The sequence below is a fragment of the Hyperoodon ampullatus genome (genome assembly GCF_949752795.1).
Source record: "Hyperoodon ampullatus genome assembly, chromosome: 3".
In the NCBI taxonomy this organism is placed as follows: domain Eukaryota; kingdom Metazoa; phylum Chordata; class Mammalia; order Artiodactyla; family Ziphiidae; genus Hyperoodon; species Hyperoodon ampullatus.
This window is the reverse complement of record NC_136916.1, coordinates 174,708,307-174,915,442: the sequence shown is the minus strand read 5'-3', so window position 1 is coordinate 174,915,442 and position 207,136 is coordinate 174,708,307. Positions and strand designations below refer to the sequence as shown.

General features: G+C 44.7%; 1 protein-coding gene across 1 annotated transcript; it reads right to left on the bottom strand.

The window, feature by feature from the left end:
- Positions 1–25,440: 25,440 nt before the first annotated feature.
- EML1 (EMAP like 1) lies at positions 25,441–166,444 on the bottom strand (the record flags this gene model as incomplete). Its single annotated transcript, XM_079700288.1, has 25 exons — positions 25,441–25,647; positions 26,801–26,964; positions 27,529–27,659; positions 28,900–28,995; positions 30,344–30,431; positions 30,543–30,640; positions 46,948–47,036; positions 49,819–49,886; positions 52,759–52,890; positions 53,147–53,272; positions 55,272–55,426; positions 56,961–57,060; positions 57,788–57,922; positions 59,430–59,525; positions 60,380–60,490; positions 62,368–62,437; positions 63,209–63,358; positions 63,940–64,069; positions 66,409–66,465; positions 67,380–67,408; positions 79,621–79,755; positions 82,735–82,791; positions 91,639–91,774; positions 105,121–105,303; positions 166,378–166,444. 24 exons carry the CDS (start codon positions 166,442–166,444, stop codon positions 26,839–26,841), a joined length of 2,565 nt encoding a protein of 854 aa, XP_079556414.1. The 3' UTR covers positions 25,441–25,647; positions 26,801–26,838.
- Positions 166,445–207,136: the final 40,692 nt, after the last annotated feature.

The window sequence follows — 207,136 nt, the reverse complement described above, 5'->3', positions numbered from 1 at the left end:
CTGAGCCTGCGTGTCCGGAGCCTGTTCTCTGCAACGGGAGAGGCCACAACAGTGAGAGGCCCGCGTATCGCAAAAAAAAAAAAAAAAAAAAAAAAAAAAAAGATCGGTCTCTTTGCTACAGAAGAGACTTGTTAGACCCTAAAAATTACTAAAATGGACAAGCCCCAGGTCACTTGGAGATGTCCCAATGTGCTCTGCAGAGGCAGGGTCACCCCTGGTTCATGCATATCAAAGTTCTGTGAGAAGACCCTCCCAGGATATTGGCCTGTTTGTTCCCAGCCTGATTTATTGAAGCATGTGGCGCACTCTAACCTCTAGATCAAGCACTTTCCCTGCTGTCTTGGACTCTGCAACTGGAAGAAGATTTGCTGGGAGATGTTCATGGCAGACTTCCTATAGAACATTAGCACCAAAGGTGAGGGGGATTTGCCTCCGTCAACCTTTCCTGCTAACTACTAATCTCCTGGAACCATAAACACATTCAAGTTCCTTTAAGGAGCATCAGAGAATGGATGCTGTAGGGGACCTGCAAATCCTGCTCTTAGTAAAGGGTTTGGCGCACAGAACACTGAGAAAGGTTTAAGTGGCCCAACATCACTCAGTGAAATCACGAAATCAGCTGTGTCAGCCTCCTTGGTAGGTTTCTTCCATGTGATGTTTGTTCGTTAGAGCGCCTCTTGAGCTGCAGAAAGGGCCGGGTGGGCAGGTAGGGACCACTTGTGCCCTAAGCTGAACCCCACTTCCCCATGAACGGGCATGGGTCTTTGTCCAACCAGCCCGAAGATGCCTGGGGAGACAGAGCCCTGCGTTTTACTCAGCAGCTCAGACCTCTCTGAGCCTCCATTTCTTACTGACAGATGGGCCTCCTAACGCTGTGTTGCAGGCACTGCTGAGGATCAGCACGAAGTCAGCTCCCCAAAGATCCTTCCTGCGCTCCTCCAGTGCCTCACTCTCACAGCTCCTTCCCTTTTCCCTTGACTGTGCAGCACTTAAACCCATCGTCTATTTAGCATCTTTCCCGTTTGCTGAATGAAGTCTTTATTTCTTAAAAGTACATGAATTCATGTTTTCCATTCTTCTGCTAAAAACAAAATTAACGTTTTGGGGGGACACATGGCCCCTGAACGATGTGAATCTGGAAGTCACCAGTTCTTGGATTTGAAAAGATTGCCCACCAAAGTCAGTGACTTTGTACTGGGGTTCGGGACAAGTGGCCAGGCTATCTGTGGGTCAGCTCCGAGGCACCCCTGGACTGGATTTCTCATTCATGGGGGAGGCAGGGAAGATGGGGTTTCTGCTGTGTGTTAAGCCCAGGCTAGTCATAGAGCCACAGATACATAATAGAGCTAAAAAGTCCCTAAGGAGTATCTTATCCAACCTCCTTGTCCAGAGGGTGGAGGTGAGGCCCTGAGAGGGTGCACGGGTGAGTGGATGAAGAGCCTAACAGACACATTTCTGCAAACACCAAGCCCCAGGACTGCCCACGTTATCCCATGCTCCCTCCCTGTTTCTAGAAGTTTTTCCAGCCTGGAGTCACTGGTGAGGACCCAACTCCATGGGTCATCTCCTCCATTACTTGGGGTTTTGCCAAAACAAAGTAATTGCCTCACTCACCACTAACAATAAAAAGCAACACAGTTGCTTTTGATGACTCACCAAGGAGACCATGTCTGGTTTATATGAATGAGCCGAGGTAAATTACAAATTCGTGTCAGACACCGAAGTGTCTTCTTCAAAGGGAAGACCACAGAGGTCTCAGGGAACTTGGGATCACCTGTGACCCTGCAGCCCTTTTTTTGAAAATACCCACTCACACCGTTAATCTCCTTGACCAATTCAGTTATTACCAACAGTTGTTTTCCTTAAATACAGCACCATTTGTTTTCATTCATTCATTCATTGTTTATTGAGCACCTACACACGTCCGCCTCCTCTCATGCCCAGCCCACTGACTCTCTACCTGGCCAATTATCTTCAACTCCACCCACATGTCACCTCCCCTCCCCGCCCCCCAAACACTCGGCATCCTCTCCCACAGGGCTGTAGGCACCAATCTCCCAAAGGCTTCAGGGCTTTGGGCTCCACCTCATCACACCCTTGCCATCCCATTCTGGAATGGTCTTTTACTTGCTGGCCCCCGCACTGGACTGTGAACTTCATGAGAGCAGCAGGCATGTCTTCCGTGCTTATTCCTCTTTGTTCCCCCCCAAGTTTCGTCCCCCCTGCCGCCCCGCCCCCGAGCTTCTTACAGCACAGAACTGACATGTCATCCTCATCCAAACCGTGCTTGTGCGGGGCGGGGACGAGCCTGCAGGCATTATATTTTGGAAACCAAAGCTCTCGCTTGTGTTCTGGTTGCATCTGGTGGGAAATATAAGTTGTTCCTGGCCCACCTTGCCTTCCACACACTGAGGTTGGTGTGGGGCGCACAGCTGGAGCTTCTCTTTGACTCCATCTCTCAGGCGCCTCAGCTCAGAAAGCAATGAAGATTATGTTTCACCCACTTTGAAGGCTCAGGAGGGGGCGACTCTTGGGAGAGGAGCCGGCAGTGGTCCTACCGGGGATGACTCCAGCTTTCTGCTGGGGTAACTCAAAGACCTGGACCAATCTAGGGGAAGCTGGGCCAGATGTGTGCATGTTGGGGGCAGGGGGAGGACCTTGGGTACCCATCCAGCAGAGGGCAACTTCTTAGAGCCTCTTTGCACTGGGAGAGGAGCGTCGAGGACCCAGGCTGGATCAGGCCTGCCTTTCTGGAGGAGCCTGGCGCCAAGTCCTGCCATCCTGGGCTGCCTGAGGCTTCCCACTTAACAGGATCTTAATGTTTCTGCTTCATTAAATTAAGAAAACTTAGCCAAGTGCAGCCCTCAGGCCAGCCTAGCCTGCCATCCTAGCTGCTGGTCCCTGGGAAGCCTTTACCCAGGAGCCTCCAGACCTTTGGGAAAGGATGCCCCAGCCAGCTCCTACCCAGGAGGCCCAACCTCCTTGGCATTCCCAGCCCCAGCCATCAGGTCCCAGTGTGGGCGGCTGTTCACCAGTAGACTGCAGAAGAAACATCCTGGTTACTTCTCGCCCTGTCGGCTGTCTCACACCTGCCTTGGAGACCCTGACAGCCAGGCCTCTGTAGGGAACTCATTTCTGCAACAGAGCCGGGAGGCCTGGGCCTCCGAAACCGTGAGCTTGGGAAGTTTAAAGACTGCCATCCCCCCACAAAATGCTCTACCACGCTGAGCAGTCAGAAGGTGGCATGTCCAGAGGAGGCAATGACAGAGAAGTTATCAGGAGAGCCAGGAAGACCTTGCAGAGGAACAATCTCAGAACAAAAGACAATTCTTGAGAACAAAAACCATTACTTCATAATTTAAAAGATTAATTAGAGGCAGGGGAAAACAGAAAAGACACTGATCTAGAACTAGGGTTGGCACACTTTTCTGCAAAGGGCCAGATAGTAAATATGTTTGGCTTTTTGCAGACCATTCGGTCTCTGTCACAACTACTCCTCTCGGCCATCACAGCGTGAAGGCAGCCACAGACAATCCCTAAACCAATGGATGTGAGTGTGTTCCAATAAAACTTTATTGACAAAAACAGGTGGCAGGCAGGATTGGGCCTGCAATCCAGGGACCTAAAAGATCAGATGAAAAAATTACTTTGTGAAGCAGAGTAAAAAAAGAAAGAAATGGAAATTATCATTGACAAGATAAAGCACGTAAATGATGGATTCAAGAGAGCTAACTTCTAGATAAGAGGAGTTCCAAATGGGGGGGAAGGAGGAAAAGCCATAATTGAGGAAAAAATAAGAGTTTTTAAATCAAAAGAGCCCGTCAGAAGGCTGGAGGCTTTCCCCTAAGATCAAACAAGACAGGGTTACCGACTCTCACCACTGCTTTTCAAGATTGTACTGGAGGTAATTAGGCAAGGAAAAAAAGGCATTCGATTGGAAAGGAAGAAGTGAAACGATCTCTATCTGCAGATCACATGATATTACGTTTAGCAAATCCTAAGTAATCGACTGAAAAACTATTAAAACTAATACACGAGCTCACTAAGGTTGCAGGATGCAAGAGCGATATTCAAAAAATCAATTGTATTTCTATATACTTGCTCTGAACAATCTGAAAATTAAATTAAGAAAATAGTTCTATTTACAATAACATCAAAAAGAATAAAATACTTAGGAATAAATTTAACAAAAGAAGTGTTAAGACATACACTGAAAACTACAAAATGTCATTGGAAGAAATGAAAGAAGGCCTAAATAAAAGTAAAGACATCCATTCGTGGATTGGAAGACTTAATATTGTTACAAAGTTACAACAGTCCGCAGATTGATTGCAAACTCAATGCAATCCCCGTCAAAATCTCTTTTTCAGAAATGAGCAAGCTGATCCTAAAATTCATTTGGAAATGCAAAGGACCCAGAACAGCCAAAACAATCTTGAAAGAACAAAGTTGGAGGTCTTATATTTCCTGATTTCAAATTTTATTGAAAAGCTTCAGTAATCAAGACAGTGTGGTACTGGCGTAGATAATATAGATCAATGGAATTGAATTGAGAGTTCAGAAGTAAACCCTTATACTTATGTTCAATTGATTTTTGACAAGGGCTCCAAGATAAGTCAGTGCAGGAAAGAACAGTCTTCAATAAATGGTGCTGGAACAACTAGACATCCACATACAAATGAATGAAGTTTGGACCCTTTACATCATACACAGAAATTACCTTAAAATAAATCATAGTCCTAAACGTAAGAGCTAAAACAATAAAACCCTTAGAAGGAAACATGTTTAAATCTTCATAACCTTGGGTTAGGCAAAAGCTTCCTAGATATGATTCCAAAGGCACAAGCAACGGAAGAAAAAATAGATGAATTGGACTTCATCAGCATTAAAAAATTTTGTTGCAAGTAATACCATTAGAGTGAAAAAACAACCCACAGAATGGGGGAAAATATTTGCAAACATATATGTGAAAAGAGCCTCGTATCCAGACTATATAATGAACTCTTACAACTCAATAATAAAAATACAAATAAGTCAATTAAAAAGTGGGCAAAGGGGGCTTCCCTGGTGGCGCAGTGGTTGAGAGTCCGCCTGCCGATGCAGGGGACACGGGTTCGTGCCCCGGTCCGGGAGGATCCCACATGCCGCGGAGCGGCTGGGCCCGTGAGCCATGGCCGCTGGGCCTGTGCGTCCGGAGCCTGTGCTCCGCAACGGGAGAGGCCACAACAGTGAGAGGCCCGCGTACCGCCAAAAAAAAAAAAAAAAAAAAAAAAAATTGGGCAAAGGATCTGAATACATATTTCTCCAAAGAAGATATAGAAATGGCCAACAGGCAATGAAAAGATGCTCAACCTCATTAGCTATCAGGGAAATGCAAGTCAAAACTGCAATGAGATACGACTTCACACCTACTGAGATGGCTATAAATTAAAATTTTTTTAATTTTTTTTTTTTTTTTTTTTTGCGGTACGCGGGCCTCTCACTGTTGTGGCCTCTCCCGTTGTGGAGCACAGGCTCCGGACGCTCAGGCCCAGCAGCCATGGCTCACGGGCCCAGCCGCTCTGCGGCATGTGGGATCTTCCCGGACCAGGGCACAAACCCGTGTCCCCTGCATCGGCAGGCGGACTCTCAACCACTGCGCCACCAGGGAAGCCCATATACTGGAATGTTAGTTGGCAATAAAGAGCAATGAAGTACTGACGCACGCTACAACATTGATGAACCTTGAAAATATTATGCTAAGTGAAAGAAACCAGTCACAAAGACTACATATTGTATGATTCCCCTTATAGGAAATGTCCAGAAAAGGTAAATCCATAGAGACATAAAGTAGTTTAGTGGTTGTCAAGGGCTGGGGGCGGGAGGAGCAGGAAGGGAATAGGGAATAACTATCTATCTGTATGAACTGAATGGTGTTCCCTCAAAATCCATTTGTTGAAGCACTATTCCTGGTACCCCAGAATGTATCTGGAGATAGGACCTTTTAAACAGTTAAGTTAAAATGAGGCCATTAGTATGAGCCCTAATCCAATCGGACTGGTGTCCTTATAAGCAGAGATTAGAACACACAGAGAGATTCTTGGAACAGAGGAAAGACCGCCTTGAGAAGGTGGCTGTCTGCAAGCCCCCAAGAAGAGGGCTCAGAAGGGACCAAACCTGCTGTGCCTGGATCTTGGACTTCCAGCCCCCAGAACAGTGAGGAAATAAATGTCTGTGGTTTAAGCCCCCAGTCCGTGATATTTTGTTATGGCAGCCCTAGTAAACAAATACAATGCCAATGGGCATGGAGTTTCTTTGGGGGTGATGAAAATGTTATAAAATTACACTGTAGTGATGGTTGCACAACTGTGAATATATTAAAAACCATTGAGTGGTATTCCTTAAATGGGTGGATTTTAAGGAATGTGAGTGATATCTCAATAAAGCCGTTTGAAAAGAGAGAGCTCACCAGGCATGTGGGAGGACTGGTGGAGAAAGACACTCACGTAGCCACAGTCTGGGAGGAACGGCCTTGTTTATTCTCCCATGTGGATGATACCCCTGGACAGGACAGGAGTTTAGGCCTGCACTTCTCTGTTCTCAGAGATCTGAAAACTTCGAGTTTCAAATGCAGGTAAGAAGCTGAATAACACATCTGTTTTTCCCTTTTACCCAGTGTCTTAGTTTCCTGTTGCTGCCATGCAAATTACCCTAAAGTTGCTGGCTTAAAACAACACATAGGGGGACTTCCCTGGTAGCGCAATGGTTAAGAATCTGCCTACCAATGCAGAGGACACGGGTTTGATCCCTGGCCCGGGAAGATCCCACATGCCAAGGAGCAACTAAGCCCTCGTGCCACAACTACTGAAGCCCACGCGCCTAGAGCCCGTGCTCCACAGCAAGAGAAGCCACTGCAATGAGAAGCCTGAGCACCAAAACGAAGAGTAGCCCCCGTTCACCGCATCTAGAGAAAGCCTGCGCGCAAAAACGAAGACCCAACGCAGCCAGAAATAAATAAATAAATTAAAAAAAAAAAAGCAACACTCATGTATTCTCTTACGGTTCTGGAGGTCAGAAGTCTGACCTCACTGGGCTAAAATCACGGTGCTCCTTCTGGAGGCTCCAGGAGAGCGTCTGTTCCTTCCCTTTTCTAGCTTCTAGAGGTCACCTAACATTCCTCGGCTCATGTTGCCTTAGGAAGGGGCCATCTTCAAAGCCAGCAACTAAGGTCAGGTCTTTCTCACGGGGCATCACTCTGACCTTGCTGTGTAGTCACATGTCCCTCACCTCTTTTCCCTCCTTCTCCCATAATTAGGGACCCTTGTGATTACACTGGGCCCACCTGAATAATCCATGATAATCTATTTCAAGGTCAGCTGATCAGCAACCTTAATTCTACCTGCAGCCTTCATTCCCCTTTGCCGTGGAACCTACATACTCATGGTTCCTGGGATTAGGACTGGACATTTTAGGGAGGGGTGGAGGGTACATTCTGCACATAGGAAATCTGTTTTTTCTCCCAGGAGCCTGAAAGATTCCTGGAATTACCCTTGTTATCCTAGAGTTCAGAAGTTTCACCAGAGTGCAATGAAACCCTAAATAACCATAAAAAATATGGTAAAAATTTAGCTTGGAAATGTAAAAATACTCTTCTAGATAACTTTGAGCTGAAAGAGGAGATCAATATTAAAACTACAAATTAATGAGAAATAAATGAAAATGAGAAAATGTCAGGGTAACACCTATGGGATACACCAACAGCAAACCTTACACATTTTTATCATATAACAAAGAATATGTATAAAGGAATGAAGCATTCAACTTAAAACACAACAAAATAAATTAAAAAATTATGAGAAGGAAATTATTTAGGATAAAAAGCTGAAAAGAATGAACTAGAAAACAAGAAACACCCAAAAAACCGAAATTAAAATATGCTTCTTCCAGAAGAAATAAAATGGAAAACCCACAAAGCCCAAGAAATAAAAGACCAGAAAAGAAAAGTACGCTAGGAATGAAAAAGGACTTATAACTGCATGGGGTAAATGAGAACAAAATAATTACATGAGGATACTATTGCAGTTTGATTTCAATAAATTTGAGGATCTACATGAAATGGATGATTTTCTTAAAAGGCAGATAGAAAGGCTGGTAATAAGAGAACTTAAATTGGACTGAACCCTAAAACCAAATTGATAGCGGGGGTGCCTAGATGGTAAGCACTGGGGGGAAGCCAGCCACCTCCAGGACCTCCTAGGGGACACGTCAGACACTGTGTCTGTGAGTGGCCGAGTGGCTCCTGGCAAGACAGCAGGTGGAGAGTCAGCCCCAGACAGGGAGGCCACTATTCACTATGGGGCCCTGGGCAGGCCTCTGCCCTTGCTGGGCCTGGGTGTCCTCCTGCGTTGGATCCTGGACGGGAGACTTTGGACCCCCAAGTGGAGGTGGGATGGAGGGTGGGGAGGTGGGGGAGGGAGCGAGCACAGGATGAGAGCGTTTCTGGTCACCTTCGCCCCCTGAAGCCACAGCAGCTGCATTCTCAACCATATTATAGTGCAGATTTTCCTGTAAGATTTTTTCTTTTTCTCTTTGATTTATTCTCGTCTGTTCACTTTAATGAAATCATTTCTGATTTTATTCAGTTCAGAGTGATACAAGGTAGACTTTATTATACAACAGCATATACTTGTTTCTCTACTGGCCTCTTTTATTGTTATTTATTTATTATTATTATTTTTTAACATCTTTATTGGAGTATAATTGCTTTACAATGGTGTGTTAGTTTCTGCTGTATAACAAAGCTATACATATACATATATTCCCGTTTCTCCTCCCCCTGCGGCTCCCTCCCTTCCTGTAAGATATTATCTGCAGAAAGCTGTTGCTAAAACGAACCTTGGAAGTCAGATGATTCCCCAGCCCCCAAAGTGCTTTCAGCTTTGATCTCTTCATAGCATTCACCTGCCAAAGTTCATGGGTTATGCTTTGACAACTTGTTTGTCCCTTAGGATTTTAAAGATGTTTATAAGTCCCCAAATGGAGATGGATGTGTGTGTGTGTGTGTATCTGTGTCTGTGTGTTTCCTTCTTTTACAGAAGTGCTGCTTAATTTGGAACATAACTGAAATTTGCTTTCCCCAAATGACCTAGAACTAGATAGCATGCAGGGGCTGATGGGCTGATGAGGCGGGCACACTGTCTATCCACACACACGCCCAACTTTCTCCCCTGAGAATGACGAGCTTTACAGCCTTTAGGTAAAAATAGCTTTGTGCGGCTTCCACCAGGAAGACACATAGAAAAGGAAAGAGGATTTATGTGCTACAAAAGAAAAAGCCTCCCAGATTGTTACCATAATTTTGGAACTCACTTTTTGCAAAACCTATCAGGGGACATATAGATATTCTTGCCCTCTAATTCAGTAATTCTACTTCTGGGCGTTTGTCTTGAAGTAAATCTAAAAGAAAGACGCAGGGGACAAAGCTGTTCTCAGCAGTGTGGTTTGCAATAGTAAAACACTGGAAGCAGGAAAAGGTATTCGGGGATAAGGGCAAAGGTTTAGGAATTGAATACAAGTCCGAATGCTCACCTTGCCTGTAGCTCCAATCATTCGTGTATCCCCCTAACTTACTGATAGGCTGTCCTCACCAGGCACTGTGCTAAGTGCTGGAGAAAGAAGAATGAACAAGATGCAGAGTGTTTATGCTTTAGGCAGCTTATGGACAGAAGGGCTACAGGCAAGTAGACTAAGGAAACCCATGCTAACAATTCACTGTGATAAGGGAAGTACAATGGAGGGGGAGGGGAACACATAAGAGGGACCAGAAATCAGACTAGGCACTCCAGGAAGTCTTCCTGGAGGAGGTGGCTTCTTTTTTCTTTTTTGTTATGCCTTGTGGCTTGCAGGATCTTAGTTCCCCAGCCAGGGATTAAACTCATGCTCCCTGCAGTAGAAGCGTGGAGTCCTAACCACAGGACCGCCAGGGAAGTCCCCAGGAGGTGGCTTTTTAGCTGAGTTATGAAAGTTACGGTGGTTGGCCAGGAAAAATGGGAGGAAGAGTGTTGGGGCAGAGAGCACGTGTAAACACTGGTGAAGGCTGGGTGGTGACAGGGAGTGTGCCGGGGTGTGGGGACAGAGAGTGGTAGCAGAGAGAGGTGGTGTGGGAGAGGAGCCCGGAGCCCCCTGAGCAGGCCCCGTGCACAGCGTGAAGGAGCTTTTCCCTAAGAGCTGCTAAAGGGGTTTAAGCAAGAGAATGGGGGTATTTAGAAAGCTCACTCGGCTGCCACGTGGCGCAAGGCCAGTGGGGTTGCAGCTGGGCCAGGGCAGACGCAACACAGATGAGGAGACGACGTGGACGCAGGTGATGGCCCCTTCAGTGCTGGAGACGCAGGACTGCTGAGCGTGAACTCTGAAACCTGACTACGTGGGTTCAAATCCCAGCTCACTCACTGTGCAGCCCTAGAAAGTTACCTGACCTCTCCGAGTTTTAGTTTCCTCATTGTCAATAAAAGGAGGACCATCATAAAGAGAAGCCCCCTCCTCGAGTGGTGAGAGTGTTGAAGGAGTCGCTCTGTGTGGGGCATGGCTAAGGGCTCTCTAAGGGATGCTGTGGAGTCATGACTATTATTGGTGGCTTGTTGATACGGGCAGTGAGTCCAAAAGAGAGGTGGAGAGGGATGCCCACTGCTGGCTTGGGCAGTTGTGAGGATGGAGCACAGGGTTTGGGGAGAAAAGTGGATGAACTGATTTGAGACATGAAATTGAGGTCCCAGTGGGCAAGCAGATGGAAATCCAGGTGTGGTGCTAAGGAAGATGAGTCAAAGATACTGATCTGGGGGCTTATCAGAGCTGAAGAGGTGACTGAGACCCCAGGAGCTGAGGACACAGCCCCGGGAGGGGCGGAGAAGGAAAGGAAGCAGGCAGAGGACCGAGAGTTGAGGAACAGACCAGGGAGGTTTTCTTCTGATGGGAAAGATTGGAGCCTCTTTAAATGTTGATGGAAGGAGACTTCAGAGAATGCATTGTGGACAAATGCCCTCTGTACGTGTGGCCTTTATTGCTTTTTCTTATCATCATCATCACCATCACCATAGGGGTGAGAGGACTGAGCTAAGAGAGTGATATCAGTCACAGCAGCCTGTTTATCTGCAGCTGATCGGAGTTCTTTATAATGAAGTTATAATGATAGGGGAAAATACTTATAAAGTTACATGAAAAAAGCAATACAAAGCATTGTCTATGCAATATGTTAACTACAGAAACACATCTAAAAATGTGCTCCCAGAAATAAAACGCAGGAAGGAAATGCACTAAGAAATATCAGTGCTATTTCTGGGTGGTGGGGTTATGGGAGGGCTTCCTGCTGAATTTGCTGTGATGAGTATGTATTAGTTTTATCATGAAAAAGTACAGTCAACTTTATTTTATTAAGAAACAAACAAACTAAGGTGGCTGGGGGGCTGTCCCTGCCAAGGTCACAGTGACCTAGAGCAAATCCTTGTCTTCCCAGTACTCTGGTTTCTACATCTACAGAAAGACAGGGCTGAACAAAATCGCATCCTCCCCACCGTGTGCTCCAGAGACTCTGCCTTGCAGACACATCCCAAGAAGGAAAGGCGGTGAGTGTGGTCACACAGCCCTGGGGACCCTGCGTGCTTAGCACCCAGGAGGCCCCCCCAGATGGCCGCATGCTTCGGCCCCTCACTCTGCCACTCCACTCTCTGCTCAAAGGCCACCTGCCTGAGTCCCCAGGCTTAAGGGGTCTCCATCTCTGCTGACCGTCCGCTGCCTGTCGCCAGCTGTCTGGCTCCACAAGAGCAAGAACTGTGGTGTCCTTTGGTGTCCCTGGTTCTAGTGTGGTGTCTGGTGCAGAAAGGAGATGGTACTTATTGGATGGATGGAGGGACACAATGGCCCCCTGGACAATGCACATCGATGTATTAAAACTCTGAGAAGGGGCTTCCCTGGTAGCGCAGTGGTTGAGAGTCCACCTGCCAATGCAGGGGACACGGGTTCGTGCCCTGGTCCGGGAAGATCCCACGTGCCGCGGAGCGGCTTGGCCCGTGAGCCATGGCCGCTGGGCCTGCGCGTCCGGAGCCTGTGCTCCGCAACGGGAGAGGCCACAGCAGTGAGAGGCCCGCGTACCGCAAAAAAAAAAAAAAAAAAAAAAAAAAAAACTCTGAGAAGATCCACACTAAAAGCATACTCAAACCTGTTTAACTCATTGACTCACAAACCCAGGGTCTATTTACACCTTGTGGAATTGATGTTCCACAGAACACACTTGGGGAAATACTCCCCCAAGATGACCCCCACCCCGAGCCCTCCTGCAGCCCCACCATTCTACAAATAAAACAGCCCTACTGTGGGGGTCGGCCAGAGTACCTCGGGGGAGGTAAGGGCGCAGTAGCTGCGTGGCTGTCCTCCTGGACTCCAGATCTCCCCATCTGGCTGTCCTGAGCCTGCTGGGTCCTCACCTTCCTCTGAACCCTGCTGATGTCTGAGCCCGAGAGCTGCCTCAGCCTGGGAAGGAGACACACAGGAGTGAACATGCCAGAACAAGGGAAAAGCCTTTCCCACAGCATCTGAAAGTGCTTTCACAGCAGCCCGATGGCAAGGATGACTGAAGGTGAGGATGGGGCAACCTCAGGTGCTCCCGAAACAAGAAGCACAGGGGTGCTGTCTGGCTTCTCCCACGGCTGGCTTCAAATCCAGATGATGAGCTGATGCCGTGGTTTCTAAACCTGTCACTTCTGCCACGTGCCACTTCTGTGTGAATCAGAGTAAAACAAACCCAAATAAACCACATGAGAACAGAACACTGTGCAGTGCCATGGGTGTAAGTGAGGGGTGGGCAGCGTGCTGGATTGTGACTATCACAGCTCACTCTCCTTTTGGGCAGTCATGGCTGTAAGGGTTCTGGGGGTAACCTAAAAGATACAGAAGCCCATTTAGGGGACTTCCCTGGTGGCGCAGTGGTTAAGAATCCACCTGCCAATGCAGAGGACATGGGTCTGAGCCCTGGTCCGGGAAGATCCCACATGCCGTGGAGCAACTAAGCCCGTACGCCACAACTACTGAGCCTGCGCTTTAGAGCCCGTGAGCCACAACTACTGAGCCCGGGCGCCTAGAGCCCGTGCACTGCAACGAAGAGTAGCTCCCGCTCGCTGCAACTAGAGAAAGCCCACGTGCAGCAACGAAGACCCAACGCAGCCAAAAATAAATAAATAAATAATAATAATAAAAAAGAAGCCCATTTGGCCAAGGGAATCTCAGAAATGCCACAGACCGTGTCACACAGCACGGAGTCAGGCAATTTCTTAGTTCAGGCCTGGTACGGAGGGAGAGATTGCCCCCAAATGTTATAAGCTGAAACGTTCTAAGCAAATTCGTCCCCAGTGCCTGCCATTCTGGTTCCCCCCCCAGCCCCGCCCCATCGCCATGGCAACTGGCTTAATAAAAGGGGCGAGGGAGGCGAGGGTCGGTGTTCTCCGCTGTCTAGGGGCTTGTTGCATTGCACCCTAGGGTCTCCAGTTACAGATTCTGTGCATCAGTGAGGCTGGTTGCTCTAGAGGAAAGCAGGACATAGTCTAATCTAAAGGAGTCGGCTGGGAACACAGGAAAGCAGAAGCGCCCTCATGCCCCTTGTCCTGCTGTTCAGAATGCGGCCTTGAAGCCCTTCTTAGCAGAAACTGGGGATGGAGGAGGGGAGGGAGAATCATGTGGCCTCTGAGTCCCCTTTCTTTGCTACATTCAGCTCCTGGATGATGAACTTTCTCTCACAGCATTTCCTGAGATGGAAGGTTCATGGCTGATAATCAGTGTCTTGAGAGCACAGGTTCCCAACGCTCACGTTTGGGAAATGCTGGTGTAAACAGGTCTCTCTCTCTTTTTTTTTTAATATTTATTTTTTTTGGCTGTGCCGGGTCTTAATTGCGGCACGTGGGATCTTCGTTGTGGCATGCGGGATCTTTTTTAGGTGTGGCACGCAGGATCTTTAGTTGCAGCATGCGAACTCTTAGTTGCGGCATGTGGGATCGAGTTCCTGATCAGGGATTGAACCCCGGTCCCCTGTATTGGGAGTGTGGAGTCTTAGCCACTGGACCACCAGGGAAGTCCCAACAGGTTTCTTTATGACAGAGCTTCCCAATGCCTTTCATTGAGTCCCCATAGACCACACACTGTACGTAGCACGTGGTATTTCTCAAGTTATTTGGAAATCCTCTATTGCTGTGCCTTGAATGGCGCTCTGTGGAGCACGGGTCCGAGAACGTAGCTTGGGAGAACTGGGGGGGTCTCCCTTGGCTCTGCCGCCATCTCACTGAGCGACATGGGCAAGCACCTCTATCTTTCTGACCCCAGGTCTCTTCCTCATAGAAGATGGGAAAGTGATCCTACCTCTCAGGCCGGTCGTGCAGAGAGGAAGTGGAAGGATGGGAACTGGAGAAAGGCTGGGCGAGATCCAGTGAAGCTGAGCCCGTGCAAGCCTGCGTGCGTGTGCGCACACGTGTGTGTGTGGGCATGAGTACTTGTGTGTGTGCATGCGTGCATGCATGCCAGCCAAGTCTTGGGGGAGGAGCTGAGACCCAGTAGACCTGCATTCCAAAGGTGCTGCTGGACCACGGGCAGAGTTTACAGAGGAGGTCCCCAAGAGACCTCCCAGCCCCTCACATCCACATTAAGGGTATAAAAGGGTCAGGAATTCAAATTCTTAAAAAGTATTTGTAAGGAGAATTTCTTCTGGGGAAAGTTGAGCTGTTGATTCCAACCCCCTTTTCCCAAGAAGGAGGGGTGGGCGTTGCTTCCCTCTCACCCCAATTTCTTGAGAGCTAGAGCGTGTCCCCTGGAATTTGTGGACTTAGTGGCTGAAATATCTACAGGCGACTGGGTGGCTCTCAGCAGATGCCCGAGGAAGCTGTGTGGGAGGGCATAACTGCCCACCCATCGGTGTCGGGGGTGGGACAAGATGCAAGCCAGGGGAGGAATCAACTTAGATCCCGTCCACAGGGCCACAGGCAGGGGCTGTCAGACTTCCACAGAAAGAGGACAAGAGGTGGACTGCCCTGTGCTCAGGGGCTGCAGGAGAAAGCAGCCGCCTAACGGAAAGAACACCTTTCCCCAGGTCAAGGGGACTACACTATGGGTGAGAGAACATTGGCAACGTAGGGGCTCCCCAAGAACCTCTGGAATCTCCCTGGGAAGGGTCGGCTGAAACAGCTGCCCAGAGAGTGAGAACAATCATTGTCTGATAAGAATTTCCTTTCTCGTGGAAATATATCCCATGCTCTTGGATTGGAAGAATCAATATTGTTAAAATCGCCATACTATCCAAAGCAATCTACAGATTTAATGTGTTCCCTATCAAATTACCCATGACATTTTTCACGAACTAGAACAAATAATCCTAAAATTTATATGGAACCACAAAAGACCCAGAATTGCCAAAGCCATCCTGAGGAAAAAGAACAAAGCTGGAGGCATAACCCTCCCAGACTTCAGACAATACTATGAAGCTACAGTAATCAAAATAGCATGGTATTAGCGCAAAAACAGACGTTTAAGTCAATGGAATGGAATAGAGAGCCTAGAAATAAACACACACCTATGGTCAATTAATCTTCGACAAAGGAGGCAAGAATATACAATGGAGAAAAAAGTCTTTTCAGCAAGTGGTGCTAGGAAAGATGGATAGCTGCGTGTAAATCAAAGAAGTTAGAATACTTCCTTACACTATACACAAAAATAAGCTCAAAATGGCTTAAAGACTTAAACATAAGACACGACACCGTAAAACCCCTAGAAGAGAACATAGGCATAACATTCTCCGGTATAAATCATAGCAATGTTTTCTTAGGTCAGTCTCTCAAGGCAAAAGAAGTTAAAGCAAAAACAAACAAATGGGACCTAATCAAATTTACAAGCTTTTGAGCAGCAAAGGAAACCATAAACAAAATGAAAAGACAACCGACGGACTGGGAGAAAATATTTGCAAATGATGAGACCAATAAGGGCTTAATTTCCAAGATATACAAACAGCTCATATAACTCAATATTAAAACAACAAACAACCCTATAAAAAATGGGCAGAAGACCTAAATAGATATTTCTCCAAATAAGACATACAGATGGCCAACAGACACATGAAAAGATGCTCAACATTGCTAATTATTAGAGAAATGTAAATCAAAACTACAATGAGGTATCATCTCACACCGGTCAAAATGGCCATCATCAAAAAGTCTACAAATAATAAATGCTGGAGAGGGTGTGGAGAAAAGGGAATGCTCCTACCCTGTTGGTGGGAATGTAAGTTGGTGCAGCCAGTATGGAGAACAGTATGCAGGTTCCTTAAGAAACTAAAATTAGAGTTACTATATGATTCAACAATCCCACTCCTGGGCATATATCTGGAAAAGATGAAAACTCTAATTGGAAAAGATACATGCACCCCAATGTTCACTGCAGCACTATTTACAATAGCCAAGACATTGAAGCCACCTAAGTGTCCATTAACAGATGAATGGGTAAAGAAGATGTGATATATATATATATATATATATATATATATATATATATATAATATATATATATAATGGAATATTACTCAGCCATAAAAAAGAACATAATAATGCCACTTGCAACAACATGGATGGACCTAGAGATGATCATACTAAATGCAGTAAGTCAGACAGAGAAAGACAAATATCATATGATGTCACTTATGTGTGGAGTCTAAAAAAATGATACAAATGAACTTATTTACAAACAGAAACAGACTCAGGGACATAGAAAACAATCCTATGGTTACCAAAGGGGAAGGGGGGAGGGGTAAATTAGGAGTTTGGGATTAGAAGATAGAAACTATTGTACTACATATAAAATAGATAAACAAAAAGGTCCTACTGTATAGCACAGGGAACTATATTCAATATCTTGTAATAACTTGTAATGGAAAAGAATCTGAATCTATATATCTATATATAACTGAATCACTTTGCTGTATACCTGAAACTAACACATTGTAAATTAACTATAATTCAAAAAAAATTAAAGAATTTCCTTTCTCTCTCCCCACACTCCTAGTCTAAGGAGGTCAGACAGGAATTGGCAAGTTGGGGAAGAGAAGGTGAGCTTTGCTTTCTGCCACTAGGTGGCGCACCTGTAGCCAGAAGGGTAGACGAGGGAAGGTTTACACGTAAATCTATTTCCAAGTTTTGATGATTACCTTTTCAGTTTTCATCTTATGGGTGGAACCTACTTTGGTTCTAAGCTGAAACAACCAAATTTGTTCTTAGCTCATCCTCATTTTGAGCTCAGACAAAATCTGTGTCCACAAGCACACCCCTTCCTTAGGCGTCCCAAGTGCAGGGTTGCCTCCACTCCCTTCCCACGTCCGGCCCCAGGGTGGTCTGAGCTTGCGTCCGGTTTTTGTTGAAGCATGTGGAAGAGCGTGGAGGAGGCAAGTTGGAACAGCTGGGACCCCCTGGGAGGGACTGAACCCCTGCCAGAAAAGCTCACCTTGAACAGGGCTCCACCTTCAAGAGGGAGCGGAGGTTTCTCAACAGGCACTTGGGTCTCGTCCCACCCGCCAGCCAAGGTGGGAAGGATCCAGCTGGGTGGCCTAGGAGGGGAGTGTCCCGAGGGGGCCTGAGGCAGGGTGAGGGGAAGGGACAGCTGAGCATACTGCCCAGGGGTGGAGGGAGTGGGAGGGGAAGGGTACAATGCGGCAGTGAGCCACAGGGTCAGAGAACGGTCCGGAACTAAGGGCACATGCAGGCTTGAGCCCCTATCTGCACTTTCAGGGGAGGGCGCACACCTGGCAGCTGTATGCCCAAGGCTTTATATGGCTGTATCGTACACCCAGGCAGTGCTAGGCATTGAGACATGAGGCTGGTTTGACACCTGGAGAAATCTGCATATGGACTGAGCATTAGACAGTAGCGAGGAATCGCTGTTAAGTCTGTCCGCTGTGATGAGGTCATGGTGGTTACATAAAATAAACTGTCCTCATCAGAGCAGCAGACTGAAGTATTTCTAGGTGAAATGACATGGTGGCTTGGACTTTTTTTTTTTTTTTAACATCTTTATTGGAGTATAATTGCTTTACAGTGTTGTGTTAGTTTCTGCTGTAAAACAAAATGAATCAGCTATATGCATACGTATATCCCCATATCCCTTCCCCCTTGCATCTCCCTCTCACCCTCCTTATTCCACCCCTCTAGGTGGTCGCAAAACACTGAGCTGATCTCCCTGTGCCATGCAGCCACTTCCCACTAGCTATCTATTTGACATTTGGTAGTGTATATATATCAATGCTATTCTCTCACTTCGTCCCAGCTTACCCTTCCCCCTCCCCATGTCCTCAAGTCCATTCTCTACGTCTGCATCTTTATTCCTGTCCTGCCCCTAGATTCATCAGAACCATTTTTTTTTTAGATTCCATATATATGTGTTAGTATATGGTATTTGTTTTTCTCTTTCTGAATTACTTCACTCTGTATGACAGTCTCTAGGTCCTACCACCTCACTACAAATAACTGTTTCATTTCTTTTTATGGCTGAGTAATATTCCATTGTATATATCTGCCACATCTTCTTTATCCACTCATCTGTTGATGGACACTTAGGTTGCTTCCATGTCCTGGCTATTGTAAATAGTGCTACAATGAACATTGTGGTACATGACTCTTTTTGAATTATGGTTTTCTCAGGGAATATGCCCAGTAGTGGGATTGCTGGGTCGTATGGTAGTTCTATTTTTAGTTTTTAAGGAACTTCCACACTGTTCTCCATAGTGGCTGTATCAATTTACATTCCCACCAACAGTGCAAGAGGGTTCCCTTTTCTCAACACCCTCTCCAGCATTTACTGTTTGTAGATTTTTTGATGATGGCCATACTGACTGGTGTGAGGTGATATACCTCATTGTAGTTTTGATTGGCATTTCTCTAATTATTGGTGATGTTGAGCATCTTTTCACGTGTTTGTTGGCAATCTGTATACCTTCTTTGGAGAAATGTCTTTTTAGGTCTTCTGCCCATTTTTGGATTGGGTTGTTTGTTTTTTTGATATTGAGCTGCATGAGCTGCTTATATATTTTGGGGATTAATCCTTTGTCAGTTGCTTCGCTTGCTAATATTTTCTCCCATTCTGAGGGTTGTCTTTTTGTCTTGTTTATGGTTTTGTTTGCTGTGCAAAAGCTTTTAAGTTTCATTAGGTCCCATTTGTTTATTTTTGTTTTTATTTCCATTTCTCTAGGAGGCGGGTCAAAAAGGAGCTTCCTGTGATCTATGTCACAGAGTGTTCTGCCTTTGTTTTCCTCTAAGAATTTTATTGTGTTTGGCCTTACATTTAGGTCTTTAATCCATTTTGAGTTTATTTTTGTGTATGGTGTCAGGGAGTGTTCTAATTTCATTCTTTTACGTGTAGCTGTCCAGTTTTCCCAGCACCACTTATTGAAGAGGCTGTCTTTTCTCCATTGTATATTCATTCGAGCCTCCTTTATCAAAGATAAGCTGACCATAGGTGCGTGGGTTTATCTCCGGGCTTTCTATCCTGTTCCACTGATATATATTTGTTTATGTGCCAGTACCATACTGTCTTGATTACTGTAGCTTTGTAGTATAGTCTGAAGTCAGCAAGCCTGTTTCCTCCAGCTCCGTTTTTCTTCCTCAAGACTGTTTTGGCTATTGGGGGTCTTTTGTGTTTCCATACAAATTGTGCAATTTTTTGTTCTAGTTCTGTGAAAAATGCCATTGGTAGTTTGATAGGGATTGCATTGAGTCTGTAGATTGCTTTGGGTAGTAATTTTCACAATGTTGATTCTTCCTATGCAAGAACATAGTATATCTCTCCATATGTTTGTATAATTTTTCATTTATCAGTGTCTGATAGTTTTCTGCATACAGGTCTTTTGTTTCCTTAGGTAGGTTTATTCCTAGGTATTTTATTCTTTTTGTTGCAATGGTAAATGGGAGTGTTTTCTTAATTTCTCTTTCAGATTTTTCATCATTAGTGTATAGGAATGAAATGGATTTCTGTGCATTAATTTTGTATCCTGCTACTCTACCAAATTCATTGATTAGCTCTAGTAGTTTTTCTGGTGACATCTTTAGGGTTCTCTATGTATAGTATCATGTCATCAGCAAACAGTGACAGTTTTACGTCTTCCTTTCTGATTTGGATTCCTTTTATTTCTTTTTCTTCCCTGATTGCTGTAGCTAAAACTTCCAAACTATGTTGAATAATAGTGGTTAGAGTGGGCAACCTTTTCTTGTTCCTGATCTTAGAGGAAATGGTTTCAGTTTTTCACCATTGAGAATGATATTGGCTGTGGGTTTGTCATATATGGCCTTTATTATGTTGAGGTAAGTTCTCTATCTGCCTACTTTCTGGAGAATTTTTATCAGAAATGGGTGTTGAATTTTGTCAAAAGCTTTTCTGGCATCTATTGAGATGATCATAGGGTTTTTCTCCTTCAATTTGTTAACATGGTGTATCACATGGATTGATTTGCATATATTGAAGAATCCTTGCATTCCTGGGACAAACCCCACTTGATCATGGGGTATGATCCTTTTAATGTGCTGTTGGATTCTTTTTTTAATTAATTAATTAATTAATTTTTGGCCGCATTGGGTCTTTGTTGCTGCGAACAGGCTTTCTCTAGTTGAGGCGAGTGGGGTCTACTCTTCGTTGTGGTGCACAGGCTTCTCATTATGGTGGCTTCTCTTGTTGCAGGCTCTAGGTGAGCGGGCTTCAGTAGTTGTGGCACATGGACTCAGTAGCTGTGGCTCGTAGGGTCTAGAGTGCAGGCTCAGTAGTTGTGGTGCACACGCTTAGTTGCTCCACGGCACGTGGGATCTTCACAGACCAGGGCTTGAACCCATGTCTCCTGCATGGGCAGGTGGGTTCTTTTTTTTTTTTTTTTTTTTTTTGTGGTATGTGGGCCTCTCACTGTTGCGGCTTCTCCCGTTGCGGAGCACAGGCTCCAGACGTGCAGGCTCAGCGGCCATGGCTCGTGGGCCCAGCTGCTCTGCGGCATGTGGGATCTTCCCGGACCGGGGCACGAACCCATGTCCCCTGCATCGGCAGGCGGACTCTCAACCACTGCGCCACCAGGGAAGCCCTGTATTTAATTTTTGATAGTTTGATTAGTATGTGTCTCGGCGTGCTTCTCCTTGGGTTTATCCTGTATCGTACTCTCTGTGCTTCCTGGAGTTGATTGACTACTTCCTTTCCCATGTTAGGGAAGTTTTTGACTATAGTCTCTTCAAATATCTTCTCAGACCCTTTCTTTTTCTCTTCTTCTGGGACCCCTATAATTCGAATGTTAGTGCGTTTAATGTTGTCCCAGAGATCTCTGAGACTGTCCTCAATTCTTTTCATTCTTTTTTCTTTATTCTGCTCCCTGGCAGTTATTTCCACCATTTTATCTTCCAGCTCACTTATCCGTTCTTCTGCCTCAGTTATTCTGTTATTGATTCCTTCTAGACTACTTTTAATTTCAGTAATTGTGCTGTTCATCACTGTTTGTTTGCTCTTTAGTTCTTCTGGATCCTTGTTAAATGTTTCTTGTATTTTGTCCATTCTGTTTCTGAGATTTTGGATCATCTTTACTATCATTACTGTGAATTCTTTTTCAGGTAGGTTGCCTATTTCATCTTCATTTATTTGGTCTCGTAGGTTTTTACCTTGCTCCTTCATCTGTAACGTATTTTTTTGTCGTTTCATTTTATTTTCTTTGATGGGTGGTGTTGTATTCCTGTCTTACTGGTTGTTTGGCCTGAGAAGTCCAGCACTGGAGTTTGCAGGCAGTTGGATAGAGCCGGGGCTTGGTGCTGAGATGAGGACCTCTGGGAGACCTCACTCCGATTGATATTCCCTGGGGTCTGAGGTTCTGTGTTAGTCTAGTGGTTTGGACTCGAAGCTCCCACCACAGGAGCTCAGGCCCTACCTCTGGCCTGGGAATCAAGATCCCGCAAGCTTCGTGGTACGGTTAAAAAAGAAAAAAAAGGAAGAAAGAAAGAAAAAAAGGAGTCGTACAATATCAAAAATAAAAAATAAAATTAGAAAGATAAAAAGTATATTAGGAAAAATAAAACTATAATTGAAACAACTGCAACAAGGTAAAACAAAACCACAACAGAAAAAGGAAAAAAAAAAGGGGGGTGGTAGGGAACAAGCCAAAAGGAGAGATCACTAGCAAAGTATAAAGAATAAAATAAAATTAGAAAAATAAAAGATTAGGAAAAATAAAAATATTAAAGAATCAACAACGAATCAACAACGTAAAACAGAACCCCAATCTAAAAGAGGAAAAAAGGAAAAGAAAAGAAAAAAAAGCTTTGGCTATGGGGGCGGAGTTTAGGTGGGGGGTGGAACTTAGGCAGGGACGGCTTTTAGGGTGGGGCGGGACCTAGGTGGGTGGGGGGGGTGACGTTTGAGCGTGGGGCGGGGCCTAGGCGGGGTGACGTTCAAGCATGGGCGGGGCCTCTGCTTAGGACCTGGCAGAAGGGGAGAGGCTGCACGTTGGAAGTAGGGCCTCTGGAGTGTGGAGTTCCGGAGTTTGGAGCTAGGGCCCTGCATGCGGGTGTGTGGGTGGGGCTTAGGCCCGGTGCCTTGGAGGGGGTCTTGAAGGGGGTCTTCGAGTGTAGAGGTGGGGCCCTGGCTGGGGGTGCAGGGGCGGGGCTTGGGCTCTGCACGGCAGGAGGGAGGCTCTGAGGGCAGAGCATTAGGCCCGGGAGCCCAGCAGGCTCCCCAGTGCCTGAGTGGACAGGGAGAGCACTGGCCCCGTCCCCTTCCGTTCCTTCGTGCCCTCCCCCACCATCTCCCCCAGGGTCTCCCCTGTCTCCGCTGGACCCCTAACCGTGGGTGGGTCCCGCTGGGTGTAGGAACTCCTCCCCTCCCCCAGCCGCCCCTCAGGGGTGCCCGTCCCAGAGGTCCGGCCTTTACTTGTGCTCCCCCTTCCCTCCCTCCCGCGCCCTCAGGATCCGCCCGGCTGGAGGGGGCCTCGGTGGGCAGAGGATCAGGCCCGGGATCTCAGCAGCTTCCCGGGGGCCCAAGTGGTCAAGGGAAGCCCGGCCACGCTCCCTTTTGATCCTCTGCCCTGCCAGTGGTTCCCCAATTTCCCCCTTCGGGCATGGGATCCCTTCCCCTCCCCCAGCCGCCCCTCAGGGGCGCCAGTCCCGTCCCGCCTACACTTGTCCTCCCCCCTCACTCCCCGCAAGCCCCATGTCCTACCCGGTCGCTGGGGGTTCCACCCATCCCCTTAGGTGTCCGCAGTCCCCCACCGGGGCCTGGTAGGTGCCCTGGTTGTGAGGAGACACGAATTCCGCATCCTCCTGGTCCGCCACCTGCTGGGCTGACTGTGAAAGTACTCCAGTCCCCCTCCCCACCCACAGTTAGGAGAGAGAGTAGAAACGAGGCTTTCAGGATGTCAATAAGTTGTGAAGCTGGGTGAGAGGCTTTCTCTACTTCTGTGCATGTTTGAAATTTTCTATTAAAAAAATTGAGAACCAGTACGAAGAGTAGCCTGGAATCAGTTTCTACCTCGTAAGAAGTACACACTTATCAGCTTGCTTCCCGGTTGTGTATTAGATTGACCCCCTTTGAGGAAGCCAGAGGGTCTCCAACGTTACTTCTTCTGTGCGCTCTTCTGCCTCAAAGATTAGATGATGGTAGCCTGTTCCCAAATCAGAGAAAAAAACGACCAATGAGTGCCGTGTGCAACCTCTGGGCAGTGGAAGCAATCCCTCAAAAAAAACTGGAGGGGTTGGGAAGATGTCTGAGTGGGCTTTCCAGTGAACCACGGACAGCCCCTCCGGCCCACTGCCAGGGTGCACCTCATGCAGTGGAAACCGCAGATGTAAGTCCACGGATGCCAGGATCCACTGAACTTTCCCCCCATGCAGCTCCAGCTGGCTCTGAAGGCCTCCCACCCCATGCCTTCACCCCTGACCTTGTGCCCTCTCTCCTCCACTTGCCCAGGCTCTCCCACCACGCCTGGATCCCCTGCCCAGCATCACTTTGTACAAAGATGCTGGAAAACCATTTGCTAAACAAGTAAAGAGCCCACAGTGGCTCCACAGCGAGCACCAAATCAAGCCACCCGGCTGCCAGGTCCTCCACAGCCCGCGTGTGGGTCTCTTTTCTGCCCCACCCAGCCCTCTGCTGGCTTTTCTCCTTCCTTGCTGACAGCTCATGCTCTACCTGCCCTTGAAGTCCATCGGAGTCCCCCTGGCTGGGTCAGAGGCCCTCTCCTCGCCCTGCTTGCCCAGGACCCGCAGACTCGGCACACCCTGGCTTCAGTGTCAGCCTCCTGCGGAGAGCATCACTCACGGTGGTACCTCCAGCCTGATTTCTGTTCTGTGCCTGCTAGCCAAACGCTTGCTTTGCACTTAACACTTGGATGTCTCAGCGGCCCCTCACCTCACTCCAGCCTGTCCCAGGCCTGACTCATTATCCTCTTTCAAACTTGCAGTGCCCCCCATCTTAGCCGACGGCACCAACATCTGCCCAGAGAACAGTCGGGGACCTGGGCCTCACCCACCGCCCCCATCCCATCCATCGCCAGGCCCTGCTGACGTCACCCCAGAAACCTCTCTCAGACACTCCATTCACCTCTCCCCTGTCCACTGCTTGCACCTTAGTCCACGTCATCACTTCACCGAGATTAGGGTAACAGTCCCTCATCTGTCACTCTCCGCATTAGGGCTAAGAGCTGATGTGGCCATAGGCCACTGGGAGGAACAGTCCTGGCTCTGCTTCTGGGGTCTCTCATTCCAGCAGAATCCTGGGGTTCTAGGCCTAGTTTGCCTGAGAGATGGTAAGTGGTGGTACGTGGCCACTGCTTGCTATGTTAATGAATACCTGCAAGGTTAATACTGAGAATTTCATTTAAAGTGTAGGCAAGTGTGAAGGTAGCAATAATGATTTATATACACACCCCTTTTCCATTATTGAGCTTGGAAAATACTGAAAGTGTACAGAAATAAAAGTAGATCTTATAATTTTTGAGTCAATAATGGGTTTCCTTCCCTTCTCTGATCTGGTTATTCCTTAATTATTAATTTTAAAATGATTATTTTTGCCAGTATTTACATAACCAAGTAAACTAACAACTGGGTATGGTAATTAAGCTAAATTCTTGGGAGTTCCCTGGTGGCCTAGTGGTTAGGCTTCTGGCCTTTCACTGCTGTGCCCTGGGTTCAATCCCTGGTCAGGGAACTGAGATCCCACAAGCTATGTGGGGCGGCCAACAACAACAACAACAAAAAGCTGAATTCTTTATAGTTATCTAATCTGATGAATGCTTACACACCATATGCAAACTGCTGTTTTATTTGCAAATGACCCAGGTGAGAAAAAAAAATCTGGATATGAAACAGAATATAGTGTGAATCATATCTAATTTTAAATATTTTAATTTATATACTTTCATGATTATAGGTCAATAAGAAATCCACTTTTCAGATTTTATTTCATTATAGAATATATTTGATAAGGATACATACAAACAGAATCATCTTTAATACATATTGTTTACTGGTGCCCGGCATTTCCGCAGCAGGCTGGAGATGTAATAAAAAATGCTTCCCAATGTTCAGCTTCATCGGCCACTCTAAACAACCAGTGCTGTAGAGTTGATGGTTCAGTTCATTTACTTGCCTAGAACAAGTAAAAATCTTAACATTCATCTTTAAGTCTGTTTATTACTCTTCTATTTTAAAATCTGAGATACATTCCCCAATGTAAACAATAAACTTCAATCTGCCACACAATTGAAACGGATAAGGCCTTCTCTGTTTTACTCATCAGAGCGCAATCTTTTTTCATAGCATAATAAGCCGTCCATGCACAAAAGACAGGAAAAGAAGCTGCCCTTAGTACCTGGTGGAGCCTTCCAGACTTCTCCCCGCTGCAGGTGTATGGTACACTAGAGAGATATCTTTTTGACTTGGTCTACTTGGTCTTAAAATACAAATATACAATGTCCGTAAGCATTAAAATAGTAAAGCCTAGCCTTACGTATTCATTATGAATTGCTAAAATCCTATACAAGTACAATACCGTATCATGCCAATTAATATACAGAGGAAGGTGGCTAGTTGTCTCCACCATTCACCAAGGGCCTGTGAACGGGGAAGAGGGGATGTGATTCGTGTAGGCGTTAAGTGGCTGACTGCACATGGTTAGGCAGACAGTCTAGCCGGAACTCCGAAATGCCTGGGTACCCTACTGCAATAGTTAAGTTAACCTGGAGTAGAATCTGCTTAACACAAGAAGAATCTGACCCCTTTCTCACCAGCCTCCCAGAGGGAGAACTGAATGAAACCTTAGAAAATGTTAACCAAATAAAGTCTTATTTGCATTTCCTGATTCAGTTGTGCAAATCAGTTATCCATTCTCTTCTCCAACGACTTATCCTTTTAGGACCAGTTAATCAACAGCAATCATGATTCAGTACCTCGTTATCATAAATAAGTGACTTAGCAACCTCCGTGGTGAAATAGTAAAGCCTATATACAATCTTTGAAAAGGCATTCTGTGACTGTTTTTGAAGAGTTCATAGAAAAGTTATGAAGGATACACCAGTCACTTCTCGATGTCACCGTAATGTAAACCTTGGCATTTTTTTTATATTAAGTGTTTTATATATTGTACAACAAAAGAGAGACCTGAATGGCTGACCTGCTGTGATGCTCACCGATCCACTAAGCTAAGGTAACCAGTAAAGGGCGTAATTTTCCTGAGGTTTGTGAGAACTCTTCAAACAAAGCAGAAATCACAGTGACCGAGCGAGCGAGACTCGAGTCTGTACCTCCTGGCCCGTTCTGCTCCCCCGGGGTCTTGCTGGGACTAAATGACCCGCCACTGCATGATGCTCGTGTCTTTGCCGCCAGTGGAGATGAGGTGGCTGTCGTCATAGAGGAAATCGACGTTGGTGACGTGACTGCTGTGCCCGCTGTACACGTGGCTGGGAGCCTGGGGAAGAATGACATGGAGGGAGCCGAACGCAAAGCCATCGAGGCGGGGCTGGAAGTGCTGGACGTCTACATTCGTGCCAAACCACATGGAGCCCCTGTACATTGAGAATCTGGTCTGCAGGGGACGGATGTGGGCAGGGAGAGGTTCAACCCCAGAGGCTGCACCAGGCACAGGCCGGCCCAAAGGAGGGAGGACCGGATGCAGGGGTGGAGGGGAGGGTTTTCTAGGAGGAGGGTCAGGTCTGGGAAAAACGAAGAGGGGTGTTCCAGGCACTGGTGTGGGCTCGGCTCAGCAGGGCTGGAGCAGAGGGAGCCGTGGTGGACAGCAGAGGGGAGGCCCACGAAGTGCAGAGGCGGACAAGCCAGCACCACGTGGGGGGGCGGGGTTCTCCCCGGAGGGCAGTGGAGGGGGGCCTGAAGTGCTCTGGGGCAGCCGAATGACGGTCACCCCTGCATTTGTGACTGGTGGCATCACTCATAGCACCTTTCTATTCAATTACCAACAGGCCAGGCGGTAAGTGTGCCCCGTGGGGTAAGGCTAGAGAAGAAGATGCGCCTTTACCCTGAACTGTGAGCAGGGGTAGGAGAAGAGGTGCACTTTGCCAAAGTCATCACCGGTTGACAGGAGTTTTTTCTCGTGGGCCCGACAGGCGGCATTGATGTCGGTTCCGTCCGAGCCTTCTGGCCACACTCCTAAAACAAAGACCCCAGACAGAGCACTGGAAATACCAGGACACAGGGCCACGCTGTGTGGGGACTGGCCATCGAACTCCCACGAAAATAGAAATGTCCCAGATTTAGAAACCCAAGGAACGCTTCGTCTCAGATCATCTCCCTGCAGGCTGTTCTGGGAAACCCTCACTGCGTATACTGTTCTGCTGCATGAGAGTCGCAGGGACAGCCCTTCAGGGCTTCCACCTCTTTCAGGCCCCTTCTTGACGCTACAGCAGAAAGCAGACCAGAATCCCTGGTTCTGGACACGATGGCTTTCTTTATCCCCAAAGCATCTAATGGGAAGCTGACTAGTCCTGGGCCTGCAGTTTCCTAACTTTTCTTTTTTGGGGGTAACTCTTTACATATGAGAGGCCCTCCAAAGGGCTTTTTAACTCTGGGACTGCCTGTGTGTTTCAGGTGTTCCTTGGCTGCTGTCTGCCTGGTGGCACTGGGCAGGTGGAGTGTCTGCTCACTGTGGGCCGGGTGATGCAGCAGCTCTGACTCCACAGCCCTGTGCCCAGGTGGGCCTGGGGTGTGGTCTGGGGGATGGGATCTCCTGACCATTGCTTCAGGAAACCCTGTTGGTCCCAATAACTTTGGATATGAGAGAGCTGCATGCACATCAGTTTCTTAACAGGCAGATCTAGAGTAAACCCAGGGCGTCCTAGCATTCAACACCAGAAGATGGTAAAACGCCAGCCCTAAGGAGACCTGTGAACTTCTGACCAACTTACTGACATACGGTCATACATAAAGAGATTGTAAGTACTGCCTTTTCTTTTTTATTCTACTAAATTGTGGCAATTTATTTGAGACCATTTATAAACATATTCCTAATCTAAACTTTGAAGGAGGTGAAAAATTTAGTTTAAGGGCCAAAAAGATACAATCACTCTAACGAATGGTAAATAAATTGATCGTGTGCCATCTGGTCCATTTATCGAGGACGCTTGGCACTACCTCACATAAGCGTTCTAGAGAATTATCTCAGGACCCACTTCATACGAGAGAAGAGGGTTCTGGTTCCTCTCGCCTGGCCATAGCTGGGCAAGCCCTGGCCCCTCCCCAGGGCTGCGGGGAGTGTGTCCTGTGTCCTGTGGGGCCCACAGGGTAGCAGAGCAGTTTGAAGCCGACCAAGAGATTTCATTACTATTAGAAAGTCATTCTAAAAGTAGATACAGCCTACGTTTGAACAGAATGAAAGGTGCAGAAACCTTACCAAAGACGTGGAACCCCAAAGTGCAGGTGTATGTGGCCCATTCGATGTCTCTCGTAGTTTCCACACTTACGACTTGCTTACAAGCAGAGGGAATCCCTGGAAAGGCAAATGCAGGTGTGGTGACATCAGTGCCAAAGCCCCCTCTCCTTCTTGGGCAAGGCTGGGCCCTCGGAGCCAGGCCCCATCGGCTACAGAGCCCTCTGGGAGGGGGACACCGTCCACCTCCCAGCTCCGCGGGGACCGTGCTCACTGCCCAAGGCCCAGGGCCTCGGTGGGGACCCCTCTTCTTCCGTTTCTTCTCATCTCCTTCTCTGGGTCTGTTCCCCCAGTCTGGCTTCTTTTCTTTGACCACCTCTGGTTCTGAGACCCCTGTCTGCTCACTGTTCCCCTGGATACAACTCCACCCTCTGCTGTCAGGCTCCCTAGCCCTCTCCCAACATACACTTGGGCACATGCGCGTGTGCGCGCGCGCGCACACACACACACACACACACCCCCCACCCCTTCAGCTCCGAGTTAGGAATGGAAGCTTATGGAAACCAGTCATACCAAGTACCTGTGGCGTTGCAGGTGGTTTGTTTGTTCCCCAGTTAAACTCTCACTAGTGGAGTATGAGACCATGTCTGAGAAGATTCTAGACCCATGGCCTGTCCCTGAAAACCATCCCCCACTTCTGCCCCACATCAGGCAGGGCCTCCTGCCCCGCCCGAGGGAGGCCCCTTTCCTCCACCGCCAGCAGCCCTGCCCAGGCCTGCTCCTCAACAAGGAGGGGCCCACCTCTCCACCCACGGCTCTTGATGCCTGTGGCCTTGTATCTGAGATGATATTTCCTCTTCCTTAAAATGGGACAAGCCAGAAAGTGCTGTGGGTCACCTGAGAGCCTGTGGGTGAAGCACACTGCACTTGCAGGTACCTTCTGCCGGGGCAGAGACCGGGCCCTCCTCTGCCCTGGGACCCTGCACTTGGCACGTGGCAGGTGCTTGCCAGATGCTGGAGGAAGCAGCGCACGGCACGTAGCACGCGCTCGGCAAGTGCAGCCTTCATCATTCACGCCTCCACTGCGCGGCCCTGCCGGGGCTCAGACCTGGCCGGGAGGGGCTGAGGGAGGAGGAGGGGCCCAGGGGGCTCCTGGGTCACTGCCCATGAGGGTGATGCCTTCACGAGGGGCCATCCTTCTCGCCGGGACAGCTCTGACCCACTCTCTCCGCCTCTCCCTGCAGGGCCCTGCCTTCTCCTCCTGGGGGTCCGAACCCCAAGTATCTCAGTGCCAAGGCGGGGGTGTCCAGCCCAACTCCTGTACTGTGCAGAGAAGGGGCCCAGGCCCAGAGACGCCATCATGTGCCCAAGTTGTATGGGGCGTGGGTTTTTGCAGGAGGCCCCATTTGGTCTCAGAGTGAAGGTTCTACGTGATCTGTACCCAGACCACTCCTGGGGAGCCACTCACAGTAAAGGATTTCATAGTCTCCGGAATTCGACACGAGGAATTGTGAGTTTACAGACCAGTCCAGGTGAGTGATGAAGCTGGAATGACCCTGGGAGAGAACACACTAGGTGAGTTTCACTTGCCTTATAGATTCCCACCCATACTGTCGTGACGTGACAAACAACTGCACAGACCCATGAGGAGTGACCAGCACGCTCACCGAGCACTTGCCGACCCGTGCGTACTTCCTCCCGTTGTCACTGACTCCGTATATGTAGATGCAGTTGTCATGGGAGCCTATTGCTAAGAAATTCCCATCTGCAAAAACACGTGGGATTACGTTTCAGTGGTTAAGAATAAACATTTTATCAATTACAAGCGATAATGCTAGTGGCCATTACAGAGTTAGAAAAAACAGCCATGAATTATTTCAAAGAGACAAAATTTGCTTTTAAATCAATCCTATACCACTTCCAAAGCTATCTTTTGAAAATCCACATCTGATCAGATTCTGCCCCTTAAAAAACCTTCCCTGGCTGTCCCCACTGCTGAAGGATCAAGACTCAGGTCCTCAGTGGGGCCCCCAAGGCCCTCCAGGATGCGGCCGCATCGTTCCTCACTGAACTAGACCGGGTTCTCTCAGGCCTGTGGCACACTTCCTCCTGCGCCCCCCCACCTGGAATGCCCTCCCCTCACCTCTGTGCACACTGCCCCCTCCTCCCCCCATGCCTGGAGGGCCCTCCCCCTCCCCCCTGTGTACACAGCGCCCCCCATCCCCCACCCCGCCCGGAAGGCCCTTCCTGCTGCTCTTCCAATGGGCCATCAGTTAGCATCTCCTTTACCCAGGTTTCTGGCACCAGGAAAGCTTAAGGAATCAGGCCGTGATGCTCGTGTAGAAACACAAGGGGAGGAGCTCACTGTAATGTAAAAGCAGAGCAGTCCCTGTCGCTGGCAGATGAACCTGCCAAGTGTGAAGCCAAAGTGGGGAGGCCCAGGATGTACTGGGCAGGAAGCGGGGCCTGAGAGACTAGTCTGGAGGAGGTCAGACCTTCCTGGGGCCAAGAACCAGAAGGAAGGAGAAAGGAACCACGTGGGGGGCGGACAACCGGCACCCAGAATGGAGCCTAGAGAAGGGGGGGTCTCCGCCCACGAGCTTGGGGACAGCAAATGCGTCCCTCCCCTCACTGAGCGCCAGTTCCTCCATCCACGAAGCATGGCACCTTCTCATCGAAATTCAGAGGATTCCCTTGGACAATGTCTGTAAAGGTCCTAGCGGTCACTGGCACATCATGAGGTCAGTAGGGGTTCTCCCCTCACCTCTTCCCCCTGGTTTTCCTTCTCTCAAGGTAGGAATAGCATGGCCTGGCGCCATCAGGAAATGGTATTTTCAGAAGTCTTGGCCAATGCCTGGTCAAAATCAAGGTGTTGGCAAGTCAGAGTTAGCCTGTCCAAAGCAGGACTCGTGAGGGGGTGGGGTAAATGGGCCGAGGACTGCTGAAGCTGGGGGCGGGCCACCTTCTGCTGCTGAGGGTTCTAGAGAAGGCCAGGGAGCTGCCCGGCAGACCACCTGCACTTGATCCTCCAACTGATCAAGCCCTGACAATAATCATGATGATGACAGCAAACAGTAAATGCTAACAAGAATTACTATCAAATAATTATGAGTCGACATTTGTTGAGTAACTACTATGTACCAGTACAATTCTAAACTCTTCCTGTATTAACTTACTTAATCCTCATAGACCCCTGTGAGGTAGATATTATCTCCACTTTTCAGGAGAGGAAACTGAGGCATGGATGGTAAAGTAACTTGCACAAGGTCACACAGTTTATAGAAGCTGGGATTCGAACCCAGCAGTCTGACCAGAGCCTGAGCATTTCTTTGCTAAATGCTTTGCTAAATGCCCCGTGACAAAGAATAAGGGTAAAGAACAGCTGAAAATCTGATAAATGATGTACGCATCCTGGCTTGTACACTCTTTTTTTAAACATCTTTATTGGAGTATAATTGTTTTACAATGGTGTGTTAGTTTCTGCTGTATAACAAAGTGAATCAGCTATACATATACATATATCCCCATATCTCCTCCCTCTTGCGTCTCCCTCCCACCCTCCCTATCCCACCCCTCTAGGCGGTCACAAAGCACCCAGCTGATCTCCCTGGGCTATGCGGCTGAGTTATCTACTGGCTTGTACACTCTTAAGCACAACGATCTATAGATAAGAACGACCTTATCATTTGTTAACTCTAAAATAATGAGCTCTCCTTCATCATGGAGCCATTTGTTATGATTTTGCCTCCTCCATCTTTTATGATTTTGACTACTCTAAGTACCTCATAAGTGAAATCATACAATATTTGTCTTTTGGTGACTGGCTTATTTCACTTAGCATGATGTCAAGGTTCTTCCATGTTGTAGCATGTGTTAGGATTTCCTTCCTTTTTAAGGCTGAGTAATATTCCACTGTATATCACATTTTACTTATCCATTCATCTGTTGATGGACACCTGGAATGCCTCCATGGTTTAGTTATTGTCAATCATGATGCTATGAACATGGGTGTACACATACCTCTTTGAGACTCTGCTTTCAATTCTTCTGGGTATGTATCCAGAAGTGGAATTGCTGGACCATATGCTAATTCTACTTTTAATTTTTTTAGGAACCGCTGTACTGTTTTTTGCAATGGCTGTACCATTTTACATTCCCACCAACAGTGCACACTTCTCCGCATCTTCACCAACACTTGTTGTTTTCTTTTTTTTTTTTTTTTTTGGCGGTACGCAGGCCTCTCACTGTTGTGGCCTCTCCCGTTGCGGAGCACAGGCTCCAGACACGCAGGCTCAGCGGCCATGGCTCACGGGCCCAGCCGCTCCGCGGCATGTGGGATCCTCCCGGACCGGGGCACAAACCTGTGTCCCCTGCATTGGCAGGTGGACTCCCAACCACTGCGCCACCAGGGAAGCCCTGTTTTCTGTTTTTTTTTGATAGTAGCCATCTTAATGGGTGTGAGATGGCGTCTCATTGTAGTTTTGATTTGCTTTTCCCTAATGAGTAGTGATGTTGAGCACCTTCTCACGTGCTTACTGGCCATTTGTATGTCTTCTCTGAAGAAACGCCCATTCGAGCCTTTTGCCCATTTTTGAGTGGGTTGCTAGTTTTTTTGTTGTTGCTCCAGGAACACATGCACAGTTGCCTGTCAGGGGACTGGAGGTGAGGGGTGGGTAGCTGCCACTGTGCTAAGAGCTGAAACTGACTGAAATTAGCTGCAACTCACCATCCAAGTCTTTCTCTGGAAGTTGCAAGCCTTCAATAGACTCTGGCTTTCCAAAACAGTTCTATCAGACAGATTCTGCCAGTTGCTGTCTAGGTGGGGAGACAGATTCCTGCTGGCTCCTACTCACCATCTTCCCAGAATCTTCTCTCAAACCCCCCACTTAAAAGTCAACTTTGAGGTATAATCTACACACAATAAAATGCACATATTCTAAGAGTTTTGACAAAAATACCTGTATAACTACCGTCTCCATATCTGGGTTTTTTTTTTTTTTTTTTTGCGGTACGCAGGCCTCTCACTGCTGTGGCCTCTCCCGTTGCGGAGCACAGGCTCCGGATGCGCAGGCTCAGCGGCCATGGCTCACGGGCCCAGCCGCTCCGCGGCATGTGGGATCTTCCCGGACCCGGGCATGAACCCGTGTCCCCTGCATCGGCAGGCGGACCCTCAACCACTGCGCCACCAGGGAAGCCCTAGCGTTTTAGATTTTTAATCCAAGTTTCAACAGGTTGAAACTAGACCAGGCAGGCTAAGTATTTGCAGTTGGGCTTAACGAACATGAAATTATCTTCTTCCAATCACCATTCTTCTTTTACAAAATTTACAAATTTAATCCAATCCAAACTCCATTGGTCCACTGACAAAGTGCCCTGTAAGGTTCCTGATGTGCATGTCAAGTTTGAGAACTGTCCCTACTACAGTTCTATATTTAATGAACCTACGAGGGGCCTGGCAATCGTAGTTGACTATGGTTTCAGTAAAAACTCACAGAACATTAGCTTATTAGCATTAGGCCATCTTATGTAAGATATTTCATAAATGAAAACATGTAATAGAATGTGACTGAAATGGTTACCAGATGATCCATAGAAACGCTCTAGGTCTGTGGTTCTCAGGATGCCAAAGAACCCCTCCACAAGCCCACGCACTCTGGGCGACTCTAATGCACGCCAAAGGCTCGGCTTCACTGGTTCCCAGTGTGCACCTGTGTCTGGGACTATCGCTCTGAACCTCCCACTTCAACCAAAGGCCACATACAGATTTTCAGCCACTGAAACCAGGACCTCTCACTAGTGCCTGCAGAATTGAGAAATTATCTGAAAGATTCAGTTCTCAGCCCATACAGTTAACTCCAGGAAGCAACTGCTCACCTCTCATCCTCCCTGCACAACATAACACCAACCTTAAAGAGGATTTACAAAGCAGTCTCACTTCCACCTGAGCTCATCCTACACACCCCATCTGCGGCAGCAGGTAGGTGTCTGCTAGCAAAGAAATGGGATCATGCTGAAGTCTGGGGAAGGCATTCTGGCTTATTCATGATTTAACTTGAATTTTAGGCTAGCTAAAACAGCCTATTTGTGGCCTATCAAACATACACTGTACATCTGCTTTACTCACTAAAGAAAAGGGTGCATTGACCAGAAGTAAAGAGTATCCACGTTAAAAATAAAGATTAGGGCTTCCCTGGTGGCGCAGTGGTTGAGAGTCCGCCTGCCAATGCAGGGGACGTGGGTTCGTGCCCCGGTCCGGGAAGACCCCACATGCTGTGGAGCGGCTGGGCCCGTGAGCCATGGCTGATGAGCCTGCGCGTCCAGAGCCTGTGCTCCGCAACGGGAGAGGCCACAGCAGTGAGAGGCCCGCGTACCACAAATAAATAAATAAATAAATAAAAAATAAAGATTAAATGTTTCTCTTCCTCGGATGCCAGTGCTGGTACTCCCTCAATGATAAGATTCCTTTTCCAGGCACCAGGTGCCGTCCTGACTTGCTGTGTATGTGCTGTTCTGTTTTTTTTTTTTTAACCTTGAAGAAATGTATCCCTGACTTGTTTGAAGTTCTTTGTTCTGACGTGATATAAAACTGCTGAAACCATGCTTCTCTGGAGCAGTGCCTCAGAATTATCTGAGGGGCTGTCTCCTGGGCTATGATCCTCACTTTGGCTCAGTTCTATGCCTATTAGAGATTGGCTTATTGATTATTTCCATCTACATTGCTTGGCGTAGTTGGCAGGATATCAGAAAAACCCACGTGGGGTCACCTGGAGTCTACTTTTCTCCCCCCAGCCATTGATATTTATTTATTTATTTATTTATTTTTGGCTGCATCGGGTTTTAGTTGAGGCACATGGGATCTTTCGTTGTGGCGCACTGGATTCTCTCTAGTTATGGCGTGTGAGCTCCAAGGCGCATGGGCTCTGTAGTTGCAGCACGTGGGCTCTCTAGATGAGGCGTGCAAGCTCAGTAGTTGTGGCGCATGGGCTTAGTTGCCCCACGGCATGTGGGATCTTGGTTCCCTGACCAGGGATCGAACCTGCGTCTCCTGCACTGGAAGGCGGATTCTTTACCACTGGACCACCAGGGAAGTCGCTGGAGTCTACTTTGGATGGATGCTGGGTAGCAAGCATGGACCCTTTGAGCCCCAGCCCCAGCCCCCCAGCTTCACAGAACTCTTGAGGTTGGTTGGTTTGCTGAGTTTTTCCTGATGTCTGGATCTTCTTGTATGAAGTGGCAGTCCATGACTTTTATTTGAGCTGTTACTTTAAGACCTGGACTCTTAAGGGGGTACCAGTACATTTCCTAGGTGGAAGGAACCTAGGAAAGTTCCTAGCAAGCGGGAAGTTCCAGGCAAGGGATCTAGATGGAGTGTCCAGGTAAGAAACCTAGAAGGAATTTCCAGGCAGGAAAGGCCTAGAAGGAACTTTGGGGTAAACTGAGTTGGTTGACTTTTTAAAAAATGTGGCTTAAAATTGGAAGGATTTGTACTGTATAATAAAATGAAACTAAAATAAATCAGGAAATTGCGCTTCTAACGCCTAACGGCTCCAAGACAGGCCAGCCACTCACTGGAACTCCGGCTGGCTTCTACAATTGTAGAAATGATCTAGCTCTAAAATGGCCAGAACGGGACTCTTTTGACATTCTAAAACTGAGTTTTGCATGTGCAATTAAAGAAAGCTGGCTCAGGATTCCCTGGTGGCGCAGTGGTTGAGAGTCCACCTGCCGATGCAGGGGACGCGGGTTTGTGTCCCGGTCCGGGAGGATCCCACATGCCGCAGAGCGGCTGGGCCCGTGAGCCATGGCTGCTGAGCCTGCGCATCCGGAGCCTGTGCTCCGCAACGGGAGAGGCCACAGCAGTGAGAGGCCCGCGTACCGCAAAAAAAAAAAAAGAAAGCTGGCTTGATAAAACATTTTTTTTTCAAAATTCTGACGTGAGAGAATAAAAGTACTCCTTTTTATGCTTGAATAAAAGTATTCAAGCAAACTTGAAGGTATAACTCTTATCACGTCCTTGAAATGCAAGCACAGCCCACACTGCCTGAGACCACAGCCTTGGCTCAACTAGTAGAACCTAAAACTGCAAAAAAGGGGAAATGAGACCTTTAAAAACTCAAGCAGGAAAACTCTGAGATCTCTGTCTGTCTATCTGGATGTGTGTATGTCTGTATGTACATTATAAATATAACATGTTTCTACCTCCAAATGATATTATCAAAATTAATTTGAAAAAGAGCTCTATTTAATTGACTTCGAAGTAAGTGCTTACCGATGAAATATTTCTAACTATAACAAGAAACTAACCCCTCACATTTTTTAAGTATCATATGACCCAGGATTAACCTTTAATAAATGAAAATAAGTTTAAGTTGTTGGCTTGGTTAATACAGACACGTCTTTAAGTCATCAACATTAAGTGTAATACTTTTATTATACCTAGGTTTATTGAAAATCAATTCAGGGACTTCCCTGGTGGTGCAGTGGTAAAGAATCCGCCTTCCAATGCAGGGGACGCGGGTTCGATCCCTGGTCAGGGAACCAAGACCCCACATGCCGCGGTGCAGCTAAGCCTGTGCACCACAACTACTGAGCTCGTGTACCTCAACTGGAGCCCGTGTGCTGCAAACTACAGAGTCCATGAGCCTTGGAGCCTGCGCGCCACTAGAGAAGAGAAAAAAACCCCCGCACACCACAACTAGAGAGAAGCCTGCGCACCACAGCGAAGAGCTGGTGCGCCACAACAAAAGATCCCGAATGCCTCAACGAAGATCCTGCGTGCCGCAACTAAGACCCGACGCAGCCAAAAAAAACCCCCAAAAAATCTTAAAAAAGAAGTCAATAAGCTCATGTTATCTCTGTTCCAAAACTCGTCAACAAGAAAATTAACTTGGTATGATGATGTTTTCATAAGTAGGGAAATAGAGATACATGAGATAAGAGTTTTTAGGTAAACTCTTTAAGAATAATTATGTTTTATATATAGTACGTTTACTTAAAAATAGTTCCTCCAGATTTTGGTAACTTGGAACTTTAGAGTTTTGCTAAGTTAATATAAATTATGGAAATTCATTAAATATACAGATCATTTCCAAATAAGATAAAATACTAAAACATTAATTGCTAAGCAAATCTAAGTTTACCTCTTTGTCTTACTAGAGAAAAACTAAAGATGTTTGGGTTTATTGGACACACATCTTATACCACATTGAGAAAAGAAATTACGCTATAAGAAGATGTATGTTTCTAGACGTTATAGAAAATTTTCATAAGTTTGCCAATCGGGAAATGTTAATATGAGAAACAGTTCACAATTGTTTGCTTCTTGGTTTTTGCTAGAGATTAATGTTTTTTAAGGGTTAAAAATTATATATGTAATTCGTGCTACTAGAAATATTAAGGGAAATATTTTAGTATACAAGGAAAATAAGATGTGTGTTTTCAGTAAAAGAAGATATGGAATGGAAATGCATTTTGTTAAGGGAAAAGAAAGTGATTTTGTCCTGAAGCATCTCAAAGAGAGATATTAAACTAATTAGGTTTATTTGGTATGTTAAATAACATGGGAAGCGTGGTCAAATAAAAGATAACATTAAGCCTTTTTTATGTTCTGTCTATATAAGTATATATTATAGGTGTTCCAGAAATTCTATGAAATTCTTGGAAATCTTATATGTCCCGACATAAAATGCTATTTGTCATCAAAATTGAGGCTCACACTAAAGGGACTGAACCCAAGTATTAGGGAAATACTCCAGCCGACTTTCAGGCAAAGGCAACGACAAAATCTGTACAGATTATGTAACGATGTAGATACAAAAAATTTTCTGCTTCTACAAAAGTTAACCCCCCATTGTTAGACTTTTGCCATCCTGACGCTTGTGACATGGCAACAGTCTGCTCCTAAATCAGATAATTAAGATGGGTAGACAGTAGCTGTGAGTTAAAACAGCCCGGGCTATGGGAAACCCATGACGGTTGCTTGGCTCTCCCTGCTCCCTGGAAAACCCCATTTTTGTTTGATGGGTTAAAGCCTTCTCTTGCTGCAAGGCTAATGTCCTCACAATGACAAAGAAACTGTTAGAAATTGTGTTTTCCACTTGGGATATACTTTCCACAATCTCCAGTGATCAAAGGCACCCATGTCACTGGGCAAATCATATAAGCCTTAACAAAAACCTTACAAATTTCTTGAAATTATCACTGTCACTATCACCCTCAATCGTCAGGCAAGGTCAACAGAACTGATGGAAAAACTGGACTCACGTGGAACAAAAAATTAATTAATGGGATTGAATGAACTGATAAATATGATTATAATTTTTGTGACTTTCATCTGAAATATTACTGGCTTTTAATCTTTGTTTTCCAGATAAGGGAACCTTTCCCCTTAAGCTAATTATGACTTACAGCAATTTAGTAAATTATACCTTTGTAAACAGAATTGAAGCATTTATCTTTTCTCTCTACCTGACCTCTCCAGAATGTGGAAACTCTTAGGTTCCCAGCAGCCTTTCCAGGTGAATAAGGAAGGCCCCTTCCTGGCAGGTGCAGTAACCTTAAGATATTTTGGACCTTGAGAAAAGAGGAATTCACCTAAGTCTGTAGGTATTGCAGGTAGAATCTAATGGCAAGTCTTTGGTGTGGCTTTCCTGGCTTTGAGAGGGCTTTTGAAAGTTCAATTTGAGATTCCCTATGAAAAGTTCCAGCAAAGCCAAATTTAAAAGAGTCTATATGATCAATTACATTTATGTAAGTAATCAGGCCAAGTTTACTGAAACCAGACGTATTTTGCAAACAATTTAGTCTTAATTTGACTATATTTGGTAAAAATGAGGATTATCTATTTATTTAATACAAAATTGTATATATTTATTTAAAAGCCTGCATTTTCTTTCCCGGACTTAAAACAAAGCACAGCATGTTGAATCCTGGCCATATGACTTAATACGAAATTTCTCTTTACTCACACGTGAATTTGGGGTGGGGATGGGCATCAGATTAATCCTTAGATTTCATCCTTAAGATTATTTCAAGGTCAAGTTATTTGCTTTGTTAGTTTTCCAAATATTTATTAGCTAAAATGAGGATAATTTAGAAAGAAAAATTATGTTTCAATAATATACCTTTGTGGATATTGAGGTTTTATATATATTGAGGTTTCTGTATTTACTACCTACATCCAAGATGCTTCTTTGTTGCTATGTTACATTAAAGTTTAACTGAATTATTAACAGGATATTCTAAGCTTGTTTCTGAAGCTGATTACAGTTATTTATCTTTGGATGAAGATCAGATGCACCATGACCTGCACCCAGGAGATTCTGAATACTATAAAAGACATTTTTAAAAAAACTCTCTCTCCAACCTAGATGGAAGGACCCTTATCAGGTACTCTGCACAGTGAAAGTGAAGGGAATTGACTCCTGAATTCACATTCCCCACTTAAAAAGGGCCTCCGCACCAGACTGCTCTATAGAGAGGACTGCTAACCTCAAACTCACCTTAAAACAACCATCAAGCCAGGTAGAGAAGATGACAACAACAGTAGACAGGTGGCCCACAAATCCAGACTAGGTCTGGAAGACGCATCCTACTAGTTCAGTTGAACTGTTTACTAAATGTTTGTCTCCCTATCAAAATTGAAGGTTACTGTTTTACTTTTAGCTATATTTTTGCCCCAATGTTCAGGATGGAAAAAAATTTCTTTAGTAAAGGTATCACAGAGTATAGCTACTGGGGGAAAATCTAACCAATTGGTGGATCTGTCGTCAAATTCCTTGGTCAATACAAGACCGATATAAGCCCCTCATAATACATATCACTGACTGTTCAGCTTTTCCTAATGTGACCACACACCCAGACTAACCTCTCTCTGGCATAATCCTTCAGGTTCAAACTTTTCAACATATTAATATGTCCATCCCTTGTCTGATACTATCCTCAGTCCTTAGAGACCGAGCACAACTTACCCTAGGGCCCCTTGATCTGTCCCTTACTTAACTGAAAAATGTCTTGAAGAGAAAAATGCAAGTAAATTATGCCAACAACTACTGTATATTAAATACCATGCAAATGACTTTTGGAAAGTCTACAAGAGAAGTGATCCATAGTTTAATATTGTGTTGACAGGCTTCTCTGGTGGCGCAATGGTTAAGAATCCATCTGCCAATGCAGGGGACACAGGTTCAAGCCCTGGTCCAGGAAGATCCCACACGCTGCGGAGCAACTAAGCCTATATGCCACAACTACTGAGCCTGCTCTCTAGAGCCTGCAAGCCACAACTACTGAGCCCACATGCCACAACTACTGAAGCCCACGCGCCTAGAGCCTGTGCTCCACAACAAGAGAAGCCACCGCGATGAGAAGCCTGCGCACCACAACGAAGAGTAGCCCCCACTCACGGCAACTAGAGAAAAGCCCGTGCGGAGCAACGAAGACCCAATGCAGCCAAAAATAAATAAATTAAATAAATTAATTAAAAAAAATTGTGTTGACAAAACTCCCAATTCATGAGGCTATCAATGAGAGCACTCTGGGAGCAATCGATCACCTGTGCTCCCACAGGTTTTGTCTTCATAGGTGGTATTGGAATTGACCCACCTTCCCAAGGATGGGCACACAAATTTCTTAAAAGCTGACAAATAGAAGGTTTACTCTTATTGGGACATTATGTTACTCCATTGTCTGTACATCAGGAAATAGATGAACCTCCTTTGTCTCTTCATTACAGAGTCAAGAGAACCATGTTAGCAAGATACTAAGATACCTGGTGGCAAAATCTTTGGGGAATCTTAATTCCTAGTGCAGGAATATATGGTTTACATATTGTCACAAAAAAGATGATCAGAAATCTATCAGCCACCATTGGTTAAATAGCCAAAGAGACGGCAAAAAGCATTGCAGCACAACAGACATCCCTAAATTCCTTAGCCCAAGTAACATTAGATAACAGGGCTGCCTTAGATTTTCTACTGGCTAAACAAGGGGGTGTTTGTGCTATTATTGCTCATACTGTTTGTTGCACTTATATCAGTACCTCTGGAGAAACTGAGATGCACCTAGAAAGAATGTCCCAAAAGGCAAAACGGTTATAAGATATAAGAAAAACTGACCCTTTAAATGATCTGTTTAGTTGGCTCCCCTCAGAAATAGGCAATTTTTTTGCTCTGCTTTACAGATGATTATCATTTTCATAATGTGTATTATTGTTCTTTTCCTAGCCATCAAGTTACTCATGACATATATCACTGCTTGCTTTAAGCCTACTGCTAAAAGCACATGTACAATGTTTGCATGACAATTTGATACAACTGAAAAAATATATAGCCTATAAAATATTTCCCAATTAGCATACCTCTGTACTTGTTCACTGTGTCTGCTTAGTTTCCCCCTAATGTGGATAACTAGGCAAATCTCTATACATATATAAACAACAAAAAAGAGGCCAAGCACCAAGGGACATCATGGACACAGGGCAGGCAGATGTCCCTGACATCAAGAGACAAATATTTTGATCGTCAATGCTTTCTATTGAAAGATTTATGATCAAAAGAGGCAATTAATGCAAAGTTTTTCACATACTGAGATATGGAGAAGTCATTCTGGCTTATACATGATTTAACTTGAATTTTACAGTAACTAAAACAGTCTGTTTGTGGCTTATCAAACATACATCAAACATACATCTGCTTTAATCATTAAAGAAAAAGGTGCACTGACCAGAAGTAAAGAATGTCCATGTTAATTTACATTCCCACCAACAGTGCAAAAGGGTTCCCTTTTCTCCACACACTCTCCAGCATTTATTGTTTCTGGATTTTTTGATGATGGCCATTCTGACTGGTGTGAGGTGATACCTCACTGTAGTTTTGATTTGCATTTCTCTAATGATTAGTGATGTTGAGCATCCTTTCATGTGTTTGTTGGCAATCTGTATATCTTCGAACCTAGGGCCAGGACAGGAATAAAGACGCAGATGTAGAGAATGGACTTGAGGACACGGGGAGGGAGAAGGGTAAGCTGAGACAAAGTGAGAGAGTGGCATGGACATATATACACTACCAAATGTAAATAGCTAGCTAGTGGGAAGCAGCCGCATAGCACAGGGAGGCCAGCTCCGTGCTTTGTGACCACCTAGAGGGTGGGATAGGGAGGGTGGGAGGGAGTGCAAGAGGGGGTGGAAATGGGGATATGGGGACATATGTATATGTATAGCTGATCCACTTTGTTATAAAGCAGAAACTAACACACCACTGTAAAGCAATTATACTCCAAGAAAGATGTTAAAAAAAAAAAAAGAATGTCCATGTTAAAAATAAGGATCAAATGCCTCCTTTCCTAGCATGCCAAAGCTGTTACTCCTTCAAATGATAAGACTCCCTTCCTAGGCACCAGGTGCCATACTGACTCGCTGTGTACATGTTGATCTGTTTTTTTTTAACCTTGCAGAAATCTACCCTTGACTTGTTTGATGTTCTTTGTTCTGACAAGACATAAAACTCCTGAAAACCACACTTCTCTGGGGCAGTTCCTCAGTTATCTAAGAGGCCGTCTCCTGGGCAACAGTTTGACTCCAAGAAAGCTCTTTTCTACCCCTATTATAGACTGGTTTGTTGATTATTTCCCTCGACACTGCCTATGTCACTGACTGCAAAGGCAGCATTTATCACGGTCAAGCCTGGCAGCTGGAGTGTATTGGTCCTTCCCAGCATCCTGGGGGTCAGCTCCACCCATAAAGCTTAAGAATCGTTTGCTTTTCCTCTAGCTGCTAGCACAACATCCAGAACTTGCATGAGACTGAAGGAATGAGAAAAAAGCCCTCATAGTTTGATGTCTTCTCTTCTTAGCAAAGCACAGCTCAGGGAGCCACTGGGAGATGGCTGCAAATGCAGGCTGGGATTTGGCAGCAGTTTCCTGTGTGGCAGCCTGTGTTTGGGCATCTAATTGTGCGTGTGTGTGTGTGTGTGTGTGTGTGTGTGTGTGTGTGTCTGTAAAAAATCTGTAAATACCTGAATCTGAAAAGGAGCCAGCCGGTAATCTACAATAGTATAGCCCACGTGCCTGAAAAATCTCGTGTGCAACCAGAAAACTCATAATGATGATCACAGCGTGCTTTGCATCTAGTCAGATGCACTGTAGTTAGTTTGTCTGCATTCATGCATAACTGCTATTCACTGAGCATCTATTCTGTCTATGTATATATTACCTCCTCTTTGTACTCTGTTGCATCTCCTCTCAGCTCGGTGCTGGGTATACAGTGCTGAACAAAACACTATGGGACTGGGGGCCACAGCCTGAGGATCCGGGGCCACCACCACTGCCATTGCTGCTGATGACATCACATCACCCATGCCATCTGCACAATGCTCTGCTCTTCAGAGAACACGTTCACACCTCCTCTTCTGGTTGAGCCCCACAATAACTTGTCTGATTTGACAAGGGACAGCTGGCTAATGAAGAGAGGGCACTGGATCCACATGCAGGTTGCCCTGATTTGGCCCAGGCTCATCACCTCTGCCCCACACAGCCTCCAGTCAATGACTCTAAAGCCTGAGAGGCAGGGTTGCTGGCAGTGAGGGCTCTCTGGTCTCCAGGGGACAGTCATTAGTATAACTGACAAGAGATAGAAATGGACTCCCGAAAGGACCCTGCTATGTTAGCAGGAGCTAATAGATATCTGAGGGCTTTCTAGAAAAGCAGCTGTAGATGAGGCCCTCCTGCACTCAGCAGAGGTTCAAAATAACTAAGAAAATGATGAGAAGCACATAGGAGGATGCAAACTATTGCCCAGGATGAACAGAACGTAATACGACACTTAAAATGTCGAGTCAAGTAAGGTACTTCTCAACATGGAGAAAAGGTTCCCAAGGCGGCTGTGCAGTTGTCTGTTTAGGATGAGAGGTTATAAGTCTTTGGGTGCAAGGGTCTAAAAAGGGTATTCTTTCTATAAGGTTACCTCTAGAGAACAAGAACATAGCCCACCATGAGATAGGTACGACCGTCTATCAGCTTATAAAATAGAAGACTCCTACAGAGGGATGGCAATTCAGTCTTGGCCAAGTATTTCCAAGGACTAAAACTGCTATTTCCAGGAGTGTTCACATAGCTGAAGGTCCTACATATCACAGAGAAAGGGTGCTTCCTAAACCAAACGCATAAATGATGAGGCTTAGAAACAATGACCCACCCAGTAGCCACGAGCATCCCAGGAACCCAAGCTGTCAAAAGGACTCAGGAGCCAAACTGAAGTGGCCAATAAAGGATACATTGTTCCACGTACCATAACTATCACAGACTGGAACACACCAAATACACTTAAATTCATAACGGCACCCAAACCACCACCACCAGCAACTGATGGTTGTTCAAGGGAGCAGAGAACAAACTCACTATCTTGGAAACCGGTAAATAAAGGGAAAGAAACTAAGCATTTATCTTGGTTAACTCTACCATATGACTGGGTAACAAAATAGTATACTATTTGGGTAACAAAAAGTAGATGAAGGGAAGTTTCTCTTTATAGAAGTACTATATCTGATAAATGAAGAAAGGCTAAAATAGAAAAACCAGTCCCCTTATGGATCTAAGTGTTGGGCAGTGACGGCTCTAATGGCATAGACAGCGAGACAAGCAGACCTCATGTGTCTCTTGTAGGAAGAGGAGACCAATACACATAGAGCTGGAAGAGGATCTAGATCCCAAGTTACATTACAGGAAATACGGGGGACAGAGGGACATGTTAAGCAACACCACAGAGATGCACTCACAAAAAGCCAGAGTGTGGAAGATGCTCTGGGAAAAATGAAGCAGCTTGTTCAACAAATGAACTGCAAGCGAGGGTGGCGTGTGTTTGCCTGTGTGTGTGTGGAGGGAGAGAGAGAGAGAGGGAGAGAGAGGTGGGGGGCGCCTATGGAGTAAAAGAGACTTATGAGTACAAAATGTACATATGGGGACTTCCCTGGCAGTCCAGTGGTTAGAACTCCGAGCTTTCACTGCTGAGGGTGTGAGTTCGATCCCTGAGCGGGGAACTAAGATCCTGCAAGCCATGAGGCGCGGCCAAAAAAAAAGAAACCAACCAAAATGGACATATGATCAATGTTCCTAGCAGCATTATTCATAACAGCCAAAACACAGAAACAATCCAAATATCCCCCAACTGATGAATGGATGAACCAAACATGACATATCCATAAAATGGGGTACTATCTAGCAGTTAAAAAGGAATAAACTACTGATACACATACAATGACATGAATAACCTCACAAACATTATTTTCACTAAAAGAAGTCAGATGCAACAGGTGACGTGTTGTACGACTCCACCGATACGAGATGTTCAGAAAAGGCCATTTACGTTGCCTAGGGCTGGGGGTGGGAGTAGAGATTAGTGACTAATAGGCAGGGAGGGAACTTTTGGGGGTGATGGGAAGGTTCTAGAACTGGATGGTGGTGATGGTCACACAACTCTACAAATTTACTAAGAATCACTGAATTGTACATTTCATAAAGAGTAAAATACTGTATGTAAATTACACCTCAATAAAGCTGTTAAAAAAGGGTCCTCATCTTTTTTACATCTCTCTATTTATTAACATTAACAGATGAAAGGATAAGACATCTGGGAAGGGCTTCAGAAACAACATGGGAGGGGGCAGTGGGTGGGGCTGTGGGTGAACAAAATGGCTAAGAGTCGATAATTATTGAAGCTGGGTGATGGGTACATGGGGGTTCATTACGCTATTCTGTCCAATTTTGTCCCTGTTTGAAATTTTCCGTAATAAAGAGTTAAAAACACACAAGTAAACTGCTCCAAAGGCACCTGGCAAAAAAGCATGAGTGCATGAGAGGCTATTATAAATATAATAAAGGTTCTTTTTGACATGCTGAAACAAACAAACAAACAAACCCACACAAGCATAGGGGCCCGAAGAAGGGAGGTTGAGAACGCCCAAGTGCCACAATTATGTGCAGATATAGTTTAAATTTCCCTCTTGAGTGGGCTTGTGAATGTTTTTCTTTAAAGACATCTACAGAGAACTTCAATCTGTCAGAGTGAACGGACCGTATTCTAACCTGGTGAGTAACGCATTACAGACAGCTGTTCATTTCCATCCGTGTGGACGGTGACCAAGTCTTTCGTTTCTGTGTCAAACACGAACCACCTGTTGTAAACATGGGGAAGAGTACAAATCAATTGTTTAGTGAGAAAATGAAGTAAGACTATTACAGTCACAGCAAGGCTATTAAAAAAAATTAACCTAAGAGCTTAAAAATGCTCTGTATTTGCTTAATAAGAATTCTTATTCCCAGCTTTCATTTAAAGAAAATTTCCTACATATGAGCATTTCCTAAAGATAGGAACAGTAAACTGAGTACTATGGGAAATGATTCAGTTACTGATGCTATGGCAGGGTTCCCTGGTGTTTCAGTTTTGTCACTTACACATTAAAGGAGAGAAAGCCCTGGGCAGGGAAGATGAACCAACACCTACCCCCAGCCTGTGGCCAGAGGAAGCAGCAAAGGGGCCACTGCACAAGCTCACCCAGAGATCCGGCCCAGGGCAAGGCAGGATGGGTATAGGAGGATGGGGCTGGGACAACCTCCAGTGCTGCTGCAAGCAGAGCTGGGCCAGCATCTGACCTTCTGTGATGCTGGTGTGCAACCAGCTGGGTGAAAGAAATGACCCAGAGAATGGCAGAAGGGTGAGTAGAGGACTGGCCTTTGAATTTAGCCTCTCTGGGCTCAGTTTCCCCAACTGTAAAATGGGAATAAAGGCCCAGAATGACTTTGCAGGCCCAGCGTCCAATCAGTCAAGTTATAATGGACACGGAAGTGCTCCGAATCCTCTAATCAGGACACAGTACTCGGTCAATGTTTGTTAAATGGCGGGAAGATTGAACTCTCCTGCCCACATGTTCTCAAGTAGTGGCAGTGAGTGGGACCCCAGTGTTTTCAGGGATGAAAAAGAATGTGGACTCCCTGCTGCTGCTGTTTCAAACCTTGATGACACACATCCACTGGCGTGTCCATCGAGCCAGTCACTATCCACTCAGGGCCCTAATCAGCACCACTCAAGGGGACTGGCTGACCCCTGACGTCTGGATTTGGCGTCTCAGCTTTGCTTCCTTGCATCTTTAACAACCATTTACCTTTAATGTGTGCTATTTAACTTTTTTTTTTAAATATAAATTTATTTATTTATTTTTGGCTGCCTTGGGTCTTCGCTGCTGCACGTGGGCTTTCTCTAGTTGCGGTGAGCGGGGGCTTCTCTTCATTGCAGTGCGCAGGCTTCTCATTGTGGTGGCTTCTCTTGTTGCAGAGCACAGGCTCTAGGCATGCGGGCTTCAGTAGTTGTGGTGCGCGGGCTCAGTAGCTGTGGCGCATGGGCTTAGTTGCTCCGCCACACGTGGGATCCTCCCGGACCAGGGCTCGAACCCGTGTCCCCTGCATTGGCAGGCAGATTCTTAACCACTGCACCACCAGGGAAGTCCCTGTGCTATTTTTAACAGAGGTCAGAATAGAAGAAGCAAAGAGACCGGGCTGTCTGGGCTGTGCCTTTGAAACATCGTCTTAAACTGCCCCATCGAGAGCTAAGCCTGACCAGGACCAGGGGTGGGGAAGGCATAAACGGAGGGGAAGGATTAGGTTGCATGTTCCATCTCTCTTCCTCCTACAGGGCACTGTCTGCGATTCTGAGCAGCTGGCACTGTCCCATACCCTGTCCTGCCACACTGACTCAGCACGTAGCTGACGGCAGTAACTGGCTGGCAGCCGTTCATCAGAGCCTGCTGAGTTGGAAGCTTCAGATGTCTCTAAGAGAGGTCAAAGGAGTGTGTGTGAGTGTGTGTGTGTGTGCAAACATTTTCACGAAGGATTCTGTTGGATACAAGGGACCCAACTCTTAAGATGTTGCCACCTATGACTTATACATGGTTATTCTTTCTTTATACATACTCTAAGTTCCTAGCAACAGGATCTAAGTGGTATCTTTTTGAAGCATAGTTGCTGTACAATATTTTATAAGTTACAAGCATACAATGTAGTGATTCACAATTTTTAAAGCTTACACTCCATTTATAGTTATAAAATATTGGCTATATTCCCCATGGTGTGCAATATATCCTTGTAGCTTACTGCATACCTAATAGTTTGTACCTCTTACTCCCCTACCCCTGTGTTGCCCCTCCCCACTTCCCTCTCCGTAAGTCGTACGCTCTTTAGAGAGGAGGGGATCGCCAATGGTATATGAATTAAGCTATAATACGTGTAGATACTATGACAAACAATATAAAAGTATAATCAAATCTTATGAAGCAATGATATAATAATAACCACCGAAATCGCCTGCCAGGCAACCCCAGGAGCTGCTTCATCCATTGTCTCCCTCAGTCATCAGCGTACGGCCAGGCAGATATATCGTCACAATTTACAGAGGAAGAAACAAACTCAGAGAGGTTACGTAACTGGCTCAAAGACACACTGCGGCTAAGTGGTGAAGTTGGGATTCAAGCACAGAGCTAGTGCCTGGCATATCAGAGGCGCTTTGGCAAATAAGTGTTGGCTGAATCAAACATGAGGCTCAGGATCTGGGCAGTTTCTATAAGTCTGACAGGGCAGCAAGAAAAAGCATTTAAAATTCGCAGTGCTTTGAAATGCTTTGTTGCCCCATTCCAAAGTTGAGAAGCCCCACGATCCTGTGTGCGTGGAGCTGGGGCCTCTTCTGGGAAAGGGGTCCACAGCTTCCCTCGGGTTTTCCCAAAGTCCAAAACGTGAAGGGCCACTGCCTCAGGTTTCACTTTTGAGTTTGGACTTAATTCCCGGCAAGTCATTAGGAGCTGAGAGGGGCAGCCAAGAGCTACCCTGTGCCTGTCGCTGGGGAAACACAGACAACAAGCCTCTTTCCCATGAACTGTGAAAGCACAAGCCATGCTGACATGCACTTACCTCCCAGTCAGTGTTCCGACTGCAACCACAGACCCTGAAGGATGAAAACCAGAAGACTGAGCTGGATCCTAAAACATTGTAAAGGAAGTGTAAATTGATGGCCAGACACAGTGCGATCACATAAAACACACACAAGCACAGCTGTAATCCCTTAGGGCTACGTGGCCCCATTTAAAAAATCTCTTTTCTCTCCAGAGAGGAAAACATTTTCCTACTTTAAGGAAGGTCATGTCTCAATAATACTAAATTTTTATCCTCTTATAATTTTTCTGTCTTATATCCTTTCACAGCTACAGTAATCAGATGACAGATCAACAAAGACACGCTCTTCCTCCAAGTCTTGGAAGCTCCTTCAGTTGACCCCCATGCTGAATGGGAAGCTTGTGCTCGATCTGTCTGGAATGACGACCCCTGCACCCAATGCCATGAGGTTGATACTGGGTAAACGCCCCTCACTGGGTGCAAGACACCACGGTAGCCCTAGACGGATCTCGAGACGAGCAGAGCACATTCCAGGTTTGGCTCTAATGGGACATGTACGTGTTTGTTCCTGACAAGGTGGAACAAGACTGATGAGAGAGGTAAAAGGAGCTGGAGAGGGAGCATTAGGTGAAGTCAGGCGGGGAAGCTGGGCCGAGGCATCCCGGTGCTGGAAGCCTTTGACTCGGGCCTTCCGGTATAGGTGAAGGCGGATGTGGACACACCAATATTTTTTTTGGATCGAGTGTTAAGGGGCCAACAATATGGCCAAGGAGGTAGAAGCAACACAGTTTGGGGCATATTTGAGGAATGGCAGGTAGAGTCAGCGGGTTTACAGGGTGGGGAACGGGAAAGCGTACGGAGGATGCTAGTAATGTGGGCTGCACTGCCATGTCAAGGGCTGTGATCACTAGGAAAAACACAGTGAGAATAACTGTTTCCTTTCACTAAAAAGAACGACGTGATCGAGTCTATGTCTTAGATCACTTGGTAGGAGGGCTCAGGACAAACTGAAGTGAGAAGAGATTAATCACAGGAAGACCAAGAAAACAGGGGCACTGGAAATGGAAATGGAAGGAGGCACTGCGATACCACTGGAGAAACCGAAAAAAAAGAGAGAGACCAGAGAGAAACTCTTCAGGGGCTGAGGACCTTACTGCGATGCTTTTCCAAAGCGGGAGCTGTGATTAAGCTCAGGGCCTCCACGGACACACAGAGAGAAATCATGTGCACTTGAAGCTTTACTGCCTAGTTGATTTGAGGCTCATAACATTTTTGAGATGAAGACACTTGAGTGTTTCTGTCTAGTGGCCAGTGGGTAAAGAAGCTACGGAACTGCAGATCTTTTTGGGCTCCGGTTTGGCGCCCATGCCCTGATGCCAGGCTGGTCATGGAGTAACTGGCATTGCTTTCGGCCAGACTGCCGTGCAGACCGAGGCCACAGGGAAGGCTGCTCTCCTGGACCATCACTGTCCCTGCTGCATCAGTGGCTGCCAGCTCTGCACCAGCCCTTCATGTATTCGCCATTCCATCTGGTCCTCCAAGCCCCCGCCAGGGGACAGTCACGACATGGGATGCCACTTCCTGTAGCTATGCCCTGCCACTTGGGCCACTCCCGCTCTGCTCTCTGGTGGCGGTGTCACCCCCAGGTCTGTCATCTCAGTGATCAGCTCCCCCAGTGACCAGCCAGCTCCAGTCTCACACAGACCTTCTCCAAAAGCGAAGAGCAGGGGTTTCCCTGGTGGTGCAGTGGTTAAGAATCTGCCTGCCAATGCAGGGGACATGGGTTCAAGCCCTGGTCCGGGAAGATCCCACATGTCGCAGAACAACTAAGCCCGTGTGCCACAACTACTGAGCCTGTGAGCCACAACTACTGAGCCCATGTGCCACAACTATTGAAGCCCGTGCACCTAGAGCCCGTGCTCCGCAACAAGAGAAGCCACCACAATGAGAAACCCATGCACCGCAACGAAGAGTAGCCCCCGCTCGCCGCAACTAGAGAAAGCCCACGTGCAGCAACGAAGAGCCAACGCAGCCAAAATTAAATAAATAAATAAATTTATTTATTTAAAAAAGCGAAGGGCAGGAGGGCTGAAACATGGACCCAGCACGTCAGGAAATGCTGGCAACTCTGCGGGGGCTGAAAGGAGGACATGTGGGGTCTACAGAGGGGCAACCCCTTGCCTGGGGCTGGATGTGTCATTAAGGGTGCAAGCAAGATGGAAGGTGTATTTCACTCACTAAAGTATGATGTGGCAGAAGACCCTGACTCTGGGAGTCAGGCTGAGCTGGGGGTGAACACTGGCTCCATCATGGATTCAGGGACCTTGGTGAGCTATTGACTTACCTAAGCTTCAATTTCCTAATGAATAAAATCAGGGTAAAAAACTTCAACCTGCAAGGCTGCCGCAAGGATTAAGGATAATACATGTACAATGCTTGGTATGCAAACAGTGCTCGATAAATGCAGACACTGCTGTGTGGTATGTAGGGAAAGGATACTTCAGCACTCTGATGTACAATTGGAGTTCCTTTTGCAAAGGTCACAGACATGCCGACTTTAAACTTTACCTTTACCATCAGACTCAAGGTGCAGAGATAAATTAAACTGTACGCTGTTAGAATAGTTAATAAATTCTCATTCAAAAGGTACTCTGTAAATAGAATGCAGGCTCATAACGAGGGTTTTTCAGCCTTTAAGCCAGAAGAGATTGCACTTGGGAAACCCAGCAACCAACTCGGAAAGGCTCACTTGCTGTCCAAAAATGCAACAGCAAACTTCCGAATTACACGGATGAGACCACTTGAGGTAATGTTCAAAGCAGTGCAATTTGAAGGAGATAAAGTAAGTGACATTTGCTTTGGGACGAATTTATATCACTATTAATCTCATGCAAAAAAAAATCAACATGTTCCAGATGAATTTTTATAAGAAAGATGGAATATAACATGCATGTCTACCTCTATTATTTTGTCCCAGACAGGCCGGTGACCAACAGCGTCCCACAGGGTGGCGTGCCTGTCATGCCCACAGGTCAAGAACTGAGGTTTTGAGGCATGGATGGCCAGTCCCCAGAGCTCATCAGTGTGACCCTACAAAGAACCAAGACAAACAGAAGCTCTCTGAAATATTACAGCCAACACCCAGGAGCCCCCTGCAGGACCATGAACCATGGCTTACTGCACACTCTGGAATTTCTCCCATCTGTTTTTCTTCCTCGCTGACTGAAGCCGAGGAAGGTGATGTTAGTATAAAACACAGGAAAAATCTCCTCTTTGTAACTCTGTCTTATGTTCTACTATTGCACAGAATGGACGTGTTTGGTGGGCTTGCTGAGCTGGCGCGTACCTGAGTGATGGGTGTGAAGTCTCCGGACAGTGTGCCCTGTAGAACAAAGTTTCTGGTCGTGCCTATCAAGATCACGTCGCCTTTCCCCTCAGCCACTGTCCGTATGGGACCAAACTGTTCTGGAATCTGCATTGAAAAGATTTCAAATGTCATTAAATTCTTAGCTCCATCATTCAAAATACTTGTTTATTTATCACGATGACAGCTCCTATCACAATGACACACACACACGCATGTGCTATGGAGAGAGAGAAAGTACTTGAGCGAATGATCCCAAAGCTTACATTTAAACTCCAAACATTTAATATACCTAAAAAAAAAAATCAGCAATAGTAAGGTTTTTTTCCTTTTTTATAAATTTATTTATTTATTTATTTTTGGTTGCATTGGGCCTTCCTTGCTGCGCACGGGCTTTCCCTAGTTGAGGTGAGCGAGGGCTACTCTTCGTTGCGGTGCGCGGCCTTCTCATTGTAGTGGCTTCTCTTGCTGTGGAGCAAGGGCTCTAGTCGTGTGGGCTTCACTAGTTGTGGCTCACGGGCTCAGCAGTTGTGGCATGTGGGCTCAGTAGTTGTGGCGCACGGGCTTAGTTGCTCTGCAGCATGTGGGATCTTCCTGGACCAGGGCTTGAACCCACGTCCCCTGCGTTGGCAGGTGGATTCTTAACCACTGCGCCACCAGGGAAGCCGAGTAAGGTTGTTTAAAAAACAAAGACTAAAACATTTTTTTCTTGACAAAATATAAAAATAAGAAACACAACTGAGTAGTTTACTCTTTACTTGTTATGACTTCTGATAGCAGAACCAGGTAAAATTTGGAAAGTAAAGAATATGTAACCTGCTGTAATAAGAGTTCCTAAACATTTTTTATAACTTAAAAGGATAAATTCTTTGGCAACTTCATTTAGTTTTGAGATCCACTGCTCATGTTGGCAAACATATATGATTATCTAAGTGTTAATAAAAATAATTTCAAAATACACCAGCCAAGAACAATTTACTATGATAAAATAAACAGAGGTTCTTGCACTTTATAAAAAGAACAAAAAATCGCAGTGAAAGCCTGCGGTGGACTCCAGGCACTGCGGTTCTGGGACGGTGAGGCGCAGCCTGTTCTCATACAAACTGTCTACTTCCAGCACACTTTGTTAGCACAGACTGGAGAAAAGTTGATAACAATCCATGCTAATGAAGAGGAGTTATAGGTACTTAAAAATGATGAGTATCTTCTATAAAACTAGGTGAGACTTTGGAGTATTTGTTATGATTATAATGTAACTTGGGTTCATCAAATGCTGGTCAAATCTTATTATAAAAAATGCTACCGCAACTAAAGTCTCCATGAAAGGAAGGTGATTTCCAAGACTCAGATGAAGGCCTTCCTTTATGAAGAGCAGGAATCAACAAAACCAAATTCTCATACTGTCAGAGCACCATGCCACGCTGCTCTCTGATGTAACTGTGCTGTGTGCATCTGACTTAGAAGTTGGAAAAGTTCTACAAGGTGTCCATGCTATGCTAGAGAGGAAGAAACTCAACCTTCGGATTGATGCCGACCTTGATATCTGTCTGCTCATAATTTCCCAGGGCCTGGGGGAGAGAAAATTCAGTGAGTGTGTAGAAGGAATATTGAATTTCTTGCCTCTGGCCCCTGTTGGAGTCCAGGTCTGCTCACCAGGTAATAAGGAGGTGAAAGAGATGCCAAAAGGGGTCAGAGCTCTAGAGATGGTGTTGGCACTCAGCCACGCACAACGTAAATACTCAGTAAACACTAGTTCAAAGTGAAAATGTCTCCAAAGTAACACGATGGAAATTAAAGTGAAAAGAGAAGAAACGTTTTAACGATTAATCAAAATGTGGATAAATGTTCCCTTGGAAAAGTGAGATTGGGTCTTTGATAAAAATATTCTAGATGTGAAACGCAACCACCTCACATTTTATAAACCTAATTCCCTTTTAGTACTTAAACTGCCTTTGTGATTTTAGTAAAATACTACCCCGTTTAGGAAAATTTTATCTAAACAATTCTCAAAACGGTAAGCTGAAGATTTCAAACTAACAAGGAAATTGGTCAGTATTAACAGTTTAACGTTCAAAACGAATGTCAACAGCATGACTTGCTGTCTTACCTCGGTTTTATGAAGTTTCTGGTAGTTTCCATCCCAAGAAATGAGCTTCCGGTCCTTCCCTCCTCCCGACACCAGCGTGCCGTCCCTCAACATACAAAGTGCAAAAATACCGCCCTCGTGGGCCCCTTGAACTGCGTAGCTTATTCGATTCGTACCTAAACACAGCAAGACCAAGCTGAGGACATCGTCAAAGGCTCACCTCTGCCCATCTCATTTCAATTTTGTTTTAAAATGCGATACTGTCAGTTAGAACATCATTGCAGTGTGAATCTATCAAGGATCCACTTCCTAGAAGTTCCCAGAGCACCAGACAAGCACGAACTGAATTACTTTATGATTAAGGAAAACAGGGGGAGGGGTTTGGGGGGAGGGACAGACTGGGAGTTTGGGATGAGCAGATGCAAACTATTATACAGAGGATGGGTAAACAACACGGTCCTACTGTAGAGCACAGGGAACTGTAGTCAATATCCTGCGATAAACCAGAACGGAAAAGAACATGAAGAAGGATATATATGTATATGTATAACTGAATCTCGTTGCCGTACAGCAGAAATTAACACATTGTAAATCAACTATACTTCAATAAAATAAACTAAGAAAAAAATAATTAAGGAAAACATGCTAACACGAAGCACAGTGTGTGAAGAGTACAGCCAGACTACATGTGGCTGAGAAATGAGCTGTGTGTCTCTGGACGAGTGACTTAACTGCTCTGTCTCAGTTTCCCCCTTGGTGTGATGGGGCTACTGCTTATCCCACTGGATTGTTCTAGGGGTGGAATGAACTGATGTATACATAGAGTCCATGGCACCCAGAGTAGCAGGGATACTACAAAGGTCACCATATTAATCTGAAATTACACTGATGGGTCTGTTTTCACCTTCACCCCCAACTCAAATACTAAGATCCTTGAGGACAGGGATGGTGCATTTCCCCTTTTTTCCTGGCACATGGTAAGCACTCATAAGTGCTCACTGAAGAACTTCCCTGGTGGTCCAGTGGGTTAAGACACCGAGCTCCCAATGCAGGGGGCCCGGGTGCGATCCCTGGTCGGGGAACTAGATCCTGCATGCCGCAACTAAGAAGTCCGCATGCCGCATCTAAGACCCAGTGCAGCCAAAATAAATAATAAGTAAGTAAATAAATAAATATTTTAAAGTAAATAAATAAATGCTCATTGAACTTGACCAAATAAATGTTTCCGAGTAAGGAGACCTCCTCACCACACTGTTTGCCCACTGACAGCGGGGATGCCCACCTGACTCATACGTATGCTCAGCATCTAGCATGCTGCCTCAGATACAGTACTCAACCAACGTCTGCCAAGCACTATGTGGACCAGAGAAGTTAAATACTGTAGAGCTAAATAAACAGTCTTTGATGACTTCATCATTATAAGTTGTTATCAGATCTCTTAAATAAGCTATTAATTCCATTAGAATATCTTGGGCTTAAGGCGCCTTTTAGAGCGACAGAAGTCCACAGCTTACTAGTCTCATTTTCCTCAGTCCCAGTGTTTTGGTTCCAAGTTACACCCGCACACATGCATGTATGTACCTATGTACCCTGGAATCGAATAGTAAACCTGGAAATGAGATTAACAGACAATTCTTACAGGAGCCACGTTCGGCTTCATACTTATAACATCATCCAGAAATGTCTGCTTTGGGAGGAATCACTTGTTACCTTTTCCCCATACCAGGATGTTGCCACTTGAATCTCCGGTGATGGTGTCACCATTTTCAGAAAAAGTCACACAGAGGACAAACTTTGGCTTTTCTTGCTTCTGCAGAATATTGTAAAAGAATACGTGTATACAATCAAGACATCCTTTTGTTCGTATTAATACCATCTAGAAGCACAGTCACCCCAAGCCGGAGAGTGTCAGCTTCTGCTACCACACTGTGTGCCTTTCATTCTTATCCACCATTACGTAACTTATGCCCTGAGATTCTCTGGTCTAAAATAAAGAGATTTCTGGTACTTATCAGGTTGAAGGCAGCTCGAGCAGAGGAGGGTGTTGGAGAGGCTAAGGGGCCGTGTTGCCGTGACTACAGCCTGAAGGATGGGCCTGGCATCCTCTAACTCAGCCTCTGGGCCCACAGGGCAGCAGGTGCCCTCCCGGTGCTCTCACAAGGCCTGCAGACGCTGGACTAAATGGCACAGAGACTGCCCATCGCTCTCTGCAGAGCCCCACTGGGGTCTCCTGGGCGCCTTCTTCCTTGCTCTTTGCAGCCAGCAGGCCTCGGCGAGGGCCTGGCCCCTGGGCATCCTTTCCTGGTGCTTCTGCCTGCGTGGATCCTTCCTTCTCAGCATCACCAGTGTTATCCATGAGACACGAGGGGCTCCCCCACTCTGCCGGGGATGTCCAGGAACAGTCTTTATCATGACACCCCCGCATTTGCCAATTAAAACAAATTCTAGCGCTGGGATGCCTCAAACCTTCCTTAAAAGCTAGGTGACCGCAAGTACCATCGGTGAAAAATAAAACGACAGATGCAATTTCACTTTACCTCGAATAATCCTTGCTTCTTAATAAGGGAGCTTCCTTCTAGTGTCCAAAAGTAGAGATGGGATTTTCCACAGGTAACAATTATATTCGTGTCCGTGGGGTGGAAATCCGCAGCAAACACAGCTTCATTAGAACACTTTGTGCAAAACAGGAGAATCAAATGTCTCAAGTCTCTTAAGACACTTAAGAAAATAAATACAATCTGAACCACAAATAAATAATTCATCAAGGTAAGCACTAGGCCTCTTGGTATTTTCTCCCACTGAATTCATCTTTTGTAATCACTGAACTTGTGTCTGTGCGTGCCGACCCCTCTCCTCGTCTGTCTCCCCCACTGCACTGAGCCCTGAGGATGGGGCCACGAAGTCATCCTTCTGTATGGGGACTCACAGGAACTGGGACACAGCAGGCACACAGTGAGCTCTGGCTGAAGGGGCGGCCGGGGAATTAAGAAGCGCAGGTTCATCGCCATCTAGTGATCGGAAGCGCCCCCGAGTCTGGATCTTATTCGGCTCCATCGCTCCTGGCCCACCTTGGCTGCCCTGTCTGTCTGGGGAGTCCCTCCCGATTCTGATCCCCAGAACTCTGCCGGTGGTTTGGCGACCAAGCCTGGAATCCAGTAGGGGATCTGGCTCTTTGGGGGCCACGTCACCACCCTCACCCTGCTATCTTGATTTCCACGACTTGTACCCTGGTCCCATGAATCTGACCCTGATGGCTCTTCTGCTTGGTAATTCAGTTATACATTCTTAAGCCTGGACAATAACTTGCTCTGATTGCTTCCAACCCAGCGACATGGCAAGAACTTAAAATACTTGAGCAGACTATCAGAAGGCACAGATATAGCATAAAAAGTTATTTAATGCCTTATTAGAATACAGGGTCTGCATCCCACACACAAACAAGAGAGAAAGTTATGTAAGTGAGGGGATCCAATGGTGCTCCTAATCTTAGGTAAGTCAGGTGGCCCAGTGGTGATGCTAATCTTAGGTAAGTCAGGTGATCTAAGGTTAATGGATGCCAGGGTGAGAAACGTGAAGTCAGTCCTATAAAAATAGATCCAGTCATGGTTTTAACAGGAGGAAAGCATAAGAAAGCTCAAGGAAAGTACACTGACATAAGGAAAGTCCAGTGGGTCCCACTGCAGGAAGAGCCCTGCTGGGAGGACCCCATTTCCGAGTCCGCTCAGCTCGGGACAAGCCCCGTGCTGGCTGTGCTGCCCTCCCCGTCCCCCTGCTCCCTGCCTGGCCCTCCCGCTGGGCAGCAGGCACATCTCACTTGTCACCATTGCGCCCGTGTCTCCTCGACACGTCTGTGCAAAGGGGACACTCGGCATTTGTGGATGACGGAGAGAACGTGAGCAAATGAGCGATGGAGCAAATTAAAAGGGTGATGACTGTAAAACGAGGAAGGAAAACCCTTATAGACGCTGTGATGAGAAGAAGAAACCCTACCGGGCCTTGGGAATTGGGAGCGGGGGCCGGGGGCCCGAGGGCTTCTTGGTGAAGGGGTCCTGCCTGGGGGCCGTGGCGGGGACGGAGCCCACAGCCCACCGAGACACAGAAAGCTGGCCAGGAGCCAGCAGGGGAAGGCTCCACATGGGAAAAGGACAGCACAGCCTGACATGAAGCTCGGAAAGAGACCTTGACATCCGCCAGCCTCTCTTCCTTTTGCCAGTCCCACACGGACAGCACGTGGTCATTGGAGTCATCCACGGCACAGAGGTTGCTTCCTCCATTCTGGAAAAAAAAAAGGTATTCACAGGAAGACTACATTTCAGAATAAACTAGGTTGAGAGTGATTAAAAAGGAACATAATTTTATTTTTAATAAAGAGTCCACTACATCTTCATTAAAGAATATTTACCCACCACCGTCGAGACCTGCTTATGACTTGGGCACACAGACAGTGGGAGCAGGGGAGTGTGGGGTGACAAGGGACAAGAGCGGGAGGGAGGGGTCGGGGGGCGAGCTTCACCACTGGTTCTGTTAGAACCAGCCTCCTAGGGGCTGCAGAGCCCCCGCCCAGGAGGAGGAGGCATCTGTGGCTCCAGGACACAGGTCTGCGCTGAGCGAGGACCAGGTTACCGCAAGGCCGTACAAGGGGAGGGGGCGCTGGGGGTGAGGCGCACGGTGTACTGATGTGAACGTATGCATGTTTCTGAACTGGCTGAACAAGTGCTTTAAAGGGTGGCTCTGTTGAATGGGCACATCCTGAGGAAGCCTGGGAGACCACGAGGTCTATCCAGCCCCTGCTTACGGCCAGGCAGCGAGCCAGGCTGGCTGGGGACCGCACAGACAGGCAGGGGACACTCAAGCCCAGAGCAGGCAAGACTGCTCCAGGAGCCTGAAGACAGTGTGGCTGCAGGGCCTCTTCTCATCACCGTGGAAATGTCTGACTGGGAGCGTGTGTCACCGAGGGGGAGCATGCGACCTCTGAATGAGGGGACCTGGGATGCGGGAGGTTTCAGAGTCCAAATCTGTACATACACCTGGGCAGTTACGGGCGTGTTAACTCTCTCCCCCTTCAACCTTGAGCTGATTCTCTCCTCCCTGTGGACAAAGGCTGCGATACCCACAGGGCTCATACTTACGGATTTTGAGAACGCGATACAGGTGACGGCTCGGTCAAAAAACCCGATTCCCATGACGTGCAGCGTATTCAGCGTCACGGAATCCCAGATGCGCACGTTTGGGGGCAACTGCTGCTTAGAAAACAATGCAGAGTCAGCCACTGTCTACAAATTGATCTTTACCTTGAAATTATGAGATTACCTTAATGTTGTCAAAAAAAAATTTTTTTTAATGCATTTGAGGACTCTGCCTTTTAATATAAATAAAACATTCCCCATCTCTCCCAGAGGTCGTGGCTCCTGGGGCCAATTTAACTTTAGGAGAGGTCTACCGAGATTTAACTTGCACAGGCTCTGGACGCACAGGCTCACGGGCCCAGCTGCTCCACGGCATGTGGGATCCTCCCGGACCGGGGCACGATCCCGTGTCCCCTGCATCGGCAGGCAGACTCTCAACCACTGTGCCACCAGGGAAGCCCCCGAGCTTTAACTTTTGAAGAGCCCGTTATTGCTAACTATACCAAAGGAAGTGATATTCTCATTTGTATATCGAATGCGTCTGAGTTTTAAAAATGAAAAATGACGAAGAAAATGGAGTCTCATTTAAGGGTTGTTCTTGCACAGTCTGTATCATTACTAAGGATCAAGCGTGGTTCAATTCATCACGATGGTCGCCACCAACGGTATTAAGAGCTTAACATCCTTGGGCCCACAGGAAATTGATTGTACGCAAACGAAAATTTAGAATTGTTATGATTAGTTCAAAACCCTCTCAACTGTGTTAATGTTTCTCTTCCTTAATAGAAGAAAGCATCACAGAATAATCAGCAGGTTTATCAAGAAAAGGACTAGCATTGTACCCCGTAGACGGGTGAACTAGGTTCTAGGCTGGACTTGTCTCTAAGTAGCTGGGCGTCCGCAGACAGTCCCTCGGCCTCTCCAGACTTCTCCACTTGTAAATGCAAAGGGATGGTTCAGAGAGCGATGACATTTTCTCTGGCTCTAAGGTTCTGATTCAATTTCAAGGCCAGAAACTGAAATACACAGTTAATCCACTAGAGGGGAGGAACAAATGATTTACTACTAATTTCAAATAACTTTTAAAGATCATTTAACAGTAAAAAAAAAAAAAAAAAAAAAAAAAGAAGATGAAGACGCTGTTCCCTCTGTGTTTACGGAATAGTAGTCTGATTTCCACTGTTCCTGCTACCTCCTTTCAAGTATAGGGTTTTAATGGAAAATAGCATAAATATTTAAAATTTGATGTTATTAAAATATTTTCTGAAAAATGGTAGCACTCATGATAAAAATGGAAGAACTTAATGTAATTAGTTTCAGATCATACATTGTGCATGGATACACAATGCTATACAAAAATAGACATCAGAAAAGTTACAAGAAGTTTTGGATAAGACATGACAATGACCACAGATTGTGGTAAATAAGTACGCGGAAGCCAGTTTTGAGTTGTTCTATTTGTCAAATTCTACTAGCTCCTTCTCTGATTCCTTAAAATACAAACTGAAGTCTTGCTGAAGTGCTTACAAAGTTCGTGCTAAAATCCTTCCAGCAGCCCTTATAGGTTACACCCAGATACAAATTCCATGGGTTGAAGACATGATTACAGGGAATTCATGGCAAAGGGCGTCTGAAATTCACTGAAGAGGCAACGTGCCCCAAATTCAAATGATTATTTATTATGATTTTAACTTTGCTTATTAAATGTGTACTTAACATTTTAATGTTTATCATGTGCATAAATAAGTATCTTAAGAGTTAATGGATTCTTAGGCAAGAACAATGCTATTTAAAAATTAGCTGAAACTAAGGTGAGCTCAAGGCGTTTTTAAAGTCAGTGTAAGAACTTTAATTTGCAATAAAAAATTCAAAATGAGGGATTAAGAAGTACTCAGGCATTTTATATCTAAGCAGGCTCATTCGTCAGCAAAATTTTCAGAAAATTATTTTGTGTTACCAGTTCATTACAAAAATATTAAAATATAACTCACTTTTCCATCCTTAGATGTGCCTGCAACTTGTCCTGTGGCTATCGTGATCCTATCAGGATGTACTGCAAGGCTAAAAAGAGATATTTAAAAAACATCTACTCTTTAAAGGTAAGCTTCACTCTTCCCTTGATCAAATATAATCCGGTCAAAAATTTAAAAGTAAGATATACACAGTGCCTAACTTCTTACAGACTCATGATAAATTCTCTAAGCACCTCATTTCACTTCATCTTAATTCCTTTATCTATAGAGAATTTTCAAATTCAAAGAAGAAGCACCCTCTGCTTGGGAAATACCATTTCAATCTCAGAACCACTTCATTAGTACACAATCTTTATTAAGAAGTCATTTGAGTATATCAAATAGCAAAAGCATCATCTTTTTCCAACAGCATTTTAATAACTGACCAGGGAGTCAGGATAAATAGAAATACATAAATCTATCTATTCATCCATCATCTTTCCCAGATACATAAAATCGCTACCAAAGGTATAAATGAATTATAGGAATGGCAGACCCAGACATACACATGAGGCAAAACATTTTTATTAAAAAATAAAGACCCAAATTAGAAGCCGTTAGCATGAGAAGGCCTCCAGATAGGGGTCTGTTAGAGCTATTTGTTTAGGTAACATGGTTGGTTAAGATGATGTGTTATAAGGATAGAAAACTAAAAAGGTGTCTTAGAGAGTAGGCTACCCAGAACACAAAGAAGAGTTTTCCCCAAAGATCCTATTTTCTCAGATCCCTTTCTTTCTCTTTAGTTATATCCCATCACTGAACCCTTTCTGCCAATGCTCTTCCCACAGGTGTCAGAGGAATCCCAGTTTTGAGGACTCACCACTTCACGTCATCATTATGGCCCGTGTAATGCCTCTGAAGCTGTTCTTCCACATCGTACAGCACCACCACGGATGCGATGAAATACACCGTCTCGCCCGTTGGAAGCAAGTACAGGTTGTTACGACAGTCTCGACCCCTGTACCCATAGCTTCGTGTACGTCAAGACAAAATAAAAAATATGTTTTTTTAAAAGTAAAAAATAAAGTAAAATAAAATAAAAACCCAACTCTTTCACATGCTTTATTTTCCTGTCTTTCATTTCTTTCTTCTTGGAAGCTCATTCACGTTCCCAAATCTCATACCATGAAGGCTCCAGCAGCTTTATTTCAAGAATGCTAGTCATACGGCTGACTCAGATTTTTGTGGCTTAGATTTTGTGGGAGCTTTTTCGTTTTCTTTTTTGTAAAGGGTATTATACCTGTGCTACATGTCCATTTAATATAAGCCATATACTGTATTTCCTTCATTTAGTACTGGGTTCATCCTCATGTTCCTTCTTTAATTAGTCGGTGTTAACTTGAAGTTAGGCTCCCAAGGTTGGCCAAGTCCCTACTTGGCTGAGGGGGGGAATGATAGTCCTTCCTTCCAGGGTATCCCTCTTTCTTTCTTTGGGTTTAAAAACTTTTTGCCAGCACAGATTAGTTACATGATTTTCTACAGCTGAATTTCGATAAAAGCATTCATCGACTGATTACTTCGTGTAAGACTTAATCAACGAATAAAGGATACACCCATTCCAGCTTAAGTCTCTTCGTTGGTAGTTCTACTTTTGCTTCCAAACTGTAAGAATCCACTTGATCTTTGGGCATGTGCATGGTAACAGGGCGTCCACGAAGAAACATTTTTACATATCCTTCTTCTATGAAAAGAAAAAAGAGGTCAGTAAGATACCTCAGTGCCCAGCGTACCTGAAAAAAGGTTCTGTTTTCTCTAGCCTTTCAATGGGAAAGCCGAAACTCTGCCCTTTATGTCATTTCTGGTTAAAGTCCTAGGGAAAACTACCTAAAACACAAACGGTTTGAAACAAAATTTTTCATCTTGTTTGCCTTTGACATTCTGCTTACTTAAGTAATGTAAGAAATTGTAAAAGGCAGGGAAGAACGGGATTCCAACAATTATTTTCCATGAGAGATTTTAGTGATTACGTTTCATCATCAGGAGGGGGAAAAATGCCACCCCCCCCAAAAAATTACAACTAACACAAGAAATCCACTTAAATTCTTTATTGAGTTCAATGTATATACAATTTCAGTATCAAAATTCATAAAATATCTTTCAATATTTAAATTGGTGTGTTATAGCGCAATGTAAAAATGTGTCTTTATGTATCTTTTACACTGGACAATTCTTTCAAGTGTAAAGAACACAAAATCAGCAGACGTACATGCTAGGATGCATGCAAAAGGAAAATGCTCAAAGAAAAGCTAGAAATAGAAAACCAAAGAACAAAAGACCCATTAGAGAGAGAAACTGGGAAATAAACCTTTCTTAAACAAACATTTTTAATAACAAAATAACTTATGATGTTTTGATAAATTATAGGGATGAAAGTAAAACCCAGTAATATATTGACAAGGGGCAACTCTTGGACTTTTAAAAAGAAACGACTTCGGGTTTTCTGGCTACAGTTTTCAGGATATAATAAGAAAATGTCTTGTGAGCTCTTGATGAATTCTGTTCTGATTCAGAACTCACTGCATCTGATGCTTCACTGCAGATCAAAGGACTGGGTCTTAATGGCATTTAAATTGGGTAGTTGGGACCACGGATATCTGTACATCACTCAACAGAAAAATCCTCCGCAGAGAGGAAATTGCTGAGGAAGTCATAAAGTAATTATAGTGTCGTAAGTACCATATTTACAAATTAGTTTTGTAAGTCTTATTCCTAAGGATCTGCAAACAATGCCATATGCAACATTGCCTAAAAGTTGAGAGGCCATCCCACTTTTATGTTATGGTGTGCGTGCAATTCAGGTCATAAATGCATGCATGTGATACACTCTTCACTCCTGCATACAGCGTGCCAGTTGCTGTGTTCTGTGATCCTCCTCCCCAGCTCTGCCGGGACTAGCCCATCTGAGGCCCACAGCACTGCAGGCTTTCTTATCACCCCCCCACCCCACCCCAGGTCACCTCAGATACTGCTGCCAAACCTGTCAAGGCCCACAGTGGATTCAGAATCCTTCTCCCACTCTCTTACCTGCTGGACCCAAAGCTCTAACTGCCCTGCCCCGCTCTTCCCGTACGTGACCTCATTGGCCACAGCTACCCCCCACCCCGTGGACCCTTCTCTCTCTCTGCCACCTACACACCACTCCGTGCCTCTACCCATGCTCGCCTCAGCTGACCTCTTCCTTCCTTAATCCCTCACCCAAGTCTCAGCTCATCAGACAGTGTGGCTACCTCAACTGAAGACCCTAAAAGCACCCAGCAGACCGACAAAAGGGGGACAAAGAGGGGCGGGTGTGACAGCTTAAATGACAAGCGATTCCGTTAATTCTCTTTGTAAGGGGAATCATGGAATGCAGATTCAGAATAAAGGGAATATAATGCTATCCCACAGCACACACAAGAAGCCTAGTATGGGTGTATATAATCAACGTAAGTGAAACATCTACTTGAGTATATCGTTGTTATGTGCTGGTAAAGTCCTTATGATGGAGGTTTGCTCACTGGGCAGTTCTACAACACTGGACTGGGCAAAAAAGCGCTGGAGTTAGCCTTGGCACTGTTTTGTACTGGTAAGTCAGACATTCTACATCTAAAATAAAAAACGCAGCAAGGGAAAGCAATGTTTTTTTTTGTTTTTTGGGGTTTTTTTTTTCAGGCATATTAGAATAACAGCACACACCCACCAAACCCAAAGGTGCTAGAGGGAGCGGCCAGCAGCAGTGCAGGTTTCAAACAGTGGGGCATCCAGGGGTTGCCCTATAGCTCTCTTAAGGTTCATACAGATTTTAAAAAGAGTTCCTATAATCAGCCAATAATCAATCAAGATCCAATTTATAGCTACTCATTAAAACCCACCCAAGTAAATGCTCAGGAATGCTTTTAACTTCCAACGAATCAAAGTGGTTTGCATCACAAAAACATTTTCATACAAGGAGACTATCTGTTGGCCTGTATGAAAAGAGTTTCTGCAGCCTGGGTCACAGCTTTGCTCAGAGAGCTATGAGGTTTCAGAAATGCCGCCTACCTTTGCAGTGTGTCACCCGGCGTTTCCCTTGTGATTTCGGAGACAGAGACAGAAGTGCTGGGTAAAGAGACGATGGGGCACTGCAAGAGTGACTGGCCTGCCGGGGAGCACTCCCGAGCCCTCAGGCCGAGAGGCTCCCGGCCCCCTGCTAGAAAAACCTGGACACATTTCGGGGATTCTGACAAGTGCGCTCCAGACCTAGCTCTGCAGGCTTAGGGCAATTACATTTTCAGTGAGTAATTTCATGCTTCTTGAAAACGAAATGAATACTGAAGCACATGCGGATAAATAGGAAAGTCCGACTTTCATGTTTCAATTGTGCACTTAAGGGGGAAAAAGAACTTGGAAAATTAAAGGAATTTACTTAACCCGTTGCACACTTGTCAATGATTTTGCGTTTTTAAACACACTTTCAAATAAGGTTACTATTCTCAAAATAGCAGCTCCCTTATTATAAAATGTGTTAGAAAAGACATATAGAAAGATATATATGAACTATTAGTTTGCAGTTTAGGAAATCAAAGGCAGAAAAGGAAAAAAACGTTGCTTTTAGACAAAGTTATAACTGGATGCATCAGAAACTTTCCCCTTCAGAGAAATGCAAATGTTGATGATGGGGGGGAGCCCCATTAGTAAGGAAGGGGTAACAAAGGCAACAGGAGTCTTTTAACCTAGAACTTTTGTTTCAGTATAATGGCATCTCAGTCCTCCTCCTTATGGATGTATCTTGAATCGGTTTAAAGGGGGTGAGTAAAGGGTTTAGTCTTTATGACCATCTTCTGGGTGGTCTGTGTATGACGTGAGCCATCAGACCCCCAGGTACAGGCTGACAGTGAGCGCTCGGCCCCCAGTCCTGCCACATGGACCCCCATGTTCTCCCGTCCCAGCTGCCCCTGGATAACTACTTCTTATGGCCCCTCGAGTTCTGAGGTGAGTGAGGGGCGCCCGCACCAACATTCAATCAGCCTTACCTGCGCTGAAGACCGGCTCCTTGGGTTTGCTGTGGAGATAAAACCAAACCAGTTTGTGAAGGGAGGCTGGGGGTGGTGGTTAGTCCCATTCACAGAAGACCCCACACCCCACTAGCTGCCGCAGTTTGTCACACGGATGCTGTTAAAAAGAAAAACAAAACCACGTAACTGCAAAGAGGAAGAACGTAAAACAAAAATGTCCAAAACCAGGTGCCAGAGACGACAATCCCGACTTTATTGCCAAAGCTGTGCTTTTTATGAGAGCAAATAAAGGTTTGGAGACGGAAAACATGTGGTTCATCACGACGGGAACAGCCCTGCCTAAACATGTAGAAAGGTTTGTTTTCCTTCCCCACGCTCTTCTGGCAGATCATTTGAAGAACTTACTTAAAACTAGCAAACTCCTGTCACAGGGGCTTTGGGGAGAGAATGTTAGCGCCCAGCTCCCAGCAGGGATGGGTACGGGGTGGGCGGGGCGGGGGGAGATGAAGGGGTGGGAGAAAGAATAAGGAATGTCAGGGTGTGGCCACATCCTGGGACGTGCGGGGATCCCCACTGTGGGCCCTGGCCAGGCCGAGAGCCCCCATGACTGCACCTGGGAGACCAGAACCCCAGGGACTGAGGTCATCCCTAGGGGCAATCCTCCCACAGGACGAGCCTGCATGGGGAGTCCCCCCAAGTGCAGGAGCGCACAGCCCTCCCTGTGACAACCCGACAGCCGCCTGTGGGAAGACTGTCACCTCGCGCCAGACAAGGGAAGGGACTCCCAAGCACGGCAGGAAGTGCGTCCTGTTCAAACACAGAGCCAGTGCTTGAAGCCAAGCCTGTGAGACTCTGATGTCCACGCCGTCTTCCAAGGTACCCCTACCCCACCAGAGTACCTCCCGCTTTAAGATGTGGAACAAGACACAGTAAATAAATGAAACCCGTCCCAAAGAGAGCTGGGAGAACTGTGAGCCCGCAGAGGCACCTACATTTTTTGTGCGTACATGTTGAAAAACACATACTGGAGCAGATACAGTCCTTATGTTACCTTTCTCCTTCATTTTAAACTTGAAATACATTGAGAAACACCACCAGTAAAAACTACCCCTAATCCCACGATGTAATAAATGATATTATTTATTAATGGCCTTGATTTTCAGATAATTTTATGAGTACATGGCGGGAAACTCTTTACTGATGCTTTAAAAGTGGTTTACTGTGTTTCAAGTAGGTGGATCTGCTACGGGCTGAGATTTCTGAACGCGAACCACTGGTCACTGAAAATAGTACTCTGCAGGGCCCGCACACCTTTTAACACAAAAGTCTAACTTCCATCAGCCCTGAAGGCCCAAAACAACCTCGGCGGACCCCGATATTTTTCCGATCTCATCTTCCTGTCTCTCCCCTCAGTCACGGACTTCCAGACGCTCTGTCCTTGCTGTCCCGAGACTGAGCCAGCAGCTCCCAAGCCCGGTGTGGACCCCAGCTTCCCATCCCCCTGGAGAGCGCACGGCCCGGCGAGTGCTCGGAGCCGCCCCGAGAGGCCTTCTTCGATGCTCCAGTCTGCAGCCTCCTCGGTCCTGCTTGCCACGCCCCGCCTGGCTTTATCTTTATTAATCTGTCTCTCCCCATCAGGAGTAAAGCGCAGGAGGGCAGAGATCTTTGTTCACGACCGTGTCCCGGGGCCTGTAACAGTCTTCAGCAGCTGCCTGGAAGCTGGTAAGGTCTGGAGCCATCCCTGCCTCTGATCCCAGCTGGCCCCGTGGGTGTGCGTCTGGCCAGGTGGGCTGGAGGCTGTCCCAACGGCCCTGCTGCCCCCCACCTCCCCGGAGGTAGCCAGTACTTCCTGGTGCCTGGCGCTTCTCGCTGCCCTCCTGGTCAGTCCTCAGCCTTTACTGCGCCTTCGCTGCATGCAGCCCCTCCAGGGCCCCCTCTCAGCATCTTCATTCCTCCTTCGGGGTGGTACCCACACAAGGCCCAGTGTGGAGCATCCCTCCCGGTCCTCCTGCTGGGCCCTCGGCAGGTGCCATGTCTGGGCTCAGAAAGGGTGGCTTCAGGACTCCTGTCCTGCTCCCAGGCTTTGTCACAAGCTCACCGAAGGTCTGTGGAAAAGGGGTGCGTGTGTGCGAAGGTTTCCCTTGTGCCTGGGGCTCCCAAGACCTCTACACCACTCGGCCTCTCAGGATTCTACAAGCTTTCAGCTCCTGTCTTCGTACAACCATTCCTCTTCTTCCTGCAGCTCTGCCAAAGATCACGGCAGCCAGGGCAGTCCCTCCTGAGAGGGGCTGGTTACTTTTGGGGCTGGAGTGCGTCATATGACTCGGTGACCCTGGCTCCACGGTGGGCTCACCTGACTTGTTCTCGTCGTTGGGGGGAGTGACCCTCTTGTGATTTTCTAAGCAGAAGCATAAGTCTTAACTGCAACTTTTATATCTTATTAGATTCACAGGCAGGACAAGGACACAAGAGGAAAAGCTGAAACAGAAGACTACAAAGCAAACCTGCTGGTTAGGTAAGCCAAGCAGGGAATTAAAAGACAGGAATGTCATTTTTCCATCATGACTTTGATCACAAAAGCAGAAAGATGCCAAGTCCATGAAACAGACATAAGCAATCTGGAACCCTGACTAGAGACAGAAAAGAGCAATTACATATTATGTCCCTCTTAGAAAGAGCACATCCATAGGGGAATTTGAACTTCAAATATAGGGAAGCCAGTGGAATTCTGATGTTGAAGCACCATAAGAAGATGAATGAAAGATCTGTTCAAAGATCAGAAAAAGGCAGCCTAAGTGTTAACAGCTAAAGGTCACTGAGAGGTACCAGGTACTGAAGTTCTCATAGTTCTTTACACCTTGCTCTAAACTATGCATTGCCTTTTGGGTATACAGGTATCGTATTTAGAAAACATACTATCGCTAGGCTTCGTTATTTTAGAAAGTTCAATTTTTATAGAAAAATATACTATATTTACTTTAGAACCCACGATTCCTGCCCACATACCACCCTCCTGAGAGGCAAGAAGCCTGGGAAAAGGTACTATTCCACTCACACATGCACGTCTTATAAATGCAAACCTATAAAATGACAATAAATCTTCCCAACTATTGATAGAAGGGCAAACCCACAGAACACGTGATGACGATGATCCAAAGTTAAAGATGCTGTGGCCCCAGGTCAAAATCAGCTAATAGGAGCCGCGCACCAATCACCTGTCCGATCTTGAACTTACCATCAATAGAGCTGAGAGTGGGCCCTTCAGACCCAGCCCACTGGAAACACGCTCGGGCTGTGAACTCACTTGGAACGGGAGATGACTGCCTCTCAAGGTGTGGTGTACCTTGTCCCTGGGCACCCATTCCTTAACGTGAGCTAAATGGAAAACTGAAGTGGGTGACTTCGCACTGCCTCTGCCGCCAGGGTGTGGTTCCTGGGGGCAGGGGGGAGAGTGAATAAACTCTGGCACCAGAATGAGGCTCCATCCATCCCTATCCGAGTCTGGAGTCAGTGCAGATGTTCCCCACCCCGAAGCCCAGGACTGAAGTAAGCCCAGAGGAGAGAAAGGATTTCCCTTCTGGCAAGCAAACCTTCGTCTCTTGGCTATTCCGGCCTCAGGCTGCTGGGCCCAGTATCTCCAAAATGAACCATGATACAATCCGGTGCGGGTCTTTTTACGGCTCTGTTTTTGGCAGGAAGGAGATTTGCTGAAAGAGCTTGGCTGTACACTCCCTAAAGCTGGAAGGTTCGGGAGACTCTCCTAAGGACTCTTCTAACTAGAAGCAGTCCCTGGGGGTCACGGAGGACGCGAGGAAGCCTGGAGCCTCCACCAGACCAGTAGCTGGATCTAGAGGCAGTAGGAGCAAACCAGACGGTTGGCCCAAAGAAAAACTCCCACCCGGAGCTGTGAGCTCACACCACGAAGCAGCTATAATCACCTAAGTCACATGTTATCCCCGAAAACGTTCACTGTGGACTCTGGTTGCCGGGACTGTCAAAAGTGGCTGTTTCCCCTTCATCTGATATCACTCAGATGACTCACTGTGGGCTGGGTGTTTGTAAGCGGGGGAGTCCAGCCAAGAACTCGTCCAGACTCAGATGCAACGAGTATTCCCTGCACTGCTCCTGGGCGGTGGGATCCGCGCTCAGCACGTTCGTATCTGTTACTAATTTATCCCAAGGTCCTGAGAGCCGGTCTCCGACACACGGGTGACGCGTGTAACAGGGAGCTCTGGAGACGGGAATTAGTGCAGACTGACAGAGGCCAAATGCTTCCGAGCAGAGATACTTGCTTTACAGAATGATTAATAAGGCCTGATCGAGGAGGAGACCGTTCCAAAGTCAAACATGTTTTTTCCCTGCAACGTATTCATCTACAAAAACGGTACCTCTCAGCAAACATACCATGACTCCTTCTGAAAACGACTTCGCTTGATGAAATGTGATCCCTGCTGGGAGTCAAGATACTCTGCTATGTAAATAATGATTCTTTTTATAAATTGCCCTTAAGTAAGCAGCTGTTAACTACAAGTAGGGTCATTCAGGAACCATCTATTTAAAATATCTAGAAGTTTTTACTGGGGACAAAAACTACTGCTTCATAGACATTTCCAACCAATACTTCCAGTTTAACGTGGCAGAAGGAGCATAGGTTTTTTTTTTTTTTTTGGTTGCACTGGGTCTTAGTTGAGGCTCGCGGACTCCTTCATTGCAGCACGTGGGCTCCTTAGTTGCAGCAGGCGGGCTCCTTAGTTGTGGCATGTGAACTCTTAGTTGCAGCATGTGGGATCTAGTTCCCTGACCAGGGATCGAACCCAGGCCCCCTGCATTGGAAGAGCGGAGCCTTACCCACTGCACCACCAGGGAAGTCCCAGGAGCACAGATTTTGAAGGCAGTTGGATTCGTGTTTTATTTGGGCAAATCATTTTACCTCCATAAACTTTAGATTCTTTCATCTACAAAAATGGGACTAAAACCACTGTGAGGCATAGGGTACCGGCAGGATCATATATAACATGTAACAAAGTATCTAACACACGGTTATTAATTAATATTACTTCCCTCTTCCTCCTAATTTCACTGACAATAACCTATCAATACATGTATGTATTTTGAGCTCTTCACCTAACAGCCTCAAAACTAAAACAAAATAAAGAATACCATACCAGCACTTATTATTTTAACATTTGTTAAAAACTAAATGACCCCTTGGGTTAAAGAGTGAAACAATCTTTTCATTTGAAAAAAAAAAAAAGATGATTCATTTAAATCACCTAATTTCCAATGTTTCGGAATCCAAAATGCAGTGTTAAAATCATCTACCAATAGGTGGTGCTGTTTGCATAGTTCTTAAATGACTATGGTTTTTAAATCTCAGTATATAGGTAACATCCTTTCATTCATTCAGCGAATGTTTATTGAGCACTTACTGTGTGCCAGAACTGTGCAAAGTGCTAGGAATATAAAGAAGAAAAAATGACACAGCTCTGCCCTCCCAAAGCTTAAGGGGGCGGGGGTGGGAGGGTGGAATGTTTGGGAAGCCCCTGGAGGGTGGGGAGGGAGTTACAGTTACAGATAAAGTTAATGGGCAGGAACAAAGCAATCTGGAAGGCAGCTAACTCAGACCAGGGCGCTAAGGCAGGCTTCCCAGAGAAAGGGGCATCCTGAGCTGGGTCTTGAAGGATTAGCTGGAGTTCTCCTCCTACCAAGTTTCCAGACACTTACATATGCCACTTAGGACAAGGGACAAACCTCCACTTACTAAGTGTTAAAAAGTGTAATTCATCAAGCTGTGCATTTGTTTGGTTTTGGTATCTGTTTGATTTTCTAATACTACAATAAAAAGATTTTTCTAGGGGCTTCCCTGGTGGCGCAGTGGTTGAGAGTCCGCCTGCCGATGCGGGGGACACGGGCTCGTGCCCCGGTCCAGGAAGATCCCACATGCCGCGGAGCAGCTGGGCCCGTGAGCCATGGCCGCTGAGCCTGTGCGTCCAGAGCCTGTGCTCCGCAACGGGAGAGGCCACAGCAGTGAGAGGCCTGCGTACCTCAAAAAAAAAAAAAAAAAAAGAAAAGAAAAAAGATTTTTCTACATATGCTATCTTCTTACTTTCATTTGGGTTTCTTTAATGAAGACTGAGTTTGAATATCTTTTCCTTAGTTAATTGGCTACGCATATTTCTTTCTCAGTGAACTGTCTCTGTTCAAACCTTTTACCCACTTTCCGATTGAGTTAACTGTCTTTTCCCTCACTGGTGTGTGTTGTGACCTTTGGAAATGAAGGACATTGACCCTTTTCAGTTGTGGGTGTCATTCGTATTTGTTGAGAGGATGAGTCTTCATGGGCTTTTCCTTCCCACTTCCGGCCAAGCCTTACGCTCTGTCCTGCACATGGTAGGTGCTCAGTGAGTCAAGCAGTGCTGGGAAAGGGTATGAGTAAGGTGAGAGAAATGTTCAGAATTTCTGATTCCTCCCTTTTCAGGTTGGGGTGAGATCAGAAATGGGAGTTGGAGAATTCTGGAATGTCCCAAAAAAGAGAGGCACTCAAGATTGGGGAGTGGGGTGAGCAAAGGTGTGCAAGCATCAGCTCCAACTCTGGATGGAGAAGGCAAATAACAGGAGTCATACCATCTATGGAGCACCAATGTCGGCAAGCCCCATGCTACGTACGCCATCTTGTTTAATCCGCACAACAGCCCTGAGAGGTAGGTATTAGTTTTTACTGGTGCTGAGGGAAACCCCAAAGAGGTTAAGTAACTAGTTCACAGTCACATAACAAAAGTGGCAGAGCTGGGATTAAAATTTGGTTATGGCTATAATGCCCCATCCGTCTACACTCTTTTTGTTATATTGATTGGGGTAAAAAGATTCATTCAACAAATGTTTATTGGGTACCCACTGTATGCCGGGCATTGTTCTAGATGTTGGGCTGGTCTGACTGGACTAGAAAAGACTTGTTGGTATCCAAACGTCCAACAAAAGTGCATTTGCCTAGATAAATGATTCACATCTGGAATAACATTGTAAGAGTATATTTCCTGACACAAAGACATACTCATACAGCAAATGAAAAAGAGGGTTACAAAATGTATGCAGAAGAATATCCTTTATGTAAAAATTATACACTACACACATGCAACACCCTAGAAGTAAAGTCTGGATGTAAACACAATAAAATGGTCACTGTGAGTTCTCTGAGTGCTGAGATTAGAGAGGATTTTCCTTTCCTCTGTTTTGTACATTTGGATATCCTAAAACACATGTTTATTTGTGTAATAAATAGGTTACTTCAAAAAGGAAAATAAATCCTGCTGGGGGAAGGTGAGAGGTAGTGCTGGAAGCCGTGGATATCAGGGTTCAAGACAGGGGGAGGAGCCAGCAGATGCAGGACCTTGAACCCAGGCTGAAGATTAAGGTTTAGATTCCACCATCAGTGATGCGAAAGGAAAAGAAGAGCAATGCTGAGCCTTGAGGACCTTGAGGTGTCGCTCAAAAGACTGCCTCGTTGGTGTGCAGAAAAGGGAACCCTCCTGCATTGTTGGTGGGAATGTAAGTTGGTGCAGCCACTATGGAGAACAGTACGGAGGTTCCTCAAAAAACTAAAAATAGAGTTGCCATATGATCCAGCCATCCCACTGCTGGGTATATCTGGACAAAACTGTAATTCGAAAAGATACATGCACCCGCTATGTTCACAGCAGCACTGTTTACAATAGCCAAGATGTGGAAGCAACCTAAATGTCCATCGACAGATGAATGGATAAAAAAGATGTGTGTGTGTGTGTGTGTGTGTGTGTGTGTGTGTGTGTGTGTGTAATGGAATATTACTCAGCATAAAAAAGAATGAAATAATGCCATCTGCAGCAATAGGGATGGACCTGGAGATCATCATACTGAGTGAAGTCAGACAGAGAAAGACAAATACCATATGATATCACTTATATGTGGAATCTAAAATATGACATAAATGAACTTATCCATGAAACAGAAACAGACTCACAGACTAGAGAACAGACTTGTGGTTGCCAAGTGGTGGGGGGGGCAGGTAGGGATGGACTGGGAGTTTGGGATTAGCAGATATAAACTATTGTATATAGAATGGATAACCAACAAGGACCTACTGTACAGCACATGGAACTATATTTAATACCCTGTGATAAACCATAATAGAAAAGAATATACATATATTATTATAATTATATATATTATATATAACTGAATCACTTTGCTGTACAGCAGAAACTAACACAACATTGTAAATCAACTCTACTTAAATAAAATAAATTAAAAAAAAAAAAAGACTTTCTCATTGAACGCTAGAGCTTAAAGAAGGGTGGAGCTGAGAGCTCCGCTCAGGGTTCTGAACTTCACAGCCTGGATAAAGCAGCCAGTTGCACAACACAAAAGGGGATCTAAGGGAACACTTTTATGTGGTAGACATCTTCATAATTTTGAAGCTTTTTTCATGTTTGTTTACTCCAAAGATGGGCAGTTTATTTGTGTGTTACAACAAGGTTTCCAGCAGATGGCTGAAACATTTCTTGTTCTAACAAAATCAGCTCATATTGCAACAACTTTTTGATGGAAACAAAATGTCTTGCTTACAAAGTTGATATATCTTATTCCCGTCAGAACTACAAAGGGGGAACCAGTTGGATAACTGAAACATTTTATCAGTCTACCAACATCTAACATAAACTATGCATTATAAAACAGTAGTTGTTTTTCTGTCTGATATAAAAGATTTAAAAAAAAAATTTTTTTTAAAACCTCTCTTGGATTAGTCTACTGGCGACATTAGATAGTACGGGTTGTTTATCAGAATGTTATTGGCGTTCCCTATTCAAATTTAATAAGTACTTCATTATGACACAAATCACTGTATAACTGTTAATATTCACTTACAATCAATAATATATAAGGTGAATATTACATTGCCATATATTGCTTTTGTTCTTATGAAAGTTTTGTCAGTACAAAGATTAATAAGGGCTGTTAAAATTCTGTGGCTCATTACAAGCAAAATATTTTAAAATGTTAACTATTCTAAGATAAAAGTGTACAATGTCACAAGAAAAACTTGACTCTCATGACCATTTCCAAAGAAAATGAGATACAGGAGCAAGAAAAGTGAAACTCTCAGGAATAATAGTTTCTATGAACGCAAAACACATAATTATTATTAAATAAATTAATGTATCTTGGAAAACGTGAATGTTTAGGACATCAAAAACACTATTATTTTATGTTCGACAGTAAGATCTGTACAGTTTATAGGGAGTGTCATTGTTATTACTGAGAAATATAAACGTTGAAAGGAGCCTCTTTCTAATTTTCACAAAAGTGCCAGATGCACGGAAGACAGCTTTGTATATGGTGTGTGGTAACTGTGAGCTTTTATAGCAAATAGTCTGTGACTGATATAAGTTATAGCACTGCTCTGTGTGAATGACTTGCTTCTGCAAATCAGGACAGACCCAAAGTTACAGCTCACTCACTCACATTCTGATGAGCTTTCCTGTGAATCTCCGGGCCTGCACACCAGCTCATTCTGATGTGACATTGACAACCATGAGAATATATGGTCGGTCCTCTGTATCCGCAGGTTCTGCATCCGTGGAATGAAACACCCACAACCATAAAGATCCACGGCTGGTTGAATCTGTGGATGCAGAACCCACTGACTAAAGGACTTGAGCGTCTGGCCTTGGTGTGGCGGTGGGATCCTGGAACCAATCCCCCTCGGACAACCTGGGATGACTGGATAATACTTTATTTCTCCCCAACCAGTTTTACATTTTGCCAAAATCCAGGTTGCACTCATAGGACTGTGTCCTGTGAATGTAAGTTAATATGCGTTAGACCAAAAATAGACTAATAATTTCAGATGTCATCCACCACCTTCATCTTACCAATGAGGAAATGAAGTTCAGAATTCTGGAAAGCCTCATGAATTATTTTCTTCTACCCTGCACAGGTCTCGATTTATAACAGCTGCCGTTACCGAGTGCCAAGTGCTACGATAGGTGTTTTCCTACCCCGTTAGCTCTTTGACAAGATTCAAGGGAATTAGGTATAAAATCCCTAATTCACAGAGGGGAAAAACTGAGGCTCAGAGAAGTTAACAGGCCAAATTCACTTACAAACCCAGATCTCCCTTTTACTCCAGAGCCTGTGCCCTTTCCATTACATCTTGCTGTTTATAGTAACCAAACATGGACAATGTGTCCAAATGCAAGCCAGCATTCTGGAACCATGAACAGTGTAAGACAGCATCCTGGCACCATGGACAAATACTTGTGTGTGATGCAGAAGAGGTCCCGCTGTCTTAGACCACCGAGGATCATGTTTAAAAGGGGAACTGCATCGAGGCCACCTCTCTATCCCTTTCTTTGCCTGCTTTAAGCCATGGGGACTGGGCATTGGTCCATTAGACTCCAGCTCTGATTTGCTACAAGGTCAAGGTAGCCCAAGAGTGGGGCTCTGCATATGGGAATGGAAAGGAAAGATGAAGGGAAATGGACAGGCAGCAACAGAAGCACCAGCCTGACCTTCACCTCTACGGCTTCTCAGCTACTTCTTCCTTCTGTCTGAGTTCCTGCCGCCTTCATTCCCATGGGCCCCTAAAGGTGTCTGTCGGTACCAGCAGTGACCTAAGAGAAGGCAGGAACTGTCTCTCTGAAGCTCCTTAGGTGCAACTCGACCAGTTCAGTGCTACGTGGGCCTCAACTACTATTCCTGGGCTCTAATGAGACAAAGAATTTATGTTTAAATGGACATGTTTAGTTGCCTGAATTATTTTTATAAAATGATTAGTAAATTTTCCCAGTCCCTCATTTCCAAATCAAAAGTTCCTACGGTAGCATTAAAAAACAAAAACAAAAAAACCCTTTGTAAATATCTTTCATGGAAATATTTACCCAGCACACTTAGCAAAGCCATAGGATTTAAAAGATACAACAGATCTGGAGTTTGCACAATGCAGATTCTTTTTGCAAATTCTTAATACAAATCAGATGTGCAGGGAAGGAGCCAAGTTTTTAAGAATTGCCAAGATCTAGACATCTCAGGTCAACTTCCAAGCTTACGCTGAATTCAGAGAAGCCTAAAGGCCACCCTGCATCTCCCACTTACGCTCCACTACCATTGTAACTACTTGGCCTTATTTCCAAGGTATTATCACCCAATTAGCATAATCTTCTGATAAGAAGTCCTATTAATAGCCTAAATTAGAAGACAACCTCATGTTAGTGGTTTTCAGATTGTTAATGGACTGTGGACTTGACCTGCTAGAGATATGAGAGGCCCCTGGATCTCTTTCTACAAAACCTATCTTTTAGGAATAAAACTGAAAAAGGGTTTATTTAAGCTTCCTTTACAGGACTGAATCAGAATGGACTTACAAGCTTGGAATTTTTTCAGCCTGTGGGCTGGAGTCCACTGCTTTATGACTAAGCCTTCTCCTTACACGAACATTTGGAAAAAACCAAAACAAAACATGGTTAGCCTGTGAAGCTGAAATTCCTTCCTAAGCCTTGCTCAATAGAGAGAACAGAATTAAAGCACAATGTTTAAAAAGAGAGAATAAAGTACATTGAGTAGATATATACAGAGACAGAGAAACTGATCTCATATACACAATACATTCTTAAACATAAAACAAGCTCTTAAAATGCCCCAAATTAGCTTTCACTAATAAAATGTCACTATTAGTTTAACAGTGAGATATCATAATCCACTCTAAACCAACCTCAGAGAAAAAACTCAAAGCACGTTTCATGAAACCAGAAAGAAAATGGTTCCTAGTTCTGGTGTTAGCTCAATATTAAAAATAGTTTCTGACAAATCATAAAATTACAACTTTTCACCCAGTCTGTCGTAGAAAATACTGTTCACAAACAAGCCATTAAAATTAATTTTAAAATGGCAGCAGAGAGTATGAGAAATATAAAGTGCTCAGTATGGAAATTCAGAACAGGTTCTCAAATTCCATCGAGTTGGTACTAAGCAAATTCTCAGAAATGACTTCTGTCTGAATAGGAGCCCTGAGAGTTCAAGTTGTAATTTTCTACTTGGATGATAACTGGTGTGAGCTGTGACCGGCAGCTGTTTGATTAGCGCCCACAGTGATGTCAGGAGAAGGAGTATGTGGCGTGGAGGGCTCACAGCTTGTGTGCGTATTAGGGGGTCTTCTGATCCACCTCTGGGAAAAGAGGCCACACGATATCTGAACCGCAGGAACCAGAAGTAAGACGCCCCTTACCTTTCACTGTTCTTTTTGCCACTAGAAGAACTGCTGGTGGATCCCGTGCGATTCCGGTTTCCTTTGGAATCCCCATAGCTTTCCCTTCGACCACCAGGAGATACCCGTTCAGAAGAGCTGGTCCTCTTGATGGTACTAAAAGTACAAAGTAAATGACAATGAAATCCTTCACGGAGTGATTTTATTTTATTGCTGAGTGTGACAATATATACATAGAACATTCTATTTCCATGTGGAGATTTAAAAGATAGACTGGTTTGAAATTCCTAATTATAGAGATCAAAAAACTTTTCAGAATGTCACTTGAGATCAATGCCTCTACTCACTGCCTTTGTAACTGGGGCAATTAGTGTAGTTCAAGGTCATAGAGGAAGTTGAAAGGTAAGATTCCCAACAATACCGTGAGAACTCTCCAGGGGCTTAGTGGGAGGTGACCCCACCCTTGTGCAGGTTTCAGTCTAGACCAGTGGTGCTCAACCAGGGGAGACTCTGCCCCCCAGGGACATCTGACAATGTCTGGAGACACTTTTGCTTGTCACAACTGGGGCAGGGGGAGGGCTGCTACATCTAATGCATAGAGGCCAGGGACGCTGCTAAACACCCTATAATGCCCAGGACAGCCCCGTGACAAAGAATGATCCAGCCCCAAATGTCAATAGTGCTGATATGGAAGAACTCTGGTCTAAAGGCATACGTGGGACAAAGACATTCCACTCTCTATAGGATGCCTCTGTTTAGAGGTGGTACCCATGCAAGTGCTTACTTCCTTCTGAATAACCAGAGGGACTAGAGTGGTTGGAAGCCTGGTGAGGGATGTCTGGGGAAGACTTCCTGAAGATTGTGAATTTCTGGGAGACAGAAAATGAACAGCTTGAACGTGTTATAATGACACAGTAGGGAAGAGCGTGTCCTAAGAAGAGGCATACCCCACGCACAGGTAATCCACAGGCGTGAGGGGTCAGTTAGCCAGGGCAGGGGCTGTAGGTTGATGGTTTGCTCTTGGAGCCCGGAAGTGTATTACAGGCATCCCTGTAAAGTTTCTTTGTTTGTTTTTTTTATCTTCATCATTAGGCCATATGTTTCCTGAGATCCCGTCTCATTTATCATTCTTATATTCTTTGCAGAGCCTAGTAGAGAAGCTTGATAAATATTAATTAAATGAAAGGGTGAAATAAATGAAACGATCAATGGTAGTGTCACACTGACCCTGTCACAGGTAGAGGCATGTGATGCTGTAATTCAGCACCTGCTCCGTGAGGAAGAAAGAAGGACACGAGTGTATGGTGGTGCTGCTCCCGGGTGGGGCTGCGGGGGGAGGTCTGGGCTGGATGCACAGAGTCAAGGTGCAGGTGGGCGATAACGCAAGTCTGCAACCCAGGAGGTGGCTCAGAACTGGCACTGTCAACTGGGTGGGTCACTGAACCATGGATGCGGAGGAAATCTCCACGCCGGGAAGGAGAGAAGGTGAGAACGAAGAGAACCTCCCCGGGAAAGAGTGACTTTATAAGACGTGGGTTGAGGAACTGCCACAGGAATCTCAGGTAGCAGGTAAACCCCGAGGGACTGGGGAGGAAGAACCGCCGGAGGACAGTTAAGGTGCTGGGGTTGTGGAGGCAGGAGGGGGACCTCGATGATGAAGCCTCAGGGGTTCCAGTCAGGGGAGGGTGGAGACGGACCTGAACTTTAATCCGGAGGACACAGGAGCTGAGAAGCTTGAGACAGTGAGACTACTGCCCCTGGGCTGGATTCCAAAGCCCTCCTTTCTCACAATTAAATAACACAGAATGTGCAAGAGCCTTGCACATGGGATGCTCTGCTGTCTTCCCTTCATTCTCTTTTCCTCCTCATCTCTGCCTTCCTTTGGGCCAACTTTAAGTTCTTTTTCCTCTGTAACTTCCAATCGGTCAGTAAATAATCTCTTAGCACATTTTCAAAAACTGCACAGTGTAACGGCTTTTGAAAAACCATCTCGCTCCCTGAGTGAACGAACATAAATAAAATGACCATAATCATGATGATCTGAAGACACATTCTGCGTAGTCTTTTTGGTCACTGAGGAAACCTCTGAATTGACAGCCCCAGGATCTCACAGCTGGGATCTGCACGGGTGTGCCTTAAGGTCAAAATGTGAATTTTTAGAACTCTGAATTTGAGGACAAGGGAATTATAGATCTTAGGAGAGCATTACATTTCTGAAATTTAGGACTGAAGTCTAAAAATTACAGAAACCTTTATGTTTAAAGTTCAAGATCTTCCAGTGACGAAAAACACCAAGCTAATTTCACGTTGTGGGAGCTCTCTCGGCTAAGCATCTGGCCCGCCGAGGCTCTCAGGCACACTGCCCCAGCAGCTGGCAGCCCTGAGCAGCACCTCCATAGTGTCCTTGTGGGAGTTCAGGGTAAGTTCACGGCAATTTAAAGGCTTGTATAAAACACCCTTAAAGAGCTGAAAAGCCATGACTATTAATCAATGATAGCAAACGTTAACCGATTTTCTAATAATCAACACTCAACCTGGTGGCTGGAAGAGTTAAGAGGGGAGATCAATGATGGAACCATGGGCAGCAACGGTTCACGTGTATTAAGAGCTTTGCGCTTTATATGAATCGTTTAATTTCAACCTCAAATCCCCTGCAAAAGTGTCATTATCCGTATTCTACAGATGAGGGGACAGCTTCAGGGATACAAAGCAACACGTCTGAGGTTACTTGACCCCTTGCTCTCTACTGGGCCTCCTAGTTAAGGCCACCTAGGGAATTCCCTGGTGGGCCAGTGGTTAGGACTCCTCGCTTTCACTGCAGAGGGCCCGCGTCTGATCCCTGCTCAGGGAACTAAGATCCCACAAGCTGTGCGGCATGGCCAAAAAATAAATAAATAAAATAAAGACCACCTGCAAGTTATGAAACACTGAAGTCCATTAGTTTTGAGGACCTGTTGAACAGAGATGTTGAACGTCTAAAAATCCAATAAAGGTCAGTAATTAATACAGTTATATGATTTAAGACTTGATCAACGGCAGGCATTGGATAAGGCCCTCTAAGCTACTGCACTAAAAGGGTGGTAAAACTACCAAAGCAGCAGTGAGGGTTACAAAGTAAATCTAAGTACTCCTCACCTGGGTGTGGAACTGTTCAGTGTGCATGCACTGAGAAGACTCACAGACCTGTTTAATCTATGTACGAGAGGCACGGAAACAAAGCAGAATAGACATGAGTACAATAATCAAAGCGTGGAAAAATATTTTGGTAAACGTCAATAAGTTACAGAATACACTGCACGTTAAAATGGGAAAACATTTTGGTTTGCATATATAGACTTGGATATAATCCATCGCGGCTCCTTCAAGATATTTGGCATTCACGCATTTGCATTAAAATGTTAAGCTTTTAAAAAAATCTACTATTGTTGCATACGTAGAAAAAACGAGAAATTTCCTTTTGAGAGCCAAGAGCTCTCATGAATTAAAGAGGATTTACTAGGACTCAGAGTGAAGGACAGAAAATAGAGCTTGAAGACAAGACATCTGCAGGAACACGGGCGGCCAGAAGAAGTGACACTGTACACTCACTGAGAGAAGCCTCTCCAACAACCAGCAGGGAATATCAAAGAAGTTACTCTCCCTCGGGACAGCAAGTGAGAAATCATGTTCTTTATTTTGAAAGTGGCAGAAGTCCTAGCTTGTGAAAGACTGTATAATAACACAGCACATTTTTTATTGCTTAAGGCAAGCATTTTTGGTGTAGAAATGCAGATACCATCATTTCTCTTTTCCCTTCTGCTCTCAACCTCCACCCTCAAACCCAAAGTTCTGAAAATACAATGGTTCTCTACCTTACACTACAGCTGCATTCAATGGTTTTTGCCAATTTAAACTAAATTTTAGACATAATAAAGTCTCTGCAAAGGGAGAACAGAGGAAAAATGGTCATCTTTCTTCTTATGGTTAGATAATAACTCTAAATGTAATAAGCTACCACAGCATCTTTCTTTCATTATGTGATTTAAAACCAAGAATTGGTTTTCCAAAATTTTGCAAAAAAGATCCCAAACTTCTACAACTGAAAAAAAATACTGGGTCTTCCCTAGTGGTCCGGTGGAAGCCTCTGCGCTCCCAATGCAGGGGGCCCAGGTTCAATCTCTGGTCAGGGAACTAGATCCCGCGTGCCGCAACTAAAAGATCCCGCGTGCCGCATCGAAGACCCGGCACAGCCGGGTCCTATTTATAAAGAAATAAATGAATAAATAAATAAAAAGGAAAGAAAGAAAGAAAATACTAATCTGAGGGGAAGCTTGTACTCGTGACCCGAGATTTTCTGATGAGGTCATTTGCCGTGGCAGCCGGAGAGATTAACGCTAGATTAAAACGATTATCTACTCAACAAATACTCATTTGGAATCAATTTATACTGGGCTCTACGCTGAGCACTGGCAAATCAACATGGGACCAGGACTAACCTGGTTTTTGTCCTGCGAGGGGTGAGGTCATCGTGACAGATTGAGGTCACGCAACTTCAGGAATTAGGAAATGCTCTCATCTTGGTCTAAAGCCATCTTTGCAGCAAAACCCAAGGCATTTCCTAAGAAGGCTGGGGGCCTTAGAGAATTTGACAGACCAAAATAAGTTTTTTTTCTATCATATGAAGCCAACTACCTGAGCCCAGAGGGGGGAATTGAAACACTTCTGATAAGAGAATAAGTACCAATTCATCTTCCTCTGCTCAACAGCATCAACTCCCATTTCTAGCTTGTTACAGAGATCACACTCAAAACCTGACTTTAACACATACATTTCAATGGATCTCAGTGATAAAGAATATAGTAGAAAAAAAAAAAAAAACCCCAAAGCAGATGTAAATCATGTAAGTACCTGGCACTGACTTTGGTGCTTTTACAAATGCTGTATTTCTAAGGAGTGCAACTATTTTTCTAAAGGACTATCAGCTGTTTGTTTGAAAGCCACAGATATTCACCATCCTACCTTCCAACTGGAGCAGCGCATTTTAAAAATAATGCTCTCTTTTTGTACCAGTTTTGTTCTTTTGATCTCTCTTCTCACAGCTTTGCCCTATTGTAAAGCTCTGCTTAGGAGTGGGAAGAATGATGGATTGTTTTGAGCCAGTGGAAATGTTATTCTATTGTCAGCTCCAGCATCCCCACCGAGGAAGGTATGACCCTACAATGTCTTCCCCGGATTTTCTGCCTTTTCTCCTTTCACTAATGGAAACAAAGCTTTTCCCAAGGATTCCAAATCACGCCCCCAATCGAAGTCTTAATTGGCAACACAAAGCACAACCCCTGGGTGCTGGACAGTTTCCAAAGGGGATTTTGTTCTTTAGTACTAGGCTGAAAAAACCTCAGAGAAAAGAAAACAAACATATACCCATCCACACACCAGAGATGCCCCAGCTTGGTTAATTTGGAACTCTGATTACAGAAAAATTCCTACGTGATTATAAATGTATTTGAAATGGCTCGGAGGTTGTTTTAATCCTCACAGGCAGAATGCCCAGCTTGCTTCTGTTTTCAAAATTCTCTCCTAAGGAGAGATCTATAGGAACTTCGTCACAGAGTAATTATTATATGCCACTGTTTGGGTTTCCAACTTCCAGACAGATGGGAATTCACATCCACGGAAGCCCACAAAAGGCAGAGAAACAAAATAAATGAACCACTATGCTCTACACCGAAACACCAAGAGTCTCAGACACTCAATCTAGAAAACCATGTATTTCTAGTTGGCTGCTGGACAATAGCTTATCAAATGAATAAAACGGATTATTTTGTAAATTAAAAAGAAAAGTCTACAGAGGCCTAAGAACATTCCTAGAAGGAAGGTTACTGTTTAAATGCTAATACACACACACACACGCACATACACATATATATAAAATATGATGGCTACTGATTATCCTCCCCCGCCACCATCCTTTCCTTCTAAGATAATATTGCCGAGGGCAAGCACTGTCCATGAGCTCCTTCATACATGGCTGAAACGACCCAGGCTTCTGCTCACAGCAAGGGGCCTGGTCCTGTAATGGGAGTTCAGGCCCTGCAGCCCCATATGAATGGGCAGTTCTGTCTCTCAGAGTTGCAACTTGCCGCCAACCTCTGCTCAGTCACCCTCGCCCCTGCCTTCCACTCCTGTCAGCACCCTCAGGGGCATCTCAGAACATCACTGTTTCTAAAAAGCATCATCCAGACAGGATGGGGCACACAAAAGGGATGGTTTCCAACGAGTAATTATATCAAGAATTTTTTTATGAGTAGATGTAAGCGCTGACCTGGAAATCTTTGCAAGAAGCAGCCTATCCCAGTGAAAGGAGTGTGAGCTCTAGATCCAGACAGACCTGGGTTTGAGTCCAGGTTCTCTACTCACTTGATCCCGGGCAAGTTACTTCACTTCTTTGAGCGTCAGTTTACCCACTGGCAAAACAGGGATAATAATATCTACCTTGGAAGGTTGTTTTGAGGATCAGTGATAATGGTATTAAAAGCTCGATGCTTAGTACGCTTTTATTATCAAAAGATAATTTCTATCATCATCACTGATTTAAAGAGGGGCTGAAGCACCATTAGGGCTCTTTGTCTTTTTCACATCCTGTGGGAAAATATCAATTAGATTCTTCAGCAGAGCCTCACTCCTGTAGTCATCTGCATAAATCTCATCCCCCAGTCTTATCCTACCCTGAATCAATATTTCAAATACTAGAACTCAAAACCCAATTTGCCAGGGATTCTAACAGTTGTGCCAATTAATCCGGCAAGGTCTAAGAAAACCATAAACAGTCTATTAAGTGAAGGACATTATTGTACTACATCAAAGTTACTTTGGATCAAACACAGAGCCTTCTACAAAATCAAAGTGCAAGAATGCTTGACATATGCTCTCATGAAAGGAACTGAAAGCTAGAAATTATATCTACATTTCAAATTTTACTTTTATGATTTTTTGCTCTGAAAAAAAATTTTCCTTCTACTTAAATGCCAAATATATAAAGAGATATAAATTTTAAAAGTTTATTTTCTTTAAGAATAAAGAAAAAGAATCTCATTTTTTCATTAACTACTTGCTACTTTAAAAAGTCAATCTTGAAGTTCAACAACTCACTCTTAAACAGCCAATGAGTTAAAGAAGAAATCGCAAGAGAATTTTGAAAATATCTAGAGACAAATGAAAACAAAAACAAAACATTCTAAAACTTGTAGGATGCAGAGAAAGCAGTGCTAAGAGGGAAGTTTATAGCTGTGAAAACACTTACATTAAAAAGACGAAAGATCTGAAATCAACAACTTAACTTTATACCTCAAGGAAACAGAAAAAAACAAGAACAAATAAAGCTAAAAGTTAGCAGAGGGCAGGTAATAATAAAGATTACAGTAGAGATAAACAAAATGGAGAAAAGAAAAACAGTAGAAAAAAATCAATGAAACCAAGAGTTGATTTTTGAAAAGATCAATAAAATTGCCAAATCCTCCATTAAACTGAGAAAAAGAGAGAAGACTCAAATAACTAAAATTAGAAACTAAAGAGGGACTATTACAACTGATGTCACAGAAATAAAAAGGATTATAAGAGACTACAGTGAATAAATGCATGCCAACAAATTGAATAAACTAGAAGAAATGAATAAATTCCTAGAAACATACAACCTATCAAGACTGAATGATGAAGTATTGAAAACTCTGAATAGACCTATAACTAGTAAGGAGATTGAAGCAGTAATCAAAACTCTCCCGGGCTTCCCTGGTGGCGCAGTGGTTGAGAGTCCGCCTGCCGATGCAGGGGACACGGGTTCGTGCCCCGGTCTGGGAAGATCCCACATGCCGCGGAGCGGCTGGGCCCGTGAGCCATGGCCACTGAGCCTGTGCTCCGGAGCCTGTGCTCCGCAAGGGGAGAGGCCACAACAGTGAGAGGCCCGCCTACCGCAAAAAAAAAAAAAAAAAAAAAAAAAAAAACTCTCCCAACAAAGCAAAGCCCAGGACCAGATGGCATGACTCTAGAATTCTACCAAACATTTAAAGAACTAATACCAATGCTCCTCAAACTCTTCTAAAGACTAAAGGGGCAGTGGGGGCACATCCAATCTCATTCTAGGAGGCCAGCATTATTCTGATACCAAAAAAAAAAAAAAAAAAAAGACACAACAAGAAAAAATACATGCCAATAACTCTGATAAATAATGATGCAAAAATCAACAAAATACTACCAAACTGAATTTAACAGCACATTAAAAGGATTATACACCATGACCAAGTGGGATTTATACCTGTACTGCAAGGATGGTTCAACATAAGAAAATCAATATAATATTGTACATCACATTAAGAGAATGAAAGAAAAAAACCACATGATCATCTAAATTGATGCAGAAAAAGCACTTGACAAAACTCAACACCCTTCATGATAAAAGCACTCAAACTAGGAATAGAAGAAAACTACCTCAACATAGTTAAAAACCATATATGAAAAGCCCACAGTGAACTCATACTCAGTGGTGAAACACTCAATGGTGAAAGCTTTTCTCCTAAGGTCAGGAACAAGGCAAGGATACTCACTCTCATCACTATTGAACACAGTACTGGAAGTCCTAGCCAGAGCAATAAGACATGTAAAAAAATAAAAGGCATCCACATTGGAAAGGAAGAAGTAAAAACTATCTCTGTTTGCAGATGACATGATCTTAGGGAAGACCCTAAAGATTCCACAAAAAAACTGTTAAAACTAATAATTTCACCAAAGTTGCAGGATACAAAAACCAAAACACAGAAATCAGTTGTAGTTCTATTCACTAACAATGACCAATCTGAAAAGGAAATTCAGAAAATAACCCCATTTATGATAGCATCAAAAAGGAAAAACTACTTAGGAATAAACTTAACCAAGGAGGTGAAAGACTTGTAGACAGAAAACTACAAAACACTGCTGAAAGAAATCAAAGAAGATACAAATAAATGGAAAGTCATCCTATTTTTGTGGGATTGGAAGACTTAATATGTTAAAATGTCTACACTACCCAAAGTGATTTACAGATCCAATGCAATCCCTATCAAAATACCAATGGCATTTTTTGTAGAAATAGAAAAAAAAATCCTAAAATTCATATGGAATCTAAAGGGACCCCAAATAGCCAAAACAATCTTGAAAAAGAAGAACAAAATTGGAGGACTCACATTTCCTGATTTCAAAACATACTACAAAGTAACAGTAATCAAGACAGTGCGGTACTGGAATAAAGACAGATAATATAGACCAATGGAACAGAATAGAGAGCCCAGAAATAATCCCTTGCATGTACGGGCAAATGATTTTCAGCAAGGGTGCCAATACTACACAAGGGGGAAAGTCAGTTTCATCAACAAATGGTGTAGGGAAAACCAGACATCCACATGCAAAAGAATGAAGTTGGACCCTTACCTTATGCTACATACAAAAATTAACTTGAAATGTGTTAAAGACCTAGAACTACGAAACTCCTAGAAGAAAACATAGGGGGAAAGCTTTAGGATGTTGGATTCAGCAATTATTTCTTGGATATGACACCAAATGTAAAAATAAACAAATGGGACTGCATCAAACTTAAAAACCTCTGTGCAAAGGAAACTATCAATAGAGTGAGAAAGCAATGTATGGAATAGGAGAAAGTATTTGTGAATCATGTATCTGGTAAGGGATTAATATCCAGAATATATAAGGAACTCCTACAATTCAACAACAAAAAAATGAATAACCCAATTAAAAATGGGAAAAGGACTTGAATAGAAAATTTTCCAAAAGATATATACAAATGGCCAACAAGCATATGAAAAAGATGCTCAACATCACTAATAATAAGAGAAGTACAAAAGAAAACCATAATGAGATATCACCTCACACCCATTAGAATGGCCACTATCAAGAACAGAAAATAACAAATGTGGGCAAGGATGAGGAGAAATTGGAACCCTTGTGCACTGTTAGTGGGAATGTAAAATGGTGCAGTCATTATGGAAAACATTATGGAGGTTCCTCAAAAAATTAAAAATAGAATTACCATATGACTCAGCAATCCCACTTCTGAGTATATATCCAAAAGAATTCAAAGCAGGTTCTCAAAGAGATATCTGCACACCTATGTTGATTGCAGCATTATTCACAATAGCTAAGAGGTGGAAGAAACCCTAACGTCCATCAACATGAATGGATAAAGAAAAGGTGGTATATACGCACAACGGAATGTTATACAGACTTAAAAAAGAAGGAAATCCTGGGACTTCCCTGGTGGTCCAGTGGGTAAGACTCCATGTTCCCTGTGCAGGGGGCCCGGGTTCGATCCCTGGTGGGGGAACTAGATCTTGCATGCATGCTGCAACTAAGAGTCGGCATGCCGCAGCTAAAGATCCCGCATGCTGCAACTAAAAGATCACGCATGCCGCAGTGAAGATCCCGCGAGCTGCAACTAAGACCCAGCACAGCCTAAATAAATAAATAAAATACAAAGGCACTTTAAAAAAAAAAAAGGGAAATACTGTCACATGCTACAATATGAATGAACCTTGATGATATATGTTAAGTGAAATAAGTCAGCCACGAAAGGACAAATACTGCATGATTCCACTCATATGAAGTATCTAATGTAGTCAAATCATAGAAACAGAAAGGAAAAAGGTGGTCACCAAGGGCTCTGGGAGGATTTACTGTTGAAGAGATATATTGGGTTGGCCAAAAAGTTCGTTCGGGTTTTTCCTTCCCATCTTAAGGAAAAATCCAAACGAACTTTTTGGCCAATAAATAGTTTCAGTTCTGCAAGATGAAAAGGTTCTGGAGATCTGCTGTACCACAATGAGAATATACTTGACACTACTGAACTGTACACTTAAAAATGGTTAAGATGGTAAATTTAATGTGATGTGGGTTTTACCACAGTTAAAAAAAAAAAGAAGAAAGAAATGGTAACAAATGGCAACCTGAAACTTAAAAAGTCAGTCTGTCAATCTTATAACGTCTAGATGAATAAAAGACAGTCCATACCTACTGCTGCCAATTAGAATCCAGAAGGTCATTTCATGTTGATTATAAATGAATGATTCAAAGAAGTATTAAAAAGGTATGAAATGAGGCTGAGAATTTCATTTTAAAGTTCTAAAAAGCCCTGCAAAACCAATTTTCTTAAAATTCACAAACAATAAGTACATGAAACTCTATCTGATGAAACACAATGCAAATTTGCTTGATGAAGGATAAGCCTTTATGTATAAACGCTATATATTTAAAAGATAAGACGGGATTGTTACATTTTCATTCTGAGTCACAATGCAGCACCAAATCTACTCTCACCAGCCCAATGGGTACCCCAGCACACCGCAGAGCATACTCACACCCAGAATCCCCAGTGCACATAAAGCAAGTTAGCATTTTAATGAACTTTACAAGTTCTTCTAACAAGCCCATGAGGTAGCATTGCAGAAAGAATTTCTTTAAGGTTTTCTATGCTATATTACTACCAGATATTTCATTTTTTTAGGGCATACAAATTTAGAAAACTGGCCTGGCATATAAAATACACAATTTTAATATGACAACTATGAAATTATAGAAAATTAAGAGCAACCTATGCTCTATCTGACAAACATCTGAAGCTCCACTGTTAGGCCTCATTTAAAAGTACGAGATTATCCAAATTTTACTGATAAAAATTTAAGCTCAGTACAGCAATCTGAATTTTGCAATATTCCAAGCCTATTCATTTTTTATATAGGTTATGCTCCCACTTGTTTTTTCAAAAGAGAAGTTTAAGTAAAAACACAAAATGGCGCACTGCGGCTTTAGTGAATGAGATTTTAAAGACTATATGACTACAACTAAAAAAACGCAGAATAATAAATCGACATGGTTCCTGTTTTGGCAACACACCAAATATTGTGCTTTTATAAGCTTTAACTCAAAGGAGAAATTTTAAAGTGTCGTATAAAAGAGTAATACTTATTTTAGCATCTGAGCCAGAACTGCTTTGAGAGTTCATGTAAGGCGCTTCTTGCCTACCTTTTGGCTGTGGCAGGTACAGCGGTTTCTTTCCTGGCCCCCGAGGGGGCTGGCAGGGAGCCACTGGCTTTCTTTGGTACCACAGTGCCGTTGTTGACGGTGGTTCTTAAAGGCAAGGTCTGCACCAGTGGTCTTGCTGTAAGACAAGCAGAAAAGGCAATCAGAACTTTCGCCTTTTCAAGGGAACTCCTTACAGGACTTAAGATAATGTAGAAAGAAAAAGGACGTCCATTTCAAATGCCAGCAGAATCGACAAAGGTGCAAAGACAATGGAGCTTTTCAACAATGGTGCTGAAACAATGAACCCAGACACCAACCTCAGGCCTTACACAAAAATTAACTCAGAAGGGACCACGGGCCTATGTGTGAAGTGCAAAACTATAAAACTTCTAGATGAAAATATAGGAGAAAAATCTGTGTGACCTTGGGTTTGGTGATGGGTTTTTAGATACAATACCAAAAGCACATCCATGAAAGGAAAAATTGATAGCTTGGACCTCATTAAAATTAAAACAACAAAAACAACAAAAACACTTTTGCTCTGTAAAAGACATCATTAGGAGGATGAAAAGACAATTTATAGACTGGGGGAAATATTTGCAAATCACATATCTGATAAAGGACTTGTATACAGAATATAAAAAGAACTCTTAAAATTCAACAATAAGAAAATGAATAGCCCAATTAAAAACATGGGCAAAAGATCTGAACAGAAACCTCACCAAAGGATATATACAGATGGCAAATAAGCATATGAAAAGATGCTCAACATCTTTTATCATTAGGGAAATGCAAATTAAAACAATAATGAGATATCTCTATTACACCTATTAGGATGGCTAAAATCCAAAACACAGAAAACATACCAACTGCTGGCCAGGATGCAGAGCAATAGGAACTCTCCTTCATTGTTGGTGGGAATGCAAAATGGTACAGCCACTTTGGAAGACAGTTTGGCAGTTTCTTACAAAGTTGAGGCTTATAAATTTTATCATAGGATCCAGTAATTGTGCTTACACTAAGTATTAACCCAAATGATTTGAAAACTTATGTCTACACAAAACTTTCATTTAATATTTATAGCAGCCTTATTTATAACTGTGAAAACTGGAAGCAACCACGATGTCCTTCAATTGGTGATGGATAAACAAACTGTGGTCCATCCAGACCATGGAATAGGATTCAGGGATAACAGGAATGAACCAATCCACACAACCATGGTTGAGTCTTAAATCCATATTGCCAAGTGAAAGGAGCCAGTCTGAGAGGCTATATACTGCAAGATTCCATTTAAAATGACATTCTAGGGGCTTCCCTGGTGGCGCAGTGGTTGAGAGTCCGCCTGCCGATGCAGGGGACGCGGGTTTGTGCTCCGGTCCGGGAGGATCCCACATGCCGCAGAGCGGCTGGGCCCGTGAGCCATGGCCGCTGAGCCTGCGCATCCGGAGTCTGTGCTCCGCAATGGGAGAGGCCACAACAGTGAGAGGCCCGCGTACCGCAAAAAAAATTTTTAAAAAATAAAATAAAAATAAGTAAATAAATAAATAAATAAAATGACATTCTACAAAAGGTTAAACTATAGAGACAGAAAGTGGATCAGTGGTTGCCAGAGACTGGGGGTGGTGTCACTAGGTGAAGCACAGAGATTCTTCAGGGTGGTAAAGCTATTCTGTGTGATATCGTAGTGGTGGATGTGTGATGCTATGCATTTGTCAAAACCCACAGACCCTTACAGCACAAAAAGTGAACCTTAATACATGCAAATACAATAATAGTCAATAAGGAGATGGGGGAATCCCATGGCGGAATGCAGACTGTGACAAAAGAATCTAACCGCATTACAAACATGCAACATAACCTCACGGAAGGGGGTGGAGCGGAAAGGTGCAGACAAAGTAATTCTGGTAATGAGCAGAGACCGGGAGACTACAAAAGGAACTGCACATAAGCACTGTATTCTAGTTGGTAAAGTTGTTTTCCACAGGGACGTATGGTAGGAGCCAGGCTTCTCAATGTTGGAGAGGGAGGTTACAGACCAGCAAGGGGGGAAGGCTAGAATGAACCAGGTGGAATGGAGAAGAGGCGACATCAGTGTGAACTCATGTCTAGCTTAACAGAGACAGAGACACACAGAGACGTAATTATAGGTAAGTCTGTGTACACGGGTTGTATAAACACATCTATGTCCCAGCTCTGTCTGCTGAGAGACCCGGGGCCCAAACCTGGGTTTCTAATACCATTCTACAGCAAAAGGAACCAGGGCTCCTTGGGGAAGCACCTGAATCCAGGGCTGAGACAGGGCATATCCAACATGAGCCTGGAGCATCTTATGGCGCCAGAAAGTAAGGAAGTGCTCACAGAACCCACACTGACGGGGGTGTGGCTAAGGGACCCAGGAGCCAATGGGAAGAGCCAAAGCCGCAACAATGTAAGCAACAGAATAAGTAAAGCAGTACTGGATTATACCCCCAACTATCAACTAAATATCCACAGGTCCACATTGATATAAGTACATGATGGAATAAATACATGAGGACAAATCCCCAGGCAGAAGAATTCTGAATAATTTATGTAGACACTTTGTCCTTGAAATGGTGGAGCATATTCTCCACTCCTTCCATGTGGGCTGTGCGTAGTGACTTCCTTCTAAACCATGCAGTGCGGAGGTGTGGTGAGAAGGAGAAACCTGACAAACACGTCTCAGGCGATCAAGGTCAACGTCACCAGTGGCAAGTCATGTTCACAGTGCACACCCTTGGTAGATGTGATGAGAAGGGCACCTTACCTCTGTGGTCTTCCTCCCTAAACCCACCCCTAGTCTGATCATGAGAAAAACGTCAGACAAACCCAAATTGAAGGACAGTCAATGGATTACCTAAGCAGTACTCCTCCTCAGAACTGTCAAGGTCATCAAGAGCAAGGAAAATCTGAGACACTGGCAGTTCAGAGGAGCCTAAGGAGGCCCCATGACTAAATGTAATCACAAATGGGATCCTGGGACCAAAAAAGGACATAAGGGATAAACTAAGGAAATCTGAATAAAGTACGCCCCTTGACTGATAATAATGTATCAATATCGTCCCATTAGTGTGACAAACGCGCCATGCTAATATAAGATGTTAACAGTAGGGGAAACCGGGTGCAGGAGATACGGGAACCGTCTGTGTTCTGCCTGCAACGTTTCTGTAAATCTAAAACTACTCTAAAATTAAAAGTTTATTTTAAAATGCTAGCAGAATTTATTTTGTTCATCCCAGAATTAAATCTACCTCAGTGCAGGCTCTTAAAAACACGACCAGTGACAAAACTACCTAGAATGTCAAAAGTTTAATATACCGAAACTTTTCAGTCCCTAAAGCTGAGGGCCAGACTACCTTTTTTTTTAAATTGTGAAAGAGAGTTTAAAAAGCCACAGTCAGGCCCCTCCAGCCAGAGCAGAACACCCTTCTCCACTCTCCCCAAGCTCTCTCTTTCCTCTTCCCGTGAACACCTGCTCCAGCCAAGGGCCTAGACCAGGGCTCAGAGCTAATATTCCACAGTGAAAATACCACAGTTTCAAAACAGAGATCCTGAATCTTTCCTAACACACACGATCTGCTCCCCGTGCTGAGGTCCACTCTCTGCCGGGACAGAACCCTTCCCAAGTAGGAAGAAATGCCATCCTCACCTCACCTCTATCTCCTCTTTCTACTTCACTTACCACTTCAGTCTCCATTCTGTCTTTTTTTTTTTTAAATACATGTACTGTGTTAGTGTCCTCCCCGAAATTCACGTCCACCCAGAACCTCAGAATGTGACCTTTTTAGGAAACAGTGTCTTTGAAGACGTAATTGGTTAAGACGAGGTCATACTGGATTTGGGTGGGCCCTGAATCCAATGGCTCGTGTCCTTTTAAGAAGCCCATGTGTATATATGTACATATAATGGAATACTACTCAGCCATACAAAAGAATGAAATAATGCCATTTGCAGCAACATGGATGGAACTAGAGATGATCATACTAAGTGAAGTAATCAGACAGAGAAAGACAAACACCATATGATGACACTTATATGAGGAATCTAAAATAGGACACAAATAAACTTTCCATATCTAAACATGATTAGCCACTCAAGGAAAAAATGTTGCCACCATAAAGAAAAGTTTTGGAAGAAAACAGTATCTCCTAATGTCCAATCAGAACAGGTACTAGCTTGGATCATGAGGACAGCAGGACACAAGAACTGCCATAATGAGTCATTTTTCAGACAAGCGATCTCAGAAACTGCAGAAGAGAAACAGCACCAGGGAAGGTTCAAACACAATTTCCTGCTCATCAGGTGCTAAGATAAATGGATCCCTGGCTTTGAGATGACACCAAGATATGAGACATTCTTCCAGTTCATAAAAGGTTTTTAAAAAGTAATTATTTTAATTGTTCTTAGGGGCAAAACATAGATACATAGCACTGAAAGGAGAATTTCTCAAAATAAAAGGAGAATGAGTGATACATGATATGTGTTTAGAATGCATTCATTGGCAGGGATATCAGGATGGCTGGAGGAGCACAGAGGAATAAAGGGCAAAGAGTCTTGAGTTAGGACGTACCCATTCTCAACTCGGCTTTATTACGTAGCCTTGGGCAAGTCACCTTTCCAAGCCTCGGCTTCTTTGTAAAATAGGATAACAGTGCCCACCTTGCAGGGCTGCCGTGAGGGCTTGGAATGAAGAGTGGCAAGCCGCATAGTGCCCTGCATGTAGCAGCTTGTAAAAGGTGGTAGCTATTACCCCACGGCCACGCCCAGATGATGAAATGCTCTGTTTTGGACACCGGGATGCAATCTCGTATCTTGAATATAATGTGAGAAGAATTAAATGCAGGATTTCAGTTATGAGCAAAGGTGCCTGCGGCAGAATCAGGTCCACTGAGTGTCCCCACTGCATCCTGCACACACACGGAGGGGTCGAGGAAGACCCCAGACAGTTCTCATGCCCCAAACGGTTGTTTTCCTCCTCGTGCCCAGGCGAAGTGAGAGGGGGGAGAAGAGTGCAGAAGGAGTTCAGGTCTAGGAGTCGGGGGCCAGGGCGCGAATTCCAGTGTGTCCTCGACTGGCAGTGCGACTGCAGGCAAGGCCCTCTGGGCCCCATCTCCCTAACCCATAAAGGAAAGACTTCAGTCTATAAATGCTCTAAGGGTGGCTCTTCCTGCTCTGAAATCTATGATCCTAATTCATGTGAGAAGAGCGTTCAGGAGAGAAACACCCGAGTTTCTGTGGGACTTTTCACACTGCCTAAGTTCCCTTAGACCCACCAACCCACCAGAAGTGAAGGAGAGGAGCCACCGAAGTGGACAGGCCTCGTCAGAGGGACAGATGCGGTCACATGCACAGTGTTCGTGGCCCCCAGTTTCCTGTTACCGTGCGTACTATTTAGTATAAGGTCCCCATAAACTACCTCGAGTTAACCTCCCTGAAAAATGACTCCAGGGCTTCCCTTGTGGCGCAGTGGTTGAGAGTCCGCCTGCTGATGCAGGGGACACGGGTTCTTGCCCCGGTCCGGGAAGATACCACGTGCCACGGAGCGGCTGGGCCCGTGAGCCATGGCCGCTGGGCCTGCGCGTCCGGAGCCTGTGCTCCGCAACGGGAGAGGCCACAACAGTGAGAGGCCCGCGTACTGCCAAAAAAAAAAAAAAAAAAAAAAGACTCCAGAGTGTGGGAACTGAAAATCTCTAACATGGGACATCCCCGGCAGTCTAGTGGTTAAGACTTCACCTTCCAGTGCAGGGGGTGTGGATTCAGTCCCTGGTCAGGGAGTTGAGGTCCCACCTGCCTCGTGGCCAAAAAAACCCAAAAAACATAAAGCGGAAGCAATATTGTAACAAATTCAATAAAGACTTTAAAAATGGTCCACATCAAAAAAATCTTTAAAAAAAAATCTCTAACAAAGGTATTCAGAATCTCAGGTCTAAAGCATTCACAAGTATGCCTGAAATTAAAAGGTTTCATATTTCTAAACGGGAGGTTTGGAATACTCAGACTTCCATGAAGTACTACCTGTGGCAATATATTCCCAAAACTACAGTTGATGTAAATATAGAAATTCAAGTACACATAGTCAAATCTACTAATGCTTATTATTATGATACTGCAATAATCTAAAGATGAAGAAATCCTTTTAACTTACATCACAACAATAACTCAGTGTGCAATATTTGATAAGTAAAACTTTCCATTAGGTTTCACAATAAATTTAATTATGCAAAGCATGACCATGTATGTGATTATGTGTAGAAATTCAAAGTTTAACTTTAACACACCTGACCATTATGAACCCAGAATTCCTAATTATCTACTTCAAAATTGAAAAGATGTCTATATTTGGAATTGGAGAAGGCAACTTGCTTTTGCTAAATTGTCAGACAAAGTAGATAATTACTTATGTGCTGGGGAAGGTTCCCGTCACTAATACCTAGCAATATTACAGATGCATTTAACCTTGGATCCAGCAATCCCACTTCCAGGAACCTATCCTAAAGATATACTGGCAAATAAAAAGAAACGAAATTGAGATATCTGTAGTGAGGTGGATGGACCTAGAGTCTGTCATACAGAGTGAAGTAAGTCAGAAAGAGAAAAACAAATACCGTATGCTAACACATATATATGGAATGTAAGAAAAAAAAGAAAAGGTCATGAAGAACCTAGGGGTAAGATGGGAATAAAGACACAGACCTACTAGAGAATGGACTTGAAGATATGGGGAGGGGGAAGGGTAAGCTGGGACAAAGTGAGAGAGTGGCATGGACATATGTACACTACCAAACGTAAAACAGATAGCTAGTGGGAAGCAGCCGCATAGCACAGGGAGATCAGCTCGGTGCTTTGTGACCACCTAGAGGGGTGGGATAGGGAGGGTGGGAGGGAGGGAGACGCAAGAGGGAAGAGATATGGGAACATACGTGTATGTATAACTGATTCACTTTGTTATAAAGCAGAAACTAACACACCATTGTAAAGCAATTATACTCCAATAAAGATGTTAAAAAAAAAAAGATATACTGGCAAAAATAAAAAATGCCATATACATAAGGCCAATTATTTGTAAAACAGAAGACCACCCATAGGGAGTGGGACATGCCCACTTTTTTCTACTTTTATATGCATTTCAACATTTTCATAATACAAAGTTTAAAAACAATCTTTCTCAGTCTCTGAAAAACTGAATATATCTACCAAGCCTTTTTTATAAATCACTAACGAACACCTATTTAAACTGGGGAAGGCAGTTAAAGAGGAAAATGGAAGAAACTATAGCATGTTCTGTCTAAAAGAAAGCACAAGTTATTTTCTGTAATTAACTAATTTGTAAGGAGAAAGATAAGGAGAAAGCACAGTAGACGAGAGAGAGGGAAAAATTGCTAATTTGGTTAACCAGGATAAAGAACTAAGTTAAATATTCATTAATCTCATTTACTGCAAAGAACTTAAAATTTTTTCATTTCACCTAGCTAATAAAATTTGTGCAAGGACTATGATACAATATTTTACACAATTATATGCTGAATATGATTTGTTGTATTTGGGACACTTTGCAAATCAAATTAAACCTTGAAAAAAAACTCATTTCAAGTCATATACTTACTCATTTCTTAAATATTTGGTTTGATTTGAATAATGCTAATTTAAATAATACTGCTAAAAGGCATAGGCACAGCCAAGCAACACAGATGGCAGAAAGAACGTATGTTCAGCCAGGCCTTAGGGTCTAGTCCCAGACTTTCCCTAACCAACTGTGTAACCTGGGGCAAATTATTCCATCTCCTAGAGGCTGCTTTCTCATCTGTAAAATGGGCACAATAATACCTACCTCAAAGGGTTGTGGAGAGGTGAAATGAGCTAATACATACAAAATATCTATTGCAAAGGCCTGTACCCACCCAATTAATAAATGGTAGCTACAAGAATTATTATGACTATCAGGGTTAAGTGTTGATGTAGCAGAGGCTATTTAAAGACAACCTGGGGCTTCCCTGGTGGCGCAGCGGTTGAGAGTCCGCCTGCCGATGCAGGGGACACGGGTTCGTGCCCCGGTCCGGGAAGATCCCACATGCCGCGGAGCGGCTGGGCCCGTGAGCCATGGCCGCTGAGCCTGCGTGTCCGGAGCCTGTGCTCCGCAACGGGAGAGGCCACAACAGTGAGGCCCGCGTACCGCAAAAAAAAAAAAAAAAAAAAAAAAAAAAAAAAAAAAAAAAAAAAAAAAAAAAAAAAAAAAAGACAACCTGCAGTCAGCTTTCAACACCAGTTGCAGAGACTAAATTCTGAGACCAGATTTTGATATCCTGGAACAACAGGACTGTCTTGCTTGTCAGCATCTCCAGCTGAAGGTTTTTGCTTATATTTATTCACTCTCTGATCTGTTAATTAATGGGGCTATTAATATAAAGAACATAAAAGTTTGCAAAAGGTGCATTCAAGTTTTTTAAAAGGCAAGCTGCCAAAGACAGTCTGAACTCCCAAGCAAAATCTAAAATGAGAAACAGGAACTCTTGCTGGTTACTGCATAGTGAAGCAGACCATCCCCACATACATGGGACAATGACTGTATTTTAAACTACATTTTACACTGAAATCCTGTAACACTCCCCTAGCACTGAAATGGAAATTAGCTGTGCATGTCTACAATGGATCTATTATGAATTTAACTCCACACCATGATTCCTTCTCTTCTTTTTTTAAAAAAATTTATTTATTTTATTTATTTTTGGCTGCATTGGGTCTTCATTGCTGTGCGCAGGCTTTCTCTAGCTGTGGCGAGTGGGGGCTGCTCTTCATTGCGGTGCACGGGCTTCTCACTGCAGGGGCTTCTCTTGTTGTGGAGCATGGGCTCTTCAGTAGTTGTGGCATGCGGGCTCAGTAGTTGTGGCTTGTGGGCTCTAGAGCGCAGGCTCAGTAGTTGTGGCGCACAGGCTTAGTTGATCCGCGGCGTGTGGGATCTTCCAAGACCAGGGATCGAACCCGTGCCCTCTGCATTGGCAGGCAGATTCTTAACCCCTGCGCCACCAGGGAAGGCCCTCCTTGTCTTCTTGAGAACACACGTGAGCACGCTCCAGCCTCCGGACATTTGCTCTGAGCTCTGCTATTGACCTTGGTGCAGTGAAGATCAGCTCCGGTGGTAAGAAAGGAGTCATTTTTAAAACACAAATTCCTTCTGCTTATTAAAGAATACACACCAAAGAACATTTAGAAATGAAGTAAAAGTATAAAAAAGAAAAAAAATGATCATCCTCCCACTCAGAAAAAAAGAAAGATAACTCTTGGTATACTTCTCTCCATTCTTCTTTGCATAGATTTTGTCTATTTAGTTGAAAAATACAACATATCCAATTTTATATCCTGATTCTGCCTTTTCATATGATATACAAGCATCTTTCCTGTTGTTACCGGGAACACAAACATTTTTAAAGATTACGTGGCTTTCCATCATACGAGGATCCAGTTTTCTGGCCACGCCCCTACTGCTTGCTTTTGCTCAATTGTTTCCTACACAATTTTTCTCCAATATACGTAATTCTGCAAGGAACTCCCTTGTTCATCACACGTTTTTCTGTATTTACACTCAGAATAGCAAAATAATGGTGTCTGTTCACTGCACTCTGTGCCCCCAGTCCAACCACAATACTGAAAAACTTTAATATCAGCAAGAATTTTAAGAGTACAGGCCTCCAGAAACGATTTGATTCGCTTTTCTCCACTGTATGGTAGCCCAAGCTCAGTATAGTTAGAACATCACGAATCTTCCTATCTGAAAGTAAATCCCACCTGAACAAAGCAAACTTTGCAGGCTGAGCTTCTCTACAGTCGAGATGCATGACAAGGCAACAAGTTCTTCATATGTCTTTTTTTAAAATAACAAAAGCAAAGGAAAAGGAGAATAGCAATCCTAGAACCCAGGGCAGTATCACTGGGTTAAAAAGAGGCGGAAAATTAGCACAAAAAGCCAATCCCGGGGACAGAAAAAGGTTACCAAGAAAAGGTAGAGTCTGAGACATAACTCTGTCTCTATAAACTGTGTGTCCACAGGCCTCGCATTTTACAGGGTTGGCCACAATCTTTCCTCTGTTTCAGGAGGCCTTGAACTTGATCTGTTAGTGAATTATCTTCATGAGACTGCAGTTCTCATTGGTGTACTAGTTAAGTCACATGAAGAATGATGATAAAGTAAGTCAAAGTTTAGATGTCAGAACGCCTTTCTTCAAATAAGTGAAGTACCGTCGTGAAAAGGATAAGAGTTATTATCCGTGGTCTCCCAGGCAATTACTAAGGCCAGTGAGTGGACACTGCAGTCTAACGGTTCAGGATGGCTACAGAGGGGATGCTGTGCTCACCATGCACTTCCTTTAAGCTGACCCCCACGGATGCTCACTGCCTTCCAAGGCAGCCTGTTTCTCTGTGGCACAGCCGTCCCTGTCACTGGGCAAACAGCACAAAGATGTGCACCAGAAGCTCAAAACACTGAGCCCTAAGCTTCTGACAATTAACCTTGGGGGAAAAAAATCACTTAATATCTAAAAATTAGAATGCCATGTGTCCAGGCTACTTCAAGCCTGTATTAGTATGGCAATCCCAAAGAATGACAAATGATAATAATAATGTGGCCTTCTAAGAACCAAAGGAGGTTTGTCTCAAAGCCGTCTTGTCTAAATATCCCCTAACTAAGCCACAGCTATGGAGTGCCAGCTGTCCAGATAGAGGTGTACATACCGTGCCAACATGGCACTCTCTGAAAGAGAAGCAGTGACCCAGGGCTTCTTATGGAATCACTCCCCCTTCTCCCCTCTGCTCTCACCACCCTCTAACTGCATATGAAATAGGGAGACCCACAGCCCACTGAATTCGGGGCATGCCGCTCACCAGTTTTCTTACAATCTTTTTTCTGTTTCTTGGTGTGACTTTGGCTCTCGTGCTTTGGTTTATTTTCACTTTTGAAAATAATGTTATAAAGAAACATCAGATCTAACTATGAAAAAAAGTTACAAGTTTCCAAAATTCAAACTTTATTCTCAATCAAGAAAATAAAACTCCTGGGCAGTCCCCTTGTATTATTTTCCCCCCTCCTTTTTCTAAAAATAGAAATTTTAGAAGCCTGAAGTTGTATGTAAAGCAACGACTTCAAATGTACCCTTTAGGATAGGTAGTCATCAGATTTATTTTTGGAAAGCCGAGTAGGTCAAGAATACCTAGAATAACCTGGTTTCTATTTAAAACACCCTAATTGCTTTGTAACTTGGGAGAAAAAGATTATTTAAAAAGATTATTCAAAATGTAGACATCACCCAGTGTGTATATCTCACATGGAGCTGGTGATAATTATCCTGAAGGACAAGGAAATAGATTTCTTTCCATAAACGTGTGAAAATGTATCCAAGACCAGAGAAAAAACTAACATATGCAACATCAAGACAGTACCCTCTCTTGACTCCAAGGAAAAGATGGTAACTGTGAAATAATTTGTTAAATCCGAGCAAAATAAGAAAGTTAATTTTAAGGGGACATTTACATGCCGCAGACTCAAAATGTTTTAACTAAAGGAATTTTACAGCCAAGATGAATTCTGTTTTCTAGAGTTAGCCATGAGGAAAAGCCGTTCTGGCAAAAGATGAGCAATGCATATTGGTTGAAAGCAGATGTCAGGGCACTAACTAGGAGGAGAGAAGCTTTTACGAGGTGTTTTATTTCCAAAATTGTAAGAAGAGGGCCACTACAAAGTTATTTAAAGCACAAATATTGCTTTCTGTTTTGTTCCCAGGCACCACTGGGAAATGAAATGGTGATTTAAATGTGCCAGAAATCCACTATTTATAGGTATAGAATTCTGTTGTAGGCTATGATCTTCTGGACAAAAGAAAAAGGGATTTTAAAAAAACAGGAGGCTTTGCCCCAAATGAGCTTACTTGCTAGAAGGTGGAGGGAAAGTTGGTGATGAGCTTCAGGGTTCTGAGCAAATCAGGGAGGGGCCTGCACGCCTCTGGGTCCCAGTCCTCAACTCAGAGCTTCACATGTGGCATGTGATCAAGTAAGTGTTTGCTGTGCTGAACTGGACAACAGTGTAAACTGAGGACAGGCTTCCCTGGTGGCACAGTGGTTAAGAATCCGCCTGTCAATGCAGGGGACACAGGTTCGAGCCCTGGTCTGGGAAGATCCCACATGCCGCGGAGCAACTAAGCCTGTGCGCCACAACTACTGAGCCTGTGCTCTAGAGCCTGCAAGCCACAACTACTGAGCCCGAGTGCCACAACTACTGAAGCCTACACGCCTCCAGCCCATGCTCCACAACAAGAGAAGCCACCGCAATGAGAAGCCCATGCACCGCAATGAAGACCCAACGCAAGAATAAATAAAATAAAAATCTTTAAACTGAGGACAGAGAAAGAGATGAGAGTCGCCAAAAGTTTCTAGGTGAAACAGCCTCCACAGGGGCCCAAAGAATCGTGTTTGCTTTGGTTTTCGGTTTTGTTTTGCAAGCTCTCTCTATCCCAGAGAGTCTGGATAAATGACTGTTCTCTGGTCCACTGTGGACATTCCTTCCTTGACTCAACCAGCATTTACTGGTCTCCTACAACTGTGCACCACTGGGCTACAATTCACCAACGTCCAGCCAAAAAATACTGTCACACTTTGTGTGATGATTTCAAAAATCCTAAGACTGCTTCACTGTTTTTCTAAGCTTGGGTTCTCTGTCAATATTAAGACAGCAACATATTTGCTGGAGCAAGAATCTGCAGTGAGCTACCATATGATCCATCAATTCCACTCCTGGGCATATATCCAGAGAAAACCTTAATTCGAAAAGATATGTGCACCCCTATATTCACTGCAGCACTATTTACAATAGCTAAGACGTGCAAGCAACCTAAGTGCCCATCGACAGAGGAGTGGATAAAGAAGATGTGGTATATATATAAATGGAATACTACTCAGTCATTAAAAAGGAATGAAATAATGCCATTTTCAGCAATATGGACGGACCTAGAGATTATCATACTAAGTGAAGTAAGCCAAACAAGGATGAATATCATATGATATCACTGCTATGTGGAATCTAAAAAAAATGATACAAATGAACTTATTTACAAAATAGAAATAGACCCACAGACATAGAAAACAAACTTATGGTTACCTAAGGGGGAAGGAGGGGGAGGGATAAATTAGGAGGTTGGGATTAACACAGACTCACTACTGTATATAAAATAGAGAACCAACAAGGACCTACTGTATAGCACAGGGAACTGTATTCAATATTCTATAATAACCTGTAAGGGGAAAGAATCTGAAAGAAATAGATATACAGGTATGTACAACTGAATCACTTTGCTGTACACCTGAAACTAACACAACACTAAGTCAACTATACTTCAATCAAATTAACAAATAAGGATACTCAGAATGAAAGAAAAAAAAAAGAATGTGCCACGAGCCCGGTTCCCGTGAGTCGCGGATGCCCACCTTTGGTAGGTCCCTTCCTGTTGAGCATGGCCTGCTGTTCCTCGGTGATGTTCAGCCGCCGAACCACATCGGCCAGAGCCGACTTGAGCAGCTGGATGTCGTCTTCCTGCATCTGGACTTTCTGCTCCAGGGAGGCGATGCGGTCTGTCACCTCCATGCTACTGGCGGCAGAAGCGCTGTCATCTAGACCGAGGGAAAGGGGCAAATGAGTCTCAGCTGCTCCCCAGAGAAACCAGACTAAGAAACACACACCGACATGTTGCTATTATGTAACACAACAATATTTAAAAGCTGGAGACCACTGCTTGTAGGCAGAACTCATGCGAAATCTTTTTTTTTAATTAATTAATTTATTTATATCTTGGCTGCGTTGGGTCTTCATTGCTGTGCGCAGGCTTTCTCTAGTTGTGGCGAGTGGGGGCTGCTCTTCATTGCTGTGCGCGGGCTTCTCATTGAGGTGGCTTCTCTTGTTTTGGAACATGGGCTCTAGGCGCGCAGGCTTCAGTAGTTGTGGCACGCGGGCTCAGTAGTTGTGGCTCGCGGGCTCTAGAGCGCAGGCTCAGTAGTTGTGGCGCACGGGCTTCGTTGCTCCGTGGCATGTGGGATCTTCCTGGATCAGGGCTCGAACCTGTGTCCCCTGCACTGGCAGGCAGATTCTTAACCACTGCGCCACTAGGGAAGTCCCCGTGTGAAATCTTTTAACATTACAAAGAACTGCACTGCTTCATTCTGCTACCGTCTTTTCATTCTCTAGTTTTGTGCTTTTCATTTTTTTTAAAACTGTGGTTTTAATTGTCATGATATTTTTCTAGATTCAGGCCATTTTCTTTTCTGTGATATCAGAGAACCTCAGAACTAGAGTGGATATTAGAATACATCTACTACAACTTCCCACACATGGCAGAAATTGACTGCATGGTCTTCTAGCTTTTGTTCCAGTGATGCTGACAGGTTGTGCAGATAATCACAGGGCCATACTATCTTCCAGTCAAGACTCTTAAGGATTGGCTATTCTGACAAAGCAATAGGAGTGGTCATATCTGTTTGGTAAGCACACCCTTACAGCTAGAGTGATCATGGTTTCTTATCTAGAGGCACTAACTCCCAGTTCCTTACCAAGGTCTACCAAGGCCCTTCATGATCTTCCTTACCTCTCCAACCTCATTTTACATCCTTCTTCCCTGCTCTTCCCATGCTCCAGCCACACTGCCCATTCTCTCCTACTTTAGGGATTTGGTATCTGCTGTTGCCTTTGCCAGAAGCATTTCTCAACCAGATTTTTTTCATGACCAAGTTCTGTTCCTTCGGTCTCAATTCAAATGGGAGTTTTTCAGAGAACCTTGCTAATAACCTTTCTTTAAGCTATTCCTTTCAGTCATGTCCACCTTATTTCTTTCTTTCATAGCATCACTATGATCTAGAATCATCTTGCTTGTTTGCTTCCTGTCTATGTCTCCCAACTAACATGTAAGCATCATGGAGTCTCTTCTGCTTCCGGGTATGAGAAACCCCTATTGGACAGCACCCCCTGCAGAAAGTAATTGTTAAGCCTGGAAATTATACAAATAACAGCAGAAGTACTGGGGCGTGGACACAAGCATATAGACTCTGGTGGGAGTTTGCACTCACTTGGTAGAAGGCAGATGGGGAACTATACAAGTAAACTCCCTTCTTCACAGCTTTGAGCCCAGGGCTAAGTGTTGTATACAATGGGGGTGAGGACACACTCAGCAAACCCTGTTGCCTTTTTGTCCTTAAAAAATAAAAAAGTGAAGTCTGAAAACCATGAACACTAAAAAGAGTGGGGAAATCCCAGAAGGAAAAAAAAAAAAAAACTAGAGAGAGGATCCCCAAACTCTACCTCTTTATATCTCTGACTGACCTGTGAATCACACATGCATGGAATAGACTCGAAGCAGAGCCTGCAGTTCAAGACCAACCAATTAAAGTACCCACTGAAACAAACAATACTTGTCAGAGAAAAAATAATAGAATACAGAATCTCCATAACTTAACATTCATAATGTCCAGGATATAATCCAAAATTAGTAACATACTAAGAATCAAGAAATAGAACACATTCTCAAGAGAAGAGAAAATAAATTGAGTCCAACTCCAACTCCAAAATGAACAAAACATTGGAACTAACAGATAAGGAATTTAAAATGGCTATCAAGACTATCCTCTATATGTAAAATGAGTATTTTTATCAATGAATGAAAATTTCAGAGAGAAGTGGGAAGTATCGGCAGAAAGATAGAAATGAAAAATGAACTGAATGGAAATTCAAGAACTGAAAAATATAATTTATGACAATAAAAAATTCACTGGATGGAATTAACAGACGAAAAACCAAGCAAATCTGAAGACAGATCAATTGGAAGTATCCAAGGTGAAGAACACAGAGGGAAAAAATTAACAGAGCCCTGGGGACTTGTTAAGACAATCTCAAACAGTCCAACATACATTTAATTGGAATATAAAAAGAGAAAGAGCAGGACAGAAAAAAATATCTGAAAAATAATGGCCCCAAACATCCCAAGTTCAATAAAGGAAAGAAATGTAAAATTACAAAATGCTAAGCAAAAACCAAGCAAAATAAACACAAAAAAGACCACCTCAAGGTCTATCATAATCATACTGTTGAAAACCAAAGATAAAGTACGAGAAAAACAACATATATAACTATACAGGGAACAATAATCTGATTAATAGCTGGTTGTCATAAACCATGGAGACTAGAAGAGAGTGAAGCAACATCTTTAAAGTACTGGATGAAAAAAAATTCAATCAAGAATTCTATATCCTGCAAAAATATCCTCTAAGAATGAAGGCAGATCAAGGCATTTTCAGATAAATGAAAACTGAAAGAATTTATTGCCAGTAGACCTGCATTACAAGAAGTTAAAGGAAGTTCTTCAGAGTAAAGGGAAATTACATAAAATGGAAACTCAGACCCTCAGAAAAGAAAGAAGAACACTGGAAATGATAAATATTTGAAGGAGCTCAAGACTATTTTTCTTTTTGCATTTTCCTTTTTTTTTTTTCCTTTGAGAATTTCAAGGGGGGGGAAAGAAAGCAAGACTCAACTATATGCTGACCACAAGACACACACAAGACACACTTTAAATGCAAAGACACAGATAGACTGAAAGTAAATGAATGGAGAAAAAGATATAGCATGCAAACAGTAAGCATAAGAAGGCTGGAGTAGCAATATTAATATCAGGTAAAATAGATGTCAAATAAAATGTATTACCAGCTATAAAGAAGGACATTTCGTAATGAAAAAAGTATTAGCTTATCAGAAAGGCAATCAAAAATATGCCCAATAACAGAGCTTTAAAATACATGAAACTCCATTTGCAGCAACATAGATGGACATAGTTTATCATACTAAGTGAAGTAAGTCAGATAAATATCATATATCACTTACATGTGGAATCTAAAAAAAGTAATACAAATGAACTTATTTACAAAACAGACTCACAGATGTCGAAAATAAACTTATGGTTACCAAAGGGGAAATGTAGGGGGGGGGATAAATTAGGAGTTTGGGATTAACATATATACACTACTATGTATAATGAATAAAACAGATAATCAGCAAGGACCTACTGCATAGCACAAGGAACTCTACTCAATATTCTACAATAACTGACTATTAAAAAGAATCTGAAAAAAAGAATGGATATATGTATATGTATAACTGAATCACTTTGCTGTATACCTGAAACTAACACAACACTGTAAATCAACTATACTCCAATATAAAATTTAAAAATTGAATTAAAAAAATTAGTAAGTAAAATACATGAAACAAAAATTGACAGAATTAAAGTGAGAAATAGACAATTCCACAGTTACTCCTCAAGATTTTAACACCCCTTTCTCAGCAACTGATGGAACAACTAATTTAAGAAATCAGTAAAGACAGAAGATCTGAACAACATTATAAACCACTTGGACTAAATTGATATGTATAAGAAACTACAGCCAATGATAGCAGTGTACATGGTACATTTACCAAGACACATCATATTCTGGGCCATGAAACAGACCTGAATAAACCTAAAGATTGAAAGAGTATGTTCTCTGACCACAGTGACAATAAATTAGAAATCAAAAACAATAAGAGAACAAGGAAACACCCCCAAATTTTGGAAATTAAATACACTTCTATATAATCATTAGGTAAAAGAAGACATCACAGGAGAAAATAGAAAATATTTTAAGTTGAATGATAATGAAAATATAACATATCAAAATGTATGGGTTGCAGGTAAAGCAGGTCTTCGAGGAAAATTAATAGCTTTAAAATCTCTATTAGAAAAGGAGAGTATTCTCAAATCAATGATTCTCAGCTATCACATTAAGTAAATAGAAAAAGAAGAGCAAATTTAACCCAAATCAAGCAAAAGAAAGGGAAAGAGCAAAGAGCAGAAATCAATGGAATAAAACATGAACAAGTAATGAAGAAAATCAATGAACTCAAAGGCTGGTTCTCTAAAACATCAATAAAGTGTAAGCTCCATGAAAGCGGGGATCTTTTTTGTTGGTTCACTGCTCTATGTTTCCAATATGTAACACAGAGTAAGAACTCCATAAATATTTGGTAAATGAATGAATAAATGTGTAAATGGGTATCTTTTATGAAGCATACATCAAATTAGTTTCTGGGGATGTAAAGATGACTGATTCACAGTCCTTTAGAAGCTCTCTCTGTGGTGGAGAAGACAAATGTCCCTAAATTCCTAAAACAATGTGATAAGTTATATAATTGAGAAATTTACAGAGTGATAAATGAACACAGAGAAGAAATATTAATGGTATTTGGAAAAACAGAAGAAAGTAGGGGGTTGGCCACGAAAGATAAAAACATTTACAAGGTGGAAAAGCAAGAAGAATCCTTTGTCCTTTTGGACCCACCCCCTAGAGAACTGGAAATAAAAACAAAACAAATGGGACCTAATGAAATGCTTTGCACAGCAAAGGAAACCATAAATAAGACGAAAAGACAACCCTCAGAATGGGAGGAAATATTTGCAAATGCAGCAACTGACAAAGGATTAATCTCCAAAATATACAAGCAGCTCATGCAGCTCAATATCAAAAATACAAACAACCTGGGGAGGGTGGGAGGGAGGGAGATGCATGAGGGAAGGGATGTGGGAACAGATGTATATGTATGACTGATTCACTTTGTTATAAAGCAGAAACTAATAAAAGAAAAAATACAAACAACCCAATCCAAAAATGGGCAGAAGACCTAAATAGACATTTCTCCAAAGAAGATATACAGATTGCCAACAAACACATGAAAGGATGCTCAACATCACTAATCATTAGAGAAATGCAAATCAAAACTACAATGAGGTATCACCTCACACCAGTCAGAATGGCCACCATCAAAAAATCTACAAACAATAACTGCTGGAGAGGGTGTGGAGAAAAGAGAACCCTCTTGCACTGTTGGTGGGAATGTAAACTGATACAGCCACTATGCAGAACAGCATGGAGGTTCCTTGAAAAACTAAAAAGAGAACTTCCATATGACCCAGCAATCCCACTACTGGGCATGCATATACCCTGAGAAAACCATAATTCAAAAAGAGTCATGTACCACTATGTTCACTGCAGCACTATTTACAATAGCCAGGACATGGAAGCAACCTAACTGTCCACAGACAGATGAATGGATAAAGAAGATGTGGCACATATATACAGTGGAATATTACTCAGCCATTAAAAGAAATGAAATCGAGTTATTTGTAGTGAGGTGGATGGATCTAGAGTCTGTCATACAGAGTGAAGTAAGTCAGAAAGAGAAAAACAAATACCGTATGCTAACACATATATGTGGAATCTAAAAAAAACCAAAAATTGGTTCTGATGAACCTAGGGACAGGACAGGAATAAAGACGCAGACATAGAGAATGGATTTGAGGACATGGGGAGGGGGAAGGGTAAGCTGGGACAAAGTAAGAGAGTAACACTGACATATATACACTACAAAATGTAAAACAGATAGCTAGTGGGAAGCAGCTGCATAGCACAGGGAGATCAGCTCGGTGCTTTGTGACCACCTAGAGGGGTGGGATAGGGAGGGTGGGAGGGAGATGCAAGAGGGAGGGGATATGGGGATATATGTATACATATAGCTGATTCACTTCGTTATACAGCAGAAACTAACACAACATTGTAAAGCAACTATACTCCAATAAAGATGTTAAAACAAACAAACAAACAAACAAATAAATAAAAGAGCAAGATGGAAGCACATGTACTAACATGGATAAATTTCTAAGACATCTTGTGAGAAAAAAATCATGTTTCAAAAAGACAAAATAATATATGTATTGTACAATATTCATTTATATGTATGTAAATGTATAGAAAAAGTTCCAGAAGGATATGCACAAATTGTCATCTCTGGAGAATGCAGCAAGTATGGGATTAGAGGTGGTAGTCAAAGAGAAATTTAGACTTGCCTGTAATATTACAATGTTTTAGAAAGATTATATATATGTGTGTGTGTATTACTCGTGCAGTTTGAAATTAAGTTTAAACGAAGTGTAAGACAGATCCACAAATAGCAATATGGAAAATATCCTAAATAAATTGTCAAGTGAAAACAAAAAAACAAAACAAAACAACCAAAAAAAGAAGAATCCTTTGCATTCCAGGCAAAGGAAACAGTTTAAACAAAACATGGGAACATGAAAGCATAAGGAATATTCAGATAATCATGGCCTTTGAAATTGAAATCTACCATCTTGTAACTTCTACTTACTGGATATAATTCTGTCTTGCCCTGAAATTCAAGCTCTGCCAACTTTCTAAGTAATATAATTGTTTCATACATAGAAATGTTTTTTAAGTCAATGTCAAGTCAAGTGTCAATGGCACTTCTGAGGGAGAATAACAGGTATTAAATATCTGATAACCCAGAGAACTTATTAAGCACTCACACAAATCTAAAATTGTTACCCTCTTATGAAGAGACATTATATAACTCTTTAAAAAAATGTATCAAGACAGGGCTTCCCTTGTGGCACAGTGGTTGGGAGTCTGCCTGCCAATGCAGGGAACACAGGTTCGTGCCCCGGTCTGGGAAGATCCCACATGCCATGGAGCGGCTGGGCCTGTGAGCCATGGCCACTGAGCCTGCGCGTCCGGAGCCTGTGCTCTGCAACGGGAGAGGCCACAACAGTGAGAGGCCCGCGTACCACAAAAAAAAAAAAAAAAAAAAAAAAAATGTATCAAGACATATTTCTTTAAAGAAATCAAACTGTGAGGTAAGAACTTACAAACAATCCTCTTCTCACACTCCTCCCCTTCCTAGAACTGCGTACTCCATGCTTTACACTAATAATATAGAATTCACACTGTTTCAGCTAGGAACCTGGGGGTAACCTTTTTCTCTGTCTCTTCCTGTTGATTGAGATGCATAAAGAACTTTAAAAACCCAACAGTGAGAAAAGAAATAACCTGATTAAAAAAGAGAGAAAAGAAAAAAATAGGCAAAAGTCTCAAGGAGACGCTTCGCCAAAGAGGATATACAGATGACAGACACGTGAAAAGATGTCACTGTCACTAGCCATTAGGGAAATGCAAATTAAAACCACAATGAGATATTGCTGCATACCTATCAGAATGGTTAAAACACAAAATATTAAGAAAACAAAATGCAATGGGGATATGGAGCAAATGAAACTCTCCTTCGTTGCTGGTGAGCACATAAAATGGTATGGTCACTCTGGAAAACAGTTTTGCAGTTTCTTATAAAGATAAACATACAATTACCATGTGATCTAGCAATCCTAAGCACTTACTCTTAGTCTAGAGAAATGCACATTCGCATTCATACAAAGCCTGTACATCAGTGTTTATAGTGGCTCAATTCATACTTGGTAAAAACTGGAAACTACTCAAATGTGTATACACTGTGGTATATCCAACATAGTGGAATACCACTCAGCAATAAAAAGGAACAAACTACTGATACACGCCAACGATTTGGATGGATGTCAAGGGCATTATGCTGAATGAAGACAGCCAGTCTCAGAAGGTTACACATTGCATGGTTCCATTTATCTGATATTCTCTAAAAGACAAAACCATAGTGAAGGAGTATAGATCAGTGGTTGCCAAGGGTTAGGGTAGGGATAGAGCACAGGGGAGTTTTGGGGGGTGGTGATGGAAATGTTCTGTCCTGATGGTGGTGGTAGTTACATGAATCTATACTGTGTTAGAATACATAGAATTCTCTCAAAAAAAGAAGTTTTGTTGAATGTTAACATAAATAGAACAACTTTCTGAGAGTTCAAGTGAGATAAAGTCTTAAAGTCTTCTTCAAGTGAGATAAAGGCTTTGTCAATGAGAGGTTATTATTTTTGCCTGTTGAAGTTGGTTGCCTTTTTTTTTTTTTTTTTTTTTTGCGGTACGTGGGCCTCTCACTGCTGTGGCCTCTCCCGTTGCGGAGCACAGCCTCCAGACGCGCAGGCTCAGCGGCCATGGCTCACGGGCCCAGCCGCTCCGCGGCATGTGGGGTCTTCCCGGACCGAGGCACGAACCCGTGTCCCCTGCATCAGCAGGTGGACTCTCAACCACTGCGCCACCAGGGAAACCCTGAAGTTGGTTGCTTTTATACCATGAGATCTCAGCAAAGAAATATTTCAATGAAAACTGAATACTGGTTGCTCATTAGAAAGAGACCATCCTTTAAGTTCTAGATAACTTCTTGTGAATGGACAGTAGTTCTGTTAAATTTCTCCATTTGTCCTTTGACCTGGATGGGAAAGCGGGAAAGCCCCACTTCATAATGTCAAGCTGATTGGAAGGGAGAAGCGGGGAGGATAAGATAGTATTTTATATCTGTCTTCCCTCTGGGAGCAACTACAGAGCTGACTAAAACCTTCAGTCACGTGCAAGCCTGGGCCACTGCAGACCTAACTGGGAAGGTCTCGGCCTCAGGAAGCAGGCGGTGGGGGGATGGGGGACGGTTCTGGAGCTAAGTTAGTGTGGGAGAGTACTTGCAGGACCAGCACATACTTCAGTCATTAAAAGCATGAACTCTGACCTCAAGCTTCCTGGGTTCAAACCGCAGCCCTACTACCTACTAGCTACGTGACATAGGGCAAATTATTTAATCACGACGTGCCTCAGTTTCTCCATTTGGGGAGCAATGGCAGTTATCTACCTCAGAGGGTTGTCGTAATAGTAAATGAGTTAATATAGAGAGAGCACTTGGGATCTGTTTTTGCATATAGTAAATGTTCTAAAAATGTAAGCTATTGTCATTACTATTACTGATAAAGACGACCAAAGCAAATTCAAGTTTAACATTTTTCCGTCAAGACTTCTATGGGTTGTCTGAACACTGTGATGCAAAAGAGCCCTGAAAAATTAATTAGAAATTAGTGTTTGGTTAACAAAATGTTTTCTAAGTCATAAAAGAATCTGGCATATAGAGTCATGTATTCCTCTGATCTTTTTGGGTTGTCTGCCTAGACAGCTGCTTTGAAGAGGGTGCTACACCCATCAATGGGACCTGAGCACACGGACGGTGGTGGCCAGCAGTCCTGGAGGTCAATAAGTTGGTCTCTATCATCCAACGTTGCATTTTCTAATCACTATCATATGACCTACCAAGTAAGGCAAGGCAGGCCTGCTCTACGTTATCAAAATTTATGATGCAAAACAGCATCCCTGTGGCCTCAGTTTGCACTATAGAAGGCTTTAATAAACTGCATAAATCAGACTCTATTTTAAGTAGATTGCCAAGTTTGCACAGGAAAACGTCTAATTTTAATATTTTACCCAAAAAAACCCTTCAAAACCCAAAACCCAAAACCCTAACCACCTGAATATCTGCCTTCAAATACAAGCGATTAAAAACTGAAATGTCTGATCTGCTTAAGAGACCTTCCATTTGTGAGATGGGCTGAAATTTTCCCCAGGCCGTAATCCTAGTGCTTATCAAATCCTGCCAGCACCACTGCTATAACCTGTCAGGGACTGACTTCTGCTCCTGCAGGTAACGGACTCTCCAGACTGGAGGCTTCTTGACAGCAGTGGCAGCTGCCTGAGGTTCTCAGCCTTCTTGTGCACAGAAAAGGCCAGTATTGTTCAAATGACTTTACATTCCAATTCAGCTGGGGCCAAAGTGATTAGCATAATGAAAAACAAAACCCAAAGCTTGGTTTAACCAATGCAAACCGTTTCCGACCTCTGTACATTGCACAGGAGTCTGGAGCACAGAATGGGAGAGTTTATCTGAATTCCATCAAAGAAAACCTCACTAGATTGGGAATCCAGCCCAAATAAAACCTTCACAGGTTATTTATTTAAGTAATTTTCATTTCAGTGCCTCTAAAATTTATCTACGGTGGTCATTAAAACAGTGTTAACATGAGAGCGGCTTTATCTTTTTTCAAAGTTTTCTCATTCTTTCAAGCACCACTGCACTTTGTGGTGCTAGGGAAGGTTTGAAAAAGATGATATTAGTCTATATTTTCACTTGTTGACTTTTGAGCTAGAACCACTGGCTGGGGCTGGGGTACCTTCTCATTTACTCAGGAAGGCACGGGGATCTATTTACACACGGAAGGTAGGGTGTCCCTTTATCTCGGTATTGGGTAACCATCTCTCAGATGGTGATCATGCTATGGACAAGGGGGTAGACAGGATTTAATCTGAGATAGAACCAGACCCACAGTGGTGCAAGGACCTTAATGTAGATGTCTCAGCTGGCCAACTTCTCTAGAAGATGCTCTACCAGCAGCAGACCTGGGGGGCTACAATTTCCAACCTCCTGGCATTTTGTCAAGGTCCAAATGTGGTTCAGTAAACTGGCTCTTGGAAAGGCTACTAATCAGTGTTACCTGTACTGGATGGTCTGGGTCCTGGGGCTTTAGAGAGGACACTGACCTGGGATTCAAATCGGGCAGCGTTCCATTCCTGGGTCTGAGACTTATGAGCTATGTAACCTTGGCAAACGACTTGACCACTCCAGGAATAATACCATAACCTGTCTTCTGAAGTTCTTGTGAGGATAAACATTAATGTATATGAAACATCTAATAGGATGGTGGCAAATAGGTGCTCAACACAAATCGTAGTTTATTATTTCCATAGTTGATTGTTGTTAATATTGTTTATCATAGACCATCAGTGAAATCAACATTAACAATAGTTACTGAACAAATTCTGTGAGGATGTGCAGTGCTTGCCCCACGAGACAGGTCAAGGCTAGACTAAAAGGTACCATTCCTGGTCTGCAGCACCTCAGGTCAAGTTGAGGAAACATGATATTAAGCTTAAGGTGAAGAATAGTTCCATAAAAGCCCTCTCCCATGACAGAACCTGATTAGTAGCCAAAGGATGGACCGAGCATTACACCAACGGCTCCATCCTGACTTGCCTCTTGTGAGAACCTAGCCAAATGCCGGCTTCTTTCTGAGTTTCAAGTGATGTCATGGACCCAGGTAGGTCCTACATCACCCCTGGTTCCACAGGTAAAAAGATGACCTTGAGCTCTGCCTTTTCCCTAGATCTTCGTGTAGTTATTTGTGGTGATGACTTTCAAGTTTAATTACCGCTTTACAGTAAAAAGTGGCACAAAAAGATCTTCAGCTAACTTGTCTGCTTTACTCTATTTAAAAGGCAAGGAAAGTATACTTTTTCCTCCGTTCATATGATCATCTCATTACCTGGAGATAAAAACAGGCTCCTGCCTCTAAATCTTCTGGTGACATGAAGGTACTGCTATTATCTGAGTAATAATGTTCCAAGAGCTCAAAGGGGGCCTATTCATTTTAAAAGGTTAACTTAGAATCTGTCCCCTTTATGTTGAGATGGTCTCTCTTTTCCCTAACTATTTAAAACAATAAGGATAGCACCAAAACAATAATAGCTACCCTTATTCCCCACCCACTATGTGTCAGGCCCTATGTCTTGCAGTGTATTATCTCCAACCCATACAGCTTCCTCCATCTGGGTGCTGTCCCCATTTCAGAGATGAGGTTGAAGAAGTTAGGTTTCTCATCCACCTCATGTGAAGTCATGCAGTGAAAGTGGCAAGCCAAGGGCCAGCCTTTACACTGTTTCCTGTGGTCCATCCAAATGACAAGCTTTAATTCCAGTGGGACTTGTGTGGTACTAAGTAAAATATACATACAACTTTTGCATTATTTTACCTTTCCAAAATATTAGACAAATGCTATTTAGAAATCTTATTATAAGGTTTTAGTATTTTAGGAACCAATCATATAAGCAATAAGGACTAACAGCCTTTCACTCAATAACCTGTAGGTAGACATCTACGTTAAAGCCGGCTTTCCATACTATGCACTATTTGCAGGAAAGTTGTATTTCGTTGTCATAGTCTGAACCACTATAGTATCCACTAGCAAAAGAAAAATGGAAACAGGTGGCGTAGAGAAACAACATATCCTCTGTCATTTTAAGGTCTGGATTTCAGCCCTACTGTCAGGTCTGCAGCCCTGTACACCACCCCTGGCCGAAGGGCTCCAGCTTTATTTCACGTCTGAGACTGGCTTCTTCTTTGATCATCTGGGTCAGTCAGGAGCTCTGAGTCTTGCTCATCCCTGGGCTGGACCCGTCACTTGAGCTCTCGCTCTGAGACTCATCACTTCATAGATAATTACAAGAACTGACCCTATCCATCAGTAAACCCGTCTCAAATGATGCTGAGCAAATGTTCGTATACTCCATTGTGAGAGGATTCTACAACAGCCCTTAACTGCTATAAAAATGCTGGCATTGCCTACTGATTAAAGGAACTTCAGCAGAGCCTCTTGAACCTGGAAGGAAGTGTATCAAGATATTTTATGAGGCTTGGGTTGTAAAACAGTGGTGATGGAGACCAGAAAAAAATGCATAAGAATCACCCTAAGAAGCAATATGTGACTCAGCTGCATTTAGGTGACACAGAGTTTAAAGCTAACTAACTTTCCATTCAGTTCAATGCAACGTTACCAAGCGTCTTCTGGACCAGACCTGCAATCGACACTGCGACCTTCCGTCTGGCAGAGGAGAGACTGGCCAACAAATAACTCTCCAGGAAATACAGGGACATAGATAAGAGGGCAATTAAACTGTCCCCACCCCGCCCCCATCACAAGCTGGGCAAAAAGCTGGCTGGAAATGCAATATGAGGACTAGTCAAACCTAGAACAAAACACAGGTGAAGGAGGAAGAGCGGGATTTCAGGTGAGCTACTGGGTTTCAATTAATGCATAACGGGTGAGGCAAAAGAGGAAGAACAAGAACAATCACTTATAGGAAGAACAGCCCTGAAATTCTCTAGTTGTGTATTTAGGAAATGTGTTAATTACTTTATCTTAAAATATGCTCTAATTTCATTTTGCCTAAACCGTAGTTACCAAGCCAGCAAAGACTTCCCATGGAGCCCTGAGATTCTTTGAAATCCTTAGAATGCTTATTTAACAACTAACACTTTAATATTTAATACTTGAATATTATTTATTTATTTATTTATTTATTTATTTATTTATTTTTGCTGTATGCGGGCCTCTCACTGTCGTGGCATCTCCCCTTGTGGAGCACAGGCTCTGGACGCCCAGGCTCAGCGGCCATGGCTCACGGGCCCAGCCGCTCCGTGGCATGTGGGATCTTCCCGGACCGAGGCACGAACCCGTGTCCCCTGCATTGGCAGGCGGACTCTCTTCCCACCAGGGAAGCCCTTGAATATTTATTTTTAACACTATACACGCACTCCCACACATACACACATGCACACGCAGACACACACATGCATGCACACACACCCCTACCTTTGCAGATGTAATTGTTTCTTGTTTCTGTTAGATACTAAAACACCTAGGAACTGTAAAGTCATTAATACCTTTCCACCACCCACTTTACAGCTTTAAAGCAAACAAGAGATGCTGCAATTGAGCAGAAGAGAAACCCCCAACAGTGTGTGAAGTGATCTGCCCTAAAACTCGGCCTTTGCTCTGAAGCTCAGAAGCCCAGGAGCGCTGAGGCAGACATGGCATATCCAGTCTCTGGGACAGCTGGGATGAGAGGGGGCGGGGAAAGGGGCAGAGGGGAGGGGAGGAGGGGGGGAGGGGAGGAGAGGGAGAAGAAAAAAAGCTAAAGCTTTGTAATAAAGCTCCTAGCACGTCATGCAGGATCACCAAATCCTTACCATAAAAGGAAAGAGTAAAGTTATGCAGGTGGGGAAGGGGAGAGCAGACGGAATGACAAGCCTAAGGGTGGAACTTGATAAAGATCTAAAACCATAGTCTAAAGTTTTATTTTACGTGGAGACTATGCAATATTCGCTCGTTACATTTGTTGTACACTTCTCCATAAGACGGCCTCAGTTCGTAAACTGACCTAATAAAAAGTATCTAAAAATGTAGCTTTAACAAGTTTTTATTTGATACAATGGTTTTAAAACCTTTCAGCAGAAGGAATAAAAGAAAAGCTATTCTTATCTTCTATTAATTTCCATTAGTACAAAAATATTTCTATTTAAAGTACTCTACGAGGGAGTTCCCTGGTGGCCTAGTGGTTAGGATCCAGGGCTTTCACTGCTGTGGCCCAGGTTCAATCCCTGGTCAGGGAAGGGACGGGACGTTCCCACAAGCTGCACAGTGCAGCCAATAAATAAATAAATAAATAAAATCCACAGAATTCCCCGGCCGTCCAGTTGTTAAGACTCGGCGCTTTCACTGCTGTGGCCTGGGTTCAATCCCTGGTCAGGGAACTAAGATCCCACACGCTGCATGGCATGGCCAAAAGAATAAATAAATAAAAAATAAACAAAAAGTTAAAAAATAGAGTACTCTACGGTTACATTACCCTTAACACTGACTGTCTTCTAGACCGAATTGTTTTGATTAGCTTTAGATAATATTCCCTCATGTGAGAGCCTGTGCTTTAATAGTTGAGATGAAGGTCAGAAAAGCACAGTTTAAATGGTCTGAAATCCACCACTGGGGCTAAAGCCAGACCACTGGTCTTCAAGTTCTAAAACACACTGAAACTAGTGGTCCATCTTCAGGCTAATACGGTAGATACGACTGGTTCATAGAAGGCATTACAAGTGAAAATACCTAGGTCCTCCTTGTAGCACTTATCTTTTAGGTTCCTTTCAAAAAAGTGGAGCTATAACATTCTAAGGTTAGAATCTAAAGGGAGGTTTGAAATCTAACCTCTTCCACCCACATTCTTTTTTGTGATTATTGTTCTCCCTGTAAAGCTTTTTCTTTGCCCTTTCTTATTGACACTGTGTAACTACTTTTTTTTTCAAGTGCCATTAACTTCTGCTTCCAGCCAAGATGGAGCAACAGGGACTGGATTTGCCATCCTATCTAAAAACAGCTAAAAAGAACAGACAAAATATATTACACAATGGTTTTTAAGATATTGGACATCGGACAATGAGGGACAGTGATTGCTCAGTGATGACAAGCAAGAGGTGAACCCTATGACTGCCCCAGGATACAGCCTGAAGACTTTCCAGGAAGTGATGCCAGGAGGGGAACCAGGTGGAACCTGGAGGTCTCCCTTGGTGGAGGAGACCATGCTGGAAGTCCAGGAAAGCTGGGGGCAGAGTACCAAAGAGGAGAGACTTGCAAAGGGAGGAAACTTCAGAAATATGCAGAGAATACCCCCCATATCTTCAGCTGAGTATTGATCAGCATTTACATATAAGGAAATTACCCAGGTCTGGGGAAGGAACCATCCAATACGAACGGAGAGAGCAATCACCAGAGCTCACACAGGGCTGGGAATAGTTCCTGTCACCCTTCGCTAGAGTGGAAAACCACAAAATCCACAGGGCACTGGGTAGAGAACACAGAAAATTTTACCCTAGACTAAATGCTACTCTGGTTTCCCCTAATAAAGTTTAAGAGCAAGACATGAAAGGACCAAGCTGTTTCCAAGTAACTTAACTACATCCCAGAACAAAGCTCAAAAATTTTTATGGGAATATAAAAATATCCATTTCCCAACAAGGTAAAATTCATAATGTCTGACATTCAACAAAAAAACCACCAGGCATTCAAAGAAGCAGGAAAATATATGACCCATAATAAGGAAAAGAACCAACGGAGCAAAACTAACCTGGAAATGATAGAATTACTCAGCAAAGAAAATTAAAGTTATTATAACTGTATTGCCTATGTTCAAGAAGCTAAAAGAAAAAACTGAATGTGTTAGGTAGAGGCAGGGAAGGTATATACTTAAAAAATAAGGCAAACTTCTAGAGAGGAAAACTACAATATACTAGATGAGAGTAAATGAAAAGATTAGTGAACATGAAGAAACAACAATAGAAACTACCCAAAATGAAATTTAGAGAAAAAAAAGACTCAAGATAAGGAGGGAGGGAGGGAGAGAGAGAGAGAAAATGAATAAGAATGAAGCATCAGGGGGGCTGTAAGACAACTTCAAGTGTACTAATATCTGTGTAGCTCAAGTCTCTAAAGTGGCGGGGGGAACAAAAAATAATTAGAGAAATAATGGCTGAAATTTTTCCAAATTTGATGAAAATTATAGTCACAGATCAAGAAGCTCAATGAATCCCAGGCACAGAAAACATGAAGAAAATTACACCAAGGCAGATCAAAATCAAATTGCTTAAGACCAGAGTTAAAGAGAAAATCAGGCAAACTAGGAATCCAGGTGAACTTCCTCAACTTGATAAAGAACATCTACAAAAAGCCTACAGCTGACACCACCCTTAATGGTGAGAAACAGGATGCTTCCCCCTAAGACTGGGAACAAAGCAAAGATGTCCCCTCTCACCACTCCTATTCGACATCATACTGGAAGTCCTGGCTACTGCAAGAAGACCAAAAACAGAAGTGAACGGTATACAAATTGGGAAGGAAGAAATAAAACTGTCTGTTTGCAGATGACATGATTGTTTATGTAGAAAACTCCAAAGAATTGATCAAAAAACCCTCCTAAAACGTGACTAGAACACTGTTGCATGAAGCAAGATTAATATACAAAAGTCAACCACTTTCCCATGTACTATTGATGGACAATTGCAATTTGAAATTAAAAACATAATACCATTTACAATAGCACCAAAAAAAAAGAAATAGTTATAAATCTAACAAAATATGTTCAGAATCTATATGCAGAAAACTATAAAATTATGATCAAAGAAATAATAAAAGAACTAAAGAAAAGGAAAGATATTCCGTGTTCATGTTTTAGAAATCCCGATATTTTATGATGTTGATTCTTCCCAACTTGATCTATAGATTCCACACAGTCCCAGTCATAATCCCAGCAGGCTACTTTGTGAATATTGACAAACTGATTTATATGGAAAGGCAAAGGACCCAGAATAGCCAACACAATACTGAGGAAGGGCAACAAAGTTGGAGAACTGATATTACCTTTAAGACATCATGCTATTGGTGAAACAAGGGACATATAGATAAATGGAACAGAACAGAGAGCCCAGAAACAGACCTACTCAAATGCACTCAATCTTTGACAAAGGAGCAAAGGCAATTCAATGGAGAAAGGACAGTATTTTCACCATAAATAAATAAATACATATAAATAAATAAAATCTAGACACAGACCTTACAACCTGCAGAAAAATTAACCCAAACTTTATAGAAAGGAAAATTAGAAAATATTTTGAACTGAATGAACATGAAAACACAGCATATCAAAATCTGTGGGATGCTGCTAAAATAGTTCTTAAAGAGAGTTTTATAGCTCTAAACACCTACATTAGAAAAGAAGAAGGAAGAGGAGGAGGTGAAGGAAAATGACCTCAGCATCTGACTTAAGAAACCTAAAGTAAGCAGAAGAAAGTAAGTAATACGCAGCAGAGCAGAAATCAATTAAATAGGGAAAATCAATGAAACCAAAAGCTAGTTCTTTGAGGAAATAAATTTGAAAAACCTATAGTCAAATTATTCAGAAAAGAAAGAGAAAAAGAGAAAGGACACAAAATAACAATATGAGGAACCAGAGGTGACATTACTACAGAGCTACAGATTAGAAGGATAATAGGAAATATTAAGAATAACTTTATACCAATAAATTCAATAACTTAGATGAAATACAAAAATTCTTTGAGAGACAAAACTACCAAAGCTCCTGCAAGAATAAATAGGCAATCTAATTGGTACTACTAAAGAAATGAAATTTTTAGTTAAAAACTTTTCAAAACAAACAAACCAACCCAGACTCAGATAACTTCACCAGTAGATTCTACCAAACATTTCAGGAAGAAATAACACCAATTACACCAGCGTTACTCTATTAGACCAGCATTACTCTAATGTTCAAATCAGACCAATATAAGACAAAAAAGTGCTGGCTAGCACATGGAGCAACGGAGTCTCTGACATGCTGCTGTGGGTATGTAAAATGGTGCAGCCACTCTGGGAAACCGTTAAACCCACACCCACTACCTGATCCCATCATTCCACTCACAGGTGTTTACCCAAGAGAAATAAAAACATATGCACATACAAAGACTGGAAACAGCCCAAACGTCCATCAAGTGGATGCATAAACATACTGTGGTATGTCCACACAGCGGATACAATAGTCAGGAATAAAAATATACTAACACTGAACAAGCAACAACATGGAGGAATCTCAAAATAATTATGCTGAGTAAAAGAAGCCAGAAAATAGAGTATGTGCTGTATGATTCCACTTATATAAAATTACACAAGATGCAAACTAATCTATAGTGACTGAAGATCAGTGGTTGGAAGGGTGGGTGAGGCAGAGGGAAGATGATTATCTTCATTATCTTGATTGTGGTTAAGGTTTCATGGATACATGCATATGTCAAAAGTTATCAAATTGTTCCTTTAAATATGTTCAGATTATTGTGTGTCAATGATACTTCCAGAAAGCTTTTTTTTTTTTTAAAGGGGAGGAAAGAAGCAGCAAAAAAAAAGGGAAGAAAAGAAAAAAAAGTATATATATATTTTAATGATTCCAAAAAATCAAAGTGTTACACGATACCAAAAATCCTTTGTAGAATGAGGCAAGATACAAAAAATAAGAAAATATTTGGCTTGGATAAAGAAAGGAAAAGGATAAATTGACCTGTTTCTGGACCTAAAGTTATAGCAGATGTTTGTCTTAATGGACTTAAAAAAGAAAGGAAAAATATTTTTGATTAAGGCCAGTGCTATATATGCCAGCAGTCATAGCAAAACTATATTTCCCCCATCTTCCACCCTCCCAATTTTACTCTCTTAGAATAGCTTTTAAAATCCCACTGGAGGCACAGTGGTTAAGAATCCTCCTGCCAATGCAGGGGACACGGATTCAAGCCCTGGTCCGGGAAGATCCCACATGCCGCGGAGCAACTAAGTCCATGTGCCACAACTACTGAGCCTGCACTCTAGAGCCCATGTGCCACAACTACTGAGCCCACATGCCACAACTACTGAAGCCCACGCGCCTAGAGCCTGTGCTCCGCAACAAGAGAAGCCAAAGCAGTGAGAAGCCCATGCACCGCAACAAAGAGTAGCCCCCGCTCGCCACAACTAGAGAAAGCTCACGCACAGCAACGAAGACCCAACGCAGCCAAAAATAAATAAATAAAATAAATAAATTTATTAAAAAAAAAACCCACTGGAAATTCCTCATTCCAAATTCTATAAAAGATACAAACTCCCTGGCTCACAGCTGCTAATGGTCCAGTGGGAGCAGTGCCACAGAGCCAAGGGCTCAGGTCCAAGGCCCTGCCAGATGCACTTCCATGGTACCTGTCCTAAGGGCTGCTGTCCTCCCCACCTGGTTCTCTTTCCACTGAGAGTTTAGAGTGAGACTGAGATTAAACAACCAACGGAACCATTCAGCTGAACATTCAGATCTATCCACAAAGACATTTGCCTCTCCACATTCGAAACCCTGCTTCCAACCCCCATACCCTGCTCAGAGTACACTTCTATAATGTTATCACCTTCAAACAGCATTCAAATAACACAAATTGACCATCTAGTTCTCTAATTTCTTTAATGCACTTGAAAAGGGTATTGGCGCATTTGAGCATTTTCCAAAGCAAAATTTTGCAGTTTGATTTTTCTTTTTATATATTTTATTATCATTATTATTTTTTTTAATTTTAATTTATTTTTGGCTGCGTTGGGTCTTCGCTGCTGTGTGGGTGCTTTCTCTAGTTGTGGTGAGCTGTGGCTACTCTTCGTTGCGATGTGTGGGCTTCTCACTGCAGTGGCTTCTCTTGTTGTGGAGCATGGGCTCTAGGAGGTCAGGCTTCAGTAGTTGCAGCACACGGGCTCAGTAGCTGCAGTGCGCAGGCTTTCGTAGTTGTGGCACACAGGCTCAGTAGTTGTGGCATGTGGGCTCTAGGGCGCAGGCTCAGTAGTTGTGGCACACGGGCTTAGTTGCTCCGTGGCATGTGGGATCCTCCCAGACCAGGGATTGAACCCGTGTCCCCTGCATTGGCAGGCGACTTCTCAACCACTGCACCGCCAGGGAAGTCCCAGTTTGATTCTTTATTTGAGTACCATTTTAAGTTTAATCTGAAAGATGAATGCTAGAAAAAATGGTGGGGGGGAGAGCCAAGAGACTGGGAGGGGGGAGGGAGAGGAGATGATTAAAATAACCTTGTCAATCTAGAACCCTCGGAGAATAAGCTTCCTAGAAAGCCAAGTATTAGGAGGTGTCATCCTTTCAAGGAGCACATTTCTTTAAAGTTTCAAACATTTTGTTCAATAACAGAAAGATAAATCGCCCAATTAAAAAATGGTCAAAGGACTTGAATAGACATTTCTCCAAAGAAAATGCACAAATGTCCACTAAGCACATGAAAAAATGTTCAACATCATTAGGGAATTGTAAATCAAAACTACAACGAGACACCCCTTCACATATACTAAAATGGGTATAATCAACAAAATCGAAAATAACAAGTGTTGGAGAGGGTGTGGAGAAATTGAACCTTGTACATTGCTGGTGGGAATGTAAAGTGGTGCAGCCTCTGTGGAAAACAGTCCAGTGGTTCCTCAAAAAGGTAAACATAGAACTATCACAGAATTACTACTCTACCTCTAGGGTATACATAGAAAAAGAACTGAAAACAGGGACTCCAAAGGGTATCTGTACACTCATGTGATAGCAGCATTAGTCACAGCAGCCAAAAGGTAGAAATAACCCAGGTGTCCGTTAGCTGATGAGTGAATAAACAAAATGTGGTCTTTCCACAAACTTGACTCTTACTCAGGCATAAAAAGAAATGAAGTTCTGATACATGCTACAATATGGATGGAACTTGAAAACATGATGCCAAGTGAAATGAGCCAGTTGTAAAAAGCCAAATACTGTACGATTCCACTTATGAGAAATGCCTAGAATAGGCAAATTCATAGAGGCAGAAAGTAGATTAGTGGTTACCTGGGCCTGGGGGAATGGTGGAGAAAGAATGGGGAGTTACTGCCTAATGGGTACAGTTTTTGCTTGGGGTGATGAAAACTTCTTGGAAATAGATGGTGGTGATAGCTGCACAATGCTGTGAATGCAATTAATGTCACTGAATTTGTACACGTAACAATGGTTAAAATCTCAAATTTCATTATATGTTTTTTACCACAATAAAAAAGTACCCAAAAAACTTCAACCATTTTGAATGACTGGCTCTCAAGGGAATCATATGTCCATTCTTTCGTTCATCTGCTCACTCTGCAGCAGGGGCTGTCGGCACAGATGACAGCACCGAACAGTGCAGTGGCAGAAAAACAGCATGGACAGGGGCCCTCAGACAAGACTGGAGGGTCTGGAAGGCTTCTTGGTCTCGGTAACAGTGGTGGCTGAGTTTTAAAGGACTAAAGGAGCAAGCCAAACAGAAAAGAAAAAAAAAAAAAGGCATCCCAAGGAGTGCCAGTCTGTATAAGAACAGCTAACAGAGTGTTCCAAACAAGAGCTAATGCATCTGGTATTTTAAAGTAAAGAAAATGAAGGATGTGAAGAAAAAGGAACATTTGTACACTGTTGGTGGGAATGTAAATTGGTACAGCCACTGTGGAAAACAGTATGGAGATTTCCCCGAAAACTAAAAAGAGAACTACCATATGACCCAGCAATTCCACTGCTGGATATATATCTGAAAAAAACCAAAACCACTAATTTGAAAAGATACATGCACCCCAGTGTTCACAGCAGCATTATTTACAATAGCCAAGATATGGAAGCAACCTAAATGTCCATCAACAGATGAATGGACAAAGAAGATTGGTGTATATATACAATGGAATACTACTCAGCCATAAAAAGAATTAAATTTTGCCATCTGCAGCAACATGGATGGACTTGGAGGGTAGTATGCTAAGTGAAAAGAGCCAGGCAGAAAAAGACATATACTCTATGGTATCACTTATATGTGGAATCTAAAACATACAACAAACTAGTGAATATAACAACAAAGAAGCAGACTCACAGATACAGAGAACAAACTAGTGTTTACCAGTGGGGGTGGGAAGGGGGGAGGGGTAGGGGATTAAGAGGTACAAACTATTAGGTATAAAATAAGCTACAAGGATATATTGTACAACATGGGGAATATAGCCAATATTTTATAATAACTATAAATGGAAGATAACCTTTAAAAATTGTGAATCACTATATTATATACCTGTAACTTATATAACATTGTACATCAATTATACTTCAACTTTTAAATTTTAATTAAAAAAAAAAGAAAATGAAATGCCAGTGGATAATAAACATAAATGATTTGGAACCATCAAGAGAAAGAACTGTAACTATCAAACATCTTTGAAATGAACCTAGAGATCAATACACAGGCTGCAGGCACACCGACAACTTCAATTCCTTCACGGGTGAAGACTCTGCAGAGGAAAAGCCATTTGTCTTCCTACACCGCATGTGCACTGCAAGCCTCCTGGGTCCAGATGCTCTGCTGGGGTATTTCCAGCACTCATGTCAACTAAGTCCAAAAACTCTACGAGGGATGCTGGGGCTGCCGTAACCAAGAAGCACAGACCAGGGGCCTCAAACAACCAAATTCACTTCCTCGCAGTTCTGGAGGCTGGAAGTCCGAGATCAAGGTCTTGGCAGGGTTGGGTTCTCCCAAGACCTCTCTCTCTAGCTTGTAGATGGCCGTCTCCTCCGTGTGTCCTCACGTGGTCTTCCCCATGTGCATGTCTGTGCCCTCATCTCCTCTTCTCATAAGGACACCAGGCAGACTGGATTAGGGTCCACCCTAATGACTTCATTTTAACCTAATTACCTGTCAAGACCCTATCTCCAAATAAGGTCACATGCTGAGGTTCTGGGGGGTTAGAGCTTCAACATATGAATTTCGGAGTGGACACGATTCAGCCCATAACAGACAGTATGTGCAACACCCATGCCTTCTAGGTCTGCAGGCGCTTCGAGGGTATTGACACAGTGCTAGGACAGACCAGGTCCGGCTGCTCTGCCAGGGTGTTTGCCGGCTGCTAAATGGCTCTCTGTGGGGCTGGACTGTGACTGCCATCACCACCGTGGTCTTTACTTTGCACCTAGCGTGTGCACAATGCCTGGCTCTGAATGAATGAAAAATAAATGGATGGATTTACTGACACTCAAACTCGCTGAAATCAGCATCTGGAACCACCTTGAACAGTCTTCTTCACTGTTCTGAACCACAGTCGTGTTCTGTCCCCAGTCCATACAGAAGTCTTTGTTTTGTACAACACTCCTGGTCACAACAAAGTCCTAAACGCTCTCTGCTCCTGACTCATTTCTCCTCCTTGGCATTGATGTGACTTCAGCTTTCCTTCCTTTAAAATGGAATCACGTTTGTAACGCTCAGAATTCTTGAACAGTCCAAACAGTCATGCTTTGCCCTAAGATGTTTTTCAAGAAGCAGGGCAATAGTAAAACTGGACACTACCACTGTCTCACAGGGTGGTGCTGTCAGTGAACAGAACAACGTGTCCATCCGTGATGGCACATGAGCCACAGTTCATTTTCACAAGACCCAAGGGAGCTGTGGAAGGCTGTGGCATGTGCCTCAAAGTCACGATGCTCTGAGCGGCTGGACTGCAGTCCCCTGGAGAAGGGAGCGGTCAGGACTGGAATGCTAGCCCTCCTGGACAGTTGCTCAGTGCATCCACAGAACTTGATTGTATCCTTTTCCTGCTCCAAAGCAATGCACGGAAGCACACTTTAAACACTACAGACTTTCCAGATGTCAAACGTCACCCCTCCCAAGAACGACCACTCGTGATAAGCCAACTGCCTGTTATGTGCAACTGTGCACCAAGGCTCTTCAGCTGTCATAGGTACAGATCTCTACCTGCTGACGGTAAAGTTGAGTGGCAAGACTTTCAAACAAGTCATCGCTCCTGTGAACGGAGATGCTTAATGTCTAAAACAATTTTTTAACATGAAAGAACCTTCCTTTTCCCTTATCTTCTCTCCAAACATATCCAGCTTGACCATTCCCTGCAGTCTATAGAGCAGAATTCTGGGAACCCGTAAGTGGAAATCCACGGCATCCGTACACATGGCCAGGGCCTGTTGTGGCTAGAGCTGGTTATGGATTTAGTGAACTTGGGATAAGCTCCCGGGAACCACCAGGCACTGCTCCGGGTGCTATGGGTAACAGTTCCCATCCTTCAGGAACTCGGAGGCTCACAGGGGAAAAACACAGGAAAACATCAATGTCCATAGGCTATGGTGAGTGTTGGATGAACATATGGTCCTGAGGGAACAGGGAGGATAGGAGGTGTGGTAGAAAGGGTAGAGACTGCAGTCAGACATTCACTTCTGCTGCTTTCTAGCTCTGAGATATCGGGCAAGTGCTGATCTCTCTGAGCCTGGGTCTCCTTATTAAAAACTGTTATATATACTATAAGTGCTAGAGAGGAGAGTGAAGATTAGAAATAACGCATAGGAAAGTCCTTGGCTCCTAAAAGTTACTCAAAAAAACCACAGATATTCTTGTTTCATCTGGACAATCAGGGAGAGCTTCCTGGAGGAAATGGTACTTAACCCCCAGTGATACTAAGTGATACCCAGACAACTCAATCGACGTCATTTCAGTCACTGGTTCATTTTCTTCAGAGGACTTAATACTCTAGGAAATGACCTTGTTACTTACCTGCTTACTAACTGTCCCTCTCCCCCTAGGATGTAATGCCCTTTTGGGGTTTGTTTTCTTCACTGCTCTTTCCCCAGAGCCTAGAAGTGGGCTTGGCAAGCTGGAGGCACGCAATAAACACATGTTGGAAGATTAAGCAGGCCAACCCTCCTCTAGTGCTTGTATAGTCCACAGTCTTTGCACACATGCTGTTTCATCTGTCTCTACGATGAACAAGCCATTGGGATAGATCTTATTTGGTCACTTAATCCAATTTCATAGATGACAGAAATTCAGCCTCAGAGAGGAGGTATCACATGTGGACCCTAGGTCTCCTGTGGCTCTCGTGATGCCAGGCCACGTGACCCTCTGCCACACCACACTCCACCAGAAGGGGCTCTGGCTCTGATGCCTAGGCTGGGACACAGCTCCGCCAGGCCAGGACAAGAGCAACATCCACTTGGAGCCAACAAGGCCCACATACGGTCAGATGCTGCTGGAGCTGGGAGCCAGCACCAGCCTAAGAAAAGAAGCTACTCTGCTGGCAGCGGGATCTCCTAAGTGACAAATTTTACACGAAGAAATGGAGTCAGTATAAAAAGATGCTGGGTACACATCCTAAGGCAGCCTCCCCACCATCCCCTGGAACTGATGGGCATGGCAGGATGGTGAGTTCTCAGAGACAGGGGGATGTGTGGGGCAGGGGGACTTGGTCCTCTTCCTGGAGGAGGTGGCTGCTGGAGGGCCTGGGCCTTCGATGCACAGGGACCCAGCTTTTCAAGGCTTTGGCACTTGCGTGAATCCAGAAAACACAGATGGATTGGACTGGTGACAAGCAGCATGTCTGGTAGGGCAAAGTAGGCCAAAAAGAGGGTGTGTTAAAATATGAAAAGGCTCGAGAGAGGTTCCAGCAGCCTGAAACGGGGACCAAAAGAACGGAAATAAAGAAACAATTGGAGAAAGGAGCCGGTGAGGTGCTGGCCAGCAGATCCGCTCCAAGGGGGTGTCCTCGACTGCTAACCTGTGCGGGCAAATTCAAGTCCAAGGGCCTTTCACTTGGGGCACACGTGATAACAAAGGGAAAATTAACGGCATTTTAAAACAAACCTAACAAAGGTGCCCACCACAGTCACCGGTTCTGGGCGACCCAGCCCCAGAGGTGTTTTATAATAGAGGCTGAGAAGGGAACCGGGGAGGAGGCTGGGGGTGGAAAAATGATATCAATGTGAATAAAGGAAATCAAAGCCAGAGAGGGAAGGGATGGGGGGCATAGCTCTGCTTCCCCACCCTCACCCCCCAGCTGGAGGCTCAACCTACTCAGAGCATTGGTGGGAACAGTAAAGATCTGGAACTCTAACTGAATTATCATTCAAATGATATCTGGGCAAGCACTTTGGAAATGTTAATGTACCTTATAAATATAAGGGATTATTACTAGTGTTATTCAAACAATTGAATGTTGTTAAATGATTATTCATCAGCCACCAGGGTCCCCTCCACACACACACACACACACACACACACACACACACACACACACACACATCCCCTCCCCCCCACATAGATTCTCATACATAGCTCCTGTATTTGATATTCAAAAACACCATTTGTGACAGTGTTATGGTTTAAAAAGGTGGAATTTTTTTTTTTTAAAAGAACCTTAGAATGACAAGCAGTCCTAGCCATACTGAAAATATACATGGTCTGCCCTCTGGTTAGATGCCAGAGCTTCTATTCACAATCATTTCCCTCCACCCCACAGGCTGCAAAATGCCTTTGTTCAGAAAAGAGCAACCCAATCCCTCATTTCTGCACACCAGGCTGTCTGTCTGCTCCTATTACTCAGTGTTCCACAGCGACGTGCCATCACTGAAGCTGCGCTTCAACCTGCTTTCCTGCCCTCCTGATAGGGAGGGAATATTCTAGTTTTCTAACCACAGATACACTTACCGTTAATGGTCTGTGGTTAGCCACAGAGGTACATTATAGAGACGAAACACAACTGTAGATCCTAATCTAAATGCTTTTTAGACCTGCTCCTATTCCGTGTCATCATTTGCTGTCTCATGGTGTAAAACCTCTAGGATTGAAGAGATGAATGTCCCCTTCCTCCTGGTGCAGAAGGCACCAGTGCAATAACCAGAGCCCTTGAAAGACCCAGGTTAGGGGTATGTTACCCCAAACACATCCTTTAACCCTCGATTCAATTTTCTCATCTGTACCATAGGGATGACGACCCTATTTCACAAGGTCATATTACTGAGATGCTCAAATTTCAAGAGCTCTATATAAAAGCAGGAAAAATTGTAAAGTTAGTCCAAGAATCCCTTCTGTAATAACCATGTTAGTTATCAGCCTCTGTTTCCACCTGCAAATGATGTCAGAGGAGGCTACTTTCTAAAGCACAGCTGGGAAGTGTGTAGATTTTTAAAAAAAATCTTAGCCGGGGTCTTCCCTGGTGGCGCAGTGGTTGAGAGTCCGCCTGCCGATGCAGGGGACACGGGTTCGTGCCCCGGTCCGGGAACATCCCACATGCCGCAGAGCGGCTGGGCCCGTGAGCCATGGCCGCTGAGCCTGTGCGTCCGGAGCCTGTGCCCCGCAACGGGAGAGGCCACAGCAGTGAGAGGCCCGCGTACAGCAAAAAAAAAAAAAAAAAAAAAAAAAAAAAAAAAAAATCTTAGCCGGAATCTGCTACTGAGCCTCTGCGGGCTTCCCCACTCAGCTGCTTCCTCCTGCGCTTTGCCCCATCTCCTCGCAACCAATGCACTTCAGTTCACTTCACAGCAACTACTTTAACACAGCTGTAAATGCAGGAGATGAACTAAAGCAAACGCAGCTTCGGTTGTGAACCTACTGCTGGATCCTTACATGGTGTCAGGACATGGTAGGAATTGGTTTGCTCAGAGAAAGTGCAATAGGTTAATGGAAAAACAATGATTCTGTGTCTTTGGTCTGATGTTTTGCCTATTACCAGAACTAGGCATAGGACTTTCCTAAGAATTGGCTTCACACCAAAACTCTGATGCAGAAACCAGATTGGGAAGGTGCTGGGATATCAAGATTCTCCCTCTTCAACCTCGATAGCCTTCTCCCTGCAAGCTGCCACGTGCGGAGCCTCAAAGGTGTGACGTTTCCGTCTGAAGGCCTCCTCCACACCAGGCAACGGGGCTAAGTCTGGGTTTCTCGGGACACACCAACACTCACTGCGAGTAAGACCAACTCGCCATGCGATTCACTTTCAGAAAAACACAAAACTAAGAACATACTGAAAAAAATACCCCCACCCCCCAAAAAGACACAGTGTATACGCAGGGCTAAAAAGCTTCAAATACAAATATTTAAAGATAGATCAACTTTCACAACCACCTAGCAGGTTGATAAAGCCTCGAAAACCCTTGCTGGCAAGCTGCCTGCTTATGAGATGGTACCATCCTCTGCGTGTATGCACAGTCCTTCCATCATAACTAACCCTCCTGGATCCTGAGTTATGGGGGAGTTCCTTTAATAGATACTCTGGGTTATAAGCAAATTGTCTGAGTGTCCCAAGTGTAGGGTTAGAAGACATTTTAACTGGTTATTCTTTTTTTTTTTTTTTTGCGGTACGCGGTCCTCTCACTGTCGTGGCCTCTCCCGTTGTGGAGCACAGGCTCTGGACGCGCAGGCTCAGCAGCCATGGCTCACGGGCCCAGCCGCTCTGCGGCACGTGGGATCCTCCCGGACCGGGGCATGAACCCGTGTCCCCTGCATCGGCAGGCGGACTCTCAACCACTGTGCCACCAGGGAAGCCCTATTTTGATTTTTAAAGTACAGAAACATATTAGAAAAGATTTTAAAATGTAAAGAGAAATGGAAAGTAATCATCAGCCTTTCCCCCTCCCAAGTGAGGCTGCCAGTGCCAAGCCATGGCTCAGGCCCAACCTAGGCATTATCAGGGATGCTGGGGGGCGGTGGAGGGAGGGAGAACGGCTGAACTGCCAGTCCAGACTCTCCCATCTTCCCACCCACGTCTGCTTCACACCTGCCACCATGGGGGAAACCACTAGAAAATGCTCCTGATACTACTTAGTTCTAAGATGCTACTTTAGTTCTAAGATGGGAACAAATCCCCCTACTTCCCTCTTCCTGCCACGGCAATGCCAAAGCCCAGTGCTCATCCAAACCTCACGTGACAGATGGCACTTCTGATGTTATTGTTCCCATCTTTGGTCATCCGACAGAATGAAAATCATAACTTCGAAAATTACCAGTATATCTTATTAGTATAAAGGAAGAAGGGTAAGAATTCTGCGAACTGGAAAACCATAGATGGGGGAAAAGCCACCCTATTTTTTTTTTTTTTTTTTTTTTTTGCGGTATGTGGGCCTCTCACCGCTGTGGCCTCTCCCGTTGCGGAGCACAGGCTCCGGACGTGCAGGCTCAGCGGCCATGGCTCACAGGCCCAGCCGCTCCGCGGCATGTGGGATCTTCTCGGACCGGGGCACGAACCCGTGTCCCCTGCATCAGCAGGTGGACTCTCAACCACTGCGCCACCAGGGAAGCCCCCACCCTATGTTTAAAAATATTCAAAGGTGTGGGTAAGGAAATATAAATCATAATTGGTATTTTCACCATCCTTTACAGATTTAAAGTCTGTGTTAGTTCGGGAACAAAAATATGTGTTACAGGGGCCGTACTGCTCATAAAGCATCGTGTTTAGTGTGAAACATTGAAAAGCATGCTCGGACCGTAACTAAACGTTTAGTTGAAGAGTTACGACTTAAACTCTTTTCTCTACTCTTTTCTGCACGTGACAGGGACTAGAAGACCCAGGTCTGGGTTTCCTTCCTCCCAGACCCACTTCCCTCCTGGCGTGAGTCCCCCTCCTCCTGGGTGACCTCACCAACCCTCCCGGCTGCAGCCGTGACCTCTGCCGCTGACTCCCCAACTGACATCTCTGACCAGAGTCGTCTCGAGCTCCAGATCTGACCCCATCAGCCCACGGACATCTTCACCCGGAGACACGGGCATGTGTAGACACGTACACACACGTGTGTGTGTAGGAACATGACACATGAAGTTCAACTGGCCGTCCTGCCTGGAACCACCTCCTCCGCTCCCTCCCCTCTCTGCATGCAGCACCGTGCAGCCTACTGTTGATCTACAAATCTCGGAGCATCCTTGGCTGCTTCCGTATTTCTTACCCTCAGCATCAAATCAATCCTCAAATCCTGCTGACTCTAAGTACCTAAGTAGTCAGAATATTAAATACCGTCTCAGTATCTACAGATCTCATCTCCACTATCACACCCTGGTCTGGCCCTGGTCACATGCTCTCTGGACTCCATCCAGCCTCCACTGGCTCACCTGTCGACAGTCTTACCTGTTCCCTTCCCACTCTTTTTCATACGGCAGTGTGATCTTTCTAAAATACAAATTGGATCACATCTCTGCCTAAATCCACTGTCTTTGGGATAAAATACTCAGTGCTTGGGATCAATCTGCCCTGTATATGTCTTTAGTCCATGTGACACCCCAGCTCCTGTGCTCCAGCTCTAGCTGGACTCTTGTAGCTTCTCAAATACAGTAAGTCCCCTACATATGAACGAGCTCCATTCTGAGACCGCGTTCCTAAGTCCAATTTGTTCATAAGTCCAACAAAGTAGCCTAGGCACCCAAATAACACAATCAGCTATGTAATACTGTACTGTAGTAGGTTTATAATACTTGTTGCACAAATAATACATAAAAAACAAACAAACACAAAAAATAAAGAAAACATTTTTAACCTACAGTACAGTACCCTGAAAAGTACACTAGTACAGTACAACAGCTGGCATACGGGGGCTGGCATCGAGTGAACAGGCAAGAAGAGTTACTGACTGGAGGAGGGAGAGGAGGTGGGAGATGGTGGAGCTGAAGAATCGTCAGCAATAGGAGATGGAGGGCCAGCTGCAATTTCACTCACGCCTGACATTGACGGCACAGGTTCTGGTTCCTTGCTGGAGTCAGATGCACATCCACAACTTGAAGGTTCATACGTAGGGCTCTTACTGTATTTCAAGCTCTCTCCTGCTTCCAAGCCTTCTCCCAAGCCACTCAATCTTCGTGGGACTCTCCCCCTCTTCTTCACCTGGATTACTTCTCCTCTCGAAGCTCATCAGCTCAGGGCTATTCCCTCCAAGACACACCCCTCACCACCTACTGCTAGAAGAGCAAGCTGGGCTGAGGGGTCCTCCTGCGTATTTCCAGAGCATCCCCTTGGCTGACCATAATCACTGCACTTACTAGGATGTTTTGAAGGCATCCACTTACTTGAGCCCTTCTCCACTAGCCTGCGAGCTCCTTGAAAACAGGGACGGGCCATTCACACTGGGCATCCTCAGCCCCTAGCACACTGCCTGGCACAAAGCGATCCTCACAATAACACCCAGATAGTACTGCCTCTATTACTGTGCTGACACATGTGCTGATAGCGTGGAAGCTGCCAGGGGGGTAGGGGCAATGCTGCTGTGCCTTAGCCCAGACCCTTGCTGCCACTGAGGGCGAAAAGCTAAGTTCACGCAAGATGTCTTTAGTGAAGCTGCACGATATCCTAACGTTATTCAAACAAACCCTCGAGAATGTGCCTCTTTCCTCTGTGAGAGGCACGGAAAGCACAGGAGGCCCTTGGCTGCCCGAGGCGCACAGGCCGTCTCAGCCGCCGTGGGCTCTGATTCGGGGAGCATCATTTTCACCTGAAAGAATGACAGAGCAGCAAACTGCGGTTATTCAGACGGGAGTGCTGTGCAGTCATTTTCTCAACAGTGAATGAAGTGAGCCTGTCCTGTCAAGAAAAGCAATTGACAGTGTTTGCTGCCAATGATAAAATCTGAGCTTTCAAGAAAAAAACAGAACATTGGAAAATTTGTATCAGCCCCCCTGAGCTGGACAGCATCCCATACTTTAAGACTTTTCTGATGACTTGGTGGTGATATTAACCCATATGATTCTTCTAAATTGTATAATGAAATGTGTCAACATTTGGAAGATCTGCATAACCAGCGAATCAATACTTTTCACGTGACTGAAGTGTGACATCAGAAAATCATGCATGATCCAAAGAGATGTTCAAAAGGAAACATGGACCAAAAGGTTTGAGAACCTCCAACCGCCAGGGTCAAACTGAAGGACTCAGAGTAGAAAGACAGGCCGACAAATTTCCAGCAAAATGGACTCCTCCCCCCTCTCAGGAATTGGCCGTGTGCTCTAGCAGTTAGAGGTATGACTTGTACTTGCATCTGACAATGGTACCATTTCAAGTTAAGCTTTCCTCACTTCAAAGGAAACATGCACCTTTCAAAGTTGGGGAAAACTGAGAGGTGATGTGACTCAGGAGGAAGCCTGTGGACCAGGGGCCACAAGAACTGCCCTCCAGTTGTCAGCGGGGGCCCCAGGTGCCACCGGCTAAGCTGAGCAAAGCATCCACCTTGCAAGACGGCAGTGCCTTCACCTGCAGCAGGAGGAGCCCCTGTGTGCCTGCAGAGCACCTGTCTGAGGGGAAGACCTGCAGCTCAGCTCCTTGACCACAGGGGTCCCCAGGCCACGTGTCAGGTGTCACCCGACAGCATTTGGTATCAGTACTAATCCTCCAAAAGGAAGGTGTGTCAAAAGTCAATGGTTGGGGCTTCCCTGGTGGCGCAGTGGTTGAGAGTCCGCCTGCCAATGCAGGGGACACAGGTTCGTGCCCCGGTCCAGGAAGATCCCACATGCTGTGGAGCGGCTGGGCCCATGAGCCATGGCCGCTGAGCCTGCGTGTCCGGAGGCTGTGCTCCGCAATGGGAGAGGCCACAACAGTGAGAGGCCCGCGTACCGCAAAAAAAAAAAAAAAAAAGTCAATGGTTACAGGGACTTTCCAGGTGGTCTGGTGGTTAAGACTCTGTGCTTCCACTGGAGGGGGCACGGGTTTGATCACTGGTCCGGGAACTAAGATCCCACATGCCGCATGGCGTGGCACAGACAAAAGAAAAAAAAAAAAAACAGTCAGTGGTTACAGTCAGGAGAGGGAAGGGGGAAGGGGCAGTATAGGGGTAGGGAACTAAGAGGTACAAACTATTAGGTATAAAATAAGCTACAAGGATATATTGTACAGGGAACATAGCCAATATTTTACAATAACTATCCAGGGAGTATAACCTTTAAAAATTGTGACTCACTATATTGTACACCTGTACATTATATAACATTGTACAGCAGCTATACTTCAATTAAAAAAATTTTTTTAAGTCAATGGGACAAATATGGTATGGAGAAATAAAGTGGAAAAGGCTAGAACGAAGGAAGAGTACAACAGTGTTTAAACATCTGTGCTCTGAAGTCAGCAGGCACCTCAGGAAGTACCTGCTTCACAGGAACCCCCACATTCCTAATCCTGCCAGATTCCTATCTCACAGGAGCCACCTTTTCCCTGTGAGCAAACACAAAATGCTGATACGCATCTCCACCACTGAAGTAATGCCAGTGTCACCGACGTGGTTTATCTTTCAAATCACAAAGAAGATAAAGAAGAGATATCACCCACACCCTAAAGGTCCTCTCAGTTTACACAACCCGGCAAAAAGCCACTCTGAGCTATGCTACCGGCTCCAATTCTGCTGCTCCTTCAAAATCGTTCTCCCCAACGGCAGGAAGTATTACACAGAGCTGCTGTATTTGGCTACTGAAAATAAATACTGATTCCTCCCCATTTTAACAAAGACAAACAAGAAGAAACCATTGTTTGTAGGAAAAAAAAAAAACAGATCATTTTAGATTTTGCCTCAAATACATCAATGTTAATCGTGACGCAACAAGGGGGTGTATCATTACTTTATTAGAAGGCGTACAGTTTGTTTTTCAAATGAAGCCTCACAGATCTCAGTTGAAGCACCACGGAAAATGCGAGCACACAGATATCAAAGTGACAGGCAATGCCTGAACCATGAAATGCGGGTCGTACAATAATCAAACAGACCCGAGTCTGAATACGGGTTCTGTCCCTCCCTAGCTGTGTGCCCTCAAGCAAGTTACTCTGTCCCTCTGTGGCTCCGTTACACCATCTCTGAACCTGGAGTAACCTGCCTACCACCGATGGCTGTGAAGAGTAAACAGCATATAGACATAGCACAGTGTGTGGCACAAAGTCATGCACTCAGGGGCTGTCTTTGCTAGAATAACGACCACCGAGACACGTCTGCATGACAGCTGCCCTGCACTAGCCGTGCAGTTGTGGCCTGGGAAAGTGGGAAAGGGTAGGGCATCTCTTGGCTCCGAGATAACTGGTCCTCGGGTTGGGATTCACCGAGGGGGGAGGGGGGAGGGGAGAGGGCAGTGGGATGAGAGCCTCTGCGTTCTGTAAAACAGAACCCACTTATATAACCCATTCGTTCCTTCAGTTTTATGACCTATTAATTTAAAAGACGTTTTATAATGAAATTGGTCCAGGGACCTCCCTGGCAGTCCAGTGGTTAAGACTCTGCGCTTCCACTGCAGGGGGCCTGGGTTCGATCCCTGGTTGGGGAACTAAGATCCTGCGTGCTGCGCATCGTGGCCAAAAGAAGAAAGAAAGAAAAAAGAAAGGAAGGAAGAAAATTGGTTCATTTGACCTTCTTTTGGGACTCTTTTTTTAAAAGATGAACTTTCACCCTGAATCCTTTTAGGTCCTTTCCATCTCCAGGTTTCCATGACAACAACAGCTCTACATCATCAGCGTTTGGGGAAAAGAACAGTGTCAACTCTTAGAAGTGGCAGTAACACAAAACACGGTTGAAGACTACGGTGTGTCAAGCACACGGACCTTCACCGTCTGGTGTTGACCTTGGATGTGCAGTCTGCGGGGCCTCGAAGCCTTGGTCAGCTGAGAAAGATCTTGGCGGCCGGCTCCAGTGCCCGGGCGGCCAACTCAGGCATCAGCAACCTTCCAGTAGGGAGGAAAGGGATTCTGGGGTCAGAGCTTCCAGAGCATAAGCAGAAGTATTCAAATCACCTAAATTTTCATTAATTTTAGTTGATAACTAGTTTTTCATTTGAATTAGCATGATTACATGCAAAGTTTACAGTCTTCATACATCTCTGTATTTTTTTAACAGGTAAAGACAGTTATTTTTGTTGGCCTTGATAATCTACCAGATTATTTCTTCTGAAAACAACAACAACAACATCATATAAATGTATAGGCTAGGGCATCTGAATGTTTGCCTTGAAGACTAGAAAGAAAAAAAAAAAAGTAAGCAAGATTTGTTTCCCCTTAAATCAAAAGCCAGTATTTTTCTTGCATGAGACTGACATTTGCTGTCCCTGATTGAAAAACACAAAATTGACAAGGTTGGAATTTCAAAGCATACAAAACTGTTTGCTCAGTATAATGAGATTAATCATCTTTCCTCCAGAAAGGTAGCTAATGAAGATTCCTTGGCCAAACGAGGCGCTTTTTTCCTAAGGGCGGCAACTAATTTATTCAGCCTTAAGGGGCAAGATGCGGAGCCGAGCGAGCAAGGAACGGAGTTCTCAGCAGAGCAAATTAGAGATCCTTTGGGTTACGGCCCCTCTGCCTGCTCTCAGGCTTGTTAGCCATGGATCAGAAGAGAGAATTATTACACTCAGAAACACTTTATCCGTTCACTTGCTTTAAAAACCGTGTAAGAACGTGTAGCTAAAGAGAAGCGAATTGTAACAAAGCAGTTGGTAACTGAGATGCTAGTCACTGGGAACTCCAAACAAACTATTCAGGGGCCTCTATTCAAAGGTTTGTATTATTTCCTTGACCCCTGAAACATTCCACAAGCCTGCAGAGAGGGCTGCATCCCCCTCCCACCCCCTCCCACCTCAAACCAGCCCTAAATCTTGACTCTAGGAGTCTCTTTGGTATGGAGGAAACCTCTGAGCCAGACAAATTGTAGCAGCCATTGTACACGGAGGGAGAGCAGAATGCAGGGAGAAAGGGTCACCCAGAGGTTCCTGGCAGGGGAGACATTCCCACAAACACCTGAATGCTGATGGTTCCTCCAAAGGCCTAATGGTGTGTAGACCCATCTGTCAGCCTCCCAGTTCCTGTTTCTAGTTACAGTGTATTAAAGAAGAACTGTCATCTGGATATTGCCTGCAATCTACACTATTAGATTTAGGTTAGAAAAGACTCCTTGATTGACTTCCTTCTCAGTCTATACCCAGCTGTTTTGGGGTCATAAGGACAGAGCTTTGCTAATGCCCCCAGGCACACCTGACTGAGGTGGCCGGGCTGCCACCCCTGCCAAGGTGATGTTGACAATGTCACCAAGCCCAAGCCACCCTAATGACAAGCGGACATTCCTCTGGTATATAAACTCCAACAACCATTTATGGTTCAGTAGTGAGCAAGGCAACACACGTTCTCAAAGACAATAGAGGCTTTGCCCCTGAGGATGTCAGGAAACAGAGCATGGAAAGAAGGAGAGGAGGTGAACCCCAAAAGACCTGGGAGGAAGCACCATGGGGAGACCCCAGACAGACATATCTGGATGTCGGGGTGGAGAAGAATTGGGAAATACTGTGCCATGTGGTCAGGGGCTCTGCAGCTCACAAGGCGCAGTCTCATAGACTGTTTCGCTTGTAAGGATTATGAAGCCCACTTTAGGGCATGGAAAACGGAGGTTAAATGATTCATCCCGGGAATCTGAAAAAGAGCCACCACTCCACTTGGATTGGGTTTTGAGTCCTAGAAGGGAGAAACTTGGCTTGGATCAACAAATAATTTCAGGGTCTCTGAAGGCATCAGAAAAGGAAAAGCCTGAGGCCAGGCTCTGGAGATTGAGAGCTGTGTGTTCTGGGGAGGTGACATAACCCTCAGTTCCTCAGCTGTGAAGACAGAGGCCAAGCCCAGTCTTGCCAGGAACTGCTGGCGGACGGGATGAGAAAAGACAACAAATTATAAGCTGTGGATACTAAGCAGATGCGAAGTATCACTGCTCCTCTTCACAAGCCAAGAGCCAGGCCTTGTTACTAGTAGACACAGATTCCTGTGGAAGGAGGGGCGGGGGGGGATGAGCTTTGTAGAGTCAGTAGACCGTCCCTGAACTTTGCTTTCCTGGGACAAACCTCGGCACATCTGGCTGCCTGGCTCTGTAGGCAGCTGGCTGGCCCTAGTGGCACTGTGACAGATGACTGTGCTACAAGGGCCTCACGGCTCCCCCCAGGGCACCACCCACCTACAAGCCAGGCTCTCCCCTGAATGTCAGTCAAGTGTCGGGCCAGGGTCCACGGATACGATCTCAGCAGGAACTGCTCTGGGCACGGGCCAGCCTGGCCATCGGGTCCCACTGGTCCACAAACCCTTTCCCAATCCCCTGGGGCCTGACAGCCTTCTGAATCCAGGTTCTGACCTCAGAACAAAAGCAGGGGGCATATAGCATGTAATACCCAACGCCCCCAGAAGGGGCTGGGGCAGCACTCCCAATCACATTCAAAAATAGCTCTAGATGGCAGAGGAGTAAGACGTGGAGATCACCTTCCTCCCCACAAATACATCAGAAATCCATCTACATGTGGAACAACTCCTACAGGACACCTACTGAACGCTGGCAGAAGACCTCAGACTTCCCAAAAGATATATCTATATTTTTCCTTTTTCTCTTTTTGTGAATGTGTACGTGTATGCTTCTTTGTTTCTTTGTGCGATTCTGTCTGTAAACCTTTGCTTCTACCGTTGGTCCTAGGGTTCTGTCTGTCCGTTTTTTGTTTTGTTTTGTTCTTTTCGTATAGTTTTTAGCGCTGGTTATCATTGGTGGATTTGTTTTTTGGTTCGGTTGCTCTCTTCTCTCTTTCTTTTTTATTACTTTTTAATTTTTTTATTTTTAATCCTTTTTAATTTTAATAACTTTTATTTCCTTCCTCCCTCCCTCCCTTCCTTCCTTCATTTCTTTTTTTCTCCCTTTTGTTCTGAGCCATGTGGCTGATAGGGTCTTGGTGCTCCAGCCGAGTGTCAGGCCTGAGCCTCTGAGGTGGGAGAGCCAAGTTCAGGACGCTGGTCCACCAGAGACCTCCTGGCTCCACGTAATATCAAACGGCGAAAGCTCTCCCAGAGACCTCCATCTCAACGCTAAGATCCAGCTCCATTCAATGACCAGCAGGCTACAGTACTGAATGCCCCATGCCAAACAACTAGCAAAACAGGAATACAACCCCACCCATTAGCAGAGAGGCTGCCTAAAATCATAAAAAGGTCATAGACACCCCAAAACACACCACCGGACGCAGTCCTGCTCACCAGAAAGACAAGATCCAGCCTCATCCACCAGAACACAGGCACCAGTCCCCTCCACCAGGAAGCCAACACAACCAACTGAGCCAACCTTACCCACTGGGGGCAGACACCATAAACAACGGCAACTACGAACATGTAGCCTGTGAAAAGGAGACCCCAAATAGAGTATCTTAAGCAAAATGAGAATACAGAGAAACACACAGCGATGAAGGAGCATGGTAAAAACCCACCAGACCAAAAATGAAGAGGAAATAGGCAGTCTACCTGAAAAAGAATTCAGAGTAGTGATAGTAAAGATGATCCAAAATTGTGGAAATAGAATGGAGAAAATACAAGAAAGGATCTAGAAGAACTAAAGAGCAAACAAACAATGATGAACAACACAATAAATGAAATTAAAAATTCTCTAGAAGGAATCAATAGCAGAATAACTGAGGCAGAAGAACGGATAAGTGACCTGGAAGATGAAAGAGTGGAAATAACTGCCGCAGAGCAGAATAAAGAATGAAGAGAATTGAGGACAGTCTCAGAGACCTCTGGGACAACATTAAATGCACCAACACACCATTACACCACTTATAGGGGTCCCATAAGAAGAAGAGAAAAAGAAACGGACTAAGAAAATATTTCAAGAGATTATAGTTGAAAACTTCACTAATATGGGAAAGGAAATAGTCAATGAAGTCCAGGAAGCGCAGAGAGCCCCATACAGGATAAATCCAAGGAGAAACACACCAAGACACATATTAATCAAACTATCAAAAATTAAATACAAAGAAAAAATATTAAAAGCAATAAGGGAAAATCAACAAATAACATACAAGGGAATCCCCATAAGGTTAGCAGCTGATCTTTCAGCAGAAACTCTGCAAGCCAGAAGGGAGTGGCAGGACATATTTAAAGTGATGAAAGGGAAAAACCTACAACCAAGATTACTCTACCCAGCAAGGATCTCATTCAGATTCGATGGAGAAATTAAAACCTTTACAGACAAGCAAAAGCTAAGAGAATTCAGCACCACCAAATCAGCTTTACAACAAATGCAAAAGGAACTTCTCTAGGCAGGAAACACAAGAGAAGGAAAAGACGTACAATAACAAACCCAAAACAATTAAGAAAATGGTAATAGGAACATACGTATCGATAACTATGTTAAATGTAAATGGATTAAATGTTCCAACCAAAAGACATAGACTAGCTGAATGGATACAAAAACAAGACCCGTATATATGCTGCCTACAAGAGACCCACTTCAGACCTAGGGACACATACAGACTGAAAGACTGAAAGTGAGGGGATGGAAAAAGATATTCCATGCAAATGGAAATCAAAAGAAAGCTGGAGTAGCAATTCTCATATCAGACAAAATAGACTCTAAAATAAAGACTATTACAAGAGACAAAGAAGGACACTACATAATGATCAAGGGATCAAAAGAAGATATAACAATTGTAAATATTTATGCACCCAACATAGGAGCACCTCAATACATAAGGCAAATGCTAACAGCCATAAAAAGGGAAATCAACAGTAACACAATCAAAGTAGGGGACTTTAACACCCCACTTTCACCAATGGACAGATCATCCAAAATGAAAATAAATAAGGAAACACAAGCTTTAAATGATACATTAAACAAGATTGACTTAATTGATATTTACAGGACAGTCCATCCAAAAACAACAAAATACACTTTCTTCTCAAGTGCTCATGGAACATCCTCCAGGATAGATCATATCTTGGGTCACAAATCAAGCCTTGGTAAATTTAAGAAAATTGAAATCATATCAAGTATCTTTTCCAACCACAACGCTATGAGACTAGATACCACTTACAGGAAAAAAATCTGTAAAAAATACAAACACATGGAGGCTAAACAATACACTACTAAATAACCAAGAGATCACTGAAGAAATCAAAGAAGAAATCAAAAAATACCTAGAAACAAATGACAATGAAAACACGACAACCCAAAACCTATGGGATGCAGCAAAAGCAGTTCTAAGAGGGAAGTTTATAGCAATACAATCCTACCTCAAGAAACAAGAAACATCTCAAATAAACAACCTAACTTTACACCTAAAGCAATTAGAGAAAGAAGAACAAAAAAACCCCTAAAGTGAGCAGAAGGAAAGAAATCATAAAGATCAGATCAGAAATAAATGAAAAAGAAATGAAGGAAAACAATAGCAAAGATCAACAAAACTAAAAGCTGGTTCTTTGAGAAGATAAACAAAACTGATAAACCACTAGCCAGACTCATCAAGAAAAAAAGGGAGAAGACTCAAATCAACAGAATTAGAAATGAAAAAGGAGAAGTAACAACTGACACTGCAGAAATACAAGGGATCATGAGAGATGACTACAAGCAACTCTATGCCAATAAAATGGACAACCTGGAAGAAATGGACAAATTCTTAGAAAAGCACAACCTTCTGAGACTGAATCAGGAAGAAATAGAAAGTATAAACAGACCAATCACAAGCACTGAAATTGAGACTGTGATTAAAAATCATCCAACAAACAAAAGCCCAGGACCAGATGGCTTCACAGGCGAATTCTATCACACATTTACAGAAGAGCTAACATCTATCCATCTCAAACTCTTCCAAATTATAGCAGAGGGAGAACACTCCTAAACTCATTCTACAAGTCCACCATCACCCTGATACCAAAACCAGACAAAGATGTCACAAAGAAAGAAAACTACAGGCCAATATCACTGATGAACATAGATGCAAAAATCCTCAACAAAATACTAGCAAACAGAATCCAACAGCACATTAAAAGGATCATACACCACGATCAAGTGGGGTTTATCCCAGGAATGCAAGGATTCTTCAATATACGCAAGTCAATCAAGGTGATCAACCATACTAACAAATTGAAGGAGAAAAACCATATGATTATCTCAATAGATGCAGAAAAAACTACTGACAAAAATCAACACCCATTTATGATAAAAACCCTCCAGAAAGTAGGCATAGAGGGAACTTACCTCAACATAATAAAGGCCATATATGACAAACCCACAGCCAGCATTGTTCTCAATGGTGAAAAAATGAAACCATTTCCTCTAAGATCAGGAACAAGACAAGGTTGTCCACTCTCACCACTATTATTCAGCATAGTTTTGGACGTTTTAGCCATGTCCAAAGGAATCCAAATTGGAAAAGAAGAAGTAAAGCTGTCACTGTTTGTAGATGACATGATACTATACATAGAGAATCCAAAAGATGCTACCAGAAAACTACTAGAGCTAATCAATGAATGTGGTAAAGTAGCAAGATACAAAATTAATGCACAGAAATCTCCTGCATCCCTATACACTAAGGATGAAAAATATGAAGGAGAAATTAAGGAAACACTCCCATTTACCACTGCAACAAAAAGAATAAAATACCTCGGAATAAACCTACCTAAGGAGACAAAAGACCTGTATGCAGAAAACTATAAGACACTGATGAAAGAAATGAAAGATGATACAAACAGATGGAGAGATATACCATGTGCTTGGATTGGAAGAATCAACATTGTGAAAATGACTATACTACCCAAAGCAATCTACAGATTCAATGCAATCCCTATCAAAATACCAATGCCATTTTTCACAGAACTAGAACAAAAAATTTCACAATTTGTATGGAAACACAAAAGACCCCCAATAGCCAAAGCAATCTTGAGAAAGAAAAACCCAGCTGGAGGAATCAGGCTTGCTGACTTCAGACTATACTACAAAGCTACAGTAATCAAGACAGTACAGTACAGGCACAAAAACAGAAATACAGAGCGATGGAACAGGATAGAAAACCCAGAGATAAACCCACACACATATGGTCACCTTATTTTTGATAAAGGAGGCAAGAATATACAATGGAGAAAAGACAGCCTCTTCAATAAGTGGTGCTGGGAAAACTGGGCAGCTACATGTAAAAGAATGAAATTAGAACACTCCCTAATACCATATACAAAAATAAACTCAAAACGGATTAAAGACCTAAATGTAAGGCCAGACACTATAAAACTCTTAGAGGAAAACATAGGCAGAACACCCTATGACATAAATCACAGCAAGATCCTTTTTGACCCATCTCCTAGAGAACTGGAAATAAAAACAAAACTAAACAAATGGGACCTAATGAAACTTAAAAAATCTTTTGCACAGCAAAGGAAACCATAAACAAGACGAAAAGACAACCCTCAGAATGGGAGAAAATATTAGCAAATGAAGAAACCGACAAAGGATTAATCTCCATAATTTAAAAGCAGCTCATGCAGCTCAATAGCAAAGAAACAAACAACCCAATCCAAAAATGGTTGGAAGACCTAAATAGACATTTCTCCAAAGAAGATATACAGATTGCCCACAAACACATGAAAGGATGCTCAACATCACTAATCATTAGAGAAATGCAAATCAAAACTACAATGAGGTATCACCTCACACCAGTCAGAATGGCCATCATCAAAACATCTACAAACAGTAAATGCTGGAGAGGGTGTGGCGAAACGGGAACCCTCTTGCACTGTTGGTGGGAATGTAAATTGAGACAGCAACTATGGAGAACAGTATGGAGTTCCTTAAAAAACTAAAAAGAGAACTACCATACGACCCAGCGATCCCACTACTTATCATACACCCTGAGAAAACCATAATTCAAAAAGAGTCATGTACCACAATGTTCACTGCAGTTCTATTTACAATAGTCAGGACATGGAAGCAACCTAAGTGTCCATTGACAGATGAATGGATAAAGAAGATGTGGTACCTATATACAATGGAATATTACTCAGCCATAAAAAGGAACGAAACTGGGTCATTTGTAGAGACGTGGATGCATCTAGAGACTGTCATACAGAGTGAAGGAAGTCAGAGAGAGAAAAGCAAATATCGTATATTAATGCATACATGTGGAATCTAGAAAAATGGTACAGATGAACTGGTTTGCAGGGCAGAAATAGAGATACAGATGTAGAGAACAAACTTATGGACACCAAGGGGGGAAAACGGTGGGGGGTGGGGGTGGGGGAATGAATTGGGAGATTGGGATTGACATGTATACACTAATATGTATAAAACAGATAACTAATAAGAACCTGCTGTATTAAAAAAAATAAAATTAAAAGAAAAAAAAGAGTCATGTACCACAATGTTCATTGCAGTTCTATTTACAATAACCAGGACATGGAAGCAACCTAAGTGTCCATCACTGGATGAATGGATAAAGAAGATGTGGCACATATATACAATGGGATATTACTTAGCCATAAAAAGAAACGAAACTGAGTTATTTGTAGTGAGGTGGATGGACCTAGAGAGTTTGTCATACAGAGTGAAGTAAGTCAGAAAGAGAAAAACAAATACCGTATGCTAGCACATATATATGGAATCTAAAAAAAAAAGGTTCTGAAAAACCTAGGGGCAGGACAGGAATAAAGATGCAGACGTAGAGAATGGACTTGAGGACACGGGGAGGGGGAAGGGTAAGCTGGGACAAAGTGAGAGAGTGGCATGGACATGTATACACTACCAAATGTAAAACAGATAGCTAGTGGGGGCTTTGCTACATATGATTGTGAGTTATTTCGCTACTGTAAACAATGAAGAAGTGTTTCTGGTAATACTGGAAAGCTTTTCAGGATCAGGAAGTTCTCCCTTTGCGTTTCATGATGATTTAAAGATAGCATGGCCCTTTGTCTAATTTTAGGATTTGATTTTTCTTTTTTTTTTTTTTTAAGCAAGATAGCACAGGGAGATCAGCTCTGTGCTTTGTGACCACCTAGAGGGGTGGGAGGGAGACGCAAGAGGGAGGAGATACGGGGATATATGCATATGTATAGCTGATTCACTTTGTTATACAGCAGAAACTAACACACCATTGTAAAGCAATTATACTCCAATAAAGATGCTAAAAAAAAAAAAGTTCTACAGAAGAGCAGAAGAACTTTCACATGACAAGGGAGAAACAGAAACCATTAAAAGCCACATGTTTCAATTCAGGGGAGGTTTTTCCACCCTTCCATCCCCCCAATCCCCACGAAATGATGTCCAGTCAGGATGAGTCTAAATAATAATTGAGTTACCAAAAAACATTTGGTGTTCAGAGCCTTCTGGATTTTGAAATCACAGATAAGGGATAATGGGCTGATTTAGAAGCTAGTTCTCCCTCAGGCCATTGGATCTTAAGGCATCTGAGATAAATATGTGAGAGAGAAACCAAGCAAACAGGCAGAGCCCAGCCTAGGTTACAGGGCACCTGTTGGAACACTGGATACGACTTCTGGGCATGTTTCCACCCACACTTCAGCCACAATGGAAAACTGCACAAGTAAGAGGTACTGCTGCAAAGCCAGCAGTTTCCCCCACTCTTTAGGGTGATTTGAGAGAAAACAGGAATTAAAAAAAAAAAAAAAAAAAAAAGCAAGGCACTTTACCCAGGATGTGGCCCTGAAGAACAAGATCAACATTTGTCAAATATGATGTTTAAGTAGATAAGGAAATTTACAGTTTTAAGAAGATGCTATGGAACCCTGTAAATAATCTTGTAACAGCTTATGCTGCATCCAGATTTTTGAATGTCAGGCTTTTCCAAAAGCAAAGCGTTATCTATAAATCATTTTTTTCAAGGTCCAGGAAAACAACCACCACCACAACAAAATTTGCAGCATAGAAGGTGCAATTATCTATATCATATTTTCTTGTTAAATCAAGTGCTTTTTTCAAGGTCGATTACCCAATCAGTGTAGATACTAACGTATAGAAGGCAACATGGCACCGTTCAAAGGACGCTGGGTTTTGTCAGGAGACCTGTGTCTGGGGGTCTGTCACTTCCTGAACTGACTGGCCTTGGTGAAGTTACTTAACATCCATCAGTCACCTGATGGATCTCATCGTCCGTAAAATGAACGTGATAAAAGAGTATTTATCTAACTTATTTTAGAGTTTGGTTGTGAGAATTAAGTGAGAAACAGATCTGAAGGTGCTTTGAAAACTATAAAATACTAGAGTGGAGATAGCGTCTCTCAATAACTCCCTCCAATGTTGGAGCAAATTACAGTGGTTGGCCTGTGTTTAGAGGCCATGTCAACAACAACAAAAGGTAAATAAACAGAATAAAATTGTGTGTGTCTGTATATATATATATTGTTTTTTTTACCAAGTATGTACACAAATATATATAATCCATGAATGCTGAAAGCTCCTACACTGACTCCACTCTACAATAACTAAGAGGCTTTGCTACATGTGATTGTGAGCTATTTCACTACTGTAAACAATGAAGAAGTGTTTCTGGTAATACTGGAAAGCTTTTCAGGATCAGGAAGTTCTCCCTTTGCGTTTCATGATGATTTAAAGATAGCATGGTCCTTTGTCTAATTTTGTATTTGATTTCTTTTAAGCAAGTTAATTACAGCATCACCAGGTATCTTTCTGTAATGCAACTCTCTAATCCTGAATAGTATTTGATTTTGCATTCAACAAGCATTTATTAGACACACACCATAACCAAGGCCCTGTGCAGAGCAACGGAAGGAAGCAAAATAAAAAAGACAATACAGGGTCCCCACCCTGAAGTGTGGGGTGTGGAAACAAAGATCAGGAACAAGACAAGTGTGGAGTGTGCTAGCTGGTGGTGGAAACAAAGGTTGAACAGATAACCATAAGGCAGGATGGAATGAACCAAGTGCCAATTAGAGGGGTATGTACCAAAATTTGGAAATGCAGAGGAAAGACCAAGTGACCCTGAAATCAGGGAAGATTTCACCCAGGAGACAATGTGTAGGCTGGGTGCCTAGGATAAACCGAGTTTCAATATGGAAACAGGAGGGGATAAGGACTGATAAAGCATGACTACAGAACCACAGAAATTCTTGGCATACTGCAAAAGCAATGCACAGTTGACAGAGGGATGAATCCAACATTTATGGGATGCCTACATGACATCAGGAACTAGGCTAGATCAATGTAGTTGCAACCATCAAGTATTTATTAATGTGTTACAAAGGTAACACATTAATAAATATTTACATCTTGATTCAAGACACCACCACTGGACCCCTTGTGATTGCCCTCAGACCCTTCCCTGTCCTCTGTGCTGGGAGGCTAACTCTGGCAGGGGTAGGGGATTGCAACACAGCCCCTTGTTCCCTGGCTCCCCTCTCCGTTTGCCCAATGGGGCACAGAGCAGCAGATGGGCGGGAGGGAGGAGAATGGGGTCAGGGTGCTTTTTCTTCATATTGGCAGAATCATGATTTGGACCCAGACCTATCTGTCTCCAAAGCCCATGCTTTGAACCTCGGGAATGTAATCTGGTGATAGATTATAGAAGGTCTTGAAGGAAATGCACACAATCTTTTGTGCTAATTCTCAAGAGTTAATGACTCATTCTGGACGTGTATAGCCTACGCCTGCTCATCTTTTTAAACAGTCCTGTGAGTGTGATGCTCCAATCAGACACTCATGTCAGTAGATCGTGCCAAATGTGCAACAGCAATCTTTTAAAAAAAAAAAGAACAAAAAAGAGATATTCCAAGACTCCAGTCCAGATCCTTCCTAGAGCACAGGCCTCACATCTGTTGTTTCCTTTCTTAGATTCTTAGCTAGTTGAGAGAGAATGTACGCTATTGGTGATCAGAAGGCATATGTCCTGGAATTTCTTTAGCAAACATATGCCCCTCATCATCTTTCTAAACTGCCCTAAAATTTCCCCCCCACCCCCCCATTCCTAAGAGAGCTTAGACACTTGTTACCATTCTCTGCTTGTCAAAGTGGCCTCTGTTGCTGTTTGATGGTGTACAGGGCAGTTTGGAGTCTGAGCCCTGTTTCCAGGACTCTGCACCACCCTTCTTGAGTCCGGCTTTGCCCTGATGTTAGCTCTGGGGGAAGAGCACACTTTTTACTGCAGGGATTCCAGAGATAAGATGCTTAGACTTTACACAGGCTGAGCAGAGCTGCTGGTAACGCACGTGGGTGTGATCTGGTGACACCCCAGCAGGGACTCTGACAGCCTCGAACTTTGAGGTAATTACCCCCCTCCCCTGGCACCCAGCTTTGAACCCTTAGTCAGACATTGTTCGGTTTGGGATCCTGTAAATCATGAAACTACAGTTTCACAAAAGGTTGTGCAAGGGAAATAAGCCAGTTACAAAAGGACAAATACTGTAGGATTCTACTTATATGAGGTCCCTAGAGTAATCAAATTCTTAGAGACAGAAAGTGAATGGAGGGTGCCAGGGCCAGAGGAGGGAAGAATGGGATTTATTGTTTAATGGGGACAAAGTTTCAGTTTTGCAAAACGAGAAGAGTTCTGTGGACGGATGCTCGTGATGGTTGCACAACCATGTGAATGTACTTCATGCTGGTGAACTGTACACTTGAAAATGGTTAACAGGGTCAATTTCATGTTGTGTATTTTACCACAATTAAAAACTAAAAAAGCGTTCTAAGAAGAGGAAGAGAGTAATAAATGGGATGAGGCTGCTGGAGAAAAATGGAAAGAACCAGAACTACCGACAGAAAGACTGAACAGTTTCCTTAATGCTTGGTCACCGCAGGGGAGGGGGCTATGTAGAGAGCGTGTTAAAACTTTCAAAGTGGGCAATTACCAGACCAAATGACCGCTTCATATTTCCACTCTGAAATGACTCACTCTTTGGTTCAGCACACAGGGGCTGAGGGTCCACGATGTGCTCCTCTGGGAACTGTTGGTCTGGAGGGAAATCAAGGTTTGCGGCGCACCGAGACACAGCACTGGGCTCGGGGCACCAAGAGAACCTCGCCTAAATTCAGTATGCACCAGGGAGGCCTCCAGGGCATGGAGCCAGGCTCTAAAGGTAAAGGAGGATTGGGGAAGGGTCCCTGCAGGGAGGGCAGGGGCACAGCATGTGAGGACGCACGTCAACCAGCCCTGCGCCTCCAGACACTACCCGGAGCCCAGGGGGCAGCCTCCAAGGCACCTGGGAGGAGACGCCGCCCTGCGTCAGGGAAGCAGGCGGGAGGCTGTTCACGGACTCAGCCCTGCATCCTCAGAGCCATGGGTAGCTTCCACGGGACTTTGGGTAACTCAGAGATAAACGAGACTCCTGCTTTAGAAAGTGCGTTAGTGGTGTGACTTGAAGGGAAACGTGGGTGAAGACGAGGAACTAGTTCGGAGACCCTCTCAGCACTCCAGTGGAAGGAACTCAGATCTGGACTAGTAATCAGTGTGTGGCCTCTCCCAGAAGCAAGGGGCCAATGAAAAACACCTCCCACACCTCTTCGTGTCTGGGACCGGTCCCATCTTTTGATCCGTTGCTCATTCATCAAACACAACTGAGCACTTCGTAGCCTGTGGACCGTGGAGCCAGATGCTTGGGTTCAAATCCCAGCTCTGAAAAGGACCAGCCAGTACCCCCTCTGGTGGAAATCACCACCGCCTCTCCCTGGGTTCACACAACAGCCTCCCTCCTCCACCCTCCCCTGCTCTTCCGGCCGCCCCTCCATGCTCCAGGCACAGCCGTCCTCCAAAAATCCCTGCATATCTGACCACGTCACTCTCTTGCCTCAAAATTCTCCAGCACATTCTCTCTGCTCCTTGGAAATAAGACCAAACAAGTTACCTAAACTTTTAGGGCTCCGTTTCCTCACCAGTCACAACGCAGATGATCACAGCAGCCACCTCGAAGGCGTGGAATGAGGGTTAAACAGGGGACACCTGTAAGTGCTCAGACTCTGTGACACCTGAGGCTGCCTGGTGGGACCTCCAGCACTGCCTGAGTCTCCCGCTCCTCCCCGCCACGGCGCACGCGCGCGCACGCACGCGCGCGCACGCACGCGCACGGCAGTGGGCAGAGAAAGATGAATGGGACGTGGCCCTCACTTTGAAGAAGCACAAGCTCTGGCTGGGAAATAACAACTCTGTAGTGTCAGAGCTATAATTAAGTACAAGATGCAGTCTGAACACATATTTTTATATAATTAAATCATATCAACTCAATACGAGGCCGTTTTCTAGGAAGGCAAAGAAACGACACACAGAGCAGATTTTAGTCTTTGAGAGCAGCGGAGTGTGGGCAAGGCTGCGTAATTACTATCTAAAGGACTAATTTGGTGAAGCCACGCTCACAGATCATTAGCTTTATTATATTGCCCATACATTCCCAGGGGAGCAGTCTCCATGTTTTACACACGGGATAGGTAAGCATTACAAGAAACTTGATATTACACGAAGTATCATCGCTAAGTTCCATTCCTAAGGATTTTCAACTGTTGCTGACACTGTAATTGGGCTAATATGTACAGAGATGCTACAGCAAAAGACAGTCCTAACTATACCCAACTGCTTCTCGTCTGGAGCATATTTTTCTAGAAATGGTAAAATTCGTGTTACACAAAATAACTTTGGGGGGTTAATTTAACAGTCCAAATTTTTTTTTACTGCTAAAAATGCCGGTTTTGCCAAGAACTACTTCCTTGTGTCAGTTCCTTTGGCTGAATATAATTTGTGTTAAGTCTGTTAAACCACCCCAGGCTTCTTGCAAATGTTTCTACTTATTGATTCAAGTGGACCCGTGTCCAGCTGGGGCTTTCTGTACTGTTTGTGCAGGGGAGTCTGACTCCATCTGGCCAGTCTCTGCACTGTCCCACATCCGTATGTTTCTGGGTTTTACCCGTAATGTTTCCTTGCCTGCAATGCCTAAGTCTACTAGTTCTTTGGTGAGGAAGAGTTAAATGTCACACGTGTGTGCGTGTGTATCTACATTCCTGTGACATGGGCACCAATATGTATGCATGTGTACTTATATACATATGTGATATATAATATAAAATATGTATACACATTATTTCAAGCATACAGAAAAGTGGCACGAGTGCTTTCCCTGTTTAACCTCAATTTAGTGCACATGTTACATGGGAAGCGTTTCGACTGGTGTGTGTGTATTTCACACACACACAGTATCCATCAGGAAACCCACCAGGCGCAGGCTCAGCTTAGGAGCCAAAAAGCACAAACGTGACCACCGGGAGCCTCTGCCTGGAAAGTGGTGCCAGTCTAACGGGAGATCTGAAAATAAACCGCCATGACAGGCCTCTGGGATCATCATGATGACAGGGGTTTATGTGGCCACCCAGAAAGGACACCTCACAACACTTGGGAGCCGGGGTGGTGGCAGGAGAAGGAGCTCGGAGTCGGCTGAGACAGGCAGCTGCCCCCCTGGGGGCTTTGGGCGCCAAAGGGGAAGGAGGGGGCCCTGAAGGCTCTGCAACAGGAGGTGGTTTTCCAGATCAGATCTGTCTTCCAGGAGGAGCATTCCCAGCAGCTAATTTCACCTTAGGTGAGCTCATCTTCAACGTGGATTCTGTTACCGTCTGTATACTGATGGCTCTCAAACTTTTTATCTCCAGTCCGGACGTCTCCCAGGCTCCGGTCCCCACATCCTACAGCCTACTGAGCCCGTCGGCTTCTATGTCGCACAAGCCCCAACTGAACCACCGTCCACATGCCGGTCCTTCTAGGTCCTTCTACCTGGGTCCATGGCACTCACTTGGGTGGATGAGTCAGGAGCCCGGGCGGCATCCTTGACTCCTCCTCCCCCCGCTTGTAATGACTTAAGTCCAGGTGAGGTCAGCCCCTAAGTACCCCCTCTGGTGGAAATCACCATCGCCTCTCCCTGGGTTCACACAACAGCCTCCCTCCTCCACCCTCCCCTGCTCTTCCGGCCGCCCCTCCATGCTCCAGGGACAGCCGTCCTCCAAAAATCCCTGCATATCCGACCACGTCACTCTCGTGCCTCAAAATTCTCCAGCACATTCTCTCTGCTCCTTGGAAATAAGACCAAACTCCTCAACGTGGCCGAAAGGCCCCACAGGACACACCAAGCCTCATTTCAAGCTCCGCTCCTTTTTCTTTCACCACAGGAGACTTTCTTTCAGTTTCCAAAAGGTCCTTCCCCCTCCACCCCTCCGGGCTTCCCACCCAGTCTGGAATGCTCTTGCCCGCCCTCTCCCCAAGCCCTCTCCCCAACCCCGTCAGTGAGTGGCTTCCCCTCATCCCACAAAGAGCTCGCGCAGGCCTTCCTCAGCCCGAAGCCTGGCCACACTCCTTACGCTTCTCCTGAGCACCATCTATTCCCGGGGTCATTAAACAACTTGTGAGCGTGACGATGAGCGGCCAGTTCCCCAAAAGCAACTCCGGCTTCCTGAAAGCAAGGACCACGTGGACCTGGCGTGTTGCTGGAACCCTCAGATCCATGTCATGATGAGCACGGTGGATACTCAACCACTTGTTCAATAAGAAAAGGAGCTGAGACTGGAGGCAGAAAGGCTAGTGTGGGGCTGCAGTCCTTACAACAAACCCCAGATGAGAACTGACCAAGGTCTGCGCTAAAGCGCAGGGAGAGATGATGAGATACTGGGGGAGCAGAACCTCCCAGGCCCATGGAGATGGGAGGCCGGGAGAAAGAGTGTAGGACAATGACTAGGGAAATCTAATGTTTCTAGGGAAAACCATGTTTTAAACATTTTTCATTGTCCTGTGCACATTGTAGGGATTCACTCGAAATTGGCTCCATTTGCCAAGTGAACTTAAAGGCCTCTCTCTCCATGAATGCCTGCCTAACCGTCTCTACCGTCATTATCTTTCATGTGAGCTGCCCATTGTCCTCGAAAGGTTTTTTGTGGGAATAATTTGCAGTCCAGGACAATAATGCCTTCCCCTCCAGAGGGCACAGCATGAAGGACACAGCCAGTCCTGGACCACACCGCAGTGATGCACAACGAGCTGGCCCCCACCCCTCGGAGGGCTGGCACCTCCCGTTCTCTCCCCCTCTGCAGGTAGCCAAGGTCTCCTGTGGAACTCCCCACCGTGGGCAGCCTCTGGGCTTGGCGTCCTTGCCCTCTTGCATCATCCAAGGGTAACGGTCAAATGTGCCCCTTCACAGAGGGGGTAGTTTATTAAAGTCAGAGAGTTTAAATCTTCTCCAGAAAACTGGCAGAAAAAAATGTGCTATTGCATTTTAAGACACGACTAAGTACTCTGTAAAAATGTGGTTTTCCACACAAATAGTATTTTCCAGTAAAGATACAGCTTGAGAGGAAACACAATTGGAAGTATGTCTACCTAACTCTTAATGGAAAAATAAATACTTTAAAGAAAGATAAACTTCTAAAGAGCTATTTCTTTAAAGTAAGCCAAGGAGGATGTGTGCTGGCTCCTGCAGGCACATAACGACAGACCCAGTCCTACATGATATTAAAACAAACATGCTGCTTTCAGCAGAATATTAAATGTACGTGTCCAATATCTAGCAAGAAAAACATGAAGCTCTGGGGGGAGGGTATATTGATAATAATTATATAGCATTTAAGGTTTACGGCACACTTTTTTATTATCCATGTTTCTGGTGGCATTTAAAACACTTTACAAATCCTAGAAATCCTCTATTAATAAGCTAGGATTTTTAAGATGAATAACCACAGTTTTCCTGAAAGAATTTTTGTAAGTAGTACAAATTACCATTGATTTTAAGTCCTTGGAGAAGCTGCTTTGCTAATAAAAGCGATTGCTTTAATGTTCAATTTTCAATGCTATCCATGATTAAGTTTTTACGCTTCTAGTTTTATTAGCTCGAACAGACTGTAACAGTAGAAACAAAGATGTTATTTTTCTTTTATCCATCCTCTACTCAACTAAAATGTTTATTTTTTTAAAAGACTATATGAAAAGGCTTACACCATCTCAAAAATTAATAACCAACTAATGGTTACTTTTAACCATAGTTTTGTGAATTCTCCACCAAAATGCTTGGGTCTGTTCATAATGTCATAAATGCTCGTGGTTTGGCTATAAAATAAATTCCTTGCCGGAATACCAAGTGTATCAATTAGAAGTTCTTGCTTAGCACGGGTGCTTGCTATGCACTCTCCCATGAAAGCATTTTCTACAGATTTTGCTATCAGAGAAAGCCTAGATCAGTCCTCTGCCACCACATAAGAATACGGAAGAGGTCTGAAAATACTTCATGTTGTTGAGTTCAGAGTGATTTCCTCACACAAGGTCCTTGATGCCGTTTCAAACCCAACTATTTGCCAACTTGAAAATCCTATCCTAATCATAGTAAAGAGAAAGTGGTCAGAATTACAGATGCCAAACTATTTCTAAGATTTTAAATAAAGTATTCTTAACTCCCCCAATATAAATGTTTAGAAATGAAAACAAGTTTTCATTTCACGACTAAAAAAAAATAAATGGCAGTAGCTCAAAAGATTATTATACTGACTTGAGAATGTCATTGGGAGCAGCAGGTTGTGAGTGTGGACTTGACCAGCCATGGTTATTAACAGGTAGCACCTACACGGGAAGAAGCCCAGCTGCGCCAGGAAGTGGTAGATACTCCATGCATAGGATCTAGAAGGAAGCTGATAATGTCTCTCACAACACCTTTCCAGGCAAGATGGAAAAAAAGCTATCAGCCAGAATCGTAACCTTTAAGGCAATGACTAACTTCCATGTTATTATAACACTGAAATATTTTACATAAGTGTTGGGATTATTTACAGCATTACGATACAGATTACAATCATCTTGGGCTGGAGGAAATTCCTCCTCAAAAAGAAAATGTAAAAGTAAGCAAAAAAAAGGGCTTAGCCTCAACATAATAAAGGCCATATATGACAAACCCACAGCCAACATCGTTCTCAATGGTGAAAAAGTGAAACCATTTCCACTAAGATCAGGAACAAGACAAGGTTGTCCCCTTTCACCACTATTATTCAACATAGTTTTGGAAGTTTTAGCCACAGCAATCAGAGAAGAAAAAGAAATAAAAGGAATCCAAATTGGAAAAGAAGAAATAAAGCTGTCACTGTTTGCAGATGACATGATACTACACATAGAGAATCCTAAAGATGCTACCAGAAAACTACTAGAGCTAATCAATGAATGTGGTAAAGTAGCAGGATACAAAATTAATACACAGAAATCGCCTGCATTGCTATACACTAATGATGAAAAATCTGAAGGAGATATTAAGGAAACACTCCCATTTACCACTGCAACAAAAAGAATAAAATACCTAGCCAAACATAAACACCTAGGAATAAACCTACCTAAGGAGACAAGAGACCTGTATGCGAAAACTATAAAACACTGATGAAAGAAATTAAAGGTGATACAAACAGATGGAGAGATATGCCATGTGCTTGGACTGGCAGAATCAACATTGCAAAAATGACTATACTACCCAAAGCAATCTACAGATTCAATGCAATCCCTATCAAACTACCAATGGCATTTTTCACAGACCTAGAACAAAAAATTTCACAATTTGTATGGAAACACAAAAGACCCCCAATAACCAAAGCAATCTTGAGAAAGAAAAACCAAGCTGGAGGAATCAGGCTCGCTGACTTCAAACTATACTACAAAGCTACAGTAATCAAGACAGTATGGTACTGGCACAAAAACAGAAATACAGATCGATGGAACAGGATAGAAAACCCAGAGATAAACCCACGCACATATGGTCACCTTATTTTTGATAATGGAGGCAAGAATATACAGTGGAGAAAAGACAGCCTCTTCAATAAGTGGTGCTGGGAAAACTGGACAGCTACACGTAAAAGAATGAAATTAGAACACTCCCTAACACCATACACAAAAATAAACTCAAAACGGATTAAGGACCTAAATGTAAGGCCAGACACTATAAAACTCTTAGAGGAAAACATAGGCAGAACACCCAATGACATAAATCACAGATCCTTTTTGACCCACCTCCTAGAGAACTGGAAATAAAAACAAAACTAAACAAATGGGACCTAATGAAACTTAAAAAATCTTTTGCACAGCAAAGGAAACCATAAACAAGACGAAAAGACAACCCTCAGAATGGGAGAAAATATTAGCAAATGAAGAAACCGACAAAGGATTAATCTCCAAAATTTACAAGCAGCTCATGCACCTCAATAGCAAAGAAACAAACAACCCAATCCAAAAATGGGTGGAAGACCTAAATAGACATTTCTCCAAAGAAGATATACAGGGCTTCCCTGGTGGCGCAGTGGTTGAGAGTCCGCCTGCCGATGCAGGGGATACGGGTTCGTGCCCCGGTCTGGGAAGATCCCACATGCCGCGGAGAGGCTGGGCCCGTGAGCCATGGCCGCTGGGCCTGTGCGTCCGGAGCCTGTGCTCCGCAATGGGGGAGGCCACAACAGTGAGAGGCCCGCGTACAGCAAAAAAAAAAAAAGAAGATATACAGATTGCCCACAAACACATGAAAGGATGCTCAACGTCACTAATCATTGGAGAAATGCAAATCAAAACTACAATGAGGTATCACCTCACACCAGTCAGAATGGCCATCATCAAAAAATCTACAAACAGTAAATGCTGGAGAGGGTGTGGCGAAACGGGAACCCTCTTGCACTGTTGGTGGGAATGTAAATTGATACAGCAACTGTTGTATGGAGGTTCCTTAAAAAACTAAAAAGAGAATTACCATATGACCCAGCAATCCCACTACTTGTCATATACCCTGAGAAAACCATAATTCAAAAAGAGTCATGGGACTTCCCTGGTGGTGCAGTGGTTAAGAATCCACCTGCCAATGCAGGGGACCCAGGTTCGATCCCTGGTCTGGGAAGATCCTACAGGCCGCGTAGCAACTAAGCCCGTGCACCACAACTACTGAGCCCACGTGCCACAACTACTGAAGCCCACGCTCCTAGAGCCCGTGCTCCACAACAAGAGAAGCCACCGCAATGAGAAGCCCGCGCACTGCAATGAAGACCCAACGCAGCCTAACATTAATTAATTAATTAATTTTTAGAAAGTCATGTACCACAATGTTCATTGCAGCTCTATTTACAATAGCCATGATGTGGAAGCAACCTAAGTGTCCATCGACAGATGCATGCATAAAGAAGATGTGGCACATATACACAGTGGAATATTACTCAGCCATAAAAAGAAACGAAATTGAGTTATTTGTAGTGAAGTGGATGGGCCTAGAGTCTGTCATACAGAGTGAAGTTAAGTCAGAAAGAGAAAAACAAACACCGTATGCTAGCACATATATATGGAATCTAAAAAAAAAAAAAAAAAATAAGGTTCTGAAGAACCTAGGGGCAGGACAGGAATAAAGATGCAGACGTAGAAAATGGACTTGAGGACACAGGGAGGTAAGCTGGGATGAAGTGAGAGAGTGGCATGGACATATATACACTAACAAATGTAAAACAGATAGCTAGTGGGAAGCAGCCACATAGCACAAGGAGATCAGCTCGGTGCTTTGCGACCATACAGAGGGGTGGGATAGGGAGGGTGGGAGGGAGACGCAAGAGGGAGGAGATATGGGGATATATGTATATGTATAGCTGATTCACTGTTATACAGCAGAAACTAACATACCATTGTAAAGCAACTATACTCCAATAAAGATGTTCAAAAAAAAAAGGGCTTAGCCACAGTACATGTAAAACAGACAAGAATTTTAGATGAAAACCAGTAAGAGGTAACAATGTGAAGTGACAAGCAAAAGCGTTAATAAGATCTTGGGCTGCATTATTAGAAGTATAGACTGTAGAACATGGGAGGTGAAGTGTCCGGCTGTACTCTGCTCTATGTAACAACCATGCTTGGAATACAACATCCAGTTGTGTCAAACTTAAAAAGGCGTATAGAATAAAGAAAACAAACATAGACCAGGAAAACCAGGATGATTAAGGGTCTAAAACTGTGTCTTGTGAGGAATTTTTTTCTTTTTTAATGGTAATGTTTAGCTGGAAGAAGACTTGAGAAAGAGCAATCATGACTGTCTTCAAACATGGGACAACCTAGCACATGGAAAACAGATTAAACCTATTTTCTCTGGACCCAAGGGACACAACTGGGGCCAAACTTTGACTGCATTTAGGAACTGACAGTCTGAATTATACAAAGGAGGAATGGATTGCATGGAGGGACAGTGAGTTTCCAGTCCCTTGGAACTGCTCGAACGTGAGCTGAATAACCTTTGGAGCATCCCCCGATGGAACAGAGATTTCAAGCCCTGGAGGGATGGGTGGGTTGAATCAGTGGAGGGCAAGGCAGGCGAGGAGGACCAGAGAGCGCTGCCCTCTCCCCACTTCAGCTGGAGCTGCTCCCTGTTTATCTGCTTAACATTTGGATTCCTGGGTGAGCTGTACTTTGAAGAAACATTCAAAGGCTTAAGAAAGTAAACCATGAGATGAGATCACCTTTTTGGTCCCCTCAGACGCTGAGATTCTTATAACCTATGGCAACTAAGCAAGAGTGTGCATTGACTTGTTTTGATGATCTGTGACTGATGAGAGAATCAAAAGTGACTCATGGAAATGAAACAGCAACACTATGTTCTTCCCACCCACTTCCTTCCCTCTTTCATCCAGCTCCTTGACTCCCTATTCTTATATCAGCAAGGTATAAAATAAAAAGAGCTTGACATTTAGATTTCAAAAAATTCAGATTGGTTCCTCAAAAATGTTAAACCCAGAGTTACCATATGCCCCAGCAATTCCACTCCTAGGTATTGACCAATGAGGAATGAAAACACATGTTCACACAAAAACTTGGACATGAATGTTCCAAGTAGTATTATTCATGATCGTCAAAAAGTAGGAACAACCTAAATGCCTATCAACTGGTGAATGGATAAATAAAATGTGATCTATCCATACAGTGGAATGTTACTTGTCCATATAAAGGAATAAAGTACTGACACATGCTACAACATGGATGAACCCTGAAACATTATGCTAAGTGAAAGAAACCAGACACATAAGGCCAAATAGTATATGATTCCATTTATATTAAACATGCAGAATCTATAGAAACAGAAAGTAGGTTAGTAGTTACCAGGGGCTAGGGCAACAGGGAATACGACCTTGTGGGTCTTGGGATTTCTTTGGGGAGGTGACGAAAATGTTCTAAAATTAGATAATGTTGATGCTTGCTCAATTCTGTGAATATACTAAAAGCCACTTAATTGTACACTTTAAAAGGGTGAATTTTTATAGAATGTGCATTATATGTCTCTATAGCTGTTATTAAAACAAAGAAATCATACTGGTATCCAAGCTTTACTAGTTGTGTGGCCTTATAAAGTCAGAAAAATCTCTTTGAGCGTCAGTTTCTTCCTACGTAAAGGAGGATGGGAATTCTACCTATGTCAAGGGAAGGCTCTGAAGAAAAAAATGCAATAAAGGATGGTCAGTATTTCCCAAACGACAAACTGTCTTATAAATGCCAGCTTTAGTCCACTTTCCAACTACTGTAGTTTTTCTTAGGGCAATAAAAGAAGTTTGTGATTTCTAGCTCACTTTACAGAGTTCTAAACAGTTCGAAGAAAAAACATGGCACACATTTTCTACTTAAATGAGAAGGCCAGTATCTAAAAGATGAGAATGGATAGTCTTTTCAGGAGGCTAGATACTGCCTACATTCACATTTAATATCCATTACAAATTAAGTAGGAGAGATAGTAAGGAAAAAAAAGTATAAGGATAAAAGAGATTTCACTCATTACAACAACGTTTTTTCTTCCTTCCTTCTCATTTTTATTACTAACTTCTATCTTTATCTCACCAGGAGTACGTTAACTGTGACAGTCATACAAATAAGTATGGGTTGTATTTTCTGAAGCTAATACACAACTATGACTTTTTAGTTCCTGTCACTATCAAAAGCATGGAGTGTACCCAACATATGAAAATTTATGAGTTCATCTATTACACTGCTGTAGTCCTGCCACTGTCATGTAAATCTCTAATTTAAAAAAAAATTTTTTTTTCAATGTAGCTAATAAAACATCCAAATGTTTAATTTAGTTCTTGGTGAAATGGTGTTTCTGTGATCCACTGCTTTAATTGAATCATCATAGTCATTAACTGGATTGTATTCATTTATATTTTCACTTAATGGAAGCCTCTTAAAAATGAATAATTTCACATCAAAACATCTGCTGCCTAAGACATCACCAGTTAACATTCATTTCTGCCTGATAGGCTACTCTTGCTTTAAACTTTATTCATAAGGTAACCAAAAAATAAACACAGAGCTGAGCTTTTTAAGAAAAGCAATTCAACAGTTGTGATTTGATTGTATTTTGAACTGATCTTATTGCTTGATTCTAGCTATTTTAAAGTCATTTTTTTCAAGGGTGGTTGGGGGAAGGATGGATTAGGACTTCGGGATTAGCAGATGCAAACTATTACATATAGAAGGGATAAATAACAAGGTCCTACTGTATAGCCCACGGAACTATATTCAGTATCCTGAGATAACCCATAATGGAAAAGAATATGAAAAAGAATGTATATACTGTATAACTGAGTCACTTTGCCCTACAGCAGAATTTAACACAACATTGTATTGATAAATCAACTATGCTTCAATAAATAAATAATAAAGTCATTTTTCTTTAAACTATTAGCCATACAATATAAGAGCTGGTTTTTACTTTCTTCTCGACACCGTTACCAGTAAAATTCCTTACCGATATCGCTAACCTAGCAATTAACAAGAAAAGGCAGAAGACCAAAACATTCATGAATAGATGTGTAGGTCAATTTGATGACTGAGTGGCTGTTTAGAAACAATATGACCAGCCCCAAACAACTGCTCCAATATGTGCAGAGTAAAACCGTTCCCGTGACTCTAAACTATGTATTGTATAAAGGATTCCAGTGGCCAGCAGAGCACCAAATACATTCTGTCTGCCTTCAACTCTGAAATGTTGTTAAATGTGGAGAGAGAGCCAAAACTTTCTTCCTTTCCACTGAAGAGGGCATTACAAGTTAATGAAGGCTCACGTGTGATTAATAGGACAATTATAAGCTGCCAAAACTATCAGAATATATACTCTTCCATGAAAAAGATGATAAATGTCACCAGAGATTAAAATATCATGACAGAGGATGAATCAACCCAGTGACCTTTACTGCCAAGGCTAATACCTCCAATTTGCAAACAGGTGTTGAATAACTAGAAAAATTCCCCTAAATCACAATTACAATTGCAAAATAAATTGCTCGAGTTGTCAAAGCATCTAGAACTCCAAATTATTCCGACTGCACCATAAGCAAATTCCATAAAACACACATTTTTTTTTTCTTTAACAAACTTTTGGGATCCTCTAATAAAGCAGTAAATCCGACACATAAAAAACTGTATGGTTAACTTTTGTGCATGAATTATCACACATCATGTTCTGATAAACTATGCAGTCTGCTGTGAAAATATTTTTCAACCCTGCTAGTGAGATTAAAATCTTTCAAGCATGTAGGATTTTATATTTTTTTAAAGATGCCATATTGGTAGCTATTAATATTTCCATCCTGTAAAAATAAATAAATAAATAAATAAATCTATCACCCCGTAAACAAAACAGTCGAAACACTTTTAAGCCAGGTTCACTTTGCCTGTCCATTTAAAAAGCTCTAGATTGCAGGGAACTGTGATGATTTCATCAAAGTAGAACTGAATGGATCCTGAGGGTCCACCCGCGACAAACACTGCGCACATCCTCGAAGGAGTGTTTCGTTATTAAGTGATTTGTTTTCCGAGTTCTTCATCCAGACATTTCCAAACAGATGTGAGTTTGGAAGCAGAAAGCAACACGTCCCCGGAGCCCCGGGGCGGCCGGGCCTCCCCCCGCGCTGCCCGGCCGGTGCGCTCGCGCGGGTCTCCCCGGGATCGGCCGCCCCGCGCGCACTGGCCGAAGCCGGGACGGGAGCCGGGCGGGGCGGGGCGGGGGCGCAGCGAGGCGCGGCCCGGGGCCCGCGGCCCAGCACAATGCGCCCGCGGCGGCGGGAACCGCGCGCCCCTCCGCAGCAACTTTGCACGGCCTCCCCGGCCGCCCGGCCTCGCCCCTCGGCCCGCTCCCGGCCGCGGCCCCCGCCCAGCCGGCCGCCGCCCCTCACCGTTGCAGAACTGGAGCAGCGAGGATGTGTCGTACAGGCTGCTGTAGCTCGAGAAGCCGTCCTCCATGCTGAGGCCGCCGGGCAGCGCCCGCTTCCACGGCCCGGCCGCGCCGCCGCCGCTCACCCCCACACTGAGCCGCGCCGAGCCGCGGCCGGCGCTGGCGCTGGGGCCGGCCCTGCTGTGGCGGCGGCCGCTGCCGGTTACCATGGCAACCCCGGGCCCGCCGCCGCCGCTGCCGCCGCGCGAGCCCGGCGCCCGCTCTGCCCGCCAGGGGGCGGCCTCCGCGGGGGACGTGGCCGGGCGGGGGCGGGGACGTGGCCGAGCGGGGGCGGGGACGGGGCGGGGACGCGGGCGGGCGGGGCTGCCGGGGCTGCCGGGTCCCGGGAGCCCAGGGCGGCGCGCGGCCGGGGCCAGGATGCTGCGGGAGCGCCGCGGCCAGGCCCCGCCTCCCCGCGCGGTCGCTGGCGCCCCCCAGGAGGGCGGGACGCGGGGGGCGCGGGGACAAAGGAGAGGCGGAGACGTGGGAGCCGGCGCGCGGGGAGCGGGGCCCGGGCAACCCCTCCTGCGGACGCCGGAGAGCACGCTCCCCGGGGGCGCTATCTCCGCGCGCGCGGGCGGCTCCGGGACCAAACATGGACAACTCGCGAGCTCATTTCGGCTGTCTTTCCACGTCGCAGCAACTCCGATTTTGGCCTCGTCCTGCGAGGCGCGCCCCTCTTTCCCCACGTCTTCCGCCGCAGCACGGCCCTGCCTCGTGTGAGAATTAGCACAGGGCTTGTGACTCCGCTCTTGGGCCGATAAAAGATGCGGTTCCCACTTCAAAAAGAGGCCCTGGTAATGTCAGGCTGGAAAGGCTGCGGCCTTTAAAGGAGCTAAAACATCTGCTCTGTTCTCTCCCACTCTGATCAGCCCCTGGGGTGCAGATTTGTCACATTACACACTTGTTAGCTTGTTACAGGACCCACGGAAATCTGTATTTACTCTATCTCAGAGAGACGAAGAGTTGGGACAAAATATCATAGTAGGAGATAAACGCACACATCCACGGGTTTGTAACTTTTCCATTCCCTGAGTACACATGCCAGGTTAATGGTTTGAGTTTCAGTGCCCATGGCCTGAAGTAAAGATGCTGGCAAATAACAAAGCAGGATGCAAGAGAGAAGAACATGAGTTTGGTGATCCTCTGGCTTTGTCCAGAACAGACCGCATAACATGTATGCTCCCGGTTACACAATAGTTATAATTCACTTACATGTAAAATTCTGAGTGGGTCCGAGTTGTAGGTGTTAATTCCTGTAGGTTGAACACAAGTAGGTGAAATGAGAGCCGAGTAAAAAGTTACTATTAGGAAAACCTGGGGGCCTCACTGGGGTTCAGAGGCGGATAGAGGCCTGTCTTTGCAAAAGCAGAAGATGCTGTCAGGGATGGGTCTCTGGTGGTGTGCCTGGTGTGTTTGGCACATGGGGTAGCATGACTGGCATTAGATGCTGCGGGCAGAAGGGAGAGCTTGAAGCCCTTATCCAGGTCCCGGTCAGGGAGACCAAGCAGAGAAAGCGAGAGGGATTGTTCACACCACTGTAAAGCAATTATACTCCAATAAAGATGTAAAAATAAATAAATAATAAAAGAGGAAAAGTACATGGGGAGGTGGGGGGCTCGCTCAAGGGCTGCAGGTGCTGTGGGTTTGACTGTGACCTGGTGTTTGAAGGACAGCGTTAGTGATTGTGGAGGAGAGAAGGAGCCGGGCCTGCTGACAGGCCAAGGGCTGGCCGGACAAGAGCAGACAGGCTGTACATAGATAGTGGGGAATAGGAGTGCGCAGAGAGAGAGGGGCATGGTAAGAGAGGTCCCGAGAGCCGGCAGAGGAGCCTGAGCCAGACCTGGCAGCAGGCGGAGGGAGGCTGGCACGAGCAGCGTTAGAGATGAGTCTGAGTGTGAATCGGACCACAGGGCCCGTGGCCTGGAGCTGGAGCCGCCCAGGGTGTCTGCAGTGCTCCAGAAACCAGACACTCAGGGCCCAGACAGTCAGAGGGAAGAAAGAGGCTGAGGGACCGGCCAGAGGGAAACTGCTCCAGGACGATACAGCTGGAGAGACAGAGAGGCCAAGCAAGCGAGGACAGCAAACTTCCTGTTAGAAATGCCCCACAGCAACGGGGGATGCAGACCAGCTGGCCAGTGAAAGAATGGGGATGTGGGAATTGTCAGCAAAGAGGCTGTACATGAACTGTAAAGGAAAGAATGGAAGGTCAGAAAGGAGCTGGGAAGATCCTTGGAAAGGGAGAAGGACATTCCGGAGGAGCTGTCAAAGAGGCAGGACGATCAGCCTAGCAGGTTGTCTCGTTACGAAGAGCACAGAAATTTGCAAGGAGGTGGGCCTTTTCACAGGTTTCTCTAGAGGACAGGTCGAAGAGGATGAGCCTGGGGAAAGGGCTTCGGTCTGGTGGCAGAGGGCTCCCAGTTCACTTGGAGCATCTTGGTGAAGCAGTGGGGACAGGAGCCGGGCTGCTGGACGTCAAAAGGAGAGCACATGGGGACTTCCCTGGTGGTCCAGTGGTTAAGACTCTGCACTTCCACTGCAGGTGGCATGGGTTCGATCCCTGATCGGGGAACTAAGGTCCTGAGTGCCGCGTGGAGTGGCCAAAAAAAAAAAAAAAAAAAAAGAGGAGAGCACATGTAGATGCACATTTCAGAACTTTGGCAGGGAAAGGAAATAGGTGCCAAATATAGAGGGCGGAGGTGGCAGAAGCATCACATGAAGCCTCTACCCCCGTCCAGTACAGGTTGACCCTCTGCATCCCGAAAGTAAGAGGCAGGTACTGTGCAGGAGGAGTTCTGAGCATACGTGCACATTTGAACTTGGCCCTTCTCTCTTTTCTCATTTCCCATCTTTCTTCCCTTCTAGTCCGATCTTTATGCTATCGCTACTCTACTTTGTGGTTTTATACGTTAGGATATTTTGGATAATTGGTATTAAAAAATTGATATGTGGCATTCTCAAACTTGGAAATGAAGTGATGATCATGAATAAATGATCAAAAGATGATTCTCTTTAAGAATGTCAGCATTCCTGATTTATAATGTTAAAGGTATGACATTTGGTGACCCCAACAAAGGAAGGTTGGGGAATAAAGAAAATTCAGAAGTGGGACGAAGAAGAATTGAGCTGGAGATTTTCTTAGAGGATTTTACTTCCACCAGAGCAAAGTTACAAATAACAATTAAGAACACAGTCCACTGCTTTTGAGATGCTAAAGATCATTATTACACTCTTAACCTAGACTATTAAACAGCTCTGTTTTTCCCCACAATGATAAAAGCCTTACTCTAAAAGGGGCAAATTTTAGTGTAATTACAAGGATATGCATGTTAAGTCAATTAGGTATAATCTACACAGCATTTTTAAAAGACCTATGGAGAAAGTTCAAGAAAAATCTCTGAAAACCTAATTAATAATGTGAGATTTTGTGCCCAAACATTTTAACAGACTGTTATTCCACGTCATTTTGAGATAATTTATGGCCTGAGTCCAAAACATGTTGTTGTCATAAATGATGTATGCTCTCTAGGACAATATAACCATAGCATTCAGTGGCATTAATAGCAGCATTTGTACAACACGTGAAAAAGAAAGGAAAATGGGAGCTCTGTAGCCATTATTCATGGAGAAGTAATAAAAAAAATACCCAGAAATGTAAAGCCTTGTGCATCTATAGTTTAATTCAACATTCCTCCAAAAATAGTTCTACAGGACTAGGAACCATGCAGAGACTGGGGATACATCACACAAAACACAGTGCCTTCCAAACTGCAGGTGTCATGAAGTTAAAGACTCACATCAGGGACTTCCCTGGTGGCATAGTGGTTAAGAATCCTCCTGCCAATGCAGAGGACACAGGTTCAAGCCCCGGCCCAGGAAGATCCCACATGCCGCAGAGCAACTAAGCCTTGCGCCACAACTACTGAGCCCGTGAGCCACAACTACTGAAGCCCACGCGCCTAGAGCCCGTGCTCAGGAACAAGAGAAGCCACTGCTCGCCACAACTAGAGAAAGCCCGTGCGCAACAATGAAGACCCAACGCAGCCAAAAATAAAAATAATAAAATAAAATTTTTTAAAAAGTCATTCAGCACAAATGAAACAGAATCAACTATACTTTAATTTTTGTAAAAAGGAAACAGAAAACTCCATTTTGGGTATATAACCAAAGAAATTGAAAGCAGGGTCTTGAAGAGATGTTTGTACACCCATGTGTATAGAAGCATTATTCACAATAGCCAAAATGTGGAAACAACCCATTTTCCACCGATGGATGAATGGAGAGACAAAATGTGGTCTATCGGTACAACGGAATACTATTCAGTCTTAAAAGAAAGGAAATTCTGACACTTACTACCACATGGATGAACCTCGAGGATATTATGCTGAGTGGAATAAGCCAGTCACAAGAAGACAAATGCTGCATGATTCCACTTATATGAGGTCCCTAGAGGAGTCAAATTCATACAGACAGAGAGTAGAATGGTGGCTGCCAGGGGCTGAGGGTGGGGGAGTTAGTGTTTAATGGAGACTGAGTTTCCAGTTAGGAAGATGTAAAAATTCAGGAGGTGGATGGTGGAGACGGCTGCCCAACAGTGTGAATGTACTTAATGCCACCGGACGGTGCCCTGCAAAGTGGTAAAAACGGCAAATTTTACGTTGTATGTATTTTACTACAAGAAAAAGTAGATGAAATAGGAAATATCAAGGTGCATTGAACATAGTAAGAACAAGCATTTTTACCTGAAGTGTTGATCTTTACTTGAAATGTCTGTATGTGTGCTGAGTTGGGGTGTAAAATGTATTTCTCCCTGTAGGTGACATATAACAGTCGTACAAATAAATACGTCATTACAAGTTGTGGTAGGTGTTATGAAACAAAACCAGGAGAAAGGGTCTCAGATTATTGTGGAGGGTCTGAACTGGACTGAAGCGTGAAAGGAGGGCACAAAGCAGCAGTGGGCAAAGAACCAGTTCCTTCAGGCAAATAAGGCTCATCTGGGGAGCTGAGATTACCGCGGTGGGAGACAGGGTGGCCTGTTCACAGGGGGGCTCTGATTTTATTCTAAGAGCCGAGAAGTTGCCTCTCAGTTAGTGTTTTGGGTTAAATTGTGTCCCCTCCCGCCAACTTCATATGTTGAAGTACTAACTCCTGGTACCTCAGAATGTGACCTCATTTGGAGATGGGGTCTTTACAGAGGTAATCAAGTTAAAATAAGGTCATTAGGGGGGGCCCTAATCCAATATGACTGGTGTCCTTATAAGAAGAGGAAATTAGGACACAGACACACACAAAGGAAAGACCGTGTGAGGACACAGGGAGCACACGGCTGGCTGTCTCCACGCTAAGGAGAGAGGCTTGAAATCCATCCTTCCCTCCCAGCCCTTACCCACACCTTGATTTTGGGCTTCTAGCCTCCAGAACTGTGAAACAATACATTTCTGTTGCTTAAGCCTCCTGGTGTGTGGTACTTCATTACAGCAGCCCTGACGAACTAATACAGTTAGTATAGAATCTCAAAGTCAAGCATTGGATATTCCAGAGATTCAGGACACCATTCATCACTGATACTAAATTATAAAATATAAAATACACTTTCTCATGATAAGACCGTTACTCCATAAGAGGAGAGGTAATCACAGATTCTTGACATCAATAAAGAATATTAAACTCCATTGTCCCCAGCTTGCCTGCTGACGCAGCAGTATTTTTCCGCAACATCCCTGACAAACGGTCACTCGGCTCATTTCCAAGTTGAAGAGCTTGAATTATTAAAAAGATTGTTGGTTATTTTTATCCCAAACCGCCCTTCCCAAGGCATCCTTCATTGATCCCACTTTTGTCTGATCAATTGAATCTCCCTCCGTCCTGATGCAGGCTGCTGTCTGTTCTGAAAGGGTGCTCTAACAGCCTGTGTCCCGGTTTCCCCACCTCTGCTTTGTTACTCCGGGGTTAACTTGCCCAAAGAGGGGTTGACGACATCATTTCATTCTCTGATGCCTGCCACATTAAGTGCATGCATCTTGGCGTGGACTTCCAGTCTGTCTGTGTTCCTGCCACAAATGCTGTCTTTGGCATCCGACACGCTCCTGCCACACCACGGACACGGCAACCCCTATCCACGACCCTCATACGTGCCATGCACGTGAGTGCTGTGGACCTCTGCCCACACCGTTTCCCAGCACTGAGTGCCCACCTCCCTGCCTGCCAGCAGAGAAGCTGTCTCATCTGGGAGGGCTTGGTGAGCCCCTACACCCCCCTCACATCTACTGGTACCTGATTGCCTGCCTTACATCAATCAGCCTTGTCTTGTAGGAACGTGTGTGTGTGTGTGTGTGTGACCTAAGTGGCAGTTCCCTTAAATAACTTGGAGATTATGATTCTACGGATACAACGGAAGTTTGTATTGATTTTTTTTTTTTTTTTTTTTGAGCAGCCAGGCTATATGCTGTTGGTTCATATTGAACTTCTGGTCAATTATAAACCTATCAGTCTTTTTCAAATGAATTACTGTTGGGTCGTCTCCAACCTGTACTGAGCTAATTGATTTAAAAAAATTTTTTTAATCTAAAGATAAGATTTATCTTTACCCCTGTAAAACGTCATTTGATTTGTTTCAATCCGTCCTTTTAACGAACAAAAATCTTTTAAACTCTTGAATCTGGTATAAAACACATCAGCATTGTGACAGCAGCAAATGTGCTGTAATAAACCCATTAACATCTTATTCATCCTTGTAGTTGATAAACACATTAGAAGCACAGGGTGGGGCTGGCGGAGGCGGGGAAGCTCTCACATGGGCCACACCTCACCAGCTGCATCTCCACTGATCTTTTTATAAATACTCTGGATGTGTCTGTCCAACTGAATATCAAGTCACCCAGTTGTTTGCTGGCCCAGACTATTTTTCTCTGTACTTTCCACAGGGTTTTGGGAAGGCTCTTTACCGACGCTTTGTACATCCAGCCTGGTAACCCCGTGAAAACAGGGAATAAGTTTGGTTTGCTTCTTCGTAACAACATTTCCTTCCAAGTGAGTTCACACCAGCTCTTCAAAAATCTGTTAAAATTTTTGCACAGAACCAATATTAATATCAAATTTATTATCTGTATTTTCCAGAACCCAACTTGTTCTGCTTTTTGGAAAATTATGACATTTTTCCCTTCCCAGTTTTCTGTGACTCCCATCTGGCCAAATCCGAATAAGTTTGTGGAGGCCTAGAGACTGGATTCACAGTCACTGAGCGCCACTCGCCTGCCCCCATCTCTCACCTATCTTGGGCTCTTGACAATTTCTCCTAAGGGACATTTCTTCAACTCTTCCCAGTTTTAAGATTATTCTCCTTATTGGAGGAAAAGAAACCCGCAAAGTCCGAGAGACGCAGACTGCCTTTCAGAGTCCTTCGAGGCCCCCATTTTCTGCCTCAGTCAATCCATTCTGCTTTTTTCTTTTCTTTCTTTCTTTCTTTTTTTTTTTTTTTTTTTTTTTTGCGGTACGCGGGCCTCTCACTGCTGTGGCCTCTCCCGTTGCGGAGCACAGGCTCCGGACGCGCAGGCTCAGCGGTCATGGCTCCCGGGCCCAGCCGCTCCGCGGCATGTGGGATCCTCCCGGACCAGGGCACGAACCCGCGTGCCCCGCATCAGCAGGCGGACTCTCAACCACTGCGCCACCAGGGAAGCCCTTCTTTTCTTTTCTTTTCTTTTTGGCTGCACCGCGTGGCTTGTGGGATCTTAATTCCCTGACCAGGGATGGAACCTGGGCCGTCTGCAGTGAAAGCGCAGAGTCCTAACCACTAGGCTGTCAAGGAAGTCCCTCATTCTGCTTTTCATTCCCCAAACACCCGGCAGTTATCTGCCCCTGGGGCTTCACTTGCATGATTTCCTGGAAATATCCTTCCGCTCTTCTGTGGGCTCAGCTCTTAAGCTACTCCCGCTCTGTCCAGCCAGAGTCCCTGCCCCCTCCACTGCTGATGGCTGTCGGTACCGTTCCTCTGTGCTAAACCAACCTGCTTTTTGAAGCTCTGTAGAAGCTGGGGGCTCCGTGGGGGCAGGGCTACTGCTCTTCACTCTGTATTCATTCACCCTCCCGCAGCAGCCAACACGTGTCCTCCTAGCGCTCTCCCTGGCCTCGCCCCTGGATCTTGCAACTCATCTCACAAAGGTGAACTCAGCTCTCTGACTACCTGTGCAGTGCTGGTCCCGGATGGGCTGTGGTGGGTAAGAGGCACCTGGACGAGAAGCAGCACTCTGTGTAATAAACACAGCCTTATCAACTTCATTATCCTATCACAAAAATGTCGACACTGCAGAACCATGAACTTCTGAGCCTCCCACAGATAATCTGCTAATAGTCCAAATGGATATGAAAACTCCTTGTTATCTAAGAAACCCATGGGGTTATTGCCCTCAGTAGGTTAGCCAATCAAAAGCATTCTTAATGATTCGCGTTGATCAAAAAAATTTACATATTTTGCAGTGTCTGAAGTGAAGTGGAAAATTAAAAGCAATATTGGTTGGTTTTCTCTCTCTTTTTAATCCTTTTATTTATTTATTATTTTTTTGGCCGTGCCGCACAGCTTGCGGGATCTTAGTTCCCCGACCAGGGACTGAACCCAGGCCGCAGGCAGTGCGAGCTCAGAATCCTAACCACTGGACCACCAGGGAATTCCTGGTTTTCTCTTTTCAGAATGACATTCCATTGAGGAAACTCAGTGTTAAAATCGTCCCTTATCCATACAGTAATGTAAGTACTGCAGTGGATGGCAAACGAAATTTCCATTGTGGCATCTCCACCGAAAAATGTCATTTTCAGGAATTTTTGTTCATTTGCTCCATTGTGTCACCTGTGAGGTTTTATGGCAGTTCTTGGCATACCACTGACTAATCACAGAGTAAATATTCTAATATTAGGTCAACTACTCATTCCAGTGTGGTAGGGCAGCCGTGTTTATGCTTGTGTCCTGGCATAATAATCCCCCTTTGACCCTGAAGTATTCTAGTTTGGATGACAGATTATATAGTCATCCTAGGTAATATGGAAAGATGCAGACTATACCCATATCATGCACTGAAAAAAATTATCGAGGGTCATACAGTTATATTTACAATGCCATCCTCAGCTTCCTCACAGCAGCAAAACTGCAAGAAATAAAAACAAGTTGCCTGGAAATCTGAATTATCTATCAGGAAAGTCAAGTAAAAGGCCCGCTTCTGAGGTTTGCCTGGTCCCTTCCTACCACCCCCATCAGAGCCCTTTTCATCCCAGTGGCTGAGATACATAATGCTTATTTGTAATTAACAAAGCATCCTGGAACACTTGCGAATATATTTGCCCATGGTCTGCAGACTCTAGTTATCGCATTGATTAAGGCAAAGGTTTAAAGGGTCTTCTGAGCAGAGATCACTGGTAAGATGCTCCTCCATCTCCCCCGGTCATGGGCTTGTTCACTGTGGTTTCTTTTTTTTTAATTGAAGTATAGTTGATTTACAGTGTTGTGTTAGTTTCTGGTGTACAGCAAAGTGATTCAGTTTCTCATATATATACATATATATGTATATATATATATATATACACACACACACACACACACACACACATATGTGTGTATATATATATATATATATTCTTCTTCAGATTCTTTTCCATTATAGTTTATTACAAGGTATTGAATATAGCTCCCTGTGTGTTCTTCATCACAGATGGCTGCTGGGTGCTGACTATTGGCTCACTTGTTTGCACGCACTCAGTGCCCACTCTGTGCTGGGAACAAGGGACACAAACGGGCCTAGAGCAACACCTGTCCCCTGAGGGTCTCATCGTCCAGGAGGGGAGTAGACACCATAGGAACACACTGAACACACAGGAGGGGACCAAGGCACCCAGGAGCTCATTGGGGGAGAGTGCCAGTGCTGTCCATGCATCAGTCACCATCCGTGCCACAGGCCTGTGGGGTAGGTAGTACTACCTCAAGTTTATGTGTAGGGAAACTCCCTTGTGAGCAGAGGGGCAGGTGCCTGGCCTCAGGTCACCTTGCCGGCGAGAGGTAGAGCCAGGACTTAAATCTGATCCTGTCAGGCCCCAGACCTTGCTTTTCTGCCCTGAACTACCACCTCAGCAGCTGAGGATGGGATAAGAGAGCCTGGGGCAAGGACGGAAGATTTACCCAAGAATAAAAACTGACAGCCTGGTTGGGGACAAAAAAGAAGAACACCCCAAGATAGGGTACGGCCATGGACCTCATCCTGTGGAGTGCAGACCCCAGGTCCAACGTACCAACAGTACGTGTGAAGAAAGTATGTACTGCTTGGGCTTGAGACAAATGAAGGCATGAGGATTACTGAACCCCCAGGGGCTAGGGCAGACAGGGAAGGAATCCAGGTTGGGCGTGTTGGATGGGACCAGAGTTCTGGCTTTGATGGATCTGAGAGATGAAGTAAGTGGAGAGGAGGAGATAAAGTCATCCAAGTAAGAGGCTAGAAGTGCACACCCAGTGTGTCTGGGAAATGAGGAGCCAACCAGCTCTGTTCAGGTCAAGGATGGGACAAGGAGGTCAGACAGGAGGTATCAGGCTGCACTGCAGAGGGCCTAGGACCCCTTACTAAGGGGTTGGACTTGGCCCATGGATAATGAGGAGTCCCTCGGAAGCCTCACAATTAGGCTGTGCTTCGGGAAGTGCATGTAAACGGGACCAGGAGTCACAGGACAAACTAGTGGGCCACAGGCATAGTTCCAGGTGAGGCAGTGAGAGCCTGGGTGTGGCCAGCAGCCGTCCTCCCAGGTGGGTGGGGAATTGGCCAGTTGACCAAGTTATTGATACAGAAGACACCAGAGGAGGGTCTCACTCTGAGAGGGACGGAGTGGGATGTCGGGAAGAGAGGTGAGTGCAGGGAGAAGGCCGAGGCCTGGGCAATGAGGATGCATCTGGGGACACAGAGGCCGGACAGACAAGCTGTAGCAAGGCCTGAGGGCCAGCAGTGGCCAGGAAACAGGCAGTCAGGCTGGGAAAGGAGAAAAGAGCTGGAAAACCCACCTTGGGGGGCAGCATGGTCAGAAGGGGCTTTGTCAGGAGGAAGGGGTCGGAGGAAGGAGAACTGGTTACAAGTCAAGGAGAAGGGAGGTGGTGGCTGGAACAGACTTCCAGAGAACACTGTGTGTGTGTGTGTTGGTGGGGGGGTCACTTGGGAAAGAAGGAGGAATGGCATGTCTTCCGGGAGGAGGGTCAGAAGGATGAGATGGGTGAGATGCTGCAGAAAATGTGAGGTTTCATTCATTTGTTCAACAAATCTTTGTTGGCAACATGATCATCCTTGTAAGGAAGTTCTAACAGTGACTTTCTAGGGAAAGACAGCACACAGATCATGCGTATCTGTCTCCACATTCTGGGGACACTCATGATACCCATGGGACAAAGAGGATGGAAGAGGGGACAACTTCAGTACAGCTTCACAGTGGTAAACAGGTAAAGGAGAGGTGTGGTCTCATCTGCCCTAAACAAGCTGAAATGGAAGCCAGCAAGCTGGGGGCAACCAAGGAGCACCCCACTTCCCACCAGAGAACCAGCAAAGATTCAGGTACTGACAGCACGACTATGGAAGTGGGGACACAGGAGAGGCTGAAAACAGGAGGATTGGACTTCCCTCGTGGTACAGTGGTTAAGAATCTGCCTGCCAATGCAGGGGACACAGGTTTGATCCCTGGTCTGGGAAGATCCCGCATGCCGCGGAGCAACTAAGCCCACGTGCCACAACTACTGAGCCCGCATGCCACAACTACTGAAGCCTGTACACCTAGAGCCCATGCTCCACAAAAAGAGAAACCACTGCAATGAGAAGCTCATGCACTGCCGAAGAGTAGCCCCCACTCGCCACAACTAGAGCAAGCCCTCGCGCAGCAGTAAAGACCCAATGCAGCCAAAAACAACAACAACAACAAAAACAGGAGGATCAGCCAACAGTCTGCTTAAGAAGCTGCTATGGACTGAATTGTGTACTCCCAAAATTCCTATGTTAAAGCTCAAATCTGCAAGACAACTGTATTTAGAGTTAGGGCTTTTAGGAGTTAATTAAGATTAAATGAAGTCATAAGGGTGGGGCCCTAATCTGATAGGACTGGTGACTTTATAAGAAGAGGAAGAGATCTTTCTCCCTCACCCTGAGAAGACAACTGCCTCCAGAACTTCAAGAAATAAATGTCTGATGTTTAAGACCCCCAGTTAGTGATATTTTGTTATGGCAGCCCGAGGTGACTAATACAGAAGCAGTTAACCCCCTTCCCAATCTCCTTCCTCTCCCTGCAGAAGATTGGAGGTTTAATCTCTGAAAGAGGTGAACTAAGGTGTTCTCAGCACAAATGGATACCAGGGGGGATTATCAGGGGGGAAGACTCTGAAGATGAGAAAGAAGTGATGGCCTAATGCTGAATGGTGAAACCTCACCCCAGCCCCTTCCCATCCTCAGTTCCTGCATCCTGGCAGCCCAGTGTCTGCCGTCCAGGGCAGAGTGTGGAAGACCCTTCTTTAGGGACCATGACAAACTCTTGGGAAAAGACCTGGAGGTCAGGAAGTTCAGGAATCACAGCTGTTGACAAGTCCTCCTGTGGACAAATCTCATCTGTGGACTCAGAGCTTCATGCAGCTTTTGAATGTTTGTCTCTGAAATTTGAATGGAGAGCCAAGGATCTCTAAACAGTTGAAAAAATACAAAAGGAAAAAAGGGCAGGGAAATATGAGGAAACAGACAACACAGAGAACAGAAGGATATAAAAGATCATCAACATCCTCAGAGGTTGACATTATTGTAGCCACAAAACAAGGACAAGATACTAAAGTTAGATGATAAAAATGAGGATTTGACAAATGTAGAAAACAAACTTATGGTTACCAAGGGGGAAAAAGTTGGGGGGGATAAATTGGGAGATTGGGACTGACGTATATACCCTAAAGCAGATAAAACAGATAACTAATAAGAACCGACTGTATAGCACAGGGAACTCTACTCAGTACTCTGTAATGACCTTATATGAGAATAGAATCTAAAAAAGAGTGGCTATGTGCATATGTAAAACTGAGTCACTTTGCTGTACAGCAGAAACTAACACAACATTGTAAATCAACTATACTCCAATAAAAATTAATTAAATAAAAAAATGAGTATTTGGAAATTAAAAATATGATGGTAGAAATAAAATCTCCACAGAAGAGAATAAAATAGAGTTAAGATAGACACACTACTGTATATAAAGTAGATAACCAAAAAGGACCTACTGTGTAGCACAAGGAACTATACTCAATATTTTGTAATAACCTATAAGGGAAAAGAATCTGAAAGAGAATATATATATATACACATATATATACATATATACATATATATATATATATTATATACATATAATCACTGTGCTGTACACCTGAAACTAACATGACATTGTAAATCACCTATACGTCAATTTAAAAATTGAAAAATAAAATAAGATAGAGTTAAGGAAATCTCCCTGAAAAATAGAATAAAAAGACAAAGCAATATAGAATATAGGAGAAAAAATTCAATAGTCATATTGGGAAGTTCAATGTCTGAATAAAAGGACTTTCAGAAAGAGAAAGTGAAGAAAATGGAGGGAAATCAGCAAATAAATAATTCAAGAAAAATTTCCAGGACAGAGGGACATGAATTCCTGCATTGAAAGAGCCTGCTAAGTACTCAGTACAATGGCGAGACAACCAAACACGAAAATTTATATCCCTGTGACATATTACAACACTGGAGATAAGGGAAATGCTCAAAAAGCTTGCAGAGAGAAAACAACAGGTCTCAGACAAAGGATTAAGAATTACAATGAAACTGGATTTCTCAACAGTGATGAAAGGAGCTAGAAAACAATAAGGAAATGCAAAAAAGTAAATTGTGGCGGGGAACTTAATTTCAGCCTATAATTACAGACAAACCATCCAATCAAGTGTGTGAGTAGAATGAAGATATTTTTGGTCACACAAGTTCTCAAAAACTTAGCTCCCATGGGCTCCCTTTCTCAAGAAGCTACTGCAGGTTGTGCTTCACCAAAATGAGGGAGTCACCAAGGAAGAAGACGTGAGATCCAAGAAACAAGGAACCCAGGACAGAGGTGAAAGGAGTCCCCATGAAAATGGGTTGAGAGCTCCCAAGACATCAGTTGTGCAATGGACAGTAAGAACTGTGTTAGTGGGCAGCCAGTCAGGTTGCAGCCAGAGGACAAAGTCTCTGGAGAAAGGCTGCCAAGAAGATGAAACTGGAAACTACTGCAAGATTTACCCATAAGCCAGAGTATCTGGGGATGACTTAGTAATAGGTACAAAGAAAACAGAAGACAGTTACTCACTCCAGGAAAACAAAAAAATTGTACAAGAAAGGAAATGCAATCAAATGCTACATGGCTTAACCATGAATAGCGTTCCATAGTCCTAATAATATAAGCATATAACAATCAAATTAAAAAAATATGACATAACTACATCGGAAAGACAGGGAGGAGTGTGCGTGCATGTATAGCGAGTGATGGGAAAGAGAACTAGGTCTTCACCTTCCATGGTGGGAATTTAACAGATAACAAATTCCTGAACCTGGAAAAATCAGAAAGCATCACTATACCCCTGTTATTTCAAGAAAGATAAATGCATTCCAAAAGGAATAGATAAAATATTTGGAAGGAAGTTGCTTCTGGGAAGTGGAAACGTGGGGGTGACATGGGGAATGAGGGGAGGTAACTGCTCTCTCTCTCTCTCTCTTTTTTTTTTTGTATTAAGCCTTGTAGAACTGCTTGATTTTTAACTATATGTGCCATATGACTTTAATAAATTTAAGTTTAAAATCATACGTACATTTTTATCTAACTTCTTGAACTTCAATTTGTTTGTTTGCTCTTTTTTTACGCAAAATCGTCTTTTTATTTATATTTATTTTTTATCAAGGCCTTCATTTATTCATTCAATCAAACAAATGTGTTTGGGGATTTTGTTTTTTGTTTTTTTGCTATTCAAATACACAATTTATTCCTTGGCTTTGGAACATTTTGGCATTAACCCAATAAAAAGTGTCTAATGTTTATTTGCTCTTTAGTTCATTCCTTCATTCGTTTGTTGGTTCGTTCATTCTACAGACATTTGCTGTGAGCCTTCTTTTTTTTGTTTTTTTGGGGTTTTTTTTTTATGTGAGCCTTCTTCTGAAGGTCAGGTGCCATGCCAGATAAAGACTCAATTCTTGCTGCTAAAGGACCTCACCTTTTTATAAGAAAAACTTAAAGGAGGTTAAAGATTTATGTGCCTTTTCACTTTGTTTTGCATATAAGATGGGTTTCTGAAGAACTCTAAATTCTACATTTGTAAATCAGTTGAAGTCTTGGGAAGATGTATGGCTGGAGCTTGCTATTTAAATCTTTTGGGGAAAAAAAACCCTGCATAATATATGTGTAAACTTATATTTTCATATACTGGCCACTCTGGTGAGAAATAGATGTGGTAGCAGGAAAGGTAATTTGAGAACAAATTTATGGGTGACATTATTGCCATTTGGCAAGAGGGGAATCCATTTATGACCAATATTACTAATGACGACAGATGAGAATTCATCTATATTCCATTCACTGAGCTGCGGTCCTTAATTGCATGATTATGTGCATTCTTAATGATGTCATTTAGTGATTAAAAACAAACCATATCCAATAAATGGGATGGTAATGTGTTCAGCTGTACATCATTGAGATTCTGCATGAATTAAATTCACAGGTTCTTAGTTCCCTCCTTTATAACAGATATACATGCTTCCTTTCAGCTTCATTGATAAGGGTACAGAGGAGAACCTCTTCTATATATTTAATATACGAACGGATATGTTACCTGCTAAGATTTTATTTTTGCCTGTAGGACCTTTTATTGCACCAAGTTAGAGAAGCAGGGAAATATTCTTAAAAGATAGCCATCATTTGGAAAAACCATCTGTTTTAGTTGGACGAGTGTACACGTGAACTGTATCATGAAAATTTGCTGTGAAAGTGCTCTTTCTCCCAAATGTTACTTTTGTGCTATGACTATTTATAATGTCCTGGATGAGTCTACAAAATGTTTTATTCAAAGTCCTGTTGCTCTCCCAAGACTGCCATTATGAGGAAACAGTAGAGTGTAATAAGTTACACTGGTGTATTAGGCATGCCTTTCAAGTTGGTACAAAAATCATATCAGGCAAAATACATCCCAGAGTAGCGAAAACATCTTTTCCACCTGGTGGCCAGATTGGCCTGCTGAAGTGCAGCTCTAATCCTATCACTGCTCAGCTCAAAGGTCCCCCGTGGCTCCCCACTGCCTGCTAAAAGAAGAGCCAGGGGCCAGGCCATCCTTCTCAGTGTGGGATCTATCACACATGTTCAGGCCTTGGCTTACTAGCCTGTGAAATGGACCGTTTGCTGTTCTCTGGATACAGCCCTACTCTGTCCCATCTCAGACTTTGTGCTGTCCCTTCTGGTTGCTCCATGTTAGAGACTGAACTGTGTCCCCCTGACATTTCTGTGTTGCAGCCCTAACCCCCAATGTGACTGTATTTGGAGACAGAGTCTATGAAGAGGTAATGAAGGTTAAAGGAGGTCATGAGGCCCTACTCCGATAGGATTGGTGTCCTCCTAGGAAAAGGGGCCTCAGAGCTCTCCCTACCCTCCACGTGAGGACACAGTGAGAGGGTGGCCATCCTCTTGCCAGGAGAGAGTCCCCCCCAGAAACCTAACTTGCCGGCACCTTGATCTTGGACTTCCAGCCTCCAGAACTGTGAGAAAAGAAATGTCTGACGTTTAAGCCACCCAGTCTGCAGTATGTTGTTATGGCAGCCCGAGCTGATTAATATACTCCCTATTCTCCAAGTCATCACCTCTCAAGGTTCATCAAATGCCATCTACTCACATGGCACCTGCTTTGGGGACCCCTCTTCCCTCCTCTGAACCTGGTACTGTCCAGGGAGCCCCTAGCCCCTCGAGACCTTGCCTAGTCCACCCCGTGGGCTCTGCGCGCCCCGAGAACAGATTCCCTCCCTCCCGATGCTCTGCATGTAGAAAATAGATTTGACATGGAAACATGGGTTCCTGTAACTTTTCAAGAAGGCTGTGGCGCCCTGCCTCTGTGTCTCGGGCAGTGTGCCAGGAAGCTGCATTCCTAATTATCTAACAGTATTAACTGTAAAGTGTGTGTCAGTACGAAGAGAGGAACAACCTTTTTTATTTTTTTATTTTTTGGTATTTTGTAACCAGAAAAGCTCTTTATGATCATTGGACTAGTTTCCATTTTAAGCTAATTAGTAAATTGCATTTTTGGCTCTTTAGCTGGCTAGGTTAAATTTAGCTCATCTTTTCCCTTCAAGTCAAGCTGTCAGTGGGATCTGCAATTAAAATTTTCACTCTCAACTTTCTTTCCCATTCAAGGGAGAGGTTGGCAATGTACCTCCTCTTCCCAGCCTCCCTCCCTTCAGCTTTTTCCCCAACCCAGGGCTTCTCATGGCTGCAACCGGCCAGCTCCCTACCCCTCTGCTTGCTGGCCAGCCGTGAGCAAGGCTGACAGCCCTGGCTCACGCCCACAAGCAGACAAGGCATGTGCCCATGGCTGCAAATCAGCCTCATTCGTGCAGCTGAACACCTATCATGCCTCAGACCCCAAAAGAGTTATTTGAAATATGCAACAAACTATATGACCAGGAACGGGAGCCTGGAGGTGCCCCGACGCGCAAGGTAGGAGCCCTTCCACTGCTGGGCACAGGAGGTCTGAGGGGGTCCCAGAAGAGGAGGCTGGGTGGCAGGAGGAAAGGGCTCATTCGGCGGAGGAGGAGGGGTGGGAAAACACTGCAGAAATACTGAGCTCTCCAGAAATATTTGACTCTTCCAACAATTGCCATGGCCAGGCCCAGGTGTGCCTGCTGACGCTGCGCCCTGCCTGGCCCCAAAGATGCCTGAGAAGGTCACGGTGAGGACCGTGGATGAGTTCATGCAGAAGTCACAAGGCCACGCCTGCACAGCTATCTCGGAGAGCCAGGAAAAGCCCCCCACCCCTAGAATCCCACCCTCTCACCTCCAAGCCATCTGCTCTTTGCCTGGAACTCTGCTTCCCTCCCTCCCCACCCCCCCACCCCATCTCCCCTTGAACCCTGCAGAGGACTCTTCCACGGCCCACCCCCAAGCGCAGTTCAGAGGCCCAGTTCCCCAGCCCCTCAGTAGGACAGCCTGAGAGTGGGAGTGGGGGAGATGCTCACGCAGCCTCCGTCGTCGGGCGGAAGAGACACCAGGCCGGTTCCCCCTGTGTGAGCAGCCTGCTGCTCCTCCTCCAAAGGAGACGGGGAGTCACAGAGCAGCCTGATGAGCAGAGGCTCACAGCCGACTTCTTTCCTGGTTGTTAAGCAAGACGGGCTGGTGATTGCCAAGAAGACAGGAGGAGGCCTCCATTATGTGGGCACCAATGTATCTCCGGGTGGAGTGTGTGACAGGGAGCAGTGCCCACCTCGGTCTGGCTGGTTCCTCTTCCCATCCACCTCTGCTTTCTGCATATCTGGGTGATGGCAAGTAGGGCGGAGGAGGCCACCCAGGGGACCAGCTGCAGTTGATGAAATGAGCTCTGTGGCCTGGGGAGTCTATGGAGCAGAGAGGGAATCTGGGAACAAGCGCCTGCGATTTCGCAGTCAGAGTGACTCGGAATTTCAGTGGAGAATTACCTGTGCAAAACCTGGAGAACATTTGTTCTCTCCCAGGTGTGGGACCCCGGGTGAATGCCCACCCCTCTCTGGCCGACACAGGAGGGAGGTGGGTTCTAAGACCTCCTGGTGTCCTCCCAGCCCAGGGCTCCCGTGGTCCCGGCTGTATCGAAGGCTCCCAAACACCTATCCATGGAATGGTGACAAAGGTAGGGAGTGAGGTTTCCATGGCAGGAAGTGAATTTAGTTTCAGGACTTGGCCTTATTCTGCAATTGTCCATCTGGCATTTTTGTAACCTTTGGTTTATGAAATCATGGCCAGAATAGATGGTCATTATTTATTTATTTATTTTGGCCATGCCACACGGCTTGCTGGATCTCAGTTCCCCAACCAGGGATTGAACCCGGGCCACGGCAGTGAAAGCCCAGAATCCTAACCACCAGCCCACCAGGGAACTCCCAGATGGTCATTATTTTTAAGTATCCTTATTTAACAAAATAAAAAGTTGGCAGCTTTATGTTTCTGTCCTGGATGGCCAGAGATGTATGAAGTCTGTGAATCCCATTTAGCAGGGAGTCGTGGGTCCTGAAGGACTTACTGCGGGCTTTGGTCATGGTAGCCCCAGAGGGGTGGGAGGGGGAGGGGACACAGATGTGCACCCCATCTGTGGGGACAACATCATGACCACCATGCTCATAGTATGTTCAGGATGCAAAGCTTGTAAACCTTGTGCAAGGGATTGAGATGCTCTTGTGTTTTATTGATTCAATGAGCTTGTACGGTAAGAGCACCTGCTCCTGTCTGCCAGGCGTTAGAGCACAGTGGGTCAAATCAATTTAGCAGAGGACTGAGACCAGCCTTTTTTTTTTTTTTTAGCGTTTATTTTTAATCTTTATTTATTTATTTATTAACATCTTTAGGTATAATTGCTTTACAATGGTGTGTTACTTTCTGCTTTATAACAAAGTGAATCAGCTATACTTATACATATATCCCCATATCTCCTCCATCTTGCATCTCCTTCCCACCCTCCCTATCCCACCCCTCTAGGTGGTCACAAAGCACCGGGCTGATCTCCCTGTGCTATGCGGCTGCTTCCCACTAGCTATCTATTTTACATTTAGACCAGCCTTTTTTAACTGAAAGATTGTGGAATAGAACAGAAATGATTGGAATATATCATATGTAGACATGTAGTAGGTAAGTATTGATTCATGAACCTTTTGTTTCAAGTATATATAGATTCAAATATTCAAATATTTAAAAATATGTATATATATGTATATATTCTGCTTCTGTATGGAGGAGTAAATTGCTCACAGACCAACCCTCCTGCAGACAACGTATACAAATCTACAAACTATGGACAATATAAACAAAAACAACAGGGCCCTAGAGGGTAAACATAAGTAGACACGTTTTGGAGCAGCATTACAGCCTAGAAGGATCAACCCACAAGGGGCAAGTTTCCTATTTTTGTGGTTTTTCCCTGAGGGCAGCCACATTTGTGATGGGGGCATGAGGTAGCTAAATTCTAGTAGGAGGCCTGTTGTCCCTGTGGACAGAGGAACAAAGAGAAGGAGACTTAGACAACCAGGATCACTGGAGAGTGGGAAGGAACCCCACGACACAGAGAGCTGGAGAAGAAAAATCCAGATTTTGTGTGTAAACCCTGCCCAAGTCTCTGGCTGAGCCCCAAACGTGTGCCTGGCAGATCAAAGCAGTCTGAACTCCCACCTACCACAAGCGTCATAGAGTGTAATGTTCGAGTCTAGCCAAGTTAATTGCCTAATGAAACAAAAACATCAACGTTCTACAAAACAATATCACTGAATCAGTTTCCACAACACAACATTCACAATGTCCAGGATACAATCCAAAATTACTCTACACATGAAGAGCCATTTTCAAGAACAAAGTCAATCAATAGATACCAATCCTAAGGCAACCCAGATATTGGAATTATTAGGCAAGAAATTTAAGCAGCTATTATAATACTCAGTGGGGTAAAGAAAAATACGTCCTAATAAAAATATACGACATCTCAGTCAAGAGATATAATACATAAAAATGAACCACTTGGCAGCATTATTCATAACAGCCAAAAAGTAGAAAATATCCAAATGTCCAAATGTCTATCAACTAATGAATGAGTAAACAAAATGTGGTTCAACCACACAATGGAATATTTTTCAGCCATAAAAAGGAATGAGTTACTCATACATGCTGCAACATGGATGAACCTTGAAAACAATAAGTGAAAGAAGTCAGTCATATAGACCACATATTGTATGATTCCATTAACAGGAAACTTCCAGAAGAGGAAAATCTATAAAGACAGAAATTAGATTAGATATTGCCAGCAGCTGAGAAGAAGGGAATATGGGGATTGGTTGCTAATGGGTACTAGATTTCTTTGGGGTGTAATGCAGTGTTTTGGAATATATAGTGGTGATGATTGCACAACTTTGTGAATGTACAAAAAAAAACCCCACTGAATTATATACTTAAAAATGAATCAAATGAAAATTTCAGAACTGAGAACTACAGAATTTAAAATGAAAAAAGTCATGGGATGGACTCAGAATGAGAATGGAATGACAGACTGAAAAAATCAGTAAACTTGAAGGGAGATGAATAAAAAGTTTCCAGTGTGAAAAAGAGAGAGAGAAAAAACATAATAGAATAAAATTAGCAGAGCCTCAAGGACATGTAAAACAATATCAAAGTCTAAAAGTCCCAGAGGACAGGAAAGAGAGAATGGGGCAGGAAAAGTATTTGAAGAAATAATAGCCAGAAACTTCCCACCGTTGGACAAAAATATACATTATAGTTTTAAGAAGCTCAGCAAAATTTGAATAGAGTAAATGAAGAAAACTATGCCTTAGGCACATCGTAATCAAACTGCTGAAAATCAAACATAAAATCAAAACTTTGAAATCAAAGAGAGAAAAACCATGCATTTCATAGAGGGGATCAATGATTTGAATGGCTGCAGACATCTCATCGGAAACCACGGAGTCAGAGTATAGTGGAATAACATCTTTAAAGTGCTGAAAGAAAAAAATATCATCAACCCGGAATTCTATATTCAGCAAAAGTATCTTTCAAGAAAGGGGATGATATAAAGACATTTTAAAATGAAGGAAACTTTGGTAATTCTTCACCACCAGACCTGCATTATAAAAAATGCTAAAGGGAGTTCTTCAGCTGAAGAGAAATGATGCAGGTGGGGAATTCGGATATTCATGAATGAATAAGTGGCATCAGAAATAGTAAATATTTGGGTAAATATTAAAAAATATTTTTCTTCTTAATTAAAAAAATTACATGTAACTTTCTGAAGCAAAACTTATAACACTGTCTTCTGGGATTTATAATAGATATAGATATAATACATTTTGCAACTGTAGTGTAAAGCAGGGGTCCCTCACCCCTGGGCCGTGGACCGGTATCAGTCTGCAGCCTTTTAGGAACTGGGCCACACAGCAGGAGGTGAGCGGCAGACGAGCGAGCCAAGCTTCATCTGCTGCTCCCCACTGCTCGCATTACCTCCTGAACTCTTGCCCTCCAGTCTGTGGAAAAATATCCAACTAAGCCAATAATTACATTAAATCTTATTGGGCTAAACATCCTAGTTAGAAGGCAGAGATTACCAGAATGGAAAAACGAGTAAGACACAACTATATTCTGTCTATATGCTGTCACTCTAAATATAAAGACATGTCGAGACTGAAAGTAAATAGGTAGAAAAAGATGTAACATGTAAGCCGTCAGTATGAAAAGGTTGGAGTGGTTCTATTAATATCATGGAAAACAGACTTCAGGACAAAGAATATTACTAAAGCTAAAGAGAAACACTTCATAATGATTTAAAGTTCAGCATGTCTTCATCAGGAGGACATAACAATAATAAATGTTTATGTGCCAAATAGTAGAGCCTCAAAAAATACATGAAGCAAAAATTGACAGCTTTAAAGGGGAGAAATAGACAATTCCACAATCATGCTAAGAGATCGTATCACCCTCCTCTCAGCAACTGATAGAATAGTTGGAACAACAACAACAAAAAAATCAGTAATGACAAAGAGGATTCCAACACACCCTGACCTAACTGATATTTATATGTACAGGTTACGCTATAAAATATATTACTTACTATGAATCATTTCTTTAAAAAAAAGTTTGAAAATCACTCTGCCAAGGCAAACACAGAGGACTGAACCATAGACCCTTAAAATTGAACATCTAGTGGAGAAGGCAGACACAGATCATGATAATATAATTGGAAATTGCTATAAGGAAGGCTAGGAAAGGGAAGGGATTAATGTTTACTGAGTATCCACTATGAGCCAGGCCCTGTACTCAACACATTACGTAGTTATATAATTCTTGTTACTTGTCTAGGTGTATTATCATCCCCATTTTACAGATGGGGAAACTGAGGTCCAGGGAGGTAAAATTACTGGGTTCGTGTCAGAACTGGGATTTGAATCAGCTCTGACTCTTACAAAATGACCATAGGAGGACAGAGAAGGTAGTTCCTTTACTTTTGAGGAAAGTGGAGAATAATGGTACACTGAAGTTTAGGTGCCATCAGAACAGGGTGGACAAGAGAGAAATGGAAGAGTATGAGCAAAGGTGAGGAGGGGGGAAAGTTTGTGTGTGGTATTTATGGATGTCGGGTGGCTGGAACTTGGAGGGAATAGGAGGGGCTGGTGGCAAATGTGGCTGGAGGGGTCTACAGGCACTAGATCAAGCTGAGTCCCATTTCCATTCCCAGGCAAAGGGAGAGAGAGAGGCAGCAACAAAATGAAGAGCACATCTCCCCCTGCTTGGTTGGCTGCCTGTGGGAGACGCAGCCTGGGAGGAATTTTCCCTACACTTAAATTGAGGGTCCCCAGTGTAATGTCCTGAGAAAACCTGAGCATCAACGGCAGGGACGTCTAGAGGACATTGTGACACTTGTCCAAGTGCTGACACACATATTCCCTGTCCCCAGTCCAGACTGACGGCTTAAAGTATGGGGATGGGTCATGTGGAGACGTGTAAACAATTAGCATCCCCTTCACTATCCGGGAGGCCCCAAAAGGAGCGAAATAAGATGGACCACATAAACTAAGGAACCTCGGACTGTCTGCATTAGATGCGTGTCTAGGGGAAGAAAGGGATGCCCACAAATGAGAAGACACTTGTTTACCTGCCCACTGCCAGGGAGGCCAAGGTTACTGAGGTTCAAGGCCAGCACTGCCTACTGAAGATGACCCTGTGGAACTTCTGGCTCTGACTTCCACGGGGGTTACCTCCTGCACACGCTCCAGAGGGCCTTCTCCTGCTGGTGCCCACCACAGGGGCCCTGGAGCCAGGGCCATGCCCTATGGGTCGGTACTTTTCTTGGCATCTCATGGATGAGTTCTGCCCTCAGGAAGACCTCAACCAGGGTCAAGTGTCCCCACAGGTGACCAGGATGCCATCTGCAGAGCAGGCCTTGCTGCCTGCATGCTAACACCCTCCAGCTCCCCAAGTGTCCAGCAATGCTTCAAAACCCCTGCCAGGCTGACTTGCCAAAAGAGATGATTAATGCTGTTCCCTTTTCTGCTTCTCAGGCAAGTAGCTGGCAAATGGAGGCTCCAGGGGCTGGCTGAGAAAGGAGGACCAGAAAGGGACCCTCCGGTGGCTTCCCCTTGTCGCTGGAGGGGTCTGTGGTTCCTGGCTACCTTGAGTCCACATCAAAACAACCAACCAATGCCAGTTTGGGTCACCCTGGAGCCCCAAACTCATGACAAAAAGACATGCCTGCTCTGGGGGTTCTGGCCAGTGAAGTTCTAAGTCTTTGCCTTTTTTTTTTTTTTTTTTTTTGCTGTACGCGGACCTCTCACTGCTGTGGCCTCTCCCGTTGCGGAGCACAGGCTCCGGACGTGCAGACTCAGCAGCCAAGGCTCACGGGCCCAGCCGCTCCGCGGCATGTGGGATCTTCCCGGACCGGGGCACGAACCCGTGTCCCCTGCATCGGCAGGCGGACTCTCAAGCACTGCGCCACCAGGGAAGCCCTAAGTCTTTGCCTTTGACCAGCTGTTCTGGTGCATCTGAGCAGGGATTCTCTTTGTGCCCATGAATCGAATGCTACAGTGCACGTGGCGGTTCTCCACGTGGCGCCCCGTCCGCCTTCTCTCCACCTCCTCCCTTTTTTGTGTTCCATCCCCGTGGAATTACTGATGGTTCCTTGAGTTGCATCAGGCTGTTCTGTGCCTTTGCCCACGTTCTTCCAGATTTCTTCCAAAATCTCTTCCTCTGTGGCAGCTCAGGGAGCTCCACAGCCTTCACCCTCCCAGCTCAGACTTAACCCTCCGGCTCACACGGCTGCCCCAGGAGACACTCTTAGCCCTCACCTCACCAGGCAGAACAAATCCTTCCCCCCTCTGGGTCACTTCTGCCGACAGGACATCCTTCTGAGAAGTCCACTTAACACGTGCCATCGTAATGACCCTATTTTCTCAACTCTAAGACAAACCTTTTTGCTTTTGAAGCTTTCCGAAATAAGGCTGACTCTTAATGTTCAGTGCATACCTTTTGCATAGGAGGGCTTCTCCCCTGTTCCCCACCCCTAGGAGAAGCTCCTGTGAAATCACAGGCAGGTCTTAGAATCAGGGAGACTCAGCCCCCTCCCCTGAATTATCTCTATGCCCCACAGCCTGGCGCAGACGGAACTTGGCAAGCATTTGCTGGATACAAAGCGGAATCCAGTTCAAGCATTTCTTGAGGCCTGCACTAAGTCAAATCACCTGCTCTGCAAAGTGGAGGGTTCTGGGTAAAGGCAAAGCAAAGTTCCTGCCTCTAGGGGGTCCCAGATGTGTGTGTGTGTGTGTGTGTGTGTGTGTGTGTGTGTGTGAATGGGGGTCTGGAGAGACCATAAGGAATGCCGTTGACTGTAACGCAAGATAAAACCACCTGCAACAGCACCTTGGCCTGCACTAAGTGGAGGTTTTGTATTTGTTTTTTGTTCGTGATTTTTTTTTTTTTGGAATAAGTTTTTACAATTTGTCGGTGTCTTGAATTTTTTCAATCAACCCTATAGAGAATCCTAAATTCCCATTTGCCATTTTCATTTTGCAGAGAGAGGAACCAAGTAAAGAGTATTGCCCAAGGTCAACAGCTAGAAAGTGCCAGAACCAGGACCCGTGGCCCAGCTGGTCTCATTCCCTGACCCCCGCGCTCTCTTGGCTAGAGTAAACTCTGCATCGTGGGACCTAACTCTCCTCTTTAAAATATAAAACATGTAGCCCACTCTTCAGCAGAAGTCTAATCTCAGTTCTGTGAAATAAGAAGTAAATCCTGAAGTTTCTCTCTATGCCTTGTTCTCACACAGTCACCATGGTGATGGGAAAATATTATGGGAATATGAATCAGCAGAACCAGCGAAAGGACCTTTGGAAAACGGTGACTCCCAGTGGACATGCCGTATTTTCAAAGCAAACACGCCAGGATGATGGATTGCACTTTGCTTCCTCCAGAAACTTGAAGGCCAGCCTCACTCCATTAGCGACAGAACCACTTCTCTGGGCACTGGTCTCCTCTCCTTTTTGTAAGAAAAGCACTGGCCGTTTATTAGTATGATTGCTGCTCGGCAACATGGGATTGTGATTATGTGCTGGCTTCATTAAATTTTAAACATTTTTCCTTGCCAAGCGGAACAAATTATTGATGTTGATTTGGGTGGATATTTAACACTGTCCAATAGAATTTCAATGGTGAAGAGGTCAAGCCTGGTTTTTCAGTCTAGAATGATGACCAAACATTAAATATTGTCTGAACGTAACGACTGGCTTACCCTGTTCTTGGTAAGTCTCCCTAAAATTCATAGAAGATCTATGTGTCATAAAAAATACCAACTGAGTTCCTCAAAAAAGTCAAAATAGGGGCTTTCCTGGTGGCATAGTGGGTGGGAATCTGCCTGCCAATGCAGGGGACACGGGTTCGATCCCTGGCCCGGGAAGATTCCCCCGTGCCTTGGAGCAACTAAGCCCGTGTGCCACAACTACTGAGCCTGCGCTCTAGAGCCCATGCTCTGCAACAAGAGAAGCCACAATGAGAAGCCCGCGCACCACTTGCTGCAACTAGAGAAAGCCCGCTCACAGAACAAAGACCCAACACAGCCCAAAATAAAAAACAAATAAATAAATAAATTTATTTTAAAAAAAAGTCAAAATAGAATTACCATATGATCCAGCAATTCCACTTCTGGCTATACATTCAAAACAATTGAAAGCAAGGGCTTGAACAGGTATTTGTACACCCATGTTTATAGCAGCATTATTCATAATAGCCAAAGGATGGAAACAACCCAACTGTCCACTGATAGATGAATGGATTAAAAAAATATATACAGTACACCATGAAATGGAATATTATTCAGCCTTAAAAAGGAAGGAAATTTAGACATGTTCTACAACATGGATGAATCTTGAGGACATTATGCTAAGTGACAGTCACAAAAAGACAAACACTATATAGATTCCACCTACATGAGGCTCCTAGAGGAATCAAATTCATAGAGACAAAAAGGAGAATGGTGGCTGCCAGGGGATGCCGAGGGGTGTGGGATTCAGAGTTAATGTTTCAAGGGTGTAGAGTTGGTGTTTTGCACGATGGAGAGTTCTGGGGATGGATGGTGGTGATGGTTGTACAACAATGTGAATGTGCTTAATACCACTGAAATGCACACTTAACAATGGTTAAGATGGTAAATTTTCTGTTACATGTGTTTTATCACAATTAAAAAAAAACCAGTTGAGGAATGGGCAAGGCAGCGGTTGGTGTCCCTGAACTCTGATTTGGATCTACTGCTGGCACTTTAGTCCATGTTTCACCAAGCATGGATGGTGCTGCGGTCATGTGTGGTCCACCCTGCTTCCTCTATTCTGTTCCTGAACTGAGACACAGGTGGCTGCCTCTCTCACTCCTGACTTGGTCGGCCACCTCCTCTTTCCTTCCCACTGCACCTCAGGTGTCTCTTGCAGAAAGCCTGCCCTGCCCTTCCAGGGCCCTCATTATCCTCCATCTGTTTACAGGCCCCTGTGCCCCCTTAGTCTGCAGCCCTTGAAAGCAGGATGCAGTGCCTTGGGACTCAGAGCATGAACTTCCGACCAGTGGCATCAACAGCACCTGGGAGCTGGCTAGAAATGCCAACTATCCACCCAGCAAATCAGAATCTTGGGGGGTGGGCTCAGGAATCTGGATTTTACGAAGTCCTCCAGGTGAAGAGGGCTTTGTCACCCATCTTCCACCCTGCCCGCCCCCATGGCTCTTAGCCAACAACTGCCCGGTGAGCCAGCAGGATAGGCCAGCCCCTGAGCTCAGGGAGGGGCAGACTCTGAGGGGCCATGCACCCTGCAGAGCCCCGCAGGATGCAGTTCCACCTAGTTTGGCCTTTTCCCCTTCCCTGCCCTGCTTCTCCCTCTCCTATACCGGTTTCTCCTGGGAGCACGGCTCTGGGGAACCCACCTTACATACACAGCAATGGCTCATTGATTTTTGCACCGTGCGGCTGGACATGCAGTAGGTCTCAGTCATTGTTTGTGTTAAACTCGATCGCCTAACATCTGTCAGTGCATTTTTTAATAAATGTTTTTTGATTTTCACCAAAGATGTCATTTCTTTCAACCAAGGGTGTGACACACTAAGGGGACCATTTACAGTGTCACTCTTTACCCTCACTCCTCCGTACCTTAGTGAGTGTGATGGTTCAATTTCTGTGTCAGCTTGACTGGGATAAGGGTGCCCGATCGCTGGTGAAACGTTATCTCTGAGTGTATCTGTGAGGGTGTTTCTGGAGGAGCATTTGAGTAAAGAAGTTGGACTTGGGGCTTTCCTGGTGGCGCAGTGGTTAAGAATCCGCCTGCCAATGCAGGGGACATGGGTTCGAGCCCTGGTCCAGGAAGATCCCACATGCCGCGGAGCAACTAAGCCCTCGTGCCACAACTGCTGAAGCCAACGCGCCCTAGAGCCCGTGCTCTGCAACAAGAGAAACCACCGCAATGAGAGGCACGTGCACCGCAATGAAGAGTAGCCCCGGCTCACCACCACTAGAGAAAGCCCGCGTGCGGCAACGAAGACACAACGCAGCCAGAAATAAATAAAAAAGATGTTGGCCTTGGGAGGGATAAGTTAGGAGTTCAGGATTTACATATACACACTACTATATATAAAACAGATAAACAGCAAGGACCTACTATATAGCACAGGGAACTAAATTCAATATCTTGTAACAGCCTATAATGGAAAAGAATCTGAAAAAGAATATATATGTATAAGTGAATCACTTTGCTGTACACCCGAAACTAACCCAACATTGTAAATCAACTATACTCCAATAAAAAAAAAAAAGAGGTTGGCCTTCCCCAGTGCAGGTGGATACCACCCAATCCACGGAGGGCCTGAACAGAACAAAAAGTAGAGGAAAGGCCAGTTCATTCTCTCCTCTTGAGCTCGGACAGCCATCTTCTCTGCCGGTGGACATCGGAGTTCCTGATTCAGCCTGGGACTGACACCTAATGGGACTTCTTGGCCACCCTTTCTCAGGCCTCTGGGCTGGGACTGAATGACACCCCCAGCTCTCCTGGTTCTGAAGCTTGCAGGTGGCAGATCACGAGACTTCTCGGCCTCCCGTGATCTGCCATTTGCAAGATTTATGATAGGAATTGGCTCAGCCAATCTCCTCTTGTTTCTCTCTCTCTCTCTGTCCTATTGGTTCTGTTTCTCCAGAGAACCCTGACTAATGCCCTGGGCTCTCCTCGCCCTGCCGTAGGCCGTCCCCACCTGGAGGAGGCACCTGAGGCCCTCAGCTGACCTGTGATGTTAGCACCGTGTGAAGTGCAGCCCCAGCACCCAAACCCTGCCTTCCAGGAGGGTCTCCACAGTTAGCAACCTCCTGGAGCCAAAGCCTCCCTCGGCCCGGCCCCTCCCACTCGGCAGATTTGTGTGAAGGGTAGGTGGTGACGTCTCGGGCCCTCTGGTGTCCCCCACTGCCCTGAGCGGCCCCCCATGTCACTATCCATGCTCGTGTGTGTTGTGCAGCTGTGCTGAGGCTCCAAGAGGCTAAGGAATGAGAATGGTAGATGCTAAAATCAATGGAAACATCTGTACAGCTCAGTGGAGGATCCAGAGAGAAATCCCAGGCACGAGAGTCATGACCAGGACACCAGCTCTGTGCCCCAGGCACGCGGTGGCTGCCAGGCGCTGCTCTAAGCACTTCCCAGGGGTGGCCTTGGGGCTTCCGCAGAATGACCCAGGGAAGCTCGCTGTGGGTACGCCTGGGGGTCTGCCTCTGAGATCCTTCCTGGTGTGCATCCTTCTTTCTTTCTTATTGCTGAACAGCGGTGTGGTGCATGAATGTACTGATGGTTGATCGATTTTATTGTGGACGAACATCTGGGCAGTTGAAGCTGTCATAAAAGTGCTGCTGTGAACATGCCTGTCTTGTAGTGAATACATGTATTTATGTCTGTCTTTACACACACACACACACACTTATATACAGGTACATACATCATGCATACATACCTAGGCATGTCATTCAGCTTTAGCAGATAATCTCAGTCTTCCAAAATGCTTCTTCCAAGTTACACTCTACCAGCACCAGGCGTGAGTTCTAGTGGCTCCAAATCTTTACCAGCATTTGCATTTCCACTTGCATAATGTCTAAAACAAGCAAAGCTAATCTAGAGTGGGAAGTCCGGTCGTGTTCACCTTGGAAGGGGTGCAAGGGGTATCCGGGTGCTGTAATGCTCTGTCTCTGGATCGGTGCTAGTTACATGTGTGTGTGTTCACTTTGTGAAAACTCAAGATGTGTTCTCACAATCTGTGCACTTTTCTGTATGCAATGGTCAACTTCAATTAAAAAGTTTATGAAAAAATATAAACTTAGAAACAATCCAGGGGCACAGGGGCCATTATTGTCCTTCTGGTTCATATGAAGACGCTGGAGGTCAAGGTCACGACCTGGTGCTGGGTTCACTGTCAGAGTCAATTTACGTGAAGTCCCTTTTCTGACCCATCCCCACATCTGTTTGGTCACTGAGTCATTTCTACCTCCACAGTGTTTCTCTAACTGGTCACCCATTTCCGTTCGTGTTACTCCTCAGGCTGGATTTTGTCACCCTCAAATTTCATGTTAACTTTGCCCTCAATTCTAGCCCAGGTGTGATCAGTTTGAATACTCATTCTGTGATCTCCCAGGCCACCTCTTGGCCCCAGGCTCGGTATCATCTACTAATTTGATAAGTGTACCTTCCCTGTGCCCATCCAGACGCCAATACAAACGCTGAGGAACTTTCCTCTACCTGGGAAAGGGCAGCCAGGTCTCACGACACACAACGAGAGCCCTGGCTAGATTGCCGTGGGCTCAGTGATCCATTCTGGTCGGTGTTTGACAGCCCCCTCCACCACCCCCCACCATGGCTCTTCCAGCCTGCTTCCTCCCAAATTATCCACAAGCGTGCTATCTGGCAAACAGTCCTCCACTGGACAAATACTGATTCAGCACCTCCTTTGGGAAGGCCCTGTGCAGGCGATGGTATGGGTACAGAGCTGGATTGAACTTGGCTCCTACAGAGCTGAGAGGAGAAAGGTGACTCTGGAGCCAGACAGCCAGAGCTCAAATCCTGACTCTGTCACTTGAAAGCTGTGTGACTCTGCCCAAGTTACTCAGACTCTCTGAGTCCCCGTTTCCTCATCTGTTAATAATAGCGCCCCTAGGGGTGTGGTGAGGATTAAGTGAGTTAACAATTGTAAATCTCTTCCAAAAGAGAAAGCGCTTTACAAGCTTTGGATGGCATTACTTCTGGATCCATCTGTGATTCCTCCTTTTCTCTTTTTCCCTGCTTGCCTGTGGTTCCCCCAGGGTCAAACCTTGGTCGTCTCTGTGGCCCTCGGACAGCAGAGAGCAAAACATGCACCGGAGGCTCTTGGGTGAGATGCACCCGTGTTTGAAACCCAACTCTATACTTACTGGCTGAGCAAGACACTGTTTGCACAGCCTAGGATGAAAGCAGGGCTGCCGCACACGGGGACCGTCAGCGCAGGGTAGGTGCTTGCTTGGTGAGGCCAAGATGAATACCAGCAGCAGGGGAGAGAAACGTGTTTCAGGCTGCAGGAGACTAGAGGCGTGAAGGAGGGACGGTCGATAGATGGTCCTCCTTTAGCAAGGCGACACAGGGATTAAATCAACAAAAGGCTGAAAGTCATTTCCCGTGACCAGTGACTTTTTTTTTTTTTTTTTTTTTTTTTTAGCGGTATGCGGGCCTCTCACTGTTGTGGCCTCTCCCGTTGCGGAGCACAGGCTCCGGACGCGCGCTCAGTGGCCATGGCTCACGGGCCTAGCCGCTCCGCGGCATGTGGGATGTGGGATCTTCCCGGACCGGGGCATGAACTCGTGTCCCCTGCATCGGCAGGCGGACTCTCAACCATTGTGCCACCAGGGAAGCCCAACCAGTGACTTTTAAAATCCTGCACAGTAACGCCCAACATCGAGGACTGATTCCATGCATAATGCTCTGTCATCGTTAAAAGCGGTAACTGTGGACATGACGCACCGATGTGGGAAACTTACCACAATGCTCAGCGGAAGGAACAGGAGATACCATTTTCTTTTTTTTTCTTTTTCTTTTTCTTTTTTTTTTTTTTTTTTGGTACGCGGGCCTCTCACCGCTGTGGCCTCTCCCGTTGCGGAGCACAGGCTCCGGACGCGCAGGCTCAGCGGCCATGGCTCACGGGCCCAGCTGCTCCGCGGCATGTGGGATCTTCCCGGACCGGGGCACGAACCCGTGTCCCCTGCATCGGCCGGCGGACTCTCAACCACTGCGCCACCAGGGAAGCCCAGGAGATACCATTTGATGGGTGGCTTGATTGGCAACCCTGCTCAGAACAGGTGGGGAGAGAAAGGAGGTCCACATGGCTGGCAATGCTGGGTTTCCAAATGAAGACACTACAGTGGATTTTGTTTTCTTTTTCTCTGTTTAATGCAGAGGTTTTTTTTCCTTATACACATTTGGAAGTTGACTTTTTTTTAATACATTTATTTCTGTATTTATTTTATTTTTGGCTGCGTTGGGTCTTCGTTGCTGTGTGCGGGCTTCTCTAGTTGCGCTGAGCAAGGGCTACTCTTTGTTGCGGTGCGTTGGCTCTAGGTACGCGGGCTTCAGTAGTTGTGGCTCGCGGGCTCTAGAGCGCAGGCTCAGTAGTTGTGGTGCACGGGCTTAGTTGCTCCGCAGCGTGTGGGATCTTCCTGGACCAGGGCTCAAACCTGTGTCCCCTGCATTGGCAGGTGGATTCTTAACCACTGTGCCACCAGGGAAGTCCTGGAAGTTGACTTAAAAAAAAAAAAATGGAATGGTTTAAGCCTAGCCCTTTAGCTCCTGATCCGTGAACAATCATGGTGTTTTTGAGGGCATAGCCCTGGCCCTGTTGCCCGTGAAGACGGTTGAGGCTGGGCTGGGCTGGAAGCAGTGCCTGAGTGTAGACGGGCGTCCTCCAGACCCGCAGTGCCACATCCCAGCTGCTGACCAGGACAAGCCCTTCTCTCTCTGGCCGAGGCCTGGACCATATGATATGCACCAGATTCCTGCCCAGGCTGCTGGGAGGCTGAAATGAAAGGAAGGGTGAAGTGGCCACACGTGGTGGCCGTGGATGCAGGGAAGGTGCTGGCAGTCACAGGACATTCGCTAAGAAGAGAAACCTCCCTGCCCAGGAATGCACACAAGGCCGGCAGAGGCGTAGCTGGCAAGGAACAGCCGAACTGTCGGAAAGCCGTGAGGTCAGTGAGATCAGGAAGTGGGCACGTATGGCAGCAGCTGGGGAGCAGAAGGGAGGGCCCCCCAGGGAGGAGCAACCTTCAGCCAAGGAGGCCGCGCAGAGCTCACCTCAAACCCCAACCCTGACGGCCCGTGTGCCCACCGCGTGCACCCCATCACCAGTGGGAGGCCAAGGCTGGCTCCCGCGAGGCTGGGGGCCCTGCGCTGGGGGAAGCAGAGCCGCTCCCTCCCCTCCCTGCTAGAACCTGGGCCCTACCCTGACTCCTGGCCCAGCGCTTGTTGCGTGATGCTGGGGCCACCTGCACCTGAGCGCGCGCTGATCCAGCGGAGCATAAGCTCTTTGAACGACAGGTAAATTACACATCTGGGCATCAGCTTCTCAGCTGGGGGGGCCTCGGTAAAGCCAAACTTCTTTCAAGATGTGCGGGCCTGAAGCAAGTCTCCCAGACGAGCTCAGGCCTGCTCTGACCCTGATGGCCCCTCCAGACCTGCCAGCATTGTCATCGGAGAAGCAACAGCCAAGTAAACTCCAGATTCTGTGAAAACCAAGGTGCCATGTTTTAACAGAGCTAGAGAGGCGTCCTGCAAGTTCACTGCGATGGGGAGGGAGGGAGGAAGGCAGGAATAGGTGCTTTATAAGAAGCTTTATAAGAATGCTTTATAAGAAGTCCTTGGGAGCAAGACTTCGGACACAGGACTGAACCATTCCCAGCCCTCCTCGGCCTCCCCAGGAAGCCTGGGTAAAAAAATGCATAATTTATGAGGATGAGCCTATGCATATTCATGAGCTTGCTGCCTTCCAAGGCCAGTTGCTGCCTGTGAAAAATCCTCCCGCAATGAATTATTGCGTGAAGGAGCTATGGAGGCCAAGGGCAGGCCTCCAGTCCTCAAAATGGCTATAATCTCTAAAGCTTGCTTTGAAGAAAATGCTCCCAATGTGCCTGCCTTTGGTCAAATGAGGGGGGTTGCAGAGAATGAAGTCTCCACCGTGGGGAACCCCTGAGCCCCCAGGCTGCAGAGATCAGGGTGGACCAGCAGCATTTCAGGGAAACAGAGGCAGGTCTCCATCCCCAGAGCAACCCTGCATACCCAGCAGGTGTGACTCAAGACTGAGCCCTCCTAAGCCTCTGATCACAGACTAGCAAGAGCCTAAAAGGCCCTCTGGCCAGGTATCATCCTTTCTGGACCTCAGTCTTTCCATCTGTTGACTGGGGAGGCTAATCCCTCCTTCCATCAACTCTGAAACATGCTTTTCACATTTAAGCACCTTCAAGACAGAAGTGTGCCCTGCCATCAATGCCTTGACCGGGTCAGGGTTTGTAGGGCAGTGTTTCCTCTTTCTAAGCGGTCCAGAAGATAAAGTGTGTGTTACAATCAGTGCATCCTAGGTTCTGATGAAATACAGCAGTAAGCTACCATTTACTAAGCACCTACTGTATGCCAGGCACCATGCACACCACTAAGCATAGGGGCTGGCGCATAGTAGGTGCTCAATAAATGTGAGTTTCCTCCTCTTCTCAATCCTAGGAAGAAAGGGCAGTCCTGCTCATGGCAATTTGCCTGGGAGAGAAGTCTGTTCACGCAACTCCTTATGTCCGCATTTTATTCAGGGAGCTTCATGGTGTTTGAAGCATTAATTAAGTGGCGCAGGTTTAATTTGGATATGTGGTGAGGTGGGAGGACTGAAAAGTTTTCCCAAAGTAGTCACAACACCATTAGAATGTTACTCATGAACCCCAAGACGGTGATTCATTTAATATTCCAGCTGGCATTTCTTGCTGACAAGCGACTCACATGTGACTCAACTTTGATTTTGCTTATTAAGCATTAACCAGCACATTTCCTCATCCCAGAAAAAGTCATTTTGGAAGCCTTGCTGCACCTGAGCTTGTGCGCCCATGAGTGTATATTTGTGTGTGTGTGCGTGCACGCACAGGCACGTGCACCTGCACCCTGGGGTGAGTTCATCCAGGAGTGTCCCGGGATGTATGATGTGAGGGTCTGCAGTGCTGGCTTTGTTGATACGTGACCTGTACTGTCACAATAGGGCCCTGCGCTCAGCTTGATGTTCTGCTTGAAATTCTTTGGCACCAGGCCCTGCGAATTGTGTAGCCAGCCTGGGTGTACTTGTGCATGTCTGCACGTCTGTGTGGACGTGAGTCCATACAGATGGGGTGCAGGAGTGTGTGAGGACATGTGTGGGTAGGGACTGAGAAAGTGGACGTGAGGGGACATTGAGTGCCAGAGGGTGCCTGAGAGAGGGACCCACAGCCCACAAGGGGAGCCCCCAGATGCAGATTCCACGGGCCTGGGTGCAGCTCAGGAATGCAGGATTTTCACGAGCCCCTCCTTCAAAGTGACTACAGTTTGAGAACCACTGACCATAGGTCTTAGGTACTGAAAATCAAGGCCATGACACAGCGGCATTCTTTACGGGTGCGTTAGAAACTCGTGCTGCTCAAAACCATTTCACTGCCCACGCTATTATCTGAGCTCAGGTTCTCAAAGGACTAGCTGCCCACCAGGAACGCGAAGGAACCAGTGAACCTTGAGGCTGCTAACCAGGGGAAGCCCAGCCAGAGGCCTCCCTCAGCTTCCCGGGCCCTGAGCCAGGTGGTGACTCACGGCAGAGCAGGACAGAGTGGCCTTGACGGCCAGCCCTCCCAGCCCACGTCCCTGCATCAGTGGGGCAGGGCCAGGGCTGCCACTGCTGTGATTTCTCTGATTTATCAGCGTGGGTCGTACAGCGGGTCCTGCTCCCGTGTTCCCGCCCTTGTCCGTGTTCCTGGCCTAACCCTCACCCACACTGAGACCCACCCTAAATCAGAAGTGATCGGCCTTGGCCAGCACCCCCGCTGCCATCAGGGGATGCCACCTCCAGAAGCCCAGGGGAGGTCCTAATTGTACCCTCCTGGGGCCTAGCTGGCACCGGCCCTCAGATTGTTGGCACCTGACCCCACCCAGAATAACTCTGTTCCCAGGCTCCATCTCACTGAAAAGCCATCCCAGGGTCAAGGTGGTGCCCCCTCGCTGAGCACATCACGGCTGGGTGAGGGGTTGCAGGGCAGCAGCCTGCCGCTGCCACTGGGCAATCCCTTGAGCTCTCTAAGCCTCAGTTTTCTCATCTGTGAAATAGCCCTTTCCTGTGCCAGCCCTTGGCCTGGGGCCTGGCTCCTGCCTCCGGCCTCCCTCTGGCCACACCTATTCCCAGCAGCCCTTCTTGGCCACCAGAAGCTCATCTCGGTTCCCCATCCCTGACCTGTGGGGGGGGTGGGAATGGAGCCACTCATCTCATCAGTGTAAATTAGACTTAGAGTCCTGAAACTTACGGTTACCAAGGAAGGGAAGCAGGGAGTGGGATGAATTGGGAGACTGGGACTGACATATATACACTACTATGTATAAAATAGATAACAAATGAGAACCTGCTGTATAGTACAGGGAACTCTACTCAGTGACCTAAATGGGAAGGAAAGCTAAAAAGGAGTGGATATATGGATACGTATAGCTGATTCACTTTGCTGTGCAGCAAGAAACTAACACAACATTGGAAAGCAACTATATTCCAATCAAAATTAAAAAAAAAAAAAGTAAATCAATATACTCCAATGAAAAATTTTAAAAATGTATTATAGGTCTTCCCTGGTGGCGCAGTGGTTGAGAGTCCGCCTGCCGATGCAGGGGACACGGGTTCATACCCAGGTCGGGGAAGATCCCACATGCCGCGGAGCGACTGGCCCATGAGCCATGGCTGCTGAGCCTGCGCGTCCGGAGCCTGTACTCCGCAAAGGGGGAGGCCACAACAGTGAGAGGCCCCTGTACCGCACAAAACAAAGAAGCATCATAAAGAATGAGTGTATGTTTGAAATATAGTCACAGTCTGAAAACAAAACCAAAAAGAAAGACTTCGAGTTCTGCAAGCTTTCGGTGGACCAGAAGGAGCTCCCAGTTTCCCAGGAGGGAAGAGGCTCCAGGACGGGAACCAGGCTGGCCCAGCACCACACTGCCAGCCCGAAGCTGTAATGGGACAGACATTGCCTGCTACTCCCTCCCTTCCACTGAATGCTTTCTTCCATAGCTGCCACTGTCAGCCACCTCCTGTGTACCAGGCACTCTGCTGGCTGGATTCTGGAGCCCCTGAAATGGTCATAAGTGGTAGGCAGGGATGTCATAGATGAGGAAATGAGGGCTCAGAGAGGTTAGGCATCTTGCCCAAGGACACACAGCTTATGAGACCTGAGACGGAAGCTGGGGCCTTCACAATGACACCTCGCCTCTCTGAGCAGCGTCAGCCTAGCCCCGAGCTCCTCTGGGCCCCTAGGGTCCCCATGCCATTTGAGGCTGTGTAGCCCCCATGGGTCCACCCTCAGCTCCCTGACACAGCCCAGGTGGCTGGGAGCACAAGGCCAGCCCTCCTATTATTCACACCTCTCTTTGTTTGTCAATGGGGACCTGGCCCAGAGGCCCCAGCTTTGCCAGGAAAGATAACACGCCAACACCTGACTCATCCTCCTCTGTGCTCCATCTCAATTTCCCCAAAGAACACGAAGGCCTATTGTTCCTGGCCCAGTGCAGGAGGCTGGACCTCCCTCTCATGAAAGGAAGACAAGCCATCAGCAGGATTACAGGATTAGAGTTACAGCTTTTCCTTGTGGCCACCTGTTCCCTCCTGTAACACTGCATGGGCACGAGGGGCGGGTGCCTGCCCACTGCAGGGTCTCAGGCAGGGGCGGCATCGGCTCCCACAAGCCCGGCTTCACCTGCATCGTGGAGCCCATGCAACTCTTTTCAAGGTCGGTGCTACTAGTCCCATGTTAGAGGTGAGGAATCTGAGGCTCACTCAGACCACACAGCCGGTGGATGACTTTGCCAGGGATCCCTGCCCCATGCCAGGTGGCAAGCTGACTCATTTGTCCTCAAAACAAGACTCGGAAGAAGTGAACTCGTGTATGAGCAAACCCTGCCCGCCCACACCTCTACGTCTAATTTGATACTTGCCTCAAGCAGAAATCGTAAAGAGAGAACAAAAATGCGAGGCCACGAAAGGGAGCCATGGAAGATCAGCCTGCAGCTCCTCACCCTTTCCTCCTCTACCTGCAGCACAGGGAGCTGGGCAGCTGATCTGGGAGTGAGTCACGGCTCCAGTCAGAGGTTCGATGGAGTCCCTGGATCAAAGGATGCCCTTGGTCTCCAAGTGTCATGGGTGCTACCATGGGGGAAGCAGGGCAGGGAGGCGGCCTTCCAGGCTAGGAGATGGGTCCCTCCCTGCCCTGGCAGACCCCACCACGCTGATGATGCTGCTGCCCACACAGGATTAAGATGATGTAACAGGAAGCAGCCTAGTGCTGGGACAAATTAATGTCTTCAGAATGTTGGCAGGCACTCCAGTGACACCTGGGCATGAGCAAAACGTGGCAATGTCTTGTGTCTCCCCACCCCCAGTGATGAGACACTTTAATATCACCCACTGCTCCACCCATTTTACACATCAGGGAACTGAGGACCAGAGAGGGGAAGGAATTTATCCATGAACCCCCAGGGCCAAGGGGGGTGTCAAATGGGGTGGATGGGGCATTGGTTGGAAAGCTCTCTGGCTTTGCATCCCAGCAGCCCTGCGGTTGAACCCTCATGCCTCCATGGACTAGCCATGTGATGATCCACACCCTCTGACCCTCGGTTTTCTTGTCCATAAAATGAGAGTGTTAATAACACCCAGCTAACAGGGTTGCAGGGAAAAGATAACAGACACTACGACTTAAAGGCTTTGCAGACAGCTCTCAACCCTAAGTCTTTGTAAGGGCTGTTGGAGGAGCAATGACTGGCAGCAACAGAGAAATAACAAGACAGTTTGTTGAACACCTGTTATTATGTGCCAGGTTCTGGGTATAAAGATGACTCAGACGTAACTGCTGCCCTCAAGATGGTCAGCATCAAGTGAGAAGATGCACGGAGTGGAGTGATGGAGGCACACAGAGCAGGCCCTTCCCTGCCGGGGAAGGAGAGGCGGGGAGGGCAGGAGGGCGCCCCTGGGAAAGAGAAGACATTCCAGGAAGAGGGACCAGCACTGGTCAGGACCAAAGGGCGAGAAACGGCGTGAAATATGTGGAATTCCATCTGCTTGGCTGCACTCGGGATGTGAGGGGTTGGGGTGCTGGCAGTGCTGGGCAGGGAGCCCGGGGTGGCCAGCGGTGTCAGGCCAAAGGGCTCAGACTCAACTCTAACAGGGAATTCTCCCTGAAGGGTCTCACTAGCTGAAGTGTCAGGGACACCAGGCCACTGGGCTGAGACAAGAGGTTGCCCCGCGGAAAGGGTAAGTGGGGGGCTGGGGTGCTTCTGTGGATGACAAGTCATCAGTAGGCAGGACCCCCCAGCACGGGCTGTGCTTGCTGTGTCACCTCCCCTGCCCCCTTCTCACGGCCATCTCGAGGTGGGCCCCGAGTTACAGATGGGGAAACTGAGGCTCAGCCAGGGGCAGGCGCTCAGCAGGGAGTCCAAGCGGGGCTACCTCCCACCAAGGCCCTTGCTCCTTCCTTCCACTATGCTACCTTTCAGCTTCCTGGAGTACTTCTTCCATTATCCACACATTTCAGGGTTTGTTTCCTAATTCAGGCTTCACTATTTTAAAAAACCTCAATTTCAAAATGTGTATTTTTTTTTTTTTTTTTTTTTTTTGCTGTATGCGGGCCTCTCACTGTTGTGGCCTCTCCCGTTGCAGAGCACAGGCTCTGGACGCGCAGGCTCAGCGGCCATGGCTCACGGGCCCAGCCGCTCCGCAGCATGTGGGATCTTCCCGGACCAGGGGCACGAACCCGTGTCCCCTGCATCGGCTGGCGGACTCTCAACCACTGCGCCACCAGGGAAGCCCCCAAATGTGCATTTTTTAATGCATATTTTTAAAAAGTAGCAGCTGATTCTTCTGGAGTCAGCCCCCCGTGCATCCTCTCCCTCCAGCCCCATTTTCTCAGAGCCATAAATCACTTTCTTAAAGGGGGCCGGGAGACAAGCTGCGGTTCACCAGCCAAAGAGGTTTGGGCTCCTGAGGCCCAGAGGGGCAGCCGGGAGTCGCCAGGCCCTGAGGCAGGCACTGCTCCCCTGGGAAAACGCCCCAGCCCCTCGTGTGTGCTCCTCAGACCAGCGGGACCAGAATGCTTTCTGCCGCTGCAGGCCTGAGCTCTGAGACCAAGATCCTCACCCTCTGGCTCCACACACAGGGCTCAGGGATGTGCT